The sequence below is a fragment of the Pagrus pagrus genome (assembly GCF_965226575.1).
Source record: "Pagrus pagrus genome assembly, chromosome: 13".
Taxonomy (NCBI): Eukaryota; Metazoa; Chordata; class Actinopteri; order Spariformes; family Sparidae; genus Pagrus; species Pagrus pagrus.
This window is the reverse complement of record NC_140197.1, coordinates 24,544,950-24,746,973: the sequence shown is the minus strand read 5'-3', so window position 1 is coordinate 24,746,973 and position 202,024 is coordinate 24,544,950. Positions and strand designations below refer to the sequence as shown.

At 42.4% G+C, this 202,024-nt stretch overlaps 7 protein-coding genes across 15 annotated transcripts; 3 read left to right on the top strand and 4 right to left on the bottom strand.

Moving 5' to 3' along the window:
* Nucleotides 1-4,040: 4,040 nt before the first annotated feature.
* Nucleotides 4,041-122,358, top strand: srcin1a (SRC kinase signaling inhibitor 1a). 7 transcript variants are annotated; one of them, XM_084370349.1, is made up of 22 exons: nucleotides 4,041-4,176; nucleotides 70,814-70,843; nucleotides 71,770-72,116; nucleotides 79,201-79,227; nucleotides 88,729-88,924; nucleotides 90,224-90,519; nucleotides 92,209-93,029; nucleotides 93,523-93,624; nucleotides 94,038-94,165; nucleotides 96,071-96,091; nucleotides 96,771-96,925; nucleotides 99,992-100,167; nucleotides 101,967-102,097; nucleotides 102,413-102,560; nucleotides 103,534-103,840; nucleotides 103,985-104,246; nucleotides 105,248-105,387; nucleotides 105,509-105,661; nucleotides 106,076-106,204; nucleotides 106,985-107,893; nucleotides 109,544-109,678; nucleotides 115,698-115,965. In XM_084370349.1, exons 3-22 carry the CDS (start codon nucleotides 71,793-71,795, stop codon nucleotides 115,701-115,703), a joined length of 4,566 nt encoding a protein of 1,521 aa, XP_084226475.1. In that variant the 5' UTR covers nucleotides 4,041-4,176; nucleotides 70,814-70,843; nucleotides 71,770-71,792; the 3' UTR covers nucleotides 115,704-115,965. The 7 variants fall into 7 exon arrangements, with proteins under 7 accessions (XP_084226475.1, XP_084226474.1, XP_084226479.1 ...); XM_084370353.1 differs by lacking the exons at nucleotides 4,041-4,176; nucleotides 115,698-115,965 and adding exons at nucleotides 10,809-10,892; nucleotides 116,045-122,358 and having other exon boundaries at nucleotides 92,209-93,023; XM_084370348.1 differs by lacking the exon at nucleotides 70,814-70,843.
* Nucleotides 122,359-123,387: 1,029 nt separating this feature from the next.
* On the bottom strand, nucleotides 123,388-137,751 carry fmnl1a (formin-like 1a). The gene is made up of 25 exons (XM_084370589.1): nucleotides 137,136-137,751; nucleotides 133,563-133,646; nucleotides 133,116-133,202; nucleotides 132,941-133,014; nucleotides 132,443-132,526; nucleotides 132,198-132,341; nucleotides 130,993-131,101; nucleotides 130,817-130,893; nucleotides 130,640-130,733; nucleotides 129,344-129,418; nucleotides 129,118-129,228; nucleotides 128,023-128,172; nucleotides 127,835-127,936; nucleotides 126,326-126,896; nucleotides 126,121-126,245; nucleotides 125,826-126,025; nucleotides 125,500-125,734; nucleotides 125,351-125,419; nucleotides 125,189-125,269; nucleotides 124,732-124,861; nucleotides 124,488-124,651; nucleotides 124,303-124,404; nucleotides 124,124-124,216; nucleotides 123,896-124,007; nucleotides 123,388-123,802 (listed from the first exon to the last, which is right to left on the bottom strand). The coding sequence occupies exons 1-25, from the start codon at nucleotides 137,319-137,321 to the stop codon at nucleotides 123,738-123,740; spliced, it is 3,324 nt and encodes a 1,107-aa protein (XP_084226715.1). The 5' UTR covers nucleotides 137,322-137,751; the 3' UTR covers nucleotides 123,388-123,737.
* Nucleotides 137,752-138,623: 872 nt separating this feature from the next.
* mlx (MAX dimerization protein MLX) lies at nucleotides 138,624-144,109 on the top strand (the record flags this gene model as incomplete). Of its 2 annotated transcripts, none has more annotated exons than XM_084372022.1 (8): nucleotides 138,624-138,696; nucleotides 140,310-140,349; nucleotides 140,510-140,599; nucleotides 141,447-141,556; nucleotides 141,683-141,785; nucleotides 142,167-142,266; nucleotides 142,369-142,570; nucleotides 142,714-144,109. In XM_084372022.1, the coding sequence occupies 8 exons, from the start codon at nucleotides 138,658-138,660 to the stop codon at nucleotides 142,768-142,770; spliced, it is 741 nt and encodes a 246-aa protein (XP_084228148.1). In that variant the 3' UTR covers nucleotides 142,771-144,109. The 2 variants fall into 2 exon arrangements, with proteins under 2 accessions (XP_084228148.1, XP_084228149.1); XM_084372023.1 differs by having other exon boundaries at nucleotides 138,658-138,696; nucleotides 140,313-140,349.
* A 123-nt stretch (nucleotides 144,110-144,232) lies between these two features.
* Nucleotides 144,233-147,240, bottom strand: psmc3ip (PSMC3 interacting protein). The gene is made up of 8 exons (XM_084372024.1): nucleotides 147,136-147,240; nucleotides 146,234-146,334; nucleotides 146,051-146,140; nucleotides 145,849-145,960; nucleotides 145,571-145,716; nucleotides 145,414-145,467; nucleotides 144,954-145,013; nucleotides 144,233-144,853 (listed from the first exon to the last, which is right to left on the bottom strand). Exons 1-8 carry the CDS (start codon nucleotides 147,152-147,154, stop codon nucleotides 144,797-144,799), a joined length of 639 nt encoding a protein of 212 aa, XP_084228150.1. The 5' UTR covers nucleotides 147,155-147,240; the 3' UTR covers nucleotides 144,233-144,796.
* A 580-nt stretch (nucleotides 147,241-147,820) lies between these two features.
* Nucleotides 147,821-157,543, bottom strand: retreg3 (reticulophagy regulator family member 3). Of its 2 annotated transcripts, none has more exons than XM_084372474.1 (10): nucleotides 157,460-157,543; nucleotides 154,896-155,171; nucleotides 153,398-153,504; nucleotides 152,925-152,955; nucleotides 152,716-152,842; nucleotides 152,415-152,499; nucleotides 151,189-151,326; nucleotides 151,021-151,100; nucleotides 150,257-150,389; nucleotides 147,821-150,173 (listed from the first exon to the last, which is right to left on the bottom strand). In XM_084372474.1, the coding sequence occupies exons 1-10, from the start codon at nucleotides 157,522-157,524 to the stop codon at nucleotides 149,635-149,637; spliced, it is 1,581 nt and encodes a 526-aa protein (XP_084228600.1). In that variant the 5' UTR covers nucleotides 157,525-157,543; the 3' UTR covers nucleotides 147,821-149,634. The 2 variants fall into 2 exon arrangements, with proteins under 2 accessions (XP_084228600.1, XP_084228601.1); XM_084372475.1 differs by lacking the exon at nucleotides 157,460-157,543 and adding an exon at nucleotides 155,431-155,533.
* tubg1 (tubulin, gamma 1) lies at nucleotides 156,918-165,085 on the top strand. The gene is made up of 11 exons (XM_084372476.1): nucleotides 156,918-157,106; nucleotides 157,482-157,594; nucleotides 157,835-158,002; nucleotides 158,098-158,166; nucleotides 159,645-159,724; nucleotides 159,835-159,961; nucleotides 161,174-161,260; nucleotides 162,691-162,840; nucleotides 162,980-163,132; nucleotides 163,301-163,462; nucleotides 163,910-165,085. The coding sequence occupies exons 1-11, from the start codon at nucleotides 157,058-157,060 to the stop codon at nucleotides 164,105-164,107; spliced, it is 1,356 nt and encodes a 451-aa protein (XP_084228602.1). The 5' UTR covers nucleotides 156,918-157,057; the 3' UTR covers nucleotides 164,108-165,085.
* A 405-nt stretch (nucleotides 165,086-165,490) lies between these two features.
* Nucleotides 165,491-199,952, bottom strand: plekhh3 (pleckstrin homology, MyTH4 and FERM domain containing H3). The gene is made up of 13 exons (XM_084372659.1): nucleotides 199,338-199,952; nucleotides 194,219-194,274; nucleotides 184,960-185,054; nucleotides 179,688-179,870; nucleotides 177,746-177,903; nucleotides 175,253-175,376; nucleotides 174,323-174,620; nucleotides 172,041-172,248; nucleotides 170,969-171,096; nucleotides 170,257-170,377; nucleotides 169,331-169,819; nucleotides 169,017-169,208; nucleotides 165,491-167,830 (listed from the first exon to the last, which is right to left on the bottom strand). The coding sequence occupies exons 1-13, from the start codon at nucleotides 199,470-199,472 to the stop codon at nucleotides 167,660-167,662; spliced, it is 2,358 nt and encodes a 785-aa protein (XP_084228785.1). The 5' UTR covers nucleotides 199,473-199,952; the 3' UTR covers nucleotides 165,491-167,659.
* Nucleotides 199,953-202,024: the final 2,072 nt, after the last annotated feature.

Sequence of the window (202,024 nt, the reverse complement as noted above, 5' to 3'; positions counted from 1 at the left end):
TACCTGTAAAAAACAGAAATAATAAGTAGAAAGAACTGTTTAACTATAGATTTTAGCTGTGACCACTAGAAAACAATAAACAGGAACATTTAACGAACATCTGTTTATTCGATCTTCTTGCCTGATCAAGGCTTCAATGTTGAAATTTTGAAAATCAATCCATTCAGAAATGTCAGGATGATAAGCAGTTAGATACAGATGTATACATCTACATACAACAGACTAATATAACGTAATGCTGAGATTCCTGGCTGTGACCACTGGAGGGCATTGAACACTTCTAAATACACACAAGTATTATCAGAGAGGAGAACACCTCCTGCATTGACTTTCAAAATTAACTAATTTAAAAACAGAAAACGATTCATCAAAACTGTAAATATACTCATCGTTAGCAGGGAGACTCATCTCCACACCAGGAAACCTTTACTAAACGAGCTCTTTATTGATACAGTTACTAACAAGACAGATTCTACAGCTGTTATTTGTGATATTCACTCACTAATGATGCGGTGAACATGCACTTTGTCAATATGTTTGATAATGTCAAATGTGTTAAAATTAAATCTCCAAGGCTTCAAAATGCGCTCGAAGTGAGATCTCCTGCTCTGGGCTTCACATGTCGACGGGATTATTCCAGGATTTAGAGCTGAGAATTAGATGACAAGATATTTAAAATTATCCATCCAGCTAGAGATCAAACACCTGAGACACTAATGTGAACCATCTTAGACATCTTTTCCTGACACAAGTGGTCTAAGGTACATCTTGTACTGGGTTAATGAAGGCTGTAGTCCCAGGGGACAGAGCTGGACAGATGGTGACGCAGTGACGATGAGGGTCTTTTCCTGACAAGCCAATAGCCTGCAGACCCCCGTTCACCCTGTTTTTCCGCTCCATCTAGATTTCAGGTGGCCGATTCTCCATAGAGTTGTTACCTTGGAAACAGCACCTTATGTATTTATAGAGAGAGACTGAGTAGACATGGGGAGCAGGAGACAAGACGTGGACTGTGATACAGTGCAGAGGGATGAGGGTGTGGTTCCACTTTTATTTTGCAGTGGCTCTTTAATTGAACAGAGGTCAGCCTGTGATCACATCCCTCCTCCACCTGCAGTAGCTGCCAGTTGTCCTTTACGTCTGAATTACAAGACCTGATCTGGCAATATTTTTATTTGAAAGATCCTGATTTGTAATTCAAGGTGAGTAGAGGTGACAACCTTTTTTTTTTTACACTGCTGTCAATCTTTCCTGCCATGATCTATCCAAGTCCCTCAAAGAAAAGCAGAAATGAACCTGAAATAATTCTCATGGGATTTGCAGAATCACACTCGGAGCGATACACTTGACCTTTGGCACGTTGATCCACTAAATCTCACCTCGATGTGTGACATCACACCCTGTAGTTTCACAGCATGTTAACCCTTCGCTCATCCGGCCGTGCTTGTCCCCTTTTCAGCAGCATCCCCCTTTGCAGTGGCATTGTTTCTACTTTGACCTCTATTTCCTCAAGTACAGCCTTGAGGTTAAGTATTTCCATTTTATGCCACTTCACGTCTACTCCACATTTCAGAGGGGAATTTTGTGCGTTTCTTACTTGACTACATTTATTTGACAGCTTCAGTGTATTCTTACTTTTAAGTTAAAGCTTATACATTTAAAAACATTATATAAGCTTGTAAAACTAGGTGCATTATTAAAAATCAAGCTAGTGATTCAAAATCTTTTTGAACTGTTTGAGGCCTAATGATCCAATATTTCACAGAAAAAGCGAAGATTAGAGAAAAGTGGAGTATGGAGCTGACTGGATTATTGGTAATGAATTGTAAGTGTGGAGGGAGTAGGTGAAGAAGTAGTCACACACACATCCTCCAGCATCTCATACCAGTTTGATCTTTGCCTGGTGTGAATTTTAAGGAACAATAAAGAAAACAAAGGTTTTTTTTTAAAAATAAATATATGCTTCCATGTGTGAAGTTGTTTTTTATTATGGGTGTTAATATAAAAACCAGTTCCTTTGGTGTACTGCACTAAATCTTTACTATCCATTACAACATCTCCTATACAAGCTCAACGCCTTTACGTATAGCATTACTGGTCACTTGCATTCGTTGGCGTGCAGAAGTCACAGAAGGTGCCCAGCAGTGTGCCTGTGGCCGAGGCTTGGTATTTTAAATCCTGTCCATCCACCCACACACGGAAACAGAGTTCACCAGTGACTGCACCTTTTCATAAGGACGAGTCATCTCTAGCCTTTTTGCATCGCCATGGAAACACTGAATATGTCCAATTGATTGGCAGTGGACTAACGCTGAGGCGAAGAACTCTTTGGTTTCATAAAACACATTGAATCTGTGGTCAGGTGGTTGAAGAGAGACGTCTGCTGCCTGTGAAAATAGAAGAGAGAACATTTAATATGAAATAAAAGCGTGTTGGTAGGTTTGAAGTGAACCGGGATATGATGTTTAATGAAGATGACTTCCTCAGATATTCCCGCGTAATAAGGAACAGTGTTTTTTCGTCTGTTCCTTCTCTGTCTGCTCTGGATCTTTTAGAGGTTTTGACAAAGGTCCAGTTTGGGTAGCCACAGGTTTTAAGTGCTCCACTGATGTGCTTCTGTTCCTTCTCCTTCCCCTCTGTCTTTGTAGGCATGGTCTCAGCCCGATGGTTTAAGGTTCTGATGACCCCCAGCTTGTGCCCCAGTGGGTGGTGAGAGTCGAACAGCAAGTATTGATCTGTGTGTGCAGGTTTTCTGTACACCTCAATGTTGAGGCTTCGTCTTCTTCAGTGTGTACCGCACGGTCCAAGAAGGGCAGACGGTCTCCTCTGACATCTTCCTGCATGAACTTGATGTTATTGTCCACAGCATTTATATGTTCTGTGAAGGCTTCCACTTCCTTTGTTCTGATTTTGACCCAGGTGTTGTCCACATACCAGAACCAGTGGCTAGGAGCAGTTCCTGCGAAGGTAATCAAGGCTCTGCTCTCAACCTCTTCCATGTAGAGGTCGGCCACTACTGGGAACACCAGTGAGCTCATGGCACTGTACTGGAAGTAGGTGGTCCTCAGACGGAGGTGAAGTAAGGCACAAATGTTGTCTGGGGTGAAGTTGGCTCTGCTGGACAGAGTGCTCTCCTGTAGCATCCCTTTCTTCACCGTATTTACCGCTTCTTGAGTGGGAATGCATGTAAAAAGGGATCTGACATGATAAATAAAACATTGTCTCCTCTGAGTCCAGTGATATTTCTCTCACCTTGTCGGTGACAGCCTGTGAGTTTTTGATGTGGTGTTGAGTGTTTCCGACCGAAGGAGGTAGGATACTGGTTAAGTGCTTGGATATGTTATAGGTAAGTGAGTTGATGCTGCAGCTGATGGGTCTGAGTGGTGCTCCTTCCTTGTGTATCTTGGGGAGTCCATAGATACATGGGATGGCTACTCCGGGGTACTTGTACATTATACAAGTAGTAAACATTATTTTGACTTTCTACGGCCTTAATTAAACCCTTTGTCTCATAATTTCAACTTTTATTGCATAATTCTGACATCTGAATCTCATAAATGTGACAATTTTCATCTCATAATTTTTTTGATCAGAATTGTAACATTTGATCTAATAATTTTGCTCATTATAATTTCTCATAATGATGACTTTCTATCTCAGAATTTTGTCTTTTCATCTAATAATTTCGAATATTTATCTAACTACTTTTTTAATTTCAGAATTAACACTTTTTTAGCTCATAATTTTGACTTTCTATTCCATAATTTGTCTTTTTGTCTCATATTAATTACATTTTATCTAATTGTTTTGACTTTTTAACTCATACTTATCACTTTTTCCTCTCAAAATTTGACTTTTTATTTATAATTTCTACCTTTTATCACATAATTATGACTTCTTATTTTATATTCCTGATTAACCATGCCTAATATTTGTGTTTCTTTAACTGGCACTAATGGGCTTCCATATAACTGCCATGTTCAGGTCGGATCAGTTATTCGGCCCAAAGAAGAAGAAACACCTGCCTGACACAAGGAGGCGGTCTAGTTGAGGTGGCGGCGCTTCATCATCTCTGTGGTATTCTCACTTACCAACACTTTTTTCAGGATAATTTTGTTCCCAACTCAGTTCCTCATGTCTGTCTCAAGCCAAATGGCAGCGCACTCACGGAATAAGGTAAGCAGCTTATTTATTTGAACTAAAATGGACGTCTTGGCTCATGTCGCTTTTGCTTGGCTACGTTAGCTAGCTTAGCTACGAGGCTAACGGCTGCTAGCCGCCACGACTTGGCGCCTGCTAGAAGCTAATTTCTGCTCTTACGCTGCCATTACCTTATATTTACATTTTTTTAATCACTTGTGAAATAATTTCTTGTAGTTGCTGCTGCAGTTTTAAGTGGTTTCTTGGCACTTAAAGACACACAGTAAAAAGTACAATAAGCTTTCAAAATCGTAATTCAGCTAAAGACAGAATTATAAATAGCTAGCATTAAGTGAGAGGAATGGCCTCCTTATACAGTTTTATTGTTTTCATTGAGGCATAAACATGTAAGCAGGATTTTAATGTTGTAGGTAGAAGTGATGCTAGTTTTCATTGACCATCTATCTGAGGCAGTTTCATATCCATTTCTCCATTTGAGAAACTACTCATACATTTTCCATAATAATAATAATAATCATCATAATAATGTTAAAAGTAATAATACCAATAATTAGTTGGCATAGCACCTCTCATGCAAAGATGAACCCCAAAGTGATTACAAGAACAGTTTAACAGTAAAACTAGTAGAACTGGACACCATCTTGCGATGAATCACACCAGTTGTGATGCATGACAATATGTTCCTGTTCCAACTCCTCTCAACTCAACTACACACCTGTAAAGTTTTGTGACAGACAGACACAGTGGAAACAATAACAGCTATGCTAGAGTGGATGGGAATGATTTTAACTGGATACAGTGATCCACACTTGAAACGGACGTGAGCCACGTCAAGTAAAGTGGCCCCCTTCCTACTTCCTCCCCTCCAGTTCCAGCATCCTTGACTCAGGCCATGCTAATTTTTTAAGTGGCCTTCATCCTGATCTGAACTGCGCACCTGTAATGGCATCTTGCATGGTTGTGATGCCTTCATGCTGAAAGAAATCTGTCCACAGACAAACTACTCAGAATGCTTCTGTGGTAGGTCCCACTGAAATAGGCGTCTCCAGTACATTTTGTCATGATGACACACACAGACTCACAAGATGAAAACATCCCCAGCCAACACTGTCGCTGCTGGTAACAAGCAACAATAGCAATGTCACGCTAGTGGTGAAACAGGGAAACAGGGAGCATGTGGAATAGGACCCAGATGCAGACAGGGGAGGCAGCTCACCTCCCCTTGGTGAGAGGTTCCTAGCAGAGAAATGTCCACACAGGAGTCGGCACGTGGCCCATTCATACTGTAGTATATTACACGTAATAGCTGGTGTCAGGCTTTGTGTCTAATGTATCGTTCTTCGTGAGTCGGCCGACTGAATATGGCTCATTGGCTCCAATAAACATTTTTCTCTTTTGTTTCCACTGGAGAAAGGGGCAAAAGTGCATGAGCAGCAGTAACACTGCTGGTTTTGTGCAGCGTTTAAATGGTTGGATGATAAATGTTTGTCATATAATTGGCACAGTCTTGGTTCGCTGTGTATCGCAGGTTTAGAGTGATATCCATCATTGTAGACATCTGGGCCTACACATGACCTCTTACTTTATTCTCTGCCTACCCACAGGATCCTACTCACTGTGCTACCAGCTCTGAATATACCGTGTAATTTTTGTGAAGGTTACAGTGACACAAGAAACTGTGTGCACGTGTGTGCTCAAGGCGTGTTTCTTCACACTGTGAAAGGTGGAAAGATGATTGGTATTTGATGGCAGTTACCTTTTCTGTCTCTCATACAGTAAGAACACCTCTGCCTCATGCCTGTCCAGGTTGTCTTGTCTTCCTGCATCCAAATCACACCGTCGTTGACATTCCTCCCCAGCCCCCCTCTAATAACCTCAGATGGCTAGTTTCCACTGAAGCGAGTACAGATCTATTGTGCCACAGAATGTGCTGAAGGGTTTCTGGGTCGATGAGCTCGCACAGCTGAGATGGAGAGAAGGAGGACAACCAGGACAAACTGGGTTCCTTTAACTCCTATCAGAAATTACTTTCGAGACCATGATTTTAAAACTTGTAAAATGATATTTTCATGCTCTAAGATATCGAAGGCCTGAGGAAAAACATGCCATCAGCACTACATTATCTCCTGTATTGTTTTCTTAAACAATCTATCAGACAGTGGTTTGTTAAGTTGTTTACCAAATGATGCAGATCACAACAATTATCACAACATGACAATGTCCTTGGGCTGATAATCTATTAGACCCACTGTAGCAGATTTATGTTTTTTTTTTTATTAGTTGTATGCAGCTATACAGCAAGAATTATAGCCACACAGCAGTGGTTTTACAAGGAGTAATCAGATTTAAAATTGGCATATATATTTTGCCTGCCAAGTGCACGTGCTGGATGTGTGGTATTTCATGTCAACATATTGTATATCACATGAAATGGACCAATAAAAAAAGCCACAGCAGGATCTACATAGGGAAGTCAGGGCTCAAATAAATCAACCTCGGTTTTGTTAGCAGTGCGTTGTTATTGAACAGCACATTACAGATTTGAAATTTAGATTTTTGCGTTTTTTTCATTAACCATTACTGAAATGTCAACATCAGGGCTGTTTCTGGAATATTTAAATGGATCGGTATCGGCTAAAATAAAGCTGATCACAATCTGATCTGATCTCCTCTGCGTTTATTCTGACATCCACGTTGGCAAAATACATGAATTTGCTAACATAACTCTAACATAACTCTAACATAACTCTCTGTCTCATTTTTCGCCTGTTAAATTGACAAACGTCCTGTTATTTTAACAATCAGCACTGAATATCTTATGCTGCATTGTAACGATTTGATTGGATTCAGAGATTGACAGACTCCCAATATTAAAGGATCAGGATCAGGGCCAGAACAACTTGATAGCAACACCCCTGGTAAAAGTTGACTTGGATCACCTGAAGACATGATTGGTTTTGATCTCTGAGAGGATCCTTGTAAGGATTTGCTTTAACAAGGCTGCCTCAAGCCAAAGGCTCCTTCAACTGTGACTGAGTGCCATGTTCCTGCAAGTGTGCTGGAGTGCTCGTGTAAGATAAACGAACAGTGAATTTTATTTTAGATAATAGGATATTGGGTTCCGGTGCAGATATAAATGTCAATACTTGTTAAGTTACTACTTTAAGTAGTGGCCTGTCTCTAGCATACCCTACAGTCTTCAGTTGTGTGGAACATTTGCATGATTTAAAGATCAGAGTTTTGGTGTTTGGTGGAGTATAAAGTGCTGAAATAATAACCCTTGTGATGTAATTAAGGTGCTGATCAGCCCCCTGCAGACATGTCATCCTGTGCTTTAGGGGAATTAAAATCTCATTTGTTGCCACTTTAAAACTAATTCGATTTCAAAAATGTTCCAATCTCAGTATGAATCATGGGCTATAAATAGTAACAAACCCCTACTGGGTGACACCATTTTCACCAGCAGCACCAGCACCCAGAACAGCATGGCTTCAATTTAAGTCTCTCACAAAGTGCTTCAGCTCATGTCTGTGAATACACTTTGACATTTGTGTGGTAAGGTCATGTTATTTCTGCAATTGCACCCAGAGTTTATGTGTTTTTGCCAATGATGTTGACATTTTAATGACCTAGGATGCATTTTATGACACTTGTGAAGGATGTTTTCATGTGTACAGCCATTAGTAGACACTGACATCTGGAAAATAGTCTTTTCAACTCCCCTTAATGTGTAAATGTGTTGCAGGGTTTGTCAGCATTTTTTTAGCTCAGGTGGAGAGGCGCCAGCTGACAAGCTGATGTATCCTCTCTCTGAGTCTGTGAGCCAGCTGGACATGACGGACAGGCCAGTGTGCTGTGTAAGTCATGTTCAGCCTGGCCATACATTATTCATCGCTCTCATCATGGCCCTCCATCCTTTTTTATCTCTCCATCTACTGGCATTTTACTTTCTCCCCCTCTCTCGTACTCTCTTAATTCATCAGCACCCATTAGCCACGAAGGCCTCTCTCAGTTTGACAGCAATGCTCTGAGTCTCTCTCATCCACAACACCTGACAGTTTCCACTTTCTTCAAGATGTGTCCTTGATTTCACTCCATCTGTATGCTGCCCTTAGCTACTTGTAGCTCATTTTTGTCCTCTATCAGATACAGTATTGCACAAGATTGATTTCAGTATGGATTTTTCCCCATTGTGTTTCAAGGGCATTCTTGAACAGCGGACATAACGCTGCCCTACTTCTGGACTGTGATTGTTAGTGACTGGAGATGATTGTTGCCAGGATTTAAAAGAAGAATAATTCATGCTTGCAAACAAACATCCAGCAGTGCAGAGCCACAGGCCACAGTGATGCTGAGGTTGCCCTCCTGTGGTGTCCTTCTCGTCATTCTCACCTGCCACTGCGCCAATCTTAACAACCTCGCCTTGGGCCCAACACAGCTTCATCATTAGCTGCTGTTGTCACTAGGGGATATTTCAAGTGTTGACTCTTGTATCTCCCTTACACTCTCTTTCCCTTCCTCGCATCACCAGCACCACCCTCCCCCATCCTCCCTCATTCCTGGTACAGTAGATGCTTCAAGCATTTCTCCACCCGCCCCCCTGCTAGCTCAGCTGCTGAGCCCCACACAGGACCATGTCCCTGGACTCCCCTTTATTACCATATCATGAGATGTGCCGTAGGCGTGTAGCAATGCAGCGTGCCGCCTGTGTCTTTAAGAGAGAGAGAGAGTGAGTGAGTATAATGTGTAATGAGGAGGAAATAAGGCATGGAGCGAGCAAGTGTGAGAGAGTGGGTGAGAGAGTGTGAATTTATCATGGGCAAAATTTGTGCTTCATTCTTAGCTGTGTGCTGAGCATCCCTGCACCGGCATGCACAGTCTCCCAAGGCTCATACCGCTGAAGAGTACGCCCCACTCTCTCTCTCTCACACACACACACACTCAGGCTCTCCCACTCAACCTCTCCCTCACACACATACACACACACACGTGCTCGCAGTCACACACACGCGCAGTGCTGTCAGGAGCGCCGCTGCTGGACCACAGCCATCTCGCGAAGGAGGTTCCAGCGGAGGGAAGAGAAAGCCAGAGCGAGCGTGAGACAAAGGGAAGGAGGACGGTAGAAGGAGAGGAGCGAATAGGAGCACGGGGACCGGCACAAGGAAGGAGAGACCCAGCGCTTTGTGAAGAACAGAAAGCGAGGGACAGGAGGAGGGAGGAGGAGAGAGGAAAAAAAGAGGAGGGGGAACAGGAAACGCGATCACTTTCAGCTGCAGCGGTCCGTGTCGCAGCATGGGCAATGCACCATCCCAAGGCATGTCAACCCTATCTCTATGCATACTTGTGTAGCAGGTATCTTTTTGATTCTGCGTGTTGTGTTGTCCAACCAGCTGGCTGTCCTCCTGTCACACTCTGTGAAAGCAGGGGATGGGGGTTGGGCTGAGGGCTCGATGTGCAAGGCATCGCAGGAGGAGAGTGATGCCGTAAGGTAGCATCAGTTAATGGGTAGTAGGTTAGGAGTGAGGTGCCTGGGGAGAGGCTTGCAGGGATGTTGGATACGAGGATGAGGTGCTGGAAACACTGGGTGGAGGCAACATTTGTGGGAGCAACAAGAAATGGGAGGGGGCTGTTGTAGAGCAGAAGTACCATCAGTGAAGCAGGTGGTGCTGGTGGGTGTGAGTGTGTGTGTAAGAGAGAGGGAGGTGACTAGTGAGAGAGATTTTTGTCATGTGTGTAGATGAGCGCAAAGTGTGATTGTGCTTGCCTGTGTTAGTGCATCTGCGTGTGTGTGTGTGTGCAAGTGCCGCTGTCAGCCACATGGACGACCTCTTGGAAGTGAAGCACTCCAAAGGGTGTGTGTGAGAAAGACTATAAGATAGAGACGAAGCAAATATTGATTTTACTAATAAAACAATTGGTGGATGTGCTGATATCTTAATGAGGGGACGAGGCAGCTTTGCCTGGAGTGAATGGGGGATGGTATTGTAAATGGATGATCGGGTGGGTCAACTCCTTCATGTGGCGCGCTCTCTATTCCCTTCGGGCCTCTATCTCTCTCTTTTTTCTGCCAGTCTTTCTTTTAATCTCTCTGTTTCACTCTCTTCCACAGTCCCTTTGGTGAAATACTAGTTGCATGCTTTGTAGCCTGAGAATGCTGTGCTTGAAAATGAACTGAAGCTTTCAGATTCCTGGGCAGCGACAGGCATATTTTCCTTTAGATGTGGATGTGTGTACTTCATTTCTGCATGCAGTACACTCTGTATTTGCATTCCCGTCCATGTGCGACACCTGTTTTTTTGGAGTACAGAGTGTGAATGCAGAGACGTATTATATGAAACGTGTGCGAAGGGCGTGGGGGTTAAAGTAAGAAAGAATTGGGGTAAATGTACTTGAGGAATGTTGAAACGCTGACAGGCAACATAGGAAAAGTATCCATTATCAGGATGTAAAGAAACAAAAAGAGGAGAAGAGGGTAATGGGGTGAAACATGCACTTTTCGGAGAAAGAGGCAGCACAGCTCAAGGAATTCATCCACCTTCATTTCCCCCCTCCAACTCCTCATTTCTCCCCTCCTCTTCATCCCTTGCTTGCCTCTCACCCAGGGACACTCTGGTAGCTAGTAGGGAGAAGGGGAGCAGCACAAGAGACTCAGAATATGAAAGGCGGGGAAAGAATGAAAGGAAGTTTGAAAGAACAAAAGACAAAAAAAGGGTCGGCACGTAGATGGACAGGTAAGTTGAGAATTTGAGGACTTGAGGGGTGTAACAGCGACGTAATTGTCTTTAACAGTGATGAGTGTCTAAACGAGGTCATTACTTGGGTGATTGCGAAGGCTCAACAGTGGAATAGTAAACAGCTCTTTAAATTTGTTTGCCTGTGAGCTTCTTCTCAGATGTGCTTGGTGGAGAATATTGATGCCCTCAGTTTTTGGGCTGCTGTGTTTCGCTTTTTTTTGCCGGATGACCTTTGAAAGGTTTCGTTTCTCATTTCTCCAGGTTGATATTTGAATCCTCTTGTCAGATGCTTTTATCGGTCTCTTTAAACCCAGAGGAAATCTGTTTGAGGCTCAGGTGAAGGTGGACGGAGGCTGCAGTGCAATGAGACCTTTTGTACCGGCCAGAAGTCTGTGTGTCCATTGGATTTTTTTCACTTATCCCTGTAAAGCTTGTCCTTGGAGTTCTGTCTGTAGTCAGCGTCTATCTTAGAAGGATTGACATGGATTAAGCTGAATACTGAGCCATGGGAATTTCTTTTTCTAGAAACAGAAACGAGTTGGCTGAATGTTAAAGCAAGCATTTATTTTTTCTATAGAAGCACAACCGTTGAATGGACATGCACTTCAGGATTGCAGTTGCTGTTGGTGGCAGTTCAAGACACTAATTCAACTCAAAGCATCCAAAAACTACTGCCAGATACCATACTAATGTCTGTGCATTCAGGCCACCAGTGCACTAACACTTTGCCCGGTCAGGCGTAGCTTTGCCAGGTCGGCCAGTATAGAAGTGTAGCATTTACTTTTGGTAGTCACAGTTTAACCACTGCCTATCACAGCACATTTAAGCATCTTCATAAGCCCATTAGAGTTGTACCAGTTCACACTGCTGGGCTAAACCGTAAAGAATAGATTAAGCAGAGTCAAGCATTAAGCCCAGTATTAGCCTGCTGGAGAGCTAATGCTTATCGTAACGTTTCCATTGTGCACAGACGGCAGATCCTGGTAGCTTTATGCCTCCATGTTATACCTAGTATGTTCAGCTGAGGTTTATGTCAACACACATGTCTGTCTGTCTGCTGATCCACTCCAGTGAGGCAGAGCCAGAACTGTGTAGACACAGTGACTGAGATGCATGGTGAACTGATGCTATACAGAATGAAAGGAGAGTAGAGGCAAAGACACAAACATGGCGGGGGTGTAGATGATGTGTTGTAAAGATTATGATGTGTTTTTCTGGCCCACACTCTGTCCAGTACCATTTGTACTAGACTGGTAGCATGAGGTAATGTAATGACATCTTGTCCACGGTAGCTTGCTGTATTTTCTCTGATTTATTAGAATTTGATCACAGAAAATCAGGCTTTTGTGTTGAAATTGGCACAGAGATGTTGGCAACATGATGACACACTCAATACTACAGATTGACGTACTGTAGGAGTGGAAGGAGGATAAACATTTGTAGACTTTGTGTAGAGAGTTCAGTCAGATTTTGATCTGCTATTATTTATAATTAATATTTTTACTCATAGTGCTTCAACTGATATACAGTAAGCTACGCAAAGCTCGGATAGAGTGCCACAAGAATGAGTCCTAAAACCCATAAATAAGTTAGCATTTTTGCACTTATAGTTCCCTCATCTTGAAATCAGTCAGTTTTTGGAATGGCTTTTTGGTTAGACGTGTTATGTTTTAGCAAAAAGGATCAAAATGTAAGACTTCGAGGCAGGCAGGTTACAAAAAAACTAAAGTTGAGCTTTATTAATGAAGCCGAAATCCAAAAACATCAAAGTCAGGCAACAGAAATGCAGGGAACAAAACCAGGCTGAAGAAAATCCAAGACAAAACTAAAGCATAATGCAAAATACTAAGAACAAACCAGAAACAAAAGCAGGAACACAGAGGACACAAGAAGAGCAAACGCCGGACTGGGAAACAGACACAAGAAACGCAGACAAACCGACAAAGCGTGAAGGAAAAACACAGACTAATTTACAAGGGCTAATTAACAAATGAAATGCAGGTGAGCACAGACAACAGGAGGGAAAGAGACAACGACAGGAAGTGTAAAATAAAACTCACGACATTCAAGGAAAGGCTTTCAACATAAAACTGATAATCACAAAACTAAAAGTCAGGATCATGACAAGATGCCTAAAATCTTGCTCGAGAGATTTTTCATGTTTTGTCCTAAAACATAAAATATGTCAGCAAATACCCCACTTGTGAAGTGCAAGTTCAAGCATGTATGTGTTTTTAAAAAGGTGGTTGCTAACAAGTGGCTACAAGAGACTACAGTGGTTTGTTATGGACGTTCAAACATCACCACACCAAACACGTACACTCATCTACTCTACTCTCTAGTCTGTCTTTACAGGCGGACTTTAATTGCAAACTATTCTATTATAGTTAAGTGTGTATTGCATAGTGTGGTAGGAAGCTTAGTGGTGGTGACTTTGAAGTCATGCGGCAGCGATGTAGTTCGTTTATAGCTGAACATTAGCCTTTTACGTCTGGTGATTTCATTTACGCTTAAAAAAATCATGAAAGTGGTGTTCATCTGTGAAGATTATCTGGCTAAACAAAAGCATCGTAAACTTGTGTTTGCCGCAGAGCTTATTTTCTGCAATAATCCAAACCAAAATTAATTAGGCTTTATGGCGAGGTAGCCAGAGCAGTCTTAACAAGAAAATACGTCATCCCTGCAGCACTGTAAAAAGAACAGATAAATGCTTTTCTGACTGGGTAATCGATTTTGCTTTAAAGCCGGCTGAGCTCTGCGGGTTTACCTTCTTTTCATTTCAGAGGACAATGCTTTAGGCAGTAGACAGGTGGACTGTACGGGGTCATGTCATCGTGTGCCTGTCAGATATTTATCTAACATGCAAGGACACAACCTCAGCTGAATCACCTCATATCCTCGCCTTTGTTGAAGTCTATTTAGGCATTTAGTTTATTTTCAAATCCGCAGCTGATCAAAGCTTTTAAGCATCTGTTATTGACAGCAGCACGCAACCATGTGTGGCTCTCAGTTTGTTTGCGGAGTCAGTGTTGTGTACTTATGCACCTGCTTATTCCCCTAGGTCTGTGCCACACAAAGCCCCATGAATGCTGCGTTGTGATTGGCTGTCGATGATGCAATGTAGTATGGCAGAGAGGAGCTGCATGCTTTGAGGGCATTTCCGAAGTAATTGACCCTGCTGGGAATAGCGTTGCTGGAGTTGTACTGATGTTAAAGTAAATTTGCTAAACAAAATATTAACATGATATTCAGACTCCAAACATTCTGGGGCATAACCTGTCAATGCATTAAAGGGTTTGCGTACATAACGATTGTGTGATGCCAGACCTCTCCGTCCAAACCAGCAAGCTGCTCCTTATGTCAGCTTTGCTTCATGCAGTGTCCTTGTCGCAGCAACTTGTAAATGCACCAGGGCTCGAGCTCACATATGTGCTACCACATGCATGTGTGCAAATACAGCATGTGCTCTGTGTTAGTGTGCAGAGGCGTGATGATATACATGGAGCATTTGGGAATTTAAGGAGCAGATTGATCGAGGCGTACTTCAATAGAACGTTATTGTTCTGTGATACAATGACACAGCTCTTCAGATCTCATTCAAGAGTCTTTACACATTCTCAGTTTTATTCTTAGGAAGCGTGTGAGTCAAAAATGCAAGTCAGAAATCAGTGTCTTTGTAAATGATTTCTGCTTTTTACACCGGGGGCTTGTGGCCGATATGATGAGCCTCTCACAGCTACAGTGTTAAGCACACTAGTTAGCTCTCAAGGTCATTAATGATTCAGGGGTTTAAATATTACATACATTTATCAAAGATACTTGTTTTCATGCCACAATTATGTAAAGGGCAGTTTGATATCAGTGCATAATGATGGAGCTATCCCGGTCTTCTTGTTTTATGAAAGAGATAGATTCATGGATTATGATAAAAACAGTAGAAGGGTATTTTTCAGCATGTGATAGAATGAGGAGAAAGAGCTACTCCAGTTTCATTTAATTTTGACCTTTTCAGAGATAACTGAAGGGAACAGAGATATTGAGGAGTTACTGTCGCCAAGAAGTCTTATGACCTTCTGTTCTCTAAAAGCACACTGGTCACTCTGTTATGTTATGTAATGTCAGTTTTTTCCGTTCTGTAAAATACCACACTTTAACTAAGTAAAAAAAAACATATGAAGCATTGTTATTCATATATGATTTATAGTTTCCATATATTTTGACAAGTCATTATGGTATAATTCAGTATTTCTACAGTTTAGTCACAACGTGGCACATACTGAGCTTTTACTGCCACAGCAGTCCTTATCCTCTCGTTATCTTAAGTATAAATAGTTTCATGAATTCCTTGAAGAGAGGTATTCAGATTTTACATTGGTGAAAAAGAAAACACTGGAATTGGATTGCTATATTATATCTGCAGAATCACTTTGTTGAGATATCAGAATCTGTTTCTGAAGGGGAAAAACTGGATCGGTGCAGCCGGGAGCCTCTAATAGGAAATCAACCTGAAAATTGTTGCATTTGCTTTGAAACCCCACTTGTTTATAATGACCAAAGAATTACTCATTTTTATCCAATAGTTCAAATATCACAAATCCTCCCAATTAAACATCAAAATATGAAGTATTTTCATGAAAGACATAAGGGAGCATTTGACTGATCTATCAGTAGAGTGACATGATTTCTTTGTGCCTTCCAAAACCATCACAAACCTCTGTTAGAAAAAAGATCTGTATATTTGGCGACCCATTTTATCATTTTTTACTTGAATTTTTTTATCCCTCCGAGAGAACAACAGCATGCACGATTGATTAAGTAGTTGACAATCTGCACTCTACACCTTCTGCCTATTGATACGCTTCCTCCACACATGGCTCAACCTGCTGTTATGAAAACTGAATCAGGGGTGAAAAAATCCAATACACAGGGTGTGCTTTTAGGACTTTTTAAAACATACTGCTGGCAAATAAAGTCAACAGAGCAGACACATACTGGGACAGAGAAACCGAAAGGTGAGGCAAGCCAGTGTGTATGCATTAAGGTGGAAAATTACAGCAACACTTTGTCTGCAAACTTATAAAGTGACTCTGAAGAAAGATTCATTCGCAGGTCATCAAATACCAACGCTTTGGGTTGGTGGCTTGGGTCTGATATTACTAACCCCTCCATCACCCGCCACAGGTACACGGCTATTTTTCATTTCAATCAGCTACAGTCACTTCATATCAGGTTTTAAAGTGTGTGTGTCTGCTCACAAATCCAATCAGATGGTACCACTTCTAGCGAACCTTCTCTTAAGCATCTTAGGTGGCTGCAGCTTGTTGGATAGATTTCCAAAAAGGTCAGAAACTAACTATAAAATTATTCCACTGCAGCTTGTAAAACATGATCCTGAGGCGATTGCACTATGGGTCCAGGAGGCCAATATTTACTTCATTATCCTCCAGCTTGCACTGGCTCACAAAGCTCTAGTTGGCCCACAGTGATCTGTTGGAAAAGTCTTGTTGCTCTAATGTGCTCCTTAAAAGCTGCAGCCCATGAGTCATAAAAACAACTTGTCGTGTATTAAGGTGTTCAGCAGTGAGACATAACAAAGTGTACCCTAAATCAAAAGTAGCTTTCTGCTGACTATATGAGAGGCCGAGTGGTTCAGAGCTACTTTGTGCTGCAGCAGGAGAAAGAAGAGAAAAACATCCACCTTTTGTAAGTGGTGTTTTTTTTTTGTAGTGACAGCACATTAGTCATTTAATGAGAATAACACATTTTTGGCATATTAGGAATGAAAAATTAAACTTTTCCATTTGTTGGTTATTTGACAGTTAATTAGTTGGTAAAAAAAGTTGCAATACTTTCAGACATTATTTCTAAGCAGCATTTTTTCTCTGCTTCAGTGTCAGTTGGTACAGTGCAGATTAATTTGCGAAAATCTTGGAGATAATGAGGTCAAATTCAAATTTGCTAAGCAGAAGGCAAATGTTTGACTTCAGAACTTGTTGTGCACTGATTAATGGTCACTTTTTGGCCATTTTGGATCTTCTGAAAACTAAATAACAAAACTTAATATAGAAATACAAACTTTGCCAGTGTGTAGATAATGACAACATTTTCATTTTGGTACATTGCAGAAGTCTCCTCTCTTCATCCACGACCCACCCAGACTGTGGCAATGCCACACAGATGAATAACAGCATGCACTGTCAGTATTTTTAGGATGGCGACATCTTCTTACTCATTTGTGTTCACAGAGCGTACTTTTGCTGAATTTCTACTCTAGAACTTTGAAGATCTGCCTGTGGCGACCCAAGTACTGTGCATGCTAATTTTGTTTTCAGTATATTTTAATTCTGTAATGAAACAAGTTTGCATTGTTTTAAAACATAATTCACTGGATCAACTTCCTGAATCACTCTCGCTGGACTAAATCCAGGGTCTCAGCTTAAGAACCGTCTGATTTACAGGACCTACAATATTAGGGATGGGTGATATGTTGATGAAGGTTCTCAGTCATCCAGGTCAAGGTAATTCTAGGTGCTGTACTGTAGGCAACTAGACTTGTTTCAGTTTCTTGAAGACATTTCAGCTCTCATCGAAGAGGCTTCTTCAGTTCTAACTAACTGGAAGGGAGTTGCAGGCTTTTAAACTCAGTGTGTGAGTGTCCTTACAGAGTCGTTAAGGACAGGTGTGAGCTCTGAGTTTCAGAGTCGTTGGGTGATATGGATATTTTTTTCAGTCGATACCAATAATTTCACAATTTTATTTCTTAAAGAGACCTTCCTAACCTGTAGTTTATGCACGCCTGTGGGTAAGAAAGGCTGAGATGTAGTGAGCAAAGACGGATGATTTATATTCCACAGCTCTAATAAGATATGTTGTGCTGAAACTTTTTTCATCCTTTCTGAATACTGCTGCACACTGGCTGCCCACAGCTCCTCATACTTAGGATGGGTGAAATGCAGAGAACGAATTTCCCTGTAGAGATCTTTGAGATACATACATCTTCTGTGTCAAATCCATCGAAACTCATTTGCCTTCTCTGTTGCTTTCTCGTCCCCTCATAAACCTCAGTAAAGATGGAACAATTAACTACAATCCCAGAGCAGCATTATGTTTTATTTAAACACACCCCCGGGCCAAGTTATTGTTAATTCAACTATATGATTATTATTGAGGTGGTGGTTAGTGGTGGTGTTGTACTGGACTTCATTATATTGAAATGTGTTTCTAATATTCTACCCTCATGTTTGTAAATGTAATGGGCAAAACATCAGAATCTCAATATGGTGCAGTCTAGTTTAACACAACTGCAAACCACCATACAACTTCAGTAATAAACATGGAGCGAAATTAATACACATCTGACAATACTATCTTTGTAAAGCTAGATTTTATGGCTGAGCTGTTGGATAACCTTCTATTTTACATGTGTGCTGGTAGGGTTTTTGGCATGTTAAGATTAAAAGACTAATTTCTTCCTGGCAAAAAAGCAGATATAGAAATTCTGGGCCGATGTGGATGTTTAAAATGACAACTTGGCTGATAGCTGAAACAATTTTTTTCCCCCCAAAATTGTGTTTTTGTTATTTATTCTCCCTTTTGTGTCAAGGTAACAAAGAAATCTTCTTTATACAAGAATGAATGAACTGCCTGTCATTACAATTCAACCATACAAATTTATAGAACAGCTTTTCACATAACTTTCTTTCTTGTGAAAAAGCTGATTTTTTTGTAAAATAACTGCTTCAAAAGCCATCATTTTCTGTCACTTTTCTTTGAAGACAAACCCACACGTGCGCATGGCACATTGCCGGAGCTGTGGAAAAAGTGATGGCTGCAGTCTATGGGAAAGAAGGGTTAGACAGTGAGTGTACCCAGCGCAGAATTGATGAGACACAACAGATACACATTAGCCACTGCCATTGATGAATGCCATCTTATTTGTGGATAGGCCGATGGCGAACAACAAGGCGAATATCGGCCAATACCGATGTTCAGCTGATAAATACTACTACTTTTTGTCCCATGTAGGCTGTGAAAAGAAATGAGGGACCAGGTAGAAAAATAAGTGCACTGACAAGCTTTGTGAAGCATGCATCCATACCTACTGGTCAACATTCACACCTCCTGAACCAATGGTATCTTTTCTTTGGCGAAAAAATATATCTAACATCCCGCCCCAACCTGGTGTGTTGTTGCACCTGAAATAGCAGCATACATACAACTCTGCCTTTAATATTCAGTAGAAATAGGGCACACAGTGTCAGATTCAAATACATCTGCTTCCTCCCTGCATGGGACAGAGGTAGTCTAAACATAGGAGCTGCGGATCATGTTGCACTGTTCTCCTTCCCACAAGGTTGTGTTTTGTTACGTGGACAGGTTTTTGTGGTTATTATTAAACATTTAAAGCCAGGTGAATGCTTAAAAAGGGTTCAGAGCGAGTTGAGCTGAATCACTTACGAACGTGTCGGAGTGTAGGTTGGAGTGCATTTCACATCCATGCGAGAGCCTGATTTAGCTTACGTTTCAGATACCTCCAGGCTAGAGACTGGGTTTTTGGCATCTGTGTTACTTCACAAAGGGTGCTGAGATGTGAAGTGACTGAGAAACCTGAAAGAAGGGAAACAATCATTTGCAAAAACTTCCCTAGAAGAAAGAGAGGGAGGAAGAAAGGGAGAGAGTTAGAGGAAATGAAGTTGGTGGTGTTAGGGAGGTGACAGAAGAAGCAGTAATAGTCTTCTTTCTTCTCTCTCAATCCGTTTCCTCCTACGTTCTCTTCCCATCACTTCTGATTTTCATTCCCAAGATGCTCAGGCAGGAATACAAAGCAGGCAGCGCAGGCTCTGATGATTTTGGGCAGATTAGCCTCCTTCTGCTCCTGACTGGATCCAAATATCCCTCATCTCATTCTGGTCGCGGTCTCAATAGACTCCTTCCTCATCTCCTCTTTACCCTTCGTCTCCGCTTGACACTCTACGTTCAGACTAAAGGTTGATTGATCAAACTCTAACCAGAGATTTAGTATCACTTTTCGAATTGAAGCATCAAATATGTCTGCACTGCCTCGGGGCTCAACTGCAATTTAGATTTCCATCTTCACTCCGTCCCAATCAACATTTAAGCCATCGCGCTTACTGTCAGTTGTGTACAAGTCTAGATCTCTTGTATCCATCATTCATTTCAGTGTGCAGATCTTTCTGTGCTGCACCTCTTAGTCTTTGCAGTAAGAAATGCTATGCTCTGCTGCAACCTTGTGGATTTTCATTTCCCTCCTCATTTTCCCCACTCGGAGCTACCCTTCTGAGGAGGAAACCAATTCCCACATTATCGCCCACTAATATACATTTAATGACTTGTAACCGGCTGGGAAGCAGATACAGACTTGCATTATCCAGGGATCCGAGCTGAGCTTAAAAGACGTATTTTCATCATAAACATCGCACGTGAAATCCACGGATGAGCTGACTGCCACAAACTATTAGAGCAGTGAGTATGAAAAGGTCAGCTCTGTTTTTCCCCTGAGACACACCTGTATCCTTCTGCTTCATCCGGTGCTGCCTGTGTATAGTGTCTCCTGATCGATTAGCTGGGTGGCATCCATCTCCTCAGTCCGAGGCATTAATGGGAAAGCAAGGCCTCTATCTTGTGCATGACATTGGCATTTTTGAAACATAGCCAGTGTGCAACAGAAATAGACGACAGGCAGGAGAGATATGAACACTGTGCTGAGATTTTTTAAGATTATGAGCAGAGAAATTGTCGGGATGGATTGGCTTTCTGACTTGTGAGAAAGAGAAAATGGCTGTGCTGAATATGACTGAATGTGTTTGGTTAAGTTATTGTTGCTGGTGGTAGTGAGTCACTCAGTGGTCATAATTTCAGCAGCAAGGAGTTGCCTTCTGATGTTTGACCTTGTTCAATAACTAGAGCTCTGTTGAGGACTGCACTCAGAGGTAATAACTGCCAGAGTCTGAGCTCCGCCTGTAGGTTATAACAAGGGTGTTTGAAGGTTGTCATGATGTGGACGTGGTCCTTTGTTTGGATTTATTTTGTTTACAGGATTTTCATTATTGGATCCCGACCGATTCTCAATTTTTGGGGCTGATACTGATAAATAGTATCCCTCAATGATCCCTCAAATGTGGTTATCAAATGTGTGACAAAGATATGCATGTAATGGAGGCAGGATATTTTACAGGTTAACAATATACTTTATTGTCTAAAACCACATTAGTGCACCAAAACTTGCGCATTATGTACAACTAAATGTAAAACATAGTGCTTCAGTCATTAGCACAGACAGGAATGGACACAGATTAAATACCAGATCTCATCTTGGTCTTTGGGAAACACTGATATTTTTCACCATTTTCTGACAGTAGACCAAACAACTAAACGATTAATCGAGAAAATATAATCAACAGATTAATGGACAATGGATATAATTGTTAGCTGCAGCCTGACACGGACAAACACTTCTCTGTATAACATGATGTAATTCAACAGCACTACAAGTGTAGCTGCATAAGTGACCATATAATTGAATCAACAGCTTCAACATAAATCAAACATTATAACCTTCTTGAGAGTAGAATTCATCGCAGGACTTTAGTAGAAGATTGCTTTATTTTTAGATATGTGTACTAATAAACTGAGTGTTAATTGCCATGTTGCGATGGACATTCACGCATGAAAAACTGTATGTTTCACCCATAGACACATGTAATCATTTGGAAATCAATGAATGCATGCACACGACTGACGGACCTGAAAAGCCCCTCCGTTCAGTCAGCCCTACATTCCTCCCACAGTTACTAGGAAACAAGAGGCTCGCAGAGTCGGTTTGTGAGACTGTGGAGGTGCAGCGAGGAAGCAAACCGACAGGAAGGGGGGTAACGTGATTATGAGACGTGAGGCTCTGAGGTTAAGCGCTATATAAATGCCAGATGCTGTATACATTAAAAAAATTGCTGTCATCAGGTCTGTTGGCATCACTACACTGACACCTGTGCACATGCTGCATTCTCGGTTTTATATTTAAGCCTCACTCTCTGACAGGGAATACATATCATCGCACGTATACATGAGCTCACACATGATCGCCTGCACTTCCCCAGCTGTGAAATGTGCAGTCATTTGGTACGTTTTCTTGTATGTTTGCCAAAGTTTGTGCCCTAAAAACACTCTTTTACAGTCTCTGACATTGTAGATCCATGCTATCTCATGTGATAAATGTGTCCACATCCCTAATGACCCCACTTACCAGTTCTCTCGCACTGATAAACAATGGATTAACCTCATTGTGCATGCATGCCGTATCGCCCAGCCATACATCAAGCCACTGATCTTACAGCAGGTGCTCAGGAGCAAAGTGCAGCGATCTCTGTCTCTCTGTTGTTGCACGCCCACGTGGATGTGCATGTTTATCTGTATAATTCGCATATATTTGTGTATTTGCCTCCCTTTATGTTGTTTTTGTGTAGGTAGCACTAGTGCAAGATGCTAGTGTTTCTCCAGCTCTATTATTTCACTCTCTGCAGAGAGGTGGGTGTGGCAGCGTGGCTCCTTCAGCCTGCTTCTTTCGGTTTGGCAGATGTAGCTTTGCTTGGCCAGGAACTGTGGGTTGGCCATTTGTCCAGCTTTTTCTCTTTTCTCTTGCTTTCTCTTGGCACGCTAGGATGCCAAAGGCCAACACAGTAAAATATCAGCTCCACCTTCAACATGGCAGTGGGAATGTTGCGCCGACGGCTGCAGAGCTGCAGTGTGAAGCTCCAGGGTTTGGCAGCGGGGCTTATCCAGCCCAGCCCACTCCCTCCCACTGCCAAACAGATGCTCTGAAGATCGAGGAGTGTATGCAGATGGGGTGCTGCCTGTCATTCAGACCTCCTTGATTTGTGTTCATTGAGTTAAATATTGCCATGAATTCATGGGCAGATTATGAGACAAAGGGCTGGACATGTAAAAGGCCCCCCCAACCCTCGTTCACAAGGTCACTTTACCAGACGTTATGCATTTCTGTGTGAACATTTAATGTTTCTTTGGGTGTTTTACATCTCATTGTGGTTGTTGTCATTTCCCAACCAATACAGGGTTTTTGGAGGCCAATATTAAAAAAAAGAAGATATTGGTCGATATTAAAGGTGCACTATGTAGTTTTGTGGAAGACTTTTTAATCGGAAGAGAAAGATCTTCATTGGCTGATTTTTTTTTTTATGCCATAACAAACTAAATAAACAATCTCTCTTCGTTTTCACGTATGAATAAACAAACTGACATTAAAAGACAACACAATTTCATACTGTTTTACTTTGTTTATATATGGTGACCCTTCCACCTGTTCTGGGGACCTTATTTTCCTCTGGAAACAGCTTTATTCCGATAGAGAGATGTCTGCAATTAACAAGCTAATATCTACTAATATATTCAGCAGGTTTTTTTTTTTGCATTTCTTCTTGGTCATTTAGTGCCTTTTTCTGGCAGTTTCACATCTCTCTCAGAGACACTTTGCTGGTCCTTGGGCCTATGTGCTGAAGGGCAGGTTGCTGGAAGGTCATTCTTAATGCAGTTGGGGCTGGGTGGCTGGTGTCAGAGATATGGCATAGGGTTTATGAAAATTATTATATAAGGTATTTGTTATCCATGTATATGAGTTTCTTTCTCTCCCAATATCTAGTTCATGTTCAGACAATGCAGGCAATGTCTGTCCATCAACTCCCACCACCAACATCTATCACTTATTTCTTCAGCTCGCACAACTTCCACTGACTCTCACCCTGAAGCAAATCTTCAATATTCGTTCAATTATTAATGTATTTTGTGCTTGATGGGAAGTTTCTACTTTACTGGTTTCATTAAGACATTCAGTTTCTCTGAAATTGCCAGAAAAAGGTTGCTGAAGCCACGGTGGACTTCTCCTTATTGCTCTGTTTCCTCCCCAGTGTTGTCTTTGAAATTGCACAACTGCTTACTTTGTTTCTTTCTCACCTCCTGCGATGTGTCAAGTGCAACTTGAGAACAGTGAAACCACATCTTGAGTGGAGAAAATCAACCATGGATACAGTTTGAAGTGTTGCTGGGAGAAAAGATACTGATGTGCGCTCATGTTGACATCAACATATGAAGAGCATGGCTGTGTGTTTATGTCACATTTAAAACAACTATAACACTCATCTTACATAGCAGATATATGCAAGTGAACGCATCTGCTATTGTGATCTTTTAAAGCGAATAGAGCCCTCAGCAGTCGTTCGATGTGATGTGGTTATTGAATTCTGACTCCTAGTTGTGTCCAGAACAAATTGACAAATATGTTGTAGCTCACTGGGTTATCATTGACTGTCCTGCGCAATGCTATAGACAATCGATGTCTAGCGTTGCCAATGAAATGTCGAGGACACAAAGTTTTTGTGCCTTTTGTAGTTTGTACTTCCACTGAGCATGTGCACTCTTTTCACTGACAATCGCAAAGAGAGAGTGAGAGATGGAAAAGAGTATATTTTTTGAATTTGATCCTTCCTACATTAGTAGTCCATGTGTCAGCAGCATGTTAACTACAAACAGTTGTTGCACAGCATGCAAATGGGGTTCTGTAGGAGAGAGGTCTCACCTTGTTCAAGCAAACAAAAAGCCTTTTTGTGTGTGTTTTCCCACATTTCTAAATTGCACAATGGTGCGTTACTGTCAGTGAAGACTGAAAATCTTATTCAACATATACTTGAGCAGCAACTGCAATAATTAGTTTATTATTGGAATTGTCAGTCGACAGAAAAAATATCTGCTCTCTCTGGTTCCAGCGCCTTGAATGTGTATTTGCTGGCAAGACGTGTATTACCTGGGGGCTGGAGCTCTAGTAATTTGTAATAATTGTGGAGGACGTCTGTGATCTTAATCCCATGCAAATCTGCTATGTCCATAATTTGTAAAGATCCCACCACAAAATACTATCACATTTTGCCAAACACAGGGTCATGTGATAATATTAGCTCCGTGCGAATCAGAATCTCTGTAACTTTGACTCATATTTTATTTAACATCTGTTTTCTGTTGTCAGACAATTTAACACTTATGAAATTTGATCGCGGCTCATAATATGTGGAACAGCAGTCAACAGCTGTGCTGCGACATCGGCTATACTGACGTTTAAAATGAGTGATGGCAGAGAAGGTGAGGAGCAATGAAAGGTTGTCATACTCAAGTACAGACACAAAGCATCTGCTACCTGATCGAAATGAGCTGCAAATGTGTATTTATGCTAGTAACACCTGCAGAAAATGTGCAAATGTGAGATCAAAATAGGGCTTTAGTCTTCAAACAAGGTAAAGTAACTGCTTGGACAAAACAAGAGATCTGAAGACTACGGCTGCAATGATTTCTTAACAGCTGTTTTGATAATGGATTAACCATTTAAGTCTTTTTCAACCAAAAATGCCCAACATTTGATGGTTTCAAGTTCATGTGTGATCATTTACTGCTTTACTTTGTAGGGATGGAAAAAAATCGATCTTCTCAAGTATTGTTATATATTTTTAGCAATTCCTGAACCAATTCTTGGATTCCTGAATTGATCTCATATAACGTGAGCTTGGTTTGTTATCTCGATGCTAACACATAATAAAAAATGATCATTAATGTGCTAACATCAAAATTAGCGTTTTGCTTGATAAATGCTAGGGGTATCTAATGTAGACCAAAAGACAGTGGGATCATCGGAGTTGTTGTTTAAATTGGAGTTAGCAATACAAACGATAGCAAACAATACACTGGCTAGCTACCTAGTTTGCCAACTTTCTTCCTCACTCTCTGACGTGTCATCTTGTGTCAAGGGGCTTTGTTACCTTGAATAAAATTCCTGATTTAAATATTATTGTAAAAACGTTTGAGATAATGTAAGTACTCAAAATATATGATATAGGTCTAGTTGTCTTTAGACATTTTAAGGCAGAAATGTTGCATATTATTCCTTTAAATCTATAAATATTCGACTCATACACTAGTTGTTTCAGCGCCATACTTTCCCTCCATATTAGTGCAGATGATGGTCGGAGCATTTTCTGGTATATTTTTGTGTGTGCCCCCTACTGTGAGTGTGTGTGTGTGTTGGTGTGAGTCCCCTTCCTCTGCTGATAATGGCAGCCGGCTGTGTTTGAATGATTCATAGCTGAATACTAATGAGACATGCTGCAGATGTCTTGGAGGAGCCAGGCTGTGCCCTTTAGGTGTCACTCAGCCCTCGGGGTGTTGGTCACCTGCACATGTCGCTCTCACGGATCCCGACTAACAGGGACATCGTGGAAAATACCAACTGATGCAGCAAATTCTTAATTTCCTATCCGTTCCAGACTTAATTTAACCTTTCTAACTTTGTCGTTGTTATGGTAATTTATGATGCTCGCACAATGCATACATGATGGAAAGCAATATGAAGACCTGATTGAAATAGATTAATCATTTCTGCAGACGCTCTGCAATAGATGAGTTGTTTGGGAAGAGAGTACAACAAGATCTATGAGAAGAAGGTCACGATTAGAAAGAACATCAGCATTGTGCATTGGAGGGAGGATTGGGAGTTGTCTAGCAACAATAGGGAGCAGCGTTGGCCTTCAAAATGTGCTTCATCACTCTCTTCCTCTACTCGTCTCCTCCTGTGCTCTCTCTCTTGTCTTTTCTTGTTTCGTCTTCACGGTCGAATATACCTGATGCTGCCTGGGCCTAGCATGAGTCGGTATCGATTTCTCTTCCCTCTGCACTGTTGGTGGGTGTTTGACGCAAGAGTTCAGGGACCCACAGGGCTTTGTTGTGGCCCTTTTGTTCCTTTTCCATGTCCTCACCTTGGCCCAGCCTATTTCGTACATCACAAAAATGCTCTATCTCTGCGTGCCGCCCACCTGACTCCCTCTGAATACTGGCCTCACAGTGTCATAGTCTGGAGCACACAGGGCTCGCATGACTTTCCACCGCTGGAGCAGCAGTATGCACTAAAAACTCAGCTCTTTAAATGGTGAAGAAAAAATCCCAGTGATGGATTTCAGAGCAACTCAGAAACCCATGTATATTTAGCAGTTTGAAAATGTGGAAATTCAACAGTGGACTAATGGAGTTTAAAATGGCTGTCGATATAGTTACTTGAATGAGATTAGAGCCCAGAGTACCTATAATGTGCTGTTTACTGCTTTAAGCCAGGATAAGTAATTACCACGTTCTCAGCTCTGTAAGATGGAGACTGCAGGTAGTTGTGTGAGCAGCGAATGCAGTGAAATCAGTGTGGGATTGTGATGTAAAGAAACTAAAGTGATGCTTTGGGTTTGTATTTTACATCATTTATATCATTTTAATAGATGTTTCGTAGAGCCTGATGTCATGATGTCATTCTCTTTAAGTCCCCGTCTACACTGACATTACTTATTGGCTAATATACTGTACACAACAACAATTTATCTGTGGTAAGATAATATTGGTCGATAAATTGTCCCGGCAATGTATTGGTCTAGCTCTATAATTACTAATTCAGGAATCTATTAAAAATTTTTGCCTAACCCTCACCCAGCAAATGCACTAGCCTGTTGCTCAACATTTTGGAAGTAATTTGTGCTTCGTGGATTTTATTATTCTGCAGTGATTAAGTACAAGTACAGGGGCATTTTATTTGTCATTATACAACACAGGGTTGCATAATGAAATGAAAGTTTGTAAACTCCATGCTACACAAATTACAGAACATATACACAGTAAACACGTAGTGTATCATTTGAATCTGCGTCATTGCTGTGTAAGCAGCAGCAACAAGATGGTAATGATAATGTAGTCGGCATCTTCATATCAAAAAGTTCAACATCTGGTACACACAAGACCTATAAACACCCCTGTCTGATGTTAATTTGTCATATTTGCATGTATGTCACCCGATAAGCAACAATGAGTTTACAGTACAGAAATATGAAAGATATGTTTTAGGTATTTTACAAACAGTGTCACTATAACAGTTTATCCACCAGAGGACACTGACAAGTTTATTTTTACACATATTAGTACATTTTTAATTTAGTTCCAATACTCTGTAAAACAAATGTAGGGATCTTTGTGTACATTTAATGTGATATCGTTTTGCAGATTTTTAAAACTCTCAAATATCTACAGTATATCAGCAGATATCCTGAAAAATTTTACCTCATGATGATTTCACTGGTAAAGTCTACTCTCTTAACATACCCTTAACTTTCCTAGCTTTGCTTAAATTTGTGCCACAACATTCGACCATCATAATGAATTCCAGGCAGTGATCAAACCCTGCAGACCACTTAAATGGGAGCTGCTGGCGCCAGTTCTCACAGCTTCTGCTGTAAATCAGCCGAAGAGCAATTAAGAGATATTGGACTGTAACACCTGTAACCCCTTTTCCACGTCAAGTGTGTATTACTGTCTCTGGGAGTTCAAGGATCGGCTTTTATCTCCCTATGCTTTGTCCTGTACGGTAACACATTCCTGGTGCTTGCGTGTCAAATCCTCTGCTTGGGATAGAGCAGCCTGGGTCTGGCTTTGCACCTGTGCCTCATTCACAACGAGTCACGTCTGGTTTTCACTGTCATTATCATAATCATCGTATTGCGCTTCCTTCTCTGACACATAATCGCTTTAATTGGACTGAAGCTAAAAATGAGGCAATTTTGTGATGGATAGGAGATGAGAGAGACATTTAGCAGTGTTGGGCTGAAAATCCTCTGTTTCCTCTTAAGTATATGAATAGGTTTAGGGGTTATGGCTCTTTGTCTGTGTGTTTGCATTTTACCTTTTGAATTAAAAAGGCTAATAGTCTGTCTTTCTCTAGATTTGACAGCAGTCTTTTGCCGTAGCCATTTTGTGCATGAGCGGTGGATGTTTCATTCCTCGTTCCTGTCTCACTTAACACCTGCCACTGGCTTCTGGAAATCTAATTCACTACAGCTCATGTCTCATCATGACAGAAACACATGTGCTGCAAATCTGGTATGTCAGTCAATTCATTGCAGTCACATCCTATTGATTTTAATCACCCCTTCACTGTAGCATCCCTGGCAGATTTCAACTTTGTTGTATTCATCCTGACGCTGGAGGAAAAGTAGGTTTGTGGTAATACTACAGCAACATCAATCTGCATTATCGATCTGCTGCCTCGCTTATTATAGAACAGACAAGACCGTGCTATGATTGTAACCGAGACATATTGAGGAGGGCTCTTTGTGCTTCTGTGTGGTTCTGTAATAAGACTGAGGGGAATAATTAAATCTTTGCTTTCCAATATTTTCTTTTTACATTTCAGCTTTTTTCTCAGAGGAAATCCAGAGCTACACCGCTCACATCAAATTGAGACGGAGCAAATGTAAAGCATGTTTAAAATGTGCTGGGTCTCTTGGTTAGCTTACAGCTGTTGCATCCTCAGCCTCACATGTAAGAATGACACACGGTGAAATGACTGTTCTTTCCTGATTTGCATGATATCTGTGCTAAGCCTGTCATTATCAGTCTTGTCCCAAAGTACCAAACTCAATGTGCAGTGTCCGTGCTCTGAACAGCAGCAGGCCAGCTATACAGACGCATATCACAGCGCCCTTCACATTGATTTCAAACTCTGCTTTTCTGGTGGCTTTTGCCCACAAAAGCTAAAGTGATCCTTGATTTCTCAAGAACGTTTCCTCTCGCCACAGAAAGAGGTGGATATAGATTTTTACTGTCTGGAGTTTGGGCCATTTTCAGACTATAAATCTCAGCCTCCTGGCAGTTTTGTCAGTCTAGTGCCCATCCTCAAGTTCGTCCTGCGTTCTCTCCAAGGACTCAACTTTACATGAGCAGACGTTTGTGTCCTGCTGGCCGCTCTCTGCACCCATCCCCAGGCTTTTTGCTATTGGATTAGTGGATTAAAAAAGCAGTTCATCATAAGAAAAAAGTATGTATTTGTCAATGTGTGTGCGTACATGACTGTGTGACAGAAAGTACCAGATATTATGCAGTGAGTGTATTTTTCATTTTACCGTACATAGTACGGTATGCATCTTATTGGGATTCCTCAGTGTGTGTATCTTTGCACAGTACATCATCATATGACGTGACGTTTATATTCCTGTGATTTCTTGTGTACAAGTACGGGTCGCACTCTGCTGGAATATAAACTGAGTCAGAAAGAGACTGTTAAACTGAGCATCTTTCTGATGTCGCACATGCACAAACTGTGGACAATGGCAGCGTGCATCTTTGTGGGGTGGAGCGACTCTGAGTGAGCAATTCTGGTAGCACCTTGGCCCGCCAGCGCTGTCTCTGCAATCACGCTCCCATTGAGGGCAGCCTTTCATCTCGGGCCTTTCACAGAAACCTTTCAGACGGAGAGAAAGAGAAAGATGGAAAGAGGGAGATCAAGGGGGAGAGAGAGTGCAGAGGAAAGGAGAAGGGAAGTGCTTCTGCAGCCCCCAGCGCTCGTCTCCGATCAGCGCTGTGAATAAGCATGCCGCTGATGAAGAAGAGTGCAGATGTTGAAAGAAAGTATAGTACAGTGTGTGTATGTGTGTGAGGAAGAACACAAGAGCAAGAGGTGCAGCTAGTAGAGCTCTTTTGTGTGTGTTCACTGTGAAATATGTCCCCAGCCTATTTAGGCCTCTGCGATATTCTAACTTCAGTGTGTCATATAAACATAATCATCGAAGCGTAATGCTACTGTGGTCAAATAGTTTTGTACAGTTTCAATACAGTAGATTACAGTATCGTACTGTGATGCATCACTGAGTTGGCTGTGGAGGTTTTGCTGCGCTAAGCCGAGTAAAGCTGCAGGTTGAGCGGATGGATAGAGGGTGCTTGCTGGCTGTGCCGGGGGAGGGGATGTTTGATGAGGACTACCAGGTGTTCATATCTGATGGGCGGGGAGTCAACCAGGTGTTGGTGTTGGGATGCAGGGATCCTGCTGCAGAAGGTAAGCATGGATTCATCCCCCTTGAAATTCAGCACCTGTCACTTCTCTTGAAAAGCCACTTTTTTTCAAGACTATTACACTATTACTCTTACCTGTGCCGAAGTTTGCGCAGCCTCCATGTCTGAACTTTGGGTTTGTGGAACTCAGAAAAACTAGGTGCTCTTTTCTTTTTTGGGAGACACAAACTTCCATTTTTTGTTGTTTGCTGTCATCAGGTTTGTTAGTTTTTGCTTTGTGTAGCATTTATCTAAAACAAACAACTGGCAAGCGTTGCTGAGTCTCATAAATCATTTAGGCCTACTTTGTCTGCCAAGCGGAGCCTGAGAGAACATTTCACACAGCAGTGTGAAACCGTTTTTGCTTTTGGATTCTCAGTGCACTCATACCCCTCTCTGTCTCTGTTGTTATTGTGTGTTTGTGTGTGTGTAAATTTGCTGTGGTCTTTTATGATCTGGCAGCTTTTCTGTGCGTGCTACTGAGCTCATTTGATGTCCGTGAGAATAAATTGAGGCTTGAGTTGAGTCGAACGGAAGGGATGCTGTAGAAATTTGAGCTGTGATTGATCATCGGAGAAGGAATGTGAAAGAGATGAACAACTTACTGTTTTCCTCCTCTGCCTTTTAAAGTCATTCTCTGCCTCCCTTCCTTTCAAAGTCCAAGCCTATACAGGGAGGCTAATTAGCATGCTCCATCCCATTGAAAATGTTCAAAAGACTTTGAAGAGGGAGAAAAAAACAGATATCTGGTAGAAAAATGGGAACCGATTGTAAAGCAGCGATCTTATCTCTTTCCACTATTATAATAATAAATGTGAAAACTGCCATCAGTAGGTGGGGAGGAAAGACAAAATGTCAGGAGCAAATGTCACTTCCTCTCTGCATCCACTGACACTGACACTTGCAATACAATCCGAATATATATTTGAATTAATCCTGCTAGCACTGCATTCACAAAGCAAACATCTGCTAGAGTTTTCCACTACTATATTCTGCATGCACATGGAAATATGATGGTAATGACTTCCACCTCTGCGGCATGACAATCAAACGCTGTTAATTAGTTCTGGCACTATAGCACTCTCAATCAGGAGAAATTCTCTGCAGCTACAAGCCGTCATGGTGAAAGTCCCGGTGTGTATACATGTGTGCGCGCGCTTGTTTCTGTGTGTGACAATCCTGATTGTTTTGTTAGATAGTGATTAGGACAATTATTTATCATGATTATCAGCCTTGATAATTTGAGCAGGATTTCTTCTTGCTCTTTTAGCAGCTTATATCAACAACCTCAGATAGATGAAATGAAATTATTTATTTCGTTGTAATTAATGTAGCAGAAAATGGTTTCTGTGTCCGGCTGCCTTGAGAGAGAGACAGGATTTCTCAGGCCCAACCACACGTATACAAGGGTATTTTTTAAAACAGGCTTTTGAAACGAAAAGTATCTCCATCTTAGTGTTTTATCACCATTTCAGAAATTATCTATAATCTCCTTCGATATACATCGAAACACATATTACATGACCTTTCATTTACACTCAGCATGAACGTGCAGGTTTAAACAGGAAGGAGATTGTATACTGGTTACAGAAATGACTACGAACGATTTATATTTTTCAATTTGCTTTAATTTCATTTTATGGAACGAAAATGATGAGGCAGGGAAACGTGACATGCAACAACAAATTTAATTGGAGCAGCTGTGTGACATGGACAAAAGTAATTTTACATCATACATTTCTCTTTCTTTTTGGATATTTTATCTCTTCTATCGCATGTTTGAGCAGCTTTCTGTCCTGAAGATGGATATCTATCGTCGTCTATGTTAAGTTCTCTAAGAATTTGTAGACTAGTTCACCTTAGAAGCCACTTTCTTTGGTCAGTAGAGAAACGTACGTCAATACGCATGTATGTCAGGATGGTGGTGCATGCGCGGAAAGAACACAGCCAGAAAATAATCAGGATGTATTGTTTACACGGGACAATTTCAAGTTTGATCCGTTCATGGAAAAGTTTAAACTACTTGTCTGCAACTGAGAAATGTCCTTCCATTTGGGCCTTTTTTATGCAGATTGGGGTGTTTATATGGGGTATTTTTTAATCTGTTTGGGCTTTTAAACAATTGTAATCAGGATGTTAGGCTCCATATTATCAGTGCTGTTGTATTTTTAATCACAGTTAGTCTTTCAAATTATAGACTACAGAACATCCGTCCTGTCAATGCGCAATATTGTGCTCCGAGTTCACATTTGCCAATAATGCTACACAAACACTGATAAGACTCAATTAAGGAGTGTCTGCGTCATCGTTTTACAAAAGGTCTGTTTTCAGTGACCTAAAACGGTGTTTACGTGTATAGGAAAGGCCAAAACGCATAGAAACAGCTACGTTTTGAAAGATACCGGTGTACGTGTAGATAAGGCCTCACATTAACCTGAGAAACCTTCCTGCCACTTAGATAACAACACTTTCATAGTGAAGTAAAACCCTTAATTTCCATGACAAAGCAGTGTTGATGCGTCAAATGCAGCTGTGGCCTGTTCTCTACACCGCCAGGATTCATTTTCTAAAAGATTTGAGAGGAATTAAGACAACAGATGACTCAGTTCCCTGTCAGTCATCATCTGGGTGACAGACTGAGAAACGTCTCTTTGTTTCGAAAAACAAAAAGTGAAGCAGGGCACAGCTAAATGAAAGAGTGATATTTTGCTGCGTGTGACAGCAGAAAGAGAGAGATTGGGAGACGGTGGGAGGGATGGCAGGAGTGTGCATGATTGAGATAAGCGACGGATAGATGGGGAGCCAGGCAGAAGTCCTCTCCCACACACTGGGATCCCAGAGATACCTCCCACAGAAACTGTGAAGCAGACCGCAGTTGCACTGTCACGCAAGGACATATGAAGGACATACGAGAGAGAGGCTGACGGTACCTCCGTGACAGAAACAGAGCGAGAGAGAGAGAAAGACAGACCTTACACTGCACTGAATGATAGCACTGTAGCTCATGTCCCCCTCATAAAAGCCTATTATTGCTCATTTTAAAGGACAAATTGAAAAGTAATACCATGCTCTTTTTTAAAGAAGCACTTTACGCTAGCTTTTAAATAAATTCCTCTATACGTGGTGATGGATACTGTGATTGGTAATGGCTCATAAATACAGTTTCATTTGCCACGCTACACAGTCAAAACTACAAGCACAATATGATATTACTAGTAACAAAAAGGACCTTCCTCTGCCTTGAGAAGAGACTGATTCTTCAAACGAGTGCTTTCCCGTAGGTGTAGCGATGTTGATGACCTCTCTTCCACATGGGGACTTCAGTTCTTTGAGAGATAAAACAAGGTTGGAATCTGTTAAAACATCTGTTTGATGCTTAGATCTGCTCAGACCTTGATGCTAACTGAAATATACTTCCAATTGGTATTCTGCATGACGATACTTGTCTTGCAGCTGTATTTTGTCATTTGGATTCAGTCACTTAAATGAAGGTCCACTGCCTGCATGTGTTTTCTCAGATCCAAATGCAACTCAGCTAATCTGAATTAAATGTACTGCTTTGTCCATCATTACAGTCTAATTGCAGTAAGAACTAATAAGTCATCTTACAATGAAAATGTCAAAAATGTACAATTCAAATTAACAATGCTCTGTGAACTAAAAACTCTAATTCAGAGTAACATGGCATCTTTTTCAGAGTCAATCCTTTTCTTTCTGAGCACAAATCTTTCTCATCACCTGAATTCTCCATATCTGCATGACTGAGCTGTTAAACTCTAGTAATTGTCAACTGATCAATCAGTTGGTCTGCCAGCCTCACACTTTGGTCCAGATTGAATAATAAAAAGAAAAAATCATTTTCTTTTTTGCTGTGGAATAAGCATTACAGCCTTATGGGCCTGCTGTAGTGGCCATAGATTTTTGTCTTGACTCTTTTTCTGTGTCCCATCCATTTCTCCACCCTTCCTCCTTCCCTACAGCTTCCTCTCTCCACTCCTTCTCACCCACCTTGGTAACCGTATCCATGCAGCAAGATGTGGGCACGGCCACAGGAGATGGTCTTTGATTGGTATTGAGATTGGCATTTTTGATCCAGAATCACATTTGACTGCATACTACAAGGTTCAGTGTTATTTTCCTGGCACGCACCAGTTAGTATCTTAGCTATGTCTCAGTGGCCCTCATTTTACTTTTTCCGTGCAGTCAAACCGGCTGAAGATGCAGGCTAGACTGCGCCCTTGGCTTTTCTCCCTCCTACAGAACCTCATCTGGGAGGCGAGTGGTTCTGATTGGGGAGGATGGCTCCCATGGGTGAAGGGCTGAGATATCTCCCCACTCGCCGTCCTCCTCCTCACCGAGTAAATCTGGGTCAGACCTTGCGTGACGGACAGCCTGCCATTATCACCACTCAGACACACAAAAGGGAAAGGCCAAGAGCTGGAAAGTGCTGGGAGGGTGGAGAGGAGGGGTCGATTGAGAGGAAGAGGACAGAGTGCTTTTCCTCCTTTACCTCGATTCTCCCTGTGGCAGGGCAACAGGATTGGATGGTGTCGGGTCCTTCCTCCCTTTGACACATTCACACTCGTTGAAAGTAGAGGGTAGTTGCAGACATGAACACACATAAGAAGATCACAGTACTGAGCCAGGAGACTCAGTAATGCGATGAGTGCATGATGTCTTGCTTTTCTCTCGTGTTGGATTTTTGGAAACAGGTCTTCTTAGGGTTTAGGAAGTGCAGGCTCTCATTTGTCAGATTCTCGCTCTAATAGCCTTGACTTGTACTGATTTTCTGGTTCACTACACGGGCTGTCATCGTCGTGATGTTGAGATGACAAGGTCAGGCGCACCCTCTCTATTTCTAGACTGTCAACAGATGACAGGGGTCGGACGTAGACCTAGCCTCGCTTCTCTGTTTCCCTCAATTCTTCCCCTCACATTCATATTTTCATCCTTTCTATAATTTCTCAAATCTGACTCTTTCACATTTACATTTTTTTCTTCTGATTCCCTCTCCATCTCTTTTCAACCATGTTAAATGTCTCACCTTTTACCCCTCCATCTCCCTCGCTCAGTCATTATTAACACTCGGCACACTCTGCATGCTCCCTAATTTGTTCTGTCAGTGACACTGATGTGCAGTCAGGTAGAAGAGACAAACAAAGCAAATGTCAAGCCTTTCCTGTGACCCGAAGAATTGGGAGTTGATTATACCTGCTTTTAGTGCTCCAGGTAAAAACATGCTTTCATGTACACACCCTATCATTGTGTACCTCTCATATTTCTGAGTATGATCAAGCATATGCATGAATCTCTTCACGTCCACCTCTTCTCTGCAACCAGCTGGAACTCAGATCTCCTGTTAGATATTCAGTCGGGTGAAGAAGCATATCACAGTTCAGCAGAATCCCGTGGTGACCAATGCGGGTTGATGGAGACAGATGAGGAATCTGGGCACTAGAGGGGCGGTTTAACAAGGATAGATGGCAGCATTTGATCGGAGTCCATTAAATCTTACTCGCTGAAGGTCCAGATGGTCAAAGGACGATGAATCTTGAATGTGCTGGAGTTTTGCGGACGTTAAAGTACAGAAACAGGTACAAAACCCTGACTTTTTAGAATCTTACAATCTCATTCTGGTTTCCTAGAGAGGCAAAACATCTGCTGTAAATGCTGGCAACTTCTCATTTCAAATGTTGAAATGAGAAGTTGTCTAGGGCCTTTTCATTTGATGCGTCAAACACACTGAATGGCAGGTAATCTCCTTTGTTGTTTCAATTTGGACCTGTAGCATGGGGTTTGTTTTGCAAGTCAAACACTTGATAAACAGCACTGAAAACTAGGGTCAGGCAATGTCTATCAAATATGGCGTCTTCCACAGTGAAACATTATGATGGACAATGACTTGTTGGGTGAGGGGGAGGTGTATCCCCCAAGAGTTGCTGTAAAACAGGAGTTGCCCAGTTGCACTACACTGTAGGCAATGCTGTTCCCACTGTCGCTCTGACAGAGACCTCCGATAGTCTCACCTAGCCAAGAAAATTGCCTCCCGTCACTAGTGAAGGACGTCATCAACTCTCACATTCAAGCCTAGTGAGTGTTCGATGTACACTCCAGTGCCGGGTTTAAAATGATCTTCAGTCAGTCAGTTCAGCCTCAGAAGCTTGGCAGCTAGCTATCATAACGAAGGAAATGCAATAAATTACAACACAATTGAAAGAAACACGCTAACAGAAATTGAAACGCCGCTCCCTACAATGTAAGGGAGCGTCTTCGAGGGTTTGATTAACAGGACTTGGAGAAGTGGCTTTATTGCATTGAGCAGCAACACATTTCTTCTGATTTTCTCTCACACATGTCACAAACGGCAACAACTCCTGCCAACAGCGACCAGTGGACACACTACCTTTGCTCTGTTGGGGCGTCTTTTAAATCATGATGTTACAGTGGTACAGGGCTCAGTAGTCAATGACTGTCAGCCTTCAGTGATAGATGATTGTCTTTGTCTGTCAGCCCTACCCTGTTGAAAACACCAGTGCCTCTCTTTAACAGCACAGACTCACTATGAGTGTTTAAGTTTAAAGAGTGTAAATGATTACCTCGATTCCACTGCTAGGCTAAGGCTGAAAGCAAGGTTTTTAGGTAAAGACTGGGAGTTCCTCTTAGATCTGTCAGGCTTAAAGTATTAAATCCACTCATCTCCCTTGACAGAGGGCAGGATTACTTGTTCTGTACCCACCTGTGAACAGGGGAGTTTGCTTTGGTTTGCTTTTCTGTTTAGTTCTACGGGTTGGAAGGCTTCAGTTTTGTATCTGTATAAAATAACTTAGTTTACTTGCACAACTCTCAAAGATCAAATCATGATAAATGTACATGAACGTACTGTCTTTGTAGCTGAGACAGTAGCTCTAGTAATCCCCTGGGACACAACAGATATGAGAGCTAAAAATGGTCTCCTAGTTATATCTGTGATGAATGCTTTTTCTTCAACAGTGCCTGTAGTTGTGTAAGTGTGTATGTTTTGCACACATGAACTGAATAAGTCAAGAAACTGTTTGCTTCCCTCTTCAATATACTGTAAGTGCTACACTGAAAGCTATTGTTTAATGTTTCCTTTCATCAGGGAGTTAAATATGAATGCACTGATCTTTTTCTCTTCCTTTATTGATTCTGATACCTTTACTCAGGGCACCTGCAGATACGGATCCCTGATGGTAATACCAATGACTCCTTTTTTGCTAATTTAGATTTTGAGTACCACACTGCAAGAAGCGCCTTGGAATTAATGAATGTAAGGTAACAGGAGGCTGATGAGGCTAATGACTGTAACAAATAGCAAAAACATTAAATTTCATAATGACATTAATGAAGAAACTGTTTTTTTTTGGGCTATTTTACGCCTTTATCAGAGAGATGACAGGAAATGAGACAGAAAGGGATGCAAGAAGGACCCTCGGCTGGACTCTAGCCATTGTTCAAGGGGATATTTAGAGATTTAATAGTTTATGTTCAAGCAAAGCTGTGACACAAATAAACAAAATACTGTAAACACAATTACTTCAGGCTTATAATGGATGCACAATACGCTCTGATAATGTATTAATTATGTTCTATCAGTGTCCAACAGATGAAATCCTAGACTGAACGCTCCCCTGTGGTTTTCTTGTAAACAAACAAAGTTTCTGTTGACAGTTTGTTACTGACCTGAATCCCTAAGTTTAGGGGTGGGTAATCTGTCTAACAAATAAAGATCCACAATCTAAATTCTGATTTTTAAAAACAGTTTTAACATACCCTTAAGACTACAGTATATCTATGATTGAAATAGACGATGAATTTCTACATTTACAACATTAAAACACAATATTTCTTCCTCGGCTATGCCTCTAGCTTTAACTCATATTGCATTGTTTACACATCACGCAAGGAAAAGCCACTTGAAGTAATTCATCCAGTTAGCTTAGCTATATTTGGCTACATCACTCATTATGGGATGTAAACAAAGGTTGCTCTGATGATCAGTGATGTTGCGTGAAGATTGGAAACAGAAGTAAGAAGACATTAAAATCGCCAGAAAATAGTCAGATTGTCAGATTGGCCATCCCTACCTGAGCTCCAGCAAACATCGGGAATGCATTATTCCTGCATGTATACTACAAGCTTGCTGTCTTCCTCTTCACTTCTTTTGTTGGCGCATTGCTATGTTTCTTGATCGCCATTTGTTGATCACTATATGCCGTGAAAACGTTCGCTGCAATGTGAATGGCTTCACCTGAGTGCCTGTGCATGTGTGTCTTTGTCGACGTTCATAAGAGCAAACAAAACGGGAAGCCACTCGTCAGACATTGCTCCACAGGATGAATCAATCGCAGAAGTCTCTTATAGCAGGGTGGCTTGAAAGCAGTACTAATAACAGTATTGGCTTTTAACCCTTTAAGTCCAATTGGTCTGGTAAATATATGGTACAGCAATAATACTAAAGATTGGGTGTAGCCATAATGTCTCCTGTGCAGAGCAGCTTTCTCTGTAGCCATCAGAGGGCACTGTAAAGGCTGCAGTTGATGAGGCACACAGATTCCCCAATGGAAGATTGTTGTGTTTTGGATTTAGTCCATTTTGGTACAGGAAAAACTGCAGGACTGAAATCTGCAAAACTTTTTTGTCACTTCTTAATTGCAAGCTGCACTCTGCTGCAGTGAGGCTATGCAGATTTCTCTCCCAGATGGCCGAACATGCAGGCAGCCGCGAGCACAGGAGACAAACTCTCCACCCACACTCGTGGCAGAGCTGACCTGCCAGCTCACACCAATACACACAGACACACATGCACACACACACACACACACACACACACACACACACATAGAAAGGGAGTTTATGTTTTCACCAGTGTCCGTTTGTTGGTTTGTCAGCAGGATTACACAAAAACTACCGAACAGATTTCCATGAAATTTGGACAGAAGATGGATCTCGGCCCAGAATAGATTTGAATTTTTTTACATTTTTGTGTAGATCCTGATAAAGGGACTGATCCAGGAATATTTTCTTCTGTTCTTTTACATTGCAAGATGTCATTAATTTCTCAGGGAATAATACATGGGTCTTGGTGAAGAAATTCAGGTGTATTTAGGTGACTACAATTTGATGCAGATCCCATATCTGGTAAAATTGAATTACGATTAAGGAGTGATACAGGGCTATCAAGTTTGATATTGGATTAGGATTGGTTGAATTAAAGGAGACTGATGGGCCTTGGCGGAGGTATACGCTCTACTGACTGCAATTCTAGTTCGGCCATTGATTTACAAATATGGTTATAAAGCTGAATGTTTTACAGCTTATTTAATCATATGCAGACTGTGTTGATTAGATAACAAATTGGCCGTACAAAATTAAATAAAATCTCTCATTTTACTGTGGCTTAGTCAGATGCTTTTGAACAATAACTACTTTGTTGTCAAAGCTTATTCCTGGGTTGTTTTTTTTTGCTTTGATATTCAATGAGTGTTTTAGGGAAACGGAGTCTCACTCATGCTTTGTAGATGCACTGCTGTTGGTGTGTTGATGGCTGACACACATCCAGGAATGAAGGACCTAAATTAAATTTCATCAAGGACCCACAGAATCCCAGAGGCTGCCCTGTTGAGCAGAGCGTAAACCCTCCAATAACCTCCATAAAAGACACATTTCTGCTCTCACAGACAAAATAGGATGAGAAATTCATCTTTGCGAAGTACCCAAGTGGTGGTACAGTTTTATGCTTTTGTCTGTTTCCCACCATTCAACATTTCTCCTCTTTATTATCTCGTCCTCTCCCTCCCCTTCCCCCCCGTGATAACCTCGATGCTCTCTCACATGGTATCCTACATTTTTAACAGATACTGCAGCTCATTACTGCTGATATTCCAACTTTTTAACAGTTTGATACAGATGTCTCTAACTGCAGCCAATTACAGAGCCAATTAGTGGATTCATTAGTGATACAGTCTCTTTCTCTGCACACAGATTATCCAAGTCAACATCTGCACAGACAAAGACTGAGCAGAAACTTCACTTTTACAATGTAAAACTCTCTTCTGGTACCTTGTTGTCAGCAGAACCTTGTTTTTTTTTTTTTTTCTTACAAGGACGTCTGGATTTGCACTGATAAGGTTGAGTAGAACAGTTAAAAAGCTGCTCGCTCGAGCTGGAAAGCCTCTTAAATAGGAAGCGCTCATAATTTGCCACTCTGGAGTTATTAATACCATAATGCAGCGCATCAATATCAGGGTGTAGGCTAATACAAGGATGAAGGTGTTTAAGTAAGACATTATATCACAGCATGGGAGTTGATTGGAGGGCAACGTAGAAGGACAGATTTCAAACATACAGTCTGGAGGACAAAGTAAATCGAGGTACACACACACACATCCATGCACTAAAGCATTAGTGTGGATTTGAGCGGTGATCCCCCCCCCCCCCCCCCCGGGTAGTTAAAATTCCTGTCGTCATAGCAGAGGTTTGATGTAGTGGACCTCTCCTGAATGTGATGGCTGCCAGAGTGTAGGGCAGAATGTTAAGATCCAGAGTACCACAAATTAACAGCTAAAAAGAGGGAGTGACAGAGTGTAGCCGTGACGGTGATGGAGCCCAGTGTGCAGTACCGCGTAGCCAATAGCCAATCGATATGTCACACAGTCCTGTCCAGATTCCCGTTGAAAGAGCCGGCCTACTCCCTTTAGATCTCCTTCAGACCTGACTGAGTCTTTGTGTTCTCCAGTGCTGAATGCTAATTCGTCCACTGTGCCAGAGGCTCTTGTACACTGTCTAACGGTTTCTAAAAAGCTGTTCAGGACGTCACAGAACGCCGCTCTCCATTTTTCCTCCTCCTACCTCTTTGATGCTAATTTGGATGACAGTGTTTTTAGTTCTGTGTGCAACAAGTCTACATAATTAACTAACTTGAGTTGTGTGCAGGATTTTTGACAAAAATGGATAATAAAACTCTCAGTAAGAGGAGCTCTTCTCTCCTCCACGTTGTAGAAAACACAGTGACGTTTTTGTCTGGGCAACCATCCCCTATTTCAAGCATTTAGCTGGGTTTTTTTTGAAGGATGAAGACTCCCCTCCTCCTCATAGAACTAGGCGGTCATCAGGGACGGAGGATTGATGGATAGACCTTGAGAGGGCAACTTCACAGAAGTGCTGACGTAGAACGGCAACATGATTAATGTAAAGCCCTGTCTATATTTGGAAGCCTATGTAACAATGGTGGTATTGAGTTCTTTTGTAAGGGCTGTATAATATTCCCTTGTGTTCGCGTTGGTTCTAAGTAGAACATCCAGGTATTTATTCATGATTATTATACAGTTAAAAACAAGCAAACTCTGTATAAAGACATCACTCTTGCAAAATTCTGTGAAAACAGTATTTTAAAAATACCATTCGCAGTGCAAACACTTTGTACTTTAACAGTTTGTTTTTCACTTACTTAGAGGGACTCTGGTGCATAATCAGCAGCTCATTTGTATTTCCTCTCCCTTTTCCTCCTTCTATTAGTGAAGTGTTTTGGGTTTTTTTTTTTTCAACTTTGCAAGAGGACCTTCCTTTTTTGTAAACTGTGGTGGTGGTGTGTCCTTTTTGGAAAACGGTTAGGTGGAGAGTTCAAAAGGGAATGCAAATCTGTTTAATATGTGCTCATTTGCGAAAGTCTCAGAAGTTTTTGGTGAACTGAAAATCAGTAAGCCTCAATCACGTTAAGTACAGTATGTAGCATACGGATTTTGTTTTGTGTCAGTGTGAAGAACATCGTGACATTCTGCAGTCTGAAGAGCAAACAAGGAGAATCAAAGGCTGCCTTCCTTCCAGATTCTCTTAATCATGCATCCGTAATAATGTTCTTTATTTTTTTTGTTATAAGTGGTATTAGCACATCGCATTTTCCCAAATCTCCTAACAGCTGCTATTTGCTTGCCTCTCAGAGAATGGTTCATGAGGCTAGGAAATGCAAACAAACAAAAACCAAGACCTTTCTTGCTCTTGGCTTAGTGTAAGAGCGAGCAATGACAAGCAGCATACGAATGTCTTCCTTCGTTTGCTTTGGTGTGTGCCGTTGTAGAAGTCTTTAGTTAAGTGAGAGGAAAAGCTGTGGGGACTTTTACACTGTGAGAGCAGAATAAACAGACAGCACTGTGATTCACTCGCGGTCTTACATTGTAGCATTTTCAAAAGCTAGCGTCCCAACATGGCTCTGCTGTCTGTTTTGGATTCCTGGCGGACTGATCACATTTAATCTTAATGTTACTCTGCAGCGCCAACTCTTCAGTGATGGAGAAACTCACCCACACAGCGACGAACGCTCTGACTGACGCACATTCAACACCCAGCCTGGAAAAATCTGAAATACAAAAGGTTTAAAAAGTTGGTCTCATCACAGCCTCTCAGAGTGGCTGACTCATTGATGCCACGTCTGACTCGTGTCGTTTGTCACGAGGCGCAGCAGCCGGGACTGTGGGGCTCCTGATCACATAAAACTGAGTTATAGCACCCCCAATAACATTGGATTACTGCAGTGTGGGCCACAGTACAGTCAACAACACATCTGAGGGATCCTTTGAGAGGCACTGAGGGAAGGAAAGTAGAAAGTAAACCTTGATGCTGTCAAGGATGAGGAGACAGATTAGTGGAAAACACAGAAGAGGGACAAAATCATTGAGAGAATCGGATAGCAAACACAAAAGTAGTAACTGCTGAAATAGAAAAGTCCTCCTTTTAAGAATGTAGCATAGTGTAAAGGCCAAACAGTAAATGGTGTTTTGTGCGTGGATAGTTGAATGTATGTGTGAAAATCTCAGTGACGGTTTTTCAGGGTCACTGATGTTCAGTCCCGTGGTCTGCCTCCAGTTGAGGATCAAAGGAGGACAAAACTCTGGAAACACATTTTTGAGTTTCTTTGCATTTTGTACGCTGCCCTCACTCCATGTTAGCTCATCAAGAAATGGATCAAGTTGCAGTGTTTCTAGCCAACTACCTGGCTGCAGACCTAAGGTCAAGCATTTTGACTGCTTTATCCGAGACTAGCGTAACGAAAAGGTGCAAGTTTTTGTTTTTTGACTTCCTGCATTTGAAGAACTATTTGCCTTTATCGTTTGTCTCAGTACAGACCACTCTGTCTCCACGACTCACATCCATTGCAAGTGCGTCAGAGAGATTACCTAAACGATACTCAAGTGTCCTTAAATGAGGCAATCTGGACAGCCCTGCCTATCCATTACTGTTAGCGTCATGATTAGCTCGCAGCCATTTACTCAGCAAATCCATCCATCCTCACTCGCTTGGCTCTCTTAACTCCCTTTCCCCTTGCACTCCTGTCAAGCTCGTCTTCCATTTTGTCAGTGTCTGCGTTTTCTAAGACCAGTTCTTATCGGCTCAACGTTTTCTTTCGAGCTTCCTCTTATCTGCGGCATAGCTCGGCCCGGCGGGGTAGAGAGTTGTCCTGTGTGGCCAAGGCAGGGTATAATAAGACAGGTGCTCAGCCACCCTCTCACACAGAGATATGAGCTTCATCCCTCCTCCACCAACGCTGTATCTCTGTGTGAGACTGACTGTTTGCGTGAAGTGTCAAAAATAAGATCTGGCCCGAAAGGTCACACTTGTTTTTGCTGCGTTGTCATTACAGTCTCTCTCTCCCTTACTCCGCCTCTGTCTCATCTCAAGATGCCCCAGTTGAAGACAGTAGCATGAAGGTTGTTGAACCGGAACGAGACAGCGTTAATTAGCTGCAGTGTGGGAGCAATTCTAGGCAGCAGGCTGATCTCCTCCTACTTAGCCCATAGCTAGACGCCAATGACCCTCACCTACTCTTGATAGGTATTTCATCTCATCATACCTCCATATACCAGCGTACTGTTGCTGCCTTCACTCAGATATCTGGATTTTAGACACTGATACACTGGCACGTTTCTCTGAATCTTGGGAGTTGTTTGTCTCAAAATTAAGTAATTTGAATGCATTTAACAAACCATGGAGCTGAGTGGGAAACCATGCCTGAGTCCACCTGTACAAGATGTTTTCAGTTGAGCTGTGATACATTCAGAGGACAATTTGTACAACAAACATCTCTTTAAGGCCCCTCTCCCGAAAAGCCCAGTCTGCTCTGATATGTCAGCTCACGCAGACATCAGCTCTAGGGGTGTTTTTGCGACCATGTACTGGCAGCTCGGCTGAGTGCGATGGCTGTATAGTTGTGACATCACAACTTTAGAGAAAGTCCTGATGGCTCGTTTAAAGGCACAGTTTCTGATAATAATCTGTGTGCATTTTTCCGTGGATCGAGCCCTTTGATGTCTTTAAATAGCAAATTATGTTTGCTTTTAATTGTCCCTAGGTGTCTTTGGCTATTGTGAGATGTGCATTGTTGCAAATCAATGAGCAGGACTGCTTCATGGCATTATCAGACCATCTAAATATTGAATCTTTGCATGAATATTATGAAGCACCTTTATTTTTCACGCATTAAATTAGGTTTTAAGGTCTCTTATAATATCCACAAACAGATTCCCAGTTGATTTTCAAGAAATCTGACTACTGTATATCCCAGTTAATGTCTTTCAATCAATTTAAATGATATACACAACATATGAAAATGTGCTATAGAGTAAACTAGTGCAAAGCAGGCCAGTGGAGTCAGGAGGATGGGTGACATTTGAACTAAGATTCAGACTGAAACAAACAAACCGAGTGTGATAATTCCCATAGCTTTGTGCATTGAATTACTCAAAATAAACCGCTTACTGCAATCCTGTAGACAAAGTCATTTCAGGCAAGTCTTGCCACTCGGCAGCCATCTTGGCAACACCCCCGGGCAGTTATTTCAGGCTAAAAGGACCAGGCTCATATCTAGATTAATGGGGAGAGAGCCATAACTTCACTTTTAATGTTCATGGGGTTATATAAACCACATGTGACAAAACCAACTTTTTTTTACGGCTCTATCCAGAGTGCTGTGACATGCATGTAATGCATATCCTCTTCTTCCATATGTATTCAAAGTACATCTGCACCCTCATCAAATCAGCTGAAACTGTCCAGAGTCTGATGTCAGTGCAGCAACACAATTGGCTGATATGTTTCCTGGTTCGACTATGATATAGCTGACGATTGGCTTTTGGGGGGAAGGGGCGTAATATGTGTAATGCAACCACCATCTCATGGCATTACAGACTATTCCATATATGCTTTAAGTGGGTTGTCTCCTCTCTTATAACGTCTCTGGTGTTGATACCTTCAAGCTTTACTACATTACATATTATGGAGGTACTGAGGAGCTTTAGGCGAATGGGTGAACAGGCTCGCATCTGCATCATTTATCCTCATACAATACAAATGGTACAGCATCTATCTGGACAAAAGCATTTCCAGGCGGAGAGGAAATTCAAGAGGACGTGGCATCAAGCAGAGGCAAGATGGTGGGGAAGAAAACAATTGGAGGGAGATAGATAGAAATGGAAAGATGCAGGACTGTGATAAGCGCCGCTGTGGTTAAGAGCCGAGACATAGTGAGAGTGGAGAGGAAGGCGGGCGGGACAGGAGGAGGGAGAAAGGGAGGTGGAGGGATGGTAGAAAGGGCGGAGAGCTGAATAAACATGGGGATGATTGAATGTGATAGAGAGTGGCGGAGACAGAGCCCGGTTTCCAGATGCCTCGCACTAAAGATAAAGGGAAAGAAGGAGCAGTGGTCCTCTCCAGGGACATGCTCGGAGGAAGTGGGATATAGGAAGAGGGGGCAAACAGGGGGCAAGTAGAGTCCTCCGGTAATACAAGCTGCAAAGTGCAGGACGGGGTGTTAAACAGCTGCAAAGAGACGGACAATATATTGTACCCTTTGTTCCATAACCAATTATGGCCTGTAATGGCCAAATCATTTATTTGCTGATAGAGCATAATTGCACGTCAGAGGGTTTGACTAGTGGTAACTGAGCTAATAAATCTCTGATGATTTACTGCAACCACACAGACACACACACACAGCCACACACGCTCGCAGTGGAGCATTTAGTGTACACAAAAAGAAGGGAGTGTTATCCTATCTGCTTGCTAAATCACAATTCCCTCTCTACTGGAACATTAAGTAAACCTGCAGAGATGCTAATGCAATTACGACACGCCTGCTCTGTACACAAATCAGAATAATTAAAAGGTCAAAGAGGACACAGTAAGCCATTAATATCTCATCTGTATGTATTTGTAGGTGCTAAATTGCTTGTTGGGTAGAGGGTTGTTTTTCAAAGGGAGGGGATACGCTGTTTTGTTTGCCTGTTGTTTACTCGTCCTTGTGAGGCATACATGTGCTGCTTAAGCTTTACAACACGCTTTTTGTGTCACTTATCCACACAGGCACAATCATGGACAGCGTACACACCAACACCTGACGACACATGCATGTGCACAGGCTGATATGAATTAAATACAGGTGTGTGTGTGTACGTGTGTGTGAACTCTTTGCGGGGAAAAAAAACTGCATGTTCAGCAGTTGTAAAGCCCTATGTGGCCATTGTTAACCTTGCACCGCTCAGCAGGTGCAGCTCTGCATAGGGTAAGATATCTGTGGGTGTCATCCGCTGCTCTACAGTACAGTCACAGTGGCCTGTGTCTCATAACTGCACACACTCAGGCTGTGGTTAGACTGCAGATAATAACAGATTTTGTTGATGATGGTGAAAAAAATGCATTGTTCAGCAGAGAAACAGTTACTTATTAGAAGTTTTTTCATGAACTTGCAGCTGGTGTCAAATCTCTGTGGAGTTTTTGACCACTAGTAGTGCTATAGGAGTCATCTTACAGGCTGCTCCTAATTATTTATAGACTTTATTTTATACACGTTACATTCATTAAATTCATTGTTGAAGATGTTTGCCGTGACTTTTTGTAAGATTTGGGAAATGCATTCAACATGGTTATCAGACCTCATGGTCACACGTGTTTTGGTGAGTAATGCTGATTGCTGAATGTGATGTAACTTCTTTTTAATAGAACACAGAGGCTTCACTCATTTCAATTTAATAACTTTTTGTGATCATCAAATTAATGATTCTTAGCGCATTATCACGAAAAAACTCCCTGTAGCTAATCAGTCAATGTTTTTTTTTATATTTTACACAAAAAGAGTAGGAGTTTTCTCTGACCAAAGTTGTAACAGTGGAATGTGATCACATCTCAGAGCCCAGTGACAAAAAACACAGATGATCAAAAAGTCGACCTTGTCTCACACACACTCACTCACAGCAGTTTCTCCCTCACTGCAGAGATGAGTTCCCTGCGATGCATTCTGTCAGAAGTTTTCACCTTGAGGGTTGCTTTGACCTCTCCCTGCTCAGGTGGAGATCCGGACTGAATCTAACATGTTAATTAAACATCAGCGCTATCTCAGAGGAGCAGAACGCGAAGCCTTCATGCGCTCTGATTTTAACTGTGTTTGTTAGTCGGTGTGGTTCCTGAGCTTTGCCGAGTGTTGACATGGACCTAAGCCCGGGCCCACTGGTGTTAATTACCGCACCACTCCTCTCGCATTCCCCAGCCTGTGATTGGCTATCTTTATCTGAGCAAGGAAGCACCCTGGGGGCCGTGTGTGTGTGTGTGTGTGTGTGTGTGTGTGTGTGTGTGTGTGTGTGTGTGTGTGTATATATATACATAGCTTTGATGGGGCTCTTTTTATTAGAGTGGATTGAGATGCAGAGATTGACGAATCTTACTGTTCCTGTGGGCTACACAGAGATACAGATTTCAGAGATGGACGAAATTAAATTTAAAGACTCTTTCTCAGGTTACGTCGAGCAGAGGAAGGAAGGTGTGGAGGGAGAAGTAGAGGCAGATGGTGGAGAAAGGGGGAGGAGGGGAGGACGATGAGTGGAGGACTGTGGGGGAAGCGGGCAGGGAGCGGAGGTGTTGCCGGGGTGACAGGGGAGAAGGATGAAGTGGGACGTGCCAGTGGAGCGTCAGTAATCTGCAGCTCTGGCTGGCTGACATGACAGTCAGACACAAACACACAAACACACACACACACACACACAAACACACACAAACACACACATACACACATACACACATACTCCTGCTCTATCCACAGCCCCCAGCACACAACTAGTATACACAGGTCTGCAGTCAGTGGCCAGCATGAGGTGGCCAGTCTGCAAGGTGTTTGAAGGCCACAGCGAGCCATGTTTTTTCCTGCTGCCCTGCTAGCTTGGCACGACCACTCAGATGGACATAATGAGGGAAATGGAGAGAGAGAGAGAGCCAGCAAGACAGACAGCCAGGGACACACAATCAGAAAGAGAGAAAAGAGACAATGTCAGAACTGGCAGCCTTTCTTCCCTCTCTCTCTCTCTCTCTCTCTCTCTCTCTCTGTTTCTTCCCTCTCTCTCTCTTTCTCTCGCTCTCTCTCTCTCTCTCTCTCTGTTTCTTCCCTCCTCTCTCCACCTCTTTCACAATCCTTTTGTCCCTCCCTGCCTTCCCTCTCTTTGATTCATTTTTTCATATACAATATTCCGCCCAAGCCAGTGTCCTGGTGAGGTGGTGACAACTAGGGATGACTTTGGAGATGGGTGGAGGTATGGAATGACCTAGACGCAAAAAAGAGGGATAGAGGGCTGACAGGAGCACGGATGGAGAATGCTGGGAAACGCTCAGGTGGGCGCTTGGAGTGGTCCCCTCGCTCCTCTTCTTCCCTTTCTTGTATGTCCCAATCCTGTTTGATTTTTTCTATCTCCTTTCTCCCTTTCACTTTGTATTTAAGGCATCCTTTTAGTTGGTGCAGTTGCTTGTGGTATTTAATCTTGATAACTTGCAGCATTGAGGGACTCTGCATGTGTTTTACAGTGTTTGTGTGATTGTAGTTGTTGTCATGAGAGTCACGTAGCTCTGCTGTCTGCTTCTGCCTGCCTCCTGTATGTTCAAAGGCTGTGGAGCTCTGTGGCTCCACCAGGACTCAAGCTGCTGCTGCCGCCGCCTCATTCGTGACAGCCTTCTTCACAAACTCTGTCATGGCTTCCCGAGCGCCCTTTGGGACTTTTTAAGTCATTTGTAGCCAGTCACTTTTAGTTCATTTGATTCCTATTGTTGCTGCTGCTGCTGCCACGCTGATTCATATTTGCATGTTTTCGTCGCTGTTGAAGCTTATTTGGATTTACTCTTTAGCTTCTTTGCGAGCTCCCGCTACCCCTTGTATATCGAACGTGTCTGTTTCCAAGGAGATGTCAGCATGACAAAATAAAAGCCCTCAGTCAGTCAGTGTTGCCACTCCCTTTTCCAACTATGCCTCATGTTCCTTTCCCCGTCCCTCTGCTGTCCGCTCATATTTGGTGACAGTGTATGAGCTGGAGGAACTCGTCTGATGATGTTAGCAGGGCAGCTGGGCCAGCTAGACTGGTTATTCTTCATAATTATACCACTCTAATGACCTCACTGATGGTGCGTGTGTGTCAGTGTGTTGTCGGGTGACCACGATGCTCACAGAGCGACAAGGACCCTGATGAGCAACTGGGATTTCTCTGCCTTTATATTCCTTCATGATAACCTTGCATTAAGAGGACTGTGGTGAGATGCAAACACCGCCTTCACACTCCGACACAGCTATATGACAGTAATGGGGTGTGTGTATGGGTGTTTTTGCGTGTGCCTATGTGTTGGAGCTCTCATTAGCCCGCAGAGTTTTGAGTCAATAGAGGCCAACACCTCTCCTCCCCTCTTTTGTCTCTTTACAGCACTGAATCGCAAATTAGGATGTGTGCATATGTGCATGTGTTTATGAAGTGCGTGTATATGTATTTCAAGTGTGTGTGAAGCCAGTGCAGTGATCCTTGATTTACTACATGGTCTTCTCTTGCTCTCTTGTATTGTTGTTTCTGTGGAAGAATCCTTTCCCCCGTTAATTAGTCAAGTGAACCTCCAGAGTTTAAACCATTATTTATTCATCATGCCCTCAGTTCGATCTCATCACTGAGCAAGGAGTTGATGTGTGTGTGCGTGCTTGTTTGTGCATTTAGGATCAATGCCAGAGGGGTTGCAGGGTTCACAGAGTCAGACTATCTAACACACACTCAGAGTGCAGGGTACACTTCAGAGATTAAAACAAGGTGAACGCTCACTGCATAAATGACTTTCCTCATCCACCTGTTCTAAACACACCTACACTCTGTTGTCTTCATTAAATGAGTTTAAAGGATTCAAGACAGCTGGAGAATAAGCTGTGGGGGGGTCTGATGTGAGCAGCTGACGCTTGTGTTTGTGCTGGGATTTCTTACATGTGTGGAGTAAATGCATGTACGCTGAAATATGTGTGTAGGTGTGTGTGACGGAGGAAGCTCTTACTTTACTACGGCTACCGGCTTTCATCTTACAGTAAGCATTGACTGAAGCACAGTGGCTATTTTTTTCTTTTATCTGTTGTTCTTTTATTTATTCATTTATCTGTCAATTATTCTTGCAGTGAATCACTTGTTTGGCTTATGAAATGTCAGAAATTGCACATCAGTTTCCCAGAGCTGAAAGTGGTTTCTTCAGATTGCTTGGTTTGTCTAACTGACGTGTGAAAATACAAATATATTCAGTCTTCAGTAATATAAAGCAGCAATTCCTGACATTGAATAAGCAGGGAGCATTTTTTTTGTAAATGAATTTGAATAGCCTAAATAATTAATTGTTTGGTAGCGGGTAAAGATTTACTTTATAAGATGCATCTTTGCTCAGGCTCGCTTTTCTCCAGGCGAAGGTTGAACTTGAAACTCCGGATCTGCACTGTTTGTCAGTACCATGGAGAAGAGGAGTGAGATGCGAGGGTGAAATTGGCCGTGAAGAGAGAGGAGATGATGAAGGGCTGTGGCAGGATTTCTGAGAGCTCCATCTTACCCTCAAAGTGATGTTATCCTTTGATATATTTTCTTTTTCCTGTGCAGTCACATCGACACGATATGAACAGTCGACCTCTGGCATTCGCTCTCCGTGGGGATGTGTTCTCACCACAAGTGTTCGGGCTATATTTCATCTCTATCAGCAATGGCAATTTTCGTGAAAAATTGTTTCACTTCAGCTACTTGGAACTGTACTAATTCCATTTATGCTGCAATTCACATTAGCAACACCATTAGGTTTAAATGATAGTGTAAATGAATACTGTGTTGAAGTGATGATAATATTTTACTGTATTTATAGTAACACTAACATGATACTTTATTGATCTCTATGTGGAAGCTCTTTTGCCATTTCTCTACAAGGACATCATTGGCGGGATTGTATTCAGAGTAACATGACTGAACCTGGTAGTGACTGTCTTGCTTAAGGTCACCTCAACGGTATTTTCAGACAGTACGGTTTGAACCCAGGCACTCTAGTTGGAGGACAGGCCTTCAACTCTCTATTTACACAAAACTTTGTTTGCTGTAAACTGCTAAACAAATACAAAAAGATGAGTATCTAAATCTGTAGTGTCTCCAACAAAATTTAAAGCAAAACCAACCTTCCTTAAACACACAATAATGAGAATTTAGATTGTTTGTTCAGATTTTAATCCAGTGTGGTAGCCTCAATAATGATAACTAAAAAGGACTTGTATCCTCAGAATTACAGCAAATCCCCAAATGTCAATCAACATAACACTGTCCTTTGAAGACTTAAGTACTACTAGTAGTAAAACTTTTTAAGATCTCCAAAAGAAAAAAGTTTGATTGTCCACACACCAATTCTCTTTTGCTATTATCATGTTTCCACACACACCAAAAGCAAGGTAACCTCATGTTAGCTTGACGTAAGGTGAACATACGCTGAAAGAATATATTTATTCCCAATAGAGAGAAATGATGGCTGGCTGGATCGGATCAATTTTTTCCGATTGAGGTGTTCACATACAGCATGTGTATTCTGATTGGGCTACATGGACCCTCATATTCCACTAACAGTCATAATTAGTGAGATATTAGGATCCATGTAATTGCAGCGATTTTAGCGGCATTACCATATCTCACCACGTGATGAATCTAAATCCAATAATTATGCTCTTGTAGCTCTGTTTTTTTGGTCTGCGCCACCTCCTGAGGTAAATATATGGCTCTGTAGTTGCTAAAAGCTCCATAACGTTCACCGGCTTGGCCCTCACTGTGTCTGTGCTGTTTGGTAATAAGCAGGGAGTGTACAGTGGGTTTTCAGAGCTTTTTTGCTGGAAACAGCTGCTTGATGTAGCAGAAGATTACACTGTGAGAGTGAAACAAAACAGTAAAGTTGAGCTGAAACTCACCATGAAGCTCTTTAAAGCTGAAGGGAGCTTCAGATTCAGGTGATAATTACCTGCAGGTTTAATTACTCGGAGCGACTGCTTTCAGGTTGTCACATTGTTTTCACTTTATGTGATGCAGCATGATAAAACTATAAATGCTGGCCTCTTTAATTGTCAAGGACCTTCATCACATTTATCTGCAGCATGAGTTATTCTTGTTATAACAATGGTTATACATGCTATCATTTCTGTCACTTATGTTTTACCATATGGAAAATTATAAATGTTGTGTCAGTATGGATTATGTCTGTTAATGGCAGAAATCAGATATCACCAGACTAGGTGGCAGTGAGGACTGAGGGGACCAGACAGAATCATTAAACCAGTCATTAGTAGTGACCATTCGATTTAAAGCAGCTTGGCCGAGCTATTTGCAGCTGGCTTCAGGTCATGATTGAGCCGTGGCTCTTTGCCTTCTTCATTCATTTTCTACATTCAGTGACAGCTTTATGTTCCAATGATCCACAGTGCAGCGGGGCCAAAGGGCCTCGCTGAGGTCAGTGGGAGGGCACCTGGGAGACATAAGTTTTGTATGATCCATGGTCATGCTTGGAGAGACAGGAGGTGGGGACATGAGGGCAAAGCTTTAGCTAGAGGCGCCATCTTCAGATGGAGAAAATGGAGCATTTGTGCACATCTGCTCCAACTGGCCAGAGGGTGAGCAGAGCAGCAGGTCAGCAACAGAATCAGTTAGACACGAGTGTGGTGAGGGAGTTGTTTTTTCTAATTAATGGCACTGGGAGTGTTGCATTTTTAAGAGCTGTGAGAAAGGAATGCAAATAAGAGCAGAGCACGCTAAAAGAGAGACAAAGAAGTTGGAGAACACACCGCGAGTGACTCACAAGCTTTTACGAAGGAACAAGAAATGTCTCAAAAGCGTTAAGCGAAGCATGAAGAGCTCTACAGTCAGGAGACAAGAGTGAAAAGGTGGCCAAAAAGAAGCAGGGATGGAAGGACAGAATGGAGGGAGGTTGTGCTTTGGAAAACTTAAAAACAGACATGTTTTTCTAACTCAAGGTCATTATAGTGTAAGGAAGAGACTGGACAGAGTCAAACAGCCTGGAGTGAGACTGGAGATGGGTGTTGCTGACTGATAAAATAGTTTGCTTTTTTTTTTTTTTGGAAAGCCGTCTGTTTGTCAATCCGTCTGTCTTCCGGGAGTTCTCCAGTGAGATTAATGTCCTGCCATCAAAGCCGAGAATCCCTCCTGTCAAACACACGCTCCAAAGCCTATTTATAACCAGACGCCCACTCACAAACTCTAATGAGTCTCTGGGTGACAAATGGATTTGGAGGACACCTTGCACACCGGTTTCCTTCTCTGCTCCCTCTTCTCCTATCACTCATCCGGCCCCTGGCCCCAACTTCTTCCTTCATTTTTTTCCCTCTGTGTCCAAACATCCTCCTGCCCCACTTCTCCCCGCTCTTCCTCCAGTTTTCTCGACACTCACCTCAAACCATCAATTTGTCTCCTCTTCACCAACCTCTTTCTGCCAGCCACTGATTTCCCATTTTTGTCCGTGGCTCAACCACCTCTATTCTTAGGCTCCCTCTTTCAGTAGCTGCCTTTGTCTCTCAGTCTCCCTCTCTGTCAATCTCAATCTCTGTCTGTCTCTCAGCTAGTTGTGAGTCAGTGCTAGTGCTTACTGGATTAGCCATGGGCCGCTCTGCCAAGTGCTCTGGGGGCTCTGGGGCAGAACATTTAACAATTGTCAGATTTCTGTTTAATTCAGCCAGCAGGTGGCAAGAAGAAGGGGGAGGAACTGACGCTGAAATAGAGACATTTCTTGATGTCTTCATTTATATTAAATGGTGCTGCTCTCTCACTTGTTAAAGAGCTACAGCACCCCAGTCCAGCTTTAGCTCCTAAGGCCTGATAGTTGATTTATTTCTGCATGTCTGGAGAGGCGGCTCTCCCGTGGATGTGATTGGCAGCATGAATCCTTGAGGTTGAAGTAAAAAATCCAATCAGATTGCCCTCAGGTCTCATCATAAATGCCATTTTAACTGGGGTAAATGTTACTTGGCGCTCTGTGACATGGAAATGTTAGCATGTCTGCATCAAAGCCCTGCAGCCATTGATCATCACACAAGAACAAATCAGGAGCATTGTGAGAGAGAGTCTTCATCGTAGCATTTAGAGATTAAAAGTGATGCATCGTTTATTAATAATAGAGTTCTAAAAAGTGCATTGATATTGCGTTTTTGATATTTGAACGCTTTAATGGGACTCCTGTAAAGTTAGATCAACAACGCAATAGAGAAAGCTTGTGCTAAATGTTTTGCTGTTTTCCTGACAGCATTTCTACACAAAAACAAAGCAAAGTAACCATATTCCCCAAGGATACATTTGAACTTCTCTCTTCTTTTGCTTTGATCAGTTTTGACTGCTGCAGTTGAAAGAAAGTTTTGAAGCAGCGGTGGCAACATTTGCTAATCCTTGTCCTGCTGTGGTAAGCCATTTGGGATTGAGCTGCTACATCGAGGTTAGTCTGGAAGGTGGCAGAAAGTTTGCTGCTGTTTTTTCTAACGTTTACCCAATAGAAGTGCAATTTAAAGCAACGTCTTTTCATCCACAGATAGGTTTCATTTTACTCTGGACTCATTCATTTTCATTTGACTTATGGTTTGTACCTCTCCTCTGTGGGTGGGACAAGTGTACGCCTGTTTGGTTGTTGTTTATAACACTGGGCCTGTCAGTGGGTTGGTATCTTTGCTGTTTTTGTTTGTTGCAGTGGGCGCTGTGTTGTGCTGGCAGTGACAGCTTGTTAACGTCTAACTCGTCATCTCCTCCTCCTGTTTTCGTGCCAACTGGCTGCTCTTCCCCGATCACCTACAGTACCTCACCATAGAAACCCACGCATCCATCTGTACGGCTACCCCACCCCTTCATCCCTCTGCACACCAACCCAAATCAGAGGCTCAAAACACATGCAGCACGGGTGGAGACGAGAGATAGAGGGGGGAAGGAGGCATGACATGGAGGAGAGGAGGAGGAGTACACAGTGTCGGCTTTAAGCAGACAAAGATTGAGCAGATATCTATGATGCACGTGCACAGAGATCCATGTGAAGACTGTATGGAAAAACCTAGACCCAAACAGATACCAGCACACACATGACATGCTGGCATACGTTACTGCATGGCCATTAGTGCCTGGACTGATGTGGTGTACAGGATAGCCAGTCAATGATACACACAAGAGGTAGAGAAGTGATGGATGAGCAGGATGTGCAGATGGAACTTATTTCTTTGAGCTGAGTGGGGTCAAGGTTATACAATAACACAGTCGAGAAGACATTTCAAAAGCACAAGGATGTATGCACAATACTTTAACTGAATAAAAGATGTACAAGTACAAGCAATTTGTTCCAGACGCCCTCTGAACAAGCTACTCGCAGCAACAAAACACTTGAATTCGAAGCTTTTGCTGTTTTTTCAGCTACTTAACACCAACTGCAATGTCCACAAGGATCCTTCATCACACCGTTTTTGTAGACATAAAGTACACCAAGAAAACACTGTTGCAGTTGTGTAGTGTTGCATTCCCTCCACCACAGCAACACGAGCAACACTTAATTCATGACAATATGGAATTGGAGGCATTGTAGTCACTCACATGTACTCAGTTTTGGTTGATATCAGACATCAACAGACTGTCTTTACATATAGAATAAATCACTGTGACATTTTGCTTACAACAGTCACTTCCAGGTAGCAGGGCTCAAGACAAACCTTTCATGTTGCACAGGTGTGCTGACTTTTTCATGTACGTGGACGAGTACAAAATTTAGGTGCACAAATATATTTTAATGTAATTTCGTAACACATTATGTAAATGATTGTAAACAGCAATAATAGTGAATAAACATGTTTTTTCTTCCTCTGTTTAGTCGTACTTTACAGATTTTTGTGTGCATATTCGATAGTCGCCCACGGGGACCCTTGGTAGACACCTGAGAGTTGATCTGCATTACAGAGATATGTGAAATTGGCAAATTTGTTCACCACATTTCTTAACAATATGACAATGAGTATAATTTCTATTTTCAGTGGCTGGCCTGTGATTAGACACACCATAAAGTAAATGGTAACGTCTTCTTGCCCTCTTCACTGTGACGAGACAAACAGGCAGGCAGCAGAGGGTGACGGGAGATCTGAGGCAGAAGGTGGAGCTGCTGTTTTGACGAACTCCTCTGTAGCCCACTTTGTGATATCCTCTGGGGACTGGTGAAACAAGCAATTACTCCAACACCCCACTAGGGACTGCTGTGTGCTGCTCATCTCCCCTCTCCTTCTGGGATCATAAGAGGCGTGAAAAAAAATCTTCCCAAACAGGCTGAAATGCCAGAAATGGGATTTCATCTGTGATCTGTGTCACAGTTTTCACTTTACTTCAAACACAGTCAGCATCTTTGTATTTGTGACACAGTTTCAACATGTGTATTATCTGTTCTGACTGTCCTCTTAGATCAGGGTTTGGTGTTAACACGAAACGATTTCAAACTAAGATTTGAGGATAAGAGAGGGGAGTTTAATTTTTATTCTGTTAGCTTCACAGCCCTCTGTGAAAGACGTTTCCTTTAATCCAGCCCTAGGAAAATCCACCACCAACCTCCTATCCTCTGATTCTCCATTTGTCTTTTCTCTGATGCCAGTTGACAGAGAGCAGTTTGTACTGTGACACACGACTATCAGCATCATAACACAGATCAGTGCCATGTTGACTCGACTTGTAATCTCTGCTGTCCTGCTTGTGCCACATCTGTCACTGGCTGCGTCTCTCACCAACATGCTTGTGCAACTTTGCACTGTATGCTTGTCAGACAAACTGTGTGTGCATGTGCGTGTGGGTGTGTGGGAGGCCGAGTGGGGGCTGACTAACTGCAGACAGCTTTGTGGAACAGCTGACCTGTTGTCAAGGCGACCGATCTGCAGTGACAACCACTGTCACACTCGCCTCAGCTAGTGACTGGCTGTTTTGATTGATCCCTTTTATTTCTTTTTCAGTTTTGTGAAGGTAATGTTTTGCCTCTCGCTCTTTTAATTAAAAAAAGGTTCTGGCAGTAGCATTCCAATTAAACTGTCAGGATAATTCCCATCGAAGAGGAAAACTGCTCTTATTTTTTGAAGAAAATCTTCTTTTCTGTGCCTGTCTTCCCCCGCCAGGTACACAAGAGAGATAATTGTGTGAGCCCAAGTTCTTTTCCAGGGTCAAGACCCTGCCCTGAGGACAACTGCTGAAGGAGCTGTGTTTTGCCTCTAGCAGTTTAGGCTTGTTCTGAGGCTATTAAGGTCAATCACTTTCTGTGTCTTGATACCAAGTATCGTCCCAATTTTTGCTCTTCAGTTTAACCTTTGTCACTCTCCCCGAGGTCCCTGTGTTTGGCCTTGTTTGCACAGCTGAGTCGCCAGGGTAAAATGTTTGCAGTTAATGTTTCTGCAAACCACAAATGCATTCAGATGTGTACATGTCCAAGGCTATGTACCATATTGTCTGCTAACATAACATATCACGTGTACAGCACATGTTTACAGTACCTGATTTCCAGCTTTCATCTTTCTGGTTGCATCTGCGTTTCAACATTTGTAAGCATGACAGCACTGGATATGTTTGAAGAGGTCTTTCAAGCCACGTTTGTGGCCTCAAAAACCGGATGGTTTTAGTGAGACCCTGGGACAGCTCCAGCTGAATTTAGGAACAGTTTGTAGCACATAATCCCAACACTGAATATCAATAAAGTCACACATGACCTGGAATGACATGGCTCGCAGGACAAAGCTTATAATAGCTCACATCATCATGAAAAATGTCCCTCCACAATCTTCTTGCCAAGATTTTGAGTGACAGAGAACTCTGGCAGTCATCCAGAATTCATAGAGCAGGAGTTACAAACATAACTCTTGCTTTAAGCGATAATCACCTGCTGCCTAGCTACATTTGCACACCTGTCATTGACAAACGCATGACCAAAAGACTCTCTATGCCTATCAGTCAGCTACACCAACGGCTACTGTGCATTTGAGTGTTTTCAAAGTCAAATATCGAGACGATTTAATATCACATCAGGTACAATGACACTTGCAAATGTTCTAATCCCATTAAATGATAATGCTGCTGAGTGAAATGCAGCTGAAGCCTGTGCCAGCAGTGCTTCTGTCACAGCAGCAGATGAACTCCAAACTCATTTTTCTCAGTTTCACTGCCCGTAGTCACTTCAGTTAGGCTGGTGGGGCTCAACACGTCCTCTCTTTAACATTCCCCTTGTTTTTCGGCGCCTCTCCATCGCTCCTGCCTACATCTGTTCTGGTAAATCATTTAATCAGCTGATCTAAGTGATGAATGAATTTCAGTTTGTAATGTAATTCACCACTTTGATTGATAACCCATGGCCAGAGCCTAACTAATCTGACAACAGATGTGTCCCTGTGGGACAGTGCTCGTTAGGTTGGCCTGTTGGCTCTGTCTGAAATCAGAATGGCAGCATGCTAATACTACACGAGGCTTGGCAGCAGGTCTGCCGGGAGTGGAGGCAACAAACTACTTGTCAGAGCCAGCTCAGTAATCCTGCCCCGTAAAAGAAGTAACCTTAACAGTGCTGCTGAGATCCCCCTATTTAACCAGCAGCGATGACAAGATTTACTGCAAATTACACATCATTACATGATCATTACGAAACCTTAGGCTCCCAATCTCAGCAGCACAAATCGGATTTTGGCTTTTACTGCACTGAAATAATATTAGAATAATAATCTTGTTTTGGTGCTTAAGTGTTTAATTAGATAGAAGAAGCACAAAAACAGTAGATGTTGTTTGCAGGTACCTTGCATTTCTACTGAATCGCTGTGCTTGTCTCTTTCTCAGTAGAACCATAAAGCCATAAAAAGGGGTTAATTCAATAGCAGATTATTAAATAGCCATCACTGAGTAAGCCTCTGAACGTTGAGGGCTTTGCCGTCATTGTTTGGTCTCTGAGATCTGACAAGCTCACAGTTCAGTTATTGTTAGAGGGTATTTCAGCTGCAATGAAAATATCATAACAGCGGTTTTGTCTGTGCTATCTTACATCTTCAGTTTGATATTCTTTGTAATTTTCTGACAGCTCTCCATATTCCTGTTACTTATTTAATCTATTCTCAACCCTGTCTGGCAAAATAATATGATTTTCTTCTCAGACTCGAATAAAAATACCTAACTTACATCCTGTACACAAGCCTTGATTTTTCATGTTACGTCTCTTTTATTTCGCCCTTCTTCTCATTATGTACCTAATGGTGCTGCCTAAGGGAGCATTTTAAGAGATTTCAAACTTGAAACTTCCTGCTGTATCTATAAAAAACACCCTAGCTCTCATTCCAGTACATACATTTTGGAAGTTTTGACATTTCTGGTTTCCCACTGACAGTCTTGGCAACAAGCCTGCAGAAGGCTGTAGTATAATCAGCCTCTAGAGGCAAGAAACAGTGAGAGATTTTGACCTGTCCAGTGCCGGCTTAATGAACCTGCAGTCGGTGATGTACAGTGACAAGAAATACTTTCCTACTATACGTAAATATTTGTCAGAATTTGTACTGTGCTCAAGCATTCCTGTTTGTAATTAATTCTTTTTTTTTTTGATGCATTGCAGTTTTGTATATTTATTTTGTAAACAGAAACTGTGTGGTTGTTCTTGATTAGGCTGGTGGGTGATATTAGCAGCAAAGTGTGTTTGCTTTTACTTAAAGGTTAGGAAACTTTTAACTTCCGACCTCCAAGCGTTCCAGGTGCAAGATGTCAAAGTGAATACACATTTGAACCCTCAGCATTGCAGCCTTCTTTTATTATAGACGAAATAGAGGAGGAAAAACGCCATGAGGTAACAGTCGCCGTCATATATTTTACTTAACAGCACTTTTATACTTGGAAACATATATAAACATTTCATTCACTGGCCTATACCAATACTGCAGTTCTTGAGTAAACTTGAGTATTGCTTTATGATATTGGAGTATTTGTGTTTTGTACGTTGACAGAATGGATGTTGTATTGTTTATATTTAGACATACACAAACAAACATTGATAATACAGTCATGGCAAAGAGAAATACAATCTGATTCCTGTTTACAATGGCACATGAATGCCCAGAGTGTGTGAATGACCATGTGATATGCATTTTTAAGTCTGTTAGTATAGATGGAGATTACTTAATACGGTGCAAAAAATCTGTCCGGAGATTGTTTTTTTTTTTTTAAATCCTGTTACCATAAATACCCGAGTATGTGTCGCCTGAGTCCTGCTTGTGATGATTACACATCTCTGTGTGGGGAACTGCTACAAATGCCTAACGTGTAAAATTTGTTGGCTGTAAAACTAAAATGATGAACTAAAAATGTGTAATAGGCTTAACAGAGCTGCAGTGTTGTGTGATAATTCTCAGGCCGTTCCTCACTTTCCCATTTTATGTAGGCTAATTATTTAATTAATCGTTAATATAAAACATATAGATTTGTGGAGCTTTAAGTGTGTGTTTTAATCACTTTTACTTTTTTTTTTACAACACCAATAGAGTATGTGTTTCATGCAAGACACTGCAGCACATTCCTACTGTACACACAAAGGAGAAACACATCAGGGAAAAGATTTATAACTCCCTAAGTGCCTTCTTCCTCTGGTGTTGCCCCCTCCTTCATAATAACCCTGCTCATCTCATGAATATGCAGACGCTCTGCGTATCAGCTCAGATAGAGAAGGCTTCTTAAATCTTCCGTTTATGTCCTAAGATTTTCTTTGCCGCTTAAGCTGCTCGACCAAATTTCACCCCGTCAGTCATATTTCAGTTAGTGGGTGCTCTGCAGAATTTAATGCGCCAACATGCTTCTGGACGTGTGTGTGACTGTGTGTGTGTGTGTGTTGTTAATATGATAGGGCCTATGGGACAGATAATGACCTATTACACCTGAGTGATTTAGTATAGAGTCCTTGGCAGCCATCGCAGGGGTATCTCTATTACCAGTGACCTCCACCTGAGTGTTTTCCTGCCCACTTTTCATTTTTTTATCAGCTGTGGCTCCCTCTGTTTGTCAGGTCAGGCGCTGCAGTACAGTAGCTAGACTGTCTTTAATGTGTGTGCATCTTTCCTTTCAAGTGTCAGGGCTTTCTGTTTGGTTCATGTGCGCTCTGGGGGAGATATGTGCCGATGTGTGAGCAAGATAAAGGAACAGCTGGCGGGTTCTGATTGGACGAGTGTTTTCATCCACCTGGCTCAGCCAGAATTGGCCTGTTTGCATGATAAACAGTCACAGTCAACCCCTCGGGAAAGTCTGGATTTTTCATCCTTGTCCTTTTCTCTCTCTCCTGAAGTCTCTTTCTTTCCTCATCTACATTAACTTGTCCGTACATCTGCAGTAATTATTTCATCATAATAAACAATTTGTTGGGTTTGTTTTGTGTTTTGTTTGGTCGGAATAGATTAATATTTTTGTATTTGACAAAGGGACTGTTGAGCTGCTTTTCTAGAACTACCTAGAATGGCACTCAGTAGAGCACATACCTCCGCCAAGACCCAACTAATGTAATATCAAACTCAATAGCCCTGTATCACTCCACCCATCCTTAGCCATGATTTAAGAATCTGCATCAAAATGTTCTCACTCATCGATACCAGCCACCTAAATACAGCTGATGTATTTCTAAGATCCAGGTAAATTACTGAAAATGTTGAAAAATCTTGCAATGTTGTAGAAATTGGGAAAAAATAATCCTGGATCCATTCCTTTATCCGGATCTGCACCAAAAGTAAATTGGGGTCTATTCTGGGCCAAGACCCATCTTGGTGGAAATTTGTTCAGTAGTTTTTCTGTAATCCTGCTGACAAATCTAGAGAAATGTCTAAAAGAAAGTTTCTATCTATAAAACACTGTTTAAGTGTTTAATGTGCTCATTTTGTGAAGACAAGAGAAATCAGTTGGATGCTACCACAGGTGACGGTGTTGCCCGACTGCGAAATCAGTATTTTATGCTTTGTTTTGTTGCTCCTTTCATCACTTGGCTCACCGGCTCAGCAGTGTGCTGCGTCGTGCTGCTCTGCTGAATCCATTGAGATTAGCTTGAAAGCACGCTGGCTACCTCTCTCATACTAAAGAAGCACCTCCATCTCTGACAGCTACAGGATGAATTTAACATGTGCAGATAGATATTTGTGTGTTTGCTGTTGTTTCTGAGTCACGCTGTGAATCTTTGGGTGGGTTGTTAAAAGGCAGCAAGTCTACTCTGGGTTTAAAGTTGCAGCTGTGGATTTAAAGTTAACAGAAGGTGAAGTCAGGTAAAGATGAATAAATGCAGCGTCTCATCTGTCAAACCAGGTGTGAGCTGCACACTTGCCCTCCTGCTGCTGTTTCTTCAGCCTTGATGCATTTCACTCTGCAAAAGTACCACTGCAGACAAAATGACAGTTGTCTAGAGTGATGATAATGACCCTTTAATTGGCTGACCTGGAGTTGAATCTTCCTTGTTGATTTTAATAACTTACCAGCACCAGAGGCTGTTCTGTAACATACACGGTACTCTGAGGGTCAGGCAGGAAGAGTCTTTCCCAGCAGTGATCAATAAGGTATCACATTAACAATAACAATAATGGATGGTCATTTAGCATGTACATACGCAAGTAGTTCAGGAAATATTTGACAGGTCTGCACATTTCTAAACGACCCTCCATCTGTGCCAAGTTCTGTGTGTGTATGAAATTGTGTGTGTTAATGGTGGAAGTTCACGTACATGTGGCAGGGTGCCAAGCTTATTACATTGCCCTGTATGTGACTATATTGTTGGCAACAGCCTTGTCATGATGTTATGATGACTCAGGCCTGGAGACTGCTGCCTCTGTCATTCAGACTCACAGCGTCTAACCTCCCCCGCCTCTTTGGTTCTTAGGTCCTGGGCTATAATTCTACCAACATTTAGATTAATGGTTGTTAATGAATGTTGGTCTTTTGCATGCTGCTTGGCAGGGCTGCACCTAACAATTATTTAGCGATTTAGTTAGCTAGTTAATTTTCGTTTCTTTATGGTAGCCACTGGTTTCCAGTCATTGTTGTGTGGTGTAAAAATTTACTTTCAGAATCTTGAAACCTGTGAGCTTTAGTATTTGTTATTTATTGAGTATTTATGAGTGCAGACTTCTAAAAGGTTAAAATAATTTCCATCACATGATTAAATTACTTGAAATAGCAACAACAATGACGAAGTGAAGTAATGATGAAGTATGTGTAATTTGTTGTGACTACCATATAAATCACAGCTGAAGGTTGATCTATGCTGCACTGCTTCCCTCCATGCATCCTCCACCTATGACTTCCAGTCAGTATTGTGCCCTGTTGTGATCAGAGATCTAGGCTCTGTACTATCAGAGGAGAAGCAACTCTTTGAAGGCGCTCTGTACACAGTCAGGGATGGAGTCTCCATGTGCACCAAACATCTTATTTCCATCTACCATCTCTTAAACTCCATTACCTCCGCCTGTCTCCATCTAGCATCTTATTGAAGGTAGCATTCGCCTCCCCAGTGAGGTAAACTGAGCTGCACTGATGTAATGAGGTGTGGCTGGAGAGTCTTCTTCTTCACGCCCAGTGGCAGTCATGTGCTAACTGACCTGGTTCGACAACAGGCTGTAATTAAGAGGCTCTCTCACATGCTGCATGCCTGCTGTTATTCCAGGAAAAGACAGGCGGCTTTTACCAGAATGACAAGTGAAACAAAGAGGTGCATTATGTTTGCTACCTCCACCTGTTCCTTTCCCTCTCCCTCTCTGTCTGTCACATTTATATATCATCTCTTGAATTTATCCTCCAGTTGAATACACACACATTTGTTGTTTTCAGCCACAGATGGCCCCAGAGATGTTGCAGAGGAGCTGTAGCATGCTCTAATTGTCTGAGTGTGTGCCATTGTGTATTACCAGGTGCTTTGCTGGATCCATATAACTGCTGCAATTTTAACTTGGCTGCCTCCTCTGTATTCCCCAGCGTTGCCCAGGGAAACTAAGTTTGGAGGTGGGTGGGCGAGAGGCAGATGATGGATAGACAGAGGAGGGCATAAGGTGATACGATGGGCGCGTCAGTTCTTATTGTGTGTGGTTTAATGAACAAGAGGGCTTCCCGCCACCTTATGGGGAGCAACAGATTGCAGTTGTCTCTGTCAGTTTTATGCAACGCAGCCTGTCTCTGCCTGTTACTACGTCCAGCAGCACAGACATGCAGGCTGACCTCCTTCTGATGGCTTGCTCTCGCTGCCCGGACGTCAATTTCACCCCTTTTAACGTCTCCTTGCACAGCGGTGCCTCAGAGCTTTCAGAGATTACCTTAATGGAGAGAAAAAAGTGAAGTGCACATGCCTGCTGGGTTTCGTGTCCATATACGCCCAGCTATGTCGTTTTAAGTAAGGAGCAACACTGAAAAAGGGAGATAATAGAGATGGAAACATAAAGTTTCTTTTTGAAGTTCAGAGTCCCTTTCTTTCTAGCTATTCGGGGAAATCCAAATGTCTGGCTTAAGACATCAGTGGCAGTACGTTTCAAGGCTTGTTTGACAGCTCGCAGTGAAAAAGATGAGAATCACTTGCCAGTCGATTGTTCCTTTTGCTGGATTAGTAATGTAGCAGGGACGTCATAGAGAGTAATCAGGCAGCACATGAGCTGGTTTCAGCCTGGTAACCTTCCAGGCTTTGTAACTGTCATTTTAAGGTTTAATACAACTGCAGCCCCCTAGTTGGTTCTTGAGTTGTGACCTGCAGGCTTAAAAGAGGCCCGATTTGTGGTTTTTCAGAAGGTTACATTTAATCCAGCCATGCCTCTCTCTCCTTCTAGTTATTTGTTTTAACTGTTCCCACCGGAGCGTACAGAGTTGCATTACTAACAGCTTTAGGCATTGCTGATTGGCTTATTTCCTGTTGCCTCAAGCCTTAATAGGCTAGTGCTGGATTTGCTGTTTTCACCTACTTCCACTCGATTTTGCCATTTCCCTCCTTCCTCTCTGGTTAATATTCAGCTGGTCTATCCTCCCTGTGCTGTCACAGCCGGCATCCCACAATGAGCCCTGCCATGCTTGCAGTAAATTAGGCTGTGTATCAGAGGGAAGAGTTTCGCCTTGGCTTCCCCAACCATCTGCATAACGACAGACCTTCTAGGGAGGACACCGCACTATCAGAAAAACTGGCTCCCTTTTTAATAACGCAATTCACCATGGAAGAGTAAAAGAGAGTCAGAGGAATAATTCATCTGCAGAGAAAAAACTAAATATATAACAGCACAGAGAACTAATTAGAAGGATAGATGATTGAATGCTTGGTTTAATTGCAATAAACAGTGAAATATTGCTGCAGCTGCACTGTAATCTGATTTGAATGAAGCGACAGACCAAAGAAAAGAAAATAAATAATCAGATAAAATATTGGGTAAAAAACAAGAGAACAGAACTTCACAAAGAAGCTGAATGCAATGACCACCTGTGTTCCCCGTATTTAACCTCTAAATGAATGAATGATTAGGTATTTTACTCATAAATCCTCAGGGTACATGTAAGCAAACACAGAAGTGCCACTCTGACAGAGTAATGATACACAGACCACAGTAAATCAGAGAAGAGAAGAAAACAGTAATATATTGACATTGCTAAACAAATTATTTCCACACTTATAAAAGATTGCCTTTCTTAAGGACCTTGGTGGCATGCTTCTGCACATTCATTAAAACAAAGTTTGTCTGATAAAATGAGATCATTAAAATGATCTGAAGTTCAAACAATTCATATTTGTTTTGACACAATGTTCTGTACAGCAAGTTCTGTATCAGGGACTTCTTTAAACTGGCGATGTATTTTCAGATTTATTACCCTCTTGGTTATTAATACACTCGTGCCACTTCTTTTCCGTGATGTCTAACCGTGAACAGTTGACTATTCAAATTCAAATCACAGCTCTAGAAGTACTCCTATGTGTTAAACAGGTGAGACAGACAGTACTCAGAGCTACGTTTTAAATGGAACACAAATCATTAAGCCACAGAAGCTCTCATTAACAATCTGTGAGGTGTCTGAGAAACGTTTTCCAGTTTTTATAGATATTAGAGATAGTCGTTTGATGGACAGTGATTCTGAAACTTTCGATATATTAATACCTTGAAATATATTGATTGTTGATACCTTGTTTGATACCACAGGGAAAATTGCTACAACATTGAAAATTAAATGGAGCAAGGCCTACTGTATGTACTCTGTGTTAATGGTGCACTATGTAGTTTTGAGGAAGAACTTACTGATTTATAGGGAAATATATCAAATAACTATTTCTGCATTTGTATTATTACCTTATTAATTTTGTAAACAAGTTAAATTTTTTGTTCCCAAAACTACATACTGGAACTTGCATGCATGCATGTGTGAACTTGCTGTCGGAGAGAAGAGAGAATGAGAAAGTGCAGCTGGTAGCGGTGTATCGATAGTGTGGGAAATCAGTATTGAAACCTTCTCAAATAGTCTGAGTCAAAATGTATCGATATATCGATATTTTCAGACACTACAAACGATATTGTCAAGAGAAAATGCCCAAGATCTCAAATTGTAGCTTTTCAAATGTGAATATGGTGTTTTTTCCATCATATGTGATAGAAAAAAGAATAGGAAACAGATTTGAAAGCATCGACTCAGAATTTTTCATTTATTTTCTGACAAATCAAAAAGCGAGTGAACTAGAATGGCACTACCTTGCAATGTTAAAATTTGAACTCACCCTCCATCCAAGTTTAATGGAAATCTGTTCAGTAGTTTTTGTGTAATCCTGCTGACAAACCAACCAACCAGCTGACGGACAAAGGCAAAAACATTACCTCCTTGGTGGAGGTAATTGATCTGGAGATTTATCAGTAATGAAAACATTTCTTAGTTGTAGTCCTTGTTGACATGAATTGTGCGGACGATGTTGTTTTATTGCTGCTTGACTTTTTTATGTCACAACAGAAAGTATACGCTTATTTACATCCTTCCAAATATTTATATACCTTTTCTAATACACCATGAATACAGGAGTGACTCATGTCGCCTCAAGCTGTATATGTGACAATAAGTATAGAGTCAAAATGTTTGAAGTCCCTGTGCATTTTGATTTAGCTATTAGAGTGCTGTGTTTGCCTATGTGCAGTCTGCAGCTTTCTTATCATTCTGTAAGACCTGAAGCTTCTCTTTCAACCCTCCATTCCCTCTCACCCACTTGTTTAACATGCCCAAAATATAATCATACACCGCCTGCCTCCTCCAAATCCATCAAAGCACACCCAATCCACTTTTCCTTCTCACCCCTTGATTCTCCATACCATATGTTCATGCATATGATGAGCAGCGGCTCCTCTTCCTGAGTTGAAAGTCCAGTTCAGCAGGTGACTGTAGAGGAAAAAAAACACCTTTCCTTCTGAAAGTATGCGGCCCAGGATTTGGCTGTTATGATACAGAATATTAAAATGTATGTGTGTTGATAGTTGTTGTGGGTGGATTGGCAAATACCTCATGTCACGGACTGAATTTCCCTACTTGTATAAATAACCTACTGAAGGCGGTGGAGACTGGTGACTCAAAAGTGAAAAGTTGACGATATAGCTGCAGGATGAATCTTGATAATTGTTAATTACAATATATGAAAAAACATAATCAAAACATCAATCTGTGATCACCTCTCCTGATGGAAAGAGGATTGAGGGCTTATCTATTTTGCATAAACTCACAAACACCAAATTTGGACTATGCAATCAGACAGTATTAGGCAAAGTTGTTTGTTTTGCCTCGCAGTATCTTTTTCTCTGCACAGGTCATTTCTCCCTGCCTGTTTGTCTTGTCTTATCTCTCAGTGCCCACCACAGCGAGCTCTTTTTTTATTTAGGCAGGTTAATGCTCTTGACTGTGCTCTCTATCTTAGCAGTGCAGCCCAGGCCTCATTGGCCAGACACACAGATCTTATCGCCTCTGATTGTGGGCTCCCGTGGTCGTTCAGGTCCTCTATTATTTTGTTGACCAACACGCTGCACCTTTTTTCCTGGAGGCTCTGAGTCTTTGCAGTCGCAATTTGGTCTGCTGCACACCCAGACTTGCTGACAGACACATTGCGTCCTTGTGATAAAGCGTTCAGCAGAAACCCACCCCATCAAGGCTCTTTTATGTAGGTTTAAATGATGCTGGCGTTGCGTGGGCTTGCACAGATTGTTTTGGCTGTCAGGGTTATTGTCTGCCAGCTTATGTGGAAACACATTGGCTGTGAGTGACGAAAGTAAAGATGAATAACCTGTTCCCATTTTCTATTCTTACTCTCCTACCCACACAACTTTTACTCCTGCTGCGTTCAAGATGATGGCTTTGTATAGCCAGAACAGCTTTGGAAAGTATATCCAAAAAATGCAGTTTGCAAAGTTTTTGGGCTTTATTCCAAACCAGTGGCGTAAAGAGATGCAAAGATTTCATTTCTTTTGGCAGTTAGGACTTGTACTTTATGAAATTGATAGCTATAAATGTTACCAATATTGCTTTGTTGATGTGGTTTTTCACTCTCTTTGCAGCCTTATGTTTGTCTAGAGGCAGCATAGCCTACTCAGCTTTTCACTGTCGTCGTGGATGCTCAGTCACAATAATAAGCCATAGTACATATGCTCAGCTTTGCCAGCCATTGTAATGGGGCCCTTGAGTCAGGTCCTTGTTAGCTGATGCACAATAAGCTCCAGCCTAATGAAGTGTAAACCAGAGATCTGGGAGGCTGCGAGGCGACCAGATGAATATGGCCGGCGGCCTTGGTGTGCGGCGTAGAGCTCAATGCTAATGCTATTAGCCAGGAGGTCAGTCCATTTCGCCTCACCCCTGCGCAGTTTATCAGCACTTCATAATGTGGTGGATGTAAGGGCATGGTGTTGAAACAGCAGATCACACTCAAGCGCGATATCTCTCCCGGAATGAATAGAGTGAGAAATGGGTTTACAACGAGCGCACAGTTTGATTGCGGCTGCATTTAAAATAATCGCGGACCTGCTGCCCCTAACAGGCTTCATCTGTGTTAAGTTTGACCACTGGAGAGCGTTGCAGCTCTGACGGGCCTCCATCTGGCCAGCTTCCTCTTGTCTTCCTCTGCGTTCATTAACAGTCCATTTGTTGCTCCTGCCCCGAGGAGCCTCCCTCTGCTGCTCCCTCGCTCAGTCATCCTAATGCTGCTGATGAGCCTTTAATGTACAGATGGTCCTTTTCCTTCAGCCTTATTGAGCCTCAGCACTTTTTGTGCCATTAGTTTAACCTGTGTTGTTTTTTCATTATCCACCTCTGACATAATTATTATATAAGTCTGAAGTTTATACTTGCTTGACTTGCTATTTTGTCAAATACGAATAAACGTCTTGTGATTTTAAGAAACACAATCTATGAGCTACTTCTGTGTAAAAATGCATGAAATATTAATTTACCATTCTGCACTTTATTCAAAGTCACTCTTAGTATTCATAGCAGACCATTCCTCCGTATGTTAACCCTTATGAATACATTATAATGCATATATTATGCATTAGGTAATTGTAATTCACAGAAAGTGCTATTGTGTCACAATAGCTCATTTCTGGAGGTCATGTGACAGTGTTGTGTTGTGTTTGCTTGCACATCTGTGCACAAACACACAAATTAACCCTTGGCATGTTTCTCTTCTAGCCAACGCCGGGGCCTGTTTTCCTAAGCAAGGTAACTCACCGGGCAAAAGGCTCCCCGCTCTTTAATCACACCTTAAGTTTATACGTTTTTTCAGTCACATTTTTTATTTTATTTTTGTGTAACCATACCGTCTCCTCCCGGCTGTCTTCCTTCCCTTCCTGCGTGCCTTCTACCTCAGGCTGTGTTGTCTGTCAGTTAGAGCTCTGATAAAAGGCAAAGGGCTGTCAGAGTGACGCGCCTCCTTAAAAAACGGACAGCAGAATCGGTAACCTCCAGACAGGAGACAGTAGAGAAAGTGGCAGAGGGTGTCAAGGGACAGAGGGAAAGCTCAGATAGATGGGCAGGAGTTGGTGAGAAAGAGCGACATCAAGGACAGTTATGAAAGAAGTGCTCCTTCGTGTTCCCATCTGACTTTCAATCAACTCAGTTTTCAGTGCTTTTGTTTTTCTCCTTTTCCTAAGAAAACAATGAAAGCTACTTAAGATGACAAGCAGGCATATCACAATGGAATATCCAGCAAAACAAATTCAGTTTGAGCCTCTTCCTTTGATCTATTGCAGAAGCTTTTTACTTTTTTCATTTTTTCTTCCCTTCAGAACTTGAAATCAATAATTCTGCAGGGAACTGCTCCGTCCTGGTGGCAAATAGTCTAACATCCCATCCCATTTTTTTTTCTCTCTCCTCTCTTCCTCTCTCTCTCTCTCTCTCTCTCTCTCTCCCCTGTCCTCTCTCCGCCTTATTTTTTTATACTCTTCTTCTCCCTGCTCCATTTGTTTCCACCTGTGTGTGCCTGCTCTGTGTGTATGTACATCTCCGCCCTATAATCTCTGCATGCTTGTGTGGGTGGTGATTCACCTCTTATTCTGCACACTTTCCTCTCCATTCCTCCTTCCCTTACCTTCTTTTCCTTTCCTCTCCTTTATCCACATTTCCCCTCCTCTGTCCTCCACCCTCAGATCCCGAGCGTGGTGGCAGTCACATGATCTCCACAGATGACCTGGAGTATCCACGGGAGTACCGGACGCTGGGGAACAGCGCCCGGCGCTTCTCCAATGTGGGCCTGGTGCACACGTCGGAGCACCGCCACACCGTCAGCGCCGCCCAGAGCCTGGAGGCCCTGACCAACCTGCACAAGGCTGACATGGAACGCAAGAGGGACGCCTTCATGGATCACCTGAAGAGCAAGTACCAGCAGCAGCAGCAGCTGCAGCATCCGCACCACAGCCCGCACCACAACCCGCCATCACCCTCACCCTCCCACGCCAGCATGAGGGGAACATCAGAGCGGGCTGCACGAGAACAGGTAAACAGTTCACCTCCTTTTTAAAGAATTGTGTCTGACAATTTATCATCCCAATGTCATTCTTATACTGTAGTATGGTTAATGTATTAATTAATACGTTTCATGTGTCTGTTGTTGTCTTATCACTTTGCTGCAATTTGGAGACGTGTATGCCACTTCATTTGGTGCTCAGTATGCGATTTTTTAGCAATCAATGTGGTCAATATCGTCCTGTCATCCTGTCAGTATGGTGACAGAATGGTCCATCACCTATACACGCAACAGTTTGGGTGGCGTAGAATGAATTGTGAGGGAATAGAGATTGTCACTGAGCTGAGTGAAAGCAGCACGTTGCATGTTGTAATTGAAGGAGAGAAAATAAGTAATGAAACGCTGTCAGGTGGCCTTTATATCTGTGTTATAAGAGGTCGTCATTAAACTGTCACAGCCAAGTTTTTTCTTTGTTTCTCTGCTGCTGGAGCCTGCAGAACTTTACAAAGACGGGAAAGAAAGTCACACACATACACATATTGAAAACACATATGCTAGTGAAGTCCTCTGAACACATGAGGGTAATATTTCTGCTCTGCTTGTTTATATCAATTCTTCTCTCCCTCCAAATGGCGTTTATGCTTTGCCCAGTTTCGCTGTCTCAAAATCTTTCTCTTGTTCTTTTCTATACACTCACACACACATGCACATTACAGTACTGTACACAAACCCACTCTTGTGTGAGCGCCACCGCTGTGAGGGAGAAAAAAAGAGTAAATTCAGTGCAATGACGTGACAGAGACGCACATCAGTGGAGAGGGGAGAAAATAAAAGGGAGAGAGAGCGAGTGAGCGAGGGTGGGCGGGTAAAAGACAGGTAGAGTCCATAGTTGCCGTGGCAACCTCTCCCATAAATGGCAAGTGGGGATATCGCATCGCAAAGGTCAGGTTGTGTAGAGAAGGAGGAATTGTACAATAATGAAGACAGAGGCAAGACAGGAGCGAGTGGAGGGCAGAGAAAACATTCAAGCAGCAGCCGGGAGAGTGGACAGATCCTGAAGTGACAGGGCATTTTCACTGCACAGGGGAGGAAGCAGCAGAGCCCAGGATTCCTTGTCATCTTGTGGATGTGCAGAGCGTGGACAGCGAGGAAGGAGGGAGGGGTGGAGGAGGAGCTGGAGAGGAGCGCAGCAGCCAGTCAAGCAGCCCGCTGCTCAATTAGCCAGCACCAGCAGGAGCCAGCCACCCATCTGCGAAGGAGTTAATCGGCTGGTGTTGTAATGAATTAAATAAAGAGTTTCCGCCGCATGTGCTACTGGAGAGCAAGAGAGAGAGAGGGGAGAGAGAGCGAGATTGAGTAAGGGAGAGGGAGGGAGGGTTAGAGAGCCAGAGGGAGGGAGAGACGGGCTAAAACGCGATGAGGATTCGTTGCACCTGACGGACAGCCTGGGATGACTGGAGTGGTGGACAGGCACAGGTGCACTGCAGGTGAGATGGGACTGGAAGCTTGAAACTGGAAGCCGGAGGCTGTTGTAGTGAAGTGTGTGTGTGTGTGTGTGTGTGTGTGTATGTGTGGGATAAGGATGTGCCAGCTGGGATTAGGTTCCACGCCTGTTGTGTTTGTTGTGGTTGTTGTGGTGACGGTGAGCATATGCTCAGCAGGCTAGACGAAGGCTGAGTGGACGATACTGTAAAATGCACTCAGAGCCTTTTTGTGTGAGTGTGAATTTGCTGTTGAGACTGGTGCAGGTGATTTTAAAACGGAGAGAGAAAGAAAGAAAGAGAGGCTGCGGTAACGTCAAGGCACAAAACTAGACCTGTGAGGATTGAGGGGGAAAGAGTAAGAATGATTGAGATGGGGGGCGGGGGTGCAGAGAGGATGACGACATGAGAAAAGAGACAGGAGTGGAGGAGGGGTGGTGTAAGTGCAGCCTGCTTTACATGCAGGTCAGGTAATGCAGCGCTCCACTCTGTGAGGCTACGTCCTTCACTTGGTGCTCCGTGGCCACTCCAGCCGGTGCACATCCACATCTGTGTGTAAATGTATACATGAGTGTCTTTACTTAGCAGTCAGTTATGCATCCAGCCCCTCAGCCCCAAGTTTAATCTGACATCTCAAACATGCATCAGTAACACTGTCTCCGTAGGGCTCACTACACATTTAAATCAAGAGGAGGTTAAAAATGATGTACATTTGAGCTAAGTAGTTGAGCTTCAGTCAAGAGTTTTGTCTGTCATCTGGGATTACGGCTGAATGAGTTAGTGTGTTAACATTTGACAGTGTAAAACGATGTCTTGAGTGTAATTGCTGCACAGAAGAAATGTATTGATTGCAGTGATGATTGTCAGGAAGAAGAATTGTTTTTAAACAAGCCCCCTCGAGTTTGCTCTCTCACCCGCTCCTTGCAGTATTTTCAACTCAAAGTCCAGCGTCAGTGTATCTGCAAGCGGAGCAACGGTCAAAACAACACGAGGCGGTGTAGAATGAATGTGTTTACTTTACCTGAGAACTGTGAGTAAGCCTCATTAAAGCAACAAAGAGAGAAACACAGGCAGAGAAAGACACACACGACCACAAATCACTTCTGCACCATTAAAGACAGCCCTCCGAGTCGTTTAGCTTTGTGGGAAAATAAAATCATTAAGGTTCTCAGAACAAGTGAACAGCAATTATTTATGACGCGCCAATGGTGCCCCTGAGCCGCTGTCAGTTCAACAGATTGTCAAGGACGAGGCTTCACTTGCTGGCCTCTGAATGAATGACTGACACATGATCAGGTAGTCAAGGCCAATATGAGTCCAACCAGAAAAAACCTGTATTATCTTTTCCATGAAAGTGACCCAGTTTACCAATGACCTGTCAGGTTTTATCGATTCAGATTCAGACAAACAACCACGTTTTTAGCCATATTAAACCCACTGTGGAGAATTTAATCCTTCAAATTTTAAACATACATGGTTTTCACCGGACAGCTACTATATATATATATATATATATATATATATATATATATATATATAACTTTTTAAAAAAACAGAAGACTAGGAGACAGAAATTCTCCTCAGCGTAACATCAAAGACTTGACTTTAATAATAATTGCTTTGACATACATTGGTAGAAACTTATATGCTAAGGGGAAAAGGGAGCGTGGGTGTAGATTATGCTCTGTATCATTTGGAGTGTCCCACTTGTCTCTGTGCCGGCGAGGCCAGGCGCTCCCAGATATATGCACTAGGTTTTTAACATTTAAAATTATAAAGAGCATGAGTCCCCTCTCCATCAGCCAAACATTATTTAGTGGATGAATAATACACAATGAAATGCCTTGTTATAACTACTACTTTTGGAATGCAGGTCATAATTTCACACGTGTTAATTCAACCCATTAGGGCTGTAATGGATTATATTATGCATCTGTTATTATGTCTTACCCCTGTTATTATTGTACTACAACTATGCAGTCCCCCTTTTTCATACTTTTACTCTGCTAATACTATAACCCCAGTTCCAAAACATGTTGGGACACTTGGTAAAATGTAACGCAAAAACAGAATGCAATGTTGTACAAATCCTTTTCAACCTATATTCGATTTAAAAAAAAACCCCAAAAACAAGATACTTAAGATATTTAAACTTCTAAACTTAATTGTTTTTTGGAAATATGCCTCATGAATCAATTGATGCCTGAAACAAGCTCCAAAAAAGTTCAGACAGGGGCATGTTTACCACTGTTTTACACCACCTATTGATGTAAAATAGTAGTTTTGAAAGTCATATAAGACCTCGCTTGCTCAATAGTCCAGCGTCTCCATTGTCCCATTGTGTGCTTCATAATTCGCCACATATATTCAATGAGAGAAAATTCTGTACTGCAGGCACGTCAGTCTAGTACTGTACATACACTCTTTTACTACAAAGCAACGCTGCTGTTACACTTGCAGAATGTGACTTGACGTTGTAAGCAGGTACGTCCCTGAAAAAGATGTCATCTGAATGCAGCATATGTTGCTCCAAAACCTGCATGTACCTTTTAGCATTATAGTGCCTTCACAGATGTACAAGTTACCCATGCTGTGGACACTAACACATCCCCACACCATCACAGCTGCTGGCATTTGAACTCTGCGCTGGTAACATCTGGACGGCCCTTTTCCTCTTTAGCCTAGAGTACATGATGTTCATGATTTCCAAATACTTTTTGAAAATGTGAACTCAGTCCATCACAAATGAGCTTGGGCCCAGAGGAGTTAGTGGCGTTTCTGGATGTGGTTGATTTATGGCTTTGCATAGTAGTCATACAACCTAGATATTAAAACAGTTTGGATGCTGTGTAAAGCAGTTAAAAACAAAAGTGATGAACTGCGCTCCATCCTCGTTTGTGAACAGCTGTGCCTTTCAAGGATGCCCCTTTCATACCAATCATCATACCATCACCTGTTAGAAAAAAACAGGTGTTTTTTTAACCCAGTTCAGACCAAATATTCACGACGGAAAAGAAACATTTTTAGAAACTTGCAGGGAAAAGTTCCAGCGGTGTGAGCAGTGCCTCTGTTTGATTCGAGCCAGCTGATGATGTCGCTTGCAACTCAGCCGGTCAAGTCACCAGTAGCTGGTTTTAAAACGTAAGACACGTCACCTGTTTCAACAGACAATCAGCGCCTCGTAGAGTTTTAGATGGACAGCTTCACAGCTTTTCCTCTGCTCTGCTCGCGTACACCATTATTATTCACTGCCGCTCGCTCTCTTTCACTTGCTTCAACCACACACGCTTTGCACAGACCTTTTGTTTCCGCTCTTTCATCATTACTAGAAATTTAACTTTAGTACGTAACTCACTATCACTATGTTCATTCATATCTTAAGATGCTGCAAATTATTTCCGTCTGTAAAAGAGTCTGGCAGTTAGAACTGAAGTACAGAGAGAGTCTCGTCTAGTCGCATTCGTGTTAACTGGAAGGTTTTCATAACGTTGCAGACTGACACACTGCCTTCTGATTTTAATGATGGTTACACAGCGTCCCAACTTTTTTGGAATGACGTTTTAATTCTAAGGACGTTTGGAGAATTCAGTGTATACTGCCAAACTGACACAGTATACTCAAGACAGTCTGTATTTATACTAAAACGGCTTTGCTTTGTGAGTGTCTTGTTGACATACTGTACACTATTCTCCCATGATGCAGTTGGAAAAAAATATAACTAATTGTAGATGGTGGTGAAACAGCTCAAGGAACACATGTTAAGGTGCCGTTCTAAAGTCACGCTTTAATTAATGCCATCTGCTTTTTGTCATTAACTGTTGATTACTTCAGTACTACCGGCAAAACAGCATGCTGTAAAGATAGTCTGCACATTTTCTGTTACCATTGATTTCTTGCATACTAACTCCCCAAAATAAGTATGTACTGTAGTACATGCAGTATACTATTAAGTTTACAAAGCACTCACCTGTAAACATTCTGTAGATGGTTACATGAGCTGTATTCTGATTAGACATTACATCCTCCATCTTGTTTCAAGCCTTCAACCATCCAATCAAATATTGTAATAGCCACAAAACACCGCCATGTTTCTTTCCCTCCTGGGAGCAACAACACTTAATGATAGGCCCACGAACATGCATGGAAAGAATTGTTTATTCAAGCCAGACAGAAACGATTGGATTAAACATTTACATGGTAAATAAGGTAATTGTCAAATCCACCCATTTCGATCTGATAGAAATGATTGGACCGGATCGGATCAGTCACTTCTGATTGAGGTGTTTACATGAGGAATTTTTATTCTGATTGGGCTATCAGTCTGATTTGTTCGTGCAATATTAGGATTCATGTCAACGTAGGCTCGGTGTCTTCTTGGCCAGATAACACTTTGGATTAAAGTAATTATAACATTTAATATTGTATCAAAGCCATGCAAGAAGTGGCACAACAATACAAAGATAAGAGAGTAAGAAATAGAGCGCAAGACAATAGCACAAAGTGAAAGAGACTGTCAAGAATGGCATCAGAGCAAAATGAGGGGACATTAAGTGAAAGATTAGATTACAATAAGGTAATAATCAGTTGAAAGCGCTCCCTCTGATGTTCCTGTTTACTGAAATAATCTAAGCCTTTGTTGAGACAGTATTAAAATGGAAGGCTTCTAATGAAAAACCACCAACTATCATAAATCAAAATTTGCCTGTCACTTTTTTTCATTGCTGCGCCAGGAGAGTTATGTGGGTCCTGCAGTAGGGAGACTGAATGGACTGAAAATTGCCTGCAGATAAGAATAAGAACTAGAATAAGAGTTTGGATTAGAATTAAAATTCATGAACTCGGCACAATCTTTTTTTAATTCTCCGTGTCACTTTGAGGTATTTCTGGGCCATCAGTGGCTTGGCCCGGTTTTGACTGTGGGGTAATTGTGTTTTAATGGAAAGCTCACGTCCCGAGGCCTCGACCAACATGCGAGAACCTTTTCTTACATGGCAGAGCAGCAGTCGGGGCAAATGGGCAGATGAAAGATACAGCAGGCGGCTGGTGGAAATAAGCAGGTGAGGTGGCGAGGTTAAGACAGAGACATTACGGCAGATGGATCAAGAGCGAGAAAGAGACAGCAGAGTGCGAGGAGGAGACAGAGAGGTTTGCTTGCCTGTAGTGGAAAAGTCTGGGAGTGAGGCCAACGTCGCAACAACAGAGAAGGCTGCTGTTTGATTCGATTTCACTCTTTTCATTTCCTTCCTTCCCCATTTACAGCCAACAGCCCAATCTTGTTTCAGGTGCGCTGTAATCTGGCACCTGCAAAACACAGCCACCCCCTGCATTAACACCGATCAAATTTAATGATTGTGGTTTATAGGTAGTCGCATTTGATGAAGCTGTCAACAATATTAATGAGTTTCATAAATAGCCTGTCAGATAGAAATGATTGAGGAAATGCGACTGATAATGTATTTTGCAGAGGATGTATTGCATTTTGTGTCTCCCGTTCAGCTCGTTCTCTGCCACATTATTTTTGTTATAATGGTTTCTTTTGGTCAGTAAACTTCAGCCATCATTAAAGAAGCAAGTGTCTAACTTTTCTCTGTTTGTCTCCTTCCCTTCCCTCTTTTGTCCTTCACGAACTCCAGCAACAGCCCAACTACTGGAGCTTTAAGGTCAGTGCTGCGTGTCTAACTGTCTCTGTGCTGTTTTTCTGTCTTTGTTTTTCTCCTTTCTATTGTGTGTTTGTGTCTGTGTGTGTGTTTGTGCTGTGGGATCACATCAGACTCCTCAGGCATCACCAGTCTATCTCCTCGGTCCTCTGGCTCATCCAACACCCAGCTCACTTGGCATCTCTTGACTCTTCGGGCAGTGTGTGTGTTTGTGTGTGTGTGTGTTTGTGGTGCGTGCGTAGGGTTGCGGTGGCAGAGGCGTCAGGGGTGGCGACAGCTTAAACTTCAGCTCCATTTAATCTGCAGAAGACGATTCTCTGTGGATTTATGATACCTCAGTCAGCTTGCATTAATGGCTAGGAGCCATGTGACCTCGCTGAAGTATTACTCAGACTGACTAAGACATTAAGAAGACATTTCAGACGTGCCGCTGAGGCATTACTGAAATAATGCTTTGACATTAGCACAGAGGCTTGAGTCATGGCTGGCCTGCTGAACACGCTTCATCCACAGGTTGCAGAGAGGAAATATGGGATGTATATAGTGGAGAAGGCCAGAATCAAGACTCATTGAAAGTGAATATCACTCATGCTGAAAGAGTTGAGCCTATTTGTTAGCCGGCATTGACGTTGTAATATGTATCACTGCTGTGGCATTACACCTCCCCGAGCGAGGCACAGAGGTATGCTATCTAAACAGAAAGAAGAACGTATTGATATTTGTGTATGTGTGTGTGAGAGGGAAGAGCCCCGGGCTTATCTGCGATATAGTCTTCCCTGAATCCCTTCTCACAATATCATTTGGACAGGGTGGAAATGTCACTGAATATCAATAGCCATATGCTCTGACCCATGAGGAAGGCTAAGCAATTTATCCCTCAGTCCCACAAGTGCTTTAACCTCAAACAAGCGGGATACAAAATGGAATTTAGAGCCCTATCACATAAATCTATCACACAGCGCTTTAAACTCTGCAGGACTTTCAGGTGGTTTGAAAAACATTGTTGGTATGTTTGTATAAAGTGAAGCTTTAAACATCAAACAAACAAATTCTTATGTTTTTTGGTGCCCAAACTTTTTTCCCTTGGAGGGCCAAAACTAAAACTTAATGGTGGGCCTTAGGTCAAATAAATCCCCTATTATTGTATCGTTAAGTGGCTAAATGCTCCAAGGTTCCCAAGTTTTTATTGATTGTCTGACTTCCTGTGCGAAGTGTCACTCTGTCTGCTGTGCTGAGATCAAAGCTGGCTGTTTATTTGCATTGCGGACATATTTTAAATCTGCAAACTTCTTTATTTCTGTTGTCTTCTGGTGATCCGATCTGACATTTCTACTGTGCTTACTTGATGTATCGTGTTGCCTTGCTGGCGTCTTTGATAAACCAAATCTACTCAAACAGTGCCATCTCTTACTGCTATTTTTCGGTAAACTCAAGCTGAAACAGATTAGTAGGGTGTAGGTCTCCAGACTAACATTAGTGAAAGTGTTGTTATTATACTGTATGAAATAAATTGTATGTAAGCTACAAGGCACAAGTGTTTTCTACCTGGAAGTTTCTATAAACAAAAAAAATGGTATTATTGATCCTTTGCTGTTCTGTTAATCTCTTGTTGTTGCTTTGCTGCAGCCAAAAATGCATCAAGTTGAGCGTCATTTAATCACTGCACAGAGAGAATTAGAAACTATTTATTGGGCCCACAGCAGTAATAAAATTTAGAATGAAACGACACAAATGTCCTGTGTGGTAACAGATCTGAAGCTATTTGCTTTCAACACACACTCTGTTGTTGACACTCTTTATGTTTTCACCTCATCCTGCTCAGTTTTCTTCATTTCGCACTTAAGCTTCTGAAAACCGCGTCCTACTCCCTCGTCCCACCAGCTCTGATCTAAGCCCGACTCTCTCTGGGTTCGCCTGTCTGCTAAAAATAAACACTAAATGAAGCTACTATCAAGACTGCCACACATTTTTCAACCTGTGGAAAAAATACGTGGTGTGACATACACAGGCTTTTTAAACCTAATTGATGACAAGTGCAGGAGTTGGCCATTTACGATGCATAGTAAAATGAATATCTAAAAAGATACATGTTGTTCTTCGCCATGTTTTGAGGCTACTGTTTCTTTGTTTTCTATCAGAAAAGAGAATCTTCACAAGCAATCTCAGCCATCACCCCCCTCCAAGTCATTTTTCTCCCTCTCACTCTGAACAAGCCGATTGCATCGACACACAATTCACAGCAATTTGGCAAAGCAATTTGTTCCATGCATTTATGACGCCTGGTATTTTAAAGAGACAGGACTCTGTGAGTGTTGGGTGTTGGAGACTGTATGTCCGGGCAGAAGATTGGCCTCAAGAGTTGGAAAAGAAATAATGATAGTGGAAGAAGAGACAAACAGCTTTGAGAAATGGATCGATGTGAGGAAGCTGTTTTCTCTCTCCATTTTCTAAAAGTGAAAGCTGTTAACTTTTCTTATTTGGTAGAGGGAGAAAATTCAGACTCAAAATCCTCAAATGCAGACAGCAAAGGTATGACACCTGGATGCGGCTTTGGCCTCTACCACTAGAGATCAAGTCGAAAGCAGGCGTGTTGACGTAAAGCAGCTCAGTAAGAATCAGAAGTGAGCTTTGGGAGGGGTGGGAGAGGACAAATGAGTGACAGGGGATAAATAGGAAGGAGAGGGAGACAGACAACTGCAGCAGACACAAGCTTTCGAGGAAGAGAAAGATATCATTAGAAGGAGAAACAGAACGACCCGGAGAAATAGAAGAGATGCTGTTAAGGTCTGAGGTGTGATATTAACCATTTAACACCTGTCTCACAAGTAATACCCAGGAGCCAGACACTTCTTTGTCATTCCAGACACATCAAGCTGTCCTGACATTTGCTGGTTGACGAATTTTCTCTGTTTGAATGTCATATCACTGAGCAGGGAAATTATCCCATTCAGGGGAAAGAACAAAAAGAAGAGCAGAGCACCAGAAATGTACGTCTGGACTTCAGGATTTAACACTCAAATTAATACCAGCAGTGTAATTAATCCATATTTGCTTCTCTGCTTCTTGTATGTGCAAGAATGTCACATAATGTGCTGAAGGCTTGCAGCTTAAATTTGCCTTAAGCTTGGCAGACAGTGCATTTCTATTAATGTTGTATGTGGTGTTAACTCACACTGCACATTTTTAATCTGCCTTTCTGCACAGTCACAACCTGCAACTTGTACGCCCACATGGCTGCTCCTACTGAAAGTAAGACAGTACGGTCTGTCTTAGGGATGAGTGAGGACAGCGTTCTCTGTGTCTGTTCAACTAACTAAATTATTTGTATTCATGTCCATACTCAGAATGGACAGGGCTTGGTGGACAAACCGGAAGTTGTTAATCTAAGCCTGAAATTGATATTGGTTGCTATAAATTGCTTTATTTATTATTCATTTGAAAAGTATTTAGAGAACAGCCTCAGAATTTAGCTTCAGATCGATGTTTTTGATCGCAAGAGTAAGAGAACCTTTTACAGAACAAGTTTTTATAAACTAAAATGAATAAACTACAATGAGAGTTTTCCTTCATCACGAGTACTCGGATGATACTCCTGCTTGTAAAAAGTAGATCTTGAACTGGATTCTCTCCCAGCCCTTGTATTTCTGTCTGCTCTATAGGGTTGCCATATCTTCAACTGATTCTCCGTTTCTCCGAACATTTGTTATTCTGTCCATGCATTTACTCATTTCTGAGAAACATTTTGACAGGCAGAGAGGGAAATCTGATTTCCATATTAAAGCTACACAAGTGCAATCTTGGTTTAGTTAAAGCTCCTGTTAGTAAGATAGTTGATTTTCGAGTCTCATTCCCATCCTGTTAAATACTGATGCTTTCGGGTTGCAACCAACCCGACCTACAATCCTAAAGCATCAGTATTTGACGAGTTGTGAAACCTGAAGCATCAGTAGTACTATCTTACTAACAGGAACAGAAGACTGCTGGAAAAAAACTGAAGAAATCAGAGCGCAGACGACAAGACATCTCTGGTTATTCTGACTGACCAGTCAGTGGTTTGCAGTGTTTTAACTCAACCTTTTAGCTTCAGATCAGTGTGCTAGTTACCTGAGCAGAGGGAGGGTAATGAAAAAACAGGAGGGCATCTACAACTTTTGATAATGGAAACACAAAACTGTTCTTTTGTGTTACAAACTGAACATAACTGGGCTGCTTGGTGGGATTGAATGATAATATTTTAAAAAGCTCACTACAGTTTATAACAGATCTTTTAACCACAGCCGTGAGGGAAATCAGACCATGGAAATGCTCAAACTGCGAGACGGCTGACTGGAATTTCGAACATGCCAGAAATCCTTCTGAGAGCAGGATCATTGATGGTTCAGGCAGTAATTTAGGCCTCTTGACCCCTTCTCAAACTGCATGTCAAATGATCAGTTATCTGGCAGAAATTCAGTATGATTTTAAAATGAATCCGGGGCAACCAATTCAGGGATGAAATCTGGTTTAATCTGTACAAAGCTGTATGACTTTACAGGTTAAATACTGTAAGTCATTCTTGGAATGTGACTTCACATCTTTTTTTTAACGAAAATTCATTCATAATTTACTCAACCCGTGCTGATGGAAAGTCCACAAAACATTTCTGAAACTTCACAGCAAAGCAGCGTTGCATCATTCTCATCTGAAGTAGATGGAGGCTTATATAACTGTCAATCATAAAAGTACAGTACATAAAAGGGCACCGTGTCCATTCATCTCATCTGGTCTAATCCAAATCATCAGAAACCTCAGATATTGATTTGAAAAGATGTGCACCCACTTCAGACAGGGTGTGAACTTGCTTTTAGCTTAGCGGCTACATTGAAGATTTCAGCTTTAAGAAAGGTGTAAATAACATCGTCTCAAATCCAATCTGGGTCTCGGGTTTCTCAGAGCATGTTTAAGACCAATTCTTCTGTTATTCCTTTGCATCTTTCATCAAAACATACAGTGTGTGAGCTGTGAGTCAATTCTTAACTTGACATTTGCACTGAAGAGAAGCTAAGAAACTCTCTGCTGCTCTTTGTACAAGGTTAACGAGTTTAAAGACTAAGTAACAAAACATTGAGGTCAGATAGTTTGATTAGATGTTCTCTCCCAAACATAAAAAGCCATTTACAAAGGCTGCCGTCATTTGACCTTAAAACAGAGCATCCCAGTATGTGTATGTGTGCCTGTGCATGGATGCACTCAAGCTTGTGTGTACAAGCGCACAAAACAAGAAAACAACATGTTGGGAGGTTACATTAAGTTTAATGCAGTTTGTAGCCTAAGGTCTGCTTGTCAGGCTGCCGTGTCCCGCTTTCCACTCCATTCGCTTCTGTTCAGTGTAAGATCATCCTGTTCCCTACTTGTTCCTTTCTACCACCGTGCCCCTATAAGAGTGTAGAGTTCTCAACAGTAATTGAGTGCTGTTGAAAAAGATCACTCTAAAGGAAAAAGTGGAAGGTGGGCGGGAGGGAGGTGTAGAGGGAGGATTGTAGGGGAATATAAGAAGGAGGTAGAACCAGTTTCCCTCAAAGTAGGCTGTGAACAGCATCATGTATAACACTGGCATGTGTGGCAGGACCAGATGCATGACCAGATGGTGTGTTCACATATAATATTTACAATGTAAAATTACTGCAGAGATATATTTTCAGTTTTCATCACAAAAACCACCAATATGGAAATCGATGTTTTGAGCCTGCTGTAACTATGAAAGCTGACAAAGAGCATGTATAACGACAGCTGCGGTAAGCTTACACACAAACATAGATTTGGGTTTCATTGTCTTGTTCAGCAGCATGTTCATAGTAGTTGTTAAGAGAAGAGGGCATTACTCACTCTCCCTACACAGATTTTTTTTATTTTCACTGTTCCAGCTGCTTCAGAAATTTTAGATTAGAGTCTGCAGACAAAGTAAGCTCAGTCACGCAGCACTGTATTCTCAATTCCCTTCTTATTTTCTTGGAAAGCTCCAGCTAGGTTGTTTACCCTTGAAATGAAATTCTCACATGCACTAGTAGAAACAGAGCTGCTCTGGGTTTCTCTTATACGTGCAGGAAAAAATGAACAGACACTCTGAGTATATTTAAGACTCGTTGGTCTTTTCAACCATTCATACTGAAAGTTGTTATTGCACAGCTCAATGCCAAATGTATTTCTGTGTCTTATTTTTTCCTGAATAATCCAAGGGAATCTTTTATCTCCTGCCTCTTTTTTTAATCAGGTTAGAAGGTTATATGTAGTCTACCGACTATCTAGAATCCAATTAGTTTAAGTTTCTGCAGGAATAATTTGACTATTTAGGATTTTTTTTTTTATTTGTTAGATATAGAAAAATGATTCCACTCTCATGTCTTTACAGTAAAGGTGGGTCTTTTGTTGTGAATTTGCGCTGTATAAATAAAATTGACTTCACTTGACAGTTTATATAAAGCTATTGTGAGCAGCCAGTTAGCTTAGCACCAAGACTTGAAACTGGGAGGGTGGGGACAACTTGCTTGGTTCTGTCCAAAGGCATCAAGCACCTCTAAAGCTCACTAATTAACATGTCATGTTTGTTTAATCCTCACAAAAACCCAGCTGTTTCTGTGTCAAAATATTTCTTGGTTGGGACCAGCAACTTCCTGGCAGCTGCTCAGAGCCAAGAAACAGTTTTTAATATTTGTGCCAGAGCCTGACTGATATATCGGTTAGCCAATATTATCAGCCGATATTACATATGTGCCAATATGAAAGAGGTTATGATACAGAGACGATTCTTGGGGTAATTTCTAATTATTAAAAAAGTAAAATTTAAAGTTTATTTGTTCACTGTAGAATATCCTTTGTTACAAATCTTTGTCACAAGTATGTATATCAGCCAATATATTGATATCAGAATTTTTCACTCCCTAATATCGGCAGCGTCTGAATAATCGAGTATTGGTAGGGCTTTAATTTGTACAGATCTAGGTTAGCAGTTTCCCCCTGCTTCAAGTCTTTGTGCTAAGCTAAGCTAGCCAGCTGTTTGCCATAGGTTTATGTGAACTGTAGAGCCATAAGATATCAATCTTGTCTTCTAACTCTTATTAAGAAAGCAAATAAGCATATAAGTGTTGAAGTGCTCCTTTAAATATGAAGATACGCTATTTATAACTTTTGCTTCCAGAAATTGATGAAACCTGAAGAGAATTAAAAGAAGGGATTCAAAGATAATTTAATTAAGAGGATTCAGCACTAGATTGAGATGAAATGCTCTTGAACTCCAGCTTTATAGTATCTGACCTCCTTAATGTGCTTCATATCCCACTGTAGCTGGCCAGAATATGACGCGCTGCTGTATGCTACGTGCTGCTCCTCTGTGGTGCTGTTGCTTGTGTTGTTGTTCAGTGTGGTCACAGTTTAGATAAATGACCCTATTAGAAAACACGGTGGGGGTTATCTGTCAGCATCACCGTCCCTCTGCGTGCTCAGACACTGTCTGCCACCACTATCACTGGACACCACCACTATCATTCTGTGCGTGTGTGTGGGTGGGTGTGTGTGACTGAATTATGCATGATAGTGACAGAAGGAGTGTACATTATAAAACGGATTGTTCCGCTTCTCAGTCCTGATGCGGGTTTGTTAACGTCCCTTGTAAACGCATGTGATTGCAGAGCAGGTAATTTAAAAAGCAAATCAGCAATGATAGAAGTAGTTACATGTTTCTACGGCTCATTTAGTTTACTTGACTATAGTGCCGCAAGAATTAGTTGATTAATTTGTTGGCAGAAGTTTAATCAGAGACCAGCATTTAACTCTCTGATGAATGAGTTACACTTGGTCAGTTACAATTGGATTTACAATTAGTTTGTCTATTTATCTTAGACTTAAAGAGTCTAAAATGTTACCAGCTCAGTGAATCTGAATCAAAATGGGGGACAGAGTCAGGCCGGTTGCGTGGCTAAAGATTAGAGGTACTTTTCGGTTCTGGGATCAGTTTTCAGATATTTGTTCATTCTATCTGTCTTTATTTACTTACTTACTTACATACTTACTTACGTGCTTACTTATGTACTTACTTACTTACCTGGATGCCCATTAGCCTCTACCGAGGTACAAACTATTCTTCCTGAGATATGCACAGGTAAAATCACATCATAATAAAATAAATGACAAAAGACAAATTGGAACAAAACTAAAAAAAAATGATCGTTATTATCATGATTGTTTTGTTATTATGTATACAGTTACATAAGGCACTACTTATCAAAAATATACCAAAATATTATTTAAATGTATTCCAAATCAATTTATTTGAACCGTGGGATCAATGACGTCATTCCGATTACTGAATCACATCCGGATCAGCACCCAAACTCTGCTAAAAATATGAATCACTTCCTAGTTTCGGTGGTCTAGTGGGATGTTTTTCTACCTTTTTTTTAAAATTATATTATCAAAAGTTAGGTTTTGGAAAGTGTTTTTTACATTTTATGTATTAAACAATTAATTAATTAATTGGATAAAATCTAAATCTAAATTATCTGTAGTTGCAGCCCAGATTACTGTCTTTACTGCCCAATTACCAAAATCATGAATGGCTGTACGAGTGCAGCTCTGCTGAGAGTCACTGAGCATAGAGATGACCCTCTGTGTAGCTTCTGGCAGACTCTCACATTAATTAACACCACATTAATAAAAGCCACAGTAGATCCATGCTGCAGTTTGACTCAGGCAGAGAAGGGCGGGAAAGGAAGAAAACTGTTGTGTTCATGGTGCAAGGAGTAGGAGACAGGCAAAGCTACTGTACTGTGGCTAAGGATGTGTCTGCCTCTGCCATCCAAACAATCAGCAGACAGCATTCTGGGAGCTCATTACAGCAGCCTCTGAGCTGGAGGAGACGCTACAGCGGTGGGGGATCAGGGAGCCAGTTCAGTGAGCTCAGCCCCAGCTGCACTAACAGTCTTTCAGTGAGAGACGCCTGGGCATAGGCCAGCAGGATAAACCCACAGTGACAGCCCTGGATTTGCATGAGCTTCTCCTCCCTTCCCACAAGCACTCGTTTAAAGTTCGCAGCAGCGCAGGGACAAGAGTTTGGATGAGGGCGTGTGGGAGGTGTGCAGAGTCGAGCAAACATGACATAACTTATGCTAAGCTGGAGCACAATTTCCGGCTGAGTTTTTCCTCCTTACCCACCATAGCTTATTCATGAAGGCTGGTGCCCTGGAGTGCTATACCATTGGAGAACAACTAAATTGTGCTTTCCTGCTGCAGCATTCAACTGATGTCAGATACTGTGACGCTTGTAATTCTTAGTGAATGGCTAGTAGCTAAAGCATTGTCAAGGTCTTGTTAATCTTGTTATGTGGTTCATTGTGTAATGCCTCATTGTGTGCTCACTGTCTCTTTTCCGGTTGGTCTTACTCCATTTGCCCCGTCCAATCCATTCTCTCCGCCTTGATTTCACCTCTCAGTAAATGACTGTGTATCTCTGTGTGTCCTCTCCTCCCGCAGAGCCGCAGTCCACGGCATTCCCAGTCTACACAGTCTGGGCTTGCCGACCAGGCCGCCAAGCTCTCCTTTGCCTCCGCTGAATCCTTGGAGACCATGTCAGAAGCCGACATCCCCATCGGGTTCAACCGGATGAACCGATTTCGCCAGAGCCTGCCGCTGTCCCGCTCTGCCAGCCAGAATAAGCTACGATCTCCAGGTTAAGATCTGAAGCACTGCAGGCAGGCTCTGTCACAACACGCTGGTCGGACTGGAGGCAGATTTGTAGCTGAATGTTTACTTCATGTAGCTCCCATTCTCTGTGCTCACAGAAAATGGGAGGAAGTGTTATATTTGCGCCTCATTTTCCGTAACAGTTTCAGTTCAGTCTAATTGCTCTACAGAGCAATGAGTGTGTAGAGAGTGTAGAGTAGTGAGTCCTTGGATAACACAACTTTCTTAAAGGATTAGAGAACAGTTCATCTTTTTTTTACTGCAGACACAATTTATTTGAAAATATTCAGGCTGACTAAGTGAGCTGACCTTCAGCGTGTCTGTGCAGGTGTACTATTAGCTTGAAACTATAGTTTTTATATTTAGTTTGGAATTATTAAACAATACTATTTTGTCTAGGTAGTTATTTTGATGACTGTTATTTGATTGTGCTAATTATACAGGGACTGCAGGTTTGTTTTTGTGCAACTGCAAGAGTAAACAGAGTCGAGGACAGGTTTACTACAAAAGGGCCTTGAGAGTGTAGAGAGGAGAGTAGAGGATTAGTGTGAGGCTGGTCCAGACTCATAAAGATGAAGGTGTGGTGGTATGTCAGGCACAGTGAAATAAAAAAGTGGCTGTAAAATTAAAGTGGCAGTGACCAAAGTGACTGATGAGTTCAGACAGAAGTAGAACAGCAAATCTCCAGTCTCTCCTCTCCATGTCTCTTCACTAACCACTCTCTTTGTTTTCTTCTCTCCCCAACTCGTCTGCAATATCTCGCTTATTTTGCTTGACTTTTAATCACTGGTCTTTCTTTGCTTTGTTTGTTCTGTTTTGTTTGTCCCCCGGTGTATGAAGATGAATTTTCAGGTTAGTCAGGCATCAGACTCATCTTTACCTTTTAAAATCAAGGGTTGCAGCAACTGACAGATTTCAGTGAAATGGGGCTATTATGGGGTAGTTTGACATCCATTTTTGCTATTTGAGTACTAATAGGAAGTAAACATTTTATTCTAAAAGAGATAGTTGTAAAAATTAAATCTTTGCACCTTTGCTGTGAATTCTCACACAGCTACCACAGTCATATTCTCACATTCTGAAAGAAAGAACTGGTGTTTACTGTCGAAACACGAGCGAAAACCTCTTTTGGAATTCGTATACAAACAATCAGATCATTTGATTATCACTGACATCACCATATCTTTGCTACAAGACATGTCAGAATGGCTTTGCAAGTTTTATTTCCATCCACTGAAGCCATCGCCTTCTGACTCAACCATCTCTCCCTTCTTTTCTGTTTTAGGCGTGCTGTTCCTGCAGTACGGAGATGAGACCCGTCGGGTGCACATCACTCACGAGCTGAGCAGCCTGGACACACTGCACGCTCTCATCGTGCACATGTTCCCTCAGAAGTTGACAGCAGGTATGCTGAAGTCACCCAACACGGCCATCTTGATCAAGGACGAGGCACGCAATGTCTTCTACGAGCTGGAGGACGTCCGAGACATCCAAGACCGCAGCATCATCAAGATTTACCGCAAAGAGCCCATCTACGCTTCCTACCCAGCTGCTCCACACCTGGCTAACGGAGACCTGAGGGTGAGGAGAAGGGAGGTGAAGAGGGCAAACGGTGTTATTTCAGAGAAAGAACGCTGTCTGATTTTTGACAACTTAGCTGTCAGCTTCACTACTGCCACTACACAAAGTAGAAGCAGTGTGCATCCATGACGCGGTAATGGTGTTTTTTATACTTCATGGTAACTTTGACAGGCTGTTGCAGTGTATATGGGTTAGTAATTTAACAGGTATTCCTCCTGGAAATGTATTTTCTTATCTTCAAGTAGGCCATCTGTTGCTGTGCAGACACCAGAGAACAATGTTCCTCTGTGAAATGAGCATATTTTAACATCCGAAGCTATTTCTGCTTCAGTGAAGATCAAGGAAGCCTGAGGGAGACCTTTTTTTAATTATTTTATACAAAACCCTGCTTACCATCTGCATTATTCACACAATACTGAGAATACGATTGCTATTAAGCATGCAAACAGGCGGTGAAAACGGCAATTATGCCTGTGCATATTGTCTTTGCATGTACTGTACTGTATGGTTAATGAGTACGTGTTTGCATGCTTACATGCTTTTTTGTGTCTCTGAGTACAAGACACAGAAAAGGAAAAATGAGTAGAGAAACAACCGACCAGTGCCTATAAACTGCACATATAGATTTTAATACATCGTAAAACTCAGTTTGATACAAAAACGTCTTAAAGGCATGATTTTAATTAAAAAATTGTCCCTGGGAAAATCATCATAATCCATCATCTTGTACAATAAGTGTGAAATGCACAATCCATTTCTTCTCCATAACTGCATTTTAACAAGTATGTTGCCATTGATTTGCTCCTGTCCATATTGTGTCTGAAGCCGTCTTTATGAGCCTGAGCCTTGCTGTTTTTTGTTTTGTTGCTTGTTTAAGTTCTGCCTATCGTACAAATCAGACCAGCTCATACAGCTGTGTGAATATACGGTATGCATACAAGTTTGTCCCCAGGCATGAAAGCTCAGCAGCATATATTTTTTTCTTTGTATCACATTGTACCGCATGGCAAGGTTAGCTAGGATGCTGAGAAGCAAACGAAAAGAAGAAAAACATGGATGAGTAAGGCGAGAAAGGAAGTTAGGTGACGGCATTTAGCTTTTGAAAGCTGCACAAATGAGAAAAATCACAACAGGAGGAAAACAGGCAGAGGTAGGTTGAACGTCTGACCATTTTAACGACGTTGTGATGCTTTGCAGAGGCAGGTAGGCAGAGGAAAATAAAAGCTAAGTCGACAGTGGTGGAAATTGATGTATTCAGTTGTCCTCACTGTGAATGAGAGGCTTTTTCTCCTGCATCCTGTCACAGCTCTACTAAATAGAGTGAATGCCTGTGTTTGGATTTGAGATTTTACTGACTACCTGCTTATATTAATGTAATGATGATAACTTGTGTATATGAGAAGGAAAAATTGGAAATAATGTTGGAATAAGGGGTGTGTGGTCTCAAGAAATCTTTCTATTTAGGCCAGAAAAACAACAAAACAAACAGCAGAGAGGAGAAACTAAAGTCAGTTTGACAAATAATTGGTCTTTTGAGCAATTCCACATCTTCTGGTTTCTGTTACTGTGACAAGCTGTCTGGTGTCAGTCAGATCTCAATCGTCCTCATGTCAAACGGACACATGGAAAACACAGTGCTCTCATCCATAGGTCTCTATTGTAACCCTCATCCCTGCTTGTTCCTTTCAGAGGGAGATGGTGTACTCCTCTCGTGACTCCTCCCCAACTCGCCGCCTCAACACCCTCCCCTCCTCTTCGACCTCAGCTTCTGGCTCTCCTTCCCGCTCACGCCTTTCCTACAGCGGGGGCCGTCCTCCATCCTTCGCCGGGTCCCATTCCCAGCACGACCAGCAGCGACATCCCCACCATCCTTCAGCCGGCCACGCTGCCAACGCAGGCCTGTCTCCTTCGCCCAGCGCCATCCTGGAGCGCCGCGACGTCAAGCCTGATGAGGAAGTTTCAGCGAAAAACATGGCGCTGATGAAGAACGAGGGGCTGTATGCAGATCCTTACAGCCTGATGCACGAGGGTCGCCTCAGCATCGCCTCCACCCAGTCGTTAGCCGCCATCGGAGACCCCTTTAGCTTCCCTGTTTCCACTGGCCTGTACCGGCGTGGCTCTGTGCGCTCACTCAGCACCTACTCAGCCGCTGCTCTTCAGGGGGACCTGGAGGATTCCCTCTACAAGCCTGGAAGTTCACTCTACTCTGACACATACTCAGCCACGCTGGGCATGGGTTTTCGCATGCCGCCCTCATCCCCGCAGAAAATCCCAGACATGCAGATGAGAGACAGGGACTCATATTCCAGCTCACCAAGAGCTTCACCTGTCAGACAGTCCTTCCGCAAGGACTCGGCGTCCTCCTCTGTGTTTGTTGAGAGCCCGAAGTCGAGGCCCAGCTCCAGTTCAGAGCCTCTGTGTCTGACAGCCGGGCCTGGGGAGGGCGGCAGGGCCACGCCTGGTTTTGGTTCTTCGATGTCTGGACAGGATCCTGACGCCAGCAGGTCAGTGTAAGTGTTTGTGTTGAATTTCTATAAGCAATGTTGCACTGTTTAAACAAGGTCCTGAGAAAGTGTTGTACTCAGCCTCTGAGCGATAGATTCCTGCATGATACCAATAATATCTGCTTATGATACTGGTTATTTTTGATGAAAGGTTTTTATATCTGAGTTTTATCGATTTTGTTCCCAGCGGGTTTTAAGTGGGCAGAGCTATGTTGGGGAAAAAGTGATTTGCATTTAATGTTTCATGACCAAATCAAACACATTCCTAATTAGGGGAATCAGCAGAATTTTAAATGTCTGAACTAATATGATTTTTATGGATATTTTTTCCATTTATGACTTACTTGATTACAAACAATTTATTAAGCAAGGAGAGTCTTCTTTTGAGCTTTATTGCACATTTTGTTAGTTGCATATTTATGCAGCAAAAAACAGTTTTTAGTCAAGCTTTATGTAATCCAGGGGTTAATCTACCTCTGCCTTTTATTTGCTTTTGCAGGGATCATCGTCTGGAGCGCATGGAGGCGATGGAGAAGCAGATAGCCAGCCTTACTGGTCTAGTCCAGAGTGTGCTGACCAGAGCACCTGACAGTGACAGCACGTAAGACTCCCCATTATACCCCATTAACCCTCTAAAAATCACTGATACAGCCTCAGCTCAGACACATAGGCAGCATTATCGACAGGAACAGCAGCAGCCGGCTATTATCAGAGCCATTATCAGCTCCATAGCAGTGAAGTGCTACATTATTTTGTGTGAGCACAGCACAAGTACAGAGCAGTAAACATCAGCTGTGGGGCACAGTGCTATTGATTTATGCATTGATACGTTGAGATGTGTGAGATAGCATCCTCATTTACATTGAACATTGTTATCACGTCACCCTCATGAACACTATAGGGGCTCATTAACAAGAAGATAACTTGTTAATGCAATCAGTCTGATAGTGTCCAGCAGTAGTGCTGTTGGCGTTAGCACTGTAATTGCCTTGCCCTGTGGCCGTTGATCCGCAGATGTGGCCTGCTGCGTCTCTGCATGATGGCGGGCTGCCCTCCGGACCAAGGGACGGAGTTCTCACGGCCATTACCTTTCTCTTCCAGCGAGAAGACCGAAACCAACAGCGACGGCTCCGCCACCGGAAGTGAGTACAGCAGCGTAACTCTGACCCGTCTACTAAATGATTACTCACTCCTCTCCTTGTTACTAACAAGACTTGTTTAACTAACGAACCGAGAGCTGTAAACATGTGGTGATACTGTACTGACTGACAGGTAACTCCTTGATTGGACCGGTTTCACAGCTGTCATCCTGCATCATCAGCACATCATCAGGGCCCACGGGGATGAATCAAATTCTGGTGACTGACAGCAGTCAGTGCAGCACTTTAATGCTTCTTACGTGTACATTTATATTCTCTGGTGTCACACAAAGGTACTGAAGAATAACTGACTTTGAGCATTATTAGTATTATTACATCAGATATCGACCGCATGATGTGAATAATGACAAATTGTTTGAAACAGGATGAAAAAGAGGCCATGTCACACACTTTTTAATGGACTAAATGAACTTAGAAAGTACACAGAGTCGGACACAAGCACAACATTCTGCAGTTTTAACAGCTTTTGTCTGTTTGAACAGGCTATGTGCATACATGTTGCCATGGTTGCAAAATGGCTGCATATATATACTGTATGACCTACATTTCTTCTGGATCCTTTATTATACACAGTGGAGATGAGACAAATAAATGACTTTTCTGCAAATATGTTGCATAAGAGATGTTGCATTTACCAGGTTCATCTCAGCTGCCTGTCCTGGGAGAGAGTGATGACAAACTGAAACAATCAACAGGTCTGTTATTGCCATGAGTTGTGACGTGACTTCGGTTTAGCGCAACATGATTGGTTGATCCCTCTATTTGGGGTGTGAGATCTTATAAAAATCGACTGCCCCCCCGTGTGTCAAGGCCTGAACAGTTCAAAATCAGCAGACGGACTAAATTATCATTCAGCTCTTCAAATCGTGCTTTCCTGTTTTAGGTCTATTTGCTTTCAGACCACAAACAAATCATACTACAGTTAGCTCGGATGTTGACCGAGACCCTTTTCATGTAGTCTCTAAACTCAACAGGCAAACACCTAAGTTTATTTTAACAGAAAGATGCAGGTTGGGTTTGAACACAGTGATGAATTATCTGAGATTTCTACCTCATTCATTTCCCTCTTTTTCTGCTCGTCTTTAACTATCATCATCTTTCTCCAACTACTGAAGTCGAGGAGTTTCATCCATTCAATGAATCAAACACTGCTAATATGGCAGGTTACATTTTACTTTTATGCCTAGGAAGGACACTTGGGTACAATCCTTCTCAAGCAGATGGGAAAAGTATTAATTTCATCAATTTGTCCTGTATGGAGCAGTTTTTCTTCAGGAGGCAGGGGGAGAAAATCTGGTGAAGAAAACTGTCGAAAATGGAAAAAAATATATACATGTTAACAGCCTGGAACTGTTGAAAGGTGTTAAAGAAACAAACAAATATGCAAGACTATTAACATAACCTTTTTGGCAAGGTTATAAGACAGACGGCTTTGAAGTATTTGGAAGGTTTATTTCATCCGAGTGGCTGTCGCTTTAATTAACAAAACTTTTTCAGCATAGATGACAGTAAAGCACAATAACTTTTCAACAGATGTAGCCTGTACATACTGAAACATTTCTGAATAAAACCCTTTATCCTCCTGCTTTTCTTTTGTCCCTTTCATCCTCTCCTTTTTTTTCTCCTGTCCATAATTTTTAAGCACCATTTAGCATAAACAAACCTTTTCTGTGGCCAGACCTTCACAGGGCCAGTGCAAGGACACTGTTGTCTTTGAGGCTTTCTCACAACTTGATACACTGCCAAGAGACTAAGCCATCACCTGAGTCATTTTCTCTGCCGTAGTCAATAAAACTGATCATCATTCTGTAAAAATGAACCCTCATTGTCTCTCTATCGCCCTCTCATTAATTCCTCGGTAACTGGCTCACTCTTTCTATATTCCAGCTGGACGGCTGAAGAAGAAAGGTAGTTGCCATTCTCCTTCTCTATCACCCGTTTTATTTCTCCTATCAGACATTTCCCATGGCTCTCTGCTCTCTGTATGGGTGTGTGGTGTTGCTGGGTAGCTGCCTGGCGATGTCTATCCTCACGTTCTCTTCCTGGCTGGTTTCCCGGAGAGCAGACCCCCCTCGTGCTGTCTCTGTCTCTACTTTTTGAATTTCTGCTTGGTCTTTTCCTTTGGGGATTTTCAGAAGGTTGTTTTGTCACAGACGAGGCACTCCTTTGTAAATGTCTATGAGAGTGTGTGTGAGAATAGCTGGGGAGTCAATGGCCATACTCACAAAGCCCTGTGTTAAGATAAGAGCATGGTTATTCCCCTGTGTGTCACTACTGAACAGACTAATTGCATTCCTATATGGGTTACTAATAGCATGAGCTCACGTTTCTCCCAGTGGGCTTTTAGAGTTTTGTGAATATGGCGCTTTTTTTGCATTCACACACTGTTTTTGTTCCAGTGTGTGTGCCCAGGTTTTCTGTATATGTACATTTATTTGAGCCTTTATGCTGCGTGTATGTGTTACTGTTTGTACTGTGTGTCATGCTGGCTGACTGCAAATCTCGCCGGAGCACAACCCAGCAAACTAACCAATTTGTTTCCCAACGACCTCCTGCTGACCCCCATGTCCTGCTCTGTGATTGGCAGCTCACACACCATCAGCACCTCTAGCTCTGATGCCACCGCCACCGTCTAACGCCGTGACCAGCGTCAGCCGCTTGCAGATGCAGCTCCACCTGAACGGCCTGCAGCAAAACGCCACAGACCTGCGCAAACAGCTTTCGCAGCTACGCAAGACACAGGTATATAGAATATTCACTTTTACCAAAATACTATTTTAACACGATATCTATACTTTTACTCAAGTATGAGTTTTGGGTACTTATTACAACACCATCAGAGAGTATTACTCATGATTAAAGTAAACAAAATCAATAAAGTTAACCACAGACATTGGACAATGTGGAATAAAATTGAATAAAAACAACAACAACAAAAAACTATGTAGTATGTAATTATAAAACATCCATCCAAATGCTCATTCCAGGCTTAATGGAGCCTGTACAATCCAACAGGGGACAGACCGAATCCAGACTCTTATGCTATGTTTTTAGCTGTCTACATAAGATAAAAATGGTTGCCATAAATTATAAAACCTGTCAGTTAAGAACCTGTTTTAACATAGTTTAATGTCATCAGCTGGGGTTTATAAACACTGCTCAAAACAGCAGACAGCGGTTGAGCCTGCACACATCTGCTAGCAGAGAATACGACACCTGCTGACAACTGCTGTTTTATTCATTGGTGTGTGTATCTGTGTGTGAAGGCTGGTGAAATGTAAGGAAATATAGATTTACATATCAGTTGCATAATATTTCACATTTACACTTCTTATCTCGCTGTATCGCATGATCCTTCGTGTCAGCAGAGGCAAAGACAGCTTTTTTTTCCCCCTTTACTGAAGAGTCAGGTTCATAAAATCCAAAAGGCAGCACTCGGTTATAAGTAAAACCTCCACAGTATGAGAACATAACAGATAAATATAATTTCCCTGATTTATTATCACTTCTAAATCTAACATGAGGTCAAAGACTGTACCGACGTCCCCTTCTACACTTGTTTGCTGAAGACTCAGTCCGATCCCTTCCTTCTATCACAGCTGATCATCATCACATTAGTCACATTACTTTGACACCAATTCATAGGTCAGAAGAAAAGATTAAAGATTAATGAATTAGCAAATTATGACAATGTAATTTTAAATCAACACAAAAATAGCTCTGTAACATGTGCAGTAATACTACATATTTAAAGAATGCTGCCTGACAGTCTTTGTGTGCAGGCGTTTGGAGCAGACAGCTGTTTGCAACAACATCTATAACTGCCAGCTTTTGATATAAAACTTTGTTGAAAGAAGTACAAAACATCAAGCAGCAGGGAAAGGTAGACAAATCATGAACGAACAGGCTTTCCATAGATTTCTGCCTCCACACCAATCAAATGGGGGGTTCTTTCAGCCACAACAATATTTACTCTGTATGATCCACAGCCTGAACATTAACTGTGAGTCACTGGTAGTCCCTATGAAAAGTGTTGACAGTATGGTCAGTGGATTATCTGAAGTAAGTGTGCCAACAGGTTGAGATGAATCCAGCCATTTTCAGTGAATCATGTAGTATAAATGTTGATCAGTCTGAATGCTGTGCTGAGAGTGATTCTTTTCAGGTTTCCTCCTCGCTCACTGTTGACATGCAAATGAAGACAGACCACATTATGCGCTCTATATGTGCTTTGCTTTTGGTGCAGAGGTCCACTCGTTGTTAGTTGCAGCAAACGGCTAAACTAATCCCCAATGTTTGAAATATTTACATTGTCTTCATTCAGTCGTTATCTAGTGTTTGTGAGATGTACATTACACTGTACAGTGTGTGAACACACATGTATGTAGGAGCTCAGGGGCTTTGATGTTTATTTGATCTTCACTTCAATACTGTACCTACAGTAAATAACACCTGCACGTCCGCATTGCTTTGCTGTGTGACACATTGAGGGCATTGTATCTTTTGAGGATTCATAATGAAATTGAATGTGTGAAAGATAAAAAGCTCAGTTCACATTGCTTGGGATTTTATCGAGATACTGAATTTTATGATGCATATCAGATGAAAAGGGTTAACAGAAATGTGGAGATGAGCACCTAATTTATTCCATTTATCTCCGATGTGAGCGATGCCATGGTTACTGTAGGAGGAGTCAGCAAGAGATGCTGAGTTAAATGCTTTCAGTGGCAGAGGAGAGGGGGAAAAGAGAAAGGAGGAGGAATGGGAGTGACAGATGATCGGCGTGCAGTGCTTTTATTTCCTCCCTGACTGCAGTCACAAGGGCTTCTTGAGCTGGCAAAGCAGTGAGACAGGAGACAAACATGTGAGAGAGGAGAGTTTGCTGTTTACCTGTATGTGTGCCCAAGTGTGACCTCTGCACCTGGACCCATGTTGTTGCCCATGGCGATGGCCACTGGCTTAAATTTTACATGTGGCTCATGAATAATACAGAGCGAGCGTGCAGGAGAGACAGGCAACTGGGAGAAAGGAAGCGCAGAGCTGCAAGATAAAAAAAAATCTAAAAATGTGTTTTTTCTGGATATATTAATATTTTTAGAATATGTTATCATAGTCACTGTGTTTGCCTGCTGCAGTATAATTAGGAATACTTGGTAATTTTAAATGTTCGTGATATTGTTGTCTTCCTGGAAGATCTGGAACATAAGGCTGCTTAATTATTAATTTTTCTTGCTTACCAGGTGCTTTCATCTCAGGGAGTTGTATTACATGCAGCAGTCCTGTAAAATATTCCATGCATAACACTGAGAGAGAGCCGAGTTCACACTCAGTGCTTCTGTCATGGGCATCCTTCGTTCTCCTCAGGGCATCTCTCTGTGTTTGAGGAAATATTGCGTACACGTGCCGCACACACACCACTGAGGGAACCACCAGCGCAAAAATTTAACAAGCAATGAGTGCAAAACACAGAAGCAGTCAAGGACAGAGCAACGTGATCTTCTGGCTTAACGAGAGATGGTCGTACCGTCTGACCTCTCAAGGACAGGAAAACAAAATGTGCAGTAACTGTCAATCACTGAGGTCTGTTTTGGAAAGCTGGCTGTTCTTCTCCCCGTTGTTGGCCTGTTGTTCTGTTGCGATGGTAGCAGATTTCACAACTTTAACAAGCTATTCTCATAAGGCTAGCAGGTTAACAATGATACAAATAATTTCCAAATACTTGCGAAGTGTGCACCAGGCCCTGCTAAAGTAAGAGCAAAACATGTCATCTGTATCATTGTGTTTGAATGTGTGTGTTTGTGTGTGCAGCTGGAGAACCAGGATTCAGTGCGAACTCTGTTGAAGCGGACAGAAGCGGAGCTGAACGTGCGTGTGGCCGACGCCCTGAGGAAGCAGGAGGATCCTCTGCAGAGACAGCGCCTCTTGGTGGAGGAGGAGAGACTCAAGTACCTCAACGAGGAGGAGCTCATCATCCAGCAGCTCCAGTTAGTTACATTGTTCAGCAATGATGTCAGACAGTGACTGTAGAAAAGTAGTACACGGCTGTTGAATTCCCCCTTTTGTTTTTTAATCAATAGTAGTCCAGACATTATTAAAATGGCTCTATGTAACAATCTACATGTATTAATCACTTGCAATTGGCTCTATGTGAGCTGACGTGGAAGACCTTCCCCGTCGCTCTTGGTTTCCTATACAAGCCTGTGGGCGATTTGTTTAAAGGAGACCTATTATGCTAATTTTGTATTTTTTTCCCCCTTTCCTTCATTTTTTTTTATAGAGGTTCTTGTACATCAGTAGTCCTCCCCTTAATTCAGTGACTTTTTGACATCACACTTCTTTTTAGCACAGCTGCTCTGTTGTTGTTAGCGGTGCTGGCTCAGGTTTGTGTGAGCTGACCAATCAGAGCAGACTGGGTATTTGGGCGGGGCAGCCTTAAAGAGACAGGAACTAAAACAGAGTTTCAGACAGAGGGGAAAACAGTGCTGCAGCACTCTGCTGTATGAGAAAACTGTATTTAGAGCAAAATATAATTATGAACCTGAAAATGAGCAGAATAGGAAATGGAGCCGGGTAACAAAAACTAACGACCGTCTTCCAGCACATGACAGAAGCTCCACAGAGCCCCTTTAATCAAAAGAAAAATATATGCATTTGTACTAGGGCTGCACCATATGTCAAAAAATGAATCACAGTCAGTTGGAATGATCATTTCTTGGATCGCAATTTTCACTTATACTGAAGAAAACTATAAAAATAAGGATGATGTGACCTTTGTTGGGGTCTGTAACACACAAACTTGTTTTCCTTACATCTTGAGAACACGATTTGTAGGCCAGTGCGTCTCTGCAGCTCTATGATGCATCATTATAAAGCTGTTTTGTTACACATATTATCTTATAATAAAATGCAGCTTCTGTAATTTGGACATTCCACCTGGCCTTGTTGCAATTTCATATATTTTGATTAATTGTGTAATTTGTACCAATATGAGTGGTTTCTAGTCGGTGTATTACAAGTTGACAGTTATCCGGTTCAAAATGAGCTTTTATCACATATTTCATAATTGCTTCAAACATGACAAAAGTTCTATCGGTTTTATAATTAGAAGACTCACAGCGAGACAGTGATAGGATGAAACTGTAACTGTAATTAAGCCAGGCATAGAGCAAGATGCTTATTAAGATCTGAGGTATGAGACAGTCCAGCAGCTAATTGAAGTGACGGCAAAACCAGAGCTGAGAGCTACCTTGAGATTTAATAATCAGATAACTCGCTTCTGTCTCATATGTGGAAATGTTCGCTGTGGTAATGATCCTTTCTTTGAGCGGCAGAAGAGTTACTGAATCACCGGGAGTGGCATTTTGATTGCAGACTAATTGGTTGAACTGTTAGATGATCTCTACTAATCGATATCTGTTGCTTAGCCGGGCTAATGGCCAATTAATTTTGGTTTATTATACATGAGACTTTGATTCATTATGTAAGTTAAGGCAGATTTATGTGGCACAGGTCAGACCGGAGCAGAGACATTCAATATTAGCTGAACAAAATTCATTTGTATAGATTTTCTGATCCACTTTTTCCCTCAGTTGTTGCCTGAAACTTGTAAATCCATCCTCCTCCAGTTCAGCTGTCCAGAACTCTGCCAGTTGATTTAGAGACAGTTTATTGGCAGAAGTTGTAACAAAACTCAAACGGCATCATTCTGAGATAAATATTCAGTACAAATTTAAGTGTAGCTGAGGAATCCTGGGTGTTCAGCCTTCTGTCTGTTCCATCTCAGTGACCTGGAGAAATCAGTGGAAGAGATCCAGAAGGAGTCGTCTGTCAACCACAAGCTGGTGACAGTGCAGGAGCTCGAGGAGAAGGCCACGGTTCTGAGAAAGCTGGGAGAAACACTCACAGAGCTGAAAAGTGAGTCACGCTGGCACATTTCACATTCTGTGCACAAAACAGAAAATGCAGTCTTTTACTCTGGCAGACAGTTTATAATGCACTAATTACTCACCAAGGCAATGATTATCTTTTAGTCACCCACAGCTAGTCTGTCAAACACTTAATCAGTCTCAGATTGCTCGGATTGTTCATTGTCTTAATGAACTGCCTGACCATTTAAAGTAGTCCAAAATGTTTTGTTTGATTACAACAAATGGCTCTGACGAGAAGAATCAATTTGTTTGGGGGGAACGTAGCTGACTTCCTGTGTCACTGTTCTACTCTCTCCTGCAGATCAGTTCCCAGGCCTGCAGAGTAAGATGCGGGTGGTGCTCAGGGTGGAGGTGGAGGCTGTCAAGTTCCTGAAAGAGGAGCCGCACAGGCTCGATGCCCTGTTGAAACGCTGCAAGACTATAACTGACACCCTCGCCACCATGCGCAAGTATGAATCTGCCCTGACTGAGGGCTTCGTCCGTATCTGAACATAAATGAGCCTTGAGAGCGAACCGTTATGCTATATGCCAGTTATTGAAAGACACATTGTGACAATTCTTATAAAATGTCCTTGGTGATTGAAAAGTTTTCAAGTAATGCTGTAAGGACTGATGACAATGCTTTTATCTGATAAATTCTTACATAGTGACGCTTGCAGTGAAATATGACCAACATTAACTGACACGAAACCTTTCCCCTTTGTAATCAATCCACGTAAGGATTTTCCATTTGTACCTCTGCCAATGAGATTATGTTTTCACCCCTCTTTGTTTGTGTGTCAGCAGAACTTTATAGATTTTCATAAAACATGGTGGACAGACAGTCCTCCGTCCAAGGAAAATTGATTAGATGTTGTTGATTCAGATCAGAGATTTCCGCCATAAAACATTTATTGTTCGAAGCCGAAGCTCTTAAAACCAGTGACCGTGAGAGACCCAGAGATGATTTAAAATCATAATGTATGTCGGAACAAAAGGTCCTGAAAGGAGCATTCAAGCAGCCGGTATTAATGTGGCGACTTGGCATTATGACTGCCTGATGAGGACTCTTTTCAATCACACGAATAAAGACTTTTTAATTTTATGTCGAGTGTGGACTTTTAAAATGTGCCCTTCAGCATTCTGTCGTCTATCTCACAATCAGTCTTGCATCCAGAAAGCACCTTACTTTCTGATTTAATTAACCTCAGTGTTCAAAAGAGCTCATCAAATGTATTTTTTCTCATCTTTATGGGTAAAAGGGAGTTGGAGAATTATTCAGTATTGACAGACGTTTGTGCCCTTCACAGTGTTTTGAGCTTTTTGGACGTTTTTGGCATACAGCAACAGTTGTTTTCCCTTCAAGTCATGGATAATTCATGTTTTAGTTTGTCTTCCATTTCAAAGAGTTGATTAATGAATTCATCTTCCATGTCTTCCCAGACAAGCGAATGAGGGGGTGTGGAAGAAGCAGGAGGACTTCTCCAATCCTCCATCAAAGCACAACGACGACTTGAGAAAGTTTTCAGACTTTGACATCCCCACCAGCCCACCACTCACCATAAATGACCTTGGGGGAGGCAACAGCCTGTCCAACTGGAGCCCCCACTCCAGTCTCAGCCGTGGCCATGGGAATCCATCTGGCCTTCACAAGGACAATCATCCTCCTGTCCCCCACAAGGGCAAAGCCTTGGAGGAGCTGGAACGCCGTTCTGCTGCTGACAAAGCTTTGTCTGTGGAAGTCCGACTGGTAGGAATTATGTCTGCTGTTTTTCACCTTTTTCCTTCTCTGTTTACGCTGCCCGCAAATCATATCACAACATAGCTACACCAGCGCTGCAACACTACATTGGCTGTGAGTTACAGTGTTTAGTTCCATCTCTTCACTTCACAGGCAGCAGAGCGGGACTGGGAGGAGAAGCGAGCCAGTTTGACACAGTACAGTGCCCAGGACATCAACCGGTTGCTGGAGGAGACCCAGGCTGAGTTAATGAAGGCTATTCCAGATCTGGACTTTGCTGCCAAGCAGATTAAGCCCTCCTCCAACACACCTTCCTCCCAGAACCCCCAGATGGGGGCAGCAACCCAAGAGCACCGCGTTAACAAGCCCCAGCACAAGCTTTCTGGAAAAGAGGGAGGATCCAGGCGTGGCTCTGGTAAGATGGAAAGTTGAGTGCTTCATTCTGCATCATTATCGTGCATCATTGTCAAAGGCTCAACTCCTTAAAGGGCTTAGAAAAACAGTTTTGTTTTCAGGGTAACCATACATTTTTAAACTAATCCATTTAGTTTTAAAATACTTGCCCTGGAGGTCATCTGATTTTCTCACGAAAATGTTCCCTAAACTTAAAAAAACTGGAGATACAGTTTGAATTTTAAGAGGCTGCAATGCAATAAATCACAGGTTTTCCATATGAGAGGATTTTCCTGATTTAGGGTAGAGGTAAAATGTCACAGTCTGTTTTGGAGTTAGTTGCTGCCATCATAGCAGAATGCTATCAGGACAGATCATTTTGGTTGTTTATAGCAGAAACACATATGATTTGAACACATATGAGTGAAATAATGATTTTGAGTGTGTGTACTGTATCTTAATATGTAATTACCACATCTGCAAGGTGCTAGAAAGCTGTAAAATGCCACTTGAAAATGCTTGAAGAGTGCTTGAATTTGACTCAAGAAAAGATGTAGGAACCCTGTTGGTCGATTTCCAAACAACTGTCCAAAAACAAATTACACTGTTTCACAATCGATGAACAAAACAGGAAGAAGAAGAGCAGGAAGAAGAAAACTTCCATTACCTGTCCCTTTCTTAACAATAACATAAGATACTGTAGACATTGTCGAAGAGAGAAGAGTAACCTTATTTGACACTACTAAGTCTCATAGGTCTGATAAGGGCACTCACCGTTCAGGAAGTGCCTTTCAGAATTGCTCTGGCAGTATACAGCGTTCTCCTGGATCAAGCCTCAATAAATCCTCTGATAAAGTCTCCTGAACTATCTTCAGTCACGACTTGACCTCTTATAAAAGAACTCACATAGTGCTCCACACAATGCCTTCAGATGCATCATAGCTTGTTCTAAAATCACTGTGGACGTATTATGCAAGTGTAACTCCTTTCCCAGGATGCCTGAATTTCTTTTTTTTTTTCCAGATGAGCTGACAGTACCGCGGTATCGCACAGAGAAACCCTCCAAGTCTCCTCCTCCTCCGCCACCTAGACGTAGTTTCCCGTCTTCTCCAGGTATGACCAGCCGCAGCGGAGAGCCCCTCATTCCTGGAAAAAGTATAAAGGTTAGTCCGTCCTAATAAAGAGAAGGTAATCTGTTATTTTGTACACCTAAGGAATATTGTGGTCTGATCAATACACTGGTGTCGGATACGATAAAACCCTTTTTGTGTTTTCTGATTGTAGAAGTCTGAATCTGAAGAGACTGAAGCCCAGAAGCCTCACGTGAAACTGAGGAGGGCTGTGTCTGAAAACCCTCGTCCTGCATCTACGCCCCCCACACTCGCCTCTGGGGACAAGGAGGAAAGAGAGGAGGATAAAATTGCTGCTGAGCTGGAGGTAAACTAAAACATGGGTTGTGCATTATGTTGATTTAATCCTCAGTGGGCTGTTGTTCAATGACTCTTTTTATCATTTATGTTACAATCTGCTTCTGGCTTTTGCGCTCACACATTCTTACTAGCAGACATGCTCACCATCATTACCACATGTTCAAGCAGCAGGTGCCATATGTCGCCCTGCCCCTGGCACCGGGAGAGCCCAAAGATCACATACTGCTCAGTCACACACATCATCACCCAGGGCTCACAGATCACAGCCAGACAGATGGACCCTGATGGCTGCTTGGACCGTGTTTGAGATAGCCTGCCTGAAATTTGATGGAACAAAAAGTCAACAATAACTGACTTGGATTGTTGTGATTCTATCTAGCAATTTTTGACAGCTTTTGAACCTCCTTTTTTCCCTCCGCAGCTGTTTGAGAGAGCCCCGCTCAGGCTCGCTCTGCCCTCTCCCCTTCCCTTGCCTGTTAGTCCTTGCAGCAGGAAAAGTGTCCCTCCCTGCAGACTGAGCCTGTGGCCCTCTGAGGCCTCAGGTACAGAGGTAACACTCTGAGTGCTGTGGATTGGTGCCCTGTTAAGCCTCTGTCTCTTCTCTTCTTCCCTCTCTATCCCCTCTACCACACACAGGAAGCACCAGTTACAGCTCGACCTGCAGTCACACCCACTCATGCCCTCCTTCTATCTCTTCAAGCTGACATTTAAACAAACTCTCCCTTCAGCAGATAATATTCCTCACCAATTAATTAACCACAGACACATCAATCATGAATATGCAGAACGAAGATTTTTTTTCTCTTTCAATCAAGCCTTTTGAAAAAAATGTGTGTCAACTTGCAGCCGGAGAGAACAGAGAGCAAAAAGTGCAGCTGGTTCAGTATCTAGACTGAAAATGAGTATAGAAACTGTTTCAAATATTCAGAATGTGTGTGTTTTCTGCTGTGGTGTTAAAGTTGATGTTTTTCTGCATGTAAGTGTCAGTAAGTATGAGTGACCAGCCGTAAAAAATAGCTGTTCAGCTGTGCCTCTGTGGACTGCTCTAGACTTGAGAGAGGGCTGCATATGACAGACCCCAGAGGAGACACATCAGAGGCAACAGTAAGGAGCCCACACATGTTTGCATACTGATACTTATGTCAAGAGTGAGTTATCTAGATTTACATACAAGAAGATTAAATTGTTCGCTGTTTTCTTTCTTTTTTCAGTCATATGGTTGGTTGTCTGATTATGCAGTGTTCTCACCCGGAAGTTTTTGGATTGTGCTAAAGCTAAGACCACTTCACTGTGTTAAATTTTAAACCTCAAGTGCTTTCCTCATTTATAGGGAAGGAACTTGTCTCCTGTCCCCCACATCGTGTTGACAGAGTGTCTTCCAGCTTCGCCCACTGCCTCAGAGGATCCTGTCAGAGATTTAGCAAATGAGAGTCCATCACGAGACTGGACTGGTCATTACACCCTCTACCAGACTCAAATTTCAAAACAACTGGAATCATTTGGAAGATCTCCTCAGCTAGAGCGAGAGCAGTGTTGTTTTAAAGAGGAAGTTGCCCTGCTGTTGACAGAGCTGGAGGTGAGGGTGATGTCTCCTCTGGAGGCCCAGGAGATCAGCAGGATTACAGGAGAAGCTCTGCACACACTGACTGTCACACCACAGACTAAAGAAGTCTCTGAAGTCCAGCTGAGGAACCGGCCTCTCCTGGTGCTCTTCATGGAGGAAGAAACCGTCAATCAGGTCTACAGGCGGCTGCATTCCCTTTTGGAGTCATCGAAGCCGGTGCCCAAACCCAGAATAAAATCCTCCCTCCCCTCAGGCCAGCAGAGCTCTCTGGTGGAGGCTCTGAGGAGAGGGATAGAGACAGGCGACAGGGTGCTGACACTTCAGCACAACACTGAAATCAAGATGATTCCTGGGGTACAGCAGCATTCAGTAAACACTACTACAATGCCCAGTGGGTCAGCCAGCTCTATTGACAGTCTGTCCAACCAAAGCCAGAGGAAAATGAGAGATGATATCCGGCACAGCACCTACAGGAGGCTGGACAGCTTGGAGGAGACAATACGTGAGCTGGAGAACACCTTAATAGAGATCAGTGGCCATCCAACTGCAGAGCAGCTCTACACTGAGACAAGCAACAAAAGCACTCCTGTGCAGACGACAGGCAGCCCGACCTCGGAGACCACGAAGCCTCCAGTCCCACCTAAGCCATCCTCTTTGAGCGCAGCATCGACCCAGGTTCATTTCTTACACCTGCTGTGCAGAATCCTGCTCTGACACAGCATGCTCTATTTCCTTTCCTCACTGCTTCTCTCTGCGTGACTGTTGGAACTTCGCTTTCAAGCTTCTGATGTCTGCTCCCTGACTAAATCAGCATCTGATTGTTTTTGAAATTGAAAATATGCAAAAGGGGACAGACAACAGACTTCCTCCATACTTGTCTGTTCTGTGATTAGTGCTGGAGCTGCTGTCCTGCTGAGCACGGAGTTGTTTGCCAATTTCACTTTTTGTTAAGTAAACACATAGATCATACAGTCATATCTAATTTTCTTTGGCTGTTTCTCATCTATAATTGTCAGCTGTGAAAAGAGTGTCTTCCTGTCTGTTCTGTCTTGAAATTGACTCTCGCATATTGTACGCACTCTGGATAAATCAGGAGTTACTTGGTGAATTTGTCCTTTCAGAACACATTAAGACATAACAACTATCAACTTCTTTATCAGTCTTCCTTAAAACCCGTATGAGAACATAAATGTATCTATACCAAAGCCAAAAATCACTTCTAATACACTTCTTGATAATACCCGATGACCACGTGTTGAACTCTATTACCAGATATTGCGAGAAGCCCACTTTCGACTCACCTCTAGTTGACCGTAACACAATGAAAGATTAGTTTTAATCAAAAGCCTTATTGAGTTCCCGTGTCAGCTGCCACTCCAGTGAGGGGTCTTGACAGGTTGCGTAGTATTCCCTGTTGCTCTGAATGTAGGCTCCCACTCAGGGCAGGACTGCAATACTTGACAGTCACCCTGTCATGGTGAGTTTCAGCCCTCTGATGTAGAGCCAGGGAGTATTCCCATGGGCATGACTGAGGATTACAGAGTCTTCACACATTATTTCATCACTCCAACTTCAACCACGTTCATCATTTCAACATGACCCCTCTTCCTACTCTTGTCCAATGTTTGCTCTTATACTCACCTAATTTACACTGACAAGTGGTTTGCCTTCAAACCCCATTACAGTTCAGTTCTTAATTAGCACATGCATGATGTATCCATCATGCATTAAATGTACTGTATATTTTATGTCTACGTTCAGCTTCACGTCAAGAGAAGAAAGGATAAACGGAAGAGGAGTTTCCAGGTGTCTTTGCCTCGGATGCGGATGCGACTGCCTTTAATCTTTTATTAGTTTTCTTTTCAGCTAATGTCTCTGTGTGCACAAGAAGCACAGCTGGATTGAAACCCGACTGAATATCTATTTGTTTTTGTGCATATTAGAGACAGTCGACAGAGTAACTCAGCAGGAAAGATCATTAAGCGCACTGTCTCACGGATCCTGCGGTGAGGCTGGGCTACGCAACGTCAGTTTTGATGCTGACTTTCTATATTCCCGTCTTTGTCATTTTCTGCTGATCGACGGTGAAAGTCTTTGAAGTGTATTGTTCAGTTTTATCAGCTACAAGCTCTGATCTTAAAAACCTCATTGGTCTCGGGAGACAGACAAGCTATAACTCTGCACTCTGAGTTGATGTGTGTCAGAGGCATAAACTAAGGGCACTGAAGAGGAGAAATTAAATGTGTGATCATGTACTGTGTGAACATGGTCTGATTCACTCCTCTCCTCTCTCCTCTCCTCCCCTCTCCTCTCCTCTCCTCTCAGGGAGGACATACCTGCCTTGGCAAGGTTCTCCAGTCATCAGCTGCCTCCAAACTGAAGCACCTGCAGCAGAACAGCACAGACAAGACTAAGAGCGGCAAAAGAGACGACTTCCTGAAGACCCAGGGCCAGCAGCAGGTATCATATTTATATTTAGCCCTCTCGGGGCCAATGCTTGCTTGATCTTGCAGCGCCTGTGCAGAAGGGACTGTACGGTACTTTCCAGACACTCTCAGTATTGGTTTCCTTTGTTGCAGATGGCACCCAAGGCCATAACCATTCTCACTTATTTAACAAAGGGGTAAAAAAAAAAATCATAAAAGTGAAGATGGCAATTATTAAAAAAAAAAAAAAGACATTGCATTTTATTATGCCCTCTGAATCTGGGGCAAAGAGGCAATGATCTGTGCCGGCTATAAATCAAGAAAGATTGGACAGAAAATTCTTTCTTCGACGTGAAAGAGTTTTTACTTTTTCTCTTCATATAGACACGTGTTAAAGGTGTTAAAGTGTGTAGGATTTAGTTGTATGTAGTTGTTAATGATGTTCGTCCTGTTCAAACGGCATGGGTTGGGTATGGGTTACATACTACTATTAACCATAACCCCATTCTCTATTTGAGAGAGAACGTCCACCATTTATTATAAGGAATATAAGGAAGAAAAACTGTATAGAGGTGGGCTTTAAATCCAACACACTGGACCTTTAAAAGGTGGTAGCACCTTTACACACCACATCAAGCATAAATCACCATCACTCTTCACCTCCACTCAGTCCTCTTTTGCCCCACAGAACCTCTGCACATCCCCATCGTGCTCCACTCCTCAGCTTACATTTCACACAGGGTGTCATTTTAAAATATGTGGGCTTATTCAGCGGCCACAATTATCTGAATTTAAAAACCGTTTCAGTTGCTAATGATCATGAATTGTTTGACGGCGCTTTATTGTGACAGTCTCATTTCCATGGGTTTGTTGAAATAGATCAAAGGAATCCTCCGCAGGCCTTTTGTCCCACAGAGTGATGTGTGTCGCACAGGTTACAGGAGTGGAGGATTAGTGCCTCAATTACATAAACTGTGTTTTTGTGTCTGAGTCTTAAGCTATCTCTAATTATAGGTTATAAACCCATTAAAATATAGAAAAACACCTGTGCGTAACAGTATCTTTATCCATAAACAAATTAGATGACAAATGTGCTTGGGAACACAATATATTGTTGAAGTCTGTTGCCTTTTATATTTAAGTCTAACGGGAATTAAAAACTTAAAGTTTAATTTCAGAAAACTTGCAAACTTCCTCCTGACTCCTCTATCCATACATTTGTCGTCACACATTTTCCCCGGCCGAGTATTTTTTTTGGTTTTAATTTGCCGGCATTTTAGCGTTATCAGGTAAAGGCCTGCACATAAGGATGCTCAATGGCCTCTAGAGGTGAGGAAATTAAACTGTTGAAGCATGTCAGTCCAGTAGAGCCAAGAGAAGATTTTTTTGCAGCATGCCAGTGCGCAGGAGGGAGAAAAAAAAGCTTAATGTCAATGTAATTTGAAAAATAACAGGAGCAGTGAAGTGAAAATAAACCTCCGTACCTCGCAGAAACTCGACAGAGCATTCAGACACAAATTCAGTCCTGAAGATTGCAGACAAATGAATGTGTTAGGCAGAGAGGAAGAGATTGAAGAGATGGGGAGAGTAATGGCACTTTGGCCGCCTCAGACCGAAGAAGATTGGGAGGAATCTCTGCGGTGCCGTGTAATAATCACCCCTTGAGTCACTGGCAATCACTGATTATTCAGGATGAAGAGGAAAGTTCTCATTTCCCCACCATTAAGTCTTTCATGTTTCCGATTTTTTATGTCTCCTTCCTTCTTCCGCTTTCTGTACTCTGCAATTTATGTACGCTCACCCTTTTTCCTTTTCACTCTGCTCTTGTCAGTCTCTCTCCTTCCCCGTGATTTGAAGGCAGAGTGGATTCCTACACTTGTGTAGTGAAAGCAAAATTAATCCCATTATTTCAGTATGACACTCACACATGGCACGCTGTCTTTGTCCACAAAGTGTTCAAAACAGTCAGTGTGAAAATAAGCTTGTATGTGTGAAAGCGCTATCCTCAGAGGGACAGTGGACAGTCAAAGCTAATTGTCAGCGTGGGAAGTCGGTGCCAAGCCGTTTAGGGTGGCAACACAGCACAACTGCATGACTAATAACAAAAAGAAACAAAGAACTGGCTGACTTTAACAAAGAGAATAAACTGTCAGCTGTGGCAGGTGTCAGAATCAGATGAGAAGAAGGCAACAAACCCCCTACTTGCTTGTCGGTTTTGTTGTGCAGGGAGTCAAATCCCCCAAAAATCTAATGTTGATGTTTCAATCACAAGTATTGTAGTATTTATAGACTTTATTGCAATATGCGATAGAGCCTAAAAAGCATTTCAGAAATGCTATGACTGGACTGGATTAAATAATATTCTTAACCAAAAACCTTGATATCGATACTGTAACAATATTGTAGGACTATTGGTACTTTGACAAAATATCAACACAATGAGATTTTGGATAAATAATCATCAGTAATGTGGATATAATATATATAAAACTAAGTTTGTAAAGGCAAGTGGTAGAACAAGTAGAACTGTCTGGTTAGTTCAGAAAATACATCACTTTACTTCACAATCACCAGTACCTCCTTTATGTTGCATTTTGAATTTGATTGATTTTAAATAATTCAGATTATGAAATATGAATACATTTTGTAAAACACATAAATAAAAAGTGAAATAACTTTCTTATCCAGTTAATTATGAATATCTTGCAACTATTAACACAGAGCAAAGACACAGAGACTAACATCCGCGCAACCTGTTTTCCTTGTTGGCTAACTCAGTGGGGTTTTGAACCTGGATGATAACTTAGTGTATAACTGAAGAGACAGTGTTGATGGCAGCAGCTAGCATAATTTCCTGATTAATTTATAGTTACTTCAGCCGCATTTCTTTACAGCAGCAGCCTCTAGTTGGCTGAATTAACATAACTTTAACATCATCTTTTGCTCTAGTTAATGTAAGCTAACAGTAGCTCTGGTCGTAGTTGTTGTGCTTCTGTGATATTGGCCTGAATAAGTACTGAGAGTATAAAGTAATTGACTTGTATTATAAATCATCATTGGAAAAAAAACGACATTATAAAATAAAGACAGACTTTTGAAAAGTTGCACTTTGAGAGGAAAATAAAATGAAATAAAAATGATGTACAATAACATTCTGATATTATGATAATGAATGATGAAATAACATCACGTAATAATGAGTCGAGTTTTGATCTTTTCTTCAATTATACATTTGGTGCGATTTATTCATGTGATTAATTATTATGTCTTTTTTATTTATTTACGATTGAACACTTTGGGGATCCATAAACTCGAAGTCCAAACTGTTAACCATGCAGTGCCATGTACTGCAGCACGAGCTTGGTGGGAAAAAAACCAACACAAATATTTTAGCACCCTGCTCAAACCTTAATGAATCACGATGCTGAGAATCGAGCACTGTTTCATTGGTTTCCACAAGCTGTTACATTTGAAATCGCTCCTTCTTGGTCAGATTCCCGAAGTCTTTAAAAGTGAAATCATGAAAACAGCACGAATCCTGACAATTCATTACAGATGGATGGAGCAAAAAACTGTCTGCTGAATCATTTTAAAATTCGATATGATGAAACAGCTGAGCATGGACTACACAGCAGAAACACGCTGATTATCCGCAGCTCATCTCATCAAATTATCAAGGTGGATGACTCACTTGCATACAGCTTTTAAGAGCTGATTAAGAACTTTAACCAACTTTATTTTCTCTTCATCAGTTGTGATTTTTAACCCTTTAGTGCTCGTGATCTGTGTGTGAAGATAAATCCCAATTACTGCCACTAAAGAATAAAATGTGAGCTGCTACTAAAAAGTCTTTTTTCAATCCACATTTAATGTCTTAATATCGAGCTGTTATCTAAAAATAATTCACTTTTGAGCCACTGCAGCTCACAGTTCACCCTCAAACACACACTTTTGACTGATACTGTTGTTCTGACTATCAGACGTGCCCACCTTGGGTGACCTCTCTTCTTCTCGGCTCACAGATGAAGGTAAAGGCTTCTCTTCTCTTAAACCTTTCCTGGACATAATTCCCTAAACGTGACCCCAAACTTTTACCCTCCCTCCAGTTCCCGTTGGTGTTTTCTCTTTTGTTTCTTCTAGCCAAATGATAATTGACATTTCTAGGGTGTTTTGAACAGGGCGCGCACCACTTTAGAGTGTCTCAGCTGTCTACTACCTCCTCCAAACCCATCAAGTATATGAATAAATCTAAATATATAAATACCTCTAGCATCCATGGCATTATCCACACAATGATGATGACATTTCCCACCGGTTCAGATGAATGGCAGCTGGTGCATATTAACATGTTATGAAAGCCAGCTGGATGGACAGCTAAAGATTTTAAGACTTCACTGGGTACCATCTGCAATCAGCTAAAACAAGATGCACTGGCACCACTTTTTGGTTTCATGTGTGTCCTGCGTTAAGTATTGCCAATTCCCAGCTTTTTATTTTCAGCAAGATAAAATATTCTGGCTGAATGAACAGCTAACCATAATTTTAGATTTTACGGTTGCAAAAGCTGAAATTTTGATCAGATTTAAAAAGGTTTAAAGTTTTAAAGAGTAGATTTCCAGGCTACTCAAGGTCACCTTCCTGGACACGCCGCTGCAAATCCAAATAAACTCGATTATTGGAGCATAAAAATAGCATTAATGTTCACAGCATCAGGTTTTTTGTCAGCTTTGGCTCTGATGGTATCTGTGTTTGTTAATTGCGGGTGTTAAAATTAACAGAGCCTTTCTGATGGCGCTCTGCGCCGCTGTGCTCGGGCTGTCTGCTCACTACAGCTTCACTCAGAGGTATTAAAGCATTTCAGGCATGGGGATCCTTCAAATCAATGTACTGGATAAGAACAGACAGTTCAAAGCCACAATTTCTCCCCGTTTGCTTTGGCACAGATCAAGGAGGGCATGACAATGTGAATCACTTTCACGCCGCAAAACCCTATTTCCATTTCCCATTTGGCCTCTTATTACTTCTGGCGGTAAAACAGGCTAGTTAAAGGTGCCGGGCACGAGGTGGGGTGCTGTGAAGACCCATCCTGGGAGGCTGGCGTTTGGCAGGCAGTGGATGAGATGAAGGGCGGCTTCTCTTCCGCACTCACAGACCAGAATAAATGTGTCGGCCAGGCTTGAGAGGAGTTCCTGAAGCAGAAGGAACAGCCCCGCTCTCTGGGGATGGTTGGCAGCACAGGCTCTGGAACTGCAACAGAGCAGGTGAAAGCCTCCCAGCAGCGCAGTCTAGACTAGCACACCTGCTCTCCTTTCAAACAGAACTAATCCCCATAATCCCTGAATAAACACATTTAAGAACTTTAAGATCCACCACAAAAACTTCACTCCTGTTGCTTCTCATGAAAAACGTAAATAAAACTTCCCTAAAGTGTAAAAAGTGTTAGTATATAGTATAGTATTAGTATAGTTTGGCTCTTTAAAACACATCCTGGCTCTAATCTCACTCTGTCACCAGCTGTCTACTCTCTACTCTCTCTACAAACTGTTTCTGTGAGGTGCATTCAGCTTAGCTCCACCTGCAAAAGAGAGACAAATATCTGTTGTAAATGTGTCCCCCACGTCTCTTACTGTTGGAACAGTGCCATCTACTGACTCATTCCAGCATTACAGGAAGGGACTTCACGTGTGATGCTTTCTGTCCATCAGGATATTTTGCATGTTTTAATATCATTAAAACGTGCCAAAATAAAAGGTGGTCAACACCAGTGTAATCTGCGGTATCACTTAGTGTTGCACCCCATGACAGAAGGTGTGTTTATCAATGGTTTGGTCACCATGTGTAGATGGCAGCCTGTCTCATGGCTTGCATCACACATGCTGACATCAACCTGAATAACGATCTCCTGTGTTTGTCTCTTGTTCTGTTTCCCGTCCCTCAACCCCACCCCTCCACTACACGTTTCTTCTGACACTTGTTCCTGCGGCCAACCTCACCCACCCCGTCACCCTGTGTGAACCTGTGCCTGCCCACCTACTGTACCTGTGACCCTGCAGCAGTGAGCGACCTGTCCGTGTCCAGCCTCTTCAGCTTCCTCCTCCTCCTCCTCTTCACCCGACTAGAGAGCTACACACATCCTTCCGCCCCCACGTTACGTCATCAGCTTCTCTCCAAATTCTTCACTGAACCCCAATCTGTGTGCATTTGTGGATGTGTGTGAGCGAGAATGTGTGCGCGTGCAAGCATGCATGCACGGGCATGTTTGACTGTAATGGTAAGGGAAGGTGCTGCAGGGGACAGTGCCCAGCCAATTTTAAGACTTTAATTTTTCATGATTTCCTCTTTGATCCCTGAAAACCTCCCCTCCCCCCTCCTGTCTTCTGTGTCCCTGCTCTACCTGAAGGCCTTGGGGACCCACAGCACCAGTGGCAGTATTGAGCCATACCTCCTCAAAACCGGTATTTTCTCAGGCCGAGTGCCCTCTCCTGCAGCGTTTGCCCCTGGCCTGAGAAAGTATCCCCAGGAGGGGGCAATGCCCTCCCTGACAGCCTCCTCCAGCCAAGCGAAGGCCCTCCTGGCGAGCCTCTCCGCCTCCGGCCTGAACGCAGAGGCCCTGCTCCTCTCCTCCACCCTCCGTCATCACCGCCTTCTACGTGAGCAGCGAGCCTCCTCCTTGCCCCTGCCCAGCAGCCAGTCCTCCTCCCCTACTCCCTCTGCTACCCCCTCGTCCTCCTCCTCTTCACCCACCACCCCAACTCCCTCCCTTTCTCCCTCCTCTCCAACCCCTTTCGGTTCCCTCACTCTTGCTTCTGCGGTTCTCAAGAGCAGGGCTTGTAGCCTTGACAGCTCCAGTCTCAACAGCTGCAGGGAGGGTGGCAGCGAGCCTGTGAATAAGGACCTCTCCCCTGGCAGCTCTCATTGATGAAGAGGAGGATGAGCTCATGGGAGAATTCAAGCACCATCACATCATGAACATTATAAAGAAAATGACTACATTAAGGAAAATTCCAGCATTTTTTTTTTTTTTCTAGAATAACATTTTCTTTCAGGACTTTTTGGCTTTTTCTTCGTCTTCTTTTGACAACCCAGTATGCAGAGTCTTCATATCCCCACGGCAAGAACTACCGTATTGTAAATGGAGTCACAATGTTCTTCTTGGACAAGTTTCCTACTTTTAATCTTTCTTTTCCATAGTTCATCTCCAGTCCTCCCACACAGTCATACTGCCAGTTTGCAAGATAGAGAGCGCACAAATGGGCCTCCCCTCCAACCTGCTATAAGCTGATGTGGTCTGGATGGATTTACTGACAGTAGCAGTCACATTTATACCATCACTCAATACAATAGTGGAGTAGGTATGAATTCTAGACTTTTGTCATAGAAAATGGAGCTGCAATAATCGCCATGTGAGTCCAGTAATTGTGTCTGTTCAGGATAATGTTGCTCTCACTTGCCTGCATCACGTGGCAGACTGCGAGGCTGCTCAGAAAAAAGAAAAAATCAAGAGTATATCGAGGTGATGATTGTGGATTCAAACGGTTTTGTGTTAAAAGGCCATTTGTGGATTTTCTTGCATCACCTGTGTTTTAATCTCTGAACTGGTGCTATATTTTCCCCTCTGTTTGTACGCACTGTGTAACGAGTTTACATGATCGTCCCCATTCCCCGATCTTTGACCTGCGCTGTCTGACAGTCTGCTTTGAATTCATGTCACACGGTTTGAATATTTATAAGCGTCCCTACAAAATGAAATCCTTGCACCGAAAAAAAGAAGCGATTATAGAAATATGTCCATTTCGATTTTACAGTGTATTCATAAAAGCACATTGTAGGGAGGAGCACACTTCTATATAAAATAGAACCAGGAGGCACAGTTACACAAACAGAAGGGAAAAACGCAAAATGTAGAATTGTATACAAATGTTGAATATCTGTATATGTGTACTGACTAGTTAATTATGACAATCAGGATGTTTCCGCTGTAGCATCTCTCTGGCGTTTTAGCACCTGACATCAAACCTTCCCAAAGACTCAAGCACACACAGTGATGAATAACACACACACTCTGTCACACAGAAAGCCAAGCTGTTTGTACTGTAGAAGCACAGACTCTTCTAGTTTTTTTGTTTCTTGTGCGATGATTCATTTCTAAGTCACATCTGTCGCACTGCTGATAAAGAGCACTCTGGTAAAAATATGCCACACGGACCAGAACACGATTTCACCCTTTAAGGAACCTGATCTACAGAGTGACAGATCAAGTAGTTTCTTTTTGGGACTCTTGTTTCTTTTGAACTTCAAAGTTAATTTGCTGGGAAGCAGCTTTTAAAGTTAGAAAGTCATGTAGGAAACGACACGTTCTTTGAACTGGAGCAAAATGTATCTTTCCCTGCAGCAAAGTGATCATATTTCAGCGTCTATGACACTGTTTTAACTGAGATAAAGAATCAGCACATATGATGAAGGGACAGTTCACTCCCCTTACCTGTAGTGCTGTTTATCCATCTAGAGATAGCATGCATCTATTCATGGACAAGAGGCTAGCTAACTCAGCTAGCTACCCTTACAGCTTAGCTTAGCATTTTTAAGGACTGATCGGTTGCCTTTGTTAACTCGTATAGGTCTGGTTGTATCTGTTTCTCTTTCAGTTCTGATATTTCAGTTTATAAACTGTAGCTTTAGTAAACACAGCGACCTCTTCTGCCTCCTTCCCGGTCTGCTGCTGCTTCTCTCGGGCCACTCATCCTTCGCTGTAGCTCTTCGCTTCAGAGAAACTGCAGCTGCGACAGCCGAATAGGTCGGTGTGTTTACTGGGGAAGCTATAAACCCCCGATCAGCTCTGCCACTGGCCGTTTGTTTTACAACACATCTGCAAGAAAAACAGACACAACCTGTTAACGTCAGACAAACACTGAACATACAGTAAGGAAATATCACATAAGCTAGATAATTCTGAACTAATTTCTGGTGTGGGTAACCACTAAATTCATTGTGGCCCACTAGTTGTCCAGCAGACTGCCAGCACCACGAAAATCTGTCAGTTTTTATTTTTGTTTCTTCGAAGGCACTTACAAGCACACACCTCTCATCCATGAGTAGATGCACGTTCCCTTCTTTGTGGTGATACGGTAGAAAGAAAACATGAAACTGCTCACAGCAAGGTCTGCCGATTATCTTGAGTAGTCATGTCATGATTTCTTGGAAGAATCATTGCTGTTGAGTTTTTCAAATGTGTTTTTCTGCTGCTTTGAGCACCGCAAGCTGAGTGCCATCTGGTTCAATTACACTCAAGAGAAGGCAGACATCTCCTTTGCCAATGTCTCAAAACTTAGCAACTCACACCAAGACAGTGTAGATGGATAAATTCTGTAGCACTACAGGTAAGAGGAGAAATATCTTTTTTGATTTTGCTGTGAACTGCCCCTTTAAGATTCGGATATAGCTTGACTCTTGAAGGGCCTGAGAGGAGAATAAAGAAAGCACAGTTTCCTCTCAAACACATGACCCTTCCTCTAATTCTGACCTTGTGAATCTGGTTAACTATGATAAGCACAAAGCTACAAATGTTTCCTGAAATTCCCGGCCTGTTTGGTAAACCGTTAGGTTACCACTTCTGCTTTTGCCTCATTTGGTTTTATTACCTGCATGTTGAAACATGAAACATTTATGAATGTTAGGCCTTTGGTGTGCCTTAATGACAGCGGTTGAAGTTATTATTTAAAGCACATCAAAGGCCTGTCAGTGATTCCCTAAGTGTAACCCCTGCACAAGGAACCATTTTGAAGCTCCCTGTTCTGTGTTATTGCCTTAAGGCTGCCCGCTGGGGAGGTGATGAGGTCGAACGGACACACAGAGGAAAAAGTGAGTTTTTCTCCAGTCATTCATGAGAATGACTGTGTGGAAACTGATTTTTTTTGTGGCGCCGAGATTAAAACGTGCAAAGGGGCCGGTGTCAAAGTGTTGGACAGCCTGAGGAGAGGGGATTAGTTTGGGGACGTGTGTTTGAAGGCTACTTTAATAAGGCCGGCTTTGACTTGCCTTGTCTCTATCGAGAGCGCTTGTGATATAAAAGACCCAAAGAGATGAGAGGAAGGGTTTGACAGTCAGAGAGCCATTAAGAGGCTGTTCTTTCCCTGCCCCTCTCACTTTGCTTTGTCTTTGGTGCGTGGAGGTTATCTTAGGATAAAATGTGATGGGCCTCAATTCATGAACAGTAACAGTGTGTGCAATATGTAATTAGCACTCTTTTACCGAGGCAGCGCTCTTTGCCTTTGAGAAAGCCTCTGCAAGGACCTGTTACCATGTTTTTCCCAGTGCCTCTAAGACTTTGTTATTGCCAGAAATCCCCCGGTTGATCTTGTGTTACAGTATTAGATCAGCAGCAACGACAGAACGACACTTTTACCCAAAGAAGAGACTGTGACAATTGTCTTGTTCCCATTTTTTTGCAGGAAAAAAGAAAACAGCACTTGAAATGCAAACTGTGTCAGGTTGCAGCGGTGGCATTTGACTAAACACTCCCCGAGCTCTAACAATGTGCAAAACTGCAAAGCTCACAGCGCAGTGAATTAAGCCTCACCCTGGGTGCTCTGTAGCTCTGCCAGCCAGGTTCAAGCCTTGGGTTTCATATTGAGTGAAGTCAAATGAAAGAAATTCACTTACTCATGCTGTTCCACACTCAAATCCATAACTCTGCGAGTTAAATTTGCTGCATTTGCGTCTGGTGAGCGTTGGGGAGGAAGTGTTCACGCCTGGCTGCTTTCCCCAAGTTAAGTCTGAGATGAAACCTCCCAGAATTGCGTGACACTGCTCTCTGGAATTATTTTATTTCATTTTATTTTTCTCCGAGACAAGTGTTAGCGGGCTGTGATTTCAACATGGCTGGAGGCTTAGAGGGCAAGTCCAAGACACTCATAGAGGATGCCCCTGGCAATCAGAAAAACTCATGCAAACTTGAACTCAAACATAGAAGAAATATACATATATAAATATATCTAAGTGAGATGTTTGTGTATGATATTATAATTGTGAAGAAAAGTGTGATATATATAGGCCTAGATTAAATAATATACTGTACAATGTCATCATCTCTTCAGTTTTATATATTAGTGACCATTTTGTACAGATTTTTTCTTTTTTATTAATTCATTGACAGAGATATTACATTTCACACTGAGATTATTTATTCATACACAGAACATTTTTATATTTGTTTAAAAATATCTGTATAGATAACAGTTAGCCTCTGTAATATACACTGAAGTTCATTTTTAAATTCTAGGCTTTTCTTTACGAACACTGAGTTAGATTTTATGTAATTTTTGAGTTATGAAAAGCTTGTCCCTGAAAACGCTTGTCCAGCTCGACTGCACCTTTGCCTCCTTACGTGAAGGGTCACTATTGAGGTGTCAGAGGCTGGACCAGTGCCTGTGCTTGGGGGCTTATTTTGCTACTATCTTTCATTTTGTTTTAGGGGGTTGTTTTCTGTACCTGTGGTCCGATTTTTTTGGTTTCACCCCATCCTGTATTTGCATTTCAGCTGGTATTGGTGAATCGGAGATGGTCGGAAACACAGATATCGTGGTGACTACTGTGAAATGGGCTCAAAGGCTTCACGTGGAGCCTCGCTGCTTTGAGAAAAGTATGTTAAATGGCTTTAATTTTGCTCTGCGTCATGTTTGCATGTGAACAGGAGCGGTAGAAATGTGAATGTGGATGCTCGGTGTAAAAGCGTTCAGAGACAACAGGTTCTTAATCGTTACAGCCGGTGGAAATTCATTTTGTTGCTTTCTTCATTTCCAGTTATTGCACCGAGTGGCTTTAAGTAGCAGTTAAGCTAAACCACAGAAGTTGTTAAAACCACCACAACGGAGCAGTAAGGGAACTACATGGAGTCGTACGAATTTAATGTTTTATCTCCTTCTTTGCCATTCTCTCTTTTTTTATAATGAACCTACATTCTGTAGTATGTATATGAGGTTTTTACATGAATGTGTGGATGTTCAAAAATCTTGGCATCAAAAGTAGAAAAACAAAAATTGACTTGTAAATAGGCCGAGTCATTCCTAGCGAGTTCGAAAAATTGTTATGTCCAAAAGAAGATGTTTTATTAATAAACTATGACGATGGGTACAAAGGTATATACAAAACAATGCATGTATAGTCTCAAGCAATCGCACGGTGCAGTCGAAAAAAAATGTTGTCTACATGTTTTCTCAAAAAAATGAGAAAGAGAGAAAGAAGACGAGCGGTCCTGAAGTGTGTTTAAAAGGTTTACTAACATGAAGAATGAGACGTTATTTTGGTATCTGTGACACAGGCATGTTCAGTCTTACTGTGTTGTTATGTGACGATGAAGATGAAGATAGTTGGCAGAGAGTGTTGAATGTCCAGAAGGATTCAGAGTGCTTGAACGCAGCCCAACCAGAGAAGTCACCGCTGAATGGTGTACTCTTTCCACAGAGTGATTCTCCCATTTGTAGAGTAGTGTGATATAAGAACAAAAATAATAACAGAAAATAGATCTATAATATAATGATATATAAATTTAAAAGCCTACTGATACTGGAGATAACTAATTTATCAGTGTGGATGCCATGATATTCTGTGAGAAATGTGTGTGTTTTTCCTGTGAGAAGACAGCAGGCAGTTGAACCTGCCTCCTTTTGTACATAACTTGCTGTGATTGTGTGTCCAATAAAGTGCAGCTCTCTTGTACAGTGGCGACGTCTGATCTTGCTTTATGACGACTTGTTTTGCAATTTAAAAAATTCAAATGTATCTACTTTTCTGTTTGGTTTGGGATTAGAGAGCCTCCTCTACCTGGCAGTCATACACTCACGTCTGGGCTCACGCAGGCTTGCTCGTGCTCATTAGCGTTTATCACGTTCAATAAAACACGATCACTGTCACTGGTGTGTAGTCGGTCGGTAAAATTTACTACATCATTTCACACTGTGTAAACGTTTTCATCAGATCTCAGATATATTTATCACGACAGGAGATGAAGAAACAAGGCAAACGATGTACAGTTCAGAGGCAGCTCTCTAATCTAAAACCAAGTGCCTAAAAAGCCATTTGCTACTCAGCCCCATACCGATGGAAAGGTGGTCCTCAAGACATTTCAGGAGCTTCACAGCAAAACAGCTTTTCAGCATACTCCGAAACACCTGAAGTAGATGGGGACTTGTTTCAAAATGTACAAAAACAACCAAATAAAAAACATAAAATGGCTCTATACAGCTTGTTCGGCATGATCCAAGTCTCCGGAAGCACAGGGATCCCAAATTGATTTGAGAAGTTATTTGTCTGAAGTGGGTGCAACAAGCTCAACCGTGCGTCGAGGGTGTACAGAAAATATTGTTTTGTTAAAACAATGTTGGCTCGCCTGGCTTCTGGAGACTTGGACTACACCACATGAGCTGTATGGAGATCTTTTATGTTTTTTTCTGTTGGTTTTTGTACGTTTTAAGTCCCAGTTTACTTCAGTTGTTTAGGAGAACGCTCCAACGCTGTGTCACTGCGAAGCTCCAGAAATGTTTTGTGGACAACGAAACTTCACTCGACTTTCCATCAGCATAAGAAATGAAATTGTATCTTATTTAAAAAGTAAAATTACTTTTTGATGACTTTTTATAATATCCCCCACTCATACAGATGAGTCGTGTCTTCAGCAACAGAAAATGTGTTTTGCATCACATGTCAGGTGAAAGCTCTCATTTCATGGAGGAAATACAAATACAGAGACAATGGTTACAAAATAGCTTTATTTTCAAATAAAATCATGATTTTTTTTTTTTATTACTTAGGCAACAACACTATAAACGTAGCGCATACAAAGGTCACGAGGTGCCATAAAAATAATCAAATTGTTTTTAAACAAGATTTGGGATCAAATTCATGGACTGTTAAAAAAACATCAAAAAGTTCCATCTTAAATCCTATTTACAACAAATTCACACTAAAATGTTAAAAATACACACTGCCATATGTTTTCATATACTGTATATACAGAACGTGTTAAAGCTTGTTCTTCTGTCTGTATGCTCGAGTGTGATTCCAGTTAAATTTGTAAAATTTCTTGGACCAGCAGTGGCTCAAGTTTCCTGGCGCTGTGCCGGCCGTCGACCGTCTCCCCGCCTGAACGGTGTGTTCCTCAAATCTGAAGCAGAGCGAAGAATTTCAACATCAAACATGCACACATGCTTAAAATATCACAATGTGACTACTCGAGTAAAGTATCATGTTACTGTACCTGTGATGATGTCCTCCAGGGCGCCGTCCTTCCCCTCGCGTACCGGCGGCTTCTGCCTCTTCTTCAGCTCAGCTATCAGGTCCATCTGGGGCATCTTAGGCATCATTGGCCCCTAGAAAAAGACACAAATAGATTTAAGCTGTATCAAGTATTTCTGAGACGATTGTACATAAGACATTAAAACACAAAACCTGTAAAATCTCTACTTTCTTTCTTTTTTTTTGCTACCTTTTGTGACCCAGCCTTGCTCGGAGATGACTGTTTTTCCTCGCTGCTCTCACGCTCCATCTTCTTTTTCTGCTCAAGCTCTTGCAGTGCAGTCTGTGTTTAATCAAGGGAAAAAATTATTAAAATGCAACGCAGCGATGGTAATGGCTAAATATCAGAAACCCGCCACATGTCCTCACCTTGTAGCCCTTTATGAAACGTCCAAACAGCGGGAAAAACATGGAAGGCTGTGTTGTTTTGGGGTTCTCTCCGAAATACTCCACCACAGAGCCGTATGCCTCCTGGAGGGCGTCAGACAGCAACATAAAATATACATCTAAAAGCATGAAATAAGGTGTTTTGTAGATGTGTTGTGTGGGCTAACCTGTGCTGTCTTGCTGTCTTTGATCAAAGCATCCAGCTGCTCACTGTTGACTTTGACAAACTCCTTCAACACCGGGCTGTCGTCCTGCACCATGAACTCCTTCTTGGTCATTTCCATCCCCCGCTCTAATGAGCGGATGTCCTGAAGAATGCCGTCCAGTGATACTGGCAGAGACACAGAGCTGAGATAAGCTTCACTCCAAATTTAAATCACAAGAGTGTGATGTGTGTGTGCGTGAACATACCGAGGGCTGCCTTGTCCACAAAGTGTAGGTCAGTGTGGAAGTTGGCCAAGTCGGGGTATTTTTCCTGGATGATGTTGGTGATGAATTGAAGCAGCGTCTGTGAGCGGTCTGTTGACTTGGTCTCCAACAGCTGAGAAGCAAAAGATGTTGTTGAATGTAGTGTAACAGTTGCACATATACGTTGCCCACGATAACGACAATATCCAGATACAGAGATTCTGCAATAATTGCAAGACAATCATCGAATGATACATCATGATGTCTGTGCAAGTGCAGGAAGCGTGTATTTATACGCTGCGTTGTGGTGTCAGCTTCACAGAATTTGAAACCAACTGAGATGAAACGATGTGCTCTCCAAAACTCAGCAACTCACACCACAACAATTAAGACAGATAAACAGCACTACAGGTACAGTAAGAGGACAAATATGTATCTAGTACAAGTGATTGCTACTTACAAGGTCCAGACTCTGCAGCCGAAAACCATACGCCGCTCCCCTCTTACTGCTGTTCATGTAGTTTCCAAAGGCGAGAACAATCTGAAGGGGACACATGAGATGACCTATGTGAAATCACACATTTCACAACTACATCAAAGTGTTGTATTCTCTTGTACTTACCTCCAAGATCTTTTTCAGTTTGGTTGAAGACTTGATGGACATGGACGCGGCGATGATGGAGTTCAGTTGCTGTGAATGACGTAAAAACGAAATCAGTACTTCTGTCACCAGAACTCAAAACCAATTTACAATACCTTCGACTAACTGACCGGCTGAATACGTTTGACTGTGTCCGGGAAGTTGCCTATGAAGGTGAGAGTGTTTATTCGCTGTTTCAGACGTTTAATCTTCCCAAAGCATAATATAAATTGGTCCTCGTTGGTCAGCTCCTCCAGCGGTCGGCCGTCCTTCTCGTAGTTAACCAGCAGCTTCATCTCGTAATCTGATGGTATGAAGGCCTCGAGTAGCTCCAGGAAGTCTATGGGCAAAGACTGCTGGTCGTACCTGCACAGAAGAGCAGGAAAGCCACAACAGTGAGTGTACGAGACAGAGATGAAGGAGGATAGCTCAGAAGTGTGAACAGTGAAGCACATACGTCTCTATGGCGGTGCAGATAGCAGATGGGCTCATCCCTCCCTTGCGTAAAGTGATGGCCAGATTCTTTGCCTTGTTGGGGTCAATCAAGGATATCTTGCTGGGGGCCTTCTTGACTGACTTCTTCTTGACAGTCACGTCTGCTGGAGGCCCCTGGGCCCTGGTCTTAAACATGTCCTCAAACATGTCCATGTTCAACTCCTGATGTTGACAGAATGAGAGGCAGAGATGCTCAGGATAAAATAGTGTTAAATACAGAAAACACATATGTAATATAATGATATCCAAATTCTTACCCCTAAAACCTGCTCGTCATCCAGTTCGTTGAAGACGGTGCCCATCACCTGGTTTGGTTTTAAGGCCTGCCAGTTCAACAAAGGCATCCTGAACTTGGTCTGAATGGGCTTCTTGCTCTTGAGCCCTGAGAAAACAGAAAAAAAGGATAAATCATCGAACAAATAAGATATTTACTGTTCCTACACACTCAGTTAACCCTCTTACCAGTGCTTGGTGCACCCGGAGGAGGTGGAGGTCCACCACCAGGGGGAGGTGGAGGTGGGGGTCCAGCACCAGGCGGGGGAGGTGGAGGTGGAGGTCCAGCACCAGGTGGAGGAGGTGGAGGTGGTGGAATTTGTGCAAAAGAAGGGGGAGGTGGAGGAGGTGGAGGCACAACTCCACTGCTTCCTGGTGGAGGTGGTGGAGGAGGAGGAGGAGGAGGAGGAGGAGCAGCAACTACCCCTGGACCTCCAGGAGGCGGTGGCGGAGGAGCAGAGACAGCAGAATCACTGCCAGAGTCCGGAGTAGTGGTCTGGGCGGCTGAGGCCGGAGCTTGGACGTATTCGACCACGGTGACCGGCACCACCTGGATGTCCAGACCTCCAGAGGCACTGCGTCCCAGCCGGATCAGACCCTTGTCCTGCAGCTCCTGGATCTTCTGCTCCAGCTCTGAGGACGTCTGAGGGGCGGAGGTGCTCAGACGCTCCCTGTCCTTCTCCCTCTCCCTGTCCAGCTCTCGCTCCCGTTCTCTCTGCTGCAACGCACTCACCTGAGAACAGGACTCTCGCAGGCTTTCCTATTAGACACAAACACAAATATAGAAACACACAAAGAGCATTTAATTAAGAGTCTGTCTTATCTAATTAATGCTAATTAAACTAATGCTTTTGCCTTTTTTTCCTTCCCTTTAGTGTTTTATATATATTATTGTACATAAAATACAAGTTAAAGTTTCAGAGGGGGAATACAATGCTGCAGCCCTGCACAGTATGAGAAAACGGATGTGTTTTTGAGCATCGAAGCATGTAACCCTATTCTAGTGGTAACCCAAAATAAAATTATGAACATGAGCCCTAAACTAGATCAGAAGCCTACAGTCATACTAGCAGCTCTGCAAGTTGCACCCTGCTGACGATTAAGAAAGACTGCAAATTTAAGTGGCTTTACTTTTCAGAACACGAAGCTCCATCCATATTTAATACAGTCAATGACTTAGAGGTGTTTTGAGCTGTAAGTTAAAGTCAGCATCATCACAGTAGAAGGTAACGTTCAGCGTGTGAGTACGAAAGTTCAATGCAAACCACCCGATGATTGTTGAGATATTTCAGTCTGGGACAAAAATTAAGGAAAAAAGGATGAATCAGAGTCACCAACGCCATTTGGGGATTAATCCTCTTCTAACGATGAGTGTCTGTACAAAATTTAATGGCAATCTGTTAATAGTTGTGGACCAAAGGGGTAGAGACCAACCAGCCGGGAGCGAGACATTTATGTCCCCAGAGCCAAGCTGCTAATATGCAAGGTCATTTACAGATTTATTAGCTGAGTGCAAACACTCATCTTTTTATTTCATATCGAAGGTGATTAGATTATAGGTTCATTTTAAGATAATTAGAACAAAGTGAAATGCCACTCGTTTGACCTCATTATTAACTAATCACCTTTGAGAATGTCACACCTTACTTGGCTAATTAATCTCACTGAACACTGTACATGTCACGGAGGAGCACTTACTTTGAGCAGCTCAGTCTCCTTGGTGGCCTGCATGAGCTGAGTCTCAAGTTCAGATATTCTCTCCCCGGTCCGATTCTCGATCTCTTCGAGCCGGGCGTTCAGCTGCAACACAGACAACATTAACTTCACAAGATCAAAGCCTCTTTTTGTCCACAGAGCGTCCTCTTTTGATTTATTTTCTGGCTGACCTGTGCGTTGTGATCCTGCAGGTCGTCCACATGCATCAGCATCCCTCCTCTGTTCTCGGCATCCTCCAGCAGGGCTCCCACATCCAACACATTGTCCAGGTACGCCTGGATCTGGACCTGCAGCTTCTCGCTCTCTGTTTGCTTCAGACGCTGACACACAAACACACAATAATGATGTATGACATGAGCAAATAATAGCTTAGAATAACATATCTATTGCATGTTTAAAGGAATAATGTACACATGGCGTAGGGCTTCATTCAGGTTGACTTTTAAATTAAGATTTACGGAAGATATTTAAATACAGACATTGGGACAGACTGACTCTTTTGTTATATTTTCTGAGTTCATCAGCAAAACAAAAGAGGAAACTGTACGATTCACGATACGTTGCCCACGATAACGACAGTATCACGATACAGCGATTCTACGATAATCAAGGTTACAGAATACCCCTAAAAAAGGCAACAGGCAGGAAGTATATTTATTCACTGCATTGTGGTGTGAGTTTCCCAGAATTTGACACTAACTGAGATGAAAAGATGTACAAAAGTGAAGCGTCTTAGCTGAGTGCCTCTTTATCAGCGCCAGCATACTGATAATTGTATCTAAGGAGGAAGTATCATGGTGTATTGCTGTATAGATATTTGGTCCAGCTCCTAGAGTTGATATGGCAGTCCAGCAGTTACAGGGCAGCAGTATCAAGTTGTGTTTGTGGCCACCTGTTGAATAAGTCGGACATTACCACCCTTTCGGCTCCGTTTTTGGTCTCTACACACTCCTGAGAAAAACATTTGGCTCCTCTGCTGTTAAATTCTCCACTATGTTCACAAGCTAGTCTCCAGCTGTGTCTGTCAGCTGTTTGATGCCGAGCAGGTAGTCTGCTCCCTGCTGTGGCTGAAAACAACACTATGAGAGCAATGAGAGTGAACCAAAACAGTAAAAGTTGTGGTCAGACAGCTTAAGAATGAGCTGAAACTACCAAAACTCTGTAGAGCAAAGCAGAGCTACAGATTCAGGTAATAAGTCTCACTGGGTTCATCACTACGTGCAACTCAACTAGATCCATCGCTGGTAAACCATGGACACACTCACCTCTAGATACTTGTCCAGTGAAAGGTGTGTGAACTCGTACTGCAGGTGAACACGGAAGTTCATGTTCTCCACCGAATGGACCACGATGTTTATGAACTGCATGCAGGCCACCTGGAGACGGAGAGTAAAGTTAGTTATCTTTAAAAGACGCCCACAACATTAAAGTCCCTTTATTTGTTAGCAAACAGCCGGCCATCTTGTGTAGGTAATACATCCGTGGACGTACCATGAAGTCGATGTTGCTGTCGTCATTGATGAAGTACTCCATCAGCTTCTCGAAGCGGTTCCTTTCTCTGCTCACCTGAGGAAAAACAGAAACGTATCTGAATATCTAGTTGTGGCACGATGGAGGCCGTAATACAACGCAGTTTTATCTACAGGCGGCCATTTTCCTCTGACGTCCCGTTCAGGTTGTGAAGCTCTAGGATGATGTTATGTTCTGTTAATGTTATTCAAGTCGTATATACATAAATAATTCAGTTTTTTCATAATTTAAAAGATAACATATAGTGAAAATCTGGAGGAACATCGGTCCATATTTCAAGGTAAAACAACACATTAGATAACACATTAGCTAATGTTAGCATTCAACTACTACCTAGCTTACATTCCTGTTTGATTACATCCTGAGCATTTCAATCTAAGCTTAAATAAATGTGTTCAAGATGTGCATTGACATTTTAGATTTAATTCATGCCTTTCCTATCATATTGTGTATCGTGTATCACACGTCGATGTTAGCTAGGAAGCGGTCGAATGCTAGCGTAAGCGTTATCTAACAGGTCGTCTTTTCAGGTGCTGATCACTCAGGAAACCGTGAAATAATAAAAAAACGAACAGCATGAATTAACTCTAAAATAATAATGAACATCTAAGCCTGGAAGTGAAACACACTGCATGTAATCAAACGGTAATTTTAGCAATAATGTCAGAACTCGGAAAGTTGTGGTGCACGAGTTTGCCCGGTTGACATCGCATTATGCTGAAACATACCGGACGAAAGTAAACGTTGGGTTGATGTTGAGAAACTGTTATTAAAGTCATGTATTGCATATAAAGTTTTGGCTCACATGTAATCTGTAATATGGTATTTTAGGTTGGAACTGTTAAATGCTCCAAGCAATAAACTTATTTTTGGCGTACGCACCATGGACCAAAGCAGTACAAGATGTTAGCTTCCCAACCTGAATGAGGAAAATGGCTGCATGTGAACATGTTCTACTCGATTTTCATCGTTAGATCCATGTGTCTGTGACGGGTAGCTGATCTCATTCATCACCACTTAAAAAGGGTATACTTTTAACCCCTTGGACTGTCCCTGCTTTTTGAAATAACACACATGACTGTTCTCCATGTGCTAAAGTTGTCCACCGTGCATGTGACAGATGGACTGCGTCTGTCACAAGATGAGTCAACAGATAGGGGAAGTCTGGAACAATGGTATGACTGAGCGAGCAACAGTCGCAAGTCAAATCAAACCAATGCATTATGCTAAAATCCCCAATAGAGAGAGTCGTTTCACCTCTTTGAAGTTGTCAAAGGCAGAGAGAATGATGTCATGTCCGCCTCTGACCAGACACACGGCAGCCAGCAGCTCCAACACGAGGGCTTTGGTCCTGCAGCAGCAGCATAGGGAGGGGTTAGATACGGTGGACAGATTGGAGAAGACGCACGTTGTCTCACACACAAATGCACCCACCTGGGATTCCTGCTGTTTAGGCTGAGCGTGATCTCGTTCACACAGCGCGGGTGAGTCATCACCAGGTTGAATCCAGACTGAAGGCAGAAGAGGAGCACATGTATGAGAAGATGCAGGAAAAGTTGGTTTGTTTTGAGAAAATATCACTTGACTGACTGAGTCTGTTGAGACTCTACCTGGTAGTTCATGATGGCTCGCAGGCACATTATGCAGACGTGTACATCATCTCTCTGGTAGGATGAATGGGACTTCTTATGCATCTTGTTTCCAAGAGTGGAGCTTATTCTGTAGAGCGATGACAGGTGTACGGACACATGAATAGATGCTTTAAGAAAAGAGACTCTGCTGTGTGTGCAAATGGTTTGAAGTGAGCACAGTTAGACGTCAGCCAATTATAACATGAATTTCAGCGCTGTTTTTGGACATGCAGTGTGTCTGTGTCTGTCTGACAGGTGAAATGTGGCACCAGGAAGAAAGAAATGTTAAGGATGAAGAAGAGTAAAGGATATGAATGACGGTGGGAGAAACTGAAGCGTTTGTCATGGTTTTGAACGTCTCAGTTTTTAGAGGAAGTGCCGTCTTGTGATAAGATGAAGACGGGCGGCAAAAACAGAGCGCTACAGACACATTGATCAGATCAAATGTTTCATATTATCGGTTGGTTGATCAATTGGCGCTGTCGCTATTTGTGAGAGTATTTGCACTAATGAGGATTTTGTAGCTTTGGACCTAAATATGCAACAAAAAATGGTGATTTAGAGAAAGAAAAATGCTCAGCCGAAATGTCGAGACTAAACTTGACATCTCAAGACTAAAGTCGGCCCTCTGAGACTACATCAAACAGGGCTTATGACTGCCTCGACAAAATGCCTTGTGTAGATGAATCGGTGAAACTGTACCTCAGAATCGGCTTTAGTAACAAAGAAATGATTTCTCTTTTGGCTCATGAACACAGTGTTGTTGTCTATTTGGACTTCGAAGAGGTTGTTACACTACACACAGAACGATACACTCCAATGATGGAGTAATGGCAGAGACCGCAGGCTCGGGCAGCTCGCATTGCTGTCAGCCGCTCCTCTAACTGGATTTGACGGACCAGAAGAGTTGACTTTATTCTTGACATTTTGACTTTTTACTTGAAGTGCATTATGAAACAAAAACTTCCTCCTCTCATTTATTTTCTCACCCCTCAGATGACATTCAGCTTCACACACTTCAGCACTTCTAAGAAAACGACATGACATCTGGTCAGCTCTGTGGCACTTACTGCCACCATCACACCACTTCTGCTCTACTTGGACATGTGGACTGTACTGGCTGAAAGTTCCTCTTTACTAGGAGTTCATGACGTACCGTGCACTATATATATATCTGTACTCACCTTACAGTGAGTGCCCGAGCAGCTCTGGTCATCCCGTGTGAGTGGGAGCTGCTGTAGCTCTTGGTCAAGTCTTCCATTGACCTCTCTGCTGGTTTACTTTTATCTGACATGGTGCCTCCATTTTCAACACTCTCCACTTCAAACCTAAAGAGTTTATACAAAACAGACAACCATGATGATAAATCATTTCCTTTTGCTAGAGCATCATCTTTCTTGGAGAGCTATCACACCCTGCTGCTACTCACGAGGCGTCACTCTGTGCATGGGACAGGTACTCCACCAGAACATCCAGACCTTTGTTCTGCTCATTGAGAAACTCTTGGGCCCATCTACAACAAACAAAGAGCGAGTAATGAAACACAGACAGAACGATATATTTTATTAAATGTCACAGATTCTTTTCTCAGCTCTTCGGGCAACACAGAAAGAAAAAAAATAACACAATCATGCTCTTACCAGAAAGTTTGACTTCATAAGGAACAAACCACAGACTTGCTCAATTCAGTACAATTCAGTCGTAACACCACTTGGTCTGATGTGAACAGGCCTTAGATAGTTTACTAAATAATTACCGTTGTGTGACTGACATTACTGAGCAGGTTTGCTGACCCACTTAATTTTAACAGGTGACATCAGGAAGTGGTGTGTATTGAAGAAGACTTTTAAAGGTGTTACAGTACAACAAAAACTGCATAAAACCACATTACATAGCATTAATATTACATGGGGCCCAACGTGCTCACCCAATGTGATTGGTGCGAAGGGATATCTCCAAGTCTTTAAGGACCTGGGTGGCTTCTTGGATCCGTTTCTTGAGCTAAAGAAACAGAAGAGGTGAGAATCAAGACATCACTGTGCAGGTAGAAAATTAAAGGATGTGTCAGATATGAGAGGAGGGGGGCGATGCTTCACACTGACCCTGCGAGACACCCCTCCTTGATCCTGGTAGAAGCTCTTGATCTTGGCCAGGTAAGTGGACGGGGGGCTCTTCACTTGGAAACGCTCCTGAGGACGAAGGATCGGCAGAGAACCAAATCAGAAAGAAGCTTTTGACTCATTTTATCAACATATCTGGTTAGATGACTGGACTGGACGCATTTACCGGTGCACATCTGAAGCTATTACTGCCTATTCTAGTAAACACAGCAGAGACTGAACGCCCTCCGTTACCATGTCAACGCCTCCATCGGTTGCAACCACAGAAACTGCTGCAAGGTTTTCACACTCTGCTCATTACCGCACGATCCATTTTGGGTGTTTATGTACTTTGCGTCAACCCTGCAAGAACCCTGCTCACTTTGATGAGCTGTACGCTGAGGTTGAGGCTCATGACCCAAAAAATGAATAAATGATCCTGATCCTTACCTGATCGCAGACTAACTCCCACTTCTTGTCGTTGTCGTACTGACTCAACAGCTTCAGTTTGTCTGGAGGCAAGTTCATGTTGCTCTGAAAGAGAGGAGAGAAGACGAAGGAGGCTGTTTTAATATTTTAAAAATCTAAATGTGATCAAATGAATTTTATATCAGTCACACGTCAGGATCTTTTTGTTCTTGTCAGGACAGAAATATTATATTTCTTAATCTTTCCTGCTTATGCAACAATATTCAAATCAAACCACAAATGCACTTTCCGCTTAAAGCAGAAGGGTGGCGCCTACCTGCGGGAAGTACAGATGACTCAGTGTTTACACGTATGTACTGATGGTTGTCAGTAGGTACCATTGACGTCAGAAAACAAATATTTTTTCACGTAAGAATGATGAAAACATCTGTTTTTATGCACCAAAGATTACACCTCATGTTACACAAGCAACAGCACAAGACCTATTATTATGATCTTGCTTTTAATTATTTTATCTCTATCTTAATAATGTTTTTACAACTACCAACTTGTTTTCATTACCTTGATCATTGTTTTCTTCGAGCTGCATTTTATGTATGAAAGCTGCTGTATAAATAAAGTTTATTATCATTATTATTATTATTATTATAATAACAAGGGAATCATTTGAGCCTTTGTGCACGTGATGATGTTTTGTCAAATTTTACACCACAAGGCAGAAATAAACTTCAGGAAACCCACTCCACTGCTCACCATCTTTATTTATCTGGTGGCTTTTTTTAAATTAACATGATCAAAGTTTAAATACAGACAGAGCGTTTACAGTCTTCATCAAAAGATTAGACTTTTAACATCATCACACACCTTTCACTCACAAATTGTACACAATATGTCGAGCTGTATGGAGGATTTTACACAGATCAGAAACTCTGCGTGTCTCTGGCGCAGGTCGACGCAACTATTTAAGGAGCTGACATATAAATTTCCAAAAAGTGCAGTTTCAGTTTGAGTTATCGCCTCCGCCCGACAGTGAAACGACTCCTGATATATAAAGGTTTCCTTTATTCAAATAGCCTCAGAACTGAATAGTTACATGACGCCTAATTAAGTCTCATGAATGATTCAGAACCTAACTGGGGAGTTTGTGTGTGGGAATAAAAAGACATAAAGGTTATTAAAGGATGTTATACTTTTGGGGCAAGAATGGTCCTCAATTACTGTCATTCAAATAAAAAGCCTTTAATTACAGAGTTCAACTCTTTCTTTGGGCACTGATTGAGCAATGACTTACATGACTTTTTTCCTATTCTTTATTCTAAGTTGATGTTTTTATACAACTTTTGCTTGCTGCATGCTACACCAGCCATGTCACTGGGTATGCGCCTGATTTAAGACTCCAAACACACGATGATGATGATGATTTACATGCAGTACTAATCCTTTCAGCCGCTCCTTTTCACAGCTTCAAAGAAAAAAAGAGAAGCAGAAACGGAAATGACCGTTGTTTTGCTTCTGGAGAGTCTGAGCTTCAACCATGGTGGGGCAAGGGCGGGGTCCCTTTGTGGGTTTGTAGGGTACAACACCATAAAACTGAAGAACGAGCCGCTCAGACATCTGTGTTCGCGTTCACTTACAGTACATGAACTGACATGACACACTGTGAGCGCAAATAGAAAGCATATAGAAATAAAGAAGGATGTGCATGTCTCATTTCCTTCTAGCGTTGACTTTCAAAGAGGAAGTGAGGTCATACTTTTCATAACGTGTCTGAGAGGGCGTTGTGGGCACGAAATGGCACAGGCCACCTTTGTTCAGTTGATGAAACAGTTAATCCTAAAGCCTCGCTACATACTGGTATGACAACATTTGACAACTTATGTGAAATAATTGCACATGAATGTTAATATATTTTAAGTGTTTGCCAACACCACTGGGATCATGACTCTAATTCATCAGGCTTTAAAACTCCACAATAATTTTGAGATAAGTTTCATCATAATATTTGGACGAATGTTGGCATTTCAGACTAGTGAAGTGTTGTACCCCAAAGTCATACTTGAGTAAAAGTAAAGATATTGTGTTTAATTGTTACCCTGGTAAAAAGCGAATAGCACCAGAGTAAAAGTCTTAAAGTGTCTGATATTAAATTAACTTAAATACGTAAAAGTTTTGCATTAAAATTATTTAATTAAAAATGCGCTACTCTGGCTCTGATGCAGCAGAGAATTGAAATACTCATGTAAAGTACAAGTAGCTCAAAACTGTACTTAATTACAGTACTTGAGTAAATGTACTTAGTTACATTCCATCAGTGGGTAATTGTAAAGCATTATCAGATAAAAATGAAAAACCGTCTAAACTTTTTTGCTATTTTTTTTAGCTGCAACAAACGCCAAAACTGTCAACAGCTTCCCTCCATCCTGCACTGATACAAGTTGATCAAAGTAAAAATAAAGTGGATATCTAACATTATTTTTAACTTCTGCCGTTGATCGTCTTTATATGACTGAAATTAAGCAGATAAACTGGTTTAAAGTTAAAGAGAGGAGATCTGCAGAGAACCTGGACACTTCATGCTGTTTAGCCCGAGAACAAAACTGAGCTCTGTCCCATTTAATGATGACACACATCCCCTGTTGCATCACAAAAACTTAGAGAGGAGAAAGATTTGATGTTTTTCACTACTGAGCAGGGATCAGAGCTGTAATGATGCAGTAAATGAAGCCCATTTAGGTGTGTTGAGGTTGTCAAAGTCTGATTACTGATGTTAATGGAGCAGCTGCAGGCTGCAGAGTGGCAGCGTGACTTCAGTGGTTGTGTTTGTCTTCTTGAGTCAAATGAGGTCATTAATTTAGGGGAATTCCTTTATGGTGTTTTTTTTGTGTGTTTTTTATTGTTTTCATCTCCACAAACATAGCAACCATAATCAAAGATTTAAGTGCTACTGCTCCCCGGTACTAAACAGCTTGTTCTGATGTGCCATTCTTACTCATCAGGAGGTTTTCCGACTTGTTTTCATGACTGTTGAAAGAATGGTGAAACAGTCGTTTTCCGGTCTTATGGTCTCACTCATTTAAATGTGTTGCACAACTTCCCCTTGGAGGCCAGCAGCTACCCGAGCGTGCACTTATCACCATATTCCTCATCTGACATTTTCAAATGTAATAGTGAATGGAGGGAGTTTGTTGATGGGTCTGGTAACTTGTTGATAACACTGTTTCTATTGTCAGAGCCCATATTTGAATGGAGCAGTCACTGATAACATTTAAACAAGATAATGTGTCAAATGTCTCTTTGCTCTGCAGATATTTTGGAAGGTTTGTACCCACCTCAGATATCAGAACAGATTGTGACAATGGGACAACTACAAAAGCTAAAAATGCTGGCATCATCTGCAGCCTGTGTTTACTTCAAATTGTATTTTGGCAGCATAAATCAATCACAGAGTGCAAGTGTGCAGCTGAAAATTGGATGTGGTTTGTTTTGTTCTGTGCCTCTGCTTTCTGTGTACCTGCATAATTATCCCATGGCCTCTACCACAAACCAGGCACACAATCTTCGTTTTCATGTGTTGTCTCCTGTGCAGCCACTCACCAGCACCAGGTTGAAGCGCTCCTCCAGCTCCTCCTCTGGCGGCATGGGCAGCTTGGGGGGAGCCGGCTGCTTCTTCTGAACGGTTGGAGTGGGGTTGCTCATTCCAGAAGCTGCTCCGACTGAGTTCCTGGCCTCTCGGCCCTCAGTCGGCTCCTGCTCCATGACCCCAGCAGCCGCATTCCCCATCACTAATCTCCACAAGTAATCCAGGAGGAAAGCTGTACACAAACACTTTCTCCTGAGAAATCAGTGTATTCCAAAACAGAGTGACAAAAAGGGATAACTCCAGGTGACTAGAGCAAGAAGGCCTGAAACAAACCGAGCCTTTGAGCGTTCAAGGACAGAAACATCAAGCCTCTGGTCTAGAGAATCCGCCTGGGTCCTGAGGACAGGGTGGATGACGAAAAAAGGTAGTTCTTCCTCATGTCTGTCCTCTCATGAACCTGTCCTTCTCGTTCCAAAATAACCTTTGAGAATTAAGGTTACAAGCCTCGTAGGGGCCTGTTGAAAAGACCCACTTAAATGCCACTTGAGTGTCACTCACTAGTCTCTACACTTGTTGACCGAAAACTCCTCTGGTGGAGTGAGTACAGAGGGCTGCGTGTGAGAGGAAGGAGAGGGGAGTGCGACACTCTGTACAGACAGAAACCACAGAAACACAAAAGCAGAAGAGCAACTTCCTGTGCACGATAGCGACAGAACCTGGGGTGGAGGACAGAGTGGAAGATAAACATGGTAACCGTTACGCTTACCATGCATGCAATGAGTAGGTGAATGATGAGCACGATAAGGTGTCAGAGGAATTAAATCAAAGAGAAAGTGTCAAAGGTTGAGGAAGCATGCTAACCAAGCAGGTACAGGTGTCAAGTGAACCAACAAAAACAAAGGAAACTTTCTCCAACATTACCATGAGTCCAGTTTCACAACACTAGAGCCATTCATTCTCCTGCATGGCACTGGGGGGACATTTGTTTTGGCCATGTCCCTCAACATGAGGCCAGATTAATGTGGCAGTACAGGTGAGAGAAGCAGAGCAAGTCCTCAGTGAGTAGGTAGGGAGGGTTGTCCAACAGCGCCCCTCTGTGTTTCAAACTAGCTACTGCACTTAGGGTCGCTGCATTCGAGGTCTCCTCGGATATTGCACTTCTAATCTTTGACTTCACAACACTTAGCTTCATTTAAGATTCAAGTAGCATTTAGTATATTTGTTAAGCAGTGGGCATCTAGGAGCGACTATTTAAAAAGGATTAGATTTATAGTCATTCATAATAACATTCATCATCAGTTGATGCATACGTGCTTTTAGAGTAACGTTAGTTCCTTTGGGGGAAATTAAAAAATTGAAATTAAAAAAATGTGACATTAATTATTGAAGCTTTTATCCCCAAGAAAAGACAAGTCCTCGCTTTTTATTCGTGTAGTTGAAAGACGGAGTTCGGCTTTCCCTAATTGTTGGCGAAGAAGGAGACTTTACGTGGAGCACGCGAACGCATCAGCGATAGTAGTTACTTTGCATTCCAAAATGACGGACCCAACTACGTCGCCAGAGGACCACTGGAAAGTAAGTAACGCTAACTGATGTTAGTTAACCTCAACTTTGCTTTGAATAGATTGTCACGTTTGCCACGTGTCCGCAGCGATAAGTGTCAAACGTTGTTTTGTCTAAAAGTTGAAGTTTTGGAAGCGTTACGAGGAAGCACGGCTTTGTTAGCTCCACAGCTAACGTGAGCTAGATGACGTTTGCTAACCTCATGAAGCTAACCGTTAGCTAGCGTTGGCTAGTTAAGTAAACAAAACGTCCTCACAGAGCAGCTCATGTTCCCCGTGTATACTTCGTTTATGGCTAGAATACATCTGTAAATAACTTTTCTCGTTTTGCATTTCTTGATACGTTCCTTTAAACATCCTTGTGAAAGCTAAGTAAAGGTTTATTGAAGAAGCTGACAGAATGGTTCAGTAAATCTACCGTTAGGAAGCTGGTAAATGTAGTGCTATTTGCAGCCCCACCACACATTAAGCATCATTAAACTGTCTTTTTATCACCAGAAAATTACTTATTGACCAAAGCTTTCCTAATGGCGGGTTAATCAATATCTACAATCTATCAATCAATATGGAAATGGCTGTAACATGTAGTGTAAATAAACATGCGTTTGATATGTCTTTTGAAAGAGACTTCCCAATCTTCTTCATGACATGGACTCCTGAATAAAATAGTTGATCCAAGCATTTGTAATATAAACCTTTTGTAGGGGGCAGCCTTTGATACCCTCCTTGAATATGATTCTGCTGTAGGTAAAGAGACATTTGGTAAGAAGAGTCAAACATCTAGCAAGACTCAGTGTTGAAATTGAACACCCTTTTTCAGTGTTTTGGTGACGCCAAGATCGAAAAGTGGCTGAAGGTATGTCGATTGCTGCCCAGCGGCATATACAGAACCCTAGACCGGTATACCGATCCTTGGAGTGGTATACGCTGGTATTCCACCGACACATGACGTATGTGTCGCTTGAGACTGTTACGCCACTGAAAGACTGTTGGATGGGTACTGCCCCCTGATGAATTTTATATGAAGTAATGTATTATTATGTTCTCCTAATAATGAAAACCTGTCAGGCGGCATAACACTCCAAGGATCGGTGTACCAGTCTAGGGATCGGTATATGCCGCTGGGCAGCAATTGACATACCTTCAGCCACTTTTCGATCTCGGCGTCACCACAACACTGAAAAGGGTGTTCAATTTCAACACTTGCTAGATGTTTGACTCTTCTTACCAACGGTCTAGGGATTGGTATATGCCGCTGAGCAGCAATCGACATACCTCCAGCCACTTTTTTCGACTATCTCTGTGCTACTGGTGTTCTGCCCCCTGGAATCATTGAAAGAAAGAAAAAAAAATGGACTCATTTTTGGGGTCAACAAATTAAAGAAACAATTGTGTTGTGGTGCCCTAGATCTGCCAGTGAAGAGGTAATTTGGTGCAGCTGTTTATCCTCCTGCATACTTAAATTGGAAAAAATCAGGGCAATGCTCAGAGGGGGTTTAGACAGTCTAACATGCAGCCTATCTGCTGGTCTATTGTTGATGTATTTTGGGCAGCACAATTTTCTCCTCAGCCTCTAAGTCTCTATTTTCTCCCTTTTCCATTTTCTCTTGTCTGGTGATGGCTCAGCAGACAGACGGTGCCTTCAGCGACAGTGGCTTTGACCACAGTGAGTATTCAGTCAGTTCCTATTTTGATGATTGTCATATAATCTGATATTTAGGCTATATGATGGTGACCTTGTGTTTATGGTCTGTGAGATTAGCATGTCAAGTCTATTTCTGCTCTCGCAGTAAAAGATCTTTGATGTCAGCTGTTTTACTCCACAGGTTTCTTCACCGATAGTGCCAGAAAGGGTACAGTTGTGTCCAGAGCCAACAGCATCGGCTCAACAAGTGCCTCTTCAGTACCAAATACAGGTATTATGTTTGTGATAGAAGGGGTCTGACACTGCTGAAAGTTGTGCTACATTTAGACTGTGATGTGAATGTTTGCTTTGTTGACTGTACCTCACTTTGAATGACCCATTCCCCATAATGCAAAGACATTGAGTCTAAATTATGTCAGATATTTAAAAATCGTTTGTAGAATAAACCTTATAAACGTAAAGCAAAAGCTCATAGTTAAACTGAGACAGAGCCTGCTTTCTTTCATTTAGCTTACTGCTTCTAATAAAAGAAAAATCCTTTCTTGCCACTCGTATCACAGGATATGTAGTTACTCTTAATAAGATATAAAGCAACGCTAATTATTTTAGAGAGCTTTAAAAAACCACGTTGGCTTACTTCAGGCACACTGACTAACCGCAGCAGTTTACTCAGTTTGATTCCTCTTTCCGGTCATGCCCTGAGGAAGACCGAATGCGGGTCGAAACCTTTCTGCATTTTGTCTCCTTTCTCCCGAACCCTGGCATGCCCTAACAAGTAAAGGCTTTTTAACAACATCCTTGGCTCAGTTTGAGTGTGCCTGAAGTGAGCCTACATGCTTCCTTTTTCTAAGTTCAAAAACCAGTCAGAGGAGTATATAGTGTATAATTGTAAGTTTGAGAAATATACCGTATATGCAGAACTGTGTTCCATCTTTATCACAGCTTTTGTTCATACTCTGTCAGCTGTTTTTTTTTTTAGTTGCCTCCGTCAAATAATGTCATGCGTTAGTTCTATTTAATAACAAAACAGTACATTTTAAAGTGTGCCAGCTGGTGTTCTCTGTCACAGTCAGGAGTCTGAAGCATGTACTAATCTGTGTTAATATGTTCTTGAACAGACGATGAAGACAGCGACTACAGACACGAGGCGTCATATAAGGACTCGTATAAAGATCGACGGAGACAAGCGCACACACAGGCGGAGCAGAAGCGTAGGGACGCTATCAAGGTAACGTCTTTGTGACTTACTATAGATACAGTACACACACCATTTGAAAAGTTGCATATTTGTTCACGATGTTCACTTGCCCAGTAGTTATTACTGACTTCTTCTTTTTATTTTTTATTACTTTAGAAAGGTTATGATGATCTCCAGTCCATAGTACCGACCTGCCAGCAGCAGTCTGAATTTGCAGTGGGCGCACAGAAGATAAGCAAGGCTACGGTACTGCAGAAAAGTAAGATGTGATTTTTTTTTTTTTTTCTGAGAGATTTCTGTCCAAATTTAGTTTTAAATTGGATGAACACTGTTCATAATCTGCATGCTGCTTTTAGCCTCAAAGTACAGATCCAGTCTCATGTATTATCATTGCACAAAGCAAGTAAAAAAGATAGTAATGTAAAAAAAAAAATCAGATCACCTGAGGCAATAGAAAGATGGATGTCATGCAGCACAGAGATCTCTACACTTGCTGGAGTTTCTTCACAAGGAGAAGAAGGAGGAAGTGGCAGCAGAGATGCTTGACGGGGGACGACGCCTCATGGAAAATGGAGACCTAAATCTCTGCTGAGTGAAGAAATCCCTGACTGATGCATTTCTGTGTTTTATTTTTTTGCAGCGATAGACTACATCCATTTTCTTCACAAGGAAAAGAAGAAGCAAGAGGAGGAAGTTTCGGTACTAAGGAAAGAAGTGACAGCGCTGAAGATCATGAAAACGTGAGATAATGGTTCACCAACTTTTTCAAGCTTCATTTACTTTAGTTAATGCCACATTCCCACTAACAACTCCCAACTTGTTATGATTGTTTTTCCTTATAGGAACTATGAGCACATAGTGAAGGCCCACCAGAACCACCCACAGCAGGGAGGGGATCAGGTGTCTGACCAGGTCAAGTTCAACGTTTTTCAGAGCATCATGGACACCCTGTTCCAGTCCTTCAGTACTTCTGTTTCAGTGAGCAGTTTTCAAGAACTCTCCGCCTGCGTGTTCAGCTGGATTGAGGAGCACTGCAAGCCACAGGTAAGATATATTCTGGACACATTGTGAATTAGACTTTATTGATCCCTTACTGGGTAAACCCACTTGTTACAGCAATCAATAGCAGATCAGACACAGTTTAAAATCAGTGTGGCTTTGTTGATGTTGTGTCTTTTCTTTCCTAGACGCTGAGGGAGTTTGTTGTCGGGATGCTCCGGCAGCTCAATGGTCAGCTTTATTGATCGAGTGAAACCTCGAGACTGAACTCTCAGACTTTGGGCTTGCTCTGGCCTCTCAGGGTGGAGTAAAAACTCCAATCAGCCTCAGGCCACACCACAGTATTTACACTCTCTTCAGCTCATCAGTGACTCCCTGGCTGCATATGGATTACCTCAACCCACAGTACGGGCAGAGATGGAAATTTGTATCAGATTGAGCAGGTGTTATTATTTTGCCGCCAAGGGGAAACACAAGTTCAGAAGTCAAGAGTTCCCAGATGAATGTAAATCCATCCGGTAGACTAGATAGTGTAGTAGTTGTGGTCACTGAATGCATTAACTGTTGCCCTTGAGATAAGTCAAGACTCCTCTTACAGATAGAGGTCATTGATTGTATTGCTTCTGCAACCCATCGACCTCGTCCCGAGCTTTACCTCTGTCACGTCAGCCTAATGCTGATCCAAAGGACTCGTCTCAGCTTCAGTGAACAAACACTGTGAGTCAGCCATACCACTCCTGAATCATTTCATTTCTCCTTACAATGGCTCCATGGTGATTTAGCATTTTACCACTGAGGTTTGATTGAAACAAACCTTTCCTACCTTGAGTGTGACAGAATGCTGAAATCTCACAGGTGACAGGTGTGCAATGTAGACAGCAGAAAGGTCTTTTATTAACGAATGATTGTTTATATTGTCAATAATTATCCTACACCATGCATTGTGTTAAATGTTTAAAACAAGCAGTTATACATGTTGTGTTTATTTCGCAGGTGATGTTAAATACAAAGTGTTGATTGTGATGATCGTAGTTTACTCTACAGTTTTTAAATTAAAGAATCAGTAGTTTTAATGGACGGATGTACTGAGTTTAGCTGAGAGCATGTACTGATTCCTCCTTTGGTGCCCTGGAAACGCTGAAAACGTTCTGTCACTGTACCCTCCAGCAGCCTCAGGTTCCTGGTGAGAACAATGGACGTGGCCACGCACAATTTGCAGCCGCTGTACTGAATGAGTGTTTTTATACTTATGATTTTTAAGTGTATGATATAAAGCAAATTTTCGTGATGCCTTTGACAGTTTTGTTTCCAGTAAAATCTATTATGCATACGGCTCATCTGCCCAATAACAAAGAGTTGCTTTACTGTCGATGCTTTAATCGCAGGGAAATATCGTCTTGTTGCTTCAAGTAGTTTCTGTTGATAGTTCATTCATTCAGTTCTTTTATAAAAGCCATCTACTGGATACCACCATCCTAAGTGAGATGTCAACCTATGTAAAGGAGAATAAAGTTGAATATGTGTCCTGTTTAATTTTGCCCATGTAAAATGAAAATAAAGTGTGTAAGATGACAGCAGAAGACAGATGTACCTGGGCAGTGATCCCTATCTCTGCAGCTAATGATCCTGCAAAATCTCTTATTGTTAACACTTGAAAAAGATGACTTAAGTGCTTTTTGTTGGAGAAATTCTGTATGAAAAATTACTGTCATGAACATTTAATCACTTGGCAGCAATACTGAGTGAAGAAACGGTACAAAGGATTATTAACAAAGGAGAGGGAAAAGTGGGACAACCCCCCTATAACAGCTGAAGGTCATGAATAACCATCCATGCTTTCAATGATGTGGTTCTTTTATGTACAGTTTTCTAAAAAGAATGACATCAAGATGGACTTGAACATGTAATAAGAACAACAAAGAATGTACATCCCTCTAAGCTATAACGAATAATCCATTTACATTTTCATCAAAGGCTCAGGATTGGTTTTTATGGCCTTAAAAAGGGAAAAAAAAAATACAAGAAAATGCAAGTATGCGTCAGTGGTGTCGACTGATGTGACAGTGTCTTGCAAGTGACAGCTATTTTTTGTATCAATATACTTCCAATTAGAAAAGCTTTATTTTCTTTTTTAACTTTTATGAGATGTACAATGTGTTCAAAAAGGCTATAAATAAAGGAACGTGCTGTGGCCCTAATTCGTAGTCCACATTCTTGGCACTGCACAGGCTCACATAGAAGAGGTGAATGAACAAGTGTTTCCTTGTTCTATCAAGTACTCGGAAGAACCGCCTTACAGTCCTCATCGGTCTCCACTCCAGCTTCATCCTGTGGGGGCAACACAGGTATATTATTCACTAGTTCTGGGAAGCAAAACGCTTAAAAGTTAAGTTTTGGAAAGTTGATTTTATGAGATTCTTTCACTCACCAGGAACTCCTTCTTGCTCTTCGGATACCCCTCCAGGATTGCGTTGATCATGTCAGACGCCTGAGAAAAAAACAGAAGGAAGTTGGAGGGATTGTGTGTCGACGCCTCGTGTCTTTATATGATAACAAAGATGCCTTTGCAACCCAACTCCTCCTTCCTTATCTCACTTTCCAACTGCTACTTGTAATACTAATGCTGAAAGTATGATTGCAAAAGTTCCATATTGTTCTCCTCCTGACTTTTTCAAATCAAATTTTTACTAACTAAAAATATTACAGTTAAGACAAAGTTTTTTGTGGCCCTTGTTTAAATGTTCGTTACTCAAAATATACATTTAGGGGTGTATTAACTATTATTATCACTCTCAATAAATTTGCAAAAGCTGCAGCCTGAAAATTTGGGCCCTTTTTGCTTTAAAAACTGATCTTCTAATCGATTAAAGCAGCTCTATATACATTACCAATCTCTTCCTCTTTTTCCACTCCTTCACGTAAACATCCCGCTCTTTGTAAACCTGAAAAATAAAAAATTATGAGCAATATACTACTATAATGTACAACAACAGGAGTATCTTTACTAGATCTGTAAGACAGTCTATTGTATTAATGCATACCAACCTTCTCTTTCTCTTCTGGCGTGACGTGATTCGTGGCCGACTTTATCTTCTCCAGACGCGCTCTGTACCCGGAGCACTCTTCTTTCAGCTCTCGGATCTCTGACACCATTTCCTCTGTTGTCAGTGAGCTGCTGAGCTCCTTCAGCTCTGTTGGTGGAGATTACACACAAATGTACACAACATCCCCTTTCAAAGACATTTCAGTCAGGTGGAGCTTTGTGCAAAACAGCAACATCCTTGGTACAGTGTAAACACGCGGTGATCTATGGTGTACTCCACCTGCATCTAGCTGTCTGCAGCTCTGGGTAAGAGACTGCACCTCTGCACTGAGCTCTGAAATCTGACAGTCCATGGCCTTCAGGTCTGCATCCTTCACGTCTTTGAACTGAGCCTGTGGGAGAGATTAGCAGCTGTCATTTTCAGATTAAACATAAAAAAATACTATACGCAGCAACACAACACATCAGATGAGCAGACTAACCTGATCAGCAAAATAAATCTTCTGCTTGCCGTATGTTTTCTCCTTTATCTTCCCCTCGAGCGCCAGCAGCTCCATGGCTTTGACAACTGCCTAGAGAATGATAAATATGTAATCAGTCTATAAATGTAGGCTACACACACACATACCACTGCATGTTATGTACAGTATAAGAGCTCATCTCACCGTTTTGCCCAATCCATGCTGCTTTTGTAGATTACAGAAGACATCCTGAGCACTGTAGGGCCGGTTCTTCTCATTCAGATAGGCGAGGATGAGTGTCGCTCCTGTGGATGACAGCAGGAAAGTTTGATCATATGAGCCGACAGAAACATCGCTGAAAAGTACTTCAATTTACAGTAACAATATACTTGTTATACCTCAAACATAGTTAGAAATGACAGCTAGATTGTTATGGTCTTTTTAAAATACCTTAAAGGTGCACTGTGTAGTTTTGGAGAAGACATTTTAATCAGAAGAGAAAGATCTTCATTGACTGATTTCACAATTTCATACTGCTTTACTTTGTTTGTATGTGGCGGACCCTGCCACCTTTCTGTGGACCTTATTTTCCTCTGAGAACAGCTTGTTTATTCATTTATGGAAAAAATAAATATTTCTTATTACCTCATTAATATTGTAAATATTAAAACTCTGAGTTTGAATTTCGTCTCTAAAACTACATAGTGCCTCTTTAACGCTGTATAAAAGCGTCCTAGCCGTTAATGTTTACATGTTAACCTAGCTAGGTCTGTGTGTACTTAAATCGCTGGTGACAAATAAAGTTTAGTATATAAGAAGTAACATAATGTAATACATCTCACACACGAAGCTTTAAAACAACAATACCATGTTGTAAAAGTTGGCGTCTTTCGAGTAAACTCTCATAAGGAGGATCGAGAGCCTTCAGGTCAGCTAGCTTATCAAGCAGTCTGTATGTAACGGTAGCTAGCTCATAGCTTCTTAGCTAAACTTTCTAACTCAGTATTGGTGAATGTAGCCGTTGTCGCTCGTTTGATACGAGTGTGAGATACGCGAGCCAGCTTGCTACAGTCAGAAAGCACCCTGGCGTTCAGCTGATCTCTTACCGTTATCTTTTTTACTCATTTCTGACTCCTCCACCTTCACTTTAGCTTCCCAAGTCGAGTTTCGCGCAAAATATGCGTCACTGAAAAGATCGTTTTGTCTCAAGATGCTTCACACCACGAGAAATATCTCCCCTGCTCCTCCAGGGTGGCAGATTTTTTTTTTAATCATATAACAGTTTAGAGCTTCACATTAACTGCCCCACTGGGGTGTTTTATTTGCTCCCAACCTAATCAGCTTTTGTTTATAACTTTGGCTCAGTTCCAGTCAGTTTTCGTTAAGTTTTTATGATATCCGGAAAGAAAAACAAAGTGAGCCGTCTGGCTTTTTTGCCTGGTCTCAGGCACAGTTAAAGGGTAACTCCATCTATTTAACACATTAAATTGTGTTAACGGGTTTTGGGAGAGCTACTGAATATGTGGAAAAGCATAAAACCTGTATGTAATCAGCTAAATTGCCTCCAGTGATGCCTCTCAGTGGCTAAATTGCATTGTGGGTAATGTAGGCGTGGAATTAAAAAAAAAAAAGTGTTATCTCTGGGTCTGCTGTATTTGATCATTACTTTCAAACTGTCTAAGCTTTCCCACAGTTTGAGAGCAAATATATTGCAAATGTTTTAGAATAATCTCTTCAGGGTCAATCCCACGTCTTTTACTCCCCCGTCACATGAAATGACCTCAGACAGACTTAATTGCAAACATTTTATTCAATATGATTTACACATCAAAACATATCAAAACCAGTTACAGAGAAGAAAATACACTAATATGCACATAACATTATCAAACTGATTACAGATCACTCATACTGAGGAACTTCATGGAACAGCAATGAGCAACATTCTGGTAAACTGATGGTTCGAACAGCAGAGATTAATCTCTTTTTTGTAGCCTCAAAATCGCCAAAACTTCCTGTCAGTGCACAGTAATTCAACTTCATCTTCATGAACGTGGATCCAGCAGTTTGTTTTATTGTGCTAACTCTTTTGCAGCTATGATTTTCCTCTCAAAATAACAGTTAAAGAGAGCAATGTGTTGTCTTCTATTAACAACCCAGCATTTTTTTTTTTTTACTATTTTGATATATGATTTTAATAAATCTCAGCTGTGGCTCATTTAAGTTTAAGTGCCATTTCTACTTCTAAGTTTTGACATATGGACATGGTTCGTCCATCAAAAGGAAATCAGGCTGACCAGCACGTAAAAGCCACTTTAAACCTTTGCGTGCTAACACTATTTTTTTTTTTTTTAAAGGATATAAGGATAGCTTTCTATACCAATCTTCATGTAAACATGTTTCCCCATTGAAATAGTAAAAGATCCATGAAATGAAGAATATATTTTGATTTGTTTCTTAAAAAGTTCAGCATGACTGTCAACTACATGAAATACGAAGATGGTAAACGAAACAAAGAAACGTATTTAAACATTTTGAAAAAAGAAAAACACACAAAGCAGAGGGCTCATTCAAGGTATTAAACATGGACACAATATGGAACTGAGCTGTATTAAAAGGGCAGGAAAATTAAAAATATTCTGACCTTACTCACAGCAAACCTGGGGCACATGTTCATAAATACAATGAACAACAAGCATAACATCATGTGTTCCTCCAGGTCAAATATCTTAAGACTGAAATGTGACTTTCTTTAAAAAAAAAATAAAATAGAACTAAAAACAAGCTCCAAGAAATGCATGAAAATGTCTTAATATGATAGCAGGAGAGGAAAAGAGTGAAGAAAACCCTACAGAGAAACAAGTGAAGCATTTATCTGAATATTTTGTATTTTCTATTAAAGAATCGCTGTCTAAAGCCACAACTTCTGGAAAGTGTTTATTAATCTCTAACATTTAAATAAGCCTAACAGATCGTAGCTACATGCTAGTTTACAGGACAGCAGAGCAGCAATAACAACAGCAACATGAACTGCTGTTTCTTTGACAAAATGTGAGGCAAAAAAGATTATTCCAATGACTATGGGAACTCAAACATGTGATGTTGTTCCTTAATGCAACATGGCTCAGCTCAGCCAACAGGAATGTCATATTTGGTCCCATGTTAAATAGCCCTGTATGTGGAGACCTCCAGGTAGAAAACGTTTTATGGGCACTGCTGTTGTTTATATATGGTCACTAACAAAGTACCCTTGTAATTTATGAGTGCATAAAATTACAAGGCTCGATAATGCTGGTTCATTTAATGTCTGAATGTGTTTTATTTTTGTTGCTGCACTTCCTATTGCTCAGCCTACAAAGTAAAAGTTTTCTGGATGAAAAGGGTTTGAAAGTACGGGAGAAAAGAGTCTGAAAAGATAGAAAAAATAAAAGACTTCACAGTGATAAACTGATGCTGATCAGAAGCGGGACTGCTGGAACCTAAAATCATCTCTCTCACACACACACACACACACACACACACACACACACACACACACACACACACACACACACACACACACGAAGTCAGGTGTACAGACACACATGCTCCCACACACTTACACCTTACTGTGGTTTACCCAGCAGGCTAGATAAGAAGGTAGACCCCTGGCTCTCTCCCCGTCTGCTCCCCCCTCCTCCGACGGGATCCATCTGGTTCAATTCGGATTGATCCAGCATTTCAAAGTCCTCTGCGTCCAAGTCTGTGTCCAGCTCAGAACTGGACTGCTTGCGGTAGCTTCGGTGGGCTCCAGCCCTCGGAGGGCCTTCTCTACGCTGGGAGGCAGGAGGCCGAGGCTGCATCGCTCCGATCAGCGCCGCCTGGATCATGTTGCTGGCGATGACTCCGGCCAAGTCTCCTGTTAAATTAGAGACGGGAAGGCCGCCGAGAGAAAGTTCTGCTTCATCCTCCTGGTCTGAGTCCAGATGAGAATCTACATCCAGCACTGAGGCCCGGTGACTAGCCAGCCCGGACGGACCCAGACTAGGCAGACCTATGCTCGTGTCATCATCATCATCCATCAGAGTGGCGTCAGGGTTGATGGAGGGGAAGTCTGGGAGGTCTTGAGCGAACGATTCCTCAGCATCACTGTGCCTGTCAAAATCTGACAGACAAGGACACGTTGAGAGAGAGAACAAGATGGCAGAAAATAAAGGACAATAACATCTGCAGCTCCGGCGTACTTACCCTCAGAGCCCTCTGTGAGCGGGGTCTGACCACGTGATAGGTTAAACGTTCCATTATCAGTGTAGGACACCTCAGCGTCAGAGTGCTCAGAGTCAGTCAGTGCAAGCTCCTTGGCAACAATGGCATCATCGAACTAGGAGAGACAGCAGATTTGAAAGGGTTAGGCATTTTCTGAGCCGTGTCAAAATCTTTTTAGAAACGTTTATTCTTTCGCTCAACCGGAAAGGGTTCGACTTTGTAGTTATATTTTCTCTCTGTTTGCTCTGATACCTTCTGCAGGCTTCATTACACACACACACACACACACACACACACACACACAAGCAAAAATAAACAGGCACATGACAGAAGGCACGTCATGTGGAGTTTTTAGCCCCAACAGGAAGGCTCAGATGTGCTCTAACCAACACTGTGGTGTTGAAATACAGTCATAGGTATGTAGTGACTGTTTCATCTGTATATTTTAACTTACACCATTCACATTGAGAGCCTTAATTAAGTTGCCTTAAGTCCTCAGCTGTTATATTTCTCACAGAATTAACCATTTGGCACAGGTGTTGATCCCACTACATAAATGTTCTTGTAAGTGAAAGTAAACCTGTGTAGCATGTGGTCACAACAACTGTCACACGTGGATTTTCCACTGGAAGAAAACCAGACAAATTTCAAATCCAAATTTCAAATGTCCATGACACTTAACAATAGTAAACCTGGCCTGGCTTGTGATCAACAGAACAGAAAGAGGACCATATTGAGAGACTTACCGTTGGACAGAAAGCAGCCAACTCCTCCTCACTGTCACTGCCTTCACCCGAGGCTGCACCATTGATGGGCCTCCGCAAGACTGCAGAGCACAACAGCAAACACACAGAACTCAGTGAAGACGGTCTTTGCGATGAGAAGGGAAAACTTCAACTCGATGTACTACTTACACTGATTATCTATAGGCTTCGCCATCATGTATCCACGAACACTGAAGTCCAGCCACTGCAGGGCCGGCTCCAGCTTCACGCACACATGCTGGAACACCCTGTGATAAGCTCCCAGAGGGGCCAGGAGAGTAGCCAACACTGGTGGAGAGGAAGAAAAACAAAGAATCTTCAATTTTCTAAATAAAGAGGCTGACTGATGCTGGTACATAATCAGGGAGTAAAATATTCAGGTATCGATATATATTGGCCGATATACAGAGATCGTTTGCAATAGTCCCTCAAATGTGGTTATCAAAGACTTGTGGTGAAGGTATGTAACAATTATTTTACATCTTAAAGATAAATGTTGTCTTTAAAATCACTGCACTGAAACAGTAAACTTCACTTGGAATTTCATAATTATAAATTATCCAAGCATCTTTTTCTGGATTATAATCTCTAAAAAAAAAAAAAAAAAAAAAAAAAAAGTTTTCATACAAGTGCATATCAGCCAACATATATGCTGATACCGATATCTTTGACAGACCAATATTGGCCGATGATACCTTACAACTGATATTGTACTCATTTTCTTGCAACCGAATTTTAACTCAGTATTCATACAGATCTTACACATGCAGAAGCATAACAAAAGGACCGCTACAGACTTTGCTTAATAAAGCTGTTTTTTTACAGACATTCTGACTGTATCATTTCCCGAGAAGTATTAGTTTTATTTTGCTGCGTTTTGCTTTTTAACATTTTAATATTCATTGCATATACTGTATTACTCTTTTCATTTTTACCAGTGGCTGTAACATTACACTCAGTGATGTTAGCCTGTGTTAGCCTCAGTAGAGATATAAACAAAGTGAAGCCAGGAGCAGCAGGGAGTTAACACAGACAACACAAGCTGCTGTGGATTGTTTCAGACGTCAGCCGGCCTTGGCAGCTCTCTCTCCCCCCCTCCGTCTCTCCAGCCTACACTTGTTGGAGGTGAGGAGATTAGCCTGGTCTCAGTATGACCTCCTTAGCTTTCTGCCTGGCTCCCTTCACTCCTTCTTTGTGTGTCTCATCCTGACTTTAATCACCTCACAGGCTGGGCCTTGATACTGGGGCCACCACAGATCTGGTTTCACCACCTATGCAACTTTAATAGCATGAGTCAGGACGAGTTTCCCTGCCAACATGGCCCTGCTAAGAAGACTGGATCTGTAGCTAAGACTGGTTAGACCAGTGGGACTCACCAGCAGAGTAGGATAGCACCAATCCAGGAATATAGCGCCCAACCACGGCCAAACAGGTGAACACTCCACAGGTCATGAAGCAAAACTGACAAAGAGCGACAACATACAGAGAATCAAGTATTTGTGAGGAATTGTGGTGCCTTGACTTTGCATAATCATGTAATTAAACATGTCAGATATTATTTAATAGATGTTTCCATATCAAGAAAAGATGCTGAGATATACTGCATATGGAAAGAGTTTCTCTGGAAACCCAATACTCATACAGTACATATTTTTTTGTATTGTGTTCGGTCCTCACCTTGCCCGGGTTGTGTCGTTTATACTGCAGCACACTGGATGTGAGGACCACTGCACTGACCCAGGCTTCAGCCAAGTGGTGGCATAGTTCAGGCACACTGAGGATGCCGGGCTGCACCAGACCCCAGCTATAAAAAAAACAACAAACAGAAAATGATCAACACCTTCATCTGCTTTTATTATTTCTGGTTGGTGGTTACAGTAACAAACCTCTCATGTTCTGATTCATCCAGCTTCCTGACTGTGGAGAGAGAAAATATCCATTACATTAAGAAACATACCATAACGCAAATTATTGTTACATATGCTGGCTGTACAATACATAAAAAATTGTCCAAATGTTGTTGCACTTTCTCCTTAAACTTGTCTCCACCCATTAATCTCTTGGGAACTGTGTACACTCGGTACTTAATACAGTTCAAAAACAGGTTAGAGCGAGAGATTAACTGTTCCAGGTGTTATACAAATCACTTGCAAAGTCCAGAGTGTAGAGCTGCTAGCTGATGAATATCTACTCTGACAAACACGGAAAACTGGGAAATAATCTGTGAATTTAATAAAAATGAATCTAAGAAAAGAAGGAAAAGTGCATTCCAGGGGGGGAAAGTAAAGGAAAAGTTCAAAACATGCCAGGGTCTGCAAAGCAAATATAAAGAGCCCCCATAAAAAGTAACTTGCAGCACCTTTAATCACTGGCCAGATCTTATTTCTCCAAGTATCAACACAGACAAGCACAGCCAGACCAGAAGCCAACAGGAACAGCAGGCGCAGCGAGGTCAGGGCGAAGAACCTGGAGGAGAATTAAAATAGAGCAAACACATGAGCAGACAGTACTTTAAAAGTCTGCAACCAACAATCACACAACAGTTCAACAACTTTGAACAGAATTCATCAAACCACAACCACCTTGAGTGATGATCGTCTGTTTCCATCAGTCAGACCTAAGTAAAGAGGAAGTTATCCCACCCTTTGGTGTGAGTTACACCCATTAGTTACAGAACACTGATGCCACTGCTGAATATAAATAAAATGCAGGGGTTACAAAAATCAGTGAAGTGCTGATGAATACATTCCCACCCACCAACAGGAATGGCAGAGCTACAGGCTGTGCATCAAGAGGATGATATCATATCACAGGTGTGATTCAGGTGGTTTCCACCTATTAAGCAGAGTTGGCACAAGCTGGTTTCACTTCTTCGGGCCTCATACATTTTAAACCCTGAACGTTGCTCCACTTTCAGATCACAAGACTGTTAAATTTGTTGACAACAACAATGTTACAGGATTCTGCCAATCAGCAGTTAGAGATTAACCTAACAAAGGATTTGTTGGCAGAACGAGGTATGTTGGTATTTGGGGTAGCAGTGCAATTAGTAGCCACTGTTCTGTTTTCCGTTTGGTACTTTGAGAAGGAAAATTCAGACCTCAGTGACCTATAATCAGAGCTGCCATCATCATTCTTCATGCATTGGTATAGATTATGAATGCATCTCTTGGGGCACCACTGAGTGCGTGCTGAAGCACAAGTAAAAGGGACAAGCGGCCCGACATGCACAGTGGTCTGATCGAATAAAGGCTTGCAGGTTGGCCAGCCCGGCTCTCCCGCTTTGTGTGCCGGGTCAGTAATTCTCACCATACAAGAATATCAAGGTCACCTAATTTAGCCAAAACTTGTCCCAGTCCAAAACTTTCTCCTACTGAAATCTTCTGTACTTCCCAGGTTTGCAGCTGACCTAATATTAAACCTGTAAAGCAGAAACTAATATACAAATAGACTGCCATTAACTGACATGTGCTCTGTAGGAAAATTGTAGTAAATTGCAGATAGGGCCTCGATTTCCAGCCGACCACACTCATCCTGCAACAACTAAAATGACAATGCAAATAATGAAAGGAATCAAGATTAAGAAAGCAGTTTGGAGAGGAGCAACATCAGAGTGGACACGTGGCTGTACGGTGAGCGTGTCTATTAATAGTCCCACTAGCCAGCCATCTGTGTTGTCTTGAATTGACAGGTGAAACATTAGCATTATGTAAAAACGCCAGCTGCTGGCAGTCACGTTGGCTCCCTCACAACGACCAGACAACCTCTGTATTGTCTGAATGTAGGTTGCTACAACACTGGGGCAAACAGAGGCGACAGGACAGGTTTGTCATCAAAATGTACAAAGTTCAACTCACCAGAACACAACGTTGACCAAGATGTAGAGAAGCACACACTGAACGGGTCTTTCCCACACTAGGACGGACTGTAGGTAGGTCAGGACGGGCTCATAGGGCCCCAACCTGGACTGAAGCGCAGCTTTGACAGCCCGTACCTGACCGTCTCTCTCGCTGGAGCATGGTCGACTTCTCAAGCAGACACTAGTCCCCTGCTTGGCTGAGCTATCCTCCACGGATGCGTCTTCCATTGCCCCAGTGTGCGCCATCTTAGCGTCTACCGTCGGTGAAAATAGCCTGTGAAATAAAGACTTACAGTGAGTGGAAACAGGTAAATCTCTTGACAAGGGGCACCACAGCGCCGCGGAGCAGCTCCACTCACAACATCGGCTAACTGACCTAATGTTACGCTAAAGGGTTTATAAGCTAGCAGCTAGCGACGACATCTACATCCTGTCAGCGACTAATACAAAAAGGAACAAAAAGCTAACTATATTAGAAGCAACCATCTTATTAAAGACAATGTGAAAGTATTTTAAAATGAGATGACACTCACTATTTTGTCATTTTTGCGGGAGTTAAGCTAGCGCTGTCTTCGGGAGCTGACAATATGGCGTTATCTGTTTTTCTGAGCCCTCAGCAGCCCAATCACAATCCGCACGAGCCCCTGTGTCATGGTGCGTTCAGGTGGAATCGGAATGAAGTTGTGTTTACTTGCACACTGCATTGACGCTATCGGCGCCTTGAAAACCTATTTAAACTGAAAATATTCATTTTATTTTATATTATCTTGTTTATCCATCATGGTTTCATATGGCCCTGTACGAAGAAAATACATTTTATTGTATTATTGTATATTTCCGATCTGATATGCAGTTTGATTGGATTAAATTAGAGAGTGATGCATTTGCGTTACTTTCTATGTATCTTAAATCTGAAATAATGAAATGTCAATCTAATACAAGTCCTTTGATGAAAGTTTTTTGATGAAAGAGGTCGTTATTGTGTTACTGAAATAATACATACACAGATATAAGATTAAAAGTTGTTTATGATTTGTCTACAGTGCCCTCCAGTGGTCACAATCTGTAACTACAGCCTTCTGTAACGTTTTATTTTGAAAGATTTAACCGGAAGATATAACACAAAGGCCGTCTAACTTGACTAGTGAGGTTTTGGTTGTAGTTACTGGTTGTGACCACTAGATGGCAGTGAAACGCACAACTATAAGGTATGAGATATAAGATTTTAATGCTCTCGAAACAAATTAAAGCGTTATATTTCTTTAAAAGCAGCAACCGAAAACTTAGCTCTCGCCAAATCTGGTCTCTTTTATTTTAAAATGTATGTTTTGTTGTTTTCTTGTATGATTATCACCGTTAACATACTTTAGCTGGAATACATCTATATTATAAACGCTGTCATTGTAGTAATTAACTCCACCAAGTGCCAGGCAGACCAGTTTGGTACAACTGTCAATATCCAGGAGGACGGCTTAAAAATAAAACTGGTTATTGTTACTGATACCTTCTGGATGTGTTTGTTTTGGTTTTTGGGTTTTTCCTTTTTTTTTTTTTTTTTAAACTTTCGGAGCACCCAAGAAGCATGCATAAAGTCACATTGTCACATTTTATACAACTAATATTTATTAATAATAGTTACTATTTTTTATTGTTGTAAGAATAAGAATATTCTTAAATTATAGGTGCAGTTACGCAATGTGGCCGCTGGGGGGAAGCACTAAATACCATCAACTCCACGGATGTCAATTGTACAAAACACAGCATACTAGACTTCCGGTGAAGACATTCAAAATAAAACAAAAAAAATTACTGTATGAGACTCGAAATACAAAAGAAAGAGCCTCCGTTGATTTTGGGATGCATAATCGGGGACTTCATACGTGTTTCCCGGACTTTTCTGCTTTGAATATGTCATTTTGTCTGTTTTATGCCGCTACACGCTCCGACACGATAGGTGGCGGTATGAACCTAAAATGTCGGCCTGCACGCCGCCAATGAACAGACGAAGAAGAAGTCCGCTTGAGCGTCACATCAGCACCAAGCGGGAAGGAGCGGGCTGGTGGTGAGGCAGTTGGAGGAGCAGTCTACTTTTCTTCTGTTATTTAGCTAGCAAGCAGCTAGCGGGCTAGCTAAATAAGGAGCAACTGAAAAAGACTGACCATGCCTCGGGAAATTATAACGCTTCAGCTTGGACAATGTGGAAATCAGAGTACGTAAAAGGGCAAAGTTGATGTTGATATTGCTCACATGCAGTCGTTTATAACGTTAGCCAGTGTCTAGCTAGCTAAGATGATATGTCAGACTGTGGAATGACGCTAGCTAGCTGTTGAGTGATAGTAGCAACACTAGCTAAGACCAAAATACAACATAAACTAGCTGAACTGACTTGTGATTGATGGGCCTCCTTCATAGCAGATGTAGCCTAGCACAAGTTGAGGTTAGCTGCCTGTGTATTCTCATTCAGATAACGCCGCAGTTCACGGTGCTTGACGTGTTTAATGTTTGTTTAATAAGGCCACAAACGGCTAACAAACATAACCTAAACGTTGACGCTTTGCTTACCTGCTCCTCTTTTTGTTTCCAGTTGGTTTTGAGTTTTGGAAGCAGCTGTGTGCAGAGCATGGCATCAGCCCAGAGGGGATTGTTGAGGAGTTTGCAACTGAAGGAACCGACAGAAAGGATGTCTTCTTCTATCAGGTAACTGGTGTCAGCACTGACTCATTAACTTCATGACAATTAAGCACACATTGTCAGTGTGTATTCAGTCTTTACCTAGTGATGCGTATGTACACATGAAGTGCAACACCGTTATAAGCCACTAGGTGGAGTGATTGTTGTGCTATAGCGGAAAGTTACTCAGACCCTGCAAGGACACATCAACCTCCAGGCTGTGCAGTGTCACCATCTAACACCTGGTTATTCATAAAACTCCTCAAGGCTGATGATGAGCACTACATCCCCCGAGCAGTTCTCCTGGATCTGGAGCCGAGGGTGATCCACTCCATCCTCAACTCTCCTTATGCAAACCTGTACAACCCAGAGAATATCTACCTCTCTGAGCACGGTGGAGGTGCCGGGAACAACTGGGCCAGCGGATATTCACAGGTGATCACCGGACATGACTTTTCTTATCAGTTAAAGAAAAAAAATATATATATAATTCATCTAAAATCCTGCCTCATCCTTTGTTTTTCCTCAAGGGCAAAAAAATCCAAGAAGACATCTTTGACATCATTGACCGTGAGGCAGATGGCAGTGACAGTCTGGAGGCAAGTGTACCATTTATCACATACCAGCTCTCCCTGGGGCTGGGACTGATCGGGGCTATGTGGAAATTTAAAAACCGATTTAAAAGTAATGTGATATCGCTGCGTGCAGAAATACTACATGGGCCAGTCAACCTGCCCTCTGTTACCCTGCTCAATAGCACCCCGCAACTAGAGCCTGAAACTCAAACATGCAAGAAAATATCAAAGGGATTGTTGTTTGTACTTAATGTGTGAGTTCATTGGAGAATCTGCAGAAATAGTGGGAATTGTGTCCAAATTGTAGCCTCATTGTGAGATAAAAGGCCCCTGGACACAGACACATTAAAGGTCCCGTACTCCTCCGACACACAAGCAAGACCCAGACTGAAAAAGTCACAAAACTACACTTTGTTCCTTTGTGCCGTTAGTGTGTCTCTTTTTGGTCATGTTGTGTCTCCTCATGGTCGTTTTGTGTCTCAATAATTGCTTTGTGTCTCTTTTTGGTTTCACGTGTCTTGGTGGTTGTTTCACGTCTCTTTGTTGGAGTTTTGTGTCTCTTTGTCATTTCTTTATGTCTCTTTGTGGTTGTTTTGAGGCTCCTTTGGTAGTTTTGCATCCCTTTTTTGTTTCCCGTCTTTTTGTGGTTGTTTTGAATCTCTTGGTTTTTTTTTCTCTAGGTAGTTGCATCACTTTGTGGTCATTTCACTTTTCTTGGTGGTGGTTTTTGTTTTCCCTTTCATTTTTGTTGTTTTGTGTCTCTTAGTGGTTATTTTGTCTCTTTGTTGTTGTTTTTTTTGTCTCTTTCAGTGAGATTGTGCAGGTGAAGCTCAGGTGGCTCGCTGAGCTCTTGGGACTCTGGGCCTGTGCCACTAATAAGGAAATACTTGATTGTGTCCAAACAAGACTTGAATCAGACTCTTGTATGTTTGTTGTGTTCAAACGTATCCAGAAATGAGAAACTTGATTGAAACTATGTTAAAGTGTTTCCGGTGCCTGTCATGTTTAAACTAGCAGAGCCTCGCCGTGCCTCGCTATTATTCTTAGCCTCTTTTTTTAGTGAACTTTCTTCAGCTGCCAGCCTCCCGTGAAATAACACTCGCATTTCCCCTCGAAGGTCTGCAATTTCTGTAACTCATTCACATTATGACCCCACATTATTATTGAGTGTGTGCACTCATGTGTGCATTGGATAGGAAGGTGGGCCGAGCTGCCGTGAGCGTGTGTATGTTGGCAGGGTGTGGCGTGTAGAACGTCTGGTGATAATAGCCGGGCGAGTGTAGAAGGCAGGTATTACAGGGCTGTCTTGGGGGGGTGAGGGAGCCTATTTGTGAGGTGGGGCTGCACTCCCATTTATATAACTGCCAAGGAAGAGAGGCATTTGCTCACCCACACACAGTCAGCTTTCTGCATCAGTAGAGTTTAAGCTTTATACACACGTGGCACACGCTGTAGCTGCAAATTTGAACTGTGAGTAATAAGTAACCCTTTTGTCTTTGTAGGGATTTGTCCTGTGCCACTCCATTGCCGGGGGAACAGGCTCAGGACTGGGATCCTACCTACTGGAGAAACTCAATGACAGGTCCACAAACACACATGCAACTTGTTAGAAGAGGTTTTACTTCAAGCATGAACGATAACTGAACAGCTAAATGTTTTCACTGAGAATAATATACACTCTTTGATCTCCAGGTACCCAAAGAAGCTGGTGCAGACTTACTCTGTATTCCCAAACCAGGATGAGATGAGTGACGTGGTCGTTCAGCCGTACAACTCGCTGCTCACGCTGAAGAGGCTTACCCAGAACGCAGACTGCGTGGTGAGCGGCAGCACTCATGAATGGATTGCTGATTAGTCCCTTTGCTCTCTTTGCTTCACAACGCGGCAGCCATGGTTTGGAATAACCTCACAAGATGGCACAAAATGACTCGCTTGTAATTGCTGCACTTGGACAAACCGAAGGCAAAATACGTAAACACGGTAGCTAAACTGTTCCATCCTTTCAGTGAGCTGAAAACGGATGCAAAGATAATTTTAATTAGAAAGTGATCAGTCATTGAAAATATGATGTGACATCAGACCGTTGCATAAATTTGGCCTTGTGCGTTCTGACGTAAATGGCATGGGTCAGCGAATTAAAGCTGGTACACATGGCAAACTGTGCAAAGACATCAAAGACATGAAACTCTTACATGAAAGTAGGAAATAAAGTTTGATTAAGTCTCACAGGCCTATTACACGCTGCTGCCTCGGTGCCATAAAAAAAATATTTTATTAACAGAAATCCACACTGCTTTGGACCAGTTTTGGCTCGGCTTAATTCTGTTTTTTAGTAATTTAAAGGAATACTCCACCAAAAACAGTCATAAATATTAAAACACAGATTGTTACTTAACCTGCCGTGAAGTGTGTGGCTTGTTAATGGGATGACCCGGTTGTTACTTTTATGTAACTTCAAAATCTACTGGCCTGATTGGTGAAACTACACCCAGATGTACATTCACGTTTACCTTTGTTGAAAATCTCACTTTTTAGGCCACTTCAGTGTTTGTGTAGCAGACTAATAAAGAAGCAAACTGCAGTGCCAGCATTGAGGCGTTACAAGTCGAACTTAATAAATCTCCGTCTTAAAATGGTGATTGTATTAGTCTGAGATGCTCTGACAGTCTAATGGTGTTTCCTCTCTAATACCTACTTCCTGCAGGGTCTTGCATAAGGCCCTCATCTTGATTAAATTAGCCGGAGGGCTAATAGAATCTGCCCAAGAATTGGTTCCACTGTTGCGACTGTACAGTGTGTCTTTTATGTTTGAGCTCTGCTAACAACAGCACACTGTGTTGCTCCTTAAGAGGTTCCTTGACTGCGTCATTATTCCGATACCCTCTCACTCTTCCTTCAACACAGTAGCTATGTATTGACATTGACTGTGTTGTTGTGTTGGAGGGAATCTCTTCTTTTCTGTTTTTTCTACATTTGTCTAATAATTGCACCCTCTCTCTGTGCGTCTCTGTGTGTGTGTTTTGCATGTCAGGTGGTGCTGGATAACACGGCTCTAAATCGCATCGCCACAGACAGGCTGCATATCCAGAACCCCTCGTTCTCCCAGATCAATCAGCTGGTGAGTGAGAAACTTGACTCAGTGTTACCTCCTCCAGTTGTTTTCTCTGCTTGTCAGCAGGTTTTGGCCGCCTACTTTACCTGTCCGTATTTCTACGAAGGCAACTGTCATGACAGACTGTCGTAGACACGTGTCACTCACTGCAGAAATTATAGGATACATAAACTTGTTTGGCGAGACAGTTGCACGTCAAACTGGATTTCAGCTTTCTCAGAAATGAGTTGTACAAGGCCGCACATGCCAGATGTTATGTCAGTTTGCCTGACAGAAGTTGCAATTACAGATTTCAAGTTCAGGACTTAATGCGACAGTTAGAGGATAAGTTCACCCGAAATGAAAATTCAGTCATTATCTACTCAACCCCGTGACGATGGTAAGCCGGTTGTTTTGTTGTCCACAAAACATTGACACATTCTCCTAAACAACTAAAGTAGATGGGGAACTGAAAAACAAAAAACATATTATGGCACTGCACAGCTCGTCTGGCATAATCCAAGAAACCAGAAGCCAAGAGATCAAAAACTGATTTGAAAAGACGTTATTTACACCCTTTTTAAAGCCGGAGGCTTCACTGTAGCTGTTGAGCTATAAGCGTCTGAGGCGGGTGCACGGACTCATGCATGACAAGGGTGTAAATTACATTTTTTCCAACTTTTATGTTTATTTTCTGTTGTTTTTTTTAAGTCCCCATCATCCAGTGGTCTCGGAGAACGCTGTTCTGCTCCAGATTTGTTTTCTGGACTTCACCTGACTTTCCATCAGCATGGGGGAGTAGATAATGACAGAATTTTTCATGTTTGGGTGAACTTATCCTTTAAATTAGAATGATAAATAAAGAGTCCTGCACCATGTACAAGGCTGTCATAATTATGCACAAGACAGGTGGTCTCATACAGCTATGGACTGTCACTACTGGATAGTTCAATAAGGCAGAGAACAGACATCCAGTGTAATAATAATTTCCAGCACAGAGAGCGGAAAACTCTGCACACTAATTCGTCTCCTGCTGTTTGTGTTTCTCGACGAGACGTTAGCCTGACAGCTGGATAACACAGAGCTCAGATTAGTGTTTTTACAGACTTTCTGTTGTAGATGGGACTGTTAGCTTCACTGCGAGATAGCAAGAGCCAGTTAGACACCTGGAGTCATGACGGTAACGTGACAGCTGTCTTAAGTCATCACAGAACCGTAAACTAAGACGTGAATAGTTCGACTATTTGTGCACCTGCTGAAGTTGTCGCGACTGTGAAGACTTAAGACGGCTGTCATCAAAGTTATTTATGACTACAGGTAAACGCGCATATTGTAATAACTCCATCGTCATGAATCAATAGAAATGATGTGATGTATTTTACCAGCTGCAAATCTTTTTCTTACCAGATTGTGGTTAATATAAAGCTTTGTGTCTAACTGAACCTTTATACACGCAGGTTTCCACCATCATGTCTGCAAGCACAACCACTCTGCGGTACCCAGGCTATATGAACAACGACCTTATTGGCCTGATTGCGTCTCTCATCCCCACACCCCGCCTCCACTTCCTCATGACTGGATACACACCACTTACTACTGACCAGTCGGTGAGTGCAGACCAGTCAAATAAATTGAGAAGAAAATGACGCTGCTAAAGTGAAACATCGAAGCAAAATGTTTCATGTTGACCCAGAACCAGTGGACTTTTTGGGAATGTTTTGAATCAGTAAGTGTGTTGTGTTTCAGGTTGCTAGTGTGAGGAAAACCACAGTGCTGGATGTGATGAGGAGGCTTCTGCAACCCAAGAACGTGATGGTGTCCACAGGAAGAGAGAGGCAGCCAAGCCACTGCTACATCGCCATCCTAAACATCATCCAGGGAGAAGTCGATCCCACACAGGTACCACCGCACAGCACCTCTCCAAATGTCTTAACACTTTGGGAGAGTATGCAAACTTATTTTGACTATTCAGATCCTCAACTTTAAGTAAAAGTATTAATCCTACACTATGAAAATAATATTAAGTCAAAGTCCTGCAGTCAAAACCTTACTTAACCCTCTGTGTAGGTGCACAAAAGCCTCCAAAGGATCCGGGAGCGTAAACTCGCCAGCTTCATTCCCTGGGGTCCCGCCAGCATCCAGGTGGCTTTGTCCAGGAAGTCTCCGTACCTGCCCTCGGCCCACCGAGTCAGCGGCCTGATGATGGCCAACCACACAAGTATCTCCTCTGTAAGTGCTCGTCTTTCAGTTGCATTCTCCTACAGTGACTATTTACACAGCAGAGACAGTCTGTTTGTTCTTAGTCAATACTCTAGGATATGCATTGACCTGAAACTGAAGTTGAGTCGCCACAGCAGCAGTTCGAGGGGAAGTCCACAAAAAAAAAGTGAATTCCTTGAAACTGTAGATGCTTTTCCCCCTTTTTTTCTGCAGAACATACACTGTGAAGTTGTAGTCCTGTGATGTCATACTTAACCTGAAATGATTGAGAAAGCAAAACTTTTTTCCTTTGTTTTCGGTCCTAAATTTAGGGGAAATTACAGTCATCCAAGGAAATGAAGTCATTGATTCCCTTTCCTTTCTGGTAACATAGAAGTAGAAACAGAAAGTTGGTGAGTTTGAAAGAAGTCTGATAAGTTTCAGGTTCTTTATCTCCTCTTTGTTGCTGTCCCACAGCTGTTTGAGCGGACGTGCCGGCAGTATGACAAACTGCGTAAGCGCGAAGCCTTCCTGGAGCAGTTCCGCAAAGAGGACATATTCAAGGACAACTTTGACGAGCTGGACAACTCTCGCGAAGTGGTGCAACAGCTGGTGGACGAGTACAGCGCAGCCACGCGGCCTGACTACATTTCCTGGGGAACGCAAGAACAGTGAACAGACTTTTTGTCTTATATCTCAACTTCAAACCAACCAGTCAGCATACATGCTTAGCTAGTTTATTCCAACTCGACTTAATGCCCCTCATTTTCACTTGTCCTCTTACATACAGGTGCCCCAAAATAGACAGGTATTTGGCTTTAGCTGTTTCTCTGAAAACAATATTTATTGGCTTGTTCATAGCATGTAATAGTTTAGTGTGTTTGTGTCTCGAAATTTAAAAGAGACCGAGGGATGAGTGTTAACACCCACTGTTCACCAAAAAGCAAAATTATAGTGTTTTATTTTTGGACTGCATCACATCCTGCAGCGTCTCAAACCCAGTTCAAATAAAACAATCCTTACCTAATAGTTCAGTGAAGAGTACTTAAATATGTGTTGTACAAAACAATCTATAAATGTCTGTTAATAGTTATTTCCTTTCTCCTGAACTCAGCCTCCTCCCCCCCTTTTTTCCATCAGCGTAAGACAACCTGTTGCCTTGTTTTGGTCTATTTTTATACTGAGTACAGTACTTTAGTTTTTGTGCAGTTAATTTACAGTAAAAAAACGTCCACCGCCTACGACATGATTGCCTTGAATAATTAGAGTATCTTTGACAGAAAGTGCCGTGTGATGGGTAATACAGGTTTCTGACAAGGTGCTTTTTACCGTCTGTCTGCTGCTGATACACACTGCTCATTTGTTTCCGCTGTACATGACCAACAAGAATGTCAAGTTAAAGTTGGGCTTGAGCCAAAAAATGATGTTAATGAAACACCTGCCATATACACCTACAGTAGTCACCTACAATAGAAAAAGTTTGCACAGATGAACACGGATGGATCTCATTTTAACATCTCTATAGCTGTAAATAAACTTTAAAGAATAGCTAGTTCTCTGGCTTTCTCTGTATTGTCTAAAATGAATATACTGTCTGATGTTGCTTTGCTTGTTGGACCTGTTTAAAATGATGAATAAACACGTTTTCTATTATTTTGTATTTGTTTGTTTCTTGTGTCATCTGAATTTACACTACATACTTTCCGTAAAAGGTCATTTTACGTTCCATTAGTCAAATGAAAATGATAAAACACCATTTTTTTCAACACCTGGAGCTTTGTGTCCCAGTGGCTGTTCATCTAACTCAGTTAAGGCTCATTACCGCAGGGGAACGTAAAGGCACTTAGCAACGCTTGCTCAACCAGCTATTGTTTTTAGGCAGAACAGCTTCGGGGGAGGTAAGACTCTCAGCTCTGCGGCTGGCGCCAAACTTCAGACTTTTATAAAGTGTGCCTGGTTGAAAACAATAGTCTGATACTGCTTCACTAGCCAAGGCACAAGAAAGCCCATTTTCTAAAAAATGAAAGGAAATGAGTAACTGAAGTACCAGAGACTGAATATGGTAAAATGGTGCTGTTTTTATTAATTACATACAGTATTTATAGTTTTTATTGCACTTCCAAGTTAGTTAAAAACAAACAATAGTGCAATTAACTATACACACATTACATAAAAAGGTACCATGCAGCATACAAACAAGCGTAATACAAAGCAACAACATCCGCGGTTTGATTTTTTTTTCTTTTCATACATGTAGCTCGGAGCTGCCTGCAGCTGCAGTAGAAAAAGCAAAAAACCTGCTTCTGAGCAGGTGACAGGGCTGACTGTGCAACGACTCGTCAAGGCCTTTCATGGTGAGACGATTTAAGTCTTGAGGGTGGTTATTGCATGGGATTGTGTAGCAGACAGTACTCTAAAATTATATGTACAAAGCCTATCTAAGGTCTCAGAGTCCTAAAAGGTCATCTACTACATTAACATTAGGTGTACGATGTATACAACAGGATGTCTTCGTATTTGTCTGACATTCAAGTTTAAAGAAAAATTAGTAAATGTGACGACAGTCAAAGATAAACTCGGGGATCTGTCTGCTTTGGGATAATTTCTTCTTAAAAAAGCTTATTTTTTTTAAAAAACAACACATCTTTGGTCCATGCTCAATGACTTGGCGAACTTTGGCTTCACAAGAATACTCAAACAGTGAACACAAAGAAGGAGCTACACAGGATTTACACATCTGAACTGCTTTAAGGAGCAGAACCAAAAGCATGTATGGCTGAAAACACATCTGGGTCTGCATTTAAGACAAAGAACAGTAAAAAAAAAAATAGCAAAGTTTGCATAAATAATACTACAAAAAGCATCCAAGGCCTGATTAAAAAGGTTTCTGTTTAAATAACGGGACAGGTGGTAAATATGTCTTCTTAAATGATACAGATCTCTGACAGGGGGGGTTATGTGAACTCTTAATTTCTTCCATTATATATACATTGTGAAAATAACAATAATAAACAGAGAAGCACCTGTTATTTCTGCAGAGCAGAGCTGCATTAGGGTAATAACTGACATAAGCGAAATGATCAAATCAGTCAAGTGTTAACCAAGTTTCGTGTCGAGGATTACAGCCAAGACAAGCAGCACAACAAAGGACGCGAGAGAGCATTTGGTGGAAACAATGTAGAAACGGCTCCAAAAATCCTTTGGTTTATGTGAAACGCAATCAACTCAGATCCTGAATGTCATCCAGAAAATGGTTTCCTTGATCAAACAGACGCTCATACTGTACTCGCACGCACAAACAAACACACACACACACACACACACACACACACACACACTGATAATCCCATAGGTAAGAGTCTATATGGCCGTGGCAGCCAAAGTGACTTAGCAACAGTGTTCAACATCTGTTTCCAGTTCCAAGTTCACATGGCTCACTGCATCAACAGTTCCAGGTAATGCAAGCCTGGCGGGGACCTTATGAAAACTGACTGTCTCTGATGAACATGTCAGCAGAAGGGCACGTGAGAGAGTGTGTATGTGTGTGTGGAAGAGAGAGAGAGGGAGAGAGGGAGAAAGAGCCGAAGACGGGGGAGGGTGTGTGTCACAGAAAGTTCTCAACACTATTCCAGCAGTGCATGAGGGACGACTGCCTTCTAGGAAAGGCAATACAAAATATGGCACACTTTCCAAAGAGAGCGAGAAAGAGAACAGAGAGAGAGAGAGAGTAGTGTTTTCACTGAGCCAAACCTTCACGAGGGGAGTACCACAGCTTATTGTTGTCATAAGTCCTAACTCTTTTTGATGCTATCTCTCCCTGATGTAGCAACGTCTCACATTGTCAAGGGAGGGGTCGAGGTTGGGGGGGTTGTTGCCATGTAGGGTAACAGAGGTGGTTGCGTGACAGGATGGGGTGGAGGGTGTGTGACAGCTCATCAGCAACCGCATTGGTTTCTGTGGGTTTCTGGCCTCACTTGCAAAACAGAACCCCTTGCCTTCCCCGTCCCCACTCCCACCCTCCTCCATCAGCCAGCTCCTTCAGCTGGAAAGCTCAGCAAGGGTTTATTTTCACGGATGGGGAGTGAAAACAGCGCTCTCTTTGTTTTGGCTGCCGTGCCGTTCCCAGTGGAGGAGGCGTGGTGTCCCGAGGACTGGGGCTGGGCCTCGCAGGGGCCACGTGGAGGAGGACGGTGGGGGTTGCGGGGGGTGTCCGGGTGCGGGTCCGTCTCAAACGGGGTGCGAGGGCAGCTCCAGGAGGGTCGGCGTCAGTGTGGAGGCCAGGTGATGGAATCCCACCTCTGTGCTTTCTGCTATGGTAGTGTCCACATCTTCCCCTTTCCCTCGCTGGCGACGGATGGCACTGAAATACGCATTCATCAGCTGCATGATCTCAGTCAGCTGTGACAGAGAGAGATAGAAAGAGAGGGAGAGAGAGAGAGAGGTCAGATTGGTGGCAGTCTTAGTGTCTGTCTGGCACTGTCACAGGAGGAGGAGAGGGATGATGTCATTCAGCTGCTAGAAAAACTGGATCCTCCAGAAGCAGAGGATGATGCCGTTTGGTGGATTCTGGAGGACACGAACGCCTCGATCAGCCTCACATGTGTGTGGATATTTCACCATTTTGACATATTTTGTTTAACAGCTGTTGCAAAAAAAAAAAAAAAGGAGGGCACTGCGGAGGAGTTTGTTCATCTGTCTCTCAGTTACCCTGACCTTGGTGGACATGACCACCAAACCACCCTAAGTCACTATGACCATGACCATTACCCTGACTCTGTTTCACTAATGCTTGCCTGAGAACACTGACTAAAGAGCTTCAACCTGCACCTACTCTTCAACTTTAACTGTAACCCTTGAATCAGCAGCCCTCACTCTTAACTCCAGGCCTTACCATAATCACCCCCTGCACATCTACTCTGTCTTTTTTTTTCCTGCCCTGTAGCTCAAAACCCTTCACATTCATGTCAGAGCAATGTGAGGCCCTAAGTTCATAAAAGAAGGAGCCTTTTCTGAGTTGCACTTCAATTCGCCTGTGCGTCGAATAAATAAATAAAAGCCACTTTTGTGCCCCGGGAGAGATCACAGAGGGATTTTTTGTTCCGTGTGGGAAGATGCAAGCAAATCTACCCCAGTGAAAGCCAAGATTTGTTCTCGACTGAAAAAAAAATGTCTGTTTGGAAGAACATCCATGTTTCTGAGAAATGTTGCCTAATATTTTAATCTAACCACTGCAATAAAACTCACCCCCAGTTGCCATTTAATGGCAGGAAGTCAGACTTTTGGTGGTTAGCATCGGTTGGAGAGTAGGGGCAGGTTGTGTGCTCTCTATTTAGACCAAATTAATGAGTGTTTTTAAAGTGGGTCAGAGAGCTGGAGGGAGGGGGGGTATCATGAGCAGACAGCGTGCTTCTTTCACTTACTCTGCAGAACCCTGCATGGTGATAAGGCCACTTGTCCCTGCACTGTACACAAACTGAATCCTGGCTACGGTGGACTTAGATTGTGCCTAAGCTCAGAGGAGAAACAGTTCCAGGAATAAGAGATTTTGCCTGTATATGCTAACCTGAGGCCTGAGCCACTATACCTTGGTAGTTTCGAACAGCAGATCCCGATCCCCTGCTGTGATCTTGAAGGTGTTGCTGTCAGACACACCGTAGGAACAGATCTGGCCGTAAGGGAAGGACTCCAGGGCTTCTGCCTCTCCCTGCCGATACAGAGACACGGATGTAGCAGCTACACCCAACCACAACTTCTGGGAAAAACTTCCCGTCGAACTCTGGAGGGAGGAAGAGGTAAACAGATGTCAGAACAGCTCATAGTAATCCCTTTATTTATCTCAATAGTCAGAGTGACTCTAAGCACTGAGGGAAAGCAAAACTAAAGCCTCGCTGTACTCACAATATAAAAGTCCACTTCATAAAGAGTGCATCCAAAGCCCGACCACTGGCGTGCAATTGTGAGGTAGGCAGCCATACTGTCCCTGCGGCTGTAGCCGGCCAGACCTTTCCAACGCTCCAAGATGGATCCCATGACGGCTGCTGCCTCCTCCTTCAGCCGGCTCCGCAGGCGCATATCCTGCTCCACCTTTTGCTTGTGCGCTGCTGTAGCTGTGTGACTCCACAGCGTCCCTGCGAGGAGGCCCGAGGGGAAGCGCTGCGTTGCGGGGCAGCCCTGGGCCGCCACCTGACATGGAGGCAGGGCTTGGGGTGCAGTGAGGGACATGAGGACTTGAGCTTCTAGCATGTGACCTGGAAAAAGCTCATCCAGAGGTGGGCAGGGGGCATGCGTGCTGAAGTCCCCCATCAGACACTGAAGCCTCAGGGCAGCTAAGGCCTGCAGGTCCTCTTCACAGGCTGGCAGCTGGCCACGCACCACCATCTCATGACACTGCAGCGCCAAGGCCAAACCCAGGGCAAACAGGGAGAGACCGAACAGGAGGAAAAGAAAGTACAATTTGTCAGTAACAGCCTCATTCCTGCCATCAATCCCTTCTACCCCACCCTGTTTTATTTTGTCCCATAACTCTTTTATAGGAGTCCTCAGGAAAAATTTTCTAATGAACCCAGTGCTGGCTGCCTTTTGCCCCCTCTGCACCGCAGCCAGTGCTCTTAGTCATGCTTTTTATGCAGTGTGTTTTATAGCAATCACCGCCCGTAAGACATTAATGATTGTTAAGTAAAAAACATAACAATCCAATGAAATACGAGGAATGAATCACAGCAGGACAATAAATTATATCTCATTATCAGCACTGAAATGGTCACTCATAACAGAGACACTCTCAACGGAGGACTCTGCCCTTTTAAAGAGTTCTGCTCCATTACCTGCTCAAAGAGGAGGAGATACTCAATGCTGTCCACTGATATGCTGTCAGCATCCAACAGGCAGTAGAGCTTGAAACACAGTTTCCATTGGGATTTAGACTCTGACTCTTTGGTGGAGAGGCTGCGCAGAAGAGGGACAGGAAGGGTTAGAAAGCTGAAACAAATGGGGTACCAAGAATCTTAAGCCGAGATGTTAATATGTTACAAGTTACTGCCTCCTCAATGTGTAATATTGTTGTTTAGTAACTTAGCAGTGTGCTGAGTTTCATATTGACCCTGTTACTCAGCACTGTGAGGACATCGACGGCCAAAAAACACAGATCCCTTTTATTCCCAGGGATGCCTTATCGTTTCATTCAAGACTTGTATAACCAAATGACATCAGCCTCACCTTGGCTGGCTTTGCTGACAGAAATAGTGACACAAGTCCAGTTTCCCAGCTGGGTGTCATGTTTGAGACCAGACAAGGCCACCGGTTATCAAGGATACTGGATAATGTTCAGCATGGGAGTCAGACTAGTAAAGATAAATATACAATCCGCTGCTCTGTTCTCATTCATCTAACGTGACAAATAGCTCAGATTCCTGCCAGACTTAGTCAAGGTGTTGATAGCACGTCTGTCTGCTTGGTTTTATTGTGTCTGACTTCCTCACAGTGTCTGCTGTCTGTTCTGGTTTACAGGGTGAAGACTGACACATATATTTTTCAAACCTCGTCAGGATGTCTGCGATCAGAGCGCCGCCTGCGACCGGCTGCTCCCACAGTGCGTTCTGCTCGAACAGTGCAAACGTGTTTTTGCTGTCTTGCAGGCTGAGCTTCTCCTGCATCCTTCGAACCACCTGGTGAGGGGCAAGGAGAGGTAGAGATGGACAACCAAATGGTTAATGGTTTAACTGTTTAAAGGGACAGTTCACTTCAAAATCAAAAATTCATATTTTTGCTCTTAGTTCTAGAGTGATTTATCCATCTTGCTATTTTTGGTGTGAGTTGCACAGTTTGGGGGATTTCTGTCTTCTCACAAATATAATGGAACTAGATGGCACTGGTGCTCAAAGCGACAAAAAAATAAATTTGAAAAACTCAACAGCAGCGTGTCTTTCCAGAAATCCTGACCTAGTTATTCAAGATAATCCACAGACCTTGTTGTGAGCAGTTTCACATAGAAACTTTTTTCTTTCTTCTAACTACAAAGTATAACTTTGCAGAAGAAACCACTCTACCCATGCATGAGAGGCCCGTAGTGGTGACAGCGCTAAACATTAATGGCTTCCTCCTCAGCTAAGCTGTAATCTTAGCTAGCTCAGTAGATTAAAGTACATGTACGCCTCCTTCTGCACTGTGATTCGGTTGGCGGGTGTAGTTTCGGTAGAAAGAAAATAACTGCACACGACAAGGTCTGTTTATTATCTCAACTAACCAGGTCACAATTTCTCAAAAAAGACACTGCTGTTGAGTTTTTCAAGCTTATTTTTGGGGCGCTTTGGGCACCACAAGCCAAGTGCCATCCTGTTCCATTACATTCAAGAGAAGGCAGGCATCTCTAAAGCCGATTTCAAAGCAATCTAGATGGATAAATAGCTCAACAGGCAGGAGGGAAAATACGTATTTTTGTTTTTTGGGTGGAAACAGAAAAATGAGAACTGCAGTTCCTGCAATTATCATGGCTTAGTAATGTCAATGGACTCCAGATTACACTTGGAAGTTTTGACCAGGAAAACGTGAGAAGCTGAAAGATTGAGAAAATTCGTGCCTTAAAGTTAAATACAAAAAAATGTGCCCAAACCTCATTGGCAGTGGTGTGTGAGCTGATGTAGAGCTGGCAGGATCCGGGGCCTGGATAGTGCACGGTGCACAGCATCTCCTGTCGACTCATCAGCATCTGGATCTCCTCCCAGGATGGCACACACTCCCGACACTTGGTCTTCTCCAGAGCCTCGCTGATGAATGACGCATAATTATCCATCTCAGACTCGGGGCTCTGGCTCTGGATCCTAAAAGAAAGAGTGAGACGGGTGGATATGAATCATGTGTGTGCATTAAGAATTGCTAGATATTTGCTAGAAAAATTAAAACATAAAGTCAATACATTAAAGAGAAGGCTTGTTAATGCCCCTGATGTTAACAGTGACTCAAAGTCTGAAAAGTGTTATGCTGTGACTATGGACTTTGCGTCATCTTTTGATTCAACACAGTTCTTTGGGTTGGCAATGCTCAAAAGTCAATGAGGCGAAGAATGACAAATGTTCTCACTTTGGCTCTTAGGGACTTAAAAGGCTCAACATCCCTCAATCCTTCAAAGAAAAGGAAAACGGCAAAGAAAACATGTTTGACTTTGGGTAATGCATGAAACAGGAAAAGGTGTTTCCGCTCCTGTGAACCGGAGTGACCTGCCACTTCCTCCCAGTGGAGTGTCCAGGAGTGGTAGGTGAGTGAGTGTGTGTGTGTGTGTGTGTGTGTGTGTGTGTGCGCTGTTGTTTTAAAAGAGAGGGTACACAAAGGCAGCGGACAACACACTCCAACTGGAGCCTGAAGTCTCACACACTTTGCAGTGTGAAAGGTGTGAAATACAACCTGACGGAGTTATGAGCTCAACCCTAAGTAAACACGGGGAAAAATAGGAAGGAAACAATTACGCCACGATGTTCGTCCCAAAATACACAGAACGGAGGACAGAGAGGCGAACAAGAGGCCCTCAAACATTCTGCCAGAATGAGAGAGGCCCTCTCATTCCCTCCGATGTCTCGCTCTCTCATAACTATATGGCCACAGGGTGGGATTTGTCCTGCTGAAACATAATTAGGAATGTTCCACCGAGTCTGTGTGATCCTTCCTATACACTCCTCTCTTCACCCCTCTCTGCTCTTTCCTCCTTTCTTGCCCCCTCCTCCTCTTCCTCCTCCTCTGCCCTATTCCCTCTGACAGCAGACTTTCCCTGGGGGTTTCTCAGGGCACTGGGGGAGGGATGGAGGGTTTCTGGGCCCACTGCCCAGCTCCAGTCTTAGCTCTGCCCAGCTGCAGCCTCAACACTGATCCACAGAGTGAGAGAGTGCGTGAGAGCGACGGCAATACGTATCAAAACACACAGGCAGTGAGTTCCACAGCGTTATTATGAATCACCATCGCATGCAACTGTTCCATTAGCTAGAGGGCGATTCCCAGTGCAGACATATAGATAGAAAACTGTAGCAGTTTGATGGCATGGTGTTGGACAGAAAATCTAGAGAAGGAGATTAACACTGCTAATAACTTAGATTAGCATGCTTGACGGAGGGGCTAATTCAGACCTGCAAATCCAGCCCCAAAACACTGGATCTGTCTGAGGGAACACGCTAACAATGTGAAGGCATATCACGCTACTATATCTAAACCGGTGGTCGACGGTGCTGGCGCCTGCTTTCTGTCCCTGCTGTCTAGACCCCGTGTTTTCCCTGTTACTGCACATTGCTGGTTCGCCTTCATCTCCCAGTATTCAACCTGTCCTCCCTCACACACCTCTCTCATAACCAACAACAGACTCCTGGTCCGATGCCCCATTCTCATGGGACTGGGATGGCATATTCATGAGCATAAAATAGACACCGCAATATTCCTGTTAACTGACAACTGTGGTTTATAACTACCTTAAACTGTCTACAGAGATGGATGTGCTGTTGTTTTTTCCACCTGGCTTCCACAAGACATGTTTCCCGCTGGGACAAATCAGAGCCAGCAAAAACAAGAAATCTCCATGTTTCCATTTAAAATTACAAGTAGGAGTTGATGTGAACAGCTTTCTCCAGTCTTCAGGATTTATTTATGCTAGCAATACCATGGATCGCTCAAGTAAGTACAGTATATTCAGCTTTTTTTAGATTGTGGCAAGTGTTTAATTTTAATCAATATTTAAAGCATCTACAAGAAACGTTCGTCTTTGTTGATTCTGGTGGACAAAAGCAGCATTAGCACCACCGCCTCTCGTCATAAAGATCATGATCTAGTTAGCGTGTATATTTGTTTTGGAAGCAAGTGAGAGAAAGACATTTTTAATACCATTAACCACTCGACTGTCTCATGTGTGCATCTCACCTCTTGAGGTGGAATCGCAGGTACTTGAGCACGATGGGTCCAGGCAGGAAGGTGCAACTCATGCAGGTCAGAAGCTGCCAGTAGCGGAGGTGTGCGGCAGTGTACGGGGCGGGCGTGTAGCTGGTCTGCTTCACTAGCTGACAGTAGACCTCGTCACGGAGGGGCCGCAGGTCCAAGCAGGTCTGCAGCACGCCCTGGATGATGGGAACCGGCTCCCGTGCCGACTCCAGCTGCTGCAGGCAGTTGAAGAGCTTCACGGCCTCCTCGCGCACCGAACCGTAGCCTTTCCCACTGTGGTCTGAGGAGAGGAGGAGGAGGAGCAGTGCAATGTCGTGTTATACACATGTGATACACTCAGGATATGATGCTAACATTTTGTTACGTAAACATCATTGAGTTGAAGCTGACATTTAAGCTGCAAAACAAAAAATGTATTACACGTTATTCTTTTTTAGACCCTTTGTTCCCTTGTTTGTACTTGTTTTAATAAGAGCCAACCCAAGAAAGGTCGGTCCTTAGTGATCCGTATTGTATTGTGTTGTGTTAAATGTTGCTCTGAGCAATTCGAACAGCACAGTAATCACAGAGATTACACTGCTTCTTTACAATTAACAGTAAGGCCCTTGAAAAGTAGTTACAGAAAACGGTCGATAACTGTGCATACACACAGACGTGGGGTGGTCAGTTTCTTTTAGATAGCATAAATACCTGTTAATATATTCAGGAATATTATATACCAGATTGAATCCATTTCATAACTGCTTCAAGAAAGACTGAACCTGCTTGTTTTATGATCTTGTTTACAATTATATGTATTTCAAGCACTTTCTAGTCTGTACAAATGATGTTTTACCATTATTATAATTTCTACTTGTAACTTTACGCATTGCTGCTATGATAATGTATGATGTGCACATGTTAACTACTTACATGTGTGCTCCAGGCTGCCATAGGGGAAGGGCAGCAGAGGGGCGTACAGTGGGCCCTGGGTGTACTTCAAGATGGGATTGTGCTGGTAGATGTGCTCCACTACCTCAGGATGGAATTTATTCTCCTAAAGTACACAAGTGAGAAAAAAACACTGTGTTGATAACACCAGCAGACAGTAAAAAAAACAAACTTTCACATGCCTTCAAAAGGCCGGCAGACAACCTGGAAGCAAGTCAGTGAGCTGGTGATTGAGTGCATCTGCGGGGGGACTGAGGTCGATTTGACCAGGGTCACAATTCAGCTCTGGCAACTTTCAAAGCAGCGGGAAGGTCAAGTGATGACCTAGCAAACCATACTAGCATGACTGACACGTTATATTTTATCTTCTGGTGTCAATGAGTTTAGTGTGCGTGTGTTTGTGCCTCTCGCTGCCTTTGCCGATAGATGCCTTCCAGCGGTACAGATGGCTTCCATGCTACTGCCCTCCAGCACCTGTTGCTCATTAGTAACGTTGCCACTGCTCTGGCTCTCTCCTGCCTCAGCAACCCCCTCCGAACCAGCCACCCTTTCTCTCTGGCTACAAGACAAGCCCGCTTTCACCCCTCCTTAGTGGGGCAAAGTTGACACATTCTTCTGAAGTGTTTGGTGCACACTGGTGACAGGCTTGTCTGTTTGAAACGTGGGAATGAGATGCTGCTCTGTGGACCATGTGCAACATCGGTGATAGTTATACACTGTACATCATGCTAAGGCCCATAGACTGTCTCACAAATGGAATGGTTTAACATTTGGGGAAGTACCCGTGTTGTCTTTCATGCTAAAAGCTAGATGAGTGATGATTTTGATGACTGATAACACTCTTAAGTGAGCACGATAGATATGAAGCTACAGCCAGCAAACAGCTAACTTAGCTAAACGCTAGCACAAAGACCAGGAAATGGGGAAACAGCTAGTCCGGTTCTATCCAAAGGTAACAATATCCACGCTCACTAACAGAGCCAGTCTAGCTGTTTCTAAGCTAAGCTAAGTTAGCCTGCTGCAGGTGACAGCTGCGTGCTTAGCATACAGACATTAGAGTGGTGTTGATCTTTTAATCTAACTGCCAGCATGAATGTGAACAAGTGTATATCCCAAAATGTTTTCTCTTTAAGGATAATTCTTATGTATTACAACTTGGGCCTTGTTTTCACAGTTTTGTCCATCGTTTGTAACACCGAGCGCACCAAAGTCATTTCTGAAGATCTGGTAATTTAGCAGCATTGTGAATGTTACAATGACAGTGGAGGCAAGATACACAAGCAGTTATACAAAAAAGCAGTTTGTTTGTTTGTTTGTTTTCATTTCCTCTTCCAAACATTTTCTTTTGTACGATCATCATACTGTTTGTGTTTCCAGCCCCATTAGATTTCACAATGTACACTTACTCTGTGAATACAGTGTTTTTACACACCCAGGGTGTAATAAACTTGAATTATCCTTACAATATAATGTGTGGCAGATTTAGGACAGAGAAATCTATTCTTCAGATCTTCTCTCTTTCACACAAGGCCTCTGGTTGTAGGTCCAAGGCTGAAACTGCAATCCCTGCTCTCCTATGTGTCTGTGGCTGGAACATGAATCTATGCTTTAAAGATAAGCGAGCTGGCCCGTTCACACAAAGCCTCTTCTGTTCATTCTGTCTTTGATTTTTGCAGCAGCGGTCCTAATTTCACAGTCAGGAGGGAAAATACATCACCTACTTGAGAAAGTGTGCCTGTGTGTAAAGGTGAAGGAGAGAGAAAGCAACAGCTGAGAGGGATTGAGAGGGAGAGAGAGACTGAGGATGAGTCGTCACAGGGGAAGAGCAAAACACTGAACAGGGAACACTTTAAAAGTAGGCCCCCTCTGTTCCTCCATAAAATTGACTTGGCCCCTCCTGGCAAAGCAGCGAGGGGCAGACGGAGGCAAGCAGATTAACCACTTTCTTTGAGATTAGAGACTCTCGTTGGGAGATTATGGAGACAGGAGGCCAGGCAAAGGACTGCTTATCTGGCCCTGCTGCTTCACACCAAGCCCTCCTCCACCTCCTCTGCCAAAACTGCCCCTCTCTTCACCCCAGGGGCAGACTGATGCAAGGCGAGTCATCCGTCTGCTCAATGAGATTCCAGCACGCTGTGCTCTCTAGCAACCCCTGCTCTAAAAATATGGCTGTCACTTAGAAACACTTAAATCTCTCGCCACGTGAGAAGGTAAAGGGAAGGGCATCCTTTCATGTACCACAAATCCAAACTTTCCAATGACTGGAAATACCTTTATCTTGACATGGTGTGGCATGGTCAGGTCTGTTATTATGTCCTGTCACAATGTGGTGGAATAAGATGAGGTCATTGACAAGAGAGAGACAAGCAGAGAAAACTTTGGACTCCAATGAGGCTTTGTGGTTTCCATTTTGACAGAGCAGGGGGAGCGACAGCAACTGTGTGTGTACTGTATGTTTTGTGTTGTGTAACCCACCTCGATGTCTCGAATCAGGAGCTGCGTTGGTGTTTCCACTGGTGCTTTGGTATCAATGATCTTCTGGATGGCACATGCCCAGTGCACAGCCTCGTTGAAATGCTTGGTGTACAGCCTGTAACAGTGCTTCCGCCCATATACTGTGATGCTCCAGTAGCCTGAAAGACACACAGACACAATTTTTTTTTTTAATATGTGGGCAAAAGCAGTATGAGCAACACTGCCTTCTTTCATGAAGATCTAGGGATAGCTAGCATGTGCAGTTGTTTTGAAAGCCAGTGGAAAAACAGAGGCAATGCATTTTCAATAGTATCTTTTTCCTGTATGAACACAGCTTTTTGCAGGATGCCTAGCGATGAGGTCATGTATCTATTTGTGGCCATGTGAAAAAAGTAAACTTTGTTTTAGTGCTGTAGACTACAGAGCAACTTGTTTTCTTGGGCTGTGAGACTCCTCAATTCATCCTCAACACTTTGCCATTAAAATAGTTTAAATGTTCTGACTTATCCTGCCCAGATCAGTGAGAACCCAACCTGGTGACAGACATTAAGAAAAACTATAATAACTATACAGAAATAGCTAATCTTCTTGCTGATGGTTTTCCGTGATGCTTATGTAGGTCATTTAGAGGCATCAGTATTAAAGTGAGATTATTTTATAACCAGTAAAAAGTTCCTTCCAGTAAGGAAATAGGGAAGAGGACGGTGAAATGATCTCAGCACGGGACATCCCGCATGTCTGGCATGACTCTCTGACTTCCTCTCTCGGTTTCACTGAGGATCAAAGGTCAGTTTAAGAGGAACCTCAGACCACACCAAAACCAAACAGGAACAGTTATTCTATAGCTGAGTTAGGACACAAGTGTGAAACTCCTCTGTGAGTCTCCTCTCGGACAACCTGCAATAAAAGTGAAAAAAGGCGTGCTTCCTCCTTGTGCAGAGGAAGTATTAGACATACCCCGGGCAGCCTGGCCTGATCCGCAGCCGCTCGGCTGTTATCAGGCTTTCCTGCTACGTGACTTGGCATCACGTCCCTCTTTGTTTAGGTTTGTGGTGAAATACGAACTCAAAATTAAGAGCTTTTACAACTGAGATTATGACATGTTTTGCCATTGCCCACTTTGAACCTGTTTGGTGCCCTGACATTACCTCTGCTGTAAAGGGCCAATGAAGCCAACGATAGAACGCCTAAAGGGAAATTACATTTCACAGTAAAAACCAGTAAATACACTGAGGAACTAAGTATTTAATACAACTTTTGAATGACAAACATCTTGGTAGTTTAGGGGGAACACAAAGCTGATCAGTAGTGAAACAGCCAATAGAGCTTGTGACAATGCCTCTGTTGAGCATTTCTGTCCACAAAAGTCCCCTGGTATATTGAGTTAGTAAAAACTATGTTTGGGTTTGGGTTTATACAATGGTTTTTGTTTTTTTAAGTGGTTTGGTGAAGTCACTACATAATCCCTTTCCATTGATGGACAGGCAAACAGACATACAGCAGGGAAACATGTTTGAGTAATATAGAAACTCGAAAAAGGTCAAGTCATCCCTGTGTCTGGTCCTGTACAGCAATGACTCTCTTCTTTATTGTCTATGGCTTTTGTTTCTTTCATCCCAGACAGGGAAGGGAGATGCTACCGCTGATTAGTCAAATGCGAGGTTTCTAGACCAGCCTCGAGCCACGTTTTTGACCAGACGCAGCTGGGACTTCCCAAACTTACTCAGAATAATAGCACCCATGGGAAGAGAAAGGGACCAAAAGACGTCACTCTCATATCCAAAAACCCAGAACAACTTCCTAGGAATTTCTGAAAATATCTATGATCGCTGCACCACACAGGGAATTAACGCAGGTCTTACTGGACTCAGAAGGGATTACTGGCAAATGTATACATGAGCATGAGTCAGCTATGCATCAGCCTGTCTGTGTGCCCCCTCACCAGTCTCCTTGTATGTCTGCTTGTCTGGCCAGATGACAGAGCAGAGGTTGGTGAGGACCAGCGTGCCCAGTCTGCGTGCTCCTTTCTCCGGTCCACTGTAGTAGTCAAGGGAGTCCTGGCTCAGCACGAACCAGTACCGACGCTGCTTGATCCAGTTGCCTCGCACCTCCCGCAGCAGCCACCCTTTAAAGAAGAGAAACATGAAATAAGACATTGGCTATAATCCTTTCCAGTAGAACAGCAACAATTATTGAATTAGTCAAACAATAGAAAATGTATTTGCAACTATTATACGTACTGTAGTTATCCAATTTAAATTTGCTTATTCAATAATAGGTTCAGTCATTTTTAAACAAAAAGCAAACATTTGACTCTATATTTTGATTTTGGACAGTTGGTTGGATGAAACAAGAGAAGATGTCACTTTGGTCAAGATACTGGAATTTCTAACTTTGGTACAATACCTTGAAAAATATCAATATTCACTACTATGTTCAATACCACAGGAAACTGATGTTACATTGAGGGATTTTTATCAAAAGACTACAGTAAACATTGAACATCACACTGTAAAAACATTCCTTTTTTCATCTATTGATATACTGATATGTTTGATGACACTACTCTGGACATCAGACATTGTGATGGACATTTTCCACTGGTGTCTGATAAAATCTGACAGAACAATTGACAAAATAACTGGCATTTGTCACTGGGGTTGAGCATTTGTTGGAAATGTTTTGATATTGATTTCTAGGACACTACTTTGAGAAACACACTCAAGCAAAATGCTTTTTGTCTTTACCAATATTTTCTGGCTTCTATTCAGACAAAACGTACACCACAACAAGCATTTCTCCTGGGTTAGGGTTAGTCATAGAGCTACTAAACCAGTACTGCTGCACCATGTCGTCACTAAGAATAATCCCCAAGGCATGTAATTGTCCATAAAGTTTGCTGCAGCCTGTATGTGACTGCCTTGTTGGGGTAAATAGTAGGGGATAAAAATACAGTCAGCTAATGGCATAGGCATTAAAGCCTGCATGCAACCAACATAATTACCACTTTAGAGGTCGACAGAGTGATAAAGGAGAGAGAGAGAGACAGACAGACAGACAGACAGAGATGTACTGTCAGAGTGTGACAGAGAGAGACAAAGAGTTCAGCAGACATGCCTTCCGCCAGCTCACAGGCATGCCCATTGGTCTTGCCAGGCCTGGCGCTACTACGCAAGACTGTTGTGTTCCCAAAGTCCTGAGGGTTTGGACAGAACGCAACAGCACAGATCGACTGTTCCCAAACAGCAGCGAACTTCTCTCCCCTAGCCGCTATGTGTGCAAATTGTTCCCGATAAATATTTAATCTCAAGCAGATAAATAAACTACTTTGGCAGAGCTGTGTCCAGATGCTGCCTGGAGATTGTACAGGAGGATTTAAGAGTGCTGGTAGGGGGTCAGAGTTCATCCAGAGGGCTGATGGAGTGGCTGGCAGAGGGTTGTAACAGGCCACCTGGACTGGCACTTGGCAGGGGTGGGACCATCTGCGAGGGGCAGGGCAATACTATGCACTGGCAGTGTGCCACTTGTGGTGGTGGCTGTGCACGTCTGTTCATATGGCTTGTGCATGCATTTCTGAGGAGTGGTTTTAAAGGAACAATTAGGCAATGTACCTTCAGCTTCCTACGCTGTGAAAACGGCTATGACGCCACACCAGCATCACAACTTCCTCTGTGGTTAGCAAGCTGCGTGCCACCTGTTAGCCAGCGCTCATTTCGCCTGCATCTTTCTTCCCTCTGCTCTCACTCTCTTCCTATTTGCTTTCATCTCCCCCATTTCTCCTCTCTCCCCCGTTTTTGTCCTCGCCTCAAAGTGGTTTTTCTCAGGGAGTGCAAAGCTTCCCCTGCCTCACTCCAAAATAAAAATAAAGAGAGAGGAGGGGGCCAAGGGCTCAGCCTCCCAGGCTATGTTTCCTGTTTGAGAATGCTTCTATATGATATAAGTGGCAGGTCTGAACCCACCATAAACCCACCCAATATAGCCCAAAGCAAAAACCCTCGAGGTACTTAACACCACATCAAGGGGGGGGGGGGGGGACCAAACGTGAAACAGATAAATAAAAACCATGAGGTAAGTCAGGCTGAGCTTGCTGACAGACTGGATGTGGGACGGGGGAGGCAGACAAGCTGACCGGGTGAGAGACATGGAGAGAAGGGCATGCCCGCTACCTCGACGCCTCTGTCACAGACATGGGACGCCCCACAGATGCTGCTCTTTTTGGGAACTTTAAACAGTGCGATAAGGGAAGGCTAAAAAGGAGAGAGACAGAAAGAGTCATGGGACCCCCTGTATACCCCTCCCATGGTCCCCCATCTGGATCCCATCTCTGTGGCCTGCTAATGTCTCCCCTGGGGGCCACGGCTCGCCCTTAATTTGTTTCATTTGTGACCCCTGACCCCCCAACGCCCTGCCCCCTCAAACACAGATTGAGCAAACAATCTCTCTCTGTGCATATCCATCTCTTTACTGAAAGCCTCCTGTCACTCTGAGTGCTGAATGTTTGTTCCATAACTGTTTAAATATTATAATGAAATATAAACACGATTGCCTCACTTCAAAGTTAAATAAAATTAAAGCACTATTTCACGTCAGGCAAACATTTTCCTCTTTAAACACAAAACTCTCAGGTCAGCGCCTGAAGCAAAACCCATAACATTTGCTTCATGCATCAAGTTTTGCAAAAAGATGGTCTTGACAGTATAGCTACGTTTTTTTAAGTCTACACTTTATTTATTAGGGCCGTTACTTTTGCCAGCTGAAGTGTGCCACTCAACCAATGTCTTAACATCTGGGGGGATTGTATGTTGCCACTTTAAAGGGATAGTTCGGGGTTTTTGAAGTACTTATCCATAGTCAGAGTAATACCTACAGGAGATGGCAGTCAGCATGCCTTGCTGTAGATGTGGTCAGCAGAAAAATGTATTTTAGCGACCTAAAGAAAGTCTAAACTATACAATAAAATTAAAAAAAAAGTCAATATCAGTTGAGTCAGTTAAGTGTACGCTATATGTAGAATATTTTCAGTGTTTTATCTTGCCATCAGACAGCCCTTTCCTTTGCACTATGTTTTCTCAACTCCCTGGTCCAGACCACTGCAAATTAAGTCAGACACTTACTTAAGAACACTGCTATACTAAACCTTCAGGCAAGATAGCACTAAATACGTACAAATAAATTAAATGAGGACCCAAACAACCAGTAAAGAAGTGCAGTTTCCACACAAGTTTCCCCTCTCTCTCCACAAGTTCTTCTTCATATCCTAGTGTCTCCGCAGCTACCAGCATTGCGTCATTGCTGTCATAATCACTCTGTTGCTGTCAGTTTTATTTTCTTGTATTTGTCTTCCAGGAACGGCTCGAACCCTGATCTGTGGCGTGATGCAATGTGCGACGTCTATGAAAATCTATGCTTGAGGAAATGTGGTGCTGAAGGAACGGCCTGTCTGACAGAAAAGTAAATAAGTGAATAAAATATTCTAAATATGGCATATATGGCACTTCAACCGATACTGATTTCTTCATCTTGGCCTTCTTTTAGGTGACTGACATGTGTTTTGCTGCTGACCCGTCAGTACAACAGTACATTGCTTTCTGTGCTTCTCCAAACTGAAGGCATGCCGACCGTCAGCTACTGTAGGTAATACACTGACTGATGAAAGGAATCTCATATAACCTCACTGAAGAAAAACCTAAACTATCCCTTTAACCGCATACAGCCTCAGGATGTCCTACTGAAAAAACAAACATACAGAACAAGGTGAAAGGCCCTAATGGGGGAACCGCTAAAAACCTATCCTTTTGCAACCACAGAGAGAAACGAGAGGGATTATCAAACGCCCTGAGGTGTGCAACTGCTACGCTGGCTGTTAAAGTGAGGTCGGTTGAAGGAAGGGGCTGGGTGCAAAAGCTGAAATCATAAGTGACGGTGTAATCAATGGCCCAAGGAGAGTAGCTGTCCTCTGTTTCTCCTCTGACTGTGACACAGGGACAGAGAGGGGACAGCAGTCAGGGAGGGGCGCTCGCCAAGGGCGCATAGTAACTGCTGTCAGAATTAGGCAATCTGACTGCCGCCATTCCAAACAGGACGTAACTTATCCAAGTGCTGGCATTTTACTGCTCCCTTTCAGTAGCAGGCCAAGACGGGGGGAAAAAAAGAAAAAAATCATACAGAAATATCTTCTGAGATCATTCCTCAAAAGCATCAGACACCCAACACGGCGCTCCTGATGCCAGTAGCTATCCTTGCACGAACACACAGAGCAGGGGAGGGAGGGAGAGCAGCTGTGGGCCACATGTGGTCAGAGAGGGGCTGGCTGCGGGGCGACAGCGCTTATTAGGAGACAATTAGGGTAATGAAATATATACTACACTTAATGAGATGAACAAGGACCTCATTTATCAACTGAAGGACAAAGTAGTAATTATTGATTAATTTATGGATGTTTTTTTATTCATGTATTAAATGCAATGTAATTTTGGCCGCTGGCCGACCCTCAATCAGAACAATGAAAACACAAGACGTAGTTTGATGATGTCGTGAAGTCAGTGGGATTGTGGGCGTTGTTGTGTTCATTGTTAAACAACCACCATGGCCGATGAAAATGTATCTGATCTGAGTCAGAGGCAGAAATCAGGCTCACAGACGAGGTAATGTATTGAAAGTTGTATGTTATGTTTTGTCACATTTTTGTCTTTCTGATGAATCATTTTCTCTCTAAGTTACAGCGACAGCCAAAATGACACACCTTTTTAATATTTTTGCAAACAACAACATGGGATAATGCAAGTACCAAACTAAACAAAATATATCTAGGTCAAGACAAATTCAGACATTTTATATTATAATAGTATAATACCTTTATTATTATAGTATTATATAAGTATTATATCTTTAAACGATTAGTCTGTAAAATGTCAACACGTTTCCAGGAGACCAAGGTGATGCGTTCACAGTGCACACTTCACTTCACACTTGACTATTGGTCAAACCAATAGTCCAAAACTCAAAAAGTATTCAGCTTGCATTAATATAAAACAGAAAGCGTCTGAACCAGTGAACGGTTATAATTTTGCCAAAATAACCAATTGCTCAACAAAAGTTTCTGTTGACTAATTAGTTCACACTGACATTCACCACAACTGAAGGAGAGCAGGTAGATGCACGAGAGTGATGTTGGTGTTCATGTGCCGTATATATGTTCTGTGAGCCTGACTTACCTTTGACCAGCAGTTCAGGCTCTTCCTCCAGGCCCATCTTATTCTTCTCAATGATCAGGCTCTTCATCTCTTCAGACACGTCTGAGACAGTGTGCCTGCATGGAGGAGCAGAAAGAGAATGTAAATAACTCCACTTCCCTCTCAACTCCAGTCTTCCCCTGACTACTCCCTCCCATTGGATAGCTAAGTGGCCCAGAGACACACAGTTGGCTGCAAACCCCCCCCCCCATGTGACACTGTGCCAACTACAAGCCTCTCTGATACTCTTAGGTGGGGGTCACACAAGGGGGACTGGAAGAAGTGCCACGAATATCTGTCCTCCACCGTTCTCCTACTTTCCCTCCATAGCAGCACGCAGGCACACAAACACACACTGATGCATACCACGCCACTGTGGACAGCTCGTCTCTCTTTTATCACTTTGGCTGGCGAGCCGAGCGGGCGACTGAAAATAAACGTGACAGAGCGACGCCGGCCTGACTCCCAGCCAGACAGCTCACGCCGGTCAGGGGAAGGCAGAAGGTTCAAGAGGTCACAGCCTCGGATAGTTAAAACAACGAACATCAAAAACATCTGTAAATCTGCTAAACCGCTGTTCTTTCTTCCCTCCTTAATGCCTCATGATCATGTCTGCAGCTACTCCTACATATATGACTCTTCAACATCTGGACAGGCAGTGTTGTGTACAAATTCAGACTTTGTTATCTTTGGCCAAGCTCCATTTCCAGTCTATTAGATTGTTTAGAGGGTTTATCTCTCCTCATTTATTTATCTAATTACTCGTTTATTTTCTCTATTTCCGGGGTCTCACAAGCATGTGAGGTACAAGTGACAAACCCCTCCTTGCTTCCTGTCCTCCTCCTCCTCCTCCTCCTCCTCAAGGGATTATTGCTCAGGAAATGAATCGAGCCCTCCCTCCCAGCGATATTTGGCCTCTAGTTACCTACTCCTTCGCCAGCTGATTTATGTGAGTATTGATCTGATAATTCCAGAGGGCTCCTCCTCAAGGAAGGCAGCAGTAATCAATGAGTCTGAATATAGCCTTATCTGCTTTGACTCAGCTTACATGACTGCAGAAGCCATTTCCTGTCTTTTTGTGTTTGCTGACCTGATCCTGTCTATGACATAGTTTATCAGGTTGACCTCTGTGACATTATCCTCAAACAGTGTGTGCTTAAATCCATACAATTTGTTTCCTTTATGAAATATATTTGCAGTTATAGATCCAAACGGACAGGCATTAGTCGCTAATTTAAGCAAATGTCCAGACGCAGTGAAACTCTATATTGCTGGCCAGTTGTGTGTGAACTGGTTCAGGGCATCATCAGCAAGCAGAAGTGAGAAGGAGAGTGTCAGGATCCTGTCACGTTATACTCAGTCCCTAAGCCCAATCGCCTGCTACACAGCAGCCTTGGGGGACCTCCGACAGTCTCTGCATATGCACACACTACTTATAGGCATTAAAATAAACACTGAAATGTGACGACGTCTCTTATTTGAGGTTGTTAATAACCCCTGCTACATCATGGAGACATGCATGCAGACAGGCAGAGTTGGTCTATAAGTAGCCCAAACGAGAGAGGGATTAGATTTATAGAAAAACTACGCCTCGACTGGAGAACAAAGCCTAGCTAGGGTTGTTTATGTTCAATACTATAGGTTATTTTGTGTCACTGTCTGTAATGGGCTTGCATCCAAAATGTCAATAGCAATAAAAAGTATGAACTATCATCATAACAATTCTGAATTTCTTGACTTAAAAACAACTGGCGTAACCTGCTGCAAGATTTAAACCCACAACTGAAGCAGTTATGTGGTACACATGGCCATACATCTTGGAGAATTATTCCTGGAGTTCAAAATCAAACTTGGCTCTCCTGTCTGCAGATTTCTAAGAAACGTGGGTATGTTGCCATACCACGAGTGCAGACAGAAATCTGTTTATCTGCCCCCAACTGGTCTCACTCCATCTTTAACTTGAAATACTTTATAAATCAACTTAAGTGCTTCTTTTAGGCCATGCAGGGAGAGTAGAGGGACTGAAAGGGGGAAGAAAAGCACAGGTCCAAACCCAGGTTTTGGCCTTTAGCAGCACTGACCTTTAACTTAAATGCTGTAATAGCAGAGTCCGTTTGACCATTGTGTCCAAAAAGGTCTGCTCATTGTCTCATTATGACAACAAACTATTCTTGTTATAATGAGATGTGTTTGTTATTCCTTTTTGTCACGTTATAATTGTTTTTCTCTTTAATATGACTTACTATACCAAGATAAAATGGTATCATTAGAAAGAGTATAAAGAGTAAAAGACACAAAAAAATCCCAAAACATTATGTGCACCTCCTGCATCCAAACACTCTAAAGAGGTACTATTCTTCACTATTCTTTCTTCTGTCGATCCCATACATTTCAACATCCAAGGCTTAAAGGGGAACTCCACTAATTTTACACATAAAAGTGTGTTTATACGTCTTAAAAAGTACGACTGCATATGCAAAAAAAGTAGCATAAAACCTTTTTGGGCTCCAGAGGGAGCTGCATGTAATCTGATAAATCGCCTCCAGTGATATCACTCTAAGCTAAGTTGCATTGTGGGTAATGGTTTTGAAACAATAAGAGAGTGCCTGGACTAAAAACGCTATCTCTGGTTTTGCTGCATTTATTTTCGTCATTTGTATTTTAGTTGTCCAAGATTATATCCCTGATTTTATAGCCGCCAACATTTTTTGAGATGGCAGACAAAAAGCCCCAAATCAGAGAGAAGTCAGCATTCACTGCGACAAAGGCCGTGTGGGAACTGTTGAAAGATGCAATCCAGTTACTCACGGACTGGATATCTGGCAGCCTAAATATCTGGTTGAGTTGCCAACAGGTCAGGGAGCAAGGACTGAGCTACAGCCGATAAAAACAGACACGCTACTCTCCTTTGCCGTCAACCACAGTGGCTCTCTGAAACCTGGTCGTATCTTGCATCTATTTGTATTGAGCGGGCAAAATAATTACTTATAGTTTTTATCGGAATACATACACAAAAGCTTTTTGGTATTTGTAACCATGTCACCCTGCTAAAGCCACAATACGAGCACACATTTTCATTGCAAAAACAATCCTTGCTGCCTGCTCATCCTTATCCATCCTCTCAGACATATTCTTTTTCTTTTTCTACCTTTTTTCTTCTGCAAATCAACTCACACACAACTTGGACCGCATGAGTGATCTTGCAATGTGTGAGCCCCTCTCGCTGATCAGCCACGCAGAGTGCAAACCACAACGGTTGCACCACTCAACGAGGACAACATGACATAAAGTTGTGAGATTTGAACAGTGCAGCAGTCTGACAACTTTGAATGTCAGGAAGTCTGACCAAGGCCACTGAGCCACTAAGTGACATCACTGAAGGCAGTTTATCAGATTTTATGCAGCTTCCTCTGAAGCCACAAAAGTCCTTTTACTACTTTTTTCACATATGCAGTAGTTCACAAACAAAACCACATGATTCCATGCATGCGCTTTCTTTCTATACTCCTTGTGTTTCTCAAGCTTAAGATGCACCCGAAACTTTAGATAAACATCTGCACGCCATAGTTCAATCTATACTTTCTTCCCATTCACACTGCAATCGATCCTGTGAATCTAAAGATGGCTGACAAGATAAAGAAAACTACATGCGATGCAGCTTGGGGCAAACGTTTAGGCACTGTTGATGTGGGGGCTTTTGGATCTCCACAGCTGTCCAGCAGCCCTAAAACCCCCAAACTCATGGAACCCTCCCAGCCCCCCATGCTACCGCCCCCACATTCCCAGAAGTCCCAGCAGAGGCTGTGACGGTGGGGCCTTTCGTGGGCAACTTCCTGTGGAGCGCAGGAAACAATTTGACATGGGGATTAGACAGCCTGGAGAATAGAGCGAGTGCACATCCACAGACAGCACCTCTCCCGCTCTCGTTCAGCCCTCCCCTCGAGGACTAAACATCAGCTACTGCAGAGGAGGAGCATCGTTTGAATGTCACATGACTTAACAGTTGAAGCTTGAAAGGTGTTGGAAATCCAGGTAGTTCTGCCCTGTGGTTTCTGTTCCAGATCAACACACTGTATAGTAGTTTTTCTTTTAGAAACACATAAAGGTTAATACTTCTGCTTCAGAATAAAAAAAAAGTACAGCATGGGAAACAGGCACAACACCTTCACAATTACATATTCATGAAAGTGAAAAGGAAAATGTCAGCAGCCCAGGTTACATAATAAACTGCCAGCTGTCCTAAAAGGTAGGAGAAGGGGAAGTCATGAAAACAAAAGTGAGAAAAGAAGAAACATGATTTGAGAGAGGAAGGGAAATATTTCCCTATGACAACCACACAGATCCGATTGTATGATAAATATATAGAACATATTTAAATCCTGAGCAGCGGTGTGATTGTTAATGTCCTCTAGCCTTTGTAGAGAAATGACAGCCAATGAGGCCCTCAGACATTGTGGCTGATGTTCAATACTTATCTATCCATCACTCCAGTTTGTGTGTGACCTACTTTCTCAACTTCATGCACACATGATCATGTCTCTATTTTAAAAACAATGTAAAACGCACCACTGTGAAGGCAAAGTTGGGTGGAGGTTTTCTGGGAACTACATGAGGTCACCAAAATGCCATGTACTTTAAATAGAGATAAAGGTGTATGTCGTCCCGCCCTCACAGGTGCAACAAAACTAACAGGAGAGTCAAGGAGATGTCAGTTAAGCACAGTGTGTACACACCCACACAGCCCTGAGAAGAGGTCTAATCAGCCGCATTAGGGAAAACACCTTTAAAGTTAGGTAGTGATCTGTTTTAATCATGAATGCAATTAATTTTAATAAGACTGTGCTCCAGGCTGCTGGGACTTTAGCTACCTCATTGCAGCCTCACTGCCTTTTGGCCATAATGATGGCCTTGACTCTGTTCTCTCTTCCACTCTGATTATGTGATGAAGAAACAACTGTAGTTATGTTCAAAGTCCAATTTTTAATGATCAAAAATAGTTCAGGGATCAGTGGTCCTGCCGCCACATCCTTTAAACTGCAATTAAGAGCAAAACTGGCAAAACTGTTCATGGAGCCTCTGAGTTGTTATTAGGAGTCAGAGATACTGGGAGTTTCTGACAGCGTCAGTATCTCTGATTGGATGAAGAGATTATGAGAATTATAGTAGTGTAACAATTAATGTTCTGTTGATCAACTGATCAATTCATCGCTAAACCTCTAGATTAAGCTCATTTGAAAAAGGAGCTATAAATAGTTTGTTTGTATCTGGTTTCACTTGTCAATGAATGCACAAAATCACACGAGTATCTATGCTGAGGTGACCAAATGTGAACACAGCCGAGTCTGAATGTATTCTTCTCATTCTACCAACGTTGACGGCAGCAGTATTTAGACTGTAAAGCCACTGATTGACTCAAATCAACAGCTTATTGGCTGTTTCTACACACTGAAATAAGGTCATCACAACTGATGAGCATATTGTCTGCAGTCCCGTCATGGTGACAGTGATTGTGACACACTTAAATCCACCAAGTATGAGCGTTGATTAGTTTGTGTCTGTGTGGTGGTCGCTGCTGGAGCGATGAGTAATTGATTTCAGTCCAGGGTCTAATCAAAACGGCGAGACGCTAATTAAAGTCACAAAAAAGTGGTGTCCTTGCTGTCGGGCTTGGATGACCGCAGTGGAAACAGTGGAGACATGTTCCGGCATACAAAGTGGGCCCTTGTGACCACGAGAACAAGCACGGTTGCAGAAATGACCCTTGTGTGGATGTGTCAAAGAAATAAAGAAAGATTTATTTGATGAATGAAACGTGGATGGTTCCACAAAGCCTTTTGTAAAAGACGACTTCAATCCAGCTGCCTTTTTGTTAATGTCCAGGCTCATACTGTACACAAACGACATCCGTGCATGATTCTACACAGTTTATTCCCCAATCCGAACAAGCACCAAGGATATATAACACTATCTGAGAAGACGTTCATTACATTGGGTTATACTGCTGCACTAAATTATCAGTTTATCTTTGTAGAAATCCATTTCTCTCTCTCAAGTCTCTATCCCCTCCCCCACAGTGCATGGGCTGGCTGCAAGGGCCTCTGGCTGAAGCTGGGCTGGTGGGAAAATGGGAATGTGGTGATTAAGACTGGGCCTATATGACCTCCCAGCTAAAAATACGCTGTTTACCCAAGACCACTGCCAAGAAACTCTGGACTAGGCAGAGGGGAGAGGAAAAAAGTCATGTTTTGAGAAAGGAGGAGGAGGGGGGTGTATGTGTGTGTGTGTGTGTGTGTGTGTGTGACAGGAAGTCTGAGTTTGTGACTGAAGGACAGTGTTGATCAGCAAGAAATTTTATGATAGAGAGTGCGAGTGATTTCTCAGTTTAAATGAAGTCACTTTCATAGTGACGTGAATTAAAACTTTATATATCTGCTGACGTAATAAACGGCAAGTTTGTGATTGTTGGATGGTTGACAGACAGGCCGACAGACACTCAGACAGGCAATTATCGTGGGGCCCACTTCTAAGCTTTTCACGCACATATTTCATGCATACACGCACAGAAATTCACACACATGAAACACACTCTGAAACATTGGTCTCTTTCAGACATCACAGCCTGGCAGCCCACACCAAAAGTTTTTGACTGTCAAAGAAGAAGGGGGGAGGGGGGGGACTAATGAGAAAGCAGACGGAACAAATGTCGAGAAAGGGTTACGGACAAGTCCTCGAGTGTCCACTTTCCTTCCAGTACACTTTGTACTCTGCTCTGCTCCAGCTATGAGAAGGAACTCAAGAGTCAGGAAAGTAGGGATGAAAAAATAGTGATGATGTAAGACACATTTCAGTGTGAGCACAGCGGGAGGGAGCAAGCCGCTTGGCACATTGTGCTTACTGACAGACAGACAGTGGAGACCTGCACTGTCTGCATACAGAGATATGTCCGTCACCCACACCCTCATTAAGCCGCCTGCGACAGAGAGGGGTCAGTGCAAACACACAACAAATCCATGACAGAACTCTCAACATTTGCCAAACTAATATCGTCATTCGACAACTGTGGTCCCAGACTCTCTGCAGTAACAGATCGGTCCACTATAAAAGCATTTTTTTTACTTTCTGACTTGAGTTAAAACATAACAGTACTGTGTATTGTAGGTTTGTGTCCTATATACATATGGATTGTCTCACTTTGTCAGACACAATCCATATGTGCTGAGCCATGTCAGGTGACATATCAAAGCGATGTCTGTCTAGTTTCTTGAAACTAATGCAGCTGCAATATGAACTGTCAAACTGTCTTGTTAAAAAATTTCTCAATAAATGTATGAATATTTTCAAATATGATAGAGGCCAAAACAATTTTTTTACTGTAGTGAGTTGAAAATGTACACTAGCTTGTTTAGTGATAGCAAGATGTTTTGATCACATTGTGTATATGTGTACTTCTTATGTTACATTATGAGAAGTCAGTACTGATAGTGAATAAATTGAATTTGACTGTGCATCTGCCCTGCAGCCATGTTTGTGTAAAGAAGACTCAAAATACAAAATACACACACAAAAATGGTATTTTCAAATAACTGACCGTGACTACAATACATTCACATGGGATTTTAGCATACAATATACAAAATACACAGGAAATAAGCCAGTATAGCCAGGCATTCTGGAAGACCCCAGAAATGGCCAATGCTCATTGTGTCTTCACCCACCGCTGTGTTCTGACAGAAGAGGGCCCTTCTCCCCCAGAACCGCATCATGCCTGCAGCATGACGAATTATCTGAGCATTACCATATTAACCTCACTCTTGCAGGACAAACATTAATCGCTCCAATTTGTCACAATCAAATCTGGGGCCTTATTCAAACTAATAGTTGAGATTAATGTCTCCTTCTGGACACTTCAATTCAATAGCTCAATAAAAGTACAAAGTAAACCAGAGCTGCCCTGCCTGTAACATGAGCCTGGAGATAAAGGATATGGCCCCATTTGCGACACCACAATGCCCTGACTTATCAGAGCCTGACTTGGCTTTCCCTCTATACAGCTGAACTTCTGGGCGTGTTCAGTCATTGGCCAGGTAATGACCAAGCACTACGCTCTCTAATCTCTGCACTAAGTGTGATGATTACAGCCAGGCTCTTAACACACTCCCTTCAAAACCAGTAGTTAATTATGCCATGTGACCCGAGGCCACTATATTGTAAAAGTGACACACACACACATGCACGCACACACATATCCGAGCCACACCTCTTCTGGGAGTGCTGCTGAGGTAGGACTGAGTCACCCGGTCCAGTTAGCCTGCCTCCCTACTCACATATTCCCTTTCTTCTTTCCCTAGAGCCTCAGGAGACAGAACGTCCTGTATGACTGCAGGTAAACTTCCGGAGGCAGCTCGCTTCTTGTTAAAAGTTGCAGACCCTCGTCTATTCATTTCTGATGTATGATAGTCCAACATGTTGAGGTTTGTGACTCATTGCCTGTGAGTCGACAGATGTACAGTAGAGATTGTGCATGAGGGAAGGGGGCGGGGAGGGGTGATAAGGGCTCGATGCCAGAGACAGAGAGGAGCAGAGCCTGGCTACATCACTGTCTGAGATCACAGCCCTGCACTAATAGTCTGGATCAAGCCCTCCATGAATCACTCCTTTTCATTGGCACTAGCATTCACTTGTCAACCACATGACCATTTGAATTTCATTATTCTCGAGACGAATAGTGGTTCCTTGTAACCGCCAGTTTGAATGTACAGCCTTCAAACTGACACAGTTTGGTCCCAGTTAAACCGACGTTACAACCGTGATTGGTCACGAAAATATCTGCTGAAGACTGATGTTGAAATGGCAACGCTCCAACAGAGGTTAACGAGTGATAATTGACAGCGCTATCCACAAGCAATCAAACATACCCACGCAGCTTGGTAATGTCAGATCATCTGTCAATACACATGTGAATCCGCACTGTTTGTTTGCACACACAGGTTAGCATATGTGTGTGCGTGTGTGTGTGTGTGTGTGAGGTTAGGCACATGGCCACATGAGGAGAGCCCCATGAGACAACATGCACTGCAGGAGAAGTGAAAAATCAAGTGACTGGCCTTAACTTACACGTGCGCCAGCCTGAGAAAAAAAATACAAAAATCCCCAGCACTCAGAGGAAGCAGAAGATTAAAATAAGGAACTATTACTTCCTAAAAATATGGTAAAAAAAAAATCTGTTTCTTTCTCTCCTTACCCATTTGTTCCATTGGCTGTGCGAGTTGGTTGAGAAACAGTCACCTCTGCTGGACTCTGTCAACAGAAGAGAGAGAATAGTGTAAATAGATGATAATGCAACACAAACAGTAGTCTGTCCTTAGAACTAGTCCACAGGTTGGAGTAATCCCTCAACAGTTTGCCTTCAGTGGCCATGTTACAGTAGAGCATGCAGCCATTCCTGGCAGTCGGAGCACATAGCTGCTCGGTTCCTGTAATGCTTGGCTTTCACTTGCAAGGGGTGAGCTGGTGGAGAGAAATATGGCATGCAAAACAGGCTCATTTAATATAGGAGTGGGGAACAGAGGAATCTTTTGTGCAATAGCTGCATGCACCCCAACCAGCAAATCCTGAAATGCTTTTATTCAGATCAGTGTTTTTCTCTGGGAAGGTTGTTAACCTAAAATAACCCTGATCTTGAGGTTTGACTCGTAACAGGATCAGTTGCCTTCATCTTTTCTATTGACATGTTCATAGAATCACAAGTTGGTGATAAAGCTCGATGAAAACAAGTGAGAAAGACAAAGAAACCTCCAGGGTCTTATGTTCATTATCTGATGAACACAGCCACAAATCGTGCAGAAATTACTAGCTGAATGTTATCTCAACTGAAGCCAGCTACTCGTATCAAATCGCATTCCCTCTTTCCTGGACATCAGTTTTCTCTTGCAACTGGAGTTACTGCTTCTAGTGACTACAACTGGGGCCACCACTGGCAGACACGTAAAATCAAATTTCATGGGTGGAACAATGACCTTTTGATTCCAGGACTCCCCTGTTAGGCAGAAGATGGGAAAGATGTTTCCTTTCACAGCACTCAGGCCCCTAGGTTCCCAACCTGACCTTGGAAAACCCCATCAGACATCAGAGCTTGCCTGTGTGCAATTTGGACTGGTTCCCTGATGTGCAGGGCAGCACTGTGTGTCCTCGTGGCCTGACTTGTTGTCTCTGTGAGCCACAGCCTTGAGCCAGCTCCTGTGGCTGCCCCGGCCCAGCTCTGGGGTGTTGGCCTACCTGAAACACTATCCAGGTCAGCTCTGGGCCCCTCACAGTTCACACACCACACTTTACTACTGGGCAAACTAGCCTAAGTATAGCCCTTGAACTGCAAAAAAAAGTGTGCTGCTTCTTTTTGGATGGCTCAAAAATAACAAAGAAAACACTAACTGCAAATTTATAGGCCTGGAGTCTGTGTTATATTTATAAGGCAGATGGACTGTGAGGCAAATGAGGAAAAGATGAGGGTTTGGATAATGAGATTTGATTAATGTTTAACTCAGGGAGAGGTACTGTAAAAGTCAAACCAGACAGGCAAGCATAACTGAACAGTGTCAGCTTGTGAATGAAAGAGTGTGCATCTGTTAGCCATAAATGATTTAACCAATCCAGACAGACTGCCATGACTGAAATGACAAATCAATACTAATCACATCAACTGACTGCAGAGCTGTAATTCCATGATATAAACTAATCACAGGATCGATAAACTAATGGGTCAGGTAGATCAAGTTAGGATATTTCGAGTAACTCTCCACAAATCGTGACAATTCACAGAAAAATAGCTTTCCAATAAATTTAATGGGCTGTGGGATGAGGAACAAGGATAGCGTGCGATGCAGAGCCCTGGCAAAAGCTCTCCCTTTGGACGGGCAGGGGATGAATCACTCCAGACTAGAGTGGAGCATGGAGGGAAAGAGGGAAAGATGCCGTGATGTGTTCGTTCCGTGGCTGACTTCCGCTCTCGCTTCCCCCCAGATCTACTCTCTCTCTCTCCCTTCAGCTCTCCTGGGAGGCTGAGTAACCAGGAGGAAATGCTTGGGCTCAGCCAGTGTCGGCCTGAAGACCAGATGTGTGGCCTGGAGGTGGTGAGGCAGAGACGCAACGGAAACCAAATATAAACCAGCGTACCGTGACACCTCTGAAGACAGAGGGCAGTAGTGACGGTTAATGGGACCCGCTCTCAGCATGGCCGGACTGTGCCCATTTGTTCCAAGTAACAGGATGCACTGCGGTGCTCCAGCCCACACTTACAACTGTCCAGGCCCAAACGCTCTGTGGCAGCAGTTTATTGGTAAAGGTGACTTCACGTTACATAAAAACTGAATAAAGTTTCAGTGGAAACATGGAAAGAAGAGTGAATGACGGATGTCCTGTCCTAAAATTAGTGCCTTGCTGTCCCAACACTGGAGGCATTCAGCTCAGTGTGACTGTTTGGGCAGCTGTTGGAGAGCAGTTTCTTTGAATGAGGACTGTAAACATGCAGGGAAAAGGGCTTCTGACATGGCCCTGTGCTCTTAAGGGCCAAGCCTACACGAGCGTCAGCACTGACTCATGATTCCAACCTCAGTGAGTAGAGTCCTGGCAAGGAAGTGTGAGTCGTCTATGGCTTTAGTGCTGTGGATGCTACACATCGTGGCATCCTCTGGCAGCATGTTGGAAAACAAGGCAGGAGATGGTGGTGAAGGTTTTGGATGTCATGAGCGAGGGAGACTCCACCAGACCTGTGGGTTACTGTGGTTATCCCTGGCAGGAGCTGGACGGAGGTCTACTAAATGGAGTATTTCAGTGTTACAAAGCCCAAAACACACACATATACACCCAGGGAGGTCTAACCTGCTGTCTGAAAATGCAGCTTGTCAAGATCTGCACGAAATGGAGCACTCTGAGTAAACGATGGACGGCAGCCCTGAGGGGCTTTCCCTGAGAGTCATTGTAGACCATCTTCTACCCTCCACCCCACCCCCTCCGTTGACACCACAGGAAACCAAACAGTGCCAGCTAGATCTGTACAATCTGAGGGAGAAGTCAGCTGATGATGTTGGTTTAGAGCTGTTCAGCTGTGGTCTTAATTAATGCCTCAGTGTGAACTATTGACACAGTTACAATACCCAGGATGAACTAATGACACAGATCAAGAGAAAACAGGATTTGTGGACGCAGATTGATTACCTGTAAGCATTTAGGAATCAATAATCAATTACTTCAGAACACCTGGGTACATTCATTACAACAATAAAGGTTAACTGCATTTGGTTTCTAGTTAAAACACTGTCAGTTACATCAGTCATTAAAATGGTTCCTCCCTTTGAGAGCTGATCTGATAAACTGATCACATGATAGATGAAGACAGAATGTTCTTCAAGGGAAAATCTATCACAGACTATATTTTTTATGGCTCGGCACAGGTCACATAACATTTATAAATATTTACAAGGAAGAAATCAACAGAACCAAGACTCTAATCAGTGATTTACCAGAGGATAGAGCAGCTACAGACAAGAGGAGCATTATGAGGTGCACATTCATTAGTTTTGTACAGCTGTACATAAGCTTTTATCAGGAAAAGATAGAGGCAGCTTTGTTTTAGGAACTATGCAAAAATAGGATCATCAAACATCAAAAAAAAAAAAAAAATGCAGGTGCAGAGTCGAAAATGACAACACCATGAAACACAAATGAAACACTCGTCCTCTTAAGTCTGATGAAGAGCAGTGTCACTCGAAATGTCACCACTTGGTGCAGTGTGCAAGCCGTCCATCTGTGTCATTTATATATGAACTAATCTTGTTTAAAAATTACATCATTTTCACAAGTTTGAACGGGCCTCCGGAAATAACCATCAAAATGAGGCAGTATGCTACGTGACTTATCTTTTAGAGAGACTAACGACAGATCACAAACCAACCAAACCTCAATCAAGGCCATCATCTCTTAGAGCCACATTCTTCTCCAAGCAAACACATCTGCAATTGAACAAACCAACATCAAACCCAAGCCACCCACAGGAGCACAATTGTGCAGATGGAGCATTTTAATGAGAGGTCAGGGAAAGTTACTGTGTCTCGCTTTAAAGGGCCATCAGACGCCTCCGTTGGGACGTGTTACTGTGATCTTGTATTGATCGTGAATGTGGAGGGCAGTTGGGTTCCTCTGACCGCCAACGGCCAGGCAGATGGTACATTATAACCGAGAACAGGGATGTTTGCCAAGAAGAAGAGTGCTACACACCAACACCTCTCTGGATACCCCCTGAGCAACAGATGTTGCTCTTATCAAGCGGCTGCTGGTACTGTTAGATTTCTGTTGAGGCAATAACTGTGTAAAACTTATCTGTTCCCAACGTTTTCATGCAAATCGCTGCGGTGTCGCACTGGTTGGTTGCAAACAGACAAAAGGGCCAATAAATATATCAGCAGGCTATGCAAGTAGGGGCTCCAGGTGGTATTACTTTCGTCAGTAGTCGTGTCGTAGCAGCACAGAATACCTCGGCCTACGATACCAAGTAATACATTATGAAAATTAAGCTTTCGCCGGAGTCAAAGGCTAAACATTTATGAGAAAATTCTCCTTAATGAGAGCGAGGAAAAACGCACAATCCTGATGAATATTTGATGGTGGATTTTTCTAAGAGACTGTACATAGAGAGCTGTACATAGGGTCATACAGATAGAGCCTACCTCAATTCAAGGCAACAATGCCCCCTCACAAGTGGGTGGACAATGCTGAACTCTCTGTGCCTGATCAGATGACTAACATTACAGAGAAGACAAGGCCGCAGTCTTATTTGCAATTGAGCGGACGGAGGCCAAACACACAGGATCAGTTCAACACACTGGGTTTTACAGCTTGCATCAGAGTATGTGTGCGTGCGTGTGTGAGCGTGAGCGTGAGTGTGGGATTGCTCAATGTTCCCCAAGCCTTCAAGACCGAGCAAACCTGAACGCCACACTGGCCAGAGGCAGCAAATACATTCATAAATACAGCTATCCTGCATCTGTTATAGAGGCTTGCATGGAAGAAGCTGGTGATTCCCACAGACAGCAAAGTTAACAGGTAACATGTGAACACTGTAGGGAAACTGTTTCCTATCATAACTTGAACATCCAATCCATATTTAGTGTTCTTAAAGTAATCAGTTACAAATCAAACACTAACTATATGTTTGCATGAAAACTATGATTATGTTCCTGAAGTTGACCCTGTTTCATGAGCTGTTACAGTCCCTGCATTTCAAAAATGTGTAATACATTGAGTTAAACTGTGTATATGAAGTATTCATGCACATGAGTCCTTGTGTAGTGCAGGTGGAGAGTTTTTACCCGTCCATTGGGAGTCAAGTCCTCCTTGTTGCGCAATTCAAAAGACTCTTCCTCCTCTTTCTCCCCATAGTCCCGTCCAAGCAAACTGAAGCCCTGCCTGCAGCACAGAAACCAGCAAACTCCTTGCAAAGGCATTCAAATGAGGTTAAGTGTGTCCTCTCTTGCTATCCAGGTCGGTGAATTCAACACTCACGGTGTTGCCTCGGCCGCAAGTAACTCCAGAGCATACAGCAGGAGACCCTCTCCATAGATATCCAGCGAGGAGGAGGATGAGGAGTAGCATAAGCGTCGCTCTCTCCTTTCTGTCAGACAACATGTAAAACTGTCTCCTAACTGTGCATGACAGCAGGCGTACTCCCAACGACACCGGCAGCGAACCGGTTCAAGGAAAATCCTCCCCTTCCTCCAAGACTCCAGTCCCTCACGACACCTTGCTCTCTCTCTCTCTCCCTGTTTGAGCAACTTCACACGACCAAAGTTCAGGAAACACACGTTTAGTTTCCAAAAGCGGCGCTGTAGGTTGAACACACACCGAGCTGAAGGCGCCTGACAGGAGCGACACAGCCGTTTAATACACACATTGGGTGAGTGACACGAGAGTCGCACCTCTGTAAAGCTCCGACAGTCTGACTTCTGAGTTTGAACAAAAGCGTGCTGCAGCTGGGACAGGGTAGAGTGGGAGGAGAGGCCCCGCCCACAGGCCTCACGTCTGCGCTCCGATTGGCTGAGCACAGACACTCCCCGGAATGACACGCCCACAAAGCACGTCCCTCCACTCTGACAAAGCGTCCTGCGTCCTCTGTGGGTGATGATGATGATGATGATAAGAGGATTCAACACCAGTGATGTCTGGGCACTTATTAGTCATATCTGTGGCATGCACACAGTAACTTTTCATAACACTTTTCATGATTTAAATCTCCTGCCTTGTATAAAATTATGTAATATAATCAACCTAAAGTATCTAAAGCACAACTGAATAGCATATAAATTACTTCACATAATAAAAATTAATTAATTAAGTAATTACCAGAGGCCGAAGAAGAATCTTTATTTGATCACATATCATGCAATCTACTAACATTGGCTAGAAACACCTAAAAAACAAACAAAATGCCCACTTTAGAGCAAGTGTTTGGTCAACCTGGTCTATAAAACCACATATATGTTGAAAAAAAGTTTCTATTTTATGTTGTGATAACCATGTGCTTATGGAAAGACAATGTTTTGGTGGAAATTGTCCAGCTGTCTCCTTATAACTATCCAGTGGTGTCCTGCTTACAAATGTTGAAACAATACATTAACATGTAATGTGAAAGTGGTATGACACGTATTGTAGATCTCTCAACTACGTAGCTAAGGACACCTACAACAAAACATACCAGTGGTTTTCACAAATGTTGACATCCTGTTATCCTGGTGACAGGGCTGGTTTGATCTGTCTGTTCTAAGGTAACAAAAACACAATGATCATCAGTTTCAGCTCACTGTACACTAATGAAAACGCAATTATGAAATATTATATTACATTTTTGCCAATATATCCCTCACTGCACCTTTAAGTAAAAGCAGCTACATGCTACACTTCATTCAAAATAAAAGTCCTGCATTCAAATTTATATTTGAGTAAAAGCAGGCTTGAGGATGTATTATCAAAGTTCACTCAAAGTATAGTTGAGTAAAAGTACTTTTATGCAGAACTTCCCTGGTCAGTGTAATTTCATATACATACATTATGGTTTAAGCAGAAATTTATATCTACTTAACTGGTGTGGCTGGTTAATTTTGTTTAATCCCGTAACTGCTGAGTTGTTTAATATTACAAAAATACCACATATATTATATTTAAAATCTTGATCTGAAAAGTAACTAGTAGTCTAATTACTCTTAAATCAATATAATGGAATAAAAAGTACAATATTTACCTTTGAAATGTAGAAGTATAAAATACTATCAGATGGAAAAGTGTTGCATCTTACTCCACTTGGCTGTCTTTAGCATCAGTAGTGAGTGAACATGAGAGCATGACTGGCTGATTTTAAAAATACCCTGTTTGAAGGGGAGATCAGATTTGTCATGATATCAGTAATGACCCTCAGTGTTTGGTTACAGCTGTTTCACGCCGTCTTCTTCTGTACATCTTATTCTTTCTCTTACCTGACTCTCATTCTTTTGCTTTTCTTGCACACACACACACACACACACACACACACACACACTCTCACACACACACACACACACATACACACACACACGCACTCCTCCCCCACTCTTCCCTCTTCCACTTTGCTGAACAGTCTACAAAGATACAGCAGTAGGAGGTAGGAGGACTGGTGCTAAATCCAGACACGTGATACATCCAGCCCCCTCGGCACTCATGCTTATTTCTCCCTTAATATCCCTTCATTTCCCCTTCTCTGCTCTGTGCAAACTCCCCCCACACATCTCAGTCAGCTGGCTTTAACTCATTCCTCACCAAGAAGAGCTCTTAGCTGCCGGTCGGTCTATCCACTTTAGCTTGATGGATACACTCCTTTGATTCAGTTATCCCCCACAACACACACACACACACACACACACACACTACGCTCAGTTTTTGCAGTGTGGGTGCATAAGCACACTGACCCTTTAGATACTCTTAACCCCTGTCCTTACTGCTTCCCTGAGGGCTTTGAAAATCAATAAAA

Coding starts and splice junctions, on each gene's coding strand:
- srcin1a (XM_084370353.1), top strand. CDS start 10,817: ATGAAAGGCGGGGAAAGAATGAAAGGAAGTTTGAAAGAACAAAAGACA. Junction 90,520..92,208: donor TGGCTAACGGAGACCTGAGG/GTGAGGAGAAGG, acceptor TGTTCCTTTCAG/AGGGAGATGGTGTACTCCTC. Junction 93,625..94,037: donor GCACCTGACAGTGACAGCAC/GTAAGACTCCCC, acceptor GTTGATCCGCAG/ATGTGGCCTGCTGCGTCTCT.
- fmnl1a (XM_084370589.1), bottom strand. CDS start 137,321: ATGGGGAATGCGGCTGCTGGGGTCATGGAGCAGGAGCCGACTGAGGGC. Junction 133,647..137,135: donor AGCGCTTCAACCTGGTGCTG/GTGAGTGGCTGC, acceptor CCTCTCTTTCAG/AGCAACATGAACTTGCCTCC. Junction 127,937..128,022: donor TGCAGGATCACAACGCACAG/GTCAGCCAGAAA, acceptor TCTGTGTTGCAG/CTGAACGCCCGGCTCGAAGA.
- psmc3ip (XM_084372024.1), bottom strand. Junction 145,961..146,050: donor AGATTTATTTTGCTGATCAG/GTTAGTCTGCTC, acceptor TCTCTCCCACAG/GCTCAGTTCAAAGACGTGAA. Junction 145,468..145,570: donor CGCCAGAAGAGAAAGAGAAG/GTTGGTATGCAT, acceptor TTTATTTTTCAG/GTTTACAAAGAGCGGGATGT.
- tubg1 (XM_084372476.1), top strand. CDS start 157,058: ATGCCTCGGGAAATTATAACGCTTCAGCTTGGACAATGTGGAAATCAG. Junction 161,261..162,690: donor TCTCCCAGATCAATCAGCTG/GTGAGTGAGAAA, acceptor TTATACACGCAG/GTTTCCACCATCATGTCTGC. Junction 162,841..162,979: donor CACTTACTACTGACCAGTCG/GTGAGTGCAGAC, acceptor GTTGTGTTTCAG/GTTGCTAGTGTGAGGAAAAC.
- retreg3 (XM_084372474.1), bottom strand. CDS start 157,524: ATGCCATGCTCTGCACACAGCTGCTTCCAAAACTCAAAACCAACTGGA. Junction 152,956..153,397: donor GATCTGGCCAGTGATTAAAG/GTGCTGCAAGTT, acceptor CTCTCTCCACAG/TCAGGAAGCTGGATGAATCA. Junction 151,327..152,414: donor GGTGCTATCCTACTCTGCTG/GTGAGTCCCACT, acceptor CCTCTCCACCAG/TGTTGGCTACTCTCCTGGCC.
- plekhh3 (XM_084372659.1), bottom strand. CDS start 199,472: ATGCCTTTGCAAGGAGTTTGCTGGTTTCTGTGCTGCAGGCAGGGCTTC. Junction 179,871..184,959: donor GCCTGAACTGCTGGTCAAAG/GTAAGTCAGGCT, acceptor TCTTCTTTAAAG/GGTGGCTGCTGCGGGAGGTG. Junction 172,249..174,322: donor CTGCGATTCCACCTCAAGAG/GTGAGATGCACA, acceptor TCTTTCTTTTAG/GATCCAGAGCCAGAGCCCCG.